The 227,880-nt window shown below is 44.6% G+C and overlaps 11 protein-coding genes across 22 annotated transcripts; 7 read left to right on the forward strand and 4 right to left on the reverse strand.

Annotated features, from left to right (window-relative positions):
- Nucleotides 1-1,121: 1,121 nt before the first annotated feature.
- Nucleotides 1,122-31,806, reverse strand: LOC131567163 (ATPase family AAA domain-containing protein 3). Its single transcript, XM_058818677.1, has 16 exons — nucleotides 31,575-31,806; nucleotides 30,374-30,450; nucleotides 29,230-29,331; nucleotides 27,371-27,430; nucleotides 26,476-26,545; nucleotides 25,107-25,272; nucleotides 23,117-23,186; nucleotides 20,083-20,238; nucleotides 19,728-19,784; nucleotides 18,688-18,813; nucleotides 17,105-17,229; nucleotides 13,721-13,772; nucleotides 13,062-13,132; nucleotides 11,340-11,507; nucleotides 10,489-10,597; nucleotides 1,122-1,463 (listed from the first exon to the last, which is right to left on the reverse strand). Exons 1-16 carry the CDS (start codon nucleotides 31,801-31,803, stop codon nucleotides 1,284-1,286), a joined length of 1,818 nt encoding a protein of 605 aa, XP_058674660.1. The 5' UTR covers nucleotides 31,804-31,806; the 3' UTR covers nucleotides 1,122-1,283.
- A 1,519-nt stretch (nucleotides 31,807-33,325) lies between these two features.
- On the reverse strand, nucleotides 33,326-51,109 carry VWA1 (von Willebrand factor A domain containing 1). The gene is made up of 5 exons (XM_058818718.1): nucleotides 50,719-51,109; nucleotides 46,278-46,841; nucleotides 37,929-38,207; nucleotides 35,856-36,128; nucleotides 33,326-34,827 (listed from the first exon to the last, which is right to left on the reverse strand). Exons 1-5 carry the CDS (start codon nucleotides 50,861-50,863, stop codon nucleotides 34,778-34,780), a joined length of 1,311 nt encoding a protein of 436 aa, XP_058674701.1. The 5' UTR covers nucleotides 50,864-51,109; the 3' UTR covers nucleotides 33,326-34,777.
- Nucleotides 51,110-61,987: 10,878 nt separating this feature from the next.
- On the reverse strand, nucleotides 61,988-65,049 carry TMEM88B (transmembrane protein 88B). The gene is made up of 2 exons (XM_058818559.1): nucleotides 64,780-65,049; nucleotides 61,988-62,230 (listed from the first exon to the last, which is right to left on the reverse strand). Exons 1-2 carry the CDS (start codon nucleotides 65,047-65,049, stop codon nucleotides 61,988-61,990), a joined length of 513 nt encoding a protein of 170 aa, XP_058674542.1.
- Nucleotides 65,050-68,866: 3,817 nt separating this feature from the next.
- On the forward strand, nucleotides 68,867-72,081 carry MRPL20 (mitochondrial ribosomal protein L20). The gene is made up of 4 exons (XM_058818843.1): nucleotides 68,867-69,090; nucleotides 70,173-70,283; nucleotides 70,553-70,630; nucleotides 71,501-72,081. The coding sequence occupies exons 1-4, from the start codon at nucleotides 69,004-69,006 to the stop codon at nucleotides 71,675-71,677; spliced, it is 453 nt and encodes a 150-aa protein (XP_058674826.1). The 5' UTR covers nucleotides 68,867-69,003; the 3' UTR covers nucleotides 71,678-72,081.
- A 1,030-nt stretch (nucleotides 72,082-73,111) lies between these two features.
- CCNL2 (cyclin L2) lies at nucleotides 73,112-83,200 on the forward strand. 7 transcript variants are annotated; one of them, XM_058818694.1, is made up of 11 exons: nucleotides 73,112-73,378; nucleotides 74,161-74,235; nucleotides 74,505-74,614; nucleotides 74,899-75,019; nucleotides 76,148-76,212; nucleotides 78,977-79,076; nucleotides 79,164-79,268; nucleotides 79,455-79,596; nucleotides 80,246-80,363; nucleotides 80,446-80,538; nucleotides 81,315-83,200. In XM_058818694.1, the coding sequence occupies exons 1-11, from the start codon at nucleotides 73,112-73,114 to the stop codon at nucleotides 81,700-81,702; spliced, it is 1,584 nt and encodes a 527-aa protein (XP_058674677.1). In that variant the 3' UTR covers nucleotides 81,703-83,200. The 7 variants fall into 7 exon arrangements, with proteins under 7 accessions (XP_058674677.1, XP_058674678.1, XP_058674683.1 ...); XM_058818695.1 differs by lacking the exon at nucleotides 73,112-73,378 and adding an exon at nucleotides 73,400-73,782; XM_058818699.1 differs by lacking the exons at nucleotides 73,112-73,378; nucleotides 74,161-74,235; nucleotides 74,505-74,614; nucleotides 74,899-75,019 and adding an exon at nucleotides 76,929-77,042 and having other exon boundaries at nucleotides 75,271-76,212.
- A 1,464-nt stretch (nucleotides 83,201-84,664) lies between these two features.
- Nucleotides 84,665-97,129, forward strand: LOC131567266 (C-signal-like). Its single transcript, XM_058818831.1, has 6 exons — nucleotides 84,665-84,847; nucleotides 92,196-92,247; nucleotides 92,506-92,693; nucleotides 93,721-93,876; nucleotides 95,449-95,559; nucleotides 96,381-97,129. Exons 1-6 carry the CDS (start codon nucleotides 84,707-84,709, stop codon nucleotides 96,492-96,494), a joined length of 762 nt encoding a protein of 253 aa, XP_058674814.1. The 5' UTR covers nucleotides 84,665-84,706; the 3' UTR covers nucleotides 96,495-97,129.
- A 304-nt stretch (nucleotides 97,130-97,433) lies between these two features.
- AURKAIP1 (aurora kinase A interacting protein 1) lies at nucleotides 97,434-103,644 on the forward strand. Of its 3 annotated transcripts, none has more exons than XM_058818716.1 (4): nucleotides 97,434-97,458; nucleotides 99,081-99,169; nucleotides 100,001-100,434; nucleotides 101,408-103,644. In XM_058818716.1, exons 2-4 carry the CDS (start codon nucleotides 99,118-99,120, stop codon nucleotides 101,513-101,515), a joined length of 594 nt encoding a protein of 197 aa, XP_058674699.1. In that variant the 5' UTR covers nucleotides 97,434-97,458; nucleotides 99,081-99,117; the 3' UTR covers nucleotides 101,516-103,644. The 3 variants fall into 3 exon arrangements, with proteins under 3 accessions (XP_058674699.1, XP_058674697.1, XP_058674696.1); XM_058818714.1 differs by lacking the exon at nucleotides 97,434-97,458 and adding an exon at nucleotides 98,638-98,669; XM_058818713.1 differs by lacking the exon at nucleotides 97,434-97,458 and adding an exon at nucleotides 98,780-98,960.
- Nucleotides 103,645-112,806: 9,162 nt separating this feature from the next.
- Nucleotides 112,807-132,948, forward strand: MXRA8 (matrix remodeling associated 8). The gene is made up of 10 exons (XM_058818748.1): nucleotides 112,807-113,039; nucleotides 118,935-118,955; nucleotides 120,422-120,733; nucleotides 121,382-121,483; nucleotides 123,626-124,072; nucleotides 128,328-128,486; nucleotides 129,603-129,633; nucleotides 130,190-130,266; nucleotides 131,130-131,207; nucleotides 131,868-132,948. Exons 1-10 carry the CDS (start codon nucleotides 112,991-112,993, stop codon nucleotides 131,891-131,893), a joined length of 1,302 nt encoding a protein of 433 aa, XP_058674731.1. The 5' UTR covers nucleotides 112,807-112,990; the 3' UTR covers nucleotides 131,894-132,948.
- Nucleotides 132,949-137,994: 5,046 nt separating this feature from the next.
- LOC131567148 (somatostatin-2-like) lies at nucleotides 137,995-142,947 on the forward strand. The gene is made up of 2 exons (XM_058818662.1): nucleotides 137,995-140,231; nucleotides 142,647-142,947. The coding sequence occupies exons 1-2, from the start codon at nucleotides 140,136-140,138 to the stop codon at nucleotides 142,863-142,865; spliced, it is 315 nt and encodes a 104-aa protein (XP_058674645.1). The 5' UTR covers nucleotides 137,995-140,135; the 3' UTR covers nucleotides 142,866-142,947.
- A 5,384-nt stretch (nucleotides 142,948-148,331) lies between these two features.
- MASP2 (MBL associated serine protease 2) lies at nucleotides 148,332-151,469 on the forward strand. The gene is made up of 5 exons (XM_058818661.1): nucleotides 148,332-148,375; nucleotides 148,651-148,870; nucleotides 150,251-150,428; nucleotides 150,674-150,805; nucleotides 151,255-151,469. Exons 1-5 carry the CDS (start codon nucleotides 148,371-148,373, stop codon nucleotides 151,266-151,268), a joined length of 549 nt encoding a protein of 182 aa, XP_058674644.1. The 5' UTR covers nucleotides 148,332-148,370; the 3' UTR covers nucleotides 151,269-151,469.
- Nucleotides 151,470-151,499: 30 nt separating this feature from the next.
- Nucleotides 151,500-162,410, reverse strand: TARDBP (TAR DNA binding protein). 4 transcript variants are annotated; one of them, XR_009275625.1, is made up of 8 exons: nucleotides 162,115-162,410; nucleotides 161,501-161,753; nucleotides 160,577-160,740; nucleotides 160,127-160,267; nucleotides 159,293-159,463; nucleotides 156,768-158,940; nucleotides 155,854-155,952; nucleotides 151,500-151,516 (listed from the first exon to the last, which is right to left on the reverse strand). XR_009275625.1 is itself a non-coding variant. In XM_058818660.1 (6 exons), exons 2-6 carry the CDS (start codon nucleotides 161,736-161,738, stop codon nucleotides 158,410-158,412), a joined length of 1,245 nt encoding a protein of 414 aa, XP_058674643.1. In that variant the 5' UTR covers nucleotides 161,739-161,753; nucleotides 162,115-162,410; the 3' UTR covers nucleotides 155,718-158,409. The 4 variants fall into 4 exon arrangements, 1 of the variants encoding a protein (XP_058674643.1); XR_009275626.1 differs by lacking the exon at nucleotides 151,500-151,516 and having other exon boundaries at nucleotides 155,706-157,899; nucleotides 158,354-158,940; XR_009275624.1 differs by lacking the exon at nucleotides 151,500-151,516 and having other exon boundaries at nucleotides 155,709-155,952.
- Nucleotides 162,411-227,880: the final 65,470 nt, after the last annotated feature.

The following is a 227,880-nucleotide window of genomic DNA, read 5'->3' on the forward strand; positions in this document are numbered from 1 at the left end:
TCACATTTTGGGACATTTTTGGCTTCTACTGGCTGGGAGAACAGGGAAGCTCTGAGATCCAAAACTGATTTTAAAGGAAAATATTTCACTGATTTTAAAGGAAAAAGAACCCTGATTTTAAAGGAAAATATTTCACTGATTTTAAAGGAAAAAACCCCCTGATTTTAAAGGAAAATATTTCAATACTGTTCAATTCTGGGTGCCTGCAGAGAGGAGCCTGAGCCTCTCAAGCTCAGTGCCTGGAAGGGCAGGAAAAGCAGGAAAAGCAGAGGAATCTCAGGAAAAGTGCCAGGGACAGCTCAGCATGGCCAAAGTGGGGCTGGTGGCAGCTCCTGTGTGAGCAGAGCTCAGCAAGGGCACAGATTTAGGTCAGGCCAACGTGCTGGGGCTGTGTAGCTACACAAGAGGCCTCAGAGCAGAGCAGAGAGTTCAGATCCAGTTCAAACACAGCGAAAAAAAAATCAGGAGGTTTTCTAACCTGTCTCTCACATGCACAGAAGAACAAATGTCATCTCATCAAGACAGGCTCGTGTTCAGGCCCTGACAATGGCACATTCTCCCAGCTGGTGCAGAAATGCAGCAGAAAATTTGTGTGGCAAGAGCAGTGGGAGCAAACAAACAAACTCGTCTCTCTCTTCAGGCCATGCTGCATCTGTGTGCCCCAAAGTCAGCTCTCCATGGAGAAAACTGATTTACTTGGGGGAAAAATATATGGGACTGCTCTCAGATCACTTTTGGTAAACAGTGAATCCCCCCAAATCCACTTTTCTAAGAAAAATTTACTCTGAAGGGCAGTTCAAGTGAGCAAAAAAAAGTGATTTACTTGGGGCAAAAATATGTGGGGCTGCTCTCAGATCACCTGTGTTAAACAGTGAATTCTCCCAAATAAATTTTTATTCTGAAGGGCAACTCAAGTGAGGAAGGAGCTGTGTCATGGGCAGGATTTGGGGATAAAAGGGTGAGAAATGGCTGTGCTGGAGAACAAACCCTACAGATTTAAATGTATGGGAGGTCAGGCTTGGACAATCCCTGGGCTCCCACAGGTGCAGAAACACCTCAGAAGGATTTGGGGTCAGGCCACAGACACCAACAGAGCCAGTGGTGTTTCACCAAGGGTTCCTTTAATAAATCCAGTTATTTCTTCCTTTTGAACCCACTTTGCCTTTCTGCTTTTGCACTGGAGGCCCAGGGCAGCCCCTCCCTGGCACCACGGGCTGCTCTCCACGGCCGCCCCACCAAACCTCTGCCTTGTTCTCTGTGCTCAGGTGAATCCTGCGGGCTCCTCACACCGGTGTCCCTTGGTGGAAGGGCAGCAGGGGGTTCCTGGCAGTCTCTCTGTTTGCTTCCACACCTTCTGTCTGCAGCCACTCCATCTTCTGCCGGTGCTGCCGCACGGCGTCGGCCACGCGCGCGTCCATCATGGCCTCGGTCAGCACGCCGTCCTCCGAGGCGTAGGCTGCGGCCTGCGGGGACAGGGACACCTCAGACACCTCAGGGATGGCCTGTGCCACCTGCAGGGACAGCTCAGGCTGCGGCCTGCGGGGACAGGGACACCTCAGACACCTCAGGGATGGCCTGTGCCACCAGCAGGGACAGCTCAGGGATGGCCTGTGGGGACAGGGACACCTCAGACACCTCAGGGATGGCCTGTGCCACCAGCAGGGACAGCTCAGGCTGCTGCCTGCCTGCTGTGCCCGTTCCAATGTGGGATTTCACCACAGCGCTCTCGGTCCTTGTGGTGTGCAGGGATGGCCAATGAGCTCTGCCCAATTCTGGATTCCTGGGAATCAAAACCTTGGTTGGAGAAGAAAAACCCAACATTTGGCTTTTTAAAATTCCCTCTCCTGGTCTAGAAGAGCTGCCCATGTGAAGCCTTTTTTTCAGAAGATCCCACACTTGCTTCCTTTAAATTTCTTCTGCTCTAAGAGATGCACTTGCAAAGCCTTGTTTTCAGAAGGAAAGACCCCACACTTGGCTCCTTTAAATTCCCTCTCCTGCTCTAGAAGAGCTGCACATGAGAAACCTTGTTTACAGAAGAAAATACCCCACATTAGGCTCCCTTAAATTTCCACTCCTGTCCTGCACATATGAAGCCTTGTTTTCAGAAGAAAACCCCCACATTTGGCTTTTAAAAATCCCCTTTCTTGCTCTAGAAGAGCTGCACATGTGAAACCTTGTTGACAGAAGAAAATACCCCACATTAGGCTCCTTTAAATTTCCACCCCTGTCCTAAAGGAGCTGCACATATGAAGCCTTGTTTTGAGAAGGAAAGACCCCACATTTGGCTTTTTTAAATCCCCTCTCCCGCCCTAAAAGAAAAGAGCTGCACATGTGAAGCCTTGTTTTTAGAAGACCCACATTTGGCTCCTTTAAATCCCCTCTCCTACTCTGGAAGAGCTGCACATGTGAATCCTTGTTTTCAGAAGACCCCAACATTTGGCTTTTTAAAATTTTCTCTCCTTTAAAAGAGCTGCACATGTGAAGCCAATAAAGTGAAGAGAGGTGGGTGCAGGAGGGTGATGGAACCACTCCATCCAAAGCTAAATAAAATTGTTTAAACACTTGCACAGCAGAACAAACAGCAGTGCTGGGGGGGCACATGGGCAACGTGGTGCCTCTAAAATGATGTTTAATGTGCCTCTAAAATGATGTTTAATGTGCCCTACCCTGCTTTCCTCCCTCAGGAACCTCCCCTGCATCACCTCAGTGCTGTGGCAGCTCCCACCTGCACCCAAACCCCAACTCCCCAGGCCAGTTGTGCTTGCAGGGGCAGCACAGTGGTGAGCACAGCTCCTTGGGGCAGCTCCTGCCACCTCTGTCCCCCAAGGGAACACCTGTGGGGCAGCAGAGGGACTGACCCTCATGCAGGGGACACCCAGCACAGCTGGGGCTCAGCCTGGGCTCCCTGAGATGCCAGCACAGCACACAGGGCAGGGATGCTGGTGCTGGATGCTGGTGCTGTCAGCTGCACCCATCTCCACGGTAACAGAGCGGCCCCCGAGCTGCAGAGTTCTAAATCTGGTTCCTCCCTCTGCAAGGGCTCCCGTGAGCAGCTCAGGGAATGAGGGAGCTTGGCTGAAAAGAGATCCCCTGGCTGTACAGGGATCCCTTTTATGCACACAGATCCCTTGGCTGTACACACAATCCCTTTTATGCACACAGACCCCTTGGCTGCCCAGGGATCCTTTGGTTGCACACAGATCCCTTTTTATGCACACAGATCCCTGGGGTGTACAGGGACTCCCTGGCTGCACACAAATCCCTTTGATGCACACAGATCCCCTTGGTTTCACACAGAATCCCTTTCATGCACACGATCCCTTTTATGCAGACAGATCCCTTGGTTTTACACAAATCCCTTTAATGCACACAGATCCCCTGGCTCCACACAGATCCCTTTTATGGACACAGATCCCTTGGCTGTACAGAGATTCCTTGGTTGCACAGAGGGTTGTACACAGATCCTTTGGTTTCACACAAATCCCTTTTCTGTACACAGATCCCTGGGATGTACAGGGATTCCCTGGCTGCACACAGATCCCTTTGATGCACACAGATCCCTTGGTTTCACACAGATCCCTTGGTTTTACACAGATCCCTTTGATGCACACAGATCCTTTGGTTTTACACAGATCCCTTTGATGCACACAGATCCCTTGGTTTTACACAGATCCCTTTGATGCACACAGATCCTTTGGTTTTACACAGATCCCTTTGATGCACACAGATCCCTTTGATGCACACAGATCCCTTTGCTTCACACAGATCCCTTTTATCCCACAGGGACTGGGAAGAGGGCTGGGAGCCCTGCAGCTCCCCCAGCCACCCTGCCTGACCCTAAGAACCCCAAACCTCTCCCCCATGCTGGATTTTCAGTGCCAACCCTGCTGTCCCCCGTGCCAGTGAGTTTAACGTGGATTCAGCACTCACTGCAGCGATCCTGAGGCATCACACACAGCCTCCATCCATTATTGATGCTGCAAAACACCAATTCCAGCAAGGAAGGAGCCTGACAGAAAAACAGCACAGGAACCAACTCAGGGGTGACCCCTTTACCCCTCAGGGATGTCCATGGGGCAGCAAACAAAGCCCAGCACGAGCTGCAGCTCTGCCACCACCACAGGGCTGGAGCTGCCCATGGCATCACTGAGGAGATGCAAGGAGAAATAATAATTTCCAGCAACGAGCAAAAGGTTCCTCAGGCTGGTTTTCAGCTCCTCTAACCCCTTTTCCTGCCTTTTTTATGGGGGGAACTGGTTGGACCACAAAAGGTCTCAGAGCTGGCAGGTGCTGGATTTTCCTGCAAAATCCTTTCCCTGTGCAAACCCTCTGCAATCCTTGCTCCAGGCAGGACTGAGACCTAAAACCAGGAGTAAAACCTGGCTTTGGGAAGGAGCAGCTCTGTAAATAGATATTCACTAATTATTATTATTTATTTTCTATTTATTTATTATTTATTTTCTATTTATTTATTCACCAAGGTTCTTGTGCTGCTCTCACTGCCTGAGCAGGATCCTCAGCACCTCTCCTGTCCTCTCTGCAAAAGCTGACACTTACAACCAGGAGTAAATCCTGGCACTGGGAAGGAGCAGCTCTGTAAATAGAGAATTCTCCACTTATTATTATTATTTATTCTCTATTTATTTATTATTTATTCTCTATTTCTTTATTCACCAAAGCTCTTGTGCTGCTCTCACTGCCTGAGCAGCATCCTCAGCACTGAGGCTGCCAAATATTCCCTCAGCACCTCTCCTGTCCTCTCTGCAAAAAGGGAAAACTGCAAAGGTTTTGTTCAGACCTCCCTCACCCCTATGACATTTTTATTTTTTGTAAAATAAAAATTCTTCATAATTTTTTTTTTTTGCAAAATAAAAATAAAACCAGGGCTCTCAGTGCAGCCCTGAAACCACTGCAAAGGTTTTGTTCAGACTTCCCTCACCACCTTGACAGTTTTATTTTTTGTAAAATAATAATTCTTTATAAAATTTTATTTGTAAAATAAAAATAAAAACAAGGCTCTCAGTGCAGCCCTGGTGGGGTGTTTGGAAATGGAAATAGAGTTTTTTGGGATGGATTTTTGTGCTGCCAGAGTGGAACCTCCTGCAAAGCTGTGCAGTTCATGCTCTGCTGATTTTCTCAATGACTTTCTATTTTTAGAAAGCCTCAGGCCCTCACTGTCAAGAAAGCAAATGGGAGAAGCAGCTGCCCCTTCTGGGAGTAGCTTGCACACACACAAAAATGGTACCAAGCTTCATTTATATTCATACCTCTGCCTCCTGCCTGGGCAAATTTTAACCCATTTTCTGCAGTGCAGCAATTCCTGTTTTATCCCTCCAAGCCAATTAGGAAATAATTGTGTTTGCTGAGGATGGAACAGATGACAAGTCCAGCCTGAATGACCTCATGTTTCATTCCAGCCAAGATTTGTGGTTGATTTGAACCTGGCCAGACTCATCTGGATCATTTAAATCCCATTTATAATGAAAATAGCCTGATGAAATAAAAAAAAAAATCATCCCACACAAAAATACAACAGCTATTTTTAAAATATAAACAAGGGAGTAAAAAAAAAAAGGCATTTATGTCAGTGGCATAAAAGGCAAGGAAATGACAGGAAGCTCCCACGGGGACATAAAACTCCTGGGAATTCACCTGAAGTGCTGCCAAAACAATTTTCCAAGATTACAGCTTGGAATAGTGAAAGGTTGCTTTTTTGCTTTTAGGTTTTGACATTTTATCTAAAGCACATCAGCAGCTCTGAGTGCAGGGCTGGGAAGAGAATTTTTCCATTTTTCCTGAGGGGAATTTTTAAGGTGAAAATGCACCGAGCCCATGCTGGAGCCACAAAGGACAACGGAAAAGCACAAGGACAAAAGGGAACGCTCAGACTCCTGCAGGAGAGATCAAAATGGATTTTCAGCACGCACACTCCTGCCTGTGCCAGACAGCAATATTTTTTCCCAGTGCTGGAGGTTACACTCTTGGCTTTTCTGCTTCTTGGTTTTGAATTGTGTTGGTAAATTCAGGCCAGAGGCAGACTGAGGCAGCAGGGGGGTAAAACTTCAGCAAATCCATCTCATGGGGGGTCAAAGGCTCTGAGAGCTGCAGCTCCTGCTCAGCCTCACCGAGGTGGCTTTTGTCATGGGCAGATTGTATGGAAAATACGTAAATAGAGAATTTTTATTTTGTTAGAATCTTTTCTCCTGTGAAGCTGAGAGGCCTCAGAAACAAAATGTAAACAATGATTATCTGCAACAGGTGAATCTTTGGTCTCATGGGTTGTTTTTAATTAATGGCAAATCACAGCCAGCTGGCTCAAACTCTCTGGTCAGTCACAAGATTTTACTATTTTTCCTTTTCCCAGATCAGGATATTCTGATATCAGATTATTTCCCACCTTTTTCAGAAAACACCTTGAAGTAAAAGGGAATTAAAATACCAAAAATGAGATCTTGATATGAGATATCAGATTATTTCCCACCTTTGACACTCAGCACCTTGAATTAAAAGACCAAAAAGAGATATTGATATGAAATATAAGAAATACAGAGTAATCGGATTATTCTGTAATCAGATTATTTCTCACCTTTTTCAGGCAGCACCTTGAATTAATAGGGAATTACAATACCAAAAATGAGATATTGATATGAGATATAAGAAATACAGAGTAACCAGATTATTCTGTAATCAGATTACTTCTCACCTTTGGCAGCACCTTGAATTAATAGGGAATTAAAATACTATTAATAAAAATAATATATTAAAAATGATATATTGATATGAAAAATAAGAAATACAGAGTAATCAGATTATTCTGTAATCAGATTATTTCTCACCTTTGGCAGCACCTTGAATTAATAGGGAATTACAATACCAAAAATCAGATATATTGACATGAGATATCAGATTATTTCCCACCTTTGGCAGCCAGCACCTTGAATTAAAAGGGAATTAAAATACCAAAAATCAGATATTGATATGAAAAGTAAGAAATACAGAGTAATCAGATTATTCTGTAATCAGATTATTTCCCTCCTTTGGCATTCAGCACCTTGAATTAAAAGGGAATTAAAATACCAAAAATGAGATCTTGAGATGAAATATAAGAAATACAGAGATGAAATATAAGAAATAATCTGATTATTCTGTCATCAGATTATTTCCCACCTTTTTCAGGCAGCACCTTGAATTAAAAGGGAATTAAAAGCCCAAAAATGAGATACTGATATATTAGAGTGTCTGTGGTACACGAGCTCCCTGCAGCTGCTGCATCCAGCCTGGTGAGGATTTTTTGCAGTAATTCCTGGAGGAATTCTGGGGTGAATTCCTCCCTGAGCACTGTAGCTATGCAGTTAACTCATCCTGCAGGGTTATTTTTGTCTGTGCTCAGCTCCCTGACCCAGTTCAGAGCACAGCCATCCACAGGGGTGCAGCAGCAGCACGGCAAGGGGATGGGCAGGCAGGAAAACACTGCCACAAAGGCTGGAAAATGCAGCTCTGAACCTTCCCTGCTCCTCCAAAGAGTCACCAGGGCTAAAACAGGGAATAAAATAAAAACAGAACCCACGAGAGTAGCGGGGGTGAGGGAATTCACCTGCGTGGAAAGGGGATTTTCACCAAAGCTGCTGAGGGGTTCACACAGAAAAACTCAAAGGGCTCCTGGCAGGAATCTCCAAATTCCTCATCCAAAAAACGGACAACAAGTCACAGATTTTAATATTTTTATAAGTTTGCATATTTGGGTTTAATCTCCCAATTACAGCTTGAAGTGATGAAGGAATTTATTCCAAGTTTGCCACCTCCAAACTCATTTTTGTCTCACTTTTTTGGGGACAGGAACAGCAGCTCCAGTTGGTCCCAGCTCCAAATTAATCCAAAAAATGGACCACAGGTCACAGGTTTTCATATTTTTATAAGTTTGATCCATTTGCATACTGGGGTTTAATCTCTCAATTACAGCTTCAGGTAATGAGGGAATTTATCCCAAGGTTGCTCCCTCCAAACTCATTTTTGTTTAACTTTTTTGGGGCAGGAACAGCAGCTCCAAACTACAAATTCCTTGTCCAAAAAATGGACAAAAAGTCACAGGCTTTCATATTTTTATAAATTTGCATATTTGGGTTTAATCTCCCAATTACAGCTTGAGGTGATGAAGGAATTTATTCCAAGTTTGCTTCCCCCAAACTCATTTTTGTCTCACTTTCATGAGGTCCCTTTGATTTTAACCTTGATTTTAACTTAGATTTGATTTTCACTCCAATTTTCATCTTGATTTCCACTCTGATTTCCACTCTGATTTTCACTCTGATTTTCACTCTTTCACTCTAATTTCCACCTTGATTTTCACTCTGATTTCCACCTTGATTCTCACCTTGATTTTCACTCTAATTTCCACTGTGATTTTCATTCTCATTTTCACTCTAATTAATTTGCACTCTGATTTCCATCTAATTTCCACTGTGATTTTCACTCTAATTTTCACCTTGAATTTCCCTCTAACTTTCACTGATTTTAACGTTAATTTTCACCTTGATTTCCACTCTCATTTCACCACAAATGAAGTTTCTTGCCACATCCAACCCCCTCAAACATTTCTCCTCACTCCCCTCTCCTAAATATATTTTTTCCCAGCCCTTTGAGTGCTCCATGAGAGCAGAGAGCAGCACAACAACTTCCTGCTGCAATTTTACACCAAACCCTGGTAACAGTGCTGGCAGCACCAGGTGCATTTTTAAAAGCTGTCAGGGAAAATGATTCACCCCCACCTTTTCCCTTCCTTCAGCAGCACTTAAAGGATAAATGATAAAAGCTGAGGTCATTCCTGGGGAGAAATGACAAATTTGCTGATAAGGGGGTGATAAAAAGCAAAGCATCATTTATCACAACTTCTTATTACAGGAAATAGTTGGCAGCAGAGCCTTTCATAGATGACAGCACATATTTTGAAATATGATTCAATATCATAAAAATTATCCAGGAAAATTAACCAGCTGTGGGCTAGCAAAGAATAAAATAAAGAATTAACAGCACTCAAATTGGACCTCAGCTCATGAGTGCTGCAATTGAAATTAATTTCTACTAGAAAGGATAAATATTTATGTTCTTTAAAAGGTGGAAAATCAGAAGTAGAAAGAATGAAATGCACAAACTTCCTCAGATGTTTGTGAGCTGCTAAACTAAATTAAAAATTTAAGAGCTAAACAAAAAGCCACTTTGTTTTTACAAGCCCTGCAAGGAAGCTGACATGAGTAGGTTACATGAGACACAAACTGGAGCACATCCCTGCAGCTGGTATTTCTGGGTTAGTGCATGAAAATCCCCAATCCAGTCAGAAACTGGCAGCTGTGACAAAACAAGGTGAAAACCTGATTTAAATAAAAAAACAACACTAAAGCTTGCTGAGCATGTGAATAATTGTACTCCAAGTGACTGCATTTCCTATTTTTATATATAAATATATAAGATAAATGTATAAATAAATGTAATGTAAAAATAAAATGTACAAATATCTGGTTTTTTTCACCTCCAATCCCAGTTTTGTTTCTTTAATAGCTCAAACTGCACTGAGAGGGTTTGGAACAAAGGAGAGGAGGAGGATGGTTCAGGGCCCCAATGAAGGCACCAAAATCAGGTTTCTGTTCTGCTGAGCTTCCTGAGCTGGAGCTTGAGTGTGGCCACCCCAAACTGAGCCCAAACTCACCTGCTTGGCCTAAATTCCATAAGGGATTTCCCAGTAGGAATTATGAAAACTGCTCCTGTTTATGGGGTGAGGAATTGAGCTGATATTGCAACACCCACCCCAGAGGCAGCAGGGATCTGGGGACACCCCATGGACAATGAATGAAGGAATTTATCCCAAGTTTGGGAAACCTTCACAGGGAGAGAGGAGCTGAGAGTCCAGAGTCAGAGCCTGGAACCTCCCAGGAGGAAAGGGAGGGAAAGGGGGAAGGAAAGGGAAAGGAAAAGGGGAAAGGAAAAGGGGGAAGGAAAAGGGGGAAGGAAAAGGGGGAAGGAAAAGGGGGAAGGAAAAGGGGGAAGGAAAAGCGGGAAGGAAAAGGGGGAAGGAAAAGGGAAGGGAAAGAGAAAGGAGAAATGAGAGAAAAGGGGAAGGAAAAAGGGGAAGGAAAAAGGGGAAAGGGAAAAGGAAGGGAAGGGAAAGGAAGGAGAGGGAAGGAAAGAGAAGGAAAAAGGAGGGAAAAGGGAAGGAAAAAGGGGAAGGAAAAAGGGGAAGGAAAAAGGGGAAGGAAAAAGGGAAAAGGGAAAGGGAAAAGGGAAAGGGAAAAGGGAAAGGGAAAAGGGAAAAGGGAAGGGAAAGGAAGGAGAGGGAAGGAAAGAGAAGGAAAAAGGAGGGAAAAGGGAAGGAAAAAGGGGAAGGAAAAGGGAAAAGGAAGGGAAGGGAAAGGGAAGGGAAAGGAAGGAGAGGGAAGGAAAGAGAAGGAAAAAGGAGGGAAAAGGGAAGGCAAAAGGGAAGGGAAGAGCCCCTCTCACCTGCCATGCCACAGCAAGCTGGGAGATCTCCCGGCCGGACATGCCCTCGGTCAGCCTGGCAATCTCTGAGCACTTCTTGCCATAATCAAACTGGGCCAGCTTCAACCTCCTGAAAGGCACAACCACCTTTGGTCAGCTCCACACCACAGGAGTTCCTACAGGTTCCTGCTTGCATCCCTGCCTCCTGAATTGTAAGGGCACTGTAGCCATGATATTTTATGAAAAATCCTTTACAATCACCAACTCCTGTCTCTTTGAAGAGCCCAAACTTTCTCCTAACTCCAAGGATGCCTCTGTCATGGACATATTTTATAAAAAATCCTTTCCTTAGGATCTTTTCTCCTGAGAAGCTGAGAGGCCTCAGAAACAAAATGTAAACAATGGTTATCTGCTGCTGTGGAATGCAACAGGTGCATCTGGGATTGGTCTCATGTGGTTGTTTTTAATTAATGGCCAATCACAGTCAGCTAGCTCAGACTCTCTGGTCAGTCACAAGATTTTATTATCATTCCTTTCTATTCCTTTCAAGCCTTCTGATGAAATCTTTTCTTTTATTCTTTTAGTATTGTTTTAATAGATCATTTAAACATATCATATATATAATAAAATAATAAATCAGCCTTCTGAACCATGGAGTCAAGATTCTCATCTCTCCCCTCATCCTGGGACCCTGTGAACACCAGCACAGGGCACAACAAAAAATCTGGGACAGTGTCACAGCGAGAGGCACCTCCCAAATCTTTTGCCTGTTGAAAGAGGATTTATAGACAAAATACACAAGAAAGGGGATGAGGAAAAACAAATAAAGAGAGGGAATTCTCTAAAGTGGGAGAATTGTGAGGGGCACTCACTGTTTGCCCTCTGTGGCTGGCTTCAGGACGTGCTGGTCGAAATACATCCTGACGAGGCGCTCGCGCTCCTCCAGCTGGGGCAGCTCAAAGTTCACCATCTCATCTATCCTGTCATTGATGGCCCAGTCAAACTGCTCTGGCTGGTTGCTTGCTAAAACAAGCATAAACCTGGAATTAGGGGGAAAAAATAAATAAAGATTGACTGACAAAGGCATAAAAATCAAAATTGATGAGCTGAGTTTGAACATCGGGAGCTGCCGTGGTTGGGATCAAAGATGTTTCATTACATGAAAAAAAACCCTGGATTCATTAGAAATACCTTAGAAATACCTTTAAAACCTTAGAAATAACCTCAAGCAGCACACTAAAATGTGTTTGGGGTTGTTTAGAACACTCTGAAGCGTGCAGACCCAGCTCTGCTCCATGAGCTGCTCCAGGTCCTGCTGCATTTTGGAGCTGGAATTTCTTTTTTGTTTTATTGCTTTGTAATGATGCTTCTTCCCTGTGCCAATACTTTAATGCTTTAATTGATGTCACCAGTTAAACAGTGCCTAATAATTTGAAATGGGCTTTTAAGCACAGCTATTGGAATATTGATGTTCTTGCTGTCTGGCTGAATCATTGCATACAAGGGGCCGTGTTCTCTGCTGTCATTTCTGGAGATAACTTGGCCAAACCAAGACTGTGGAATTTTTACCATCAAAACTTGCAGAAACACAAGCCTGGATTAAGGATTAAGCCAGGATTGCCATGCAGCCTGATATTCAGGCAGTTTGATATCCCACAAATGATTCTGGGAAGTTGAAAAGCAGCAATTCCCAGTCCTGGTGCAAATTCTCTGCTGAAGGAAGAGTTTTCCTCAGGGTGTCACCAAAGCACCCCATTCATACACCCCATTTCATCCATTTCACCCCAGTGAGCTACCCCTGATGCATGCAGGGCTGCTCCTTGCCCAGAGCAGCAATGAGGCTGCTCAGAAGTAAAAAGCAGAGCATGAATCACCAGGGCATGTTCAGTGTCCTCAGATGGCTCATGGGTGAAATCAGGGCTGAATTTAATGGCAGATCTCATTGTAAATGAGAGCTCAGCTGTTCTGGGCATCCCCAGCACCCCAAAAAACACCCCCAGAGCTCTTCCAAGGCAATTTAAAATCACCAGCACCCAAAAAACATCCTCAGAGCTCTCCTGAGGTATTTTAATATCAGGGGAAAGAAAGAAAGAAATGTCCCCAGCACCCCCAAAAAACTCCCAGAGCTCTTCCAAGGCAATTTTAAATCCCCACAGGGATTTTAAGCACAGGGGAAGCAATGGAAACTCAGCTGCCTCACACAAGAGGTCACTGCAGAGGAGCAAACACCACCCAAGTGTTTTTCCTGGGAACTTGAAGCACCCAGCCAGGAGAACTCTGAATTTTTGTGGGAATGATTTTCCTGGGCTTTTGTATAAACAGGAACTGGCCAAGAAACACAATATAAACATCAAGATACTCAAGATGTCCAAATATCACCAAAGTCTGAGGGAAAAGTTTTCCTTCTGTTCTGATTTCCAAGTGCCAGGAAAAGTTGAAGGATGAACAAGCTACATGAAGCACATAAGAGAGGGGAAAATTCTCTGCAGATTCTGTTCAATCCCCCAGCAGCACAGATCATTTCCAACCTCCAGAGATCCTTTAAAGACTTTTCTCAACCCAGGGAAATATCAGCTGCTGAAGTGGATACTCACTTGTTGCTGTGCTGCCCTGTTCTGTGCAGAAATGCATTTAGAGTTGCTCTGAGATCTTCACTGATTTTCTCCTGCAAAGGTAAAAGCCAAAGGAGCATCAGCTGCTGGGGACTGCAGGCAGCTCAGAGCTTTAATCAGCATTAAGGACTAAGGGAATTCTGTTATTTGGCTATTTGTTTATTTGTATTCCTTTATTTAAGGAGGAGAAGGAACAGGAAGGAGGAGAAGGAGGAGAAGGAACAGGAAGGAGGAGAAGGAGGAGAAGGAGGAGAAGGAGGAGAAGGAGGAGAAGGAGGAGGAGGAGGAGGAGGAGGAGGAGGAGGAGGAGGAGGAGGAGAAGGAGGAGAAGGAGGAGAAGGAGGAGAAGGAGGAGAAGGAGGAGAAGGAGGAGAAGGAGGAGAAGGAGGAGAAGGAGGAGAAGGAGGAGAAGGAGGAGAAGGAGGAGAAGGAGGAGAAGGAGGAGAAGGAGGAGAAGGGGAGGAGAACGGGAGAAGGAGCAGAAGGAGCAGGAGAAGGAGCAGAGCAGAACAGGAGCAGGAGCAGAAGGCGCAGAGCAGGAGCAGAACAGGAGAAGGAGCAGAGCAGAAGAAGGAGCAGGAAAAGGAGAAGGAGCAGAAGAAGCAGAGCAGGAGCAGAGCAGACACACACCCAGCACTTACTGTGGCCCTTTTCCTCAGGAATGCATCTGCCTCGTCCACGAAGAGCAGGAGGCTGCAAAGGGAAGCACCACAGTGAGAGCACAGGCTGAGGCAGGCCTGGGGAGCCTCTGCTGCTTTTAGCCAGGGCTGGGATTAAATGGACAAGATGGAATTTCTTGTTTGGACTCAGATGTTTGTTAGTTCTTATCTCTGTTACAGTTTCACAAACCCTGAGTTCTGCAGCACTTTAACAAACTAAAACGGAGCCCTGTCTGTCTCTCTACAAGGCCTTTTAAGGATAAAGTGTCCAATTAAGAAATGACACCTAAATTATTTTTACTTTTAACCCAAAAACCAACCACCCATGGCCTGCAATGTGGAGTTTTTATCCAATTACACAAAACCACCCAAAGGCATGGAGGAGAAGAAGGAGGAGGAGAAGAAGGAGGAGAAAAAGAAGGACCAGCCTCTGCCCTAAAACCTCCACCCTGCCCCATATATTTCCATATTCTAAAACCCCAAACTCTGAGTTTCTCACCCTTTTCCCACCCACTTCTATCCAAACTCCACACCCACAATCCCAGCTCCATCATTCCATTCTGGAAGCTTCTCCTCAGCCTCAAATGCAGAAATTTAGACCTGCTCAAGTCTGAGTGCTATTTTAGCATTCCCTCCTCTTTACAGAGATGTGTGCAGGGCACAACACAGAAATCTTGGTGACAGTGACACCTCCCTGCCATTTCTCCTCCAAAAAGCTCAAACCACAGTCCTGCCCTCAGCCTGCTTTGTTGTTTTGTGAGGTTTTTCTTTCCCAAACCACAGCAGCACTAATGGAATGGCTTTACTACCTGTGGAGAAGTGAATTAATAAAGGCCATGAATTATTCACCAAAATAAATTCACTTCTAACCCAAGGGCAGAGCTCTTCCCAAGGGACTGAGCCTGTAAAGATGTTTATCAATAACAGGAGCAGGTTGCTCATAAAGCTGTCACAGCTTGTATTACCTCCCTGCCTAACTTCAAACCCAGCTTTTTTCCAGGGCATTTCAGGCCTGTTAACATCTTCTCCCAAATATTCTCTGCAGAAAATGTGTTATCACAATTTCAGCTAAATAGGAAACAGCTAACTGGTGGATATTCAGAATTAAATATGCTTAAATACTTCAGTGCTGCTGGAGGAGAGAATATTGATTTTATGGACACATGTAAGCTTTGATCAGGCAGTGTAGGGAGCTGAAATGCACAAAATTTTTATTAGGGCAGAGAAATTCAGAGCCAGGCAGTGTTGGAAGAGAATTCCTTGATGGGAGCATCCAGCTGAGCACCCTCACATCTCTTCCAAGTTCTCACTTAAATTCTGAGCTCACTTAAATTCTGACACCTTCCCCTCTATAGCTCCTCAGGATAGAAGCTTAAAAAATTAAATCTTGCTTTTAAATCCCTGAATATTTTTTCTTTGTAAGGGGAAATAGAAAGATTCAAGTGATGAATGAAGCAAGGATTAAAAGAGACAGCACAAGATAATGTCCATCTGAAGCAATCAGAGCACATAAATCACTGGGCAGCCCCACTGACAGATCTGAGCTCAAAGCAGCACAAAACCCAAAGTGACATCTCTGGAAGTTCACTATTGAATTTCACCAGCCTGGCTGGACAAGAATCTCTGCAGTGCAAAAATCAAAAATCCATTTATATTGGTAGGAGCAAATGAACCACACACTCCTACAAAATCAGGGAGCCAAATTCAGCCTCGGCCTGAGGAGTCTCTGCAGATAAAAATCTGATTTTAAAGGTGACTGAAAAAGCAAAAGTTATTTTTTGTGTTTGTGTTTTCTATACCTGATATTTTACACCTGTTTGTGATTTTTATGTCAATACCTTTAGCATCTATGTCCTCCTTATCCTCTTTTATTTCTTTTATTCACTCTTCCTGTTTAGGACTCAAAAGTAAACCAGAAGCTGCATTTAAATACTAACAGTGTTTAAAATCTTCAGGAGATTCTGTGTTGCCTCACTCAGTAACAACTAATTTATTATGATTATTCTTGCAAATATAATGAAATAACAATCATTATACTGAGCAATTTATAGAGCAACTCCATGGATCATTTCAGAAGAGATTTGCTGCCCCCTCAAAGGGAAAAGCAAGGTTCTTGCAGGATCAACACCTTGCTTTCTAACAATTAATATAACATAATATAACATAACATAACATAATATAACATAACATAACATAACATAATATAATATAATATAATATAATATAATATAATATAATATAATATAATATAATATAATATAATATAGATACGGTTCTTGCAGGATCAACCCCTTGCTTTCTAACATTTTATTTATTTTAAAATAAAATAATATAATATAATATAGAATATATATAGAATATATAATATAGATATGGTTCTTGCAGGATCAACCCCATGCTTTCTAACAATTTATTTATTATAATATAATATAATATAATATAATATAATATAATATAATATAATATAATATAATATAATATAATATAATATATAATATAGATATGGTTCTTGCAGGATCAACCCCTTGCTTTCTAACATTTTATTTATTTTAAAATAAAATAATATAATATAATATAGAATATATATAGAATATATAATATAGATATGGTTCTTGCAGGATCAACCCCATGCTTTCTAACAATTTATTTATTATAATATAATATAATATAATATAATATAATATAATATAATATAATATAATATAATATAATATAATATAATATAATATATAATATAGATATGGTTCTTGCAGGATCAACCCCTTGCTTTCTAACAATTTATTTATTTTAAAATAATATAACATAATATAATATAGAATATATATAGAATATATAATATAGATATGGTTCTTGCAGGATCAACCCCTTGCTTTCTAACAATTTATTTATTTTAAAATAATATAATATAATATAATATAATATAATATAATATAGAATATATATAGAATATATAATATAGATATGGTTCTTGCAGGATCAACCCCTGCTTTCTAACAATTTATTTATTTTAAAATAAGTAAAATTTATTTATTTTAATAAATAAATATTTTTATATATTATATATATTTATTATGTATAATAAATGCATTATATATTATATTATAGATAATGCAATGTAATATAATATAATACAAATATTTTACATATATACATATATATACACACACACATATATATATATATATATATATATATACACATACACATATATATATATATACACATATATACACACACACACACATATATATATATATATATATATATATATATAAAATATTAGGGCCGAACTACACTGTTGTAGCTGTGGGTGAGGGATTGTTGAACAAAAACCCAAAGTGAGCATTAAATAAAAGCCCAACTTACCCTCTCCTGCTGGTGTTGGCCCAGTCAAAGAGTTTGTGCATGGCTGTGACCCCTTCCCTGCCCATGGGGGCCACGTCCCCTCCTGTCATGATGGCATAGTCCATGCCTGAGTGCACAGCCAACTTCTGCAGGCAAACAAAACCCACCAAATTCAACCTTTATTTTCACTGCAAGGCCAGGGAGGATGAAGAGGAATTAAAGTAATTTAAGTCCTGTCAGTGCTGGTTTGCAGAGGGAAGTATTGGCTTCTTTATGTTCTTTATCACTTAATGGCAGTTTTTTATTTAGGGCAAAAATAAACCACATAAACCCAACAGAGGTGGATATGAAAGGGCTGCTGCTGTGATTCTATTTATTTTCTCAATTTTTATCCATCTCTATTGGCTATAGAAAGCTCAACTACGTGGCTTTAGAAATCCAGTAGGTGCCATACAAAGCTTTAGGTGCCATAATCTCAAAGTTATTGGGGTAGGGGTTTAATGCACTGATAGAGGAAAAAAAAATCAATTTGCATCAGTTTGGCAAATCTGCCACTGTTAAAAAGTTGATGAAACCTCAGGTGTTGTGGACAACCTCTGAAAAGCAAGGAAAAAAATCAAATTTTGACTGCAATCCATGTAAAAATCACCCTGGCAGTGCCTCTGCACACGGAGCCATTTGGTCAAGGGCTTAAACCCAACAGAGGTGGATATGAAGGGGCTGCTGTTGGGATTTTGTTTATTTTTTCCATTTCTATCCACCTCTATGGGCTTTAGAAACCCAAACTAGGTGGCTTTAGAAGGCGCCGTACAAAGCTTTAAGTGCCATAATCTCAAAGTTATTGGGGTATGGGTTTAATGCAGTGATAGAGGAAAAAAAAATTCAATTTTCATCAGTTTGGCAAATCTGCCACTGTTAAAAAGTTGATGAAACCTCAGGTCTCATGGACAAACGGCTGCTACTGTGATTCCCACAAACAAATCCCAGCCCCAAGGGACTCCCACAGATAAATCCCAGTCCCAAGGGACTCCCACAGATAAATCCCAGCCCCAAGGGACTCCCACAGATAAATCCCAGTCCCAAGGGATTCCCACAAATAAATCCCAGTCCCAAGGGACTCCCACAGATAAATCCCAGTCCCAAGGGATTCCCACAAATAAATCCCAGTCCCAAGGGATTCCCACAAATAAATCCCAGTCCCAAGGGATTCCCACAAATAAATCCCAGTCCCAAGGGATTCCCACAAATAAATCCCAGTCCCAAGGGATTCCCACAAATAAATCCCAGTCCCAAGGGACTCCCACAAATAAATCCCAGTCCCAAGGGACTCCCACAAATAAATCCCAGTCCCAAGGGACTCCCACAAATAAATCCCAGTCCCAAGGGACTCCCACAAATAAATCCCAGTTCCAAGGGCCCTTCCCAGGTGGAAATCCAGACCCAAGTGGCTGCAGTGATTCAGAGCTGAATCAGGCTGCTCTCTCCTCCTTCCCCAACAGAACAAAATGTTTGTTCAACACTCCAGCCAGAGATCCCAGCCCAGGGAAGCTCCACAGCCCTGGAATTTTCAGAACACTTTGGCAGAATCTTGGCAGGGTTTTTACCTTGGCAAAAAGAGTTTTCCCAGTGCCAGGGGGCCCGTACATCAGGATATTCCTGTAGAGGCTTTTGTTCCTTTTTGTGTTTCTCGTTGCTATGGCAATGTCTCTCACACGTGCTTCCAGCTGGGGCTGCAGGGAAAAAAAAATCAATTTAAGGATCAGAAGGTACCAAAAAGAGCTGCACCTACCAGGTTCCCAAATCAGTACCTGCAGGAAGGAGGCAGCACTCCAGGCTCAAGCTTTTAAGTCTTAACTTCAGCTGCTCATGACTCCACACCAAGGTCATTTCCTGTCCTATGTGAGGATTTACTGGATTTTCTGTCCACTTGGCTACAATTCTTTCATAAGAAAAAGCAGCAGTGCAGGAAGGAGTGCAGTGACTACTCTAGGAACAGATAACACCTAAATATTCACTTCCTACTGGATGCCCTGGGAGGGATATGTCAAAACATCAGCAACTCTTTGCAGTGCTAATTCCTTCTCAAGTCATAAATTGATATTTATATTCCTACTGCATTTGGGGATACTGGGAGAGAGATATTCCTGCAGGAGCATTTTCTCTCAGCAGCTTCAAGCAGCTCTTAAATTTGCCAGATAACCAGGATTTCAATTCAGAAGTAAATATACAGAAGTAGCACTAATTAGCAAGTTAAAAACCAATCTCAGGGTGGGTAAATGTACAGAATATTTAGATTTTTTTTGGCCTAAAAGCTGGTTTGGGTTCAGTAATCCTTAACTTCAGATGGCACAAGTGGAATTCTGAATCTTCACATGCTGACTACAGAGAGAAACTGCAGCAGAGCAAGGACTGAACTAAGATTTCCAACTGCTTTTCAGAGAGGGATAAAAGGTGAACAAGCTGCTTAATGCATGTCACACTGAACACAGGAGCTTATTTATGGTCTCAGTATTGTCCCAAGGGACAAAAAGCCACTAAAACTGCTGGAATTGCAGCTTTAGAAGGGAGTTTAAGGCACCAGCAGCTCTCATTTGGAATCCAAAGTCATCCTTGACAGCCCAAGGCAGGAGAACAGAGTACTCACACTGAGAACAACTCCTTCAAGGGCATCCTGAGCCTTGCTGGTGAGACGTTTACCGACCTTGGGAGGACAAATTCAGTTACTCACAGGCAGAATAAAACCACATTTTGACAACTCACTTGGACTAAAACACCTTAACAGAACACCAGAGGGCTCAGTCCATCCATCCCACCTCCAATATTTTATTTATTTATTCACTGACAGTCCCAGCTGAGTGGAACACAGAACCCAAGGTGAATTTTACCTTGATGGGAAGTTTCAGAGCCTCCAGCCATCCATTCCACCTCCAATATTTTGTTTATCCAGCCCCACTGACAATCCCAGCTGAGTGGAACACAGAACCAAAGGTGAACTTTACCTTGATGGGATGTTTCAGAGCCTCCAGCACAGTGATCCTGGAGGTTTCCCTCACCAGGGAGGGTTTGCCCAGCCTGGCCTCGATGTAACGCCCTGCTACAGCCGTGGCATTTTTGGCAGAATAAACCCCCACTGCCAGCAGGGTCAGGCCTGCCACCTGCAAAAAAAATTGGGAAAAATGAGCAAAAACCACTTGGCAAGGCAGTGCTGCTGTGGTGGGGAATTAAGATTCAGGACAAGTGCTGAGCAGGAGGGGTTTATTTTTGGTAAGGTGTTTTTTGTTATCCCTGCTCAGACAGTCAAGGTCTCACACTCCCTGTTCACTGACTGCTCTTGCACAGCAAAAAAGCACAAGTGAAGCATTTAGTCCTGAATCCAAAAGTGCATCCTGGCCAAAAAAAAAAATGTGGGGATGTCCAGATTTTCAAGTAAATTGAGTAATGAAGATAAACCACATCAGCCAAAAAGTGTGGGGCTGAATTTTCAGCTAAATTTAGTAATGAAGATAAAACAGCCACACCAGCCCAAAAGTGTGGGGCTGAATTTTCAACTAAATTTGAGTAATGAAGATAAACCAAAAAGTGTGGGGCTGAATTTTCAACTAAATTGAGTAATGAAGATAAAACAACCACATCAGGCAAAAAGTGTGGGGCTGAATTTTCAAGTACATTGAATTCCCAATTTTCAATTTACTTGAAAATTCAGCCCCACGCTTTTTGGAATTTCCACCATGGGAATGGGAATTGCCATAATAGAATGGGAATTGCCACCATGGGAATGGGAATTGCCATAATAGAATGGGAATTACCCCCATGGGAATGGGAATTACCCCCATGGGAATGGGAATTACCCCCATGGAAATGGGAATTGCCACCATGGGAATGGGAATTACCATCACAGAATGGGAATTGCATCACTCACTGGGCTGTTCCTGCAGAAACCCCCCAAAATGAGCCTTTCCCATGGATCTGCCAGTGAAGCAGAAACACTCCAGACTCTGGAGTCAGCTCAGAGCTGATGCCAATAATTCATATCAGAGAAAAGAGCAAACTGCAGCAATTGCTTTTAAAATGAGCTGACTTCTCCTGCAAGCACAGATCAGGGTGAAAAGCCTCAAGGACAGCAAGGATGGTGGCACTGCTCAATAAACCATGAGGCACCATCTGGTAGCCCTCGCTCTGCTGGAATGTGTGACATCACCCCTGCTCTGGGTGGGAACACCAAGGGATCAGAACTGAGAGTTCCAGGATGCAAAGAGTGAGGGATCTCCATGCCCAGCTCAGCCCAGACACAGAACACAGGACAGATTTCACCTTTTTAGCAGCCTCCCTCTATAAACAGAGCCATGATCTCATGCTCTCTGAGACCATCCAGCACAAAGTTCCTGTGCCTGGATGGAGCTGATGTAATTTTCTCTGATTTTTGATGATGTTCATGTCACAAGATACAGAGCTTTAAAAATTCTGTATCAAACAAGAATCCAATTGCCAGCTCTAAAAATTAATCTGATTACAGGGAGTTGTGGTTTTGCATGGGAGACATTTACCCACTTTTTTATCATAAAGTATCAAAGGAATGGATTTCTGATCAGTAAAAAAATGAATTACACTAAAACAACAATGAACCAAAAAATTTGAGGTAGAACCTTTGGGAATAGGGAATGAGGGGCTCCAGAGGAGAAACAAAACCAAAACCATCATGGGAATGGGAATTGCCACCATGGGAATGGGAATTGCCACCATAAGAATGGGAATTGCCACCATGGGAATTGTCACCATGGCAATGGGAATTGTCACCATAAGAATGGGAATTGCCACCATGGGAATGGGAATGGCCACCATGGGAATTGTCACCATGGCAATGGGAATTGTCACCATGGCAATGGGAATTGTCACCATGGGAATTGCCACCATGGCAATGGGAATTGCCACCATGGGAATTGTCACCATGGGAATGGGAATGGCCACCATGGGAATGGGAATTGTCACCATGGGAATTGTCACCATGGGAATGGGAATGGCCACCATGGGAATGGGAATTGTCACCATGGGAATTGTCACCATGGCAATGGGAATTGTCACCATGGGAATGGGAATTGCCACCATGGCAATGGGAATTGTCACCATGGGAATTATCACCATGGGAATTGTCACCATGAGAATGGGAATGGCCACCATGGGAATTGTCACCATGGGAATTGCCACCATGGCAATGGCCACCCTGGGAATTGTCACCATGAGAATGGGAATTGTCACCATGGCAATTGTCACCATGAGAATGGGAATTACTGCTTGGCTGGGAAGAGGTAGAGAAAGAGCAGCACTTAGAGCTGAAAATTCAGGTTTCATTTACAAGAACCTTAAAATAACTGGTTCTTACCTTATAGTAATTTCAAACTTTTTAAAGCAACAAAAAAATATGAGTTCCAGCTGTGTTATCTCCTTTCCAAAAATACACTTGCCTTTTTCTTTTCTTTTTTTTTTTTTTTCAAGCTAAATGTCCCAAATTCACAAGAGAAGAACATGTCAGAAACAAAAAATGACAATTTGTATGTGGGTCAAGTGAGTGCACAGCTCAAAGCACCAAGCACTGATCTACAAAGGGCTCTGAATGCTGCAGATGACAAAAGGAGCCACTAAAAGTTTCTCCTGTTCTCCCCACAGCTCTCAGGCAAAGGATGTTTTGTATCAGCCTTTTTGTGTGTATTAAAAATCAGAGGGTGGAGCAGATGGTGGTGACTGATTTAAAGCAGAATTTCTATTTTAACCAGCTACCAAAAATATTTTTTTCACTGTTGTTTTAAGTTGTACACTGAGAAACAACTTTCTGTCCCCAAGATTCCACTGCCAAGCTCTTTTGTCCTGTGAAAAGATGCTGCTCTGGCTTTTAATCAATGTAATCAGCACACGTAGCAGTTCTCCAAGTGCTCTCTGGGCTACAGCAAAATTGGATTGAAAGCTGTGACACAATCAGAGTTTAACACACATTTCCAACCTGGCTGTTCTGGAAGTTTCTGCCAGGTTTGCCAAGCTTACCGTGGCTGTGACTTTATCCCAGTCTGTCACAAAAGCACGGAATCCTTCCCCAAAGAGCATCCCAGCTGTCCTGTGGCAAACAAACAGCAAGGCAAGCAGGAGAAAAAGGGAATTCAGTGAATTAATAAATTTTAAAACAGGATTTCAGACTGTTTTAAAGTTGTTCATCTTCGGAACAAGTCAAAGCTAAAGGCTCACCTCAGAACTGGAATGTGAACATGGAAAATATTTATAATATTTATAATCATCTGATATTTATATTAATCTGAAAATATATTTATAATAATCAGAATATATATTTATAATAATTTGAAAATACATTTCTAATAATCTGAAAATACATTTCTAATCATCTGAAAATATACTTACAATCATCTGATGCCTACATCTGAGCTGGGATTAAATCCAGAAAAGCACCTGGCCCTAAGATGGTATCAATTGAATTTAATGCATTATTTGGGCTGGACTGGAGGTATTTAAAGCTTTTTTTGTTCAAAATTATAAAGGATCTAAAATGAGCCAATTCCAAAGCTAAACAGCCAGCCCTGAGGAGCCAAAGTGCATGATAGCTTGTGATGGATGTTCTGAAAGAACTGAGGGGACTGAAAGAGCTGAGGGGTTCTCAGAGCTACTGAGCTCCAGGACTAGAGGAAAAGGCCTGAAATAATTTGTTAGAAAAATTGTATCACCCTGAATGTCTCTGGTTGCTATTTCAAGTGACAATGTAGCGAGACAAGCACAAGAGGTCACACAACACTGGAATTCCTCAGAGGAACAAACCCCAGGGTCTCCCACACGTGGGGACACATGTGGAAAAGCGCCAGGCTGAAATTCCTTGGAGGAACAAACCCCAGGTTTTCCCATATATGGAGACACTCTTGGAGAATCACCAGGGGAACAAACCCCAGGTTCTCTGAGATGTGGGGTCACACTTGGAGAAGCATCAGAGGAACAAACCCCAAGTTCTCCCACACATGGGGACACACTTGGAGAAACACCAGGCTGAAATTCCTCAAGGCAACAAACCCCAAGTTCTCCCACACGTAGAGCAGCACCAGAGGAACAAACCCCAGGTTCTCCCACATGTGGGAGAAGCACCAGGCTGAAATTCCTCAGAGGAACAAACCTGAGGCTCTCCCATGTGTTGGGACACACATGGAGCAGCTGCTGAGGAACAAACCCCAGGTTCTCCCAGATGTAGGATCACACTTGGAGAAGCACCAGAGGAACAAACCCCAGGTTCTCCCACGTGCTGGGACACACGTGGAGCACCTCCAGAGGCACAAACCCCAGGTCCTCCCACACACATGGAGCACCCCCAGAGGTACAAACCCCAGGTCCTCCCACACACCTGGAGCACCCCCAGAGGCACAAACCCCAGTTTCCCCCCAACACACATGGAGCACCCCCAGAGGCACAAACCCCAGGTCCCCCTAACACACATGGAGCACCTCCAGAGGCACAAACCCCAGGTCCCCCTAACACACATGGAGCACCTCCAGAGGCACAAACCCCAGGTCCTCCCACACACCTGGAGCACCTCCAGAGGCACAAACCCCAGTTTCCCCCCAACACACCTGGAGCACCCCCAGAGGCACAAACCCCAGGTCCTCCCAACACACATGGAGCACCTCCAGAGGCACAAACCCCAGTTTCCCCCCAACACACCTGGAGCACCCCCAGAGGCACAAACCCCAGGTCCTCCCACACACCTGGAGCACCTCCAGAGGCACAAACCCCAGGTCCTCCCACACACGTGCAGCACCTCCAGAGGCACAAACCCCAGGTCCTCCCAACACACATGGAGCACCTCCACAGGAACAAACCCCAGTTTCCCCCCAACACACATGGAGCACCCCCAGAGGCACAAACCCCAGGTCCTCCCACACACCTGGAGCACCTCCAGAGGAACAAACCCCAGGTCCTCCCACACACCTGGAGCACCCCCAGAGGCACAAACCCCAGAGCCCCTGCAGCCCCCCTGCCCCACCTGAGGGACTCGAGCACGGTCTGGCGGTGCTCGGCCGCCTTGAGGCGGATCTGCTCGCGGATGATGTCGGCGTTCTCGCGCTCGGCCTTGGCGCGCGCCCGCGCCTCCGCCTCCACCCGCAGCATCTCGTTCTTGTGCCGCAGCTCCATCTCCCTCTCCACGGTGGCTTGGGGGAAAATAAACAGCACAGAGGTCAAAGCGTGGCCTGGGAGAAGGAAAACCCCAGGGAAGGTGCTGTGGACTGGAAGGAAGAGGGGCAAAATGGTTTCAAAGGGGATTTTGGAAGCGCTGTTACGTCAAACATGGAATTGTGTGAAGGGAGAATGAATGAGAAATTCAGGAGTGGAATAACCCTCTCCTCTCCTCAAGTATGAAATCAGAATTTCAGGTATGAATCAGAATTCCAGTATGAAATCAGAATTTCAGGTATGACATCAGAATTTCAGGTATGACATCAGAATTTCAGGTATGAAATCAGAATTCCAGTATGAAATCAGAATTTCAGTATGAAATCAGAATTTCAGTATGAAATCAGAATTTCAGGTATGAAATCAGAATTCTAGTATGAAATCAGAATTTCAGGTATGACATCAGAATTTCAGGTATGACATCAGAATTCCAGTATGAAATCAGAATTTCAGGTATGAAATCAGAATTCCAGTATGAAATCAGAATTTCAGGTATGAAATCAGAATTCCAGTACGAAATCAGAATTTCAGATTTTGGAAGCGCTGTTCCTTCAAACATGGAATTGTGTGAAGGGAGAATGAATGAGAAATTCAGGAGTGAAATAACCCAACCCTACAGGGTTTCCCCACTGGGATGTGTTATTCAGCTATACTTCCCTCACTGGATGGCAGCACAGCTGGCCACATCTGTGCTTGGAGCAAACCATCCCATTCATTCAGTTAATTAACATTAACATTTCTCAACATTTCTGAGACCTGCATCCAGTGGAGTTCTGCAAACCCAGGAATTCTGACAATTCCCAACAACAAAAAGAAGCTTAGCAAGTTTCACACCACAACTTTTTTATTTTCTGCAGGAAACTGAATGGAGATGAGGTGACACAGATTCAACCACTCCTCCCAGAAGATGTTTTGTTTCTCTCCTCTCCTCAAGTACGAAATCAGAATTTCAGGTATGAAATAAGAATTCCAGTATGAAATCAGAATTTCAGGAGATCCTGACAGTTCACTGGGAAGTCCAGGAGTGGCAGGGGAGATGTTCAGGAGTGCAGCCCTTTCTAAAGCTAACCTTGGAAGCAATTGGAATTTACCTCCTGAAATTTATCTGACAGCAAATGGACACAAAGACCAGCACAAGGACTCCACATGTGCTCACACCCTCACAGCTGAACAAAACTCACCTCGCCTCATGGCCTCCTGCTTCTGCACAGACTCCTCCTGCTTCCTCAGGTTCTCCTCATTAGCAAGTTGCTACAGGGAGAGATGAGAGCAAAAGAGATGTTGATGTTGTAATGAGTCCATCAAGTGTGAACTGAAGTGCTACTGATGCCTCAGGTTTTGGCTTTTCTATTTTCCAGGTTCTGCGCTGATAGCTCAGGTTTTAACTTTTCTGTTTTTCACATTCTGTGCTGCTTTAGTGTGTGGGTCTGGGTTCACATTATGGGATGGTGAGCTCTGTGCACAGAGCAGGGACACAAAACAATTCCTGCTCCAGCTGGGCACCAAGGACAAATGATCCAAATCTCAGCCCAGGAGCACAAACACCGTGGGCTGCAGAGAGAAAAACAAGGATGGGACTGCAGGGGCTAAAGCTGGGATGGGACAATTCACTCCAAGATGTAAATGGAGCAGGACTTATAATTTTGTGACTGACCATCCATTTTTTGGGACCATTTTGGTTCATCTTGGGTTTATTTTGGGACCATTTTGGTTCATCTTGGCTGCAGCCCTGGCTGGGCTCTTGTGCTGCCCAAGGTGGATCCATTGAGGAGAAACTTTTCATAAATCCCTGCTTTATTCTTTAAATCTGCCTGGTCTGTTCTAGCATAGCCTTCACAAATATTTCCAAGGTTGAAGTGTGTTTTCCTCTCCCCATCTCCCACATTTCTCCTCCTAACCCCAAGCTGCTGCTTTGCCCCAATGCCCAGCCTTGATGTGCAGTGCTGATGTTGATAACAGAGATAAGCAGTGCCCAGCAGGACAGGGCACAGCTCCAGAGCATCTCTGGGATTTCAGAGGGCTCCCAGCCCATTCCCAGCTGGATCAGAGCAGGAATCCCCACCCACCCTACCCTACCTGCTGTCTCATCTGCTCGTCGTAGCGCTGCCGGGCCAGCTTGTCCTGGTACTGGGCTCTCTTCAAAAAACAAAATAAAATACACAGATTAGGCAGTTAAAAACCAGCCTGCTCCTCAGGGGAATGAGGTTCAGAGGGAAAAAAACAAATAAAATGGGGAAATCCACACAAACAAAAAGTTATCCTGGATTTGAATGTGAATATCCTCAGCCAGCACCAAAAACTTCTCTGTGCTGAGAAATCTCTACAGTCTGACTTTATTTTATGGTATCACAGATGCCAAAATAAAAAGCAAAGATTTCTTTGCCTGCTCCTCAGGGAAATGAAGTTCAGAGGGAAAAAAAACAAATAAAATGGTGAAATCCACACAAATAAAAAGTTATCCTGGATTTGAAATGTGAACGGGGTAAAATATCCTTAGTCAGCACCAAGAACTTTTCTGTGCAGAGGAATCTCTACAGTCTGACTTCATTTTATGGTATCACAGATGCCAATATAAAAAGCAAGGGTTTCTTGGCCCACAGAAGGAGACTTCAGAGGGAAAAATAAGGTTTTCATGTTCTAAACCACATTATCTGGAGACTGCAAGCAATGGAACTGTCATGATGTGCTGATGGTTCTGATGAAGATTTATTTATTCCATAAGAATTGCTCTTATCAATCACTGCAACTCCAAATAAACCCAAATCATCTCCACTGAACTGGAAGGGGGCTGAGGATCCACAGGTCAGGGGGTGACACCATTCCCTATTCCAAACACAGCACAACACTTGGGAATTATCTCCTCAGCAACTTGGAATAAACCAAGCTGATTTTGGTTATTTACCAAGAATATTTGAGTTTGCTGTGGTTTCAGACAAGCCAGGAGCTTGCTGTGAGCTCCAATGGTGCCCTATGAGCAGCAGGAGGTGAAGAACCAAGCCCTGAGTGTGCAGCTGCTCCCTGGGCCAGCCCTGCTCAAAGTCCAAACTCTGCCAGGGTAAAAGCACCACGTGCCAAATAAACAGCTCTAGCAAACTCCCCAGGCTGGAAATTCCATTAGAATTAATCAATTCCCTCCTCTCCTGTGCTCTCAGAGCAAGAAATCCCCACAATTTAACTTTTAACATTTAGGCCAGCCTTTGTTTTCCCTGTTTCAGGATTATTGCCACATCAGCCACTCAAGCTAAAACAAACCAACACTGCTCACAACGACTCAGATTTGCATCACTTCTCCTCAAGATATTTTTTCCTGTTTAATTCAGAAGAAATAAAATACTTAAGACTGAAATCCAAATAACTTCAGAGCCATTTCACTGTCCAGGCTAACATAAACAGTTGATAAATCAGTATTTCTCAACATTTCCCTGAAAAGCCCCTTAGGAAAACCCCAAAAACACAAAATGAGAGAAACTGCTAGAGAGAAAATTAACTGCACAATTAACTCTTAGACTTTTATCCAAACTGCTAGAAAGAAACTGTTAATTGGACAATTACCTCTTGGACTTTTGTTCCCAATTTCTTGAGCATCCAATTCCTTTGGATGCTCAAGAACTTGGAATGAAGTCCCAGAGCATTAAAAATCCAGCTCAACATCACAAATCCAGAACAGCTTTTCCCTGAAAAGCTCTTTAGGAAAACCCCAAAAACACAAAATGAGAAGAAACTGCTACCACCAATTCCTTTGGATGTTCAAGAACTCGGGAATAAAAGTCCCAGAGGATTAAGTTCCAGCTCAACGTCACAAATCCAGGACAAAATGGGGGCTCAGCCTGTGAGCACCCCCAGAGCCCCTCTCCCCAAAAAGGGATAATTAATAAAGGGATAATGAATAAAGGGATAATGAATGCATCATTGCCTTTTCCCCCTCATTCCCTTACTGCTTGGTGCTGTTTGGTTTCTTCATTGAGAGTTTTCCTTCTCTCCTCTGCCTGCACCCGGATCTGTTCATTCTTCAGCTGTTCTATGGCAGCCTCGTACTCCTGGGGCAGAAGCAGAATTTAACCATCAGAAATTCACAGAAATTTCACCACCAGGAATTCACAGAAATTTCATCATCAGAAATTCACAAATCATCTGTACAGAAATGCTACTGACAATCACATTCCAGGAAATCCCTCTGCATTCAGAGTGGTACCCTTAAAAGATGACCACTGACACAAGGAAGTTAAAATATGATAGTAAATATGAATAATTAAAATAAATATAAATAATAAATTATTATACTAAATCCCTATAATAAAATATTATACTATAATATGATAATAAAATATGTTACTATTATATAATAATAAAAGATGATACTATGAGGCTATAATATGATACTAAAATATAATAGATATTATAATAGAATATTATACTAAAATATGATACAAAGATGTTACTAAATATTATATTTTAATATATTGTGTATATAATATATAATTATATTGTATATTTTAATAAATATGATGATTAAGTATAGTATGATAATGAAATATGATAGAATATAATACTAAAATATGATAATAAAACATTGCAGTAATATACTATAATAAAATATTACAGTAAAGTATTACAATAAAATATTATAATAAAGTATTGCAATAATATATTACAATAAATATGATAAAATATTAATTTCTGAATCATCATAAGAAACATCATAATCAACCATTTCAGGATTAAACACAATTTAAAAAAATAAATTCAAGATATCAAGCAACACCCAAACAATCCCTAAATTCCTTTACAAGAGAAACAGAAATCTGTCCTTCACACAGTTACAGCTCCAGAAACCCCTGGTCACTCCCCAAAACCAGCAGGGATATTCAAGGCCACAAAAAATTGTGTCAGAATAGCCCAAATTAGCTGAGATCACCTCCCAGAATTACTCATTTTTTCCCCCCAAAGGCAAATAACCACCATTTGCTGAAGCTGAGCAGAAAGACAAATTCCTCACCCTCTGCAGAGGAAAGATTTGAACTTTGTCCCTCCCAGAGCTGGCAGTGCCTGAGGGCCCCAAGGAGAGGAATCCCAACCCACCTTGAGTTTGGTTTGCTGCTCCAGCTGCAAGGTCTGCTCCTGCATCTGGGCCAGGCTCAGCGCGTCCTTGGCATGGCCTGGGGGACAGAAAGGGACAGGGACGGCTCAGGGGTTGGATTTTATACTCTCCAGATTCTGTGCTCATACATCAGGTGTTAACGCTTCTCTTTCCAGATTCTGCTCTCCAGATTTTCTATTTTCCAGATTCAGGTTTTGGCTTTTCCATTTTCCAGATTCTTCCCTGACATCTCAGGTGTTAACGCTTCTATTTTCCAGATTCTGTACTGATGCCTCAGGTGTTAACTTTCCTGTTTTCCAAATTCTGTACTGATATCTCAGGTTTTGGCTTTTCTGTTTTTCACATCCTGTACATTTTAACTTTTCTATTTTCCACATTCTGTGCTGCTTTAGTGTGAGGGTCTGAGCTTCATATCAGGGCATGGTGAGCTCTGTGCACAGAGCAGGGAGACAAAACAATTCCTTCTTTAGATATAACTTAGAGATATAATTCATTGATTTATATATGGGACCCAAAACCTGAGCAGTGATTCCACACAATGAATCTTTCAGAGAAAATAATTTATTGCTCCATTATCAGAAGAAAGGAACTTCCCGCCTTGAAGGTGCTGTTAGGGTTCAGAGGAAGAAGTTGATGATGACCAGACAGAATCCTGTGTTTAAATGGAATTTATGCATCATGGACGAGGTGTATGAATATGCAACGGGCTGTTGTTTTTAAGGGTTAATTCTCTGTTAACGTGGGTCCTTTTTCGGGCCCAGAAAAGGTACCCGGACTTCCACAGCTCTTTGTCTCTATTGTCTCATATTGTCCTAATTCAAACTGTCCAAATTATGATTACTGTAACTGTATTCCTATTTATATAACCGTTTTATTACTATTAAACGTTGAAAATTTTAAAAACAAGCGATTAGCGTTTTTCGCAGTCCGGGACCAAGCTCTGCTCCCTGGGAAGGGCAGGAAGGGGTGCCCGGGAGATTCTGCCTGCGTGAAAAACGCCAATTTTTTTATAACCTAAAACTATATTTAATTAAGAGAACTAATACACCATAACTTTCTAACACAACACATTTAACATCCATTTGTATATTTGCGAAAAGCCAATATAAAACACACGCTGTTTTTCACACAGATCCTTTTCCCCACACCCCTCCGAGCCCTCCCTCCCGTCCCCTCACGCACGGGACGCGTCCAACTCCCGCGCCGCCTTGGCCGCGCGCTCCAGGCCCGTGGGGTCGAAGTTGCTCCATTTGTCCTTGGGCGTCTGACGGTCCCCGGCGCCTCCAGCACCGCCGCCGCCTCCAGCAGCGGGGCCGGGCGGCAGCGAGAGGCCGCTGCCGGTGCCCGGAGGAGCCGCGTCCCCGCCGCCGCCCGGGGCGGCCCCGCGGTTCAGCCCGAACAGCCACGACATGAGGGCGGCGGCGCCGGCTGCACGCGGGGACGCGCCGCGGGCACTGCGCGTGCGCGGAGAGGCGGGCCGCGTTCTCATTGGGTGGAGGGAGAGGCGCGCCGCGCGGTGATTGGTGGAGGGGAGGCGCGTGTGGGGTTTGATTGGTGGGGAGAAGAGGGAGGGGCGGGAGAGGAGGGTGGTGGGGACGGAGAGCGCGGAGGGACAAATGGGGCGGTGCTTCCGCATAGCAACGGGAGTGAGGGGCGTTGCTAAGGGCCGCGAGGAGGCGCGGCCTGGGCGTTATCCCGGGATTGCCTTGGGAATATCCCGGGATTGCCTTGGGGTTATCCCGGATTTCCCTGGAAATCGGCCCCAGCTTGGCGTTATCCCGGGATTGCCTTGGGAATATCCCGGGATTGCCTTGGGGTTATCCCGGATTTCCCTGGAAATCGGCCCCAGCTTGGCGTTATCCCGGGATTGCCTTGGGAATATCCCGGGATTGCCTTGGGGTTATCCCGGATTTCCCTGGAAATCGGCCCCAGCTTGGCGTTATCCCGGGATTGCCTTGGGAATATCCCGGGATTGCCTTGGGGTTATCCCGGATTTCCCTGGAAATCGGCCCCAGCTTGGCGTTATCCCGGGATTGCCTTGGGAATATCCCAGGATTGCTTGGGAATATCCCGGATTTCCCTGGAAATCGGCCCCAGCTTGGCGTTATCCCGGGATTGCCTTGGGAATATCCTGGGATTGCCTTGGGAATATCCCGGATTTCCCTGGAAATCGGCCCCAGCTTGGCGTTATCCCGGGATTGCTTGGGAATATCCCGGATTTCCTCCGAAATCGGCCCCAGTTTTGCATTATCCTGGGATTCCCTTGGGGTTATCCCAATTTCCCTTGCCATTATCCCGAATTTCCCCTGGCGTTATCCCGGGTTTGGCTTGGGGTTATCCCATATTTTCCTTGGGGATATCCCAGGATTCCCTCGGTGTTATCCCGGGATTCCCTTGGGGTTATCCCGAATTTCCCTGGAAATCGACCCCAGCCTGGCGTTATCCCGAATTTCCCTTGGGTTAATCCCAGATTTGCTCTGAAATCAGCCCCAGTTTGGCGTTACCCCGAATTTCCCTTGGGGTTTTCCTGGATTTCCCTCGAAATCCTCTCCTTGGAATGGCAGAGAGGATGGGAAAGCAGAAAAGGGGAGCACAGAGAAACCTCTTGCTGTGGTTATGTGGGATAAAGAGCAGGATTTCCCTGGAAATCATCATTTTGGAACTGATGTTTCATCAAGACCAATATATTTCTGTTTTTTACATTTCCCACACATTTTTTGAGGGATGGGAGTAAAATTTGGGGTAAATCCCGTTATTCAGGCATGGGTGGAACACACACTTCATTTAAAATTATGATTTAAGGGTGATCTCAGAAGCTTTTCCCAACTTTTATGATTCTATTAATTCCAGCTTTTCAACCCCTGGAACAAAACCCACAATTCCCCCACATAAAACCCCACAGATTTCCCAGCAAGCACAGAGGAACCATTCAGTAGCTCTCATATTTATATTTATTTGTCTTCAAAAGGCTGTGTTACAACTGAGGGGGGATGAAAATTAATGCATTAATAAACTATGCAGGAAGTTGTGCAAACTTATTTCCTGTCCTACAGCGAGAAGAAACAAAATCATTTTATTGCATGAGCAGTTCCAGGGGCTTTGTGATCCTTTCAACGCTGAGATTAATCAGTCACAAATGCACATTCCAGAGGAGGACAAAAACCACATGAAAATCTCTTTACAGAGTTAATGAATGACTCACCTCCCTTCTCTCCTGAACAAGGCAGCCCAAGGAAAAATGCTCCAGAAAGGTGGAAATGAAAAATTCAGCTCTCAGGGGACAAAGTCAGGGGTAAAATTCCTCTCAGCTCCAAAAGGAGCTGATTTAAGCTGATTTAAGAAGGGCTTTTGAGGCTGAATGGGGCTCTCCACAAACAGCACTGCTTCAAAACCAAGCTCCACATGGAGGGAAAATAAGCAATAAATTTAAAATAGAACAAGAGTTACTGAGGGAGGGTGTTCCCACTGATGCTGGGGGTTAGCAGAGAAATATCTACATTTCTTTACAGCCCTAAGCCCTGAACTTTGAAACCATTTGCTTGGTCACTAGGTATTTATAATTAATTTATCTTTCTTTCTTTTTTTTTCCCCAGCTCCCCCTTCCAGCGTGGCTTAGAGACAGCGAGTTCAAACTTAGGGAAATAATCAGATTTATATTTTTTTTCCCCTTAAAAACATTGATTTTTAAGTGTAGCTCAAGCTTAGCACTGGGTGAAAGCCCAAGACAAGACACCAGAGATGTGCTCTGTGTGTTCAGAGTGCAGAGGAATGATAGTGCTGGAGAATTATTGCCTGTAATTAATCACAGAACAGGCTAATTAACCTCCACGAGGGCAGCAGCACTCCCATTTGGTGAAGGGGGTTTGCAGGTATGCCAGAGCAATGATCCAGGCAGGAGCACAGAAACAAAAACAAATGTTTTAGATGGTTTTGTCTGGCTTTTCTGGGCTCTGGAGGGAAGCACATTGCCAGGATTTTGGGTTTTCTGCTCTCTCATTCCCTCCAGGGGATGGGTTGGATTCAGGACTGGATTTGGCCAGGATGGAATTGCAACAGCCAAATCCTGAATGAGCTCATGCAAAACGAAACCTGCATCAGCCTTGAATAAATAGAGAGCAGGAGCAAGCGGCAGTGAGGATCCACCACTCTGCCTTCTGTTTGTTACTGGTGTTTCTGTGAAATGGGGACACATTTGGCATCTTTTAGTCACATTTTTAGTCACACTGGCTGTTCCATGCACCCAGGCAAGCCTTTAGGCTTTTAGGTTTGGGCTGGACACCTGCAGGGGCAGCACAGCCTGGGACAGGAGCTGCTTCCTCCCTGGCTCCTCCTTTTTTTGTCCAAATCTTTGTCCATTCCAGACCTTTGCTGTGCTGGGCAGGAGCTCACTGCAGTCTGTGCTGCTCTCTGGGCCTGGATCCTTGGGCCTCTGTGGCTGGAGGGACACGAGGAACAGAAATGTCACAATACAAGGAATTAAAATGGCAGAAAATAAGGGATTAAAATGTCAGAACACGAGGAATTAAAATGTCAGGACACGAGGAATACAAATGTCAGCTTTAGTCACCCATTCTCCACGTCTGAGTCACAGATCTCACCCCTTATTTTTATCCATTAGATGCATAAATAAACTTTAATAAATAAATTTATTTATTTATTATTTAAATAATTTTAATCATTAAATTAAAATAATAATTAAATTAATAAAAATTAATATAATATTAAATGATATCTAATTAATAAATTAAATAAATTAATGTATTTTCATTCATTAAATGCATAAATAAATTTTAATAAATAAATAAATTTATTGAATATTTAAATAAAATAAAGAAAATTAGCAATTAAATTAGTAATAATTAATATAATATTGAATATTTAAATAATAAATTTAATAAATAATTAAACTTATTTTATGCATTAAATGCATAAATAAATTTGAATAAATTTGTTTAATATTGAAATAATATTAATAAATAAAGAAAGTTGATAATTAAATTAATAATAATTCATATAATATTAAATAATATCTAATTAACAAATTTAATAAATAAACAAATGAATGTATTTTTATGCATCTGTCTCCACTGTACTCTTTTTCCTCCTGCCTGCAATAAACTCCACTAGGAGGAGTCTTACTCCTAAAAACGGGGGGAAAACCCAATTTTGGTCAGTCTGCGGTGAAACAAGAGCGGTGATGAGCACAGAATATCCCAGCCCCGGGGGCTGCTCTGTGGGTTTGGAATGCCTGAAACAGAAACCCCTCGGAGAGCGAGAAAGGAATGCAGGGCTTGAATTCTGAGCAATAAAACCTGGATTCAGAATAATAAAAAACTGGATTCTGAGTAATAAACCCCTGGATTCTGAGTAGTAAAACCCCACTCAGGGGCTGGATTTTGGGTCCCCCCTGAGGCAGGTGACCCTGTCTGTGCTGGGGCCCCTGTCTGTGCTGCCCCCGCTCACCTTGCAGGGTGCAGGCCTTGGCTGACAGGGATTTCTCCGTGCCAGACCTGTAGACGGCCGTCACTGTCACCAGGTAGGTGGTGTTGGGCGCCAGGTGCTCCAGCACGGTGCTGTTGTGGCCGCCGTCCACCTGCAGCAGCCTGGCTGAGCCCCCTGGCAGGGGCCCGTAGAGCACCTGGTAGGAGGCCACGGTGTCCAGAACAGGAGCCCAGCTCACCTGGAGGCTGCGGGGCCCACAGTCTGAGATGAGAACCTCGACTGGGCTGATTTCCTCTGGAAAAGGTGGAGAGAGGTGTGGGTGGGGATTTAGTGAGAATTATTGACGTGCATCATATTGGGGTTCAGGGGTGGGGAATTAAAATCAACCCAGTGGAACTAAAATCAACCCACTGAAATGAAAATCAACCCAGCAAGGAAGTAAAGTCAACCCAGCAAATAATTCAAGTCAACCCATTGGAATTAAAATCAACCCACTGAAACTGAAATCAACCCACTGAAATTGAAATCAACCCACCGAAATTGAAATCAACCCAGCAAGGAATTCAAATCAACCCAGCAAGGAATTCAAATCAACCCAGTGGAATTCAAATCAACTCAGCAAAGAATTAAAATCAACCCACTGAAATTAAAATCAACCCAGCAAGGAAGTAAAGTCAACCCAGCAAATAATTCAAGTCAACCCATTGGAATTAAAATCAACCCAGTGAAACTGAAATCAACCCAGTGAAATTCAAATCAACCCAGTGGAATTGAAATCAACCCACTGAAATTGAAATCAACCCAGCGAGGAATTCAAATCAACCCAGCAAGGAATTCAAATCAACTCAGCAAAGAATTAAAATCAACCCAGTGGAATTAAAATCAACCCAGTGGAATTGAAATCAACCCAGCAAGGAATTCAAATCAACTCAGCAAGGAAATAAAATCAACCCAGTGGAATTAAAATCAACCCAGTGGAATTAAAATCAACCCAGCAAAGAATTAAAATCAACTCAGCAAGGAATTGAAATCAACCCAGTGGAATTAAAATCAATGCAGCAAGGAATTAAAATCGGCCCAGCAAGGAATTCAAATCAACCCAGCAAGGAAGTAAAATCAATGCAGTGGAATTCAAATCAACACACTGAAATTCAAATCAACCCAGCAAGGAATTCAAATCGACCCAGGGAATTCAAATCAACCCAGTGGAATTAAAATCAGCCCAGTGGAATTCAAACCAGCCCAGCGAGCAGATGTTGGTGCTCACCCCACAGCTCAGCCCAAAGCAAAGGGTTTCTCTGCCTTTCAGCCAGAGCTGTTCTCACATGCAGAAAATGAATATTTTGTACGAGTCCACCTTGACTCTGCCACCCCAGCCCAGTTTTCAGTTTGCCCCAGCACAAATCTGAGTTGTTCTCTGCACAGAGAGGCTGATCCTGCTCCCAGTTCTTCCCCTCTCAAACCCAGACTTCCCTTAGGTCATTCCAGCACCCTCCATCTCCAGCTCCAGCCCCAGGCGGGATCCTGTCCTTGTCCCTAAGGTCCAAGCCATGCCCATTTTACCTGGCAGGGTGGTGACCCAAGGTGCATGCCATGTCCCTTTACCTGGCACAGTGCTGCTCCTGGCCCCATCCATGCCCCTTTACCTGGCAGGGTGGTGACCCTGATGCCCCCATCCATGCCCCTTTACCTGGCAGGGTGGTGACCCTGATGCCCCCATCCATGCCCCTTTACCTGGCAGGGTGGTGACCCTGATGCCCCCATCCATGCCCCTTTACCTGGCAGGGTGGTGACCCTGATGCCCCCATCCATGCCCCTTTACCTGGCAGGGTGGTGACCCTGGTGCCCCAAGGTCCCATCCATGTCATCTTACCTGGCAGGGTAGTGACCCTGATCCCAGCCATGCCCATTTACCTGGCAGGGTGGTGACTCAGGCCCCATCCATGCCCCTTTACCTGGCAGGGTGGTGACCCTGGTGCCCCCATCCATGCCCCTTTACCTGGCAGGGTGGTGACCCTGGTGCCCCCATCCATGCCCCTTTACCTGGCAGGGTGGTGACCCTGGTGCCCCAAGGTCCCATCCATGCCATCTTACCTGGCAGGGTGGTGACCCTGGTTCTCTGGGGAGGGACGTAGTGCACGTTGGACTCGGGGGTCAGCGCCACCTCGTAGGTGGTCGCTGGTGCCAGCTGGGTGAGCACGAGGCTGCTCTGTGCCCCGGGCACCTGCAGGGCCCTCCTGGCAGCGGGGTCCCCCCCCGGGCCGTACTCCAGGCTGTAGAAGCCGCTGTCCTGGGACAGCAGCTGCGGCCACACCAGGCGGAAGCTGCTGGAGGTGACGTCGGTGGCGTGCAGGCGGTTGGCACGGATGGCATCTGCAAAGGGACAGGGGACAGAGATCGCTGCTGGCATCGACCCCCAGAGCAGGAGCAGCCGCAGTGCCAGCCCTGCTGGGGCACACGTGCAGCTGGCAGCACCCATGCAGTCACCGAGGGGTGGTGCTGGATTGAGGTTTTTATTTTGATGCAGAGATGGAGTAACTGAGTAAAAGGCTTTTAAAATATTTTTTTTATTAAATATACTTATATACTTATATTTTTATATATTCTATATCCATATATTTATATTTAATATCAATATATTGAATATTAATATAGGATATCTTATTCTAATAATATTTTATATATTCTGCACTTATTTATATTTAATATTAATCTATCCATATTTAGTATAGGTATATTTACTTTATGTATTTATATCTTAATATTTTATATTTCATAATTTTATTCATTTTATTAATTTATGTATTCATATATATGTATTTTATATTTAAATATTTTTACATTTTTACTTTATATCTTTATTATATTGATATATTTTATATATTTTATATATTTTTATACAATTTTATACCTTTTAATATATTTCATATATTTAAATATATATTTATATGATTACTTAAATACATTTATATATCTTATTCTATTTTTATTAATAGATTTCTATTTTGTATATTTTATTTATATATTTTAAAATTTTCTTTTTAATTTTTACTTTCATGTGAAGGATGAGGCAATACAGATGTTACAATTTACGTTATCACAATCAGAAGCCAACTCTTTATTATTGTACATTATAAGTGTTTCTTGACCTATCAGCTTTTATAACACTGAATTTATATATTTGTATATTTATTTAAATATATTTAAATGTATTTATATATCTCATTATATTTTATTTTATATATTAATATTTTGTATATTTTTATTTAGAATAAAATGCTGAAAAATTCTTAAACTAATTATCAAAAATTACCTTTTATGAGTCTTATTACAGTGTATTTTTCACAGTTCTATTTCCCTGAAGCACCTAGCCTAGAGATCTGGTCTAGATTGAGAGATCCGGTCTAGATCTCTAATCTAGGGTAGAGAATTAATTCTCTACAAATTAATTTCCCTGCGGAAATCCCCAAACCAGCAAACCCCTGCACAAGAACGGCCCAGAGCATGGAGAGCTCCATTCCTCCTGCTCTGTGCCCATCCCAGTGCCCAGGGGACAGGGCAGGGCCTGGGCAGTGCCAGCCCAGCTGAGGGCTCACAGAGCTGCCTTGTTCGGTGACATTCAGCACTCAGAGAGAGCTCCCCTGTGCCACCTCACCTCTCCCTGCCCCCGGGGCACGGGATCCACAAAACCACAGAATCCACAAAACCACAGAATCACAGAATTCTCAGAATCCACAAAACCAAAGAATCCACAGAACCACAGAATCCACATGATTCACAGAATCCACAAAACCACAGAATCACAGAATTCTCAGAATCCACAGAACCACAGAATCCACATGATTCACAGGATTCTCAGAATCCACAGAATTCTCAGAACCACAGAGTTCTCAGAATCTCTGGGTTGGAAGAGACTTTTAAGATCAGGTCCAACCCAGCCCCAACAGCTCAACTCAACCCTGGCACCCAGTGCCACACCCAGGGATGGTGACTCCACCACCTCCCCAGTTCCTGGGAATTCCCAAAATTCTCAGAATCCCCAGGTTGGAAGAGCCCTTCAAGACCATCGACCCAACCCCTCAACTCAACCCTGGCACCCAGTGCCACATCCAGGCTTTGTTAAACACACCCAGGGATGGGGACTGCTCCTTTTTGAGCCTTTTTTTGTGCTACCTTTGAGCTCCAGAGCACAAACTCCAGGCTCAAATCCCTCTGGTGGTGCTCCCTGACCCTTCTGACACTCCCATTTTGGGCACAATTCCACTGTTCTCTGGTCTTCCAGAGAGGCACAAACACACAGGATTTTGTTTCTAGCTCCAGGGAAGTGACATGGAGATATCTTCTGTTTTTAAATGATTTTTAAGAGCTTTGAAAAGCCCCTAAATCCTTATAAAAGCACTTCCAGCTCATGCTCAGAGCACTCACAGAGCTCTCACCAGCTCCCCATTGCACAGAGGTGAAGGGAGGCACAAAATCCTCTCCCAAAGCTGCAAATTTGGGGCTGCTCTGCCTTCCCAGACTCATCCTTTAGCTGGGAGAGGATCAGCCCTCCTCCTCTGAGCTGCTCTGAGCCCTGCCAGCTTCCCTGTACCAAATAAAACAGGCTCAGATTTTCCTCTGAGCTGTTCCCTGGCAGGAACATTTCCCTGCTCTGTGCCCTGCCCATCCCAGTGATCCCATCCCATCCCAAATCCTGGGGCCCTGCACTCTGCTGGGAGCCCCACAAACCTCAGGGACCAAGCCACAAAGGGACAGGGAGCACAGGAAAGGTCTCAGTGCTGCCAAAAACCCTGCCAGAAGCTCAGGGAATGGAAATTAGTGAGCTGGGAGCAGGGAAAATGTGAATGGAGGGGGCAGATCAAAGGAGAAGCCCACAGCAAACAGCTCTGCCCCTTGTTGCCAGAGCCCTGGAAGTTTCAGCATATAAAGAGAGAAATAAAGCACAGAAAATAAAGACATAAATGCCCACAGTGGTGAGAAATGGATTTACAGAGAGTTCTCAAACAGAAGGCTCACACAGTGTGCATCTGTGTCCAAACCTGGAGATAAGAAATGCCGGTTTAGAAACCCCGTGGAACAGGACAGACGTTGTGGAGAGAGAAATGGAACCAGAAAAGAAGTTTCAGAAGATGACCTTACAGAAAAGATTAGACACTTTGGAGAAACAGAACTGTGAAAGATGCATTGTAGTAGGAGCCATGAGGGGTAATTTTAGATGATTGGCTTTAAAACATTTACAACATGGTGTAGCTAAAGCAAATAAGCCAAAACCCCTTATAATGTAGTATAATTAAGAAATAGTTAACTCCTGATTGTGATGGTGCGAATTATAACATCTGTACTGTCTCACCCTTCACATGAGACTGAAAATAAAATAAAAGTTTTTCAAACACCTCTCAGTTGCCCCATCTCTGGGTCAGAAAAGGGCTCAATCCAACACTCAGTGTGTTTCCCAGCCCCTCTGCTCCCAGAGGGAAGCAGCAATAAATAAACAAACAAACAAATAAATAAATAAATAAATAAATATTTTTAGCATTATCATTATTTAATAATTAATATCCTGTACTGGACTGAGGCAGTGCCTGCCTGGTGACACTTTCCCTCCACCTCCTGCCTCTTGGGGACTCCAAACACCATTTTGTAGCCAGGAGCTCTGCAGAGATCAGGATCAGACTTGCAGGAATGCTGCTGGCTTCATGATGAGGATGAGAAAATAAAAACAGCAGCAAAACCAGCTAGAACAGGACAGATTTGTCCCAAATCCCAGCTGCAGCTCCTCTGACCCAGACTAGGACAGGTTCTCCTGCAATTTCTCAGACCCAGATTAGCCTGGATTTTTTTTCCTGGCTGCAGAAGAACCCGTCCTAAACTGGGTCTGAGAGGCTGCAGCTGGGATTTGGGATTCTGGTTCTGTTTGATGTGAGTGGGGCAAAGTTCTGATTCTGGCAGGGGTGACAGAGCTCAAAGCCTTCCCTGCAGCAGAACTCTCAAAATCAGACTTGCAGGAATGCTGCTGGCTTCATGATGAGGGTAAAAACAAAACAGCAGCAAGAACAGCCAGAACAGGACAGATTTGTCCCAAATCCCAGCTGCAGCTTCTCAGGATGGGTTAGATTGGGACAAATTAGATTAGGACAGGTGAGATTGGGACAGGTGAGATTGGGACAGGTTCTCCTGCAGCTCCTCAGACCCAGTTTAGGACAGGTTCTTCTGCAACTTCTCTGACCCAGATTAGGAAAAATTCTTCTGTAGCTTTCAGACCCAGACTAGGACAGGTTCTCCTGTAGTTTTCAGACCCAGATCAGGACAGGTTCTCCTGCAGATTTTCTGGCCCAGACTAGGACAGGTCCTCCTGCAGTTCTCAGACCCAGATTTGCCAGGATTTCTGCTTGGCTCCAGCAGAACCTGTCCTAATCTGGTTTAGAGAAGCTGCAGCTGGGATTTGGGACAAATCACTTTGATGTGAGTGGGGCAAGGTTCTGATTCTGGCGGGGCTGACAGAGCTCAGAGCCTTCCCTGCAGCAGGACTCACCCAGGGCCCATTTTGGGTCAGAAATGCTCTTTCCTGAGCGCATGTGGGACATGGGGATGCTCAGGGCTTGCAGGCTCCTGCAAAGCCTGGCTCGGGAGTGGTGCCAAAGGCTGGCAGGAGGCAGCAGCCCCAGCCTAACTGGGCTGGGCACAGAGCAAGTGGCTGCAGGCTCAGGGCTGATGTCAGCTCACAGGAATGCCCTGGTTTCACAACCAAGAGGGTCCTTCCCCAGCACCAAATGCCACATTTTGGGCACAACAAAGGGAGCCTGAGCTCCTGCACAGCCTGAGAACCTTCCCCTCCCTCTGGGCAGGGTGGAGGTGCCTGCCAGGAGCCAGCTGTGCTTTCTGCAGAAAGAGAAGATGTCCTGATCCTAGGACTGAAAACCTCTTGTAAAGCCATGGAGAAGGTTGCCATTGATACATCAGACTCCCCTTTTCCTCATAAAGCCTTGAAAAGTGTGGGGCAATAGTTCATAGACACGGCTGTGAGTCCTCTTTGTTCTTTTGGGGTCTCACACAAAAGGGCACAGCTATGACTCCCCTTCATTCTTTTGGGGTTTAACCCAAAAGGACGTGACTGTGACTCCCCAAACCTTTGTTCTTTTGGGGTCTCTCTCAAAAGGACATGACCGTGCCTCCCCTTTATTCTTCTGGGGTCTAACCAAAAAGGCCTTCAGCAAAGGCCTCCATGGTAAAGGAAGCAAATGTTAAAGGAGCTGTGATCCCATGAGAAATCTGAACAGAGAAAAAGAGAGGAGTGATGAGACCCTGTGCCCTCACAGAGAGGAGATCTCTGTTCTCAGAGGTGAAGGTGATTTCAGAAATAGATGTAAACAACATTTGCTCTTGAACTAATCTTTAAACCAATACCCCATCAGCTGACATGGCCCATAAACACAGCTGTGGGAAAAGCTGTGAAAACACAGGAGGGACTTCACGATTGCATGGGCTGAGAAAAGCAGGCAGTGAGCACCCCCAGCCCCTGTCCTGAGCAGCTCTGGGGCCATTTCAGCCCCAGCACATCTCCCTGTGCAGGCTGAGCCCACCTGAGGCAGCAGCAGCCTGGCAGGGAGCCCTGGTTTGGAATTTCTGAGGAGCAGGCAGGAAACAGCCCAGCCTGGAGAGGGGATGGAAGGAGGGGAGCAGCTCCTGACAAAGCTTGTTTGTGCCTCTCCAAAAGCCTCCACTGTTTTTTTTTTTGTTGGTTTTTTTTTGGTTGTTGTTTTTTTTTTTAACATTAGCAGAGATGAAGATAAGAGAGGAGTGATAATTAAACCATTCCAGAGCTGGAATTAATTAATTCCTGCCTGTCCCTGCCATGCCAGGAAGGGTGGTGGAGCTCTGAGCTCCTCCAGGTAGGCACCAGTGGATTTAAGGGGTTTTATTAATGTGAAATCAGGTGATGTGACCAAAATCTGGCACTTTGCAAGCCCTGGATTCCTGTGGGAACCTCACCTGGCATTAAAACCCCAGCCCAGGAGGTTTCAGGGCTTGCTGGGTTCACAGAATGGACGCTGCCCTCAGGCACAGTGCTGACCTCTGCAGGATTTAGATTTGCTTTGTTCTTTTGGGGTTCCACCCAAAAGGACACAACTGGGACTCCCCAAACTTTTGGTTTTTGGGGTTTCACAAAAAAGAATATGGCTGCGACTCCTCTTTGTTCTTTTGGGGTTTCACACAAAAGGATATGGTTGGGACTCCCCAAACCTTTGTTCTTTTGGGGTTTCACCAAAAAAGGACGCAACTGTGACTCCCCTTCATTCTTTGGGGTCTCACACAAAAGGACATCATTGTGACTGCCCAAATCTTTGTTCCTTTGGGGTTTAACCCCAAAGGACACAGCTCTGACTCCCCAAATCTTTGTTCTTTTGGGGTTTCACCCCGAAGGACACGTCTGTGCCTCCCCTTTGCCCTTTTGGGGTCTCACACTGCGGGTACTCTGGCTCAGTGCCATTTCCAGTGCCATTTCCCTCTCTCCACCCTGTGAGGGGCACAGAATCCACCTTGGCCTGCCGAGGCAGGGCTGGGCTGCTCCTCCAAGGGCTCTGCTGGCCAAGTCAGGCCAGGGATCTGGCAGATGTGGAACACGTTAGAACAGGATTTATGGAACAAGAACATTCCTTTCCTATAGCCTCAATGCTGACAGCCTGCACTGTCCCGAGTTGTGTTTTTGAAGAGAGCAACTGCGGGAGTTGGAGGTCTCAGCCCCTGATGGTGAATTTTAGAGATTCAGATCTATCCCAAACAAGAGCTGGAAGGAGCTGACAGGAACAAATCCTTGCCAGGGACACGCATCCCATTTTAGATGTGCTCAACACGTTTGTGTTCCTCCATCAGCTGGCACAGAGACAGAAACTTTTGAGAGGAAAAAAAATAAAAACCACTTTAAGTGTGAAAATCAGCTCAGGGGGCTCAGGCACTTTGTGCCCACAGTTTGCTGAGGTGAAATCATCCCAGTTTGGGCAACCTGTGGTTAACAGCCTGTGCAGGTGGGGCATTTTGAGCTCTGCCTGGGGTGTGCAGATGCCTGACCTGCATGACTCATCCCAAAGACTTGTGGGGTTTTAAGGAACTCAGATATTTCGAGTTCCTCGTTCCCAGCTGAACTCACAAACACAAGTTCACCTCACCAAGGGGAATCTGTTCCACTCACACAAACATTCCAAGGGCAAATATTTGTCCCAGACCTCCCAAGAGCCTTGGTTTGTACTTGGACCTGTGGCGGGGATTTGGGAATTGGGGTGATGGTTGTTTGTATTAATTAACCAATCACTCAAAACTGTGCCTAACTGTCTGGAGATAGTCACAGCTTTTCCTTTAGTATGATGTAGTATAGTTATAATATAAAATACTAATAATATATAATAAATAATATAATATGGTATTAATGTAATATAGTATAGTTTTAATAAAGCAATTGTTCAGCTTTCTGAATCATGGAGTCAGAGTGCATTATTCTCTTTAATATAGTTATAATATATTATATATTTTATATATGTATATTATATATAATATACATATATATTATTATATACATATACTAATGTATATTATACATTTATATACTATATATGTATATATGGTATAATTGTTAATGTATATATAGTATTAATGTCATATAATATAGTTATAATAAAGCAACTCTTCAATTGTTCTGAACCATGGATTCAGAGCACATTATTCCCTTTAGTATAGTTATAATATAGTATTAATGTAATACTATATATATAATTATAATATAATATATATTATATTATTATAATTATATAATTATATATAATAATGTATATTATATAATTAATATAATACATATACACTAGACAATATTAATACTATAGTAAGTTAATAGTATTAATATAATACAGTATTAAAATAGTATTAATATAGTATAGTATACTATAATATAGTACAGTATAATATAATTAATATAATATGGCAATTGTTCAGCCCACTGAACCATGGGGTCAGAGCAGATTATTCTCTTCAGTATAATTATAATACAGTATTAATGCCATATAATATAGTATTAATGTCATATATTATATTTCAATAAAGCAATAGTTCTGAACCATGGGGTCAGAGCAGATTATTCTCTTCAGTATAGTTATAACATAGTATTAATGCCATATAATATGTTATTAATGTCATATAATACAGTTAAATAAAGCAATTGTTCTGAACCACGGAGTCAGAGCACATTATTCTCTTCACTATAGTTATAATACAGTATAAATGCCATATAATATACTATTAATGCCGTATAATATAGTTTTATAAAGCAATTGTTCTGAACCATGGGGTCGGATCGCGTCATTCCCCAGCTGGGGATCACCTACACCACCAGCTAACAGCCTCCACCCTCTGAACGCCAGGCTGAGCCCTGCTGCCCCTGCCCTGGTGCCCGCGTACCTCGGATGGCGTCCCTGAGCTCCGGGGTGATGATGGGCAGGTCATCCACGTCCACAAAGTGCAGGTGCGCGTCCGAGGGCGCGCTGGCGGCCGCCGACAGCTGCAGGAAGTTCCCGCGGCCGGTGCTGACGATGAACACGGTGACCCCCATGTCCTTCAGCAGCCGCATGGGCTCCGAGATGTCGTCCGTGGAGAAGCCGTCTGTCACCCACACCAGCACCTTGGGGACGTCGGGCCTGGCCCCGGCCCGGCTGCTGAAGAGCTTCTCCTTGGCCAGGGCCAGCGCCTTGCCCGTGTTGGTGTCGCCCATGCGCTGCCGCGTGCCCGCGATGGCGCTCCGCAGGCTGGCCCCGCTCAGGTGCTGGTCGAAGGGGAACTCCATGCTGGGGGTGGTGCTGATGTGGATGAGGCTGGTCTGCACGTCCCTGGGGCCGAAGGCGAAGGGCTGCAGGAGGTCCCACATGAACTCCTTGACCTTGGAGAACTCATAGCGGGAGACGCTGGCAGAGCTGTCCAGCAGCAACAGGAGGTCGCCCTCGGCGTTGGAGGCAGAGGGCTGGGGAGCTGCAGGGCAGAGAGGGGGAACAGCATCAGTGGAGGGCTGTGAGCCCAAAACCTGCACAGGCTGGGGAGGCACAGCTGTGTCCTTTGGGGTGAAAACGCCAAAAAACAGGGGTTTGGGGAGTCACAGCTGTCTCCTTTGGGGTGAAACCACCAAAAAACAGAGGTTTGGGGAGTCACAGCCACGTCCTTTGGGGTGAAACCCCAAAAGAATAAAGAGAACTCACAGGCGTGTCCTTTTGTGTGAAATCCCAAAAGCCAAAGGTTTGGGGAGTCACAGCCGTGTCCTTTAGGGTAAAACCCTAAAAGAACAAAGGTTTGGAGAGTCAGAGCTGTATTCTTTTGTGTGAAACCCCAAATAACAAAGGTTTGAGGAGACACAGCCAAATCCTTTGGGGTGACACTCCGAAAGAACAAAGAGGACTTACAGCGTGTCCTTTTGGGTAAAACCCCAAAAGTACAAAGGTTTGAGGAGTCACAGCATGTCCTTTGGAGTGACACTCCAAAAGAACAAAGAGGAGTTACAGCCATGTCCTTTTTTGAAACCCCAAAAGAACAAAGGTTTGGGGAGTCACAGCTGTGTCCTTTTGTGTCCTTTTGTCTGTACCCCGCAGCTCTCCGGCACCACATTCCCATCCCATAAATGTCCCATCCCATAAATGCCGGTTTTCCCCATTACTCATTGCTGTTAATTACTCATCACTGTTAATTACTCATTGCTGTTAATTAGGGACAGCCCCATCCTGACCCCACAGGGCTCTGCCTTGGTTAACCAAAGCAGCAGCTGGAGGGCAGAGGGTGTTTTGGGGCTGAAGCTTCTCCTTCATTCCAACCCCATCCCGTCTGTGACACTGACCCCTGCACGAGATGGAAACAAATTCCTCCTGTTCAGCAGAAAGAATCCATTAAAAAAAAAAAAAAAAAATAAAATCGAGACAAAGGCTCTGCCCCCATCAGGAGCGTGGCAGGGCTCACAAAGCAAGCAGACACTGCAATCAGCCTCCCTGCAGGTCCAGGCTCTCCATTCCCTCATCCTTCCTCCCGCTCCTTGTCCTGCATCCAGCACAAACATGCCATCCGCGCCAGAGGTGGAGGTTTGGAAGCACCAAATCCCTGCTCACGCAAGCAGCTGCTGCTCCCAGGCACTGCAGACGGCGTGGCCAGGTGCCAGAGGAGGATTTCTCATTTTTCAGGGGGGATCTGGAGCGCCCGTGAGCATTTTCAGTATCAGGGATAACTGAGATGTGACCCCTGAGCTGTGCCGGGGCCTGGGCAGGGACAGTGACACTGCAGGGTCCTGCTGTCACCCCCTGCGCGAGGCTGGGTCGATGGCCCGGGCTCTGAAGTGTTTGGAAGGGCTGGATTTGGGAAGGAAAATGTCCCCATGGAAACGCAACGCTGGCTGCTGGCTTTTCCAGCAGGAGGAGGAGGAAAGCAGCTGGCCAGGCTTCCCCTGATGCTGACAGGAGACATCCGGGCTGATTCACACAGCCCCGGGCTCTGGGGCTCCCTCACAGCCAGCAGGGATCAGCTCCTGTCTGGGGTAATTCTGCTTGACATCCCACTCCTGTCTTCTCTCACTGCTTGGGCTGGAAACCTGCGCGCTGAGGAATTTAAATTTTCTATGCTTTTAAAGGTACAGGCCCCAAAGAGAACCTTTCTCCACATCCCCAGGTCAGTGCAGTGTTCCAAAATGGAATGATAGAACTGGGATTGTGGGTGTGGAGTTGGTTAGAAGTGTGTAAAAATCACAGAGTGGAAAACTGATAGTTTAAAGTTTTAGAATATAGAAATAAATATGAAGCAATATGAGGTTTTAGGGTGGAGGCAGGTTGTTCTTCTTCACCTTCTTCTCCGTGGGTGAAGTGTTCCTGTCCCTGTGCCACCACAGCCCTTCTGGACAGGGCACCAGGAGCTGTGCCAGGCTGGGATGGGCATCTCCTGCCCACAGGCGGAGAGGCCAAAGGCAGCTCAACCCAAACACTGATCCTCCTGAACCCAGCTCATCCAAACCCAGTTTAACCCAAACACTGATCCTCCTGAACCCAGCTCATCCAAACCCAGTTTAACCCAAACACTGATCCTCCTGAACCCAGCTCATCCAAACCCAGTTTAACCCAAACACTGATCCTCCTGAACCCAGCTCATCCAAACCCAGTTTAACCCAAACACTGATCCTCCTGAACCCAGCTCATCTAAACCCAGCTCAGCTCATTCCAAACCCAGCTCAGCTCATTCCAAGCCCATCTCAATCCCCAAACCCAGCTCAATCCCCAAACCCAGTTTAACCCTAACCCAGCTCAGCCCCTAACCCTGATCATTCCAAACCCAGCTCAGCCCCAAACACTGATCAACCCAAACCCAGCCTCTGGAGCAGGGCACAGCCCTTGTGGAATGCCAAGGCTGGCTCTGGCACAGCCCCTGAAGGCCTGAGCATTGTTCAGAGCCCGGGCTGGGAAATGCCATGGGTTGGGAAAATGCCACGGGCTGCCACCAGGAGAGCAGGACAATGGGAATGTGCCACGGGCTGCCAGGGTGGCAGGAGGGCAGGACAATGGGAATTGCTGCTCCCGGCGTGGACTTGGAGAGCTGGGACAATGCCAGGAGCTGCAGAACTGTAACTGCCCCAGTGGGACACTGAGGGACAAAATCCAGCACCCTGTGAGGGACAGTGGGACGTGGAGGGACAAAATCCAGCCTGGGACACTGAGGAGCAGACACGAGGTTCCCTCTGGTTTCCCAGTGTTTGCAGTTCCCAGGGGCCCTGAAAATCAAACAGAACCATCCCTGGGGCGACAGAACCAACCAGAACCATCCCTGCAGGCACAGAACCTTCTCCAAACCAGGACAGACTGAACTGCAGCAGCTCAGCCACCACTGAGGGGTGAGTCCTGCCCAGGAACGGGACACCATCCATCCATCCATCCATCCATCCATCCATCCATCCATCCATCCATCCATCCATCCCTCTCCCAATTCCAGCTCTGCAGGGCTGCCCCGTTATCGTTTCCCATCTGCAGCTCCCAGGAGAAAGAAAAGCTGAAGTTTTAGAGCCGAAGCGATTGAATTACAGCGATCAGGAGAGAACAGAGCGTTAATCACCGCTGGCTTCCCTCAGAGCCCTCAGTGAGCACTTTTCCATGGGGTTCCTTTAACTCTGTGAATTTCTGAACAATTCCCTCTTCCCCACCGGGAACAAAATAGACAAAATTACATTCTAAGTAATTTCCTTCTGCAATTGCAGACAGGTTTCTTGTGCACAAGCACTTCTAAAAGCAGCAAACACCTAAAGTAGCACCGTAGTCTCAGTTTTTATTCTGAGAAGGGTTTTTGAGGAGAGCAGGAGGCAGGGAATGGGGAAAAGCAGGGCAGGAACCCTTCACCTTTCCAGCACTCACCTGGCTCAGGTGAGCAAATTGACAGCAAAATGCAGGCACAGAAAAAGGGACAGCAGCACTGTAGGCTCAGTTTTTATTCTCAAAGGGGTTTTTGAGGCGAGCAGGAGGCGGGGAATGGGGTAAAGCAGAGCAGGAATGCTTCGCCCTCCCAGACACTCACCTGGCTCAGGTGTGTCCTGTCCCACAGCAAAATTCAGCCACAAAAAAAAGGGAGAGCAGCACCACAAGCTCAGTTTTTATTCTGAAAGGGGTTTTGAGGCGAGCAGGAGGTAGGGAATGGGGTAAAGCAATGCAGGAATGCTTCAGATTTCCAGGCACTCACCTGGCTCAGGTGCGTCCTGTCCCGCAGCAAAATGCAGCCACAAAAAAAGGGAGAGCAGCACTGCAAGCTCAGTTTTTATTCTGAAAGGGGTTTTGAGGCGAGCAGGAGGCAAAGAGCGCGGTAAAGCAGCTCAGGAACACTTTGCCTTGCCAGCACTCACCTGGCTCAGGTGCGTCCTGTCCCGCAGCAAAGCGCAGCCACAGCAGAAGTGGAAACACCACCTTGGCCAACATAGCCGAGCCTGGTGCTGCCCAAAGCGCCTTGGATGCCCCTGAGGGGGCCCAGCAGAGCCCGAGCTCGGTCATAGTCCGTGTCCCGCAGCCCCCAGAGCCATCCCGCAGCTCCGGCTTGGCTTTGGCTGCGCTGCGAGCTCTGGCTCCGGCAGGGAATTTTCTTTCCTTCCTCCCCCCACTCCTTTTAAAGCCATAAATCCATCCTGACAGCGAGAGCTGGAGCACAGGCAGCTCCTGCTGCTCGTCCTCCTCCTCCTCCTCCTCCTCTTATGCTGAGTTAAGCTCGCCCCAGGAGCGGGGTTTGGTCCGTGCGCAGCTGGGCTTGGCTTGAAAAAAAAAAAAAATATATATATATATATATCTATCCCTGTAGATAAAACTTTGGCCGTGAGAAGCACTGGCAGCAGGCCAGGAACTAGAGAGAAAAATAAAAGAAAAAAAAAAAAAAAAAAAAAAAGGGAAAGAAAACTGCCAGAAATCCAAAGTCGTGCCGGTGTGGAATGAGCTGGAAGAAGGGAGAAGGCGCTTATAAAGGGAAGGAGGAGTGGGGAAGGCAGGAGCTGCCCTGCCCTGCCCCGGGAATATTGGCCAATAATCCGCTGGGAGGAGCCTTGGGAGCTTTGCTCAGCTCGGGGCTGTCCTTGGGGACAATCCTGGGGCTGGGACACGCGGGGCGCTGTCACCTGGGCCCCGCCGACAGGGAAATTAATGCTCAAACACCGGGAAATTAATGCACAAACACCGGGAAATTAAGGCACAAATACCGGGAAATTAATGCACAAACACCGGGAAATTAAGGCACAAATACCGGGAAATTAATGCTCAAACGCCGGGAAATTAATGCACAAATACCGGGAAATTAATGCTCAAACACCGGGAAATTAATGCACAAATACCGGGAAATTAATGCACAAATACCGGGAAATTAATGCTCAAACACCGGGAAATTAATGCACAAACACTTTTGCTGGAAGCTTCAGAGGGAGGAGAGGCTGATTGAGATCCCTGAATTCCTGCATCCCAAACCCAGACACCCACCTGCTCCCATTATATCCCATAATATCCCCTCATATCCCACCAAATCCACCAAATCCCACCAGATCCCATCACATCCCACAAAATCCCATCCCATCCTCCCCCTGCCCCATCTCCGGACCCATCCAGCGCCCCTTGCAGGAAAAATGGAGATGACTCCCTTCCATTCCTCACTTCCCAAATTTATAATTAAAATTATAATTCTTATTAATTTTTTATAAATTTTTATTAAATTATTTATATATTTTAATTAAATAGTATTAATTCAACAATTAATATTAAATTTTTATAAACTGCGCCTCTCTGAGTTGCCTCCCCTCTTTCCAAAGGATTTGTTGAAAGCTTCAGATGGAGGAGAGACTGATTCGGATCCCTCTCACAAATAAAAGGCAAATATCACATACAGATGTTAGGAGAAGTTTTATAGATTTATAGTTATATTTTATAGATTTATAGTTATATTTTATACAGTTTAGTTATGTTTTATACAGTTTTAGTTATGTGTTATAAGTTTAGAGTTATGTTTTATAGATTTAAAGTTATATGTTATAGATTTGAAGTTATATGTTATAGATTTATAATTATGTTTCATAAATTTATAGCTATGTTTTATAGATTTTTGTTATGTTTTGTAGATTTTTAGTTATGTTTTATAGATTTATAGTTATATTTTATACATTTTTAGTTATGGTTTATACAGTTTTAGTTATGTGTTATAAGTTTAGAGTTATGTTTTATAGATTTAAAGTTATATGTTATAGATTTGAAGTTATATGTTATAGATTTGAAGTTATAGGTTATAGATTTATAATTATGTTTTATAGATTTATAGCTATGTTTTATAGATTTTTGTTATGTTTTATAGATTTTTAGTTATATTTTATAGATTTTTAGTGATGTTTTACCGCTCTTGTGTTGTTATCAGGGTTTGGGACATTTGGGAGGGTGGGATTGTCACTGTGGCAGCACCTGACCAACAATCAAGATTAAAGGGTTTAAACTCCACCATGGACAGAGAAGAAAGAGCTCATGGGCAGAAATTTGGGGCAGAATTTAAAGGGTTAAAAGGCAAAAAATCCTGGTGGGAAAAATCCTCTGCTCTGGTGCTGTTATATTTTCTCCATTCATTCTTCTGTTGTATTTTTTGATAAGGTTTTAATAAACCTTTCTCAATTTTTTTGGAAGTGAGCAGCATTTCTCACAAGTTCTCCCACTTTGAAGGTGATTTCTGCTGATTAATTAATTTCTGCTCATTAATTTGTGCTCATCTGCAGGCCAAGGGCTCCGGGTTCATCTCGCTGAGCCCAGAAATGCCAGCCTGGGTCAGGCCTGGCTCTGTCACTTCTCAGTTACCAGCGGGTCAGGCAGGGCTCAGCCTGGAGTCATCTCTTATTTTTGCTTGACTTGGAAGACAAACAACAAAAATAGAAGTGTTTACATCTCACAAACACCAGTTTTATGTTTCGCAGAGGATAAGCAGGGCTGGGAATTACTCCTCCTTGTTTCTGTGAAGAGATTGGGAGTGATTTCATAGATTTATATATTTTAAAATTTCTGAATTTAAAAATTCTGTATTAAAAATGACATTAAAATTTATATTACCGTTATAAAACTATGATTCAATAATATTTAAATTATTATAAACACTATATTAAAATATTATATATAATATTATAATGTATATCTCTAATATTATAGTATTATCGAATATATACAAATATAAAATATATTATATACAGTATATATAACATATATACTGTATATAATATATATAATATATAATATATTATATATTTTATATTATATATTATATATAAAATATATAATATAATATAATATATATAATATAGCATAATATATAATATAATTATATATTATATATTATATATTCTATATTCTATATTCTATATTATATATTATATATTATATATTATATTGATAGATATTACATATAATATATTACATATATTATATATTATTAATATTATAATATATTAATATATAACTATACTATTATATATAATAGTATATAATGATATATATAAATAGATATTATTCATTATGTATTTATAAAAGATTATATTATAATACATTAGAAATATATAATGAATAATATATATAATGAACTATCTCCTAATTAACATTTATATTAAAAATGTATTTTAATATATTTAAATATATTATAACATATATTAAATAGACTTATTAATATATTATAAATATATATAAATAAATGTACATTATAAACACATACTTATATATTGATTTTATTATATTTAATGTTAATATTAATATATTAAGTAAATATATAAATGTTTAACTATAATATATTAAAATTTATATTATTTATCATTTAAATTCTATAAAATTCTTTTTTAAATTAATAATTATACTACATATAATATATAATATATAATATATAATATATAATATATAATATATAATATGTAATATGTAATATATAACATATAACACATAATATATAATATATAATATATAATATATTATATATTATATATTATATATTATATATTATATATATTATATATATTATATTATATAAAATTATAACTTATATTAAATTTTAATAAAGTGCACCTCTCTGAGTTTCTTCCCCTCTTCCAAAAGCTGCAAGATTCTGTCGAAATCTTCACAGGGACAAGAGGCTGATTCAGATCTGCCTGAACCAACTTTTCCATGCAGCTCATCCTTCCTTCAATCCAAATCCAACCTTTCACGTTCCTCCCTGAGAACCTCCAGCAAAAAAAAAAAATCCTCAAAAATTTGAAATTCCTGCTCCATTTCCTTCAGGATCAGGATTTGAGTGCTTTTTTCCTCAGTTTTTTTCCCTTTCCTCACCAGGAACCCAAACAACTCCAAAACCTGGACTCGGTTCTGAGCATCCCGCGGAGCTGTGCAGACGCAGCTCCATTTTTAGCCCAGCCTATTCTTTGGATAATTTCCTTTATTTCTGGGCTCTTTGTCCTGGCTCCATCCTGTCAGCAGAGCCCAGAGCTGTGCAAAAGCCAAATTTAGGAGAATCTCCTCAGGCCGGAGCTTCCTGAGGGATTTCCACCCACGTCAGGAGCTCTGATCTCCTGCGTTTGTGTGTCTGGAAGAGAGAAAAAACCCCAAAAACAACAATTTGGGGTGGGTTTTTGGTTTATTTTATTACTGTTTATTTTTTGGTTTGTTTTGGGGATTTTTGGATTTTTCTTTTATGGTCTGTTACTTTTTGGGGTTTTTGTTTTGGTTGGTTTTCCTTTTGGTTTTTTGTTTGGTTTGGTTTGGTTTCTTGGGTTTTTTGGGGTTTTTTGTTGGTTTAGGCTTTTTTTGTTTGGCTTTGGTTTGGTTTTTGAGGGGATTTTTGTTTTTTTGGGGGGGTTTTTGTTGGTTTAGGTTTTTTGGTTTGGGTTGGTTGGTTTTTTGGTTTGGTTTTTTGGGGTCTTTTTTGTTTGGTTTTTTTGTTTGATTTTTTGTTTTTTTTTTCAGGGTTTTGGGTGTTTTTTTGTTTCTTTTTTTGTTTGGTTTTTGGGGATTTTTCTTTGGTTTTTGTTGGTTTAAGTTTTTTGGTTTGGGTTCATTGGGTTGGTTTGGTTCTTTGGTTTTTTGGGTTTTTTTGTTTTGTTTTTTTTTTTGGTTTTTTATTTGGTTTGGTCTTTTGGGTTTTTTTGTTTTGGTTTTTTGGGAGGGTTTTGTTGGTTTAGGTTTACTTGGTTTGGGTTCAGTTTGGTTTTGGGGTGTTTTATTTGGTTTTTCTTTGATTTGGGTTGGTTGGGTTGGTTTGGTTTTTTGGGTTTTCCTTTTGGGTTTTTTGGGTGGATGTTTTTTGTTTTTGTTTTTTTAAATTTGGTTTTTTTGGGTTTTTTGTGTGTTTCTTGTTGTTGTTTTTGGTTTTTTATTTTTATTTTTTTGCTTTTTCCCTCTGCATGGATGCAGAGTGCAGCAGGAACCCCCAGGCCTTCTTTTAGGGCTTTAAAAATTCCCCACAAAAAATTCATTTCTCATTTTAATTTGCTGCCCAGGCAATGCCAGGACAGTGGGGGGCTCTCTGTCCTTCCTCCCATGCCAGCCTGGGCACAAACTGCAATTCCAGAAAAGGAGATTTGTGCAAATCACAAATCCCAAACAATCCCCATCTCTTCTGGGCATAAAGGACTTTTGTTCCAGAGCTGGCTGCAGGAATTCCTGAACGATGAAAGAACAAGCAGAGAACAAAAATTCCCCCACAAATCAGGGGCAGAAATCTCCTCTCTGCTCTGCCACGGGGTGGTCAAGCTGTTTCTACAATATAAATTTGCTTTTTCAGCCATAAAGAAGTGAAATCGTTGGGCAGAAATGTCCTCTCTGCTCTTCCACAGGTGTAGGAAGACCTCAAAAAGACCCTGATATAAAAAAAGCTCAAATCAATATTATATATATATATATAAATATACATAAATGTATATAAAAATATATATAAATATATGAAAAATATAAACAATATATAAATACAAATAGAAATATACCTATAAATAGAAATATACCTATACCTAGAAATAGAAATAGAATTCGAAAAGACCTTTATATCACATGGTGGATCAGGCTCTTTATGCAAGATAAATTTGCTTTTTCAGCCACAAATAAGTGAAATTGTTGGGCAGAAATGTCCTTTCTGCTCTTCCACAGGTGCAGGAAGACCTCAAAAAGACCCTGATATCAAAAAAACTCAAATATATCTATCTATATCTATATCTATATAATATATATATAAAATTCAAAAAGACCTTTATATCATATGGTGGATCAGGCTCTTTCTGCAAGATAAATTTGCTTTTCCAGCCAAGAAAGAAGAGGTAGAATGTGAATGCAGAGCCCATCCACATTCCCTACTTGCCAACGGGGATAAAATAAATAAAAATAAAAAATAAAAATAAAAATAAAATAAAATAAAATCCAGGAAGAAGCATTAGGAAGGAAGAATTCCTGGGAGGAATTATGGGGAAATGAGGGATGAATTGAGGGGCTCAGAGTTTGAGGGTTCTGAACAGATCAGCCATATGTGGAAATCTGCATTTACAGCAAAATCCTGAAGAATGACCCTAAAAATCCCCCCAAAATGGGATGGGTCTCTGGGAATGCCACTAAAAATTGAGAAAAATGGGAAAAGCAAAACCAGCTGCAGCCACACCAAATCCTGAAAATTTCCCTGAAATTTCCACTCAGTTCTCTGAAAATCTGCAATTCCAGCCATCCACTCAGAACTTCCACTTCCATTTTCTCCAAAGGACAACCAGATATTGCTGTAAATAAAAAATCTGCAGATATTTCAGTACAAATGGGGTGGAAAAGAGGGAGGAAGCGTGGCAGATCCTGTTTTGCAGACTTCTCTCACACATGGGGATTTTTCTGCCTCTGCTCGGCTTCCTGGCACCTGTCAAGGACACTGCTTGGCCAAAAAAAGCCACCCAGAGCTTCTCTCCTGATTTATTTTCTCCTTTTTCCACCATCTCCAGGGTTTGCAAGCCGGGCAGGAATGGAGGGAACGCCTGGAACAGGAGGGGAAAATGTCCCAGAGGGGAAAACAAGGGAAATTGAACCGCGAAATTTTAATGAAAAAGGGAATTTTTTGATCCCTTTTTATTAAAGTTATTAAGTTTATTAAAGTGAGTTTATTAAAGTGAGTTTATTAAAGTGAGGTTTTTTATTAATTTTATTAAAGCAGCCCCTCTGATTATTCATGTTACTGCTTCCATCAAGGTTTCTCTCCCTTCAGGGAATTCCTGGAAATCTCCAAATTCTGGTGGAATTCTGGGGTTCTCCCCTGTTCTCTCCTGGCCCAATCCATGGAGGGTGTGAGGAGACCCCACTGCTGCAGTTTCATAATTAACCCAGCAAAAATCACAATTTTTCACCCCACATGTCAGACCCTGCCCTGAATCCGGCGTTTTTCCAGGGCTGCAGATCAAAAAGCAGATCCAAGGATTCCTGGAATTATCTTTTGTTAGAGATGATCATTAATTAAGTGTATAATTCTGAATCATCTTTTGGTACAGCTGATCATTAATTAATCGTTAATTAAGTGTATAGTCCTGAATCATCTTTTTAACAGCTGATCATTAATCAGGGTGACAGGACTTTGCTGGGAGCAGCTCTGCAAGGAGCAGGGGAGATGGAGACTGAGGCAGGAAGGATCCCAAATCCTGGAGAGTCTCAAATCCTGGAGCATCCCAAACCCTGCAGGGTCCCAAACCCTGCAGGATCCCAAATCCTGGAAGATCCAAAATCCTGGAGGATCCCAAATTCTTGAGCATCTCAAACTCTGCAGGATCCCAAATCCTGGAAGATCCCAAATCCTTCATGGTCCCAAATCCTGGAGGATCCCAAACCCTGCAGGATCCCAAACCCTGGAGAGTCCCAAATCCTGGAGTATCCCAAATCCTGTGGGATCCCAAATCCTTCATGGTCCCAAATCCTGCAGGATCCCAAATCCTTCATGGTCCCAAATCCTGCAGGATCCCAAATTCTTGAGGATCCCAAATCCTGGAAGATCCCATACCCTGCAGAATCCCAAACACTGCAGGATCCCAAATCCTGCAGGGTCCCAAACCCTGGCAGATCCCAAATTCTGCAGGGTCCTAGATCCTGGAAGATCCCAAACCTTGCAAGGTCCCAAACCCTGCAGGATCCAAAATCCTGGAGGATCCCAAACCCTGGAATGTTCCAAATCCTTGAGCATGGTCCCAAATCCTGCAGGATCCTCCAGGATCCCAAACCCTGCAGGATCTCAAATCCTGGAAGGTTCCAAATCCTTGAGCATGGTCCCAAATCCTGCAGGATTCTCCAGGATCTCAAATCCTAGAGGATCTCAAATCCTGGAGGATCCCAAACCCTACAGGATCCTAATCCCTGCTGGATCCCAAATCCTGGAGGATCTCAAATCCTTGAGCATCCCAAACCCTGGAGGATCCCAAATCCTGGAAGATCCCAAATCCTACAGGATCCCAAATCCTGGAGCATCCCAAACCCTGCATGATCCCAAACCCTGCGTGATCCCAAACCCTGCGTGATCCCAAATCCTGGAGCATCCCAAATCCTACAGGATCCCAAACCCTGCATGATCCCAAACCCTGCATGATCCCAAACCCTACAAAGCCCCTTTTGCCCCACAGAGTGAGCCACAGGAGCATCACAAAGCCCCAAACATTTCAGTTTCTGGTTCTGAACGTTCCAGCCACGGGAGGAGCTCCAAGAGTGACCTCATGGAAATGTCTGCAGCCAGAGGAAAACACTTGGCCAGGATTTAGAGGGAATTTTCTGCTCTCCAGGATGTCCACGGGGTTCTCTGAGCAGCCTCATCCAGCAGAGGAGGTTCCTCTCTCCTTCAAAAAAAAATTTGGGTTTTTTTGTCTTCTGTTTTTCCTTTTAATCATTATCTTGCTGTGGAGTGGCTCAGCGCCAGCACAACTTTGCTGCTTCTTGCTAGGATTGTTTTCCTCTCTCCTTCAAGGCTGTTCTGGGATTAAAAAAATTGATTTTTTTGGTCTCCTGTTTTCCCCTCAGCACCAGCACAGAGTTGCTGCTTCTTGGTGGGATTGGTTTTCTTTCTCCTTCAAGGCTGTTCTGGGATAAAAAAAAATTGATTTTTTGGTCTCCTGTTTTTCCTTTTAATCAATATCTTGCTCTGGAGTGGCTCAGCACCAACACAGCTTTGGGATTGGTTTCCTCTCTCCTTCAAGGCTTTTCTGGGATAAAAAATTAGATTTTTTTGGTCTCCTGTTTTCCCCTCTTGCTGTGGAGTGGCTCAGCACCAGCGCAATTTCACAGTTTTGCTGCTTCTTGGTGGGATGAATTCAGCTTCACCCCGGAGCTGCAGCACTGCTGGGAAATTTATCCCCCAAAATTCATATATTAAATTCATATATTAAATTAATTTAATTCAAATTAAAGGAATAAAATTAATTTAATATATATAATATATAAAATATAAAATATAAAATACTCTGTGGAGTATTTTATATTTAATATATTATATTTCATATTTTTATTTTATATTTTTATTTTATATATATTAAATGCCAACTGAAATACAATTTTGCTTTCTTGGGGAGGCTGTAACAAATAACTCTGGGTTTCTCTGCAGCCCTACCACACTGAGGGATGTTTTCCTTTTAAAAGCAGGTGGATTAAACAACAGGCGAGCAAAAGGAACAGCAGCTCATATCAAATATCTGTACCCAGTGAGCAGACAGAGCCCTCAGGCAAAACCTCATTATCCTCCAGCAGATCTCCCTGCCTGGAACAGAACTTTCTTGTTTTTCTTCAGGCTTGTCAGAAAATGTCAGCTTGTTTGTCAAACCAAATAAAAAAACCTCCTTTTTTTCCCTCTCCAGTTCACTCCCCCCTGTAGCCACCCCTGGTTATTCCTCTGGGTGGTATCAGGGCAAATAGCAGGAAAAATCAACCAGAAAATTGATTTTTTTTTAAATAAAAATTAAAAGAAAATCATCAGATAGAGAACAAAAATTCCATTTTACCTCACAGTGCCACAGAGCGGAGAACAAGAGGTGGTTCTGCTGCAGGAGGGCTTTGAGACACAGCAAACTCCTCAGGAGGGATTGGGCACAAACTTTATTTGTACAGAAAACTGGGAATGGCTCTGAAGGGGACAAAGGGGACAGCAGGCAGTGATGGCAGGAACAACACCAAAAACAACACCAAAAATAACACCAAAAACAACACCAAAAATAACACCGAAAACAACAGCAGAGAGGATTTAGGGGGATGGAGCTGCCCTGCCCACCCCACACCTGTCCCACCTGTGTTTCCAGTCAGTTCCAGATTTTTGGGATAAACCACAGGGGGATTTAGGAGGATGAAGCTGCCCTGGGATTTTTGGGATAAACCACAGGGGGATTTAGGAGGATGAAGCTGCCCTGGGATTTTTGGGATAAACCACAGGGGGACTTGGAAGGATGAAGCTGCCCTGGGATTTTTGGGATAAACCACAGGGGGATTTGGAAGGATGAAGCTGCCCTGGGATTTTTGGGGTAAACCAGAGGGGGATTTAGGAGGATGAAGGTGCCCTGCCCACCCCATACCTGTCCCATGCTGTGTCTCCACTCTGTTCCAGATTTTTGGGACTTTTGGGATAAAGCACAGGGTGATTTTCTTGATTTAGGAGGATGAAGCTGCCCTGCCCACCTCACACCTGTCCCACGTGTGTTTCCACTCCATTGCAGATTTTTGGGATAAACCAGAAGGTGATTTAGGAGGATGAAGCTTCCCTGGGATTTTTGGGATAAACCACAGGGGATTTAAGAGGATGAAGCTGCCCTGCCCTCCCCACATCTGTCCCACACTGTGTCTCCATTCCATTGCAGATTTTTGGGATTTTTGGGATAAAGCACAGGGGATTTAAGAGGATGAAGCTGCCCTGCCCACCCCATACCTGTCTCACACTGTATTTTCCCTCAGCTGGAGTTTTTTGGGGTAAACCACAGGGTGATTTGGAAGGATGAAGCTGCCCTGTCCTCTCCACACCTGTCCCACACTGTGTTTCCACTCTGTTGCAGATTTTTGGGATTTTTTGGGATAAACCACAGGGTGATTTCCTTGATTTAGGAGGATGAAGCTGCCCTGCCCACCCCACGCCCGTCCCATGCTATATTTTCACTCAGTTGCAGATTTTTGGGATAAACCAGAGGGGGATTCGGAAGGATGAAGCTGCCCTGCCCTCCCCATACCTGTCCCACACTGTGTCTCCATTCCATTGCAGATTTGGGGGATTTTTGGGAGAAATCACAGAGTGATTTAGGAGGATGGAGCTGCCCTGCCCACCCCACACCTGTCCCACTCTGTGTCTCCCACTCTGTTGCAGATTTTGGGGATTTTTGGGATAAACCAGAGGGGGATTTGGAAGGATGAAGCTGCCCTGGGATTTTGGGGATAATCCAAAGGGTGATTTCCTTGATTTATAGGAGGATGAAGCTGCCCTGCCCTCCCCACACCTGTCCCACGCGTGTTTCCACTCCATTGCAGATTTTGGGGATTTTTGGGGGATTTTTTGGGATACACCACAGTGTGCCCAGGCCGAGGAGTGACACCTCCCCACGGAGGGCCGAGGATGATGATGATGATGATGATGGGGCACAGGGAGGGGACCCCGCTGGTGCTGCAGGCTCACACCCAGGCCTTGAGCTGGCGGCTGCAGCCCCCGGCCCAGCAGCAGCGGCCCCCCTTGTAGAGGGCCAGGCTGTAGGGCTGGAAGCACACCAGCAGCTGCAGGCGCCGGGCCAGGCTGCAGTAGATGGCCATGGCCACCACCAGCAGCGGGGACATGATGACAAAGCCCAGGATGATGAGGGCAGAGGAGCTGTTGTCGTCCAGGAGGCTCTTGCAGTAGCGGGCGGAGGAGTGCAGCACCTGTGGGGGCACAGAGAGGCACAGCCAGGATCAGAACGTGGGGAAAGAGCTCCAAAAAGTGACCAACAAAAAAAGCACTGTCTACAAATCCCTGCAAGGTGGGTGTGGGTTGGGGTTCCTCTTTCTCCAGGAAATGACAGAACCAGAGGACACAGCCTTGAGCTGCACCAAGGGAAATTCAGGTTGGATATTGGGAAGAAGTTTTTCACAGAAAGGGGATAAAGTTTTTTACAGAAAGGGGATAAAGTTTTTTACAGAAAGGTGATAAAGTTCTGGAATGGCTGCCCGGGGAGGTGCTGCAGTCCCCATCCATGGGTGTGTTTAACAAAGCCTGGATGCGGCACTGGGTGCCAGGGCTGGGTTGGACTCAATGGTCTTTAAGGTCTCTTCCATCCTGGGGATTCTGAGAATTCTGTGATTCTGTGGATTCTGTGAGAAGTCCCCCATTAACCCAACTCTGCCAGAGCCACCCCTGTCATGTGGCCTGGTGCTGACAGCAGTGGCCAAAACACCCCTGAGTTTCCAATGTTTCCATGGAAAAAAAAAACATTTTTCTTTTGCTCCCTCTCTCAGAGCTGAGCAATCCTCAGGCACAGTCTGTGACAGAAATCACATCTTAATCAAGCTTTTAATTCTCCCTGTGAGACAGGAGCACTGCGCCCTGACCCTGGAGCAGGGAACTCTCATTTTATTCAGTCATCCAATAGCATTGGATAGGCACAAACCAAATCAAAAAAACCTCCTGGTGCTACATTGGTGTGGGTGGCACAACGCTGGGAAGAACAATAAATAAATAAATAAAATAACATCTATTTAATTTTATTTAAAAGATATTATACTATAAATTTATATAATATATATCTTTTAATATAAATAAAATAAATATAAATTATATATGAATATATAAATAAAATAAATATAGAAATAAAGAAATCTGTTAGATTCTGCAGACAGATTCTGCTCATTCCATGGCTCTCCAGAGCCCTTTGTGTTCTGCTCTCTGTGTACACTCATTTCTGCCTGAAAACCCTGCCAGAAATGACCACTTGCAAAGAAAACCTCTCTGGGCCAGCCTGAGTGGTGCTCAGAGCCCTCCTTTCATGCTGGCACTCGCTTGTTCTGCACTCCAAATGCTGCAGGCAGCCTCTGACTTTATTCTTTTCTCCTTTCAGCAGTGAAGGGAACACAATCATGCTAAAACCCAACAATAAATCCATCTAATGGAGCTGCAGTGCAGAAATAGAAATCAGCCCCTGGCTGCTGGGGAGCCACTCAAAAACCGTGGCCCGAAGTCAGAGACTGCTCTGCCGAAGCCACAATTCCTTGCTATGATTGCATTGAAGGAAAAGCTGAGTTTAAAAATCTCCTCACAGCTCCCAGCAGTTTTCACTTCTGGCGCACTTGGCTGCACTCAGAAACATTCTGCATCTCCTCAAAGCCTCTGAGTGTGTGTGCAAAGCAGAACTCGAGGTTTTCCAAGGTGAGGGAAGCTGGAAGGGGCAGTTCTGGGAGGGTTTTTTCCCATTTTCAGTCCCTGTTTATGACTTATGAAAAAGGCACATTGAGCTGGTGTAACTACCCAAGCCTGCAAGGAAAACAGGGAATTGCTTTTGGTCAGCTGATCCCAAAAGTGTTTAAAGGAATATAGCAAGAAGGGATTGGTAAATAAGGAAATGATGCAATGCAGAGGGCAGCAAACAGAGCCTGGATGGACAAAGGAGTCTTATTTTTGGTGTGAGGAATGCACAGAATTGTTGGGAGCAGGAATGTTAGATTGGCACAAGAAGGGGATTAGATATCCTGTCAGATTTTACTGATCCTAATTAGGCAGATCCTAATGGATCTTAAATTTAACTCAACAGAAAGCAGCAAACCCCACCAGAGCCCAGGCAGGGCTGTGAGCTCTGGAGCTCTCAGTGACAGAAATCCCAGGGAAGAGAGAAATAATTGTGAAATTAAAATGCAAACAGCAATTCCATCAGGGCAGGGAGTGCGTTCACCTCACCTGGCACCTCTGCTTGGCACTTCCAGGGGGAAACAACTCCACTGCCCAATTTCCATGGGGACACAACTCCATTGCCCAATTTCCGTGGGGATACAACTCCACTGCCCAATTTCCATGGGGACACAACTCCATTGCCCAATTTCCATGGGGACACAACTCCACTGCCCAATTTCCATGGGGACACAACTCCACTGCCCAATTTCCACGGGGACACAACTCCACTGCCCAATTTCCATGGGAACACCACTCCACTGCCCAATTTCCATGGGAACACCACTCCACTGCCCAATTTCCATGGGGACACAACTCCACTGCCCAATTTCCATGGGAACACCACTCCACTGCCCAATTTCCATGGGAACACCACTCCACTGCCCAATTTCCCACAATACCTGTCCTTGTCAGCCCAAGCTATTCACACACAGGGAAAAATCTGTGCCCAAAGCCAAACCCTGAGGAATTTTCCTGTCCTTTCCAGGCACTGCTCAGCTGGGGCTCAGAGGGACCCTCAGGTGTGGCCCTGCCCTTGAGGAGTGGCTCTTACCTGGGAGTGGCACTGGAAGCCAAAGTAAACCACCACGATGGTAGGAAGGAGCACGACGGTGAAGATCACAAACATCAGGAGCAAATTCAGGAGGAAAACCAGGCAGTTCATGGTTCCTATCAGCAGGGTCCAGGCCAGGCAGCAGCAGGGGCTGCGGGGCTGCCTGGGCAGGAGCTGCTCGTCCATGTCGTACGGGGGGAGGCCAGGGATCATTCGGGATTTTTCTGACGGGATTTCTGCTCCAAAGTCCTCAGGCTCCTGGCCGGGCATCCTTCAAGGAGGTCCACCAAGCCACGCTCTTCTCCAAAAGTATTTCCTTGCTTTTGGTCTGGCAGAGGTGGGAAGGAGCTTGCAAAGGGTTCTTCTGTCTCCTTCAGGAGCCCTCAGGCAGAGATCATCGTGGGGCAGCAAGGAAAGGTCTCCCTGCTCAACACAATTTGCTTCCTTTCAGATGCTTTTCCCAGCCTCTCCCAAAGCAGATCTGCTGGAAGTTTGGCAGTAATTTTTATTTTGGTTTAGAATCCTGAGTCCTGCTGAATTTTGCTGTTGTTTTTCCCAAAATTCCGATCCCAAGAGGTCCCAAAGGGTGGCTGTGGTGGCTGTGATGGGCTGCTCAGTGGGCTTTGGTATCCCCCTCCAACTTGGAGCTCAGCTGGGTAGTCAGGATGTCAGGTTTGGGTTCAGCATGTCAGGGTTAGGTTCAGGATTTCAGGCTCAGGTGTTCAGAATATCAGGCTTAGGTTCAGAATATCAGCCTTAGATGCTCAGGATATCAGGCTTAAATTCAGAATATCAGGCTCAGATGTTCAGAGTATCAGGCTTAGGTTCAGAATATCAGCCGTAGATGTTCAGGCTTAGATCTTCAGGATTTCAGGCTCAGGTGTTTAGAATATCACGCCTGGATGTTCAGGATGTCAGGCTCAGGTGTTCAGCAGATCAGGCTCGGGTGTTCAGATCAGGCTTAGGCTCAGAATATCAGGTTTAGGTGTCCAGAATATCAGACTAGGATGTTCAGGATTTCAGGCTCAGGTGCTCAGAATACCAGGCTTAGATGCTCAGGATGTCAGGCTTAAATTCAGAATATCAGACTCAGGTGTTCAGAATATCAGGCTTAGATGCTCAGGATGTCAGGCTCACGTGTTCAGCAGATCAGGCTCAGATGTTCAGCAGATCAGGCTTAGGTGCTCAGAATATCAGATTTAGGTGTTCAGAATATCAGGTTTCGGGACCCCCAGGCAGCTCCTTGTCTTCAAATCACCTTTCCACGCTCTCCAGGTGTATCCAAGCAGATGTTCCTGCCCAGGTCTCGCCCCAGGGAGGTGAGCAGAGCAGAGGAAGGGCAGGAGCTGTTTCCCAGCTCCCGTGCAGCAGGGATGGGAGCAGTGTGTGCTGCTGTCACTGCAGCCACTCACTCCCAGCACTGAGGTCCCTTCTGAGCTCAGCTTTGCTGTGTTTACAGAACAGCCTCAGTGCTCTCTGTGCTGGCCAATCCTCCACATCTGCCTCCCCACGCTCCAGCCATCCATCCCCGGGTCAAGATGGTCCCTCTCCAACTTTAATTATTCTGCCTCTGGTTCATTTTCTAAAATTCCTCTCTAGATTAAATAAAGGAAAAAAAACCCTAAGAGAAATTGATAATAATCACTGTATTCCTCAGAAATCATCTGTCCCCTGCAGTCATTTGGTATTGTTTGCAGAACATATTGATACTCTTGTAGAGGAGGCACAGCAATTATCAATTATTTCATCTCCCTCATAAGATCAATATTATTTAAGAATTTCAGCCTCATCTCCGTGCCTGTGCAGCCTCCAAGATAGAGTGGCAGTAATAAGAGAGAGATATTAAAAAACACAGAGAGAAACAAGCTCTGAAGCAGAGAGCAGAGTGTGACAAGTCCATTTCCATCCTGTTCTTCCCTGCACTCCAGGGCTGGATGGCTCCCAGGGGGGTTTGCAGGGCAGCAGCCTCCACTCAAGCTGCAAAATGTGAAATCTCTTCTCAGATCTGTCCAGACATCCCAGGGGAAATAACTGCTGGATCCATCCTGTTTTCAGGGCTGCACAGGCCAGAGAGAGCGTTAATAATAAAATCTGGAGCTGTGTAGGAAACCATAAATGTGACAAGTGGTAGGGAGCTCTGGGAGCCTCAGTGGTTCCTCTGCCTGTCTAAATTCTGGTTAGATTTAAAGACATAATATTTTTCAAACTTGAAGTGGAAAAAAAGGAGGAGTCACAAACAGAAAGAACCCAAACTCAAAACTATAGGAAGAGAAATCAATTTTAGGCTTAAACCGTGGAAAGATTAACTCAGGGCTGGGCAGCTAAAAATCGTACAGCTGCTTTTACCATCTGCTGGTGATGGCACAGGGTGTGGTGAAATACAATTTAAGCATTCATAAAAGTGCCAAAAATTCTAAGAAGCTTTGCTAAATCCAGGGAAACTTTCCAAAGTTCTTTTGCTGTCATGAAAATGTGTTTTAACCTTTTCAGGAAGGTCTGAAAATGTATTTTAACCTTTTCAGGGAGGTCTGAAAATTGTGTTCTGTACATTTATTGTCTACTGGTTCTTGTAATAACCAAGTGAACTTTGTGTCAGACAAACCTCAGCGATATTGAGAAAGATTTCTCTGAAATTTCCACATTCTTGACAAGAACTTTCCCAGAAGTGGGGAAGATCTTGATGATTGATGATGGAGCAGTTTACAACAGGAGCAAGATTGCTTTGAGATGCTGGAAGTGGTGATGATTTTAAAAAATCCGTCAGTTCTCTGATGCTGAGACTGCTGCTCCCATGGAATCATTTTCTGGCAGCACCATCTTGTGGTTTGCACAGCTCATAAATTTTCCATTTATGTGTCCCATTCTCCAACCCTAACCCTTGCAGGATGATGTAAGGTTTGTTACCCACCATGGAATCCTTCCAGCCACTGAAAACAACACCAAACCTGCTCACACTGGTGGCTGGAGCACTGCTGGGGATGCAAAATCCCAAATTCCTCACTGAGCTGTGGGAATGCACACTCCAAGCAGCCCAGCTCCTTTTTCCAGGGGATTTTGGTACAACCCCAGTGTGTGTGCCTGCTTCCAGCTGAGCTGTGGGTTTTGGCTGCCTTGGTCACACCTCAGGCAGGTGGTGAGGGCACAACAGAGGGCTGGGGTCAGGTAAAAGGTTCTTCACCCAAAGGTGAAGGTTTCTGGTGACCTGAGGGAATGGCTGGAGCTGTGTCAGGGGAGGTTTAGGTCAGATTTTGGGAAAGGTTTTTCCCCCAGAGAGTTCTGGGGCACTGCCCAGGCTCCCCAGGGAATGAGAGCTCCAGGAGGGTTTGGACAACGCTCTCAGGGATGCACAGAGTGGAATTTTGGGGTGTCTGTGCAGGGCTGGGCGCAGGGCTGGATGATCCCTGTGGGTCCTTTCCTACTCAGGATATTCCGTGATTCCATGGCTGAACTCGGGCTGGGGCAGAGGATGCCCAGCACGGGGCAAAGGCACTGTGCTGTGAGAGAGGAGATGAGGGAGGTGGAAAAGCCGGAGAATGACCGGGAAAGGGGCCGGGAAAAGGGCTGGGGACAGGACTGGAGGAAGGGCAAGGGGAAGATCGGGAGAAGGGGGAAGAACTGGAGGAAGGGCTGGAAGAACGACCGGGAAGGATCTGGGCAAGGACCGGGGAAAGGACCGGGAAGGCTCGGGGGATGGACCGGGGTAAGAACCGGGGAAAAGACTGGAAGAAGGACCGGAGGAAGGACTAGAGGAAGGTCCGGGAAGGCTCAGGGGAAGGACTGGAGGAAAAACCACAGGAAGGACCGGAGGAAGAATCGGGGGAAGGACGAGGAAGGCTCGGGGGCAGAAACGGAGGAAGGATCAGAGGAAGGACCGGAGGAGGGACTGGAAAAAGGACGGGGAAGGCTCGGGAGCAGAATCAGAGGAAGAACCGGGAAGGCTCGCGGGTAGGACCGGAGGAAGGATCAGAGGAAGAACCGGGAGAAGGACTGGAAAAAGGACGGGAAGGCTGGGGGGCAGGATCAGAGGAATAACCAAGGGCAGGTCCAAAGGAAGCTCCGGGAAGGCTCGGGGACAGGATCAGAAGAAGCAGCGGGGGCCGGCTCAGAGGAAGCCCGGCCAGGCTCGAAGGCAGGCTCAGGGAGGACCGGGCAGGTCGGTGCCGCCCCGGAAGGAAGGCAGGAAGGCAGGAACACAGGAAAGCAGGCGGGCACCGTGCCGCAGCCATGGTGGTGCTGAGCGCGGCGCGCTGGCTGCGCAGCCGCCTCTCGGATCGCTTCTGGAGGGTGCAGGAGGTGCTCAAGTACGCGCGGGTGAGTGCGGGGTCCCCGCCGCTGTCCCCGCGTCCCCGGCACTGCCCTGTGCCCCGGGCACGGTCCCGGAGCCGGGAATGCACCATCCCTGCAGGGCTGGAAGGGCTCTGGAGCAGCCCGAGGGATCCCTGCCCGTAGCAGGCCGGGAATGCCCCAGCCCTGCAGGGCTGCAAGGGCTGTGGAGCGGCCTGAGGGGTCCCTGCCCACAGCAGGGCTGGCACTGGCTGTGCTCGGAGCTCCCTTGTGCACCCGAACCATTCCGGGCTTTTCTCTTGCTATAAAAGTGGTCTGTGTTTCATTAAATACAGCTGGGCTGGTTGTGTTTCCTTCTGAGTGTTTTTGCTTTGTTTGTTTTTCTGGGCAAAGAAAAAATTAACCTTGTTCTCAAGTGCATTTTGGATTTCTGCTGGAGTTCAAGCTGCTATGCTGAGGCTAGGAATTAACCTTTCTCAAGGGCATCCTAGGCACTATGATAAAATTCTTAAAATTACATCTTGCTGTAATGCTGAGATAGAAAAGTTGAAGGAAATGAGAATATTTTGGTTTTGTAGCACCTAAGCTGCCCACAGTATCAGTTATTCCTGGTGCAGCACTGGCTGCTTTCTCCTGTGTTGCGTTAGAGGGATGGCAGAGGACAAATTTAATTTTTTTTCTGTTTGATAAATGTTCCTTCCTAATCCCTGTGTTCCTAAAAACACAACAGAGGGGAGCTGAGGAATGAGGATAAATATGTGAATTCAGTGTATGATTTTGTAATTGCCTTTCCCACAGAACCACAGCCCAAAGCGAGGCCTGGTTTTGCCTCTGCTAAGCTGAGATTTTTCCGCCCTGCTCCAACTCCTCAGCTTCAGATTTTTCATGAAAAAAATTATATTTCCATGCTATTATATTCCATATGATATTATTTTTCATATATTTCCAAGATAAAAAGAATATTTTCATTATGTGCCAGCTGAAGGCTTAGGGGGTGCTTGTGAAGGTTTCCGTGATCGTCATTATGCAGAACTGGGAATGCAAATGAGCTTTATTAGTGTTATATATTTAAATTAATTAAATAAGACCATTATGGGGGTTTTTTGCAGCATTTTCGAGGCAGGAAGAACCGCTGCTACAAGCTGGCAGTGAGGAGCGTCCGCAGGGCTTTCGTGAAGTCCACCAAGGCCAGGAGGGAGAAGAAGAGATTCCTCAGAGCGGTAAAGAGCAAAGTGTTGGGTGGAAACATCAAAATGGGAGCCAGGCAGGAGTGAAACAGCTGCTTTTCTTACTCTGGGGGGGTTTATTTAAAAAAAATGAGTGAAAAGTTGGAGTTTAAAGCAACATTTTCTTGTGGGTCCCTTCCAGCTCAGGATATTCCATGAAAATATTATAATTTATATTTATATTTATATTTAATAAGTGTGGGCAGACAAGGGTTTATTTTAGAGTGTTTTATCATGCAATATATTGTTTTTTACAACTTCAGCTCTGGATCACAAGGATTGAGGCAGCTTCCCTTGAACATGGTTTGAAGTACCCAGCCTTCATAAGCAACCTAGCCAAGGTAAGGATGTGGTTTGGAGGATAATTATTTACTAATTAGAGAGATGAAAGGCTTGTGAAAGCAGTTCCATCCACTTCAGGAACTAAGTTCTGCCCTAAACTATTTCTCTTCCCTTTTATCCTGGTGAACATTGTGGCTTTACCTCATGTTCTGTCCCCAAAACTTAGGAATGGGATTTTTAAAATGCTTTTTTGTGAGCATTCAGTGACAGCTGCTTTTCCTTTTACTTCAAGAAATTTAAAAATACAAAACTTGTGTTAGCAAAAACCTCAAAAACCTAAGAAATCCTTATTTTTTTCATTATAATTGTGATTTGGTGAGTGTGGAGAATGCAGAAACTTGGTGCCATTGTCCCTTGTTTTTAAAACAATTTGTTTCAGTTTGCTGATTCTGTTTTAATTTTTTTTTTTTTTGAGCTGAAATGGATGCTATGGATTAACCTGGCCTTGAGGCAGAATTAGAGATTTTTCTTCACTTCTTGGTTTCTACCAGAAAAACTTTAGAGAAAGTCAGGAAATAATTTTTACATGGTAGGTTAATGAGACATCCATGGCCAGGGAGTGTCTGACAGTCTTAAACAGCTCCAAATTGCACAGGGTAGAAAAAAGTTAATCTGCTTTAAGACCTCAGGTCTTAAGCCTTAAGAGTGTTTAATCATACTTAATGAAGGGTGTTTATATAAACAGTAAAGAGTGTTCATTATATTTAATAAAGGGTGTTCATTATATTTAATACATTTAATTTTATTTAATAATAAAATTTTACTATATTTAATAAAATCTATTTAAATTAAATATATTTAAAACTAAGCATTGCAGTGTTGCTCCTAAAAATCACAGTCCTTAACCAACAATTTTTTCTTGCCTTTAGTCCCAGGTGGAGCTGAACAGGAAAGTTTTGGCTGACTTGGCTATTTATGAGCCAAAGACATTCAAATCCCTGGCAGCTTTAGCCCAGAGGAGGAGACAGGAAGGGTTCCTGGCTGCCCTGGGAGATGGAAAAGAACCTGAGGGGATATTTTCACGAATTGTGCACCACTCCTATTGATGTCAGAGCCTGTGTGTGTGTTTTAGAAGCAGGGGTTTGATTGTGATGCAAACCTGTCGTGGGACTGCTGCTGAAAAATGGAAAATGTGGAACAAATCCTCTGAGGATCATGTGGGTGTGAAGCTTCTCCTTGATGGCTTTTCCCCTGTGTTGTTGTCACTGAAACCCGTTAAATTAAAAGCACACTTCTAGATTAGCAGTCAGGCCACACAGTGGCTTAATAAAGGTATTTTCTTTTTGGTAACTGCTAGTAGAAAATAAATTTGATTTGTGTGGTGAATTCTGAATGGAGAGAACACTGGGATGGGAGGGAATGTTGACCCTCACAGGTGGAGCCTGGGAGTTAAGGATACGCATAGTTTGTACTTTAAAGATTTAATAAAGAGATTTTTATTGAAAACTGCTATGGGGAAACAATTTGTGTTAATTTTGGCACTTCAGTGGGAAAATACAGCTGGGGGATGGAGGGAGGGCAAGATGTCAACCCTCACACACAGCCCCTGTGTTAAGGACACATATAAGAACTTATAAAGGTAGTTTTAAGAACTTTATAAGAACTTATAAAGATAATTTTTTGTAATTGCTGTGGAGAAACAATTTTTGTGGTGAGTTCTGGCACTGCACAGCAAAAAACCAGCCTAGAGTGTGAGGGAGATGTCAGCTCTCAGACACGAACCCCGACAACCCTCAGGTGAAGGACAAACATAACCTATTCTGTTAAGGACTTAATATTAAACATATTTTTGGTACAACATTTTGTTGGCAACTGCTACGGGGAAACAATTTTTGTGGTGAAATTCTAGCATGGGGAAAACCCAACCGTGGTGCGGAGCGGCATGTCGGCCCTCTCATACTAACCTCGGCGGGCCCCACGTTAAGGACACACATTGTGTGTTTTTTTAGGGAATTAACAGAGATATTTAACACGGTGAGCGCATAGTGTGTTTTTTTTAGGGATTTAATAAAGATATTTAACTCGGTGAGCACATAGTGTGGTGCTTTAGGAAGTTAACAAAAATATTTAACTGGGTGAGCGCATAGTGTGGTTTTTTACGGAGTTAACGGAGATATTTAATTGGGTAAGAGCATAGTGTGTTTTTTTTTACGGAGTTAACGGAGATACTTAACTCGGTGAGGGCATAGAGTGGTTTTTTAGGGAGTTAACAAAGATATTTAGCTCGGTGACCGCTCAATTCCAGCCCCCTCACGCCCGTCCCCGCACGGCCCCGGCTCTGAGGGCGCCGCGGCCCCGCCCTGTCCGGATTCCCGGCCGCTGCGTCACCCCGCCGCGCGCGGCCCGGGCGGCGTCCTGCGTCACGGCTTCTCAGCCAATCAGCGGCCGCGGCCCCGCCGCGCTCCGCCAATCGGCGTCGGGCGGATGCTGGTGGGGGAAGGAGACGGAGCGCGGAGCCAGCGAGGCGGCGGCGGCACAAAATGGCGGCGGCGGCAGGCGGCGGCCCCGCGGGCCCTCAGGCGGCCGGCGCGGCTCCCGCCCCGGTACCGGGTCCCGGCGCGGTGCTGATCGGCGACCGGCTGTATTCGGGCGTGCTGATTACGCTGGAGAACTGCCTACTGCCCGAGCACACGCTGCGCTTCACGCCTTCCATGAGCAGCGGCCTAGACCCGGACACCGAGACCGAGCTGCGCGTCACCGGCTGCGAGCTCATCCAGGCGGCCGGGATCCTGCTGCGGCTGCCGCAGGTGGGGCCGGGCGCGGGCAGGGATGGGGCCAGGACTCAGCAGGGCTAGGCTGGGCTCTTCTTTGTGCGATCTCCCGGTTACCGGGCGGGCAGGCCCCGGGGGCGCCGCGCAGTTACCGGCCGGGCAGGCCGCGGGGCCGCCCGGTGTGCGGGGCTCGTTCGGGGCCGCCCGGTGCTCGGGGCTCGTTCCGGGCCGTTCGGAGCCGCTGGCTGCCGGATGCGGTGATGTCAGCGCCGCCCCCGCCGCCTCCGCGTGGCGATTGTGCAAAGACGGATTGGATTTCCTACGGCTCCTCTGCAGCCCCGGTGACCTCGGCGAGGTTTTTGTTTCCACGGAGAATTTCAGCCCAAACAGCCTCGCTGCTCTCTGAGAGTAAAACTTTCCGAGCCTTAGCGTAATCAAATGTATGCAAATCATGACGCGATTAGAGTGCTCCTCACTTTCCACGCCCAAAAAGCAAATATTTTTCTGACGTACTTTCATAACTTTGAATTTTATTTGGTTTTCAGAATTTTCTTGTTTTTTATTATTAATTTAATAGTTTAGAGCGTATTTCCACATATTTTATAAAAGAAAATTAGGATTTGCCGTCTGTATTTGACTTGTAGGCGGCATTTAAAGCATTGATAACATTTGGGCAATTTAATTACTTTAGTAATTAAACTTAAATACCATTAAACTTCCTCCTATGCTTAGTTAATCTTCTGGGTCTTAAATCTATTAAATTTTCTCCTTGGAAGTGGCAGTTTTGTTCATGGCTGTTGTGATTATCTCATTTTTAGGTGGCTATGGCTACGGGACAGGTGCTATTCCAGCGTTTCTTTTACACCAAGTCTTTTGTGAAGCATTCCATGGAGGTAAGAAGGCATTAAATGACATTTGTTGCCATATTTGACTTCTGATCTCTCTTGGCAAGCTGTTATCTGAGTGTGATCAGTGTTAGGAACTTGTCTGGAGTTTATAGAGAAATATGATTTTACAAAGCTATTTAATTGTGATTTTTGCCAAGTATTTGATATTTTCTTGGTTTTTTCCCTCATTATCCATCCTTAAACTGTTGTAGGAGCTCAGTTCCTGAACTAGAAATGAAATATAGAAAATATTCTATTTTGTGCTTGTTTTTCAGCATGTTTCCATGGCCTGTGTCCATCTGGCATCCAAAATTGAGGAAGCCCCCAGACGCATTCGGGATGTGATCAATGTGTTCCATCGCCTCAGACACCTGAGGGAGAAAAAGTAAGCTGAGATTTCTGAATTATCTGAGTTATCTCTGTTGTATTTAAGTTATTAAGCTTATTATTAACTATTATTATGATGCTATTATTAAACAATATAATCATTCCCTGTTTCATAAATCAGGGAATATTTCAGAGTGATCTCATGAAGTGAGCTGACCTGGTTTAATAAATCAATGTTTTGATGATCTAAATAATGATTTTTATTATTATTTTTACACAATTCAACCTGAGTTTTCCTAAGGATTAAGATGATAATTTTTTGAGTTTGACCTTGTCTTGCAGAAAACCTGTGCCTCTAATATTGGATCAGGAATATGTGAACTTGAAGAATCAAATAATTAAGGCAGAAAGAAGAGTGTTGAAGGAGTTGGGATTTTGTGTTCATGTGAAGCACCCTCATAAGGTTTGTATTTTCTAAATTCACTCCATAACCAAGGTTTTGTGTTCTGTAAACCTCTGAGGAGGCTGCCTGGAAGCTCTGTGGACTGCACATGATGATCAGTGAACTCAGTGAGATTTAGTTTCTTACCATCCTGATGTTTTCTTTCTCATTTAAGAGACTCTTACTAATTGCTCTCGTATCACTGCTGGGTGACGGCGAGGTGGCTGCAGGTGCTCATTATTCCTGGAAGGCAAATTGGATCAGTAGGTAGCTGTGGTGGTAGAAAACATCACCTCAGTTTAGATTCCCCCAAGCAGGGAACAATTTGGAGGCCTGGGGTTGTCCTGGTCACTCGTGCTGAGGTATTAAAGATCTCTGAGCCAGTTTGGAGTGTGTTAAAGCCACGCTCAGGCTTGGCTAGAACTGAGGCAAGGCTCAAATAAAAGTAACAAGTGTCAGAGTGGATGATACTTGGAAGATACAATTGCCTCAAATGTTTAAATTGTGCTTTAGCTGGTAAAAGAACTTTGATTTTTGTGCCAGCACAATTGGGGATCTTGGTCTTCTCTGCTCTAAAAACCTCCTGTTCAGAGCTGCCTTCTGAGCTTCTTGACATTCAGAATTTCCTGTTGTCACCCACCCCAGAGGGCAGCTGTAGCTTGTTAATGGGGTGAATTCTGCCATTATCCTTCCTCTCTGCAGCCTTGTTTTCCTTCCAAACTTGAGGAAAACCCCTCAGAGCTGAACAAACCCTGGCACAGTGTTAGATCTGTTCTCTGCAAGCACTGCCAGCTTCCCTCACTGCTGATTGCACCAGCTAAAAAAGGATTTGTGAGGTTTGTAGGAGAACAAAATCAACCCACAAAATCCCTAAATCAAAATGCCTAAATGAAAATCCATCCACAAAATCCCTGAATCAAAATCCATCACAGAATACCCGAACCAAACCCAGGTGGAGACAAGGCCAGGACAGAAGGGCTCAGAAGGTCAGAGCTGGTGTGGATAAACACTGGGGATGGTGCAAACTCTTGATGTGTGGAGTGCTTTAGGCCTTGAAAGAGGATCACAGATGCCTCATGGATGTCCCTCTGCAGTGAGCAGGTGGCTCTCCAGATGCTGGTTAATAACTCAATGACCCATATCTTCCAGATAATCGTTATGTACCTTCAGGTATTAGAATGTGAACGTAACCAACACCTGGTCCAGACCTCATGGTAAGTTGATTTTCTTTGTTCTAAGAGACCAGAAGGGGCAGTAGCAGAAATATGTCACTTGAGGCACTGGGCAGGATTGCTCAGCAGTGCTTGGGGCCACCCCAGACAGCTCCACTGTCCTTGGTGTGCCCCAAACTTCCCAAAAGTTGAGCGGCCTCTTAAGTTGGAGGCAGTGTTTTAATGGTAAGGTAGCTTTCCACCCTGACTCCTCACTTCCCTCCTCTCTGCTCTCACTTTCCAGCTGAAGGGAAAAGCTTGGGTGGGTTTAGAGTTGTTCTCTTGGGGTTTTCTTCAGGGTTAATGCAAGTTTGTTCCCAGTGCTGGGAAATGGCTTTTCCCAGGGCCTGAGTTTGATTTCAGGTGTATCTAAAGCTCAGCACAGATAAATTTCTTTTATCTATGTGGATAATGCAAGATGTCAGCTTCTAAGAGTGGATAGATGGATAGCCTGCATTCATATTTGCCAAGAAATGTTCTCTGTCTTGTTGCTCTCATTTAATAAATATTTACTCGGGGGTGGGAAGCTTCTGTAAAATTCCACATCTTAAACTTTACCAAATAATCCTTTTTTAACAATAAAAAAAAAAAAAAAAAAAAAAAAAAACACCTTTAGTGAATCCAGAGACCATATTTCTGCTGACTGAACTGTCTGGTACTGTGAGCTGTGTGTAGAGAACCAGTTTTGACTTTTCTTTTCTGTACTCTTTTGATCAAAGGGTAGCCTCTGAGGGTAAGTGACTAAGACTTCTCCTCTGCTGCCCATGGTGCAGGGATAGCTGCCGTCTTCAGTCAACCCAAAGCTCTCCCAAGAGAAGGCTGGCTCTAGACAGGTGGTATATACATGATAGTAGAGTAACTGGCCAACTGCTTCTTGTGCTTCTATTTTTATTTTTTATTTTACTCTGCATTTTTTTTTGATTGTTTGTATATTTGATAACCTGAGCGTTCAAGTTCTGAATTTATTTTTTTTTAAATTGTTCTATTTCTCTTAACTGTTATAATGTGGTGTGTTTATGATAAATGAATTAAGGTGGGGTTTAAAGCTTTTAAAAGGGATGAATTAACAACAGAAAAATGAATAGTTTGAAAGATACAATTATCTGAAATGTTTAAATGAAAATGTTTAAGTGATAAAGCTAGTACATGTGTGAAGCTTGGAGACCAAATGTGATATTTAGAGACACTTCCCAGAAGCATTGCATGGAGCAGTGGAATGGGATTTTGGACTGCCAGAATCTGCTGGTTATGGAAGGAGGGGAGGGGAAGGGGAGGGAGGGAATTACCCCAGCTGGGAGAGGGGTCAGATGTTCCAATCACACATCTCTGTGCTCGTGTTTGTTGCTTCCAGTACCCAAGAACTGGTGGGTATCCAGTATAACTGGTTTTTGAAATGTGCATTTTTACAACATGACCTTTTTCTTAAGCTATTGTGACAAGGATTCATTTCCTCCTGTGTCTGGCTGAGCCCACAGGGAAAATGTGCAGAGGCCAAGCTTGGAAGCTGGAATAGTTCTCAATTTGGCAAATCAGAAAAAAAACCACTGTGGAGCTTCCAGATGTTCAAAGTCAACCTTTCCTTTATAATTCCTTTGGCCAAAAGCTTTGTGCTCTCTTTGTAGGGGGTTTAGAAGTTCCTTTCTCCCAGAAAGATGAGCTGATGTTGCTTTTTTGGGGCAGCAGTTGCTGTTTGTGTGAACAAGAATTGAGGACAGGTGGGAGTTGGAAACTCTGGGATTCCAATCCCTCCTCTCTGTCCTTGCAAACCTTGCAGGTGCCTGTGGTCTCTGCTTGGATACCTTGGGGGTCAGTGAATCCTTGTATACTGGGTACCCACATGGGTAATTATTATTGTTTAAAGTATTATTTTAAGGACTTTTCTTATGTCTGGTTTTAGTTTTTCTCATCTGATATTTTATTGACATATGTGCTCTCAAGTGTAGATCTCCTAAAGCACATCAGCTGAGAGATTCACAGGAATTTACTTTGTGTATTTAAGATTTAACAACAAATAATGCTTCATTGTACTGACTGGAATATGTGCAATATTTTACAGTTTGCTCATTCTGTGAATATTCATTTTAAGCAACCTTACTGAAATGGGACAATTTGGAAACCTTATTTCATGTGCCACAGAGGAGATCTGCCTGAATTCTGACTGTTCTCCTGAACTGATCTTCCCAAATACCCTGATTTCTCCTATGGCTGACTTTGTGCATCAAAAAGAATTCTGTTCTGGATGGAAATGGACCCTGAAACCCCACTGGAAGTTGAGCTGTGCTGAAGAGGATTTCATTTCATGGGAGAACTGCTCCAGGAGCTGCAGCTTTTGCCACACACCTGGTCCTGCCCTGTTGCAGGGGGACATGTGAACCTAAAATTCTATTTCTGAGTATTTCTGAGCACACTGTATGTTGTCTTGATGAAAATAACTTGTTTATTGCATGAGAGCAGGCCAGTAGAGATCCAGCAGCAAAAGTGAAGTTAAAATTGGTTCTCTTCTCACCACTGAATTTGCAGCAGTCAGACTTTGTTTCTGTCACACATCCCTCCCCTTGAGGGATTTAATTTTAGTTATTCCTTTTATTTTTCTTGTAGTAAAACCATTCAGCTTCTCTTTAGATTTACAGGAATAGAATGTTGAAGTCTAGTAACTGAATGCAGAAAGAAATAGCCCTTGTAGAAGTAAAACCAAGTCAAAACCCCAAAAAAAGAGCCCCAAAGAGCTTTGCAGTGCCTTGCAACCTCCTGCTCTCCTGTTTTTCAGGAACTACATGAACGACAGCCTGAGAACAGATGTGTTTGTGAGGTTCCAGCCAGAGAGCATTGCCTGTGCCTGCATTTACCTGGCAGCCAGGACACTGGAGGTGAGCCACACTTTGATGGATTTGGGGTTTTTTTCAAGCCTTTTTAACAGGAAGAGAAATATGAGCTTTGTCTGTCTCTCCTTTTAGATCCCTCTTCCAAATCGCCCACATTGGTTTTTACTGTTTGGAGCAACAGAGGAAGAAATTCAAGAAATCTGCTTAAAAATCTTGCAGCTCTACACAAGGAAAAAGGTTTGCTTGTTTTTCATGTTGGGAGCCCTCAGTGAAGGAGTTGGAAAATTTGAGCTTGTTTAAAACCACAGCTGCAAGCCTGGAACAAACAGCCACTGCCTGGAACCCCTTGAATTTTCATTCCTCTCCCTGGGAATGGGTAAGCAGCAAATTCAGCTCTCACAAGCAGTGCTCCTGTGTTTATAGGTGGATTTATCTGATCTGGAAAGTAAAATAGAAAAGAAGAAATTGGCCATTGAAGAGGCAAAGGCACAAGCTAAAGGTCTGGTACCTGAGGGAGTTCCAAGCTTGGATAACACATCGGGATTTTCCCCCATCCCAAAAAATGGTAAATAGTGGATAACTCATTTTTAATAACGCTTTCACATCTTTCATGTATATTTACCCTTTTGGGAAGCTTTTACAAGTGTGGTTTGGAGTTTGTTGGGGATTTTTTTAAGATGGCTTTTAGCACTACTCGACTGGCTTTGAATAGCAGTGTAGCTTTGTGATTTCTTGAATCAGATAAAAGCTAAAATCAAATTAGTCTGAAATTAAGACTAGTTTAAACCCATATAGGCCAGGGGCTTGTTTTAATGTGGATTTGGCAATAAACTCAAATCCTTGCCCCTGGCACGTTGTGCTGATGCAATATTGAAGCAGAGCTGGGATGTTGGGTGAGGAATCTGTTGGTTAAAGTTTCCAGTCTGGTGCAGTCTCACCTAGAAGACAAAATTCACCATCTTCTCCCCCAGTTTACCTTTCAAACAATGCAGAATAATTGGCAAGGAAAGGAGGGTGGTTTGCTGCCTTTTCTTGCTGTGACTTCAGTACTTTGGCAGAAACATTTCAGGTGAATTTCTGCCTTCTGTGAACTTGTTGAGATCTGCTTGTGGGTGGCTGTGTGAGCAAAGCCCAGCTGTGCAGACTTGGGGTGAGGGGAGCCTCAAGTCCTTTCAGGTACTTTCCAAAGAGGTAACAAAGGCTTCTTCTTGCAGAGTCTCCAAAAGAGGTGAAAGGAAACAAACCCTCACCCCTACCTGTGCAGGCCATGAAGAATGCAAAAAGGAAAACAGAGGGAGCCAAGAGAACCAGCTCCAACAGCCCAGTAAATGGGTAAGGTTTTGTAAGGAAACAGCTGATTTTTATCCCATGAGTACTTAAAGCTAAATAACTGAGTGTTCTTTGTGTCTGGCAGTGTCCAGAAAGGAAGAGAGAGCAGGAGTCGAAGTGGAAGCAGAGATCAGAGTTACTCAAGGTCCCCATCGAGGTCTGCATCCCCCAAGCACAGGTAGGGTGTGATCCCAGTCCCTCCAGTCTCATTTCCCAGTCTCAGCTTTGATAATTCATCACCAGGAGGCTGAGGGGATCCAGCTGTGGGTATTCACAGCATTACTGGAACTGGAGCTCCTAAAAAATTCAGTGTTTTTACTGTAGCCAGATGGAAATTTAGGACACAAGATGCGTTCTCATGGTGGAACAGCAAAATGCAGAAGGACATTCTTCGAATTTAAAATGCAAAAGAATGGTCTTAAAATTCCAAATGTAGAAGGGCATTCTTAAAATTCAAAATACAGAAGGAAGGTCTTAAAATTCAAAATATATATACAGAAAATTCAAAATGCAGAATGGCATTCTTAAAAATTCAGAATGCAGAATGGCTGTCTTAAAATTCAAAATGCAAGAGGGCGGTCTTAAAATTCAAAATATAGTAGGATGTTCTTAAAATTTAAAATGCAGCAGGACATTCTTTAAATTCCAAATATAGAAGGACATTCTTAAAATTCAAAATGCAGAAGGGTGGTCGTCAAATTTGAAATATAGAAGGACGTTCTTAAAATTCAAAGTACAGCAGGATGTTCTCCAAATTCAAGGAAATGGCAAAATGAGGAAGGACATTCTTCAAATGCAAAATATGGAAGGACATTCTTCAAATGCAAATTGCAGAAGGACGTTCTTCCAATTGAAAATGAGGAAGGAAGGTCTTAAAATCCAAGAAAGCAGCAAAATGCAGAATGAAGTTGTTGTAATTGAAGAAAACAAGGTTTGCTCTGTTTTCCCTTGCAGGAAGAGCGAGAGCTACTCCACGTCCAGCGGCTCCAAGTCGCAGAGCCGCTCCCGGAGCCGCAGCGATTCCCCCCCGAGGCAGTTCAACCACAGCTCCGCCTACAAGGGCTCCAAGGGCCGCGGCTACAAGAAATCCAAGGACTACAGCAAGTACCAGGGGGGGCACAAGGGCCGCAGGTCCCGCTCCAGGAGCTCCTCCCGCTCCCGCAGCCGCTCCCGCGAGCGCCCCGAGCACGCGGGCAAGTACAAGAAGAAGGGCCAGGGACACTACTACCGCAACCACCGGCACGAGAGAGCGCGCTCCTACGAGAGAGGGCACCGCTACGACAGGGACAGGGACAGGGAGAGGGACAGGGAGCACCCCGGGCACAGCCGGCACCGCCGGTGAGATGGACGGACGGACAGAGAGCAGCCTGGGCACAGCTGGCGCCGCCGGAGAGGGACAGACAGACAGAGCGCCCTGGGCACAGCCGGTGAGCCCCCGGGGCTGCTCCCGTGGGATTCTCACCGGTGGGTCCTGATGGGGTAGCTAAGGGAATTCCTGCTGGTCATCCCCTTCTGGGGCTCCTCCTGGGGGAGTTCCTGCTGGGGCTGCTTCCCAAGGGAATTCCTGCCAGTGAGCTCCTGAGCTGCTTCTGAGGGAGTTCCTGGTGGTTAGCCCTTCCTGGGCTGCTCCTGGGCTGGTTCTCACTGGTGAGCCCTTCTTGGGCTGCTCCTGAGGGAATTCCTGCTGGTGAGCCCCCACTGGGGCTGCTCCCAAGGGGATTCCTGCTGGTGAGCCCCTGGGCTGCTTCCCAAAGGTCCTGCTGGGGCTGATTCCCAAAGGAATTCTCCTGGTGAGCCCACCAGGCTGCTTCCTGGAATTCCCAGAGAGAATTCCCTCTGGTGATCTGGGGTTGCTTCCTGATGGAATTCTCTCTCTGGCACCCTGGGCACAGAGCTGGGAGCTGCTTCCCCATGGAATGCCCACCAGGGCTGCTCTCTGAGGGATTTCCCTGCAGCACCCAGGCACAGTTGATGAGATGGGGCTGCTTCCCGTGGGAATTCCCTCTGGCACCACTGGTGAACCAGCAGAGCTCGTTCCCCATGGCTTGTGCAGGGTTAATCTGGCTCCTGAATTGTGCTCATCCCTGAACCCAAAGCAAAGCCTGGCAGGTGATGTCAGCAGTGCCGCTGTCACCCTCACTTGGGGCTCCTGTCCTGCTCCTCAGCGTTTCCATCCCCAGGACAGCCCATCCTTGGGGTGCTGTGCCCAGCAGCTCTTCCCTGTGGGGCTGGGAAGCTGCTCAGCCCCCCAGGAATGGTTTGGTGCTACCAATGCCCTCTTTCCATGCTGGCTCGGTGATGTTGTACAGGTGGGAGGTGATTTTTTTTTTTTTAGTCGTGTTGCCTATATTAGGTTTTCTGTGTATATATATATATATATATTTTGCAGTGTTACAGTATGGGAAAATGGCCTTCCTAGCCTTTACACTTTACCCACAATGTAAATAAGCATTTGTTTAATACAGGTGAAGATATATACAGAAAAATTCAAAAACTTGAATTCTATCAAAAGAAAAAAAAAAGACTTGTGTAGAAAATTCTGATAAATGTGAAAGTATTTAGCTCTGTGCATTGAGAGTAGAATATTTTTATCTGTGCAATGCTGTGTGCAGGCCACCAGCTCAGAAGACATTTCCTATATATCCATTTGAAGTGGTTGAAAATTCTTGACTCAGGATCTTTGAAGAATTGGTAGTTTGTCAGTCTGCATGCTTGATGAACAGAGCAATTAAAACTCCAATTAGCAGAGCCCCACAGCCCAGTAGTATCAGTTCTAGTGGTATATCTGAGCTGTTACTCTCATGCTCCCTAATTTCATTAAAGTATTTGATTTTCTATTACATTCACTTGAGTTTCTTATGAGCTCCACCACTTGTGCCTACTCATAAGGAAAGAAATTGCTGCAAAATGAAGATATTTTTAAACTGTAATAGATTCAAGACTTGGAATTCAATCCCGGTTCCCTTAAAGGCAGGAATTTTGGGCACCAAATATAAAATCCCCCAATCCACTAAGATTTGAGGTGGGAATTGCATTGCTGTGACTTCTGGAGGAGCTGGCAGTCCCAGCTGAGCTCCCTGAGCTGGGTTTGCTCACCTGGACAAGGAGGAGGAGCTGGGCTTGAGGAGAATCCCATCCCTTGGGATGTGGGCCACTTCTTGGGGGTGAAAATGTTGGGGTGGCTGAACAGCTGGGGTGGGTTTGCTGGGACATTGGGGGCGAAAATTTTTGGGTGGCTGAACATCTGGGGTGGGTTTGCTGGGGCTCTGAGAAGTGAAAATGTTGGGGTGGCTGAACATTGTGGTGGGTTTGCTGGGACTTTGGAGGATGAAAATCTTGGGCTGGCTGAACATCTCGGGTTTGCTGGGACGCCAAGGAGTGAAAATGTTGGGGTGGCTGATTGTCTTGTGTGGGTTTGCTGGGGCATTGAAGATGAAAATTTTGGGGTGGCTGAACATTGTGGTGGGTTTGCTGGGACTTTGGGGGCTGAAAATTTGGGGTTTGGGGTGTCTGAACATCTGCTGGGTTTGCTGGGACATTGGGGCTGCACTTTGGGGTGGGTTTGCTGGGACATGGGGGGTGAAGATTTTGGGGTGGCCGAACAGCTGGGCTGGGTTTGCTGGGACATTGGAGGATGAAAATTTTGGGGTGGCTGAACATTGTGCTGGGTTTATGGGACACTGAGGCAGTCAGTGCTGCTGCTGGAGCTGGCAGAAGTTCACCTGAAATCCAAAGCCCCACGTGCACCTGAGTGTGCAAACAGCTCTCAAACCTTCAGGTGAGTTATGGCTTTGTTTTCTCAGCCTCTGGTGGCTCCCCCGTTCTGTGGGGCCGATAATGAGGGTCACAGGGCTCAGGGGCTGCTCTGCGCCCACCACTGTCACACGAAGGGCTCTGAAGTTGGTGGAACAGAGTTTGGGTACCAGCCGGGAGAGGGATGGAGGGAGAAAAGCCAATTCCTCTTCCCCTGTCTGCTCTCTCCGTGCCCTGAAGCCGGGCGGGGGCAGAACCATTTCCCCTTTCCCTGTCCGTTCTCTCCCGGAGCTGGGAGGGGTAAGAACCAATTCTCCTTCCCCTGGCCCTTCTCTCCGTGCCCCGGAGCCGGGAGGGGCAGAACCAATTCCCGTTCCCTGCCCGTTCTCCGTGTCCGCAGCCGGGAGGGGCAGAACCAATTCCCCTTAGAACCAATTCCCGTTCCCGGCCCGTTCTCCGTGCCCGGAGCCGGCCGGGGGCGGCGCCGCGCTGGGGGCGGGCCGGGGGCGGCCCCGCTCGGCTCAGGTTGATCGAGCCCCGCGTGGGCTCCGGAAGCGCCGGGAGCGGAGCGGAGCGGCCGAGCCGAGGCAGGAATGGCCCAGCCCCGCTGCCGCTCCGTGCTCATCACCGGCTGCAGCCGCGGCATCGGCCTGGGGCTGGTGCGGGGGCTCGCAGCCGCCAGCCCCTCCCCGGATTTGGTCTTTGCGACCTGCCGGTACCCCGAGAAGGCGCAGGTAAACGGGGCGGGGGCGCTGGGGGTCCCCGGAGAGGGGTAAAGGGGTCGGGAGGGAGGAGAAGGCAGTTTGGAAATGAGGAACATCTCGAGCATCCCTGTGCTGGCAGAGAGAGAGCCCTGGCTGGGGATGGAGCCCGGCTGGGATGGAGCTCTCGGGCTGGGATGGAGTCGGGACGGAGCTCTCGGGCTGAGGATGGAGCCAGGACGGAGCTCCTGGGCTGGGGATGGAGCCAGGGCGGCTGGAGCCGATACCGGGCAGCTCTCCGGGCTGGAGCTGGGGTTTATCGATGACCGGGAGCGTTCCCGGGAGCAGGAGAGCGAGCGGGACAGGGCAAGGCAGCTGCAGCATCTCCAGCGCTCCTGCCACCCCTTCCGTCCATCCCCGAGTTTCTCGCTGGGTTTGCTGCTGGAGATTTCTGTGCTGTCCTTGCCCGGACCTGCAGGGACAGCCCGCGGTCCCTCAGAAACATTTCCCAGAAAGGGGAGAAACCCGGCACAGCTTTGCTTCTCTCTCTCTCTCTGTCCACGCGTCTCTGTGTGCCCTCTCTGCCTCTTGTTCTCTGCTGCGATTGCAGCAATTGAGAAAGCGCAGATGAGCAATGAATTAATCACTTCTCTGAGTTCCCCTCTGTGCTGGGCAGGGCTCAGAGCTCCTGCGGCAAACAGGAATTTTTGGTACCTGCTGCCCGTGGATCCACTCGCAGCTCTCTCTCTTTCTCTCCCATTTCAGCTCAAGTCCCTCCTGCTGCAGCATCGCAGTGGTTTTGGGACCAGTGGTTTTGATTTGCCTCTCAAACTTTGGGAGGCAAATCTCTGAGGGTGATCAGTCGCTCTGTGCCCAGCGGTGTCACCTGAAACTCCCACAGGTGCCCATCCCCTGCTCCTTCCTGCCCTGCCCTGTCCCAAACCCCTCTGGAACAGCCCAGGCATTTGGAAGGAGAATTGACATCCACAGCCCCATCCCTGCATCTCCCCTGCATTTCCAGCAAGGAAAAATGCAAATTCCAGAGGGAGAGAGAGCCCCTGTGTCTGCTCCTGCTGGAGGATTTGGTGATCACACAGATTGTGATCACACCCTCCCAGCAATAAACCAAACACAGGAATTTTCGTTACTGCTTAGCTACAAAAAAAATCTCTAAAAGGTGCTTGGGATGCGGGACAGGGCTGGCCAGGTAACAGCTGCAGTCTGAGCTCTGCAGCTCCTTATGAAACCCAAGGAAAATATTTTAATTTAAAAAAAGTCTCCAGCATAAAGGTGCATTTAGGGCATTTCTGAATGGAAGTGCAGAGAAACTGCCCAGCAAGGCTGGGATCAGGTGCACAGCTCCCTTCCAGGGCTGCTGCTCCCGAGCTCCTCGTGGCAGCACCTGGGCAGAAATTCACCCCATTCTGTTCCCTTTAACTCCTGTTCATCACCTGAGCAGAAATTCACCCCATTCTGTTCCTTTTAAGTCCTGCTACCTGAGCAGAAATTCACTCTGTTCTGTTCCATTTTCATTCCTGTTACCTGAGCAGAAATTCACTCAATTCTGTTCCCTTTAACTCCTGTTACCTGAGTAGAAGTTCACCCCATTCTGTTCCATTTTCATTCCTGTTATAGAGCAGAAATTCACCCCATTCTGTCCCTGTAACTCCTGTTACCTGAGCAGAAATTCCCCCCATTCTGTCCCTGTAACTCCTGTCCCCTCCTGGCACCGCTCCCAGCCCCGTTTCCTACAGAGATTGCACAAATCTCGCTGTGGCAGTGGCACAGGAAGGCAGCAGAGACACCTGACCCGGGCTAGATCAAAATCTCCCTGCCTGGCTGTTTGTCCTAAAGCTGCTCCAGCCGCCGCTGACAGAGGTTCTTTCTCTTTTTCTAAAAGGCCCCTGCGATTTTTTCATCATAATGGTCTCAGATCCATTACATGGAGAAGTGAAATTGTTCCTTTAACAGGAAGAGCTTCCTAGGAAACATTACACGGGCAAATCTCAGCATAAGTCATCAGTTTTTATTTGGTTTTTTTGTGTGTGTGTGTGTGGTTGTGATTTTTATTTAAAAATCTGCAGCAGAAAGGCTGCAAACCTGCAGAGGGAGATGAAACAGCCCTCAGATAGTGCAATGTGTTTGGCAAGAGTCTGGGTCACTCCTTGGTACCTTTCCTGGAAAGCCTCTGGCAGGGTGTCTCCTGTAGGAAACTTCTCTTTTTCACAAACAGTATGATTTTATTTCATCATAATGTTCTCAGGAGTGAAATTGCTCCTTTAACACGAAGAGCTTCCTAGGAAACATTACACAGGCAAATCTCAGCACTACTCATCACTTCTGGGGTGTTTTTTTTGTGTAAGTCAATATTTAAAAATCTGCAGCAGAAAGGCTGCAAACCTGCAGAGGGAGATGAGCCAGCCCTCAGCCAGTGCAATGTGTGTGTCTGGGAAGAGTCTGGGTCGCTCCTTGCTGCTGGGAGAACCTGGAAAGGCTCTGGCAGGGTGGACTGGCCAGGAGCCACATTCCAGCAGCCCCACGGGGACCCTGCTGGACACACGGGGTGCATCCTCAGCTTTCCCCATCTTTTAGAGGGGCAGGTTTTGTCCTTGGTGCACCAGGGTGGGTTTTTGTTCTCTGTGAGGACCTCCAGGCCATGTGCTGTGCTTTGGCAGGACATCAATGGAAACCTCTGCAGCCAGCTGAAAGCACATTTCTAACAGATGGCTTTGGAAACTCCACAAGGAAGAGAAATCTTTACTAAAGGTACTGTGGTGGTTTCAGCAGCATTATCTGCCCCATCTGCAAAGCGTGGAGCCGGCACAAAGCTTTCTGACCCTCTGAGAGGGCTCCCACTGGTCCTTGGGGCTGGCAGAGGGCAAGAACAGACCTGCCCCAGCCTCCAGCACTGGGAATCGTGGGCATGGCAGCACCAGATTCAGCTGCTGCTCTCACAGCTTGGCTGCAGCCTGGCACTGCTGCTGAGTGTGCTAGGAAAGGCAAAGGTTCTGTGATTTTCTTGTCATTTTTCCTTTTCTTTTTCCCCTTTCCTTTCCTTTCCTTTCCTTTCCTTTCCTTTCCTTTCCTTTCCTTTCCTTTCCTTTCCTTTCCTTTCCTTTCCTTTCCTTTCCTTTCCTTCTTTTCTGTCACTGAATTTCCAGTCAAATTTTGAACTCCCAGAGTTCAGGTTTTTGCTCTCCAGGAATTGGCACTGCAGGCTCAATTTGGGGCACATGAAACGGGCTTGGTCCATCTCAGACCTGTTTGTGGGCTGTGAAATTGAGGGAGTTTTTCTTTCTCTGCGCACCTGGGTCAGTGCTTGTTCTCCTGACAGCAATTCAGGTGGTGTGGTTTTGGTTTTTCCTCTCGTTTTTTTGTTGACCATGTGAAAAATCCTCCTTGTCCAAGAGAAAAGCAGCTTTGGACAGTTCCTTTGGCAGAGCAGCATTTTCCCTTGGCAGAATGGAGATGGGCAGAGCTCAAATGAAAAGGCTTTTAAAAACAATCTCCCAATTTTTAGAGGAAAAGTGATTAAATACACCTGGCAAACACAGCTCCACTTTGGGCAGGAATCCCTCAGCAGAGTGATGAGTGAATGTTTTTGAGCCCTCCAAAGAGTGGACAGAGAGGAGCCATTAAGGACCTGCTTTTCCAAAGATGCTGGGGAAAAATCTGAGTGTGCAGGGGCGATCTCAGAGTGTGCTTTCCTCTCTTCCCCAGGAAAAGCAGCACATCTATCTCCTGTAGCTCCCTAACCTTGGGTAATGCTGAACAGCTGCAGGGTTTTGCATGTGAGTCTGTGCTGGCAGAAGTTGTGAAAACTCGAGCTCCGGGGCTGAGGAGCTCCTAGGTGGCCTCCCCAGAACATTTGCCTAACAAATGGGCTGCAGATCACACGATAACGTGCAGCAGGCAGGCAGATAACCACTGCCCCTGCTGGAAAACACCACCGGAGACTCCTCCAGCCACGCTCTGATCCCAATCTGCCTTTTCTTGGGCTGTTTCTGCCTTTTCTTGGGCTGTTTCTGCCTTTTCTTGGGTGGTTTCTGCTTTTTCTTGGGCTGCTCCAACGTTAAAAAGCAGCCACAAATCTCCTGGGAAATCATTCTGGTGTCCTGGTTTTGCTCTCCAGATGGGCACAACTCTGTCACTATAGGGCTCACTGCTGTTTTCAAGGTGAAAAAGGGATTTTATTTTCTGGCTCCAGCATTTATAGGTTTCCCAAAGTGGCAGTGAATTGGAAATGGGCAGTTTGTCCATTGCCACCTCTCCAATGGCACTGGACAAACCAACAGCCCCCCGTCAGATTTCTCCTCCTCCTCCATAAGAGAATGCAAAACAATGAGTTATTTATAGAAAGTGGGTGGGAAAAGTTTGTTACAAAAACATAAACATCAGAAGGCTTAGAAAATCTTAAAAAATCTTAGGAAAAAAGCTTAGAAAATCTTTAAAAATCAAGGTGACACAACCCCAGTGCTGCTAGCAAGGAGCCAGCACAAGCTGGAATTCTCTTTTCCTTCTTTGCTCCTTCCTCCCCCATCCTGCTTTCCTATAAAAGGGAAAACTCTTAAAACGGTGCAGGCCCAGGTGTGATGGGGAAGGAGGAGGTGAATAAATCAATAAAAAAGTGCCCAGAGCTGTGGGATGTGCACAGGAGCATCTCCCCAAGCCCCAGCGAGTTCCCAGGTGGGCAAATCCCTCTGCAGAGCTCTGGGAAGCCCAAATGTGCATTTTCCCCGTCTCTGGAGCAGGGGATTGAGCTCCAAGCTGTGCCTGGTCCCTGCTCAGCCCCGGAGCTCCCTGCTCACCGTCTCTGTCAGCTCTGGGGTTTGTTTTTCCCTCTAACACATATTTCACCCATGTGGTTTGCAACTGGGGAGAGCAGCTGAGCGATCTGTGCACCACATTTACCAGGCAAAGGGGGCATTTCTGAAGTCTTTTTAATTTTGGGCTATTGCAGAGTCGCTTTGTTTGGTTATTTTATTTTTTCTGGAAGTGTTTTACACTTCCTACAGCAGCGAGGGCTGGATTTTCTGGAGGCAGAGAGGGCTGTGGGTCAGGGCAGTGCTGTGGAAGCTGTTCCAGGGTTGAACAGCGAGCTGGCTGTACACTGTGATACTGAAAATCTGTCTCAGAGGGACGCAGAAAAATAGGATACACCTCTGGCTTTGTCCTGAGTGCAAGCAGGATGAGGTGAAGGATACCCGAGCATCTTTATCCTGCCCTCAGGCTCTGTTTGTTTGCCTCGATTGCTTCCAACTGGCTTAGCGGGGCCAGGCCCTGTCCAAGAGCTGTAACCCAAGTGGATAATGCTTTCATAAAGAAGGCAAAGTAAATCTTGCTAAATGACAAAGACAACAAAACATTCCTGCTTGAAATCTAGCAATAAATACCCCGTGTGCTGATGAGTCTGTGTCTGGAGCCCTGAGCGCCAGAGGATCTTGTTTAAATCAGAATAGGCCGAGTCTTTGTTAATCGTAATTAAAAATCAGCAGGCAGGAAACAACAGATGCTAATCAGAGTTTAATTCTTGTCTTGGACTCCCCACAAGTTTGATTCTCAGGGGTGATTGCTCAGGTGCAGAGCAGTTCTGCAGCTACTATGCTAAATAAACACTGGTAGGGAGTTGTGTTGTGGCTTTTTGTTGGGCTTTGTTTGTCTTGTTTGTTTTTAAATTATCTGTCACAGCACACTAATTAAAAATGCCTTGGCTGGGATATGTTGGCTGTACCTCCTTGTCTCAGTCCTCCTTTTCTCATGCTCCTTCTAGTCCAGGAGGGGGAAAATAGGCTTTCCTGCCAGTTTTAGATGTTCTAACTGGGTTTTTCAGCTTCTATCAGGTGTAACATTCTTGAAGACCAAAGCTGTCCAGATCAGCTTTGTGCTGGGAGCTGCTTCTCAGAAATTCAAACCCCTGAAGTGGGAGTCACTTGTTAACCAAGTAATTAACTGGAAAACCCATTGAATTTTAAACCTAATTTGCATGCAGCTATTGTGATTTCGTGCTGTGTACTGGAGAATGCTTCAATTCTTAATTGAAAATATTGTTTGCTCAAGTCTCTCAGCCTCTCTTGCCTTTCAGCAGGAGCTGGTAGCTCGTTTCTGTCAGAGAGTAAAGCATATAAATAAACAAACTATAAATAAATGGACAAACCTGGAGCAGCCAGAGCACTCCTGGAGCTGATTTTGCACTGAGTGATGCCGTCAAACTGAAATCCAGTGACAACCCAAAGGCACAGAATCACTGCAGGCTGAGCTGTTTCATCAATAAACAAGCCAGTGTGTTCTGGGCCTTTAATTTATGGAAATCTGTCCCACCAGGCCCTGTCCAAAGCGAGGAATGTCTTCTGGTTTTGTGCTTCTGGCTTGTTTTTCCTTCCCCCTCCCCTTAACAGCCTTAACTGCAGTTGTGGACTGGCCTGGGTGGGAGCACAAATCTCCCAAAGAAGCCTGGAGAGAGCCCTGCAGGGCCTGATGTGAGATAAAAGACGTGATCCATTAGGGTTTGTCAGAGCACACCGAGTCCCTGAAGCGTCTCCAAGGGGCAGGGAAGGATTCTTTCCAAGCCTGCCCTCCTGACCCCTATTCCCAAAGGGCTCCTAAAGAAAGGGCTGGAGTGTTTGGCCAGGTTTGCTGTGTCTCCTGAACATGACTGGGAATATGGAATCCATCTGTTGTCTTTGGCCACGCTTCCCACTTGGCTCCATGGCACAGAAACCTGAGAGCTCCAGCTGGGCCCATAAATCCAGTTTGGACTCTCTTTGTGCAGGGGAGAGCAGGGGTTTCTGCAGGAACAGCAGCCTGCAGCGCTGACAGGCACTGAGCGAGCTCCAGCAGGGAGGGAATTGTTCTCCTGGACAGTGGCTGTGCCCCAGACTGACTCCTTGGTGGGCTCAGCCTCCACTTACAAGAAGTGACGCTAACGAGGCTGCTGGGGAAACCAAATTCCCATGGGGAAATGAAATTTTCCTGCAAACAGAAATTCCAAATGGGTTTTTAAAAGCATTCCCTGAAGTTGCCCTGAAGGGGTGTCCAGCACTAGCTGAGCTTCAGGAGAAATTAGGATTTTCTCACAGAACTGGGGAGGCACTGGATTTTTACTGGAATGCTGAGGACTGAGCACTGAAGCTGGGAAATGTCCCACTAAAAATCCAGCAGGCTGGAGTCTGGACTGAGCAGGGGAAGAGTCCAATTTCCTGATCTGGCTCTTAGGAAAGCTGCTCAGCAGGCTGGAAAACAAAGGAGAATCTCTGCCTTCAGTCCAATCAGGGAAATATTTCAGTTACAGTTCTGGAGGAGATGCAGAATTCAAAGTGATTTATGTAATACCCATGGAGATACACACACATATATATAAAATAAAAATAATTCTTCTTCCTAGGAACTGCAGCAGCTCAGCAAGCAATACAGCAACATCAAGCTCCTGCAACTGGGTGAGTAAAGGGATTTATTTCTGAAATTTGTTCAGCTTAGGTGAGTGCATCTTAAAAAAACTGGTGTCCTGAGTGATCAGGAGCTGAAAATCATCTTAAGATAACACTGGGGAAACATAATTCTGTAAAATCTGTGCATTTCCACATGTGTGCTGCCCAAACACCCCCAGTGAGCCTCAGCTTTGGTTTGGCACAGTTGTCCTGTGCCAGGCACTCCCCGCACTGTTCATTGGGGCTTTTCCTGCCTCCCCTGTGCAGATGTGGTCTGTGAGAGCAGCATCAAGAAAGTGGTGAAGGAAGTGGAAGAAATAGTGGGAGACAAAGGGCTGAACTGCCTGATCAACAACGCCGGCATCAACGTGCTGGCCTCGCTGGAGGAGGTCACGGCAGAGACCATGCTCACCATTTATGAGACCAACACCGTGGCCCAGCTCATGGTCACCAAGGTGAGCAGGGATGGGCTCAGCCTGGGGCTTTTTCACATTTGAGCTGGAATCGTGCAGGTGTTTGTGCCCTTGGAGCTGTACAGAGACAGTTCTGCCACAGAGCTGCTGTCTGTGCACCACTGGGGGGGTCACTTTGTGGCAGGGGGGGTGTTGTGTTTGCAGGGAGGAGTGATGGATCTGACTCCGTGTTCTCATGGAGTAGTAATAAATTAACCTTCTGAGGTTAATCAGCCTCAGAAGGTTAATTTATTACTTTATGGTACTACATTATATTAAAGAATACTATACTATACTAAAGAATACAGAAAGGGTACTTACAGAAGGCTAAAAAAAGATAAAAATGAAAATTTGTGACTCTTTCCAGAGTCCCAACACAGATTGCCCAAAGAGTGAAAACAGCTCACAGCAGAAACCAATGAAACAATCACCTGTGGGTGAACAATCTCCAAATACATCCCACATGAGCAAAACACAGGAGAAGCAAATGAGATAAAAATTGTTTTCCTTTTCTCTGAGGCTCCTCAGCTTCCCAGGAGAAAAATCCTGGGCAAAGATTTTTTCAGAGAATGTGAATGTGACAGTGGGGACAATACAGAAAGGGTACTTACAGAAGGCTAAAAAAGATAATAATGAAAATTTGTGACTCTTTCCAGAGTCCAGACACAGCTTGGCCCCAATTGGCGAAAGAGTCAAAACACCTCACAGCAGAATCCAATGAAACAATCTCCAAACACATTTCACATGAGAAAAATAGAGGAGAAGCAAATGAAATAAGAATTGTTTTCCTTTTCTCTGAGGCCTCTCAGCTTCCCAGGAGAAAAAACCCTGGACAAAGGGATTTTTTCAGAGAATGTGAATGTGACAGTGGGGACGGGAGGTGGGCACAAGAGACTGCTGGAGGAAGGTCTCCTCTGGCCACGGGGGCTGAGGAGCCACCACCACGCTGTCCTGGGGCTCCTGCTCTGGATGAGGGAATGATCCAGCTCCAATCCCAATCACCAAATGAAGCAAACTCTGCTTTTCACAGGCGTTCCTCCCGCTGCTGAGGAAGGCAGCGCAGCTGGGCACTGGCATGGGCTGCCACAGAGCTGCCATCATCAACATGTCCTCCCTGGCTGCCTCCATGCAGCTCGTCCAGGCCAACGAGATGTTCCTCAAGGTCTATCCCTACAGGATAGCAAAGGTTTGTGGGTGCTGGGGTGCATGAATACATCACTTGTTTATTGCATGAGTGTGGTGGTGTTCACAGGGGTCCCAGGATGAGGGAAGAGATGAGAATTTTGACTCCATGTTTCACAAGGCTGATTTATTATTTTATGATATATATTATATTAAAAGTAAATTGATATATATTATATTAATGATGATATATATTATTTTTAAAGTATATATTATATAATACAATTATGATATATTTTGTATTAAAAGTATACTAAAACTATACTAAAAGAATAGAAGAAAGGATTTCATCAGAAGGATGAAAGGAATAGAAAGGAATTATTCTATTCAAGAAAGGAATAGAAAGGAATGATAATAAAATCTTGTGACTGACCAGATAGTCCAAGACAGCCAGACTGTGATTGGCCATTAATTTAAAGCAAACACATGGGACCAATCAAAGATGTACCTATTGCATTCCACAGCAGCAGATAACCATTGTTTACATTTTGTTCCAGAGGCCTCTTAGCTTCTGAGAGAAAAATCCTAGCAAAGGGATTTTTCATAAAAAATATCACAGCTACAGGCTGCCCTGGGCTGTGCTCCGTGGCTGAGGGCAGGTGGAGCCATGCTGGCCTTAGCAAGGGGTGCAGCACCTCTGTGGGCACAAAAATGTTCTTGTTCTCCACCTGGGTGGAAATGGGAGCTGTGGGATGCTGCACCTGGAGCAACTCCTGGAGAACAGGCTCCTAAATCCCTGCTCTGGTACAGATCCATTCCCAAGGGATTCAGGGAAGAGCTGATGCCATGGAGTGTGAGAGAACAGGCTCCTAAATCCCTGCTCTGGTACAGATCCACTCCGAGGGGTTTGGCACTCAGGGAGGAGCTGATGCCATCGAGTGTGAGAGAACAGGCTCCCAAATCCCTGCTCTGGTACAGATCCACTCCTGAGGGGTTTGGCACTCAGGGAGGAGCTGATGCCATCGAGTGTGAGAGAACAGGCTCCCAAATCCCTGCTCTGGTACAGATCCACTCCTGAGGGGTTTGGCACTCAGGGAGGAGCTGATGCCATCGAGTGTGGGCTCCATCAGCTGTGTTCCTCTCCCATCCCAGAGAGAGAGCAGGAAACTCAGCAAAAGGTGTGCTGACCTCTGTGGTGATGTCAGTCAGTGACAGGTGGGATTTTCAGTTTTCTCACATCCAGGGATTGAGTTTGTACAGATAGTCAGGATCACACATACAGCTTCTCCTACACCACCTACTCAGAAGCTGTTAAACGCTTGTTTTCCCTGTTCAGAAGTAAATGAATGTTTGCGTAGTGGTTAGTGCAGAAAAACACAGTCCTTATGTCAATATTATTCTCCTCCCAGCTCCTGAGGATTTCAAATGCTACTTTATGTTCCCTTACAACTTGGTTTCGTTTTTGGGCAGTGAGTTTGTGGTGGCAGAGCTTTCAGAGTTCCCAGAAAGCCTGGATGAGTCCTGAGAGCCTCCTCCTGCCCCTTGCTGTGGAAGGGATGTGCCCAGCAGCTGGGCTGGGGTGGTGCTCCAGGCTCATTAATCACACATTAATTAATGGGCGTTTCCACCCCTGCAGACTGCCCTGAACATGATCACCCGGTGTCTGGCTGCAGACCTGAAATCAGACGGAATTCTCTGCATCTCCTTGCACCCAGGCTGGCTTCAGACAGACATGGGTGGGAACATGGTGAGTGCCAGTGTGGAAATGTCACACTGGGGTCCCTTGTGTGGGGGTGTTCACAGGGGTCTCAGGATGAGGGAAGAGATGAGAATGTTGACTCCATGTTTCAGAAGGCTGAGTTATTATTTTATGATTTATATTATATCAAAAGAAAATGATACATTAAAACTATACTAAAGGAATAGAAGAAAGGATTTCATCAGAAGGCTTGAAAGGAATAGAAAGGAATGATAACAAAATCTTGTGACTGACCATAGCTGGACTGTGATTGGCCATTAATTAAAAACAACTACCTAAAACCAATCAAAGATGCACCTGTTGCATCCCACAGCAGCAGATAATGATTGTATACATTTCGTTTCTGGAGAAAAGGTCCTAGTAAAAGGATTTTTCATAAAATATGTCTGTGACACCCTTGCTGTCCCAGCCCCCTGGCTGCACACACCCCTCTGTGGGCTGTGACACACCAAAATGTCACCGCTGAGTCAGAGATGACACAGATAAATGAGTGACACACTCCATGCATTCTCAGAAGGCTGATAACTTTATTAAGAATTCCTTTTTATACTCCAGTTTGCTACAGAAAGGGTGCTAAGAAAAGACTCTTTTGTGAACAACTTTATGAGGAATACAGCTTATTAAAAAACACCACGTGGGGATTGTTTTAATTCTTTCTCTCCAGCTCCCTCAGACCAATTCATGGGAAAGCTTATCGAGCTTTCTCTCTGACAAAAACACATCTCCCTCCATTCTAGAGCCTCCTGAAATGTATTTAATTATATTCAGCAGGAAATTCCCAGTAATGACCTAAGCTTGATTCATTCCAGGCTCCCATGCAGGTGCAGGAGGCCATCCCAGGTATTCTCTCTGTTCTGGAACGTCTCGGTGAAAAAGAAAATGGTTCTTTCCTGGACTGGCAAGGGGAAACTCTGCCGTGGTAGAAGAGCACAGAACTCCACAGGAACAGCTCCTCAGTCACAATTTAACCACTCCTGTCTGTCTCTAAGGGCTTTTTACACGCTTGTTGAAATAGCCATTGACACTCAGCCTCCCTGTGGGTGTGTTTGGGAAGCAGAGGGGCTGAGTCTTTCCCTTGGCATTGCTGCTGCTCTGCTCTAGCTGCAAACACTGCTGTGCTCTCGGAGATGGGCATCTCCTGGAGCCCTCTGAAATGGATCCAAACCTGCAGGTTAAATCCAGGGGCTGCTGCTTCCTTTCCACTTCCAAAACCAAAGTGGGCTTCTGGCTCTTTGCAGAATTAAATGACCTGACCTCAGAGTAAGGCCAGTGGAGGCTGTCAGATTCCAGCAGGCTCAGTTAACTCCAGAAAAAAAAAACCACCCAACTCCTTTGATTCCCTTTGTTCCTAAGTGAGCCAAGGCTGAAATTGCCCAGCTCTAAACCAAGGGGATTTGTTACCTTCTGTGAATTCCGTGGCAAACTCTGAGCGTCCCCAGGTTGCCAGTGTGCACCAGGCACTTGCTTTGTTCCCAGTGGGTGACTAACAGCCTGATATGGGGGTGGGAATGTTGTTTTGTACATAAACTTCTGAAATGTCTTCAATAAAGTCTCAGTCTGTTTACCGAACTGTTTACTTCATTTAATTTCTCCTCCATAGGTTTCTCTTTCCTGAGAAGGGAACTTTATTCTTAATTTTCAGGAAGAAACTCTAACCCATGTTAACCTTTCATGGTAGTTGGGTTTGACACAGTGGGGCGTACCTGAACCAGAGACAGACCCTTGTTCTGCACTGAAATACAAGCAGCTGGTGAATAAATCTCTGACAGACCCTTGTTCTGCTCTGAAATACTACAAGCAGCTGCTGAATAAATCTCTGACAGACCCTTGTTCTGCTCTGAAATACTCAAAGCAGCTGGTGAATAAATCTCCTGTGTTCTGGCTGAGGTAGGTACAAAAGCAAAAAGCTCTTTGAAGTTTGGGATTGGCTTTGACATCCCTCCCTCATGCCAGCTGATTAGGCCCTTTCATGCTGTGCCAGGATGGTGGGGTCCTGTGCCGAGGCAGGGAGGACAAACAGCAGCCAGGTGAGGGAGAGGACAGGTGTGGCTGCGCCTGGACAGCGGCCACCAGACCCGCCCTGGTGCAGACAAGGTGTGGGAGAGGTGGCTGTGTGTCTTCCGTGATCCCTGCAGGAACAGGGACAGCTCACTGGAACAGCATCACAGGATCCTTCAGAGAATCACAGAATCCTTCACAGCATCACAGGGGACTGTGAGGGACCATGAAGGGCCATAAAGGCCCGTGAGGGACCATGAACCATTAAGTTCCATGAGGGACTGAGACCGGCCCCTTGCGAGACCCTGAGGGGCCGTGAGGGACCATGAAGAACCATGAAGTCCTATGAAGGGCCCTAAAGTCCCATGAAGGGCCATAACCGCCTGTGAGTGACCATGAAGAACCATAAAGTCCCATGAAGGGCCATAAACACCCATGAGGGACCAAGACCGGCCCCTTGTGGGACCATGAAGGGCTGTAAGGGACCATAAACACCCGTGAGGGACCATGAAGAACCATAAACGCCCGTGGGGGACCAAAGAGCCATAAAGTTCCATGAAGGGCCATAACCTCCCGTGACGGACCATGAAGAACCACAAAGTCCCATGAAGGGCCATTAACGCCCGTGAAGGACCGACACTGGCACCTCGCGGGTCCCTGAGGGGCTGTGAGGGATCATGAAGGGCCATAAACGCCCATGAGGGACCACGAAGGGCCATAAACGCCCGTGAGGGACCATGAACCATAAAGTCCCATGAGGGACCGACACCAGCCCCTCGCGGGACCCTGAGGGGCCGTGGGGGACCATAAACGCCCCTGAAGGCCCATGAAGAACCACAAAGTCCCATGAAGGGCCATAACCGCCCGCCAGGGCCCGACACCTGCGCCTCGCGGGACCCTGAGGGGCCGTGGGGGACCATAAACGCCCCTGAAGGCCCATGAAGAACCACAAAGTCCCATGAAGGGCCATAACCGCCCGCCAGGGCCCGACACCGGCGCCTCGCGGGACCCTGAGGGGCCGTGCGGGGCCGTTCCCCGCGCGCGCCGCCAGGGGGCGCTCCCGCGGCCGGCCGGAAGTTCCGGTGGCGGCGGCGGGGCCGGTGGGTGATGGCGGCGGCGGCGGCGGGGCCGTGAGGGGAGGGCGAGAAGCGCGGCCCGGGGGCTCCGTGCGGACCCGCCCGGGGCGGGGCAGCGCCGGGGGGGCTGAGGGGAAGGAGGCGGCCCCTCGGGGACCGCCCGTTCTTAGGCCGCGCGCCTGCTCCTGCCGGCCTAGGGACCCTGAAGTTGCCGTGTTTTTAAAGTTGAAACAACCCAAGGTTTATTGATAAATTCCCTCCGCGGCTCGGCTGCCAAAGTGCTTGACCCCCACAGCAGAGCCCGACAGATTGAGGGTAAAACTAAGAGGATGTTAAGATTCTCAGCCGGTCTTTTGGGGTTGTGGGGTTAAATAGGGAAGGTTTTTTTTAAAGCCGCACGTTTGCATGACTGAATGAATTTTCTTATTTGAACAGTCATTGCTGGCTCTGCCAGTGAACAAGGAGAAACAAAATGTTAATATCACGGCTGAGTTCCCAGTTACTGAAGGCTTCGAGAATTGCAGGTAAATTGGTGTTGTGTGGCCAAGATTTCTGTTTGTTTGGATTTATTTTCCTGGGCTAATTGGGCTCCCAGAAGTTTTTTTTTCCACCAGGCAGTGCAGGAAGGAGAGGCTGTTGTTGAGTCAGTGGTTGTTAAATGTTTTTATGTCTCTGATTTATTATGTAAGTATGGTGTGGCTTTGGAGAAGATTCCTTAGCAACAGAGAGTTTTGACACAGCCAACACTTCCTTACCATTCCAAATTGATTTTCAGTCAGAAAACACAAGAACATTCCCCTTAATGGAATCGTGGAAGGGTTTGGGTTGGAAGGGACCTTAAAGGCCGTGGAATTCCAACCCCTTCACCTCCCAGTGAGAGAGAACCTTAAAGATCATGGAATTCCAACTCCTTTAGCACCTCCCACTGAAGGGGAACCTTAAAGACCATGGGATTCCAAACTCCTTGCTGGGCAGGGGCACCTCTCAGTGAAGGAGAACCTTAAAGACCATGGAATTCCAACCCCTTCAGCTCCCACTGAAGGGAATCCTTAAAGACCATGGAATTCCAACCCCTTCAGAACCTCCACCCTGCTCTGCCTGCATGATTTGGGCAGCTTACCCACTAAAATATAATACATTTTTAGCATGACAGCATTGTAGTTAAAATTGAAAAATCGAAGGCTTGAAAATCCTTCCTCGCTTTTATGATGTCGATACAACTTCTCTGAGCGTCTCCCTTTATCAGCTTGCTCTGGCCAGCTCTCTCTGTCAGTCTGAGATCCGGGCAGAGCTTTTCTCTGTCAAATCCTGCGGTTTTTAAGCACAAACCCCCCCCCCCTTTTTTTCTCCCACAGGCCACCTCCTGCCCAGGTCGGTGTCCTCGTTCCTGTGCTGCCGCTCCCCGTGCGCCCGCTACAGCACCCAGCCCCAGAACCCCAGCGGGGCCCAGCCCCAGCAGTGGCACACGCTGGACCCCGAGCTGGAGGAGATCCTCATCCCCAGGAAACTCTCCATCAGCCCCTTGGAGAGCTGGCTCACCGTCAGGTACTCCCTGCCCAAGGCTCAGCAAGAAGCCAGCCGTGAGCGCCCAGAGCCCCTGGAGTGTCCCCCTGCTGCAGGGACGGGGCAGCTGGAGGAGGGAGAGGGAGCTCAGGGCGACAGAGTGCAGTGCAGGAACGTGCTCAAGATCCGCAGGAGGAAGATGAACAGGCACAAGTACAAGAAGCTGCTCAAGAGGAGGAAGTTCATCCGCAGGAGGGTGAAGGAGGGGCGCAAGAAGAAGCGGCAGGTGAGCCCTCACGTCAGAGCAAGCCTCTGTGCAGGTGTTGGGGGATGGATTTAGGGAAAAATCAGCTTGGATGAGCTCAGCTCGTCTTGCTTGACTTTCCCTGCAAAACTGAGAAAGCTGGTTTAAGAAAACCAGCTGATACATTACTTTTGAGTTACATCCCTGATTTGAGGATTTTTTTGTCTTGCTCCTTGCATGGACACTAAGAACTGTAAAACTGAGACTTGTCCCTCTTGTATGTGGCTTTATTTTAAAGTCAAGGTTGACCTGCTTAACTTTCCCTACAAAACTGAGGAATAAAACTGAAACAAGGAGTTCTGTGAGTCAGGAATTTAAGAAAACCAGCTGATACATCATTTTTGGGTCAAATCCCTGATTTACGGATTTTTTTTTTTGTTTTGCTCCTTGCATGGACACTAAAACTGAGACCTGTCCCTCTTGAATGTAGCTTTATTTTAAAGTCAAGCTTGTCTTGCTTGACTTTCTCTACAAAACTGAGGAATAAAACTGAAACAAGGAGTTCTGCGAGTCAGAGAATTTTAGAAAACCACCTTTTGGGTCAAATCCCTGATTTAGGGATTTTTTTGTCTTGCTCCTTGCATGGACACTAAGAACTCTAAAACTGAGCCTTGTCCCCCTTGAATGTAGCTTTATTTTCTGCAAAATTATGGGAAGAAGGAGGAGTTGCAATGGACAGTCATACTTGACAAGGCTAAATGGAAGTGGCTAAAATTTGGTTTTTCCTTCTCAGTTTTCCTTGCACAGGACTTTAAAAATGAAACTGCCCAAATCTCAGTGCATTTTAATGTCTTCTGATGAATTTTCTGCAGTAAAATTCAACATTTTAACATTTAAAACCTTTGTTTTCTTTGTGTGTGTTACACCTACACTGTCCTTGAGACACGTGGGCAGTGGCTGTTACTTCTAAGCTGTGTTACTATTTTTCTTTTCTTTTTTTTTTTCCCTATTTTAGATCAAATTTGAGAAAGATTTGGAGCGCATCTGGAAGAAAGCTGGCTTGAAAAGTGCCCCTGCAGGCTGGCAAACCCCCAAGATCTACCTGAGGAGTTCCAAGCGATAAAAAAACCTCACCTGTCACAAATTTTAACCTGCAATTGTAATTAAAAAAAAATATTTAAGTATGTTGATGACATGTAACCTTTTTCTGATTGTGATGAAAATTGTAGGAAGGAGTTTTCCAAGGAGAAACTTTTCCTCCCCAAAGGAGAGGTGTGAGCTCTTTTTGCTGAATTTCTGGGGTCCCTCTTTGAGATGAGGCTGAACCTAAGAAAAATCAGGTGTGGGAGAAGGGATCAGTGAAAGAATTTCCTGTTGTTTGTATGGCACAAAACTTTGGAAAAGTTCTTTTCTAAATTGCATTTTTTCACAGCCTTACTGCAGAAATGGTGGGGTTTTCCTAAGTGGGAAATTGGATCAGAATTCCATGGAATTGACCTGCAGGAGCTTTTGGTATCTCTTATGTGGAGCCTTGAGCATCCTCAAAAGGCACATTTCTCTTTGTGTTCTATTTTGTGCCAATAAAAAATGGTTATTTTTTGTCTTTTGACTGACCCATGTCATGTAAAACATCCAAATATTGGTCAAAGTAGAATCTTGGAGCTAATTATTCATTAACTACAAAAACTTTTGTGCCTGAGACAAGCCTGATACAATCAGCTGCTTTTGCATGGTTGAAGAGAGTTGTGAAAGCTGTGAAAAATACAGGTGTTTAAAATAAACCCTGATAAAGGACTTCTTATCTGGGGTCTGCTTTGGGTTCTGCTTTTTTGAGGGGTTTGAGGCAGTTCTGGGTGGTTTAGTTTGATTTCACTTTTGGCAAAGGGCTGAAGGGGAAAAGAATGAGCTGGGAAATTCCTTGAAAATAATTCATTTTTTTCTGCTGGGAGAGAATAAACTGAAAGGGAGGAAAATAATCAGTGGAAATCAAAAAGCCACAGCTTCTCTGGGCCTTCCCACTCCTCACAGGCAAGAATTCCTTCCCAATATCTTCAGTCTCTCAGGATTTGTTTTTTCCTTGTGGAAAAACCTCTGTTTTACAAGGAATTAATCAGGTTTTACACCCCAGGGCTGTGTCAGCTTCTTTCAGTGTTTTTGAGCACAAGATGGAATTTAAAATTCACTTTACTGAACATCCAGAGAGGTGGAAAATGCCCCTGATTTTCTGTAGAGGGAGCATGAGTCCAGGATATGCTCACAAAGCTTTAATAGGAGCTTCCTCCAAATAAATATCTGAGTTTTTCCTCTCCAAAATATTTGACTTTGCTCACTTAACCAAGGTTCATGTGCATGTGTAGCTGTGGTAACAAAATAAAGCTGCAAACAGGAAAGCTTTGATTTAAAATTCCACAAGTACTGAAAATTTCCATTATTTTGCTGTTCTGATTTTTTGAGAGGAAATGGTTGAAAGCCAGACAAATTCCTGGTGTTCATTACAGAGCTTGGAGATAAATGGGGAGGTTTTTTCTCGTTGGGCTGAAAAGGTCCCTCAAAATTGCAATATAAATCTAATGTCTCTCATTTCCCCCTAATTCTTGGATTCTATGCAGGCAGCAGCTCAGCTGAACAGAAGAAATTCAGGAATTTTCTCTCTGATCAGGTTTGACTGGAATGAGGTGGCTCTAAAACAGAAAATCAGCTGACTTGGAAGGGAAGAAAATTCTGAATTTTGTTTCTGTGAACCAAATCCCATTCCAAATCTGGAGGTTGTTGCCCCATTTTGGAAAGCTCAGGGCCCAGCAATGTGGTGGCAGTGGCAAAAATACAATTTCTTTTTAATGTTAACAGGATTTTGGTTGTCCCCTTAACTTGGAGAGCAATAATTCTTTCCAGAGTAAGAACTAAATACATTTTTAAGAGTCTTCTCTAGAAAATGTGGTGTTCAATGACATCAGCATGGATTCTTGAGATTTTTTACAGGCTTCTGGACATAAAATAAAAGTTATTTCAGCCACAAATAAATCCAGTTGAATTTAAAAAATACATTCCAGCTGAAAGTCAGGCCTGATTGTGTATGGGCAGGGGAAAAATGGGAAATAACTGCTTCCTGCAGCTTTTTCCTAAAAACCTGCATCAATTTCCAATATTTTATATAACTAGAAAATTGCTGGGTGCTCCATGATGAGGTGTTGGAAATGATGGGAGATTTTTAGGATTGAAGCAGAAGATTTATGGTACTGCTGCACACAATGGAGCAACAAAAAGAGAAATAAAGAGAAATAATCTTCCTCTTGTATTGGCTGCTGTGCCTAAAATCTGGTTTTTTAGAGCAGGTTTTGGGGTTTTTTTGGTGTGTGTGGTTTATTTCTATTTGGGGTTTTTGTTTGCTTTGGGTTTGTTTATTTGTTTGTTTGGTTTTGTTTTGGGTTTTTTTGACATCAGAGGGAGAGAACAGGGGTGATGCTCACCCTGAGCTGGAGGAAATCCTCATTCCCAGGAACTCTCCATCCTTTTGCTGCTGGAGAATTTCTCTGCAAAAACAACAAAAAAAAAAAGGTTTGTTCTGATATTTTTATTGTGAGAATTGTTCTTTCTTCCACTAATAGGCTCCAGCCTCAAAATTGGGAATAAATCAGCCAGTACCAGGAGATGTTTATAACATTTGGTGTACAAAACACCTTTCAGTGTATTAATAGGACCTGAGCACCATTAATAATTAATAAATTTAATAATTCTCAGCAGGAACAGTGGGTACCTTTACTGTGCCCTATTAAATGGGGCACTTTGATGTAAAAAACCAAAATATTGGTGTACGTTGGCTGCAGGAGCTGTGACCTTCACCTCCTCAAGTCCTGGATCCTTCCTGCTCCAAAAATTCCAAATTTAACAAACCAGGCTTGTTCCCACCAGCTGCAAACCTGGCTGGGGTGGAATTCCTGATTTTACAAACAGCACCTGGGCCTGCCTCAAATGCCACCTTTTCTTTTCACCATTCATGGTTTTCCAGGAAAACATCTGGGTTTGGGCTCGTTTGGGCTGAACCTCTCCAAAAACAACAGCACTCTGTACCCAGCCTGGAGCAGATGTGAAATTGGTTTGAAAAATGGTTTTTTGATGTTTATTTCCCTGCTGGTTCTTAAATAAATAAATAAAAATATCAATAACTCCAGCTGCTGTAAACACCTGAGGTAGCTTGGAGCAAACACGGGGTGCTGGTTTTCCTGTGGAATAATCCATTCTTGCTTGATTTTTCCTACAAAACTGAGGAATAAAATTGAAACAAGGAGTTCTGTGAGTCAGAGGATTTAAGGATTTAAGCTGATACATCACTTTTGGGTCAAATCCCTGATTTAGGGTTTTTCTTTGTCTTGCTCTTTGCATGGACACTAAGAACTCTAAAACAGAGACTTGTCCCTCTTAAATGTAGCTTTATTTTCTGCAAAATTATGAGAAGAAGGAGGAGTTGGAATGGACAAGGCTAAATGGAAGTGGCTATGTTTAAAAAATTGGGATTTTTAAAATTGTTCATTAATTGAGGCTTGGTGCTGCTCAGGCAGGTGCTGTCTGAGGGAATTGCTCTGCCTTTGGTCTAGGAAAAAACCACTCCTGGAGCCTCTCAGCAGCTGGAATACCCTGGAATTCCTTTCTCACTTGTAAAATGACTGGTGTTAATACAAGGATGTGGAATTGTGAGCATTTCCACATTTTTCTGAGGGAGAAGTGGGGATTTCCATGTTGTTTTGTGGGAAAAATATGGATTTCCACTTTGCTCTGAGGGTGAAATATTCATTTCCATGTTTTTCTGAGGGAGAAATTGCATTTCCACATTGTTTTGAAGGAGAAATTGGATTTTCACCTTGTTCTGAGGGAGGAATATGAATTTCCACCTTGTTCTGTGGGAAGAATTGCATTTCCATGTTTTTCTTAGGGAGAAATTGCGTTTCTACATTTTTTCTGAGGGAGGTGTGGACTTCCACATTGTTCTGTGGGAGAAATATTAATTTTCACCTTGTTCTGAGGGAGGAATTGCGTTTCAACATTGTTCTGTGGGAGAAATACACATTTCCACCTTATTCTAAAGGAGAACTATGAATTCCCACCTTGTTCTGAGGGAGAAATTGCATTTCCACACTGTTCTGAGGGAGAAATTACATTTAAACCTTGTTCTGAGGAATAAATATGCATTTCCTTGTTGTTCTGATGGAGAAATTGGGATTTCCACCTTGTTCTGAGGGAGAAATTGGGATTTCCACACGTGGCGTCACCCCCAAAGTGGAGTGGGAACTCTCCCTTGATTTCCAAAGGAGGCAAAGCAAGCAGCACCCTGAGGGTTTTTTAGCTAAAATTACAGTTTCCAGAGTCCTTTTGGGTTAATCCTGAGCAAACACCCTTTTCACACAGCCTCCCCTTAAAAGCTGAGCAGGCTCCAAGTTTATGTGTCTAAATTTGGATTTGGACAATTTGGCGGCAGCATTACACCGCATTATGGAAAGCAGCCTCCTTTCACCCAGAGTATTTTTATTTTTAATGAAACAGCCTGCAAACCTGAGGTAAATAACCCAACTCTGGGAGGTATCTTCGAGCACCCTCTTCAGGACCAACCCATTAATTTTCCCACTCTTTTCCCAGTCATTTCTGATCTCAAAATAAGCTGCAATCCCACTGCTTAATTATTTTAGGCGGGTGCAGTGGATGGGCTGCAATTAGTGTCAAACCTGCTGTTTGAACAATTCTGTTCCCACGTGCAGAAAAGCCACAAAATGTGATTTAGGCACAGTGCTGGTGGCCACAAAGGGGACACAAAATGTCACCTCTCAGCTCCTGAGGACTCCCAGAATTTTCTTGTTCCTCATAGGAATGAGCAGAGCTGGGTGATTGTGGCTTGAGCTTTGCCCAGGTTGAAGAAATCTGATTTAGTTGGAGGAGTGAAATTGAGTTTGAGCAGTGCTGGGTGCTCTGAGTAGAGCTTTTCCCAGGTTAGAAAAATCTGATTTAATGGTGCCTGTGGGAGGAGTGAAATTTATTCAGTTTGAGCAGTGCTGGGTGCTGTAGCTTGAGTTTTCCCAGGTTAGAGACATCTGATTTAGTTGGAGGAGAGAAATTCAGTTTGGGTGGTACTGGGTGATTGTGGTTTGAGCTTTTCCCAGGTTAGTGAAATCTGATTTAATGGTGCCTGTGGGAGGAGTGAAATTTATTCAGTTTGTGGTCAGGGTTTGTGCTGTGGTCAGCCTCCTCCAGGGCTTTGGGAACGACCTGGCATTCTGGACAGTGCTGCAGGATTTTTGGGCACTTTTCCAGCTCAGTGGCTTCTCCCCACTTTTCTCCAGAACTTTGTGTAGGATTAACAGCTTCCACATAAAATGCCTCAAAATCTGGAATGAGAGAGGATGAAAAATCCCTTTAGAGATTGAGGGACCCAGCTCTGGTGGCTTTTCCCTGGAATTGAGAAAATGGATGAAGAACAGCCAGGAGCTGCTGCTTTCTCCCCCATTTTTGAGGACAAACCTTCTGAGCAGAATTCAAAGGGTGATTTGATGCCTCAGCCATTTCCTCTGAGCCTCCTGCTGTTAAATTGGACCAGAATTGAGGATTTATCCCCCAAAGCGCAGCCTGATGGATTCCTTGTGGATTTGGGAACGCTGGAGATGCTCCAGAAGCACATGGCAGTGAGTCAGTCCCGTGACATGGCTTGGGCACTCCTCTGTCTCAGGTTCAAAAGTTGATTTTGGGGGATCTTCTGTATCAATTTAGGAGCTTTGGGAGCACTCAGTTGCAAGTGGCCTTGAAAAAAATCCTGATTTTTTAAAGGAAAATCCAGTTGCTGGCTGCTGCTGTGGACCTCAGGGAAGGATGGAGAGATGCAGATCCATGAACGGGAGTTCTGATTGCTGTCACTCCAGTTCAGAGCTGCACATTTTTCCATCCCCTCATGGATTTTGAGCTGTTTTTTTCTTATGTTGAAGGCACTCTTTGCTCTCAGAATAAACTGAGAGATAGGTACTTAATAATTTAAATGAAATAAAAGGTAAAAAATGTAATTTCACTGGGGTAAAGAAGCAGCAGGTAGAAATGGCTCCTGATTCCCCTAGGGAATGGGAATTCTGGAAAGACCTGAGAGGCAAGAGGGATGAGATGAAAGTTAAAAATTATAGTTTTTCTCAAAATTTTCCCAAAATCTGTGCAGCTGGTGCGGGCTCTGCTCCCAGTCCTGCCGCTGCTGAGCTCTGTGAGTTTGGGTGACTCATTTCCTTTTATGTTCCACCTCCTGCTCCTGCTCAGATTCCACATTTTCCCTCCCAGGAGCTGCCTGAGCTGTGTGGGACAGACCCAAGTGTGCTCTGACCAAGGGAGAGCCTTGCACACATCAATGAGGGACCAGAAAACGCATTTAATATCATTTAAATTATTTTTAACAGCATTTAAATTAAAACAATCATCTCAAGTACTTAAAATCAATATTTTTTTTTAGTAAAATGATTTTTCTAGAGAAGTAATTTTTCTAGATTTACCTTCATACAGTTTGGTCATGCCAAAAATATTAAACTTAACAGAAAACTATAATTTACACCTGCTCTGTGGGTGTCTGTGAGTTGCTGCTTTGTGTCTCTTTTTCCATCCCTGATTGATTTTGCTGCCTGTTGTTTCCCCATTTCTCCTTGGTCAGTAGTTTTTTTTTTTTTTTGGGCAGCTTCTGTCTGGAATTTAAAAAAAAAATAGGAAAGAAAAAATAAATAAAAATCAGTGTTGGTTTCCTGGGCAATTTCTCTGTTTTTCTAACTGGTTTTTATTAATGCTTTTGAGACGAATCCCAGGAATCTGAAGCTTTGCAGCCAGAGGAGGTTTTGGCTTTTTTTTTTTTTTAATATTTTTTGTTTGTTTGTTTGGTTTTGTTTTTGTTTGTTTGTTTGTTTTTGGGGTGGGTTTTTGTTTTTTGTTTGTTTTGTTTTTGTTTTCAGGCTGCACTGAGAGACTTCCCAATAAATCAAAACTGAAGAGCAGCAGCCAGAAAAACTCAGGAAAAACGCTCTGATGTCAAGAGGAACTCTGCATCCTTTAATGCAATTTTTGAGAGGCACCAACAGGAGCGGATCCACGCCATCCTCACAGCCATAAACGCATTAATTAAAAAGGAATGCCAGCATTAATGATCTGCTGACACAAATTACAGCACAAGGACCTGTGTGCAGGGTTTGTCAGTGCTCCAGGCTCATCATCAGCAGCTCCTTTAAATACAGAGTGTTCCACCAGGATCAAAGGAGAAAATACCCACTCATGGGAAGAAGAAAGGGTGAAATTCCTGGGACAGGAAAGTAGAAGGGAGTGCTGTAGTAGAGTACAAGGGTACAGCTAATTGGCAGCGGCAAAGGCAGCAAGGAAAAATAAAATAAAATTCAAGATAAAATATGGGGAAAAAAAAAAAAAAACTTTGCATGGGAACAGCAAAAGACCAACACCATTTTCATTTTTCACTTTTCTCTGGAAACCAAATCCTCCAGCTGCCACGAAGCCCTGAAATAATCCAGTTTAGAGCAAGAACTGAAGGGACAGAACTGAAATAATCCAGCTTAGAGCAAGAACTGAAGAGACAGAACTGAAATAATCCAGCTTAGAGCAAGAACTGAAGGGAAAGAACTGAAATAATCCATTTTAGAGCAAGAACTGAAGGGAAAGAACTGAAATAATACAGTTTAGAGCAAGAACTGAAGACACAGAACTGAAATAATCCAGTTTAGAGCAAGAACTGAAGAGACAGAACTGAAACAATCCATTTTAGAGCAAGAACTGAAGGGACAGAACTGAAATAATCCAGTTTAGAGCAAGAACTGAAGGGACAGAACTGAAATAATCCACTTAGAGCAAGAACTGAAGGGACAGAACTGAAATAATCCAGTTTAGAGCAAGAACTGAAGGGACAGAACTGAAATAATCCAGTTTAGAGCAAGAACTGAAGGGACAGAACTGAAATAATCCAGTTTAGAGCAAGAACTGAAGAGACAGAACTGAAATAATCCATTTTAGAGCAAGAACTGAAGGGAAAGAACTGAAATAATCCAGTTTAGAGCAAGAACTGAAGGGACAGAACTGAAATAATCCAGTTTAGAGCAAGAACTGAAGGGACAGAACTGAAATAATCCAGCTTAGAGCAAGAACTGAAGGGACAGAACTGAAATTATCCAGTTTAGAGCAAGAACTGAAGGGACAGAAATGAAATAATCCAGCTTAGAGCAAGAACTGAAGAGACAGAACTGAAATAATCCAGTTTAGAGCAAGAAATGTGAAGCAAAGGACAGAACTGAGGGCCAGCCACAATGGCAGAGCCTGTCATTACTGCAGGGCTGGGACAAGGCAGGCACCTCTCAGCCCCAGCATTTCCCTGCTTGTTCCCCAGCCACAAACACAAATTTGCCTTCTCACAATGACAAGGTGATGCTCTCACCAGATGTTGGGGTTTTTTTTATGTTTCATTTCACTGGAATGCACTGGGATCAGCAGCCTGGGATGCAGCCACCATAAGCGGCTGGAGGATGAGCGGAGCTTCTGACACCTTCGGGCTGTGGGGAATTTAAAAAATAGATTTAATAAAAAATAAATTTAAAAAAATAAATATAAAAAAGAAATGGGAACATTAAATACCAGAGATATTCTATAGATACAGAGATATATTATAGAGATATAACAACCAGAGGCAGGTGAAATCCACAGAAATTCCCCCCTGGATTTGTGGTGAGCACTGGCAGCCAGGGGATGCTCGGGGTTGGCAGAATCAACCCCAAATTCCCCTGGGAGTGGGGAGGGAGAAAGGCTGGGGAGCACAGCTCAGCTCAGAGTGGAGAAACTGGTTAAAAACTCAAAATTCAAATCCTCCTAGAGCAGCAAAAATGTTGACACAGCTGCTCTTGCAGGATGTCTTTGGAGCAGCAAAGCCCCAGGAAGCAGAGCTGTGCAGGATTAGAGATTGGACAATCATAAAATAATAAAATAAAATAATTATTAATAAAAATAATAAAATAAAATTATATATTTTTATAAAATAAATTGAATAAAATATATATTTTACAAAAGAAATTAAATTTTATCTTTTATAAAATAAATAAAATTATATATTTTAATAAAATTATTTATATTTATAAAATTAATTATAAAATAATAAATAAATAAAATTATTAATAAAAATAATACAATAATTATTTTAAAACCCCTAAATGTGTCCCTTTGATCCCCTCTCTGAACCCCACAGAAGCTGCTGCTCTCCCCCCTGGGTGATTTTAGGAGATTTCAGCCTTGTCCAGCCTGGACTTGGCTCCTTGCAGTCAGGAAATATCCAGTCCATGAGAGCAGCAACCACAGCAAATCTGCTCCCTCTCAAACACCCTGCCAGGAGAGGCAGTAACCTCTGCACTGCCACAGCTGGGAGGCAGAAAAATGGGGAAAAAACCCTGGAATTGCAGCCTGGAGGGTCCTCCTGTGGCTGGGAGGGAGCAGGGAAGGAGAAAATTCTTGGTTTGCTGTTTGTTGGGTGGGAGAAGATTTTTACCTCCCTGGCAGGCATTTTCCAGGCTGGCTCCCCGATGGAGACAACAGGAAAGGCTCCTTTTTCCAGGAGATGCCAGGAGATTCCTGGCCCAGCAATCTCCATGAGATTCTTGCATGAATTTCCATTAGATTCTTCCATTGGATTCCATGAAATTCCTGGAGATTCCTGGCCCAGCAATCTCCGTCAGATTCTTCCATGAAATTCCATGAAATTCCAAGAGATTCTTCCATTGAATTCCATGAAATTCCTGGAGATTCCTGGCCCAGCAATCCCCGTGAGATTCTTCCATGAAATTCCAGGTGGTTCCACAAAATTCCATGAGATTCCAGGAGATTCCTGGCCCAGCAATCCCCATGAGATTCTTCCATGAAATTCCATGAGATTCCAGGAGATTCCATGAAATTCCAGGGGATTTCTGGCCCAGCAGCTGCTCTGGATCAGCGCTGTGCTCGTTGTGACACCTGGCACAGGTCAGGGACACAGGAACAGGAGGTTCTGCTGCCTGCAGGTGGTTTGGGACTGGGACAATGGGAATTCCTGAGGCTGGAAAAGGGAATTGGAATAATGGGAATTCCTGAGGCTGGAAAGGGGGACTGGGACAATGGGAATTCCTGAGGCTGGAAAGGGGGAATGGGACAATGGGAATTCCTGAGGCTGGAAAAGGGAATTGGAATAATGGGAATTCCTGAGGCTGGGAAAGGGGGAATGGGACAATGGGAATTCCTGAGGCTGGAAAAGGGGAGCAGATGGGATCAGGGTGGGGTTTTGTTCACACCCAGGTGGGGCTGTTCCCATCCCATCACCCCCAAACCTCCTCCCTTCATAGAAATGTCAGAATTGGAATTTCCAAGCAAACTTTTCTTTTTATCTGAAGATTATTTCAGGATTTTTCCCTAGAAACAAACTGGATCTGGCTTGGACAATGTGGAGTTAACAGCAGGCTGCTTTATTTTTTTTTTTTTTTTGTCATGGTCACATTATCTAATAATAATAATAGCTTCAGTTTCTTGGAATTTGTTTGGAAGTGTCTGGTTCTGTCTGATGATGCAGACAGGATCCTGGGCTGGCTGAAGTTCTGATCTGGATGCTCCCAAAGTTTCCCTTGTTGCAGCGTGCAATTATTGAAATGTTTATTTAAGGGGTTGTTACAATTATAATTATAATTCTCTCCTCTTTCCTGAAACTCTTCCCCCTCTGGGGTAGAGGGAATCCATTTTCTGGTGGAGCAGAGAGACAGAAAAATGTCAGCAGGAAAAATTCCAGTGTGGCAATTAAGTTTATGCTCATGGATCCCATGGGAAGGCTCCTGACTTTTGTTTGTAAGTTCTCTGATGGAATCCCACAGACATTTAAGGGACAACGAGTTTTAATTCCCTTTCTTCACTTGATGATTAATTTGATTGAATAAAATCCAACAAATCCAATCCACTAAATGGTGTTAACCATAACAACAACAACCTGACAACAGAATGTGAGAAAACATAAAAATCCACCATATTTTAATTTCCTTATAATATATAATTTTACTTTTAATATCCTAGCAGCAGCTACTTTATTTCCTATTTTATACTCCATTTCTTGACTTTAATTTTCCTGCAAACACCCAGCCCTCGCTTACAAATCACAGCACAGGGTAAATATTATTTTCTAGGCTGTCTTTGGAGACTGGAGCTGGAAGTAAAACCATATGAGGACATCAAAACCCCACTGAAGGCAGCAGCAGCACAAACCCAGCGTGGAGAAGTGTCAGACAAAGGCAGCAACAGCTGGATCCAGTGAAGCACCAGGAAAATTGGTTCCATCCCTAGGGGGAGGGAGAAGAGATTTGTTTTGTGGGTTCGATGTCAGAGCGAGGGAGGGAGGGATCTGCAGAAAGTGTCGGGGAAGGGAAGGAGGTGGGGTAAAAGCTGCTCCATCTGGGCTGCCCTCAGCCCTGGGGATGCAAACTGATGAGCTCGTCGTGTTTTCCAGCCACAGAAAAGAAAGTTAAAGGGGACAAAAAAAGAGAAGCGTTGAAGTTGTTTTTTGAGAGAGGCGAAAACTCCCGAGGAGCCAAAGGAAGAAATGGAGCAACTGGTGAAACTCCTCCTGTGGCAGATTCTGCTTCAGCAAAGTAAGCTCTGGGCTGCTGCTGTGCTGTTATTTGTTTTTATTTCAGATTTACAAGATTTTGAAGTGTCATCTTTGTGAGATTTTGTTCAGATTCCTAAATTTGCTCTGTTTTCATCTGGGCAGGGGAGGGAGTCCGAGGTTTCCTCTCTGCGTTTTTGGAGAGAGAATGGAAAAATGTTTGAGGTTGTTGGAGCTCTGTTCAGCATGTTTGTGCAATTTTGTTTTTCCCTATCAGCAGATTCAAACCCAATAACTTGCCTGTGAGCACAGCAAAGCTTTCAGAGTCAGATTTATAGATTTAACATTATTTTATTTAAGTTTGAAGAAGCAGAAACAGCTTGTGGGGGGGGGGGGAGTGTGAGAGGGTTCAGAGCAAGGAAGAAAAAAGGATTTGTGGTTTTTGGGTTTCTTTTCCTCTTGTCAGCATAAAGACACACACAGATTTCACTTTTGGGTAGCAGTGTGCAAGAAAGGAGTAGGAAATGAGATTTTTTGGGGGGATCGGTGACCCCCTGGCCTTCCCAGCCCCTTTAATAGGCTGTGGTTGACACCTGAGCCCCTCAGCTCCTCAGCACTGGGGTGGAATCAGGTGAGGAGTTCTCCCTTTGCCCCCTCATTAATCCACTTTCCACGTCACCGGGCATTTCTGCAATGCCCCAGGGCAAGGCTGAGGAGCTGGCGAGGGATGGCATCAGTCATGGGGACAAAAGGCTCAGAAATCCGGGGGTGGGGTGGGTTAGAGAGGAGGAGGAGAAGCCAGAGGTGCCACCTGAGCAGGGATGGTCTCTGACACAGCCTCAGGGGCATTTTGGATTGACCTGGGTGCACTCGGAGGTTTGAGCCCACCCAAATCAGGTTATAACTAAATAATGAGGATGAGGAGGGGGGAAATCTGTGCTGTGAGGAAATCTGTGATCCCTCCGGCACAGAAACCATTCCCTGTGGAATCAGGTGAGGAATCAGGTGAGGAATTCTCCCTTTGCCCCCTCATTAATCCACCTTCCATGTCACCGGGCATTTCTGCAATGCCCCAGGGCAAGGCTGGCAAGGGATGGCATCAGTCATGGGGACAAAAAGGCTCAGAAATCTGGGCTGTGGGGTTAAAGAGGAGGAGGAGGGTGATGATGAGGAGGCGAGCCCACAGCTGTGTGCTCCAGGAGCTCCAACCAGCCCGGTGAGTCCCAGTGAGGTTTGGCAGAGCAGCCAGGGCAGGAGGAGCAGGTCGGGCTGGGCTGCTGCAGAGCCAGAGGTGCCACCTGAGCAGGGATGGTCTCTGACACAGCCTCAGGGGCATTTTGGGTTTGTCTGGGAGCACTCTGAGGTTTGAGACCACTCAAATCAGGTTTTATTTATTTATATATATATATATATATATATATATATATATCAGCACAGATTTCCTCACAGCACAGATTTTCCCCCTCCCCATCCTAATTACTGAGTGATATATATATATATAATATAACAAATATATAATTTATATTCTATATAACTATATAAATAAATTTAAATATATTACTAAATTATATATAATATATAAATATATAAATAAATATAAATATCTATAACTCAATTATATATATAATTCTATAAATAATTATATAAATATATATATAACAGCACAGATTTCCTCACAGCACAGATTTTCCCCTTCCCTATCCTCATTATTGAGATATATATATATATGTATAAATTATATATATAATATAAAAATATATAATTTATATAATATATAACTATATAAATATATATAAATATATTCCTAAATTATATATAATATATAATATATAAATAAATATAAATCTATATAACTCAATTATACATATAATTCTATAAATAATTATATATAATTATATAAATATATATATATAACAGCACAGATTTCCTCACAGCACAGATTTTCCCCCTCCCTATCCTCATTATTGAGTGAGAGATATATATGTATATATGTATAAATTATATATATAATATAAAATATATAATTTATATAATATATAACTATATAAATAAATATAAATATATTCCTAAATTATATATAATATATAAATCTAGAAATAATAGAAATATAAATGTATATCACTCAATTATTTATATAATTTATAAAATAGATATTATATATATTCTATATAATACAGATAAATAAATATAAATATATATTACTTGATTATAGATATAATATATAAATAAATATAAATATATATTACTCGATTATATATAATATATATAAATATATAATATATATAAATATATACATATCACTCTATATTTAATATATGAAATGTATATAATATATATGATATGAAATATAAAATATATATTATATAGAAATATATAAAAGATATAATGTATTTATTTATTTATTTATTTATTTATTTATTTATTTATTTATTTATTTATTTATTTGTTGATATCACTCAATAACGAGGACGGGGAGGGAGAAATCTATGCTCTGAGGAAATCTGTCACCCCTCCTGCACAGCAATCGCCACTCACTCAAGCGTTAATGGCCCAGCTCCGTGTTTGGAACGGCTCTGCAAAACCATCCCGCGGGCCTGCAGCCAGGGGAGGATTTCTAAAGTTAAAACTCTGCAAAAATCCCAGAAAAGCTGGGGCAGACCTCTGAGGGATCCTGACTGTGCCCCAGCTGGCGATTGGCTCCTTGCACATGCGAAAAACGCCAATCACTTGTTTTTAAGATTTTAAAAGTTAATTAGTAATGAAATGGTTATAAGATAGTAATGCAATTAGAGTAATAATAATTTGGACAATTTGAATTAGGACAATATGAGACAATAAAGACAAAAAGTTACAGACAGTACGGGTACCTTTTTCTGGGCAGCACAAGCCCGATAAAGGACCCACGTTAACAGAGGATTAACCCTTAAAAACAGCAGCCCGTTGCATATTCATACACCTCATTAGTGATGCATAAATTCCATTCAAACACAGGATTCTGTTTGGTCATCATCAACTTCTTCCTTCCAATCCTAACAGCGCCTTTAAGGCAGGAAGAAATTCATTTTTTCTGATAGTGGAGCAATAAATTCTCTTTCTCTGAAAGATTCAGGTGTCCCGTGGCTGCTCTCTCCCTGCAACCCTTCCTTTTAAAAAGTATCCTACATAGCATCGTTTCTATTTTAACATTTTCTATAACCTAAAACTATATTTAACACACTACTCAAGACAATTAGCACAGCATCACTTTCTAACACAACACACATAACATTCACTTTAATATTTGCCAAAAGCCAATAATAAAAATACACATTTTTCACGCACAGCCACAAGGATTCTCCTTTCTGCAGAGGCAGCACATTCCTGATCTCTGCGTGTTCCCACCTGCAGGGAGGGCAGCAATTGCTGGGGCTGGTTTGGTGTTTCAGGGCTCTGGCATCCTTTTGGGAAGTGGCAGAGCCTGCTGCTGGGAAAGCTCTCCCAGGAAGCCTTCAAAAAATAAACACCGAGATTTAGAGAGAAAAAAAATCCCATTTCAAAGCCTGGCTTTGAGGGGAAATTCGGTTTTACTGAAAAGTCTTGCAGGCTGGGCTGGGAGCAGTTTGGGATCAGCTGTTTGCTCACCACATCTCCCTTCCAGATGAGCCCAGATGTTTCTCCTGGTCATTTCTCACTGGTTTTAAAAAAACCTGGACTCATTTATGTCACCAAAAAAAATCCATCAGGGCCTCTCAGCCCCCCCCAAAGAGTCAGGATGGAGCCACTGCCACCCCCAGAGGGTTTGGGGACAGCCTGGTGGCACCGGCTGCTGCTTTTGCCATAATTTTTTTATAATTTACACATAATTGTGTAATGACCCCACAGAGCCCATTAAACCCCCTACAAACACAGGGATTTTGGGGGAAATGAGGAATTTGGCACACACAGATTTGGGGGAGAACTTTTCCTTTTCTGCTCTGGTTGTTTTGCATTCCCCAGTGTGAAAGAGGGTCCCAGGAGGGAGATCAGCCCAGCATCGTCCAGACAGGGCTCAGGGGACAATTTTCTGTCCTTGCCCTGCTCCAGGGAGCTCTGAGCATGTCACACATCTTTCACAGCCCCAGCCTTTTGCTCCTAGTTTGCCCACAGTTTTTTGGGTCTTTTTGGGGTTTTTTTTGGGTTTTTTTTTTTTTTTTTTTTTTTTTTTTTTTTAGTTTTTTTTTTTTTTGTGCCTTAATTCTTCACATAAAAAATGGATGGGATTCAAGGAGTAAGAGCTGGCTCTGGCTTTTACAAGGGATTAAGAAATCGTTTTCCAGGCTGCTTTCCTCTTTTTTACTGCGGGACCACAGAGTATCTCTGGGATCCTGCTGAGTCAGCACAGGGCACAGCACAGAATCGGCTTTTGTTGGGGTTTTTTGTTGTTGTTTTTTGTTGGGTTTTTTTTTTTTTTTTGTGGTTACATCACCCAGAGAAGACAAAGTGATTCCCCATCCCATGGAACTTGAAGGAAATTGAAAGGAAATGGAAATGGAAAGGGGAAATTCCTTGCCCTTGCAGGTCAGAGGTGCCGGGCTCCAAAAAGGTGCAGAACCAGGTGCTGATGTGAGCTCAGAGCTTTTTGGATTTCCAGTGCTGCATTCCTGAATATTGTGGTCAATTCCGTGCTGCTCCGTGTTTTTCCCATTAGCAGAGGAGAGCAGTCAATGCCTTCATTCCTCTCCTGGGCCAGCAGAGGATGTTTCTGCCCCACCGAATCCATTTGTCCTTGGGGCAGGGCTTGGAAGCAGCTCAGACACCATTCCCCAGCTCCCAAATCGCCGTTCATGTCGCGACATTGTCGCCTGGCCCCGGGGCAAACCGCACCCGTTCACAGGACGTTACCTGGACACCGATTTTTCCTGGCTGATTTGGTGCTGTGGAAGGGATTTTTAAATAATTCTTTTGTTTTTCTAAGCCAAATCTAAAGTCCTGACTTGCTGACACATTTTGCAGCCTATCATGAGAAACAATCAAATGATGGAATTGTGGTGTCTCTTATAGACAGAGAGCACAGACCTTGTCCAAGGTTTGATTTTTCTCTTTGTGATGCTGAGATTTTAAATGTAAGGAAAAAACCCCTCCTATTTGAAGTGCCTTTTTAAGGAAAAGGCACTTTTCCTCCTATTTTAAGGAAAAACCCTCCTGTTTGAAGTGCCTTTGAGCTGGCAGTTCAACAGAGAGCGCCGCTCATTTTTTTTGTTCTCTGCTGCCCAGTGCTTTGTGATAGAAAAAGAGGAAAAATAAAATTAATTCTCAGCACTTGGGGGTGTGCTAAAATATCCAAAGTCTGGAGTTTAATTTGAAATTCATAAATTCCAGGGCTAAAAAACAATAAAATAAAAATATAGTCTTTGTCTGGAGGACTTTGTGCCTCTGACATTAGCAGGACAAAACCTCCTGTGACTTTTGATGGGTTTGGCTGGGTGGGGAGGTGAATGGTGGTGTTGTGTTGGGAATATACAAATCCTGATGCCAGGAGACCTTCTGGACCCTTCCCACACGAGGAGCAGGAGGGGCTGGAGCAGAGAAATGCAGAATCAGAGGAATTAGATCATCCCTGGCAAAATTCCTCAGAATCAGAGGAATTGGTTCAGTTCTGGCAAAGTTCCTCAGAATCAGAGGAATTGGATAATCTCTGGCAGAGTTCCTCCTGTGTGGATCAGAGTCGTGTGGGTTGGAGGGAGCTGCTGCATCCAGAGTATCACAGAATTCATTAATTGTGACACAGAATTAATTAACTGTGCAGACAAAGAGTGTGGCTGGAGTGGGAAATGGATGTAAACATTCAGATATAAACATCAGCATTAGCAAGGAAGGGGAAATAGATGGAGCAATACCAGAGGCTGCTGGCTTGGAGTGTGTTTGTGGCCTTTTTATCCTTTTGTTGTCAGTGACACTCTTTATTTTCTGCTTTTTACAGGTTCTGTGGGCTCATATTCAGGTGAGTGGCATCTCTAAATGTGCCAGGCTTTGTGATCATGAGAGGGGTGAGAGGGCCCCTGATTCCATGGCTTTCATTCCTAACAGGGGCTTCCATTCCTAAATTCCATGGATTATCCATCCCATGCACTGGTGTCCCTAAACCTGCATTAAACTGGGGCTCAGGATTAGGAAGGGTGGGTAGGACAGCTCGAGTGTGCAGTCCTGATAACAGACATGAATGAAATCTGTGGTTTAAAGTTTAATTTATTAGGAAAAGGTCCTTCCCCCTGAGTGGGCACTGCCCAGGCTCCCCAGGGAATGATCTCCAGGAGCATTTGGATCCCTCCCAGGGATGCACAGAGTGGGATTGTTGGAGTTCCTGTGCAGGGATAAGATTGGATCAGAGATTTCTGGGTCCCTTGCAGCTCAGGATTCTCCATGGCAGTGCCCCATGCTGGTCTTGAAACCGAATCAAAAACCGCGCAGAGATTCCAGCAGCTCCTTCCCACCCCATTAACTCCATGGTCCAAGAGCTCCAGGATGGCACTCTCAGGGATGCACAGAGTGGGGCTGTTGGGGTGTCTGTTCAGGTTTAAGGTTGGATCAGTGATTTCTGGGTCCCTTTCAGCTCAGGATTCTCCATGACATTGTCCCATGTCTTGAAACCGAATCAAAAACCGCGTAGAGACTCCAGCCGCTCATTCCCGCCCCATTAACTCCGTAACCCCACAACTCATTTCCCTGCTGTTTTTTCCAGTCCCCGCTGACGCCTCCAACCCCTCCAGCAGCGTGGTGGTGTCGGTGCTGAACATCAGTGCAGCCCTGGGCTCGCAGGCCGTGCTGCCCTGCAAGAGCCACCGCGTGGTGTGGACCCGGGCATGGTCCAAGAGCCAAACCCCAAGAGCTGGAGGATGCCACTCTCAGGGATGCACAAAGTGGGGTTGTTGGGGTGTCTGTGCAGGGTTAAGGTTGGATCAGAGATTCCTGGGGTCCCTTCCAGCTCAGGATTCTCCACAACATCGCTCCATGCTGAATCAAAAACCGCGTAGAGACTCCAGCCGCTCGTTCCCGCCCCATTAACTCCGTAACCCCACAACTCATTTCCCTGCTGTTTTTTCCAGTCCCAGCTGACGCCTCCAACCCCTCCAGCAGCGTGGTGGTGTCGGTGCTGAACATCAGTGCAGCCCTGGGCTCGCAGGCCGTGCTGCCCTGCAAGAGCCACCGCGTGGTGTGGACCCGGGCATGGTCCAAGAGCCAAACCCCAAGAGCTGGAGGATGCCACTCTCAGGGATGCACAAAGTGGGGTTGTTGGGGTGTCTGTGCAGGGTTAAGGTTGGATCAGAGATTCCTGGGGTCCCTTCCAGCTCAGGATTCTCCACAACATCGCTCCATGCTGAATCAAAAACCGCGTAGAGACTCCAGCCGCTCGTTCCCGCCCCATTAACTCCGTAACCCCACAACTCATTTCCCTGCTGTTTTTTCCAGTCCCAGCTGACGCCTCCAACCCCTCCAGCAGCGTGGTGGTGTCGGTGCTGAACATCAGTGCAGCCCTGGGCTCGCAGGCCGTGCTGCCCTGCAAGAGCCACCGCATGGTGTGGACCCAGGACCGCCTGAACGACCGGCAGCGCGTGGTGCACTGGGACCTGCTCAGCTCCTACTTTGGGGACGGCAGGATGGAGAGGCTCTGCGACATGTACTCGGCTGGGGACCAGCGTGTCTACAGCTCCTACAACCAGGGCAGGATCCTCATGCCCGAGAACGCCTTTGCAGATGGGAATTTCTCGCTGGTGATCAAAGGTGGGGAGGTTTTTTCACCCCTCCTCGATGGGTTTTGGTGGGAATGGGTGGTTCGCAGGATGGTTTTTGATAAACAGGTGATTGAGGTGTTAGGGCCTGGGTTGGACTTGATGATCTCTAAGGTCTCTTCCAACCTGGTCATTCTGTGAATATCAGGTTAATAAGTCGAATTCTCAGGAGGAATTTTAGAGTTTGGAGCTGCCCAGGGGGGTGGGGGAGACACTTGGAATTCAGGGTTTGGGAGCAATCTCAGTGAAAGAGGATTTGTAACAACCTGAAAGCCACCTGGGCTTTTTGTGGCCCTTTGGTTGTGACTCAGTTCCTGAACTATAAACACTCCATAGTCATTGTTCCTGTGCCTGCTCGCAGCTAAACCCAAACCAGCTTCCTCTTTCTACCTGTTAATAGAAATACATTTCTACTCACAAGAAATACACAAATTTCTGCTCAGAAGAGCAAATCAATTCCTAATTTCATTCGGTGACCAAATCATTATATTGGGTGAGATGATTTATCTCTGCTTAACCCACCCAGGTGATAAGGATGGCTTAGAATGAAGTTGTTTACATCAAGGATTTGGGAAACTGACACAAATCATCATTGTCTCAGTATAAACCACTGAATTCCCCTCTTTTCCCTGCTCTCCAGGTGTGGCAGAGAGTGATGCAGGCACATATTCCTGCAACCTTCACCACCACTACTGCCACTTGTACGAGACTGTGAAAGTCCAGCTGGTCATCGCCAAGAGAGGTGGGTGTGGGGACAGTTCTGGTTTTACAGGTGCCACAGGAGGCTTGGGAAGCAGCAGCAGGAAAACCTGGAGCTCCTTGTCCTGTTTGCTGCCTGCTTTGCTGGTTTTCAGAGGGTTTATTTACAAAAATCTCATTTTCCTTGGCCTGCTCAGCTCAGTGTTTGCTCTTGGTCATTACCAAACTGTCCCTGCTGTAGCAGCAGCACATCCCTGGTGACAATTCCCCTCCTAGTGACAGTCCCACCCTGGTGACAATCCCCACCCTCATCCCAGCCACAAGGACCAGCCAGTTCTCTTGCTGCTGAGCTTATCCTATCCAGTCTGTACTTAAACCCCACCCCACCTTAAGCCCAGCTCTAGCATCCAGCTGTTGGCAGCTGCAGGGATTCCCACCCACCCGCACAGGCACCCCTGAAAAATCCATTTAAACCTCTGGGTGACACCAGTGGAGCTGCTGGGCTGGGAGTGCATCTCCTCTGCTGCAATAAAAACACCCAGAGAGCCCCAAGCTGCTCCTCCGTGCTCTGGCTTCCTCTGTTATTCCTTTTTCAAGAGCCAAAATCAGAGCAGCTCCTCCAGTAATTAGGGCCTTTGTGGGTAGGAAAGCATTTCCTGCTCAGGGGATTGGGATGAAGATCCTCGTTCCATTCTTAGCCTGTGAAGGGAATTTGCTTCCTGCTCTCTGAAGCAGGAGATTAACTCTGAGTTAGGAGGAGGAGAAAGTGGCCTCGGCTCATGAAATGGCCAAGGATGTTAGAGGATAAAGTTTTTTTTTTTTTTAATAACTGCTGAAATAAATGTGAAAAAGCCAGGGTTGTTAATGTTAGTGCATGTTCAGGCTGTGCCATGTGGCACTTTTAAGATTTTAACCTTTTAAGATTTTGGGAGGGGGTGTGTTATAGGATTTCAATCTTGGGGAGTTTTAGGATTTCATGAGAGCAATCTCAGGTGTCTCTGGGAGTCCTTGACACTTGGAATTCAGAATTCCAGGGTGTGGGAGCAATCTCAGGTGTCTCTGGCTGTCCTTGACACTTGGTGTTGAGTGGGAATTTTGCATCGCCTGCGTCCACGCATGCAACAGCAAATTGGCCTAAAATTTTGCTGATTTTTGCCAAGAAAAGGAAACCTGGGTGGTGCCTCAGGTTTTGGCTTTTTTTATTTTTCACATTCTGTGCTGCTTTAGTGTGTGAGTCTGGGCTTCACATCAGGGCATGCTGAGCTCTGTGCACAGAGCAGGGAGACAAAACAATTCCTGCTCCAGCTGGGCACCAAGGACAAATGATCCAAATCTCAGCCCAGGAGCACAAACACCGTGGGCTGGAGAGAGAAAAACAAGGATGGGACTGCAGGGGCTAAAGCTGGGATGGGACAATTCACTCCAAGATGCAAATGGAGCGGAACTTATAATTTTGTGACCAATCATCCATTTCTTGGGAGCATTTTGGTTCATTTTGGGACCATTTTAGTTCATCCTGGGTGCAGCCCTGGCTGGGCTCTTGTGCTGCCCAAGGTGGATCCATTGAGGAGATCCTTTTCATAAATCCCTGCTTTATTCTGTAACTCTGTCCAGTCTCTGTTCTAGACCAGCTTTCAGAAGGCATCCCTCCAAATATTTCCAAGAAGCTGCTGCTCAGGTTGAAGTGTGTTTTCCTCTTCCCATCTCCCAGATTTTTCCTCCTTTTTCTCTGTAGTGGAGCAAACCCATTCCAAGGCTGTGTTCCCCTCCAGGCTCTTGTGCTGCCCAAGGGGGATCCTTTATCCTTTCCATAAATCCCTGCTTTATTCTTTAAATCTGTCTAGTCTGTTCTAAGTCAGCCTTCACAAACCATCACAGGAAGGAAACTTAAGTCAATTATGTTGGAAAAACAGGACAGGTGGGACAAAACTGGTGGAGCAAACCCATTCCAAGGTTGTGTTCCCCTCCAGACTCTCGTGCTACCCAAGGTGGATCCATGGAGGAGACCCTTTTAAAAAATCCCTGCTTTATTCTTTAATTCTGCCCAGCCTCTGTTCTAGCTCAGCCTACAAAAAGCATCCCGTGAAGGAAATTTAAGTAGATATTGTGGGGGGGAAAAAGGACAGCTGGGGCAAAACCGGCGGAGCAAAGGGAGCAAACCCATTCCAGGTTGTGTTCCCCACAGACGAGGAGCCCGGCGAGTACTGGGACGGCGAGAAGCCGGTGCTGGTGGCCCCGGAGGGCAGCACGGTGACGCTGCCGTGCGTGAACCGCCAGCACATCTGGACGGAGCGGCACAGCGAGGAGGAGCAGCAGGTGGTGCACTGGGACCGGCAGCCCCCGGGCGTGCCCCAGGACCGCGCCGACCGCCTGGTGGATCTGTACGCGTCCGGCGAGCGCCGCTCCTACGGGCCCCAGTTCCTGAGGCAGAAGATGAACGTGAGCCGCGGAGCCTTCGGCCTCGGGGACTTCTCGCTGCGCATCTCGGGCCTGGAGAGCGCCGACGAGGGCACCTACTCGTGCCACCTGCACCACCACTACTGCGGGCTGCACGAGCGCAGGATCTACCACCTGGCCGTCACCGAGCCGCAGAGGGACAGCAGGGTGGTGAACATCACGGTGCCCGCCGCAGGTGAGTGGTGTCGTTGTAGAGATGGGCGCTGAGGGTGGTGAACATCACGGTGCCCGCCGCAGGTGAGTGGTGTTCCTGTAGCTTCTGGTGTTCCTGTAGAGATGGGAACTGAAGGTGGAGAACATCACGGTCCCTGCAGGTCCCTGCAGGTGAATGGTCCCATCAGGTCCCTGCTGCAGGTGAGTGGTGTTCCTGTAGAGATGGGAACTAAAGGTGCTGAACATCACCAGGCACAGCATGGTCCCTTCTCCAGGTGAATGGCCTCTGGTGTTCCTGTAGAGTTGGACACTGGAGGTGGTGAACACCACAGTCCCTGCTGCAGGTGAGTGGTGTCCCTGTGGAGATGGGAACTGAAGGTGGAGAACATCACGGTCCCTGCAAGTCCCTGCAGGTGAGTGGTCCCTGCTGTCCCTGTAGAGGTGGGCACTGCTGCAATCATCACATTAATTTAAAGGCATGCTGTGGGTTCTCAGCTTGCTTTGTCTGCCTCCATCAAGGTTGGGACTGAAGGCATTTGAGGTGATGGCTTGCATTCAGATTCGGGTGTATTATTATTTCTTATCAATGTTGCAGCCTTACAATCATGAGTTCTGCAGTCTTTCATTAAACGAGGCGCAAAATGGCCGCTATCTTTTGTTACTAGGCCTTTTAACTATAAACTATCCAATTAAGAAATGAGACCTAAATTATTTTCCTTTTAACCCAATAACTGATCACTCAGAGCCTGTTATGTGGAGTTTTCTGTCCAATTACACAAAACCACCCAAACCCATGGAGAAGAAGGAAGAAAAAGGTAAAGAAGAACAACCTGCCTCCACCCTAAATCCTCCATCTTGCTTCATATTTATTTCTATATTCTAAAACCCCAAACTCTCAGTTTTCCACCCCGTGATATTACACATTTCTAACCAACTCCACACCCATAATCCCAGTTCTATCATTCCATTCTGGAAGTTTCTCCACAGCCTCAGATCAATGCTGTGCTCTCCAGGGGCTCAGAGTCTTTCTGTACAGAAAGTCTGAATTTCTCAACACCCAGGGCTCCAACAGAATGGGACCACAATTGTACTAAGAATTATTTATTGCTCAGATAAACATCAGAGGCTGTGAGATTTCCAAGAGCAAGCAGCCAGCCACAGCTCGGGATAGTCACAGGTTCTTCATTACCAGACAATATGGAGCTTTTAACCCAGTGTTGCCACAGGATTTATTTTGCTTTTCTCACCTATCACCTTTCCTTACTGCCCCAGGACAGTTCTGCACTGCTGGCAGGCCCTGAGGCAAACAGGCTGGCTTTGGGTTGTATTTTTATATATATATTTTTTTTTCCCTTTTTATTGCCTCTCTTTCCTCCATGCTTTTATGGAGGTGTGGGCAGGGGGTTGATGCAGCCCTGCCTTTGCTGTCCCAACTCTTCCCAGCAGAGTTTTTCAGTTTTTCTCCTTCTCTCCCCTTTGCACGGATTGTGCTGTGCAAGGTGCCAGACCATGCAGAATCAACCACCAGGAATTTTCTTTCCTCCACCCTTTTTTTTTCTTTTTTTTTTGTGTGTGTATGTGCCATAAACCAATTTTCATATTTTCCACTGCACTGAGCTATCATCTGTCAGCCTGTCCAAACTCAAAACCATCACACTTCGTTCAGGCAGAAAAAGAAAACAAAACCCCCAAGTTTAACATATATATATTTTTTAAGTGTTTTGGGTATAATTCTTTATTAACACTTTAAAATATTCATTGTGTTTTAATATTTATTGGCTGTTTAATACAGAATTTTGATTCATTTCATACATTTTTAAATAGGTTTATTTTTAAACAGGTTTATTCTCCTGTAAGAAATTGGCCTTCTCAAGTCATAGAGACCTAAACTTTTCCCCTGGGGCCAAAGTTGGTGTCCAGAAAATCCAGGCAGTGCTGAGAGGGGTGGCTGGAGACCAGAGCATCCAAATATCAGAGTTCCTGCACACAGCCCTTGAGCTTATCCACAGATGGAAGCCAGATTTTGTTTCCAGGGTAGATTCCCCACTTATCAAACGGGACACATCCCGTTGCCCAAAATTATTAAATCTCAATTTCCACTCTTTGTTTTTGCAGCGTTCTCCTCAGTTTTGCCTGAAGTTTAAACCCAGCTCTGTGGGAAAGCAAAAATCCAGGAATAGAATTTCCTGCGTTTGCTGTGGCACCACCTCATTATGGCAGCAATAATGAGCCAGGGGTGGGACCAGGCAGAGCTGTCACATGTGCTGTTTGCAGCTTTGCAAGTGGCTTTCTCGGTTTGAATTCATATTTTTCAACTTGGCAGGGTGGAAATCCCATGGTTTTTCCAGCTCTGTGTGCAGGGAGAGCTGGAAATCCCAGCAGAAAGCAGAGTGGAGCTCTGGGCCACCAGAACAGAGCACGTTGCTCAAGGTTTTTGATTTTCTAGGAGTGCTGTTGGCATTGGCAAACCATCAGCTCTGGTTCCAGAGTGTTTATTTCCACCCACTCTTGCTTGATTTAATTTGATTTTCGCTGGGTTGGTGTTTTTAAACATTGGAAACAAGCTGCCCAAAAGCCTGGAGGCAGTCCCAGCACTGCCAGAAGTGCCAGGACACATCTGTGAAGGGTGCTGTGGCTTTTGGGCTATTTTTGAGATATCATTTCCCCCATGTTTGCCCTTATTCCCTCTGGGGAATTTGCAGAGAAATTCCCAAGGGAATGGGAGGTGAGGGCTCCATCCTGATCTTGCCTGGTGCTCTGTGAAAATTCTGGAAGGGGTTGAAGGTTGATTTAATTTGATTTTCGCTGGGTTGGTGTTTTTAAACATTGGAAACAAACTGCCCAAAAAACTGGAGGCAATCTCAGTGCCAGAAAAGTCAGGATACATCTGCTGAAGGCTTTTGGGGTATTTTTGAGATTTTATTTCCCCCATTTTTCCCCTTATTCCCTCTGGGTAATTAGCAGGGGGATCTCCCAAGGGCTCCATCCTGATCTGTGAAAATTCTGAAGGTTGATTTAATTTGATTTTTGCTGGGTTTTTAAACATTGGAAACTGCCCAAAAAGCTGAAGGCAGTCCCAGTGCCAGCACTGCCAGAAGTGCCAGGACACATCTGTGAAGGGTGCTCTGGTTTTTGGGGTATTTTTGAGATATTATTTCCCCCATTTTTGCCCTTATTCCCTCTGGAAAATTAGCAGGGGCTCTCCCAAGGGCTCCATCCTGATCTTGCCTGGTTCTCTGTGAAAATTCCCCGTTTTGGGAATCTCTTCATCTCAATTTTGAAGGAAAAATCCCTCTCCCAGCAGAGTCCTGTGGGATTCCATCCATGCCTGGCCTGCCTTTGTCCATTCCTCTGAATGTGCCGAGCAGAGAAGTCACTTCCTCTTTACATGTGTAAAACATTGACCTATTTATTTGAGATCTGCAAAAGAAAAAATGTTCCACATAAAAGTTCTGAGCTCCCCATTCCTGTGCTGTGGAGCAGAAATCCTGCTGCACCCTCCAAAGGAATGGAATCTTGGCTTTCCTCTGCTTTTTTTGGGGGGGGGGGGGGGTTTATTTGTTTTATTGATTTTATTTCATTTCAAAGGAAGCTCATTTTTTTGGCTCTGAAAACTCTTCCCACTCCATAAATTACAACCCTTGGCAAGGAGGGGCTGCTGGCTGGAGCCAGAGCAGTTTGGAGTTTGTGTTGAAAGGGACCCAGAGGAGAATTTTGGGAAGGTTTGGGGCTGAAATTCCCCCCTGCAAGAACACCTGGGATCCTGTGAAACACTGGGAATTATGATAAATCATAATTTAGGCACTGGGAATTGTGATAAATCATAATTTGGGCACTGATTAATTCTGGGAATTCAGAATTCCTCCTTGAGCATTCCCACCTGGCATTGTGGGACGCTCTGGAAGGTTTGGGGCTGGATTTGCTCTGAAATTCCCCCCTCCAAGAGCACTCTGATGGCCAGGGATCTTGTTAAACCCTGGGAATTAAGATAAATCATAATTTAGGCACTGGGAATTATAATAAATCATAATTTAGGCACTGATTAATTCTTGCAATCCGGAATTCCTCCCTGAGCATTGTGGGACCCTCTGGAAGGTTTGGGGCTGGCTTTGCTTTGAAATTTCCCCCTCCAAGAGCACTCTGATGGCCAGAAATCACTCATCCCAGGGAAGGGATCCTGTTAAACCCTGGGAATGATAATAAATAATAATTTAGGAACTGATTAATCCTTGCAATCCAGAATTCCTCCCTGTGACGCCCTGTTCTCCTTCCCTCAGATCCCAACGTGGTCAGGGGCCACAATGTCATCAACGTCATCATCCCTGAGGGCAGGATGCACTTCTTCCAGCAGCTGGGCTACGTCCTGGCCACCCTGCTGCTCTTCCTCGTCCTCCTCATCATCGTGGCGCTCGTCACCCGCAGGCGCCGGCACAGAGGTGAGCCCAGGGAAATGCTGGGATAATTCCTGAAAGGAGAAGGGAGCCCCTCTGGAACACCAGGAACCTGCCCAGGGGGAGGAATTGCAGGGCTGGTCTGGGGTAAAAACGTCCAGGCTTTGATTTTATGGAGTTGTTTGGGGTTGGAAAAGACCTCCAGGGTCATCACATCCTGTAGAAGGGAGAAGAAAATCCCTTCACAAGTGGGATTTGTCCTTTGGGACGTCAGGTGTCCAGGATTTGCAAGGTTGGTTTCGTGGAAAAATAGCAGGCCTTGATTTTATGGAGTTGTTTGGGTTGGAAAAGACCTCCAAGGTCATCATCTCCAGGCTTTGGCTGCATCCCACTCATGATTTGCTGTGCAGAAGGGAGAAAAAAGCCCTTCACAGGTGGGATTTATCCCTTGGGAACTTAGGTGTCCCGGATTTGCAGGGCTGGTCTGGTGTAAAAATACCAGGCCTTGATTTCATGGAAAAGACCTCCAGGGTCATCACATGCAGGCTTTGGCTGCATCCCACTCATGATTTGCTGAGTTGCCCCACAGAAGGGAGAAGAAAAACCCTTCACAAGTGGGATTTATCCTTTGGGAGCTCAGACGTCCAGGATTTGCAGGGCTGGTGTGGTTTTAAAATACCAGGCCTTGATTTTGTGGAATTGTTGGGGTTGGAAAAGACCTCCAAGGTCATCAAGTGCAGGTTTTGGATGTACCCCACTCATGATTTGCTGAGTTACTCCATAGAAAAGAAGAAAAACCCTTCACAAGTGGGATTTATCCCTGGAGAACTCAGGCGACCAGAATTTCCAGGGCTGAAGGGGTGTAAAAGTGTCCAGGCCTTGATTTTATGGAATTGTTGGGGTTGGAAAAGACCTCCAGGTCATCACCTCCTGTAGAAGGGAGAAAAAAGCCCTTCACAAATGGGATTTAACCCTGGGGAGCTCAGGTGTCCAGGATTTGCAGGGCTGGTGTGGTGTAAAAATGTCCAGGTTTTGATTTTGTGAAGTTCTTGGGGTTGGAAACCCCTCAGAACTGGTTTTTGGTGCCACTCAAAAACACCAACCCCGGGAATGGGTCTGGACTGGCTGTGAGTGCTCATTCTGCTTTTTCCTCCTGCTCAGGTTATGAGTACAACGTGAAGAAATATGGAGAGTAAGTATAATCAATTTTAATATAAGTAATATTATTAATTAGAAATATGGAGAGTAAGTATAATCAATTTAAATATTATTAATTTAGTTTAGAATGCATTCAAGTGAAATAATTTAAATTTCTTCCTCAGCTAAGAGCCTAAACCAGCTGGAAATCTGGTTAGGAGGAGGAAGTAAAAGGAAAAAATTGTGGGGCTGATTTGTAATTGAATTTCCTCTTGTTACTCTTTAGGATCTGATTGAGGGGTGAAGTTTCTGTGAGATGTTCTTGGGAGCCGGTGGGGAAAGGAATAATGCACAGAGCTGGGGGGAAATGGGGCCAAGATCATGGAGCTGGGCTCCTCCAGACTCTATTTTATAGGATTAAAGTGGAAAAAAAAGGAAATTTTGGGATTGGCTGCCCATTGTTCTAAGATCAGGACAAACAGATGGGGAAAAAAATGAAAAATTAAATAAATTCTCTATAAAGGATTAGAAAAGCTAAGGGGAAAAGTGTTAAAGAAGCCAGTTATTAAAAAATGAGACAATACCATTTTCCACCTTTATTCCCTTTTCAGGAAGGATGTGAACCTTAAAGAATTTACAGTGGACACAACAGATCTGACCCCACACAAAAGTGAAGACATCAGGCTGGGTAGGTATCCCTGCACCAAACCAGGTCACAACCCTGGAAATCTGAAATTTCCAATGGCACTTGCATATTTGGAAGTGACTTAACCCATTCTTTACCCTCTGGAAGTGGGCATGGACTTTATTTGACCAAAATTGGGTAAGGAGAATCCTGAGTTAGCTGAGTTCATTTTCTCCACCTTCTGTTCCCCAATAAAGGCAGAACCTTTAAAGAAAAAGCTGACAAACCCAAGAATTGCTGTAAAGGCCCCAGCAAACAAAAAAAATTGGAAGTAAAGAAAGGAATTGCAGAGGGTGGGCTGCAAAAATCTAGGAATAATAATAATAATAATAATAATAATAATAATAATAATAATAACGTAATATTTATATATTACATTATTATATATATTATATTATATATATTATATATTATACTATTATGTTAATTTTAATGTTTTTAATACTATATTACAGATTATTATAGTATATATCAATATATTAATAAATTATTATTATTATTATTATTATTAGTAGTAGTAGTAGTAGTATTATTAGTATTATTAGTATTATTAGTATTATTGCTATTATTATTACGACTACTACTACTAATAATAATAATCACAACTCAGTCATCTCCAGGTGAGCTTTGAGGAGACAATCCAGAGCTGGAAAGATCTGTGAGCTGAAGTTTGCACAACTGATTCATGCCAGGGGCTAAAATGAACTCAGAGCTGTTTTCCTGCTGAGTAACTGCACAAATAATTCCTAGAAATCACAGGTGCCAGGCCCAGAGCACAGCGAGGAAGGGCTGATCACCTCTGTGTTGCTCACCAAATCTTGTTTTATTTTAATATCCTGTGTGAATTCTGCTCCTCCCTCACGCAGATTACAAAAACAACATCCTGAAGGAGAAGGCTGAGCAAGCCAGAAGCTGCCCAGCAAAGAACATTGATTTAGACAAAGGTAATCATCACTTTCTTCCCTTTAATTGCTGGCTGTTCTGATGGGAACGGCCCATCAGTGAGTGACCAAGCCACGGCCAGAAGGGAATGAGAAACCTCATGGCAAAAGCAGGAATGAGAGGGCAGCTGCATTCCCATCCTTTCATCAGGGAGCCACAAGATGCAAGCAGTGATTTGGCTTTTAAAAGCTTTGGGCATGGCACAAATTGGAATTTTTCTCAATTTCCACAAGATGCAAGCAGTGATTTGGCTTTTAAAAGCTTTGGGCATGGCACAAATGGGAATTTTTCTTGATTTCCACAAGATTTGGCTTTTAAAAGCTTTGGGCATAGCACAAATGGGAATTTTTCTTGTGATCAGCCCTGGGATTCCATGACTCACTTCAGGGCAATGAGGATTTAATAAATGGGGCTGAAATGACCCCAAGATGGGATGGAGAGCCCAGGAGCTGTCCCTGATGGAATTCTGGAATTTTCTCCTGCAGGGTGGGTCTGGGCAATAATTTACCCTCAATCTCTCTCACTGGGGGAGATTTTTGATATCAGGGTTCTGGGTGTCTGCAATTGCTCACCCTATTTAAAAAATCCATATTTTTGTGCTTCTTTGAATGGTTTGAAATCTCTCTCCAGGTGTGCTGACCCTCTTTTCCATTTGCTTTCAGATTTCAGGAAGGAATATTGTAAATGAAGACGCTCCCAAGCTGCTGGCTGGACCAGAAGCTTCCACCCAAGATAGATGACGTGGAAAAGAGATGGTTTTTCTCAATTCCATCTTTAATTCCAGCTCCCACAGAATTTTTTTCCACATCCACTTTTTTCTTTTTTCTCCCCCACACAAGGGTGCAAATGCTTTGTGGAAGAGTTAAACTGCCTTGTGTGCATTTATGGGGTTGGGTTGCCTTTTCTCCTTCCTCTGCTCTCCCAACCCTCCCTCCTTCCCCTTTCTTTCTTAACAATTACTGTTGGATTTTATGCATCAAATGATTTTTACGAGCTGAATCAGCAGAGGTTTCGCTTTGAAGTTTCAATGACACAAATCCTACAGCATTTCCATACTGTAGGAAATTCCATTTATAAGAATCACTACATCACCATACTGTGTTACATGTTTTTTAAACACTAAAAACATTTCAATCTTGCTTATAGTTTCTGTATTCTCAAAATCTTTTGCCAGGCAATCATATCTATAAGCCTTTTCTGTCTCATCCTCCCCAACATTTCCCCAGTCCTGATGAACAACTAAAATATTAGACACCGTCTCACTCATAATTCTTTGCACACATTGAATTATACGGGGTACTGCTACTAAAACTCCAATTATTACTATCAGGATAATCAAGCCTATTTTACAGAGTTCCTAAGGTGCAAAAGCTCCAACCCTCAAACAAAATTTTACCTTTAAATCCCCAAATTTTGCCCCTAAACCCCCCAAAATTGAATTTAAAAAAGGCAAAATTTCTCATTAAAAACCCCAAATTTCACTCCCCAAACCCTGAAATTTTGGTTCAAAATCCCCAAAATTTGAATAAAAAAAAAATCAAAAATTTCAACTTCCAGGGTGAAAATTATCAAAATATTTTTGTGAGTTTTCTAATTTTGGGATTAATGCTGGCGAATTTTCAGGGTTTAGTGTCTCATTTTGGGTCGAGAAATCTGTCCCAAACACTGAGGGGATTCTGGAGCTGTTTGGGAACAGTTCTTGTTCAAAATTCTTTTGTGTTGGGATCAGAGGGTTGGTATTTACCGGGGCAAAATAATTCTCTGCCTGTCCTGTATTTATTAAAGCAGCTGTCATATTCCAGGCTCTCCATGAAAAACGCCAATCACTTGTTTTTAAAATTTTCCAAGTTTAATACTAATAAAATGGTTATAAAAATAACCATTTAATTACTATTATATTGTACAATTAGAGTAATAATATTATACAATATTGTGTAATACAATATACAATAATATTGTATGTTGTATAATACTCTATTATACAATTAGAGTAATAATAATTCGGACAATTTGGATTAGGACAATATGAGACAATAAACACAAAGAGTTACGAACATCCAGGTCCCATAAAAGGACCCACGTTAACAGAGGATTAACCCTTAAAAACAATAACCTGTTGTATATTCATACACCTCACACGTGATGCATAAATTCCATTCAAACACAGGATTCTGTGTTTGCATGGAATTTATCTGTCTGTCCCGTATTTATTAAAGCAGCTGTCACATTCCAGCCTGCCCCTCCTCGTCGCACGGTTTGTGTGCGCGGATGTGGCTGCGCGGGCGAATCGCGACGCAAAGTAGTCCCGCTCGGTGCCGGCAGTGCGGAAGGCGGAAGCGCGGAGGGATATCGGGGATCGCTTGTGCAGCGTCACGTGCTGCGGAGGGATCTCTCGGTGATGGGGAAGAGAGGGCTCCGGCAGAGGGAGAGACGCGGAAGGATACATTCAAAGCGCTGCAGTTTCGCCTGCTGCGGTGCCGTGTATAGACCCGGTGGCGGCGGGACAGGGCACGGGGATGCCGGTTGTGGCGGGACAGCGGCACGCAGCGGCTCGGAACCGGGACCGGGCTGCACCAAAGCTGCGGAGAAAGCGAGGGGGGGAGCGGAGTGGCGGCGGGGCCGTGCTGTAGAACTGCGCATGCGTGCGGCTGATCCCGGCAGCAGCTGGTGCGGGGCTTGTAGCAATGCGCATGCGTGCGTTACGTCACTAGGGCGGCGTGGGGAGCCGTGGCGGGCGGCGGCGGCGGCGCTGCGGGAACGGGAGCCGGGGCTGCGGCGGCGGCGCTGCGGGAACGGGAGCCGGGGCTGCGGCGGCGGCGCTGCGGGAACGGGAGCCGGGGCTGCGGCGGCGGCCGTGGAAGGGAGCGCCGGGACGGCCGCGGCCGCAGGAGGCCGCGGAGCCGCGCAATCCAGCAGCTCCGAGGCGGGGGGGGCCGCGCTGGGGAAGGGGAGGCTCGGCCCGCCATGCAGCGGCGGCGGCAGGAGCGGGAAAGCGGCCACGGGCGGTGGCGGGGCGGCTTCGTCAGCGGGAGATGATCGCGGGAGGCGGGAGGCGCCGAGACGGCGGCAGAGACAGGGTCAGCCGGGGGTGTCTGCCGTGCCGCGGGGCCCGCGGGCAGCTCCGGGTGGGGGGAAGGCTTCCCGCGGCAGCGCGCACAGGGGGCGCTCGGGACGCAGCGGGGCCGCGCCGGGCGGGCTCGGCACCGCGGATCCGGGAGCCGCACGGGGCTGCAGAGACGCGGCGGCAGCGACGGGACTCGGGCCAGCACCGGCGCTGGGTCGGCAAAGGGGGCGAGCGGGACTCGGGGGGCGGCAGGAGCGGCCGCGCTCGCGGGGAGCGAGCGGCGGGGGCAGGAGGGGGCGGGGCCGCCGGTGGGCGGGATTGAGGGGCGGGGCCCGCGGGAGCCGCGGCAGCACGGACTGGGAGAACGGCAAAGGCGGGGATGGCGGGAGCGGTGGGAGGGGCCGGGGGCGGGGCGGTGAGGGTAAGCCGGACTGCGGTACCGGCGCCGCGGGGTCCGGCGGGGAGGTGGGGGCGTGTCCCGTTGGAGATCGCGTCATCAAGGGGTGGAGCTGGGCGGGGCGGGCGCTGGGGCGTCCCCCGTGCAGCAAAGAGCTCCAGCAGCGCCCTGCAGGCTGGGGCCGGCTCCGCGGCAGCCGTGGTGCAGCGGGAGATACAATAAAGTTCTTTAAACAACTGTGTCCCAAGTTTTTGGTAAAGGGCTTAACGACACTCCCCTTTGCGACAGTCGCGCTTTACAGCATCTGTTCTTACGGCAGTCTCGCTTTACGGCACCTTTTACGACAGTCGTGCTTTACGGCCGCATTTACGACAGTCGTGCTTTACGGCCGCATTTACGACAGTCGTGCTTTACGGCACCTTTTACGACAGTCGTGCTTTACGGCACCTTTTACGACAGTCGTGCTTTACGGCACCTTTTACGACAGTCGTGCTTTACGGCACCTTTTACGACAGTCGTGCTTTACGGCACCTTTTACGACAGTCGTGCTTTACGGCACCTTTTACGACAGTGACGCTTTACGGCACCTTTTACGACAGTGACGCTTTACGGCACCTTTTACGACAGTCGCGCTTTACGGCACCTTTTACGACAGTGACGCTTTACGGCACCTTTTACGACAGTCGTGCTTTACGGCACCTTTTACGACAGTCGCGCTTTACGGCACCTTTTACGACAGTCGCGCTTTACGGCACCTTTTACGACAGCCGTGCTTTACGGCACCTTTTACGACAGCCGTGCTTTACGGCACCTTTTACGACAGCCGTGCTTTACGGCACCTTTTACGACAGCCGTGCTTTACGGCACCTTTTACGACAGTCGTGCTTTACGGCACCTTTTACGACAGTCGTGCTTTACGGCACCTTTTACGACAGTCGTGCTTTACGGCACCTTTTACGACAGTCGTGCTTTACGGCACCTTTTACGACAGTGACGCTTTACGGCACCTTTTACGACAGTGACGCTTTACGGCACCTTTTACGACAGTCGTGCTTTACGGCACCTTTTACGACAGTCGTGCTTTACGGCACCTTTTACGACAGTCGTGCTTTACGGCACCTTTTACGACAGTCGTGCTTTACGGCACCTTTTACGACAGTCGTGCTTTACGGCACCTTTTACGACAGCCGTGCTTTACGGCACCTTTTACGACAGTCGTGCTTTACGGCACCTTTTACGACAGTCGTGCTTTACGGCACCTTTTACGACAGTCGTGCTTTACGGCACCTTTTACGACAGTCGTGCTTTACGGCACCTTTTACGACAGTGACGCTTTACGGCACCTTTTACGACAGTCGTGCTTTACGGCACCTTTTACGACAGTCGTGCTTTACGGCACCTTTTACGACAGTCGTGCTTTACGGCACCTTTTACGACAGCCGTGCTTTACGGCACCTTTTACGACAGTCGTGCTTTACGGCACCTTTTACGACAGTGACGCTTTACGGCACCTTTTACGACAGTGACGCTTTACGGCACCTTTTACGACAGTGACGCTTTACGGCACCTTTTACGACAGTGACGCTTTACGGCACCTTTTACGACAGTCGTGCTTTACGGCACCTTTTACGACAGTGACGCTTTACGGCACCTTTTACGACAGTGACGCTTTACGGCACCTTTTACGACAGTGACGCTTTACGGCACCTTTTACGACAGTGACGCTTTACGGCACCTTTTACGACAGTGACGCTTTACGGCACCTTTTACGACAGTGACGCTTTACGGCACCTTTTACGACAGTGACGCTTTACGGCACCTTTTACGACAGTGACGCTTTACGGCACCTTTTACGACAGTGACGCTTTACGGCACCTTTTACGACAGTGACGCTTTACGGCACCTTTTACGACAGTCGTGCTTTACGGCACCTTTTACGACAGTCGTGCTTTACGGCACCTTTTACGACAGTCGTGCTTTACGGCACCTTTTACGACAGTCGTGCTTTACGGCACCTTTTACGACAGTCGTGCTTTACGGCACCTTTTACGACAGTCGTGCTTTACGGCACCTTTTACGACAGTCGTGCTTTACGGCACCTTTTACGACAGTCGTGCTTTACGGCACCTTTTACGACAGTCGTGCTTTACGGCACCTTTTACGACAGTGACGCTTTACGGCACCTTTTACGACAGTGACGCTTTACGGCACCTTTTACGACAGCCGTGCTTTACGGCACCTTTTACGACAGCCGTGCTTTACGGCACCTTTTACGACAGTCGTGCTTTACGGCACCTTTTACGACAGTCGTGCTTTACGGCACCTTTTACGACAGTCGTGCTTTACGGCACCTTTTACGACAGTCGTGCTTTACGGCACCTTTTACGACAGTCGTGCTTTACGGCACCTTTTACGACTGTGACGCTTTACGGCACCTTTTACGACAGTGACGCTTTACGGCACCTTTTACGACAGTCGTGCTTTACGGCACCTTTTACGACAGTCGTGCTTTACGGCACCTTTTACGACAGCCGTGCTTTACGACACCTTTTACTACAGTCGTGCTTTACGGCACCTTTTACGACAGTCGTGCTTTACGGCACCTTTTACGACAGTCGTGCTTTACGGCACCTTTTACGACAGTGACGCTTTACGGCACCTTTTACGACAGTCGTGCTTTACGGCCGGATTTACGACAGTGACGCTTTACGGCACCTTTTACGACAGTCGTGCTTTACTGCGCCTTTTACGACAGTCGTGCTTTACGGCACATTTTACGACAGTCGTGCTTTACGGCACCATTTACGACAGTCGTGCTTTACGGCACCTTTTACGACAGTGACGCTTTACGGCACCTTTTACGACAGTCGTGCTTTACGGCCGGATTTACGACAGTGACGCTTTACGGCACCTTTTACGACAGTCGTGCTTTACTGCGCCTTTTACGACAGTCGTGCTTTACGGCACATTTTACGACAGTCGTGCTTTACGGCACCTTTTACGACAGTCGTGCTTTACGGCACCTTTTACGACAGTGACGCTTTACGGCACCTTTTACGACAGTCGTGCTTTACGGCACCTTTTACGACAGTGACGCTTTACGGCACCTTTTACGACAGTCGTGCTTTACGGCACCTTTTACGACAGTCGTGCTTTACGGCCGCATTTACGACAGCCGTGCTTTACGGCACCTTTTACGACAGTCGTGCTTTACGGCACCTTTTACGACAGTGGCGCTTTACGGCACACTTTACTACAGTCGTCGTTTACGGCCGTATTTGCGACAGTCGCGTTTGACGGCAGTATTTACGACAGTAGCGCTTTACGGCGCCTTTTATGACAGTCGCGCTTTATGGCCGTATTTATGACAGTGGTGGTTTACGGTCGATTTTGCAACAGTGTTGCTTTACGGCAGTTCTACGACGCCCGCGCTTTCCAGCAGTTTTACAACAGTTGAAACAGCCCAGGTTTGGGTTGGTGCTGAGCAGAGGGCAGTGAGGAGAAAGGGAGAAGGCTGTGCTGCAGGGCACGTGGATGCAGGCAGAGCCAATTTGGGGAGCAGCCTTGTCTAACAGCATTTAATTTTCCAGTTCTACTACCTTGCATTTCATTTTGTACTTCTGCTAGAACTGCATGTCAGCAGGTTTCAAATATCCTCCTCAGTCCCAGCATCGTGCTTGAATGTGCTGTGTCTTTATCAGACCATTGATGGTCCTTCTGAAATGTGAGTCTCACTGGCTGCATCCAAACCTTGTGCTTGAACAGCATTCCCAATTAAAGCAGATTGGGCTTTTGGGGAAGAAGGGGCTGCAAAGCATTTCCTAAAGCATTTTCTGCTCCAATTTCATTGTGAGGAAATACACCTGAAGGATGATGCAGGGATTAGGTTTGAGACAAAGATGAGTTTGGTGGGTCAATTTTACTTTGAGAACTTGAGAAGCACAGGAAGCCCAAGTGATGATCCCAGAGGGTTGAACACAGAGGTTTCACCCTCCCAGATATACAAGGGCCTTAACCTTAAAACCAGTGCTCTCAGCACAGAGCTGTCTCAATGCTGCATTAATGTTTTCTCCTCTTTGTGCATGTGTAGAATTGAAATTCCTCTTGGGGAGGAAGCTTATTCCAAGTAAATTCCTAAGGAATCAGCTGAAAAAAACCCACTAAAATGTTCTTTCACTTGATTTGCTACTCCCTGCCAAATGCATGTGCATGCCAGGTCTTGAGCCTGGTACTGGAGCTGAGCCTTGAAGGAGGAATTGAAACAATGGATACAAATGCAAGTAATAATACAATATATATATACAAACAAGTAGAAGTCCAATTTACATAGAGGGAATGCATCAACACGCAGCAGCAAATGCAAATTCAGAACAATACAGGGTACTACAAGCCAAATACATATGAACACAATATAACCATTTTTCTATTTCTGAAAAGTTGATTACACCTTGCTTTATTGCTACAGGAGACCACAATATAAGCCAAAACAGGTACACACAGTATAAGCACACTGTAAGCCAACATAATTACATGCAATATAAGTACATACAATATAAGCCAACATAGGTACATAGAATATAAGCCAATATTTAAGGAAATAACATAAAAAAAATAGGGGTACCCATTGCAAGCATATGTATAAGCTGTCTTTATTTAAAGATTCGCTTTAATGGACATTTGGAGGAACCACTCTGAGGGCAGGGTCCAAAAAGCTTTGTTAACCCCTTGTCCTCCACTGGTTGGGCAGCATCTGACTCCAATGCTCAAGGGCTGCATGGAGATTCCTCCCTGGAGTGGGCTCACCCCTTGAGGATGAGCCACAAAGACTTGATTGTTGGACCGGTTGAGTAACTCTTTCTACTTAGTAATTGTTTTTGCTGGCTTTAATGCCATGGCTGCAGTGTTCCTTCAGATGTCATGCCCTGCTCCAGCAGTTACAGCTCCTGTGCTGGGCAGGGAATGCTTCTGGGGAAGGGCTTTCAGTCTCATTAGTTCCCATTTAAATCAATCAAGCTATATCTAAGTACTGGTGGCCAAAGGTTTTACCACTTGCCTCTGATTCATCCGGCATTGGCCGGAGGTTTGTGGGAGCTGGTGGACTGTTCTACTCCTCATTATTTCCCAAACAGAATTTGGCTAACTAGAAGAGGCACAGATGATGCCTGCAATTTTGTGACATGAAGAAACAGCCTGTCACTGGAGAGTCCCAGACTTTTGCTTCCTCAGCCTCTGCAGGTCTGGCACATGGAAAACCCAGAGGCACGGAATTATCCCACTCAAGCAGCCAAATGTTAACAACCTCTCCAAAGCCTAATTTCCCTTTGATATAGACTTAATTGTTTGCGTCACCTACTGGGCTGGGGGAGGGCTATAAAATGGCTTGCAACAATTGATTGAGGCAGAAGAGAGTCCAGGAACAGCTCCCTCTACCAGTGTTCCTATCTCAGCACTAGTGACAAGCTGAGCATCATGCAGCTGGTGGCCAGCCTGGTGTCCGTGTTGCTGCTGGTGTGGAGTGTGAGAGCCACGACGCTGCCCGGGGAAGAGAGACTGCAGAGCATCAGGGTGAGTACAACATGCCCTGGGTAGGAGCAGGATAGAGGCAAGGAAAGGGAGATAAGGGCAAGTAGGCTGGACCAAATGCAACTCTTCCATCCCTCTGTATTCCAAGGCTTTACAGTTTGATGTGCTGCAAAGCCCTGGGCTGTTACTATGGCTTGCTGGCCAGCTGATTTAGGAAAGGTACCAGGACAGATGCCAGAGAGCTGGAATATGTGAAGCCTGAGCTAAGTGAAAACTGGCACAAAGGAGATCGGAGGGAAAAGGAGAAAACATTATTGAAAGGGTACAGCATGAGAGAATAAAGCAAAGTACTAGGGATCGCAAGAAAAGATATATAATTGATAAAATGATCAAGGGAGGTGATATTTTAAATAGAATTTGTGGGAAGGACAAACATTTAAAAGATAGGAAAGTGACAGAGAAATCATAAATGAAGAAATTGCATCAAAATAAAATTGTGTTTTCTGGAGTAGTATTCACAGGAGGAATTATATTGACATAGTTCCACTAGGATAATTATGCTCTGAGCCAGCGTAGCTCAATGCAATGGCAGAACTTACAGCAGTATAATTATCTTACCAATTGGCAAAACCCTAATATTATAATGGCTAGAGCACTCCAATAACTTTGCTTTCAGTGCTATTTCCCTAAGAGGCCAAAGGGATAGGGAAACAAAGCATAACCTAATTACAAACCCTGCTTTGCTTGCCCTTGCCCTGCAGTCCTCTCACCTGCATATTCCTGATGTGCCTCTGAGCTCTGGTTAGTGCCACACCTGGCTGGATCCATAAGGCTGCTGTTATTCCAGAGAAGTGAGGGATGCCAGTGGTGGTTTCACAGGCACTAACTTCTCCTTTGTGCACATCCACATTGTTTTTTTGGTCTTAGTGTTGGCTCCACCGGTGTGTTAGTACTTCAGGAGCAGGCTCACATCCCATTAATGACAAAACTGGCTGCAAGACAGAACCATACACAGTGTGAAGTGTGGACATTCTGTCAGAGATTAGAGCTCCTGCAGCTGCCTGGGACTAACCATTCTGGGTATAACTGGAAATTTTCAGCTCTACATCCTTACAATAACAAGTGCAGTACTTAAAATGTGAACTAATTTCTCTTAAAAAACAAATTCTTGGTGCAAATCCTAGCTGCTGGGGAAAAAAGAAACAAGTTATAGGGGATAAATTGATAAATAAGTATTTGGTAAAAATTAATTCAAGTGTAATGGCTCTTAGTCTTTTACACACTTGCTTACAAGATATTGGTATCATTAAAGAGAGTCATTATTATAGACCATTCTGCAAACTGGAAAGCTCATGGATGCTGATGAACCATGAGCACAAACTGGTTTGCCTATCTTTTCTTCTGCCAGAGATATAGTGTGGAATTTTCTGTTCCTTGGTTTCTTTTGTGTGGTAGCAGGAGTAATTACTAGAGCTAAGAAAGTGATTAAAAATATCCATAAACCTTCTGTAAGGTGAACTCAAGACAATTGCTCTGCCTGTATTCGCCCATCTTTTGAGTTGCTCACGAGGTGGTCCTTAGCAAATGCTAAGTACGTGTGGGCATTTGTGAGGGACGATGTGGAAACTTGTTTCCAAGATTCCCATCTGCATGGGAAATAGATGGTTTGACAGGAACAGATCCTATCTCAGCTAGTCCAGTACCAGCTGTCTCTGCTAATGAGTCACAGAGACCAGGAATGCTCAGGCAAGAGGAAATTTCTCAGATTTGTTGGATGTAAAATTAAGAGAAACACTGTAACTCATAGCTTGTACCTGTGGAATTCCCTCAAGCTCCAAACCACAGGCTCTGTTCTTCTGTGGGATGATTAAGCAATAGGATGGAGCTCAAAAGTTCCTTTTCCATCCCACTTTCCCCCAAGGTCCAGCTATGGCATTACACAGTACAGCTGCCTGTCTCCACCGATGCAACATTTTGTTTCAGATATTTGGGGTGTCCCTCTCCCCATCAACCCAGCCCTCTCCTTGTTGCACTTCATTCTCAGCATTTTACTGTGGGGTAAAATAATTTACTATTGCCTAGAGAATTGTGCCTCCTCCCTGGCCTTCCCAAGGCAGAGGCCAGAGCAGCAAAGAGGCAGTTTGGCATACACTGAAATTTAATTAGTGCTGCAGTGAGGGCCTTAAAAGCAATTCAAGCTTATTTGTTAGCAGCTCTTTTCCAGCTCTAACATGGCACATGGAGGCCCAACTGGCTGAGCTGGATAGGGATGGGAGACAGCAGTGGCCTCTGCAGCCACAGGTCCCTGAGCTCCAGCATGGCTCTGCCATCTCTTGGCTCTGAGATGCGGCAGGGGAATGAGAAGGGGCCCCGTGGGGTACGTTTGCGTGCTCTGAATCTCGACAGCCATGGGGGACAAGCCTTCCATCCCTCACTTTGCCTGCCCTTTGCCTGCAGGAACGGAGTACCGTCCACAAGGACGTCATTCTGAAGATGCTGGCAGGGCTGCTGGACGGCGTGGATGCGGGGAGCGAGGCAGCCTTGCCGGATGGGGAGGAGGAGGAGGGCAAGCTGCAGGAGGAGCGGGCAGCGCTGGGGCGGCTTGCCCAGCTCCCGCAGCGAGACCGCAAGGCGCCCTGCAAGAATTTCTTCTGGAAAACCTTCACCTCCTGCTAGTGCTGCCCAGCCTGGCCTTGCCAGCCTGCAAACGCCTTCCCACAGCTCATCTTCCTTGTCCACCCAGCTCATTCTCTGTGCCCTGCAGGCCTCAGAATAAAGCATAGCGCCTCGGGGACGTGTCTGTGCTTCTCTGTGGGGCAGCCGTGCTGGGGGGATGGGACACACACATTTTCCCCCAGGAGCAGCCCTGGGGGACCATGGCCATTTTGGGAAAGGGTTTGCAGGTGTGAGGGGAGCCCTCGGAGGAGGCACAGCCGCCTCTAAAGCTGCTGCAGCTGCCTCCCCAGCCTTTGAGGGACCAGATGGGTGTGCAGTGAAGTGCTGGGCAGCTGGGGCTGTGCCTCATGGGGAGGATCCTCAGTGTCAGCCCCTGGTCAGGATAAGGTGCCATGCCCCAGTGGGGAGAGGATGGTTTGATTCTGGACATGGGAGAGAGCAGCCCCCCATGCTCCTTTCCACGCTGGCTTAGTGAAGCACCCAGGCAGTGCTGCACAGATGTGGGGTGCAGGAGCAGCATCTGGGGAGAGGGAGACATGCCCAGAGCTTGACCTACTTTTGGTTTGCCAGCAGGTAATTCCAGAGAAGTTCCTGGGGTGATATTGGGCTGCATCTAAAACCAAAATAATTATATAAATTGGCCACAATCCTGGGTTGAACAGCTGTGACTCTGCTCTGGTTCACTCATAGTTTCTTGGTGTGTTCTCAACTTGCTTAAACAAGCCCAAAACCAAACCACCTGGGTTTTCTTACCTACCCTCTTGGGTGCCATTTGCTGCCTGGAGAGTAGCAGAGCATGTAGTTTTATTTCTTTGGGATTATTGAGGAGATCTTTGAACTGTTTATTTTTAGAACTAACAGGTAGTAAAAAGATACGGACAGTAGACAGTCTGAGTTCACAGGTATTTCCCTCTGAAGAAGGCTGCTGAATCTCTCATACTGGCCAAACAAAAATGTATGAAATTTAGTCACTCTTTTGGTTCAAGTTCAACTAGGAACTTGAATTTCAGAGCTGTATTATGCTGCTGTGAATGGCCCTACAAAATAGGAGTCTTCAACTGTGTATCACTGATCTTGTCCCCAGACCTGATGAGAACTGAAGGCAGCTATTTTTAATGGCTTCATTTTGAGCCTTTACATCTTGCTTTTGGAGGTTGGTGACCAGGAGGGGTCACTCCTGTCAACAGCAGCATTTTGGATTAATCAGCAAGCCAGCCAGTTTTGTGGCAGTTGAGGTAATGGTCAAGAAATTGTGCAGTAAAAACAAGAAACTCCTGAGTACGTGGATGTAGGGATTGCCCCAGACAGAGCCTGCTGGTTCAGCAGATTGTGAGCTGGATTATTTAGTGGTTCCCACAGGAGAGAGGAATGGAATCTGGCTGCTCTCAAGGCTGGAAGCTAATTTGAAAGTTGAGCTGCTCTTTCATCCCCACAGATGGCTCCTGCTACCATGGGCAGAGGCACTGGCTGAGCACCAAGGGGAAGCGTGAGTTGCCAGTGCACCTGCTGTGGACAGGGGCCAGCACCATGGGGACAGCTTCTTTTATCAGCTCTGAAATCAGTGTTTGAGCTGGATCTGACTGTGCAGTCTCCTTGCTAAGTCAATGTGCCGAGACTGAAGCGATGCGAGGTCCTGCCTGATGGTAGCAATTAGTGAGTGTGTCAGGATAAATCAGATTCAGTGTGAGTGACTTATTCTCCATTTTCACAAAAAATTTGAATTTTCACAAAAGAATTGTGAGACTTATAATGGCATTTGACAAGTTAGAAGGGAGTGAGAGCCTACTATTTCTTTTTTAGATGCAGTAGCCAATGCACTTTAGAGTCTTGTCTCTGCTCAGAATAATGTGTCTTGCTCTTTGAGCGAGAGCAAATACCCATAAGTTATCTCTGGGTTTTTTTAGAAAGTGAAAAAGATTTAAAAGTTTGCCAGAAGGCATAGAAAGCTCATAGCAATTCTCAGAGGAAGTGTTTGGAAGGTGAAGGAAATATCAATTCAAATGCATATCTTCCACCTCTCCAGAGAGTGTCTTAGTGCTGAGCAGTTGTTAAGCAATTAATGTTTAGTGTAAAACAAAAAAAATAAATTACAAGCAATCTCTACAGCTGAGACCTTGTTGAATTGGGTTTGAGGTCAGGCCTGCTTCCTCATGCAAGACTGCTAGTTAGGAAAGGTTACTTTTAAAAATGTTTGACTGGGGCTGTGCTTGGCTGGTGTATTTTAGTCTCTTCTTGAAAGAGGGGAAGAAGCCAATGCCTTATGATTGGGAAAAGCTTCCCACTCCTGGCTTGTACATTCCAGAAATTATCCAGGAGACATTTGGTCACTGAGATGATGTGTCACTATAGGACATGAAAAAACACAAGCTCACACCACTGTTCTCAAGGTGAAGAAAAAAAAGGGAAGTTTATTTTCTGACTCCAACATTTATAGTTTTCTAAAAGTGACAGTGGATTGGAGGGTGACAGTGACACTTCTCTAATGACACTAGTCAAACTAACAGTTTATCAACTCTCTCCTCTTCTATAAAAGAATACAAAACAATGAGTTATTTACAGAAAGTGTATGAAAAAGCTCACTACAAGAATGTCAACATCAGAAAGCTTAGAAAATCTTAAAAAACTAAAGTGACAATGATGGCTTTGGAATCCATCACTTTAGACACGTGGTGCATTTGGTCAGTGTTAGTCCTCAGGTCTGGTTGGTTTCACTATGACTTTATTTATCTATTTGAATGAATATATTTGAATAAAAGGAGATTGTCCAGCTAGGACTTTAAGCCTTCCAGCTGGGATAAGGCTCTGTGCAGGGACTCCCCTGCTCAGAGTGAAACTCACGGGTCAGGACACGTCTCCTTTCTGAGAGCTCTGCCTTCGTCCTTGGCCCTGTGCTGCTGAATCCAGCCAGAGCCCAATCAGTCCCATGGTGAGAGGCGGCTTCCTTGCCAGAAGCTTAGGTGCAGGTGTGCACACGGGGAGCTGCAGCTGCCCAAAAAACCATGGATTTGTGTGCTTTAGGAGTCCAGAGCCACGGGGAGCAAACAGAGGTCTTTGTGCTCTAAAATGCTGGCTTGCAAACAGCGCTCATCTTCATCTGTGAACAGATGAATTTACCCACTGCTGGGAGTCAGCAGGCTCTGAAGTGCCTTATGATTGCTCTTCCAAAAGCACAACTGAGCCCTGTCCAGTCCTGGAAGGCAGTTGGCCATTCTGGGACAGAGAGGGCTAGAAGCAGAATGGCTGAGAAGAAAGAGCACTGGTGATCTTCTGCTCCATTCCACAATAAAAATAGTATTTTATTTATATTGTAAAACTGTCTAAATAGTGTGTGATGTGGATGAAGTCCACTCAGCCTTTGCACTGGCTTAGTCCTGTGACGGAAGGGAAATTGTGGGCAGGAAAAGCATCTGTGGGTCCTGGTTAGCTATGAGTGCTCTCAAAATGCTCATGCACCTGGTGAGCTAATCCCCAGCAGTATTTTAGAGGTGAAAGGCTTCTGGGAGAAAAAACAGGGACATGTTTTTAGCCTGGTTTATATCTGGTGTTACTTCTCATGCCTGAGGAAGGCCAATGTGTGCCCGGCATAACTGTTCATTGAGTCAGCAGTCCTGTTTCAATGTTTGGCAGCAACTATCAGCCTCAGGGCATTCAGCAAATTCTGGGCTGTGAGGAACTTTTCAGACCTTAGATCAGAATTGGCTTTCCATTCCTCTGCCACTGATGTGAGCAGGAAGCCTGAAGTGGAATGCTTCTGGAAGTGTTTATGCCTATGGGAATCAGGCAGCAGCTCAGTCAGGCATGGATTGATTTTTTTTCCAAAATTTTCTCTCTTCCCCCTTTTCCAGATAGTATAAAGTCCACATCTATCTTGATGATAGGATCGTTTTAGCAGCTAGTGGGCCATGGGAAAAGTCAATGCCCTCTTGGTTCTTGTCTGTTAGCTGTGCTTGTAGGTATTGCTGCCACACCATTATTACTATTTATTACGCTAGTATTTTCTCCTTCGCTTTTATTAAATGGTGTTTTCTGCTTGCAGTTTGCTGAATGGTTTGTTGGCCTTGGTTTTGTTCATATAATAACTCCTGCTTTCCTGCCAGCACCAGCTTCTGTGCCCGGGGTAATGACTTTTGGCTGTTGAAAAGGTGTCCATTAGATTACAGGATATCTCAGGCTAAATTTCCTGCATGTGCAATCCAACAGTCTGTTCCATGCTGCAGATCAGTTTTCCAATTCTGTTCATTTTCATCAGAGAAGAGGTGAACCTAGGCTCAGCTTTAATATATCTGGGTTTTCACCCTCTATATATTAGGACTATTTCCACATGTGCTGGAGTTTTGTGGGAAACCTAAATGCTGATTTGGAAAGAAGCAGTCTACATGCAGGAGACTTCATAAAGCTTTATGTCCCATAGTGTTTTTTCTCCCAGTTGAATTACCTGGGCAGTGTGAAACCCCTGTGTAGATCCACAAATGTTTAAAAGAAATTTTAATTATTTTTTCAAGTGTGACTTTTTACTTATGGCTGTTCCAGGATGGGCAGGATAAAAAGCAATCCATGCTTATGGAGAAGGCATGGAGTAGATTTCGGTCGCCACAAGCGTGCACTGGATTAAAATCTGCAGCTGAAAACAGGAAGAATTTACATCTCTGAAACTGGTGCCTGTGTGTACTGCAGTGTTATGTCCCCGCAGCATTTCTGTCCTGTTACCAAGAACCATACAACCAGAGGCATCATTATTCTAAAATCCTGTAACGTGCCCCATTATTTTGTTTTCAACACCTCTGTGCTCTGCTGATGGACGCAGCCACTTGCTGTTTTTGCATCAGTAGTAAATGGGGACGAGTTGTTCAGAGGGAAGGAGCATTGCCAGCTCCCCTTGCTTGTGGGGGCCTGAATACATGTATTGTTATAACAGCAATAAGAATACAACAACTGAAATGTAGTGAGAGTTCTATGTATTAGATAAGTGGGTCCCAGCTATTCTAAATGAGTCACAGCTGCCAAGTCCTTAGTTGGGCAGCAGCTGTGGCTCGTAAAGATAGCTGGGATAAAAGGGGTGAGAAGCTATGGAGAACTGTGCTACAGAGAACAGCTATGTGGCAGAGCACCAGCGAGAAGGTAAGGACTCTTTAAGACTATAATAACAACAAGATAACAGCATCTGCTCACCCTGGCAGACCCTGCGTGGAGCCACCTCCTCCCCCTTCCCACAGAGCAGTGATGTTATGGCTCCCTCCAAGAGCCTGCAGCACTCCTAATCCATCCTCTCCATCTCTGCCTGCTCTCCCTGTCGCTGACTGAAGCCTGGTTTTTAGTGATCCTGCCTTTCCCAGAACTCAGCAGGCTGAAGGGGGGTGGGAGGGAGATAAGCACAAGGGTTCAACATCCAGACAAACACAGCAGAGCACGCACAATAAACACATCCACCCCCAAATGCAAACACGCGGGCAGGGATTCCTTCCCCGAGGCTCACGGCAGAACGGGCTCAGACGGGAGGGCACCAAAATGAGGTGAGTGCTGTCACCTCCATCCAGCTCCTCTGGCCACTTGATTTTGAGCAGGGTCCAGAAGGCGTGGGCATGAGGCTCATCCTATTTAGCTGTTACTACAGTGACCCCACTGATCCCTCCCAATTGCTTTCATTGCCGGTGGCCATGAAGGTTTCAGCTAGAACTGAGTGACCTGATCTGGTGTCGATACAGGCAACAAGGATGTGTGGCTTTTGGGGTATGATCCAAGATAATTCTCACTCTTTCTTAGATCATTTCTTGTCACTTTGACACAGGCTGTTTGTTTTGCTGGCTGTGCTCTGTAGTGGAGTAAGGAGCAGCATTGTGCCACAAAAAATGTATGGAAGGATCACATCCCCAAACTTCCCAAAGGTTTACCCAAATCACAAGGAGAAAATATGGAATATTACTGTCCCCAAAGGATATTCTGTTCGCATTTACTTCACCCATTTTGACCTGGAGCTGTCCTACCTGTGTGAATATGATTATGTGAAGGTATGTGTGGGATGGGGTAACATGTAGCAGGTGCAGCTGTTAAAAACTCTGTTTATGTGATCCTGGGCACATGCAGAATCAACATAACTCTTTGTCAGCTCTTGATTTTAGTCTACTTATAAAGCTCAGGCTCAGCTGGTTTCTAAATTATGTGTTTATTGAGGCCCACGGGACCAGGAAGCAGATGTGGTTGTCACGTTGGAACGTCTGAAACGTGAGATGCTTTTGCTCAGAAAATTCTGATGTTATTCTGTGGTGAAGCAAAAGGTGTGAAATTTTGCCCGAAACAATATTTGAGTGTTTTGCTATTTTACAGAGTTTTAAATTAACAAGTAATGCTTGACACAGGTCATAATGGGAGAGCATAAAATGAAAGTGAGAGTCTAAACAAGACACTGTCAGTTCATCTGAGCAGTTACTGTGGTGTGTTTGCTGGCTAATGTGAGAAGTAGCCTCAGGAAGAGGAACAATAAAAAAAACCAAACAAAACCCAATAAAAATAATAGTAAAAAAAATTAAAAAACAAAATATGCTGCCTTGGGGAAGAGTTTGGGTGAGCAGCAGCATCCCTCAAAGATGTGTGTGCTCTGGTCCAGGCGTCCTGTCATTGATCTGAGGCCATGCCACCTCTCCACTCCTTTTGTTGTTTGCGTGGGCCTGATGTGCAATAAGGAAGGAGATGTGCATGCAGGGAGTGTGCAAACCCAGCTTTTCATCTGATTGAACCAAACCAGGCAGCCTTGTTCCCACTGAGAAAAATCTCATTTCCACACTTTTATATGGCAAGTTGCTCCCATTCCCCAAATGTCTGTTGTTCTTCATGTACTTTCCCTTGTGTAGGACAGAATATTCATTTCTGGTGGTTGTGTGGTACACAGCTCCCTCTTTACCATGCCCGACATAAACTCCATGTATCAGAACATTTCTCTTGTGTTAAAAATAAATGAAGAGCTGGAACTCTAATACGTGCATCATAGAGCAAGTGAGTTACTTGCTTAAGGACACCTTTTTCTATGCATTTGAATTTGTCAGTGTGCAAAACATTTTTACCCCAGTTGTCTCTGGCTTTACCCAGATCTGATTGTCATTGGGAGTGCCAGGTTAATGAGAGTATTATAAACAAAGCATGGCTGGCATCAGAGGTTCATGAGGATCTCTGAAAGGAGAACGGGAGACAAAATTATGGTCTTAAGTCACAGAGAACAGAGGAAATCCACTCTTCCCTGGCCTTGGATGTGGACTGACCTCCAGAAGAACCTTTTGAGAGCATCCAAGCTTCCTTTCTCACACTGTTAAACACATGTTTTTCCAGCCCTGGCAGCAGGTTGGGAAGACCAATGATCTGTGCTCACCTGCTGGGTTTTTCTGCCTGTTTTGCAGCTGAGCTCTGGTGGGAAGACCTTGGCCACGCTGTGTGGAAGGGGCAGCACAGACACCGAGGAGGCTCCGGGTAACAGGACGTACATCTCTGCTGATAACCACCTCACGGTGGTGTTCCGCTCTGATTACTCCAACGAGAAACCATTCACAGGCTTTGAGGCCTTCTATGCTGCTGAAGGTGAGCGACTGGCCCCATTGCAGATGGAGGAGCCAGGGCTGCTGTGGGGTTGGCAATTCCCTGTGCTCTCAGTGCCTGAGGCTGCTGGTGTGGGGCAGGAGAAGCAAGGAGGTCTCATCGTGCAGAAGCAGACGCAGAGGGGCACAGTGACCAATGACCAACCTCACGAAACGCAGGGTGGCTGAGACTGAGAGAACGTTGTGTTGAAATCTATGGTTTGCCTGATTCTGTGCTTTGCCCATTAGATATCGATGAGTGCAAGCAGCTGTTGGACACCAACCCCCTCTGCAGCCATCACTGTCACAACTACATGGGGGGCTACTATTGCAGCTGCAGGGTTGGCTACACACTGCACGAAAACAAGAGGACATGTACAGGTGAGCTCCTTCTAGATCAGGAGATGCTCCCCTATCTACAACATCTACTTAAATCCAGTCCTGACAATAATATCAGTGAAAGCTGTGGGGTTTCATTTTCATTTTTAGTACTCCCTGTGTGCCTGGTGCAGCTGGGAGGAGGTTCACAGAGTCAGCCAGGGCTGTGAACCAGCAGACGAGCAGCTCTGCACTGACCATTGGTGTGTGCACATTTATGCTCCCCTCCTTGAAAAGACCTCTTGTTGTGTTGCACTGTTTCTAGCAGAGGGAGATCCTCAGCAATAGTGATGGGCTGAGCCACCTTGACAGTGAAGACATTGGGCATTGCTGATGTGCCAAAGGTCTCTGCACATCTTCATGAGCTGAGGGCAAAAGCTGCCCCTGTGTCCTTCGGACTCCTGTTTGAGCTGGCTGATATTGACAGGCTCTTTTTCTCCTTTGTTTTCCAGCAGAAGATATTTAAGCTTCTCCTCACATAGGCAGAGATGGAGACAGATGTGCTGGGAAGAGCTGGTTTTCCTCCTGGTTGCAGTCCAGGAAGGAAACCTGTTGCAGTCTGCCCAAGGGCTGAAGGCTTCTCTTGCTCCATGACTTGTCCATGTGGCTCCTTGCCTTTCAGACTCGCCTGCTGCAGTAAATAAAGAGGCTGTTGCCTGTTGAAAGCCAAATGCAGCCTCTGGGACATTCATTTTCTGAGGTTCCCACGTGTCACTTGGGAAAAAAGAAGGCAGATCAGACAGGAACTGCTAAGAGACAAGCCATTGTGAAAGGGCCCTGGGCATCAGAGCTACCTGAAGACTCTTGAATTTCTTATCTGGCTCTTGTTGCTTAACCTTATATAGCTCTTAAACTGCAAGAAGACCAGAACCACATCACACCTTTGTTTCCTAACGCTCCTTTTAGATATGCTCTTAAGAGAACTCCAGCATTCCAGCTGATCATTACAGACCAGCTTGGATCCAGGCATATGATTTTATTTTATGGAACAATTTTCCTAACTTGTCAAGAGTTTAACATTATACATCGAGGCAGCAGATGTCCTGGGCTGATCCTGTGAGTGCAGCCAGGCTGTGGCAGGTCACTGCTCCCCTTAGGTGTGAGAACATTATCAGGAGTCAGTCATGGTTTTTTGCTTTAATTCTCAGCAGTTGAAGATTGTGTCCGGTTAGAGAAAACGTGTGCTTTCTGTCACTATAGGACACCAAAGAACACAAGCACACGCTACTGTTCTCAAGGTGAGGAAAAAGGGAAGTTTATTTCCTGACTCTAACATTTATAGTTTTCTAAAAGTGACAGCAGATTAAAAAGTGGCAGTGACACTTCTCTAATGACATGAGTCAAACTAGCAGTCTGTCAACTCTCTCCTCTTCCATAAAAGAATGCAAAACAATGAGTTATTTGCAGAAAGCGTGTAAGAAAGTTCACTACAAGAATGTCAACATTAGAAAGCTTAGAAAAATCTTAAAAAAACAGAGTGACAGTTTTCTCCCAGCAGTCTTGAGCAGTAAGTAAAATACTCCGACTCTGCTGCGGTCTGGAGCATCACCGCGTGGTCAGAGCGCTCCAGTGCAGGCGCGGCACATCAGGCTCGGGTTGTGCCGCTCGATGTAAGGGAATCCTGTAAACCCCGTGTCCTGGGTTCACTATATGATGCTTTTATCCCCCAGCAGTCTCTCTTTGTTTATGCTGAATAATAAGTTTTGCACCTTGTTGCAGAGGGTGAAGGGGGCACAGAAGAAGCGCACAGTTTTTTCAGACGCTGCTCTCACTCCTCCACATTCCTGCTCCTGGACTGTGTTGTCTGCAGATAGACAGACAGCAAGACAGAGCTCTTTTTTTTGTTTTTAATTAGTTTAGATAGCTGAAGCAAAGGAGTTCCCTGGACTGTGGTTTTTTCCCCCTTTTCTTTAGACCTCTTAAACCCTGCTCTGGACTGAACACCCAGGAAAGCACCGGCAGCTGCACCTGTGGCCGAGCCTGGCCGGTGACATTTCCAGCACTGAGGGACTGATCAGAGACTGAGTGAGCTCAGCTGCAACCCGAGGATGGGCTTTTCTCAGCTGGTCATCTCTTTTAGAGCAGCAAGAAGTTTTATTGTGTAATATTAAGTTTTATTGTTTAATAAACAGATTTTTTCCACTTTTCTCCAAAGAAGTATTTTCTCCCAGACCAGTTAGAAGGAGAAGCCAATTAAATTTGCTTTCCTACCAGAGCCCCTTTAAAGATTCTCTTCCAGATTTGCTCTAAACCAGAATAAGTGCATCCCGTTTGACTTAATTTCTCGTGCATTAAACACGGAGGTGCCCTTTCTTGTTACCAATTTCCATCATTCCCATACTGTAATTAGGTGTGTTTGGTGGATTTGGCAGCAGTTGTCCTTTGATATGCTCCCCAAAGAATTGTTCCTGTCTGTGCATGCTGTGTGTACATCTGCCCTTGCTGATGCCCTGGACGCTGCTACTTAGAGATTTGCTTCTAATTATGTTGGAGGAAAATAACAATTTTACAACAGATTGACATGATCTGTGGTGAGAATTTTTAATGTTCTTTCATTATAGACCTCTCCAGGGAAGTTCAAACAGTAATACATGGACATTCCTGCTGAATGCAGTGTTTCAGACTTATTTCTTAGTAACTGAACTGAGCTTTCTCAGCAGGCAGTTTTGGAAGATACTCCAGACTGTGTATGCTCACAGAATTTTAAAATCACAGTTGAGGTGATTGTGGTTTGGGGAGGCTCAGGCTTACCTCAGCAGTTACTTCATAGTCTGTCTGAATTGATGCACATATTCAGTTTATGTAGAAACACAGAATAATTGAACTAATGTGAGTTAATTTAAATGTTTAACAGCGCAGAGGAATGCTAAAAAACCTGAAAACGTTATGATAACCTCACAGTGTGACTGTAATTTCTATTATTGATCGTAGTTTTGTTAAATCATTTACTGTTGAACAGGCCTTGGCCATGCCTAAGGCTGCCTACTGCAGAGTAATGCCCAGAACCCAGTGCAGTTCTCCATGAGGAAAGTAAAAATCCAAAAGTTCCTGTATTCCAGATCTCTTTGGAAAACACAGTTTCGTAATTAACTAAATTGTTGCTTTTAAATTGATTGGCATTGTTTCTGACAGGAAGATTGAACTATGCTACAGCAGGATTTGTGAGAGGAAAAAAATCCCCTTGCTGCTGAGTACAGGGTTGTGGATTGTATTTGGTTTTTTAATGCCTGAACTGCTAAATTCATTACTCTGTAAAATTAGTCAAGATCCAAGACTGAGTTTTGGGAGAAATATTGTGCAGTGTAATAGCATAATTATGCCTCTTATCTTTTAGATTAGAATATCCATATATTCCAATTACCCTAATTTACATTCAGAACAAATGCACTTCCTCCTCTGTGCCCAAATTCCCCAGCAATGCTGTCTCTCTTGATTACAGAACTTTTCCAAGGGATGCAATACTAATGAAAATTGTATTCTAAATCAAATATTCATTTGCAAGCAATTTTTCCATTCCAGAACAATCCAGGAATTACATTTAGAATCATTAACTTAATTTAATCCATATGAGCACAATAATTCAGTATTTAGATCTCAAACTGTTAAACAGCTTTTGCTGCCATTGCCGTTTTGCACTTTGTGGAGTGAGTTCCTGCAGAAAGGGAAGAGGAGCCTGGAGAGCTTCCCTGATAAGTGGTGTTATCTACAGGGCAAGAAAAGTTAGAAGGTGGCTCAGCTGTGGGTGGCAGTGGGGTTCTAACAGCTGCTTACCATATAGCTGATCAAAAAATCCCATCTTTGAGGGGTAAATTGGGAATTTTGAGAAAACACTATGAAGGTGGCCAGGGAGAAAGAAATCTAACTCATGAAGATTATAAAAATTATCTCATCCCCTTTGATAATGGTACTGGTTAGAGTGGAGCAGGACATCTCAATCAGTACTAATCTTACAGATATCACGCTGCAGATGATGGTTGAGGAAATGTCCCAGCAGCTGTTAGAACTCCTTCAACTGTACAAAGCTGCCATCTGCCTACAGCATGCTTTATTAATTTCTTTTAAATTGTGGATGCAATAGCCTGCTCAGAGAGAGAGAAAGCTAGATGAGCTTTCCATGAATTGGTCTGGGAAACTTTAGGGAGCTGGAGAGAAAGAATTCTCATCAATCTGCACCTGGTATTTGCAACAAGTTGTTTACTCCCAAGGGATGTCATCTTAATTAGCCAATGGTGACAGAATTTTAATTAAGGGACCAATTAGGTCCACCTGTAGCAAACTAGAGAGTAAAAAGGAATGGGTTCTTAATAAAGTTAGATATAGCCTTCTGTGAATGCAGGGATTTATCTGTGTCACTTCTGACTCAATGGTGACATTAAATAGTGCTGTGAATTCTTGTTTGACTGAACACAGGTGCAGTGAGAGCCTGCAGAGCACCAACATCCCTTCACCCAGCCCTCAGGTGGTGCACGCCAGGTATGCAGCACCAGCTCCTGGCTGTATGTGGGGGCATTTAGCAGCCCTGCTGTCCCTGTGCCCCTACAGATCACTGCTGCTTGAGGAGTTCCAGCTTTCAGCTGGAAAAATGGTGTTTTTCTGAAGAACAAGCTTTCACATTCAGAGTTTCGGTCCAACGACAGATTCTTGGAGCTAATTAGCACTGTTAGAAAAACTTTTTTTTCTATATTGACCCCCCCCTACAATAAACTTCCTCTTTCTTGTATCTTGGATTCTTTCATTAGCATTTCACTTTCTGAAGTAATGCAACTGAAAATGAAGTATCTCTAGAAAAAATTAAGACTCCAAACACTTCAGTATTTTCAGTGACAGTTTATTTACTCACTTATAAACATTAAAGTATGCAAAGCAGTTAAAATGTTACTGTAACTTGAAATTCTTGAAATGCTACTGTAACTTGAAAAGGAGATTTTGTTTGAAGGTGAAGGAAGGCTAAAATTATTAGCAAAGACTACTCAGTGCTGCCAACCAGTCTCTTAAACCTAAACCTGAGCAATTGAAACAGAATTAAAACCATGCTAATTACAAAAACTTACCATGAGGTTCCTTGCAGGGGGTCACAGTTAGTCTTTGGAGGTCCAAGAATACCATTTTAAAGTGTTACTCAGCAGAAGTAGCTGGTAATAGTGCAAGTGCTAAAATGCAAAATTCACAGATGGGACAGTTTGGAGATTATTCTGATTAAGGTGCAGAAAAAAAATGTAAGCAACTTTTTCAGTGGAATATGAACAAATGTGTGGGAATCCTTTCTCAGCCTGGGTGTTTAGAAACCCTCTTTAAACTAAGCACATTAAGGCACAACTGATTTTTTAATTCTGCAGGTGGAAAACTCAGTCATGCAGTTTTGTTTGCTGTTTAGATGCTCTGCTATTCACAAGCCAAGGTGGGAGAGAGTACTGAAGGTTCACTTGAAAATCACATAGATTAAAAACTGTGTAATTATCCATATTCAGACTATTCACGGCTACAGCACAGTATTATGGTGTATAGAAAAATACAGATCCAAGCTTCAGTGGGCTGCAACCCCCAGTACACAACACAATTCCTCAAGCTCATACCACAAGTGGAAATAACCTTCCACGAGTTTCTGCTCTAATGCCTTGCACTTTGTTAAGAAGCTGCCTCCTACGTGACACCTCTGCACCTGTCATAACTCACTTCAAACTTTAGCAGTCTGTGTATATTTACAGAGCTTTACTCATCTGGAAACCCTTTCCTGTGACTAGTTAACAGCACTCTTCTGGGCTGGAAGTGTGGCAGAAGCCTGTTTCCCATGAGTGGGCTGATCTAAAAACAAGTTAAAAGCATCCATCCCCAAAGATGATGTGGACAGAAATCCACCATGACAGCAACTCTGTTTCCCCCAACCCACTTCTGAAAAGGAACTTCCATTGCTAAAAGAACAAGTAAGGTTCCTTGGCACAGATGAAATCTGGAGGGAGCTGCTTACCAGTCTAGGTGCGGGCACCCCAAGGTGTGGGACCTGGATTTTAGATCTATGTCACTGCACAGTGCAAGGCTACAGTGGCTTAGAGGAGAGTGTCAGGTATCGATACGTGCTGAGCGGTGGCTCCTTTAGAACCTGCTTATCTGAAACAAACCGAGTGGCTGCAAAAAGCTTTACAGAAGTTCATCGCAAAAGGGTAAAATTAATTAACTGCTATGAATTCTTTGCATTCAGGGCTGCAAAACAAAGACACATATTACTTAAATCAGTTTTATTTAAGAATTTCCTACAGTGACAAATCTTATAAAAAGCATCCAAACACGAAACTGCAGCAAACAGCATTCTTTTGGATATCTTACAGACAGTGGAACTTCCACCCTGGAGAGGCACACTGAGCTCTAGTGATCTCTGCTAAAAGAGCTACTGCAAAGCACACCACAAGCTCAATGTTCTCATCACAAACCCCCATCATCTTCAGGTCACATTACCACACTTACAGATCATTAACAGAAAAAAAAACACACACCATACAGCATTCACAGCAGTTGACATAAGGGAAAAGAAATACAAATATTCCATTTCACGTAACACATTCAACTAATTGATTAACTAGGTAGAGAACCCACTTAAAAGTCTTCCACATGTGGATGTCCTTTGAATGCAATAAACACTCGTACGTTATCTGCTATCATTGCTCTCCGCACACTCTCTCACCAAAGCCACAGGATCGAGAGACATCTCGCCAAGTCAAATAAAATCCTATTAATGCACCACCAGGTCTCTGCATGCGCTCGCTCCTTTATCTCGCACATACCAGCCCTCTCATGCCTCGGCACCACCACCAATCCCACACATGGTTTCAAAAGTTCAAACAGCCTTCTGGTTCCATCTCACAGCCTTGCGTTCACAGCGTTGATACGACTCCATGAAATAAAGAGTAGCGGATAAAAATGGAACACCCACCGTCTAAGACGCAGCATGTGCGGTGTGATGAAGTATTCTTGGATGAGAAAGCATGTAGACAGAAGTATTCCTAAGGCAGAATATTTACAGCACTGCTTTCAATGAAGTGCTTCTTCCATACACATTTGAAATGAGATGAACTGCGGAGATTAAATGAAGCCTTCATATCGTACTTTAGTATGGAGGGGAGACAGCGTTAAAAAAAACAAACAAACACAAACAAAAATGACACTGTGTTGTCCAACGGGGCGCTTGGAGAGTCTTATGGTGGGATCAAATTAAAAACAAGAGGGAGAGAATGCTGTTTCTGACCAATGGTTCCATTTTGAACATGCAAAGAATTCATGTAGCCGGGAAACAAGGGGTAAAGTATTACAGGAGAAACCTTTCCTATAGACTGTAGTGTTAGTTCACCTATCGGGCAAACAGCAGTCCACTTCCAAACATTCAGAATTCCAACCAGATATGTAACAAAACTTAGAAAACTCCTTTTACCTTTCTTTTCTTTTTCTTTTTTTTTTCTTTTTTTAGAAAAGAAAAATGTCAAAAATACTGCTGAATATACTGCACACTGAACAAATTCATTTGGAAAACTTTAGCATATACGTAATTTACAGTATACTTACCATGAGTTAAAAAATTTGATTTCCCACCATAGAGTCAGTATCAGAGCCCACTGCGTCTACATTCCCCAGCCTGATGACTTGGAATCCATGCTTGAACCAAAGCCCCCGTTGAACCCACTGCTGGAGCCGGGGTTGGAGGCTGAGCCCCAGCCTATCGCTGCCCCCGAGTTGGACCCTCCGTACGAGTTGTTGCCTGAACTAAAACCCTGGTTCTGCTCCCGCTGCATGTTGCCCTGAGGCTGGTTGTTCCCCGAGGGCCCTGACTGGTTCTGCTGGCTGGCCAGCATGCCCATCATCCCCCAGCTGCTCTGCAGGGCAGCCTGCGCTGCTGCCATCATGGCAGGGTTGATGCTAAAGGCCCCGAAGTTCATACCCCCGCCCATGTTGCTGCCCTGGTTGTTGCCCAGTCCTCCCCCACCTCCTCTACTGTTACCAAATCCCCCCTGATTCCCAAAGCCTCCCGGGTTACCACCAAATCTTCCACCTCTCTCTAACTGTCTACTGCTATTGTGTTTAGGTTCAGCATTGGATATATGTACGCTGATTCCTTTAATGATCAAGTCCTCTCCACAAAGAGACTGGGCAACCTATAAGAAATAAGGGATTGATTAAATGTATGTTAGATATCCTTTTTTTCAAAGATGTTAGCAGTACAAGACAAAACACAAAACACCCCCTACAATTCTGACCAGATATTTATCCTGCAAAGAAAGCATATGCATGTACTTAATTCAATTTGAAATGATTTAGCTTTGCAATCATCACTACACTAACTGTAGTACAAAGTCCTGTCTGCACAGCTGCATCTGAAAGTGTACTCTCAGTCCAGTCAATAAATCAGACAGTGGACAAGTAAGCATTTCATGTGTAGTTCCAGAAATGACACTTTATCACGCTACTAAAATATAGTCTATGAAGTTAAAATATTTTAAGACTTACCTGATCATCTGCAAACGTAACAAAAGCAAAAGCTCGGAAGGGTTTAGGAATGAAGACATCTACCACCTCCCCATACTGGGCAAAGAACTGTCGGAGCTCATCTGCCGTCATGTCCTCGGTGCAGCGCCCAACAAACACCTTCCTGCTGCGCAAGGGCTCGTCGGGACTTTGCTGGAGAGAATTGAAGGCAAAAACCATCACAACTCCAGTCCCTGAGAACTGAGTTACAGGATGGGAAATGACACTCTGAATCTAGCCTGTTCTGACAGCTGCTGATGGAACAAAGTTTGAGACTGTAAATTTAAGACTTAAAATAAGTAAATTTAAAAAATTCTATTCCAAGGACATGGCTGCACCTTGTAAAGGTGGGGGGGAAGAACCACAAGAAAATGAGCATGGGAGCAACACACAGGGATGGTGACAAGGCCACTGCAGAACACTTTTTTTGTAATAGTTGCATACAGAGACAAGAATAGAAGCTATAGGTTCAGTCTGGAACTCAAAGACTTGTTCTGCTCTTCCCCAAATTAGTGATTCCATCTGCTTTATTCTGCATTTATTCATGCAACAGGCAAGTCAGGCAGGTATTGCTGGACATCAAACACAGATTTCTATCTGTATTTCATTCCCTCACATAATGAGCGATTTTCCCAACATTTCAAATTACTTCCAGCTCACCCACCTGCTCCCTGTTTTCCTTCCTTGCTCTCGCTTGTTCTGTTCATTCACAGTAAAGCCACATCCGAGAGCGGACAGTTAATCTGTGCACAGCTGATGAAGAGGTGCACTTGGAGTGTTTGGTACAAATAAAAGCAGTGGGAAATCCCAAAGTACCTTAGAGTTGGGAAGTTTACAGTCACACCATCTTCCATCGATCATGTGACGCTGAGACATTACTTTCACTTGGGTTTCGTAATCCGTGAACCGAACAAACCCAAAACCTTTTGAGTGGCCTGTTTTAATATCCTTCTTAACCTAGGTGGGGAAAAAAAACAAAAACCAGAAGTAACCACTAGTATGAAGCATGTTGTTACTGAATGAATTTGGTAAAAATCTGTTTGAGAGTTCACCTGTCTTCCAACCATTCTTATCACAGCAACCTCTAATTCCTTTACATCTTCTCCCAAAATTAACAGGCTCATGGAAAAAAAAAAGACATCCTTAGGAAGAGACACAGGTTCTGATCTTGTCCAAATTTATTAAGCTTCTTTGTTTCTACTGCTTTCTCAGGAGCCTGATATCTACCCAATGTCCCTCCTTACTTGAGCTGCAAATGGATTTTACCTGCACCATCAGAACTTCTCCAAAGGTACTGAAATATTCCTTTAAGTCTTGTTCAGTGGTTTTCCAGGGAAGACCCAAGACTATTAAATCTGAAGTCTTCTGCACTGCTCGTTTCACTTTCACAGCTGATGATGCATCGGTTTCATCCATTTTTCTCTTATTATCTGAATATAAAAAAGTACATTAGACATCCTCAGAGCTGGAAATTGACCCAGTGACTATCAACTGCATGGGGTTAAATTAGAAACCATGGTGAGGAAGAGTACACCAGATGTTGAGAGCTAAATGGAACACATATCTGACTGTCCTGAACCAAAGCTAGTCCACAATTGAACCCTCCTCCAAAATGCAAACTGACCCAGTCAGTTCTGCATTAGTTTACTTAAGAATTATCCAGCACCATTCACAGTCCTATAAGGTTGGGAAAAGTTTCATGTTTTCCCCACTATAAGGTGGGGAAAACATGAACTTTTAACAAGACTACTTCACTAGCAATTTATTTCCTTCCCCTCTTTTTTTGGGGGGTGGAGCAGGGTGGTCAGGTTTCTCCTTTCCTGAACACTTCTAAATGGTACCTTTGACTAAACCATGCCTTGAAGAAAAGTGTCTGTGAGTACACAGATTACAGTACACTTCTAATAGTACCCTTTGAAGGCCTATACAAGACTAGCCTTCAAGGATAATGCAAGACTTGTCTTTAAAGTACTTGTTTAGGTAGTTAAAAAAATAAAAAACTCACTGGGGTCAGACCGACTCGGCAGAACAGACACCAGAATAAATCACTGATCTCTGAGAACTGGAAAGTTAAAGAGTAACATGTTGCTCTTTAATTTTGCAGTTAACATGCTGCCATGTTACTTCAGCAGTGACTGGGACCTTAAAGAAAGTAGCCCAGAAGGGAGAACCGAAGCCACGAGGACAAACCTTTGGGATAATTCACGACGTAGACGAGGTTTCCCCAGCCGGCCTCGGGGGCGTGCAGGATGCCCTCGACCAGCCGGACTCCTCGCATGCACTGCGACACCGGGTTTCTGTAGCGCAGCCCGCACGCCCCGGGGAACTGCGCCGTCACCGTGGACAACAGCACCGTGCCGTCGTCCTCCGACGGGATTTCGATGGGCTCATCGTTCTCGTCCTCCGTCACCCGGATATACTCCGACATCTTCGCTGGAAGTTACTGAAGTACAAAAGGGAAAGAGAAGGCATAAGCGATCACCCTATCCCCCCGACTTGGCTTTCATCTTCTTCGGCCTGAAGCACGAATCTCTCTTTATTACACAACAGGGGGCCCCGAAACGCGCTATTCATTAACACTAAAGCCTCCGGGCCTGCTGTAAGCCTCGGCCCGCCCTGGAGCTACAGAGGCACCAACAGCGACTTAGTCCCCGAGCACGGCGGAAATTCCCAGGGGCGCCACGGGCTACCTCCGCGGAGCCGGGAGCACAGCCCCCGCCGGCCTCGCCGCCTGCCGGGCCCGCCCGAGCCCACAACCTCCGGATGCGGCTCCACCCACCCCAGCGCCCCCCGGCCCCGCTCACCGGCCAGGAAAGGGAGCGACGTCCCAAAAACTCCTCAACACCCCCTCCACCGCACTCTGCCCGCCGCCGCACAAAATGGCGGCCGCGGCTCCTCAGAGGCCGGGCCGGGCCGCGGGCCGAACCATTCCAGGTGGCCGAGAAGAGGGAGCGAACTCTGGCGGGGCGCCCGGAACGCGGGAGAGCGTGGAGCCCCGGCCGTGCCCCAGCGGGCGCCGGTCGCTCTCAGCCGGAGATCGGCCGGGGCGTTCTCGGAACCGGCGGCGATGACGGCAGCTCTCAGAGCCGCGCTCCCCCCAGGCGCGGGGCCGGTGGTGCGGCCCTGCCCGCGCATGCGCGAGCGCGGGCGCTGCCGGGAGCCGGCGCCGTCCGGGGCCGGTCCGGCGAGGCCGTCACGGCGGAGCTCCGCAGTGGGCAGCGGCTCCCTGGCCGCTCCCGGGTAGCTCGCCCGGAGAAGCCGCTAGCAAAGGCATCCTCGCCGAAGCTCTGTGACGCCTCTCTCCTGTTTCCACTACCAGCAAGAACAAGGCCACCTCATTTAAAAAAAAAAAAACAAAAAAACAAAAAAACAACCAACCAAACAAACAACAAAACCCAAACTTGTTAACCTGGCGTGTTCAGCATGAAGAAGAATGAGGGGAAACCTCATCACAGCCTACAAGTTCCTCGTGAGGGGCAGCGGAGGAGTAGCTCCGTTTTCTGCTCTCTGCGACCGGTGACGGGAGCCGAGGGAAGGCTGGAGGTGTGTCACGGGAGGTTCAGGCAAATATATCAGGAAAAAGATGCTTCCCCCAGAGGATGGTCGGGCACTAAACAGGCTCCCAGGGCAGTGGTCACGGTCCCAGGGCTGCCAGAGCTCAAGGAGTGTTAAGAAAAGAAAAGAAAACCGAAAAAGAAACCTCAAAAAACCCGCTCAAAGAATCTCATAAAAATTAAGAGCTATTAGTAAGGACAGAGGACTCTACTGCTAGAAAAGGTTAATCCAGTGCCCTGCATTAATGGCTTCTGCTGAGAGTATTTAAGACTCCCACTTTATATTTCTTCAAGTGCAAAAATTGGCTCCCAGCACCACTGAAGCTCAGCTCATCCATGCCTTGAGTGTGACTTGAGACTCAGTCTTACCATTGAATTACCATTTTTCAGCGGTTCTGAGAGGACCTGACTAGACGCAGGCTAACAAAAGAAGAAGAAGAAGAAATGTATATTGTGGATCACTGGAAGAAATTTTCTAGTGATCCACAATATGCATCCCAAAGCCAGTTCTGGTGTTGCCAAGTCAGCATGGAGACAGCCAGTGTAGTTTGAATGTGCCGTGAGGACAGAATGGTGATAGTAGTGTGTCAGCACTATGTGCTGCACCATTTCCACTCAGTTTAGCAGTGAGGTTGTTGTGCTGAAGCAGAGCAGCCTCCATCTCACGCAACACCTGGTGGTAATTTCACTAATGAGCAGAGTAAGCACCAGCCTTGGACTGGATTTTGTGCGAGTAGAAGCTTGACGAGAACGGGGAGCTCTGTGCCGACTGTAAAACAGGGAGGGAAAGAAGGACAATTAGCCATCAGAGACTTCTGCCCTAAAACATCCTCAGTTTTGGCAATAAACTAGCTTAGAATCAAGCAAATGTCACTATTCCTTTTCTGTGTGAATCGGGATTCTTGCAGCACTTCTGTTATTTTGCATTATGATTAGGTTTAAGTTAAGCAATTAACAGTAGCATTAACAGTAGCTCTTGAAGTAAGTACACCAGCATACCACTAGTTAATTCACCAATTCCCTCACACTGGCAATTCCAAGGGCCCATGGGTGCAGACAAATATAATGTGTGGTACTAGCCATCATGTACATTGACTTAAGTGTGCCCAGAGGCACAAAACAAAATGCAATACAATAACTATTTGCTGCTCTAGGTTAAGTGTGCTCATGGGTACCAGCAAACTCAGTATAATGATCAACTGTTCGCCCTCCCAAAAGCACTTGGGATGAAAAACAACATCAACGGGCACCTAAATATAAGCTCCTGATACAAAAACACCATGCAACTGTGGGTAGTGAAAAACACAAAGTGCCTGGGCCTATTCCTAATTACAGAGCAGTAAAAGACAGGAGAATTTAATGAATAATGGTGTATTGGTCTGGTCAGATTGATAAGGAGGATGAACAGTTTCTCCATAAACATCTACCATAATGAGAGCTTTCCATTCACAAGCAAGTTATCAACATAAATGTTTACTCATGCCCAGCAGTCTAAAACTACTAAAGAAAAGTTTCCCTGAAACAAAATAAGTAGCTTTCACCCACATAAAGTACCTGGAAAGATTGCTTAGTCCATGGTACTCACTCTCTTCCTAATTCTCTCAGCTAAAACAACACTTAAGACTTCATTATAGTGCCTGAAATATTTAAGGCATTTTTACCATGATCCTATGAAATGATGATTCCAGTTATCTCATTTCTAATCCACCTGAGATAGTTTAGTCCTGTTTTGTAAAGAGGAAGAATTTCTGCATTCCTTTTTTGCTTAATTCTTCCAGACTGATTGGAACAGGTGATGTGTTTTTTAGTCTCTCAGCAAACACATTGAAAATCAGATTTTTTAAAATAGGTTTGGCTCTTTTAAAGCTCCAGAAGGGCTCAGTGGCTCAGTCTGGGTCCTTTCAGCCCTAGTAGCTATTGGGTGAGGCTTGTTGGGGTCCATGTCACTGGAACTCCAGGGCTCACCAGCCAGGTGTGGTGGTGTCCTGGCTGCTACTCAGCAAACCCAGCAAACAGAAGGACTGCCTGGCTGAGAGCTCTGGTAGGAGCTAAGGATCTTCTGTAGTTACTGGAAACCCAAATGGTGACAAAAAGGCTCCACTGCTGGCATTGGCCTGCTGGCTCCTACCTTTGTGAGCTGTGAAGAGTTTAGAACAGTGGGGATTATCTGCCATCTCCACCCTCTTGTTTGAGTGCTACCTGTGGGAACTATCAAACATTTGCATCTTGCACAGGGAATGCAAAAATCACTTTGCTCTGTTTTGTTTGGCAGAGTTAGATCAAACCATCTTCAAGTCATCTCCCTTGCCTTTCTAGAGCATCCAGTAGCAGAGCCTGGGAAGAATTTCTCCCTGTGTTTCACAGAGGTACCTAGTCAGTTCCCAATGCTGATATGCCAGGCACCTTCCAATGGAATTTGATTCCTTGTGCAGCTGGGATTCAGTCTCTTTTTGGCTAGATTCTATAGTAACTCCTAGCATGGAAGAGCATGAGCTTTCATCAGCATAAGTTGGCATAAACCAAAGGATAAAACCCACAGACTGGGAACCGGTCCATAAAATTGCTAACTAACATAAAATTGCATTCATTGGTGTGTGACAGGTTCTAAATACTGAATGCAGCCATTGGAATTTACAGAGGGGGTTGGAAATAGACTCCTTCAAAAGTCCCAGGTGGCTTGGGTAAGGTGTAGCAAGTACTCTGGAACACCTGGAATACCGTGAAGGACTGCTTTGGCAGGATCTGTTCACAAGCTTTGTCTAGTTTTCCTTCAATGTTTTTTATCTTTTTCTGCTTTTCTCTCAAGGACAGGGAAGACAGTCTGAGTAGTTTTTTGCTGGTTTTGAATGATGCACATTGAAGCAAGAGCTGAAGGATAAGACAAAGACTGTTTTTAAGATAGTTAGGCTTTACTGCCTGGTGATATTTTTTTGAAATACATTTACTGAAGATTTATGTAAAATCTATCTTTTGTCTACTTAAAATATCTCAAATGGATGTACAGGTCAAAATTTAGTGCGTATGGGTTTTCATTATCTTAAATCATTTGCAATATAAATGATTTATGATGACATCAGACCTTTGTTCTTTGGCTGTCCACCATAAATTGAGGCCCACCCAAATTTCCAGCCTTAGCTGTATTTCTGCATTCCCTGCCCCAGTATCTATAATCTCAGTTCTGTGATTCTTCATGTAAATGACTTTGAACAAGGAAAGGAAGGGAACACATAATTTGCCTTAACACAGGTAATTTTGAAAGAGGAGCAAGACCTTTACATGAGAAATAGTTGACATCCACAGAAGGGGGAGAACTAATGCTTGTAGAAGTGAAAGTCATCCTTGATGAGGGTGGTGAGAGCTACCCATCAACCAAACGTGACCAAATGGAATTTTTGTGTAGTTCAAACTGCCAGAGGTGATTGACTTCTATCTTTCTGAATTTTTTCATGTCTTCTTTTTGCCCTTAAATTTATCATGCAATTAATTAATCCGGTTCTTGCCAGTAATGTTGTAGGTAGCTGCTTGGAAAACTGAAAGTATTGGGATAAGCCAGGCTCCCCATGGTCATTCTGTAAGCCCTCAGTGAAAAACCTTAGTGACACCTGACACCCAGAATTGTACTGTCATGACAAACTTGCTCCTAACAGCCACAAAAATTTTGAAATGCTCAGACTTTTTGAAAGACCTTGTGAAAACTGCATTCATTATCATGTTTGCAAGTTGTCCTGTGGCAGTTAATGTATACAAACTTTTGGATCCATCAAAGCCTGTATTTGAAGCCTTCCCAGCTCAGTAGTTACTGAAAATTGCTGCCACCAAACAGCTCTTCTGTGGCTACAACTACAAGGATTAAAGCCTGAAGTCTGCCCAGTTTCTCATCTGTGGATGTCATCTCAAAACCTGTGGCATCAAGACTCTGCCACGCCTCTAATTTCTGCTCCGGAAACTGAAAGACACTTAAATCTGAAAGAAACGTTGTATTTTTGCAAACTTCCCACACCACTTAGCCTTGACATAGCCCCCTTCCTGCTCTGTCAAAGGATGGATTTCTGTTTTCATGATTTCGTGCATTACTGCTCATGCATGTAGTTTTAAGTACGCCTCCAAAATCTGACCTGTCTTAAGAATTGTAGCAATTCTGGGCTGTATTGTAAATTAGGAACATCCTAAGGGGAATCCTACTGCTGGCGTCCAGGCTGTCTGTGCAGTCCTCTAGGTATAGGAGTCTGACAATATTTATCTCTCTTTGCTGTCTATCGTGCAGTGTTGGTCCTTAAGTAAAAACCAGTAATCTTAACCCTGAAGTCAGACTGGGGTCAGGTGTTATGGTGGGCCTGCATATGCTTTCCTGCATTTGAGTTTCCAGAGGCATTACCACAATGAGATCCAGTGAGAAAATCTCAGTGTAGTCCTGATTTATGTGCAAGAGTGCAGAGGACAGCAAAAGCTTTTAGTATCTTGGGAAGTAGTTAGGGATTAAGGCCAAGGAAAGGATAGTCATGTCAATTACATCCTAAAAAAAGAAAATTCAAGTGACAGTCCTGACTCCTGGACTGTTTCTGGGCTGGCAAATGTTCACGGTTTCCTTGGCACATCCTGCTGAAAGCTAATGGACCCATTTAGATCCCCTCCTATACACCATGGCATCATTTTGACCATTCTGACAGAGGCCTGGCGGGAGTCTGATAATTCAGCATTTTTGTCTGAAATTAAATTAGGGAATGCTTTCAATATTTTAAGATCTGTGATGCTGTCTTGTCAGGAATCTCCACTGAACCCAGCGCCGCATTCCAGATGTGGCTGATGGAATAAAACCTTATGCAAAGTGCAAGGCTGACACCTGGAGGGACTGGAGAGGCAGACAGAGAGCCTGCAGCAGGCACACATCCGGCAGCACAAGTGGGTGGGGAAAGCTCAGAGAGGGTGGCAGATCCCAGGATTTGGAAGTATGCTTTCCTGGTGAAGGGATGCTTTCAATATGCTTCTGTCTCCCCTTTTCCAACAATAAAGAGAAATACAGATTTCTGTTTCAGGTTTTCCATGCCTATTTTTAGGAGTAGAGAAGAAACACAGGAGCTGTGACTGTATCACTTAGTTATTCATTTCTTCCACGCTCAGAAATATTTGGATCAAAACTTACCTTGATCAATAAGCTGCTACAAATAAGGCAAGGTTATTTTTTCAGTTGGTTCATCTAATATATTTGAATTGCTGTATGTCAGACTTCCCACTGCTTTTCCATTTGTTTAAATCTGTGTTGAGTTCTGAAACACAGACTTGCAGAGCAATTCCTGCTGTCAAAGCTGCAGCTGGAATATTTGGCATTAAGTAGAGTTTGTTCTTTTCACGTCTGGTTCTGCCAGCACCCACAGTAAGGCTCTTCCTGAAGCTAATCCTAATCAAGGAAAGCAAGGCAGCTTGTGGGACAAAGTCTTCATGCTTTTTGAAATTTGCTTAGCAGCCTGGCAGTCACTCTTTCGTAACACTTGTTGAAATATTTTCAGCAATCTCTGCTGCCAGGAATTGTCTCAGTATTAGTGAATGCTTGTTTTGCTTGATCTAGTTTTAGAATATGTTAACAACTCAGTTATTTACTGTTTTGGCATTATCATACATTTAGTAGCTCACAGACCCAAAGATTAGATGTCCATTACATATCCTTAATTCTCTTTGTCATTTTCAGTGTGGTTCCAATCATAAAATTTTCTTACCAGTGAGTAGTTGCTTATGGAAATGGGAAAAATAAAGCAACAAAAACAACAACCCCCAGTTATTTTCAGAACTCTTTTATGCAGTTCTATTATCCCACCTGCAGTATAGGTCCCTGAGTCCCACATGTGTTCTCTGGTGTACTTCAATACTGACTGCCTGCATTTCTTTCCCTTCCAGCTTTCTGACTCCCAGAATATCACTGATGCTCAGTTCATTGCAATGAGCATGCTAAACCACCACAGACATTCTCCACCCAGACTAGCCTAAAGGGTGAGCCATGAAAACACTTGCTCCATTCTGAGGAGCAGGAAAGAGATGCCCTGAAAGCTTCAGGAGCAGCACAGGACATGGGGTATTGCCGGGGATGCTGCTTTTCAGCACAGACTTGGAGGCCTAATGTCATCTCTGTGGCACACTGTTCCATCAGCGCTTCTCATTAACTGTGCCATGACTAACGAGGCAGTGACATCTTTTCCCCCTCTCCGCCCAGCAATATTGCCAGTGCTGGATTGTCAGTTATGCTGCTGAATTACACTGGATGACTTGTGGTTACTCAGTGATGTGGACAAGTTCAAGATCAAGGGTGAACCCTGGCCACTAAACTTGTTTCACATGTGACTCATTCTAGACTTGAAACCTGGCTCTTGCTGACATTTTCTTAACCCAATTTGTCATCCTTCTAACCCCCATTATCCAACCCAGGCAGATTACTTACTTTGAAAAGATGTATAGATAGCTTCCACGCAAATTCTAAGTAGAGCCAGGTGCCACAGCTAGATTCTAGAGGGAGTTGCAGTCATGAGATATGTGCTGGTAAAATAACTTCTATCCTAGATGCTTCCAAACTCAGTGACATTCTCTCTGTTTAGATATTGTCTAGACTCTCATTCTTGCAAAGCAGCTTGGCACCAAGCTGTTGGGGAAGTGTCCACATTCATACCTTCAGACCTGTGTGTGTTCCCAAAGAGATCAGCAAAGGTAAATTTAGGCATATATTTAAAGTTAAGGACTTTATGCTTAACAAGCATTCTCTTGCTTTGGAGTTGGAATCTCTGACTACCCCTTCCTGACTCCCTCTGAATCTTTGCATTTTTCCAAAAATAAAGCATTGAAGTTAAGAATAACTTGCTGCCTTCTATAGAATTCATAATTTCCAGCTTGAAAGAGAATTCAGGAAGCATCAATAAATCTGCTTTGACAGTGGAGTAAAGAGCTGCGAAAGGAGTAACCTGTCAAGGTAGTGTGACAATTTCTCAGAGAAAGAGCCCTTTTTTTAATAAATGAAATGAAAATGCCAGCAAAGTGAAATAGCAGGAAATGTCACACTTGATTGTCTCTCAGTAGGACAGAAATTAGATAAAAAGAAGGCAGGGTAAACGACAGGGTTTTACATTTAACAAGGGAAGTAACAACATGAACTGAGAATAACAACATCCACTGAAAATCCATGCACAGCACCCCGAGTCTGTCAAAGGGGTGTGCTCCCACAGAAACATTCAGTTAATGTACACATTTTCCCTCGAACGAAAGGCGGGTTCCGTGCTGGGAGTGCAGGATTCGCGGAGATTCTGTGATCGGACATACGGGGGCAGCCTTACCTGCAGGTTATCCCAGCCTCGCAGCGCTGCGGCCGGGCCGCTGCAGCCAGCGCGCTTTGGCCTCCCGGGCTCCCGTGGCAAGCGCTGGAGCTTTGCCCCTTTCCAAACAAGGGACCCGTGCAGGCTTCCCAGATTTCCTTATTTAAAGGGTGTCCCTTTAAATAAACGCAGAGATCTCAGTCCAAATGGGAGCTGAAGCCCAGGCTACCCTCGCTTATGAAACCTCCCTTTCAGAGCTTACAGGCTCAGGGGCTGCTGCTACACTCCGAGGTTAATAATCAGTTTTAATATTCACTTAGGGGGCTGTAAAAAAAGAATGAAAATTTCCTAATTTGAAAATGGGCTTGATTGGCAGCTTTATTATCTCTACAAGGTGCGTGGCATTCCACACAATCAAGTCATTTTTTAAAATAATCTCACTGCTTAAGTCGTACATGCTGCTAATTGCATTTTAATAAGTCTCTTTAAAATCTTTCCATATTTTTTAATATCCTAATATTAGATAAGTGATTGCTGGGGACACTGGAGGGCACTGAGGTTTATAGAAAGAGGAACACCATAATGAAGCTTTATTGGGATGGCATCACCAAACAATTGCTGTGATAGCAACACTCCCAAGCTTGGAGAAATGCCAGCCATTCCCCCCTTAGAACTGACTCAGGCACAAGCCTTCCTAGCTCAGGACTGACACAGAAAATGGATGCTTTCTGGATCATAAAATGGCCTCTTTCCGTCTTGGAAATGATTGAGGAACTGTCCACTTTGGATTTGGAAAGGACTGGGGAACTGTTTTTTCTCCATTGAACAATGATTTCGAAACACATTTTTGTTTTGCTTGGTCCTGGTTTTAAAATAAAAGTTCATTTGTCGTTGTTTTTTTTTAAAGTTTTGTCAGGGTTAGACAGAAGGAAGATTTCTTTCCTAGCCTGATGGAGTAGCAGACAATGGGAAGGGCTTGCATGGAATTAGAAACTAAGACTGCAAGTAGAAGAGATGAGTCCATCTCAAAGATGAAATCCAGTTGGGAGAGCAAAAATGTAGTATGTTGTGGGGTTATTTGGTGTCTATATATCTCCTATATGGGACAGGGAGTGTTATCCAAGAACACCAATCCAAACATAATCACTGTAAAATTAAAAAAACAAACAAATAAAATAGACAAGTAAAGAAGTCAAACAGCAGTGGGGCTGAACTGACAGACTACAGATTCAGGTACCCTGAACAACAGAAAATTTCTAACTCAGATCCAACTAGGATCCCATATGTGCATCCATAGGGTGAGCTATTGCAGCAGTTACAGCCCAGTGGTGCAGACAGATACTCCACAACATTCCATGTGCAGAGCCCAACATTTTCTGTTGGAAGTCTGTCTTTATATCGAAAGTGGTGTCTTCTCTTTATATATAAAGCTGTGTTTCTGGAAATTATGACTTTTGGGCAACTAATGCAACACATTCAGAGTAATTTAACACCATTGTCCATGAGGGAGAAATATGATCTCAAATTAATGTGCAACTGGCTTTTAGGAAACTTCACTGGGATAAAGGAACTTTTTTGGCAAAACAGAATGGCAGTCCCAAACTTTACATTATATTGCATTTTACCCTCTGCAATTTGTGTACTGAGACCTGAGATCTAAAAGTTACTTTGAGAACAATAATGACTTTAATGTATTGCCTGCTTTTATATGATTTTTCCTCCCAACTCTTGTCTTCTGAAATCATACTATAATAAATCACAATGTCAGTTTCAGTTTTAAAAATAATCAAGCTTCTAGCAATTCATTATTAGTAAAGGAAACCAGAAAAAATATGATATCTTCTTGAAGATTCAAAACCTAGGAAAGAAATACAGAGAATCTATAACTGATTTCTTTTTTCCTTTCAAGTCTCAGTATTTAAGTAAAGTTGTTTTGGAACCCAAAAATTACTTTTAATACTTGAAATGGGCAATGCTGATATAAACATCTTGCATTCATTTGTTTGAAAGTGAGCCATTTTCTGACTAACTGAAGCTCTGTCTGTCCATGTTTTTCTTCTGTACATCATCAGAGAATCCTTGGACTCAGTCCATTGTATCTTTAGGTCTGATCTTACTCCCACTGAAACCCAAAGGATATCTGTCCCTGATTGCCAATTAAAAATGGATCAAGCTTATAGTACAAATAAGAATGGTTTGTTAATACTAAATTTCTTATTACGATTTGTGCACCTTTCTGGTTTTAAGGTGCATGAGATGCCACTGTAGAGAACTGTCAATGTATCTGACATAAGCCATGAAATAAAAAAGAGTTGTCATGTCTTCCTCTCTTCTTTTTTTTTATTTTTTCCTTTCTCTTCTGAGAATAAGAGCAGAAGGTCTTGTTTTGCTCTGACAGGCTGGGAGGCACATGTTCAGTGAACTTCTGCACAGGAAGTAAATGTCCAGGTCATATTTATCCCTTTTCATGTGGTTCTTTTAATCCCCCAGACTGGGTTTCAGAGGAGTTTTACAGTTTCAGTTTTACAAAGCAAGCCTTCCTTTAATGTTGGCATTTTAAAGAAAAAGCTTCAGTCAAAACATGTGTGTTTTACATCTGCCAGATGTGACGTTCAGGGGAACAGGCCACAATGTGGCAGCCAGCTCTGCTGAAAAAGCTGGACATCAAATGGGACCTACTCGTCCACAGTTGAGGGATCAGCCTCCTGAATCTCTCACCCACTGCAAGAAAAAAAAAATATTAGAAAAAGTCCCCAGGAAAGTTACAGATCATGAGCATAGCCAGCATTGCTATGACTTGCATGCCAGTACCCTGTATGGCCACATGACAGAGCACAGCCCTACTGTGCACAGACCTGACAGTGCACAATCTGACAGTACACCCAAAAATGTGTTCTTGCCTAAAAATGGTTAAATTAAAACAAAGCAAGAGGTTTTAAGGGCAGCAGAAGCACATTAACATGTCCAGCACTGCGCCAGCAGTCAGCGGCTACTCCAAAAATAATACCTGACTCTTCACAACTTCCACTGAACATCATTGTCCCTGTAACCTGCTCTTTCCAGGGCCTAATTATTGCCATTTTAATGAAAAAATAATGAAGCACACTCAGACTCTTAACTTTCTCTAGGACTTTCCTCACAGCCATGGCAGGTGGGGCAGGTGCCCTTTTCAGCTCTTCCCTCTAAGTTATGGTCAGCTGTGACAGGGAAGGGACTTTTTTGTACATCTGAAAGCCCTTCCTGAGAGTGTTCTGTGGGTATAGCTGGAGTTTACACTGGAGTTTAACAGACAGTGCTGTGTCTGGTGGGTCAGCAGGGCCCATGTCTGTGGGAGACAGGCCAGTGTAGGGACCCCTGAGGCAGCCGCCATTTCCCGCCATTTCCCGCCATTTTTCCTAGTCCATGAGGCAGCGCCTCAGGAGGAGCAGGCGTCAGTCTCCTGCCATGGCTGCCTTTCCTCACGATCTGTGCAGCACTATCTGGCTGTGTGATCTACATGATCTACATGGAGCTGTGCTGGTTCCTCAGTAAGCTGTGTCCTGGGCCCCCTCTCCATGGCCACCATGTTGTGACCGTTGGAGGCCCCTGAGCAGCGTCTCAGGGGCTGTTGCTGCTCTGGGCTGAGGCGGTTGAGGCCGCGCCGGGGCCGTTAAGGCTGATGGACGGCAGTTGAGGCTGATGTCAGGTGGTTGAGGCTGACCTGAAGGGGTTAAGGATGAGCTGGGGCAGTTGAGAAAAGGCTTAGGCAGAAAAGGATGCTGTGAGGCAGAACTGAGGAATCTGAGGCCCTAAAATTCATCTTACTTGTGTGTGGGGCTTCCAGACCCCTCAGCAGGTGCCTCAGCCCCCTGCCACCTCCTCACAGTTACCTGGAGAGGAGACTCCCAAGGGAACACCTTCTGGAGACAATCCATGGAAAGCTCTCTATGGTGAGTAGTAACTTCTTCCAGAAAAGCCATTAAAAAGTGTTACACTACATCTGGTGCCACCAAGAACCTGTCCATCCTGGGAGTGCTGGGAAAGCAGCTCTGTGCCTCTGTTCCTGTACCAGCAATGGGTGAGTATTTGCTCTATTTCAAAATTAAGCCCTTTTCCTTGGTCAGTAAGCTGCAGGGCTGGTTTTGAATTCTCTGGAATAACAGCTATGGTATCTTGAATTGACACCATTTATTTTTTTTCTTTACATTTTCTGTTAATCCAAGGTCACTGGCCTCCAGACCTGGGCTCTCCATTGATTTCCTTGAATGATATAACTAGGTTTTCCACAGAGTTGCCTCCTTTCTTCATTGTAGCTAGGTATAGATCTTGTCTTTACTGTGGGCTAAATGGTATGGTCAGATGGCGTGCAGTAAATTTGGCAGGGGGTTAATTTAATGTCCTGGAGTCTGGGTGACTGGATGGAGTAGGACTGGAATATGTTGTTTCTCTGGAGTGAATCTGAAGCATGCATAGTTTATAAGCTGTCCTGTACAGTATATCTCTTCCTAATATCCTGGAGGAGAGCCTATAAGAGTGGTTTATTCCTTCATGGGGAGCTGGGTTGAACAGGATCATGTTTGGGCATTGGGATTACCTGGATTTTGCACTGGGCTAGAACAACTGTGTGCCGCCTTTCTTGGGAGCAGGAGGAATGCCACAAAGACAAGGAAACCTGGTTAAGTTATATGTGGATCAGTCTAAGCTTTTTGGACTGACCCAAGTAAGGCTGAAGTGTCTTTTAGAGGGTTTAGCAGGTATTATATTTGGTAACACCAGATTTTGCTCTCAGAGTTGGCTAGATTTGCATAAGCATCTTACAAGTTTTTACTCAGCTAGTGTGCTCTCATTTCTCTTTGGCTGGTAAATATCTTGATAGATAGCACAAGTAAATATAAACAAGCATACTTGTGTTTTTTCTTTTGAAGTGTGTGAGTACTGAGAGCTTGATTTTTATTTATCATTGGCTGTTCTTATCTTCACTCAAGATTTTTACCTCTTGTTAATTGATATTGTTGCTGTCATGCTCTGCTGTCCATTTTTAAGGCCCTCTGACTGAAGTTAAACTTAAGCTGATACAAGCAGCAGCAGTTTGTGAAGCTATTTTTAGGAAGTATCAATTACCAGCAGTTTTCTCTGATTTCACTTGTACACTACCCCTAGAAATTAGTTCTGAAAACAAGGAACAGCAAATCTAGATGTTTTTCTACCATCATCCTCTTAAAACTAGAACATCTACTATGGATGACTGGATTAACATTAAATTCTTGGCTGAAAACTACTCTAGCAGGTGAAAGAAACAAACCCCAAAATGTTATGATAGAAATAGAATAATGCACAGCAGTGACTCCCTTTCTGGACTGCTTGCCCTCATCCAGCAGGAAGATAGCCATAGTGTGGCTGGCCAGTGTAGGAGGAAGGGAAGGTGGCTTTCTCTCATGCCTTCAGATCACAAAATTCATGCAACCAGGATGAAAATCAAATGGCTGTGGCAGAAGTTTAAGAAATAAAGGATTAGTTCTGAGTTTACCACATATTCTTTGTGTGACTGGGTCCATTTCATTCCATTTGCCATTTGCTTTGCTTTCCTCCTGCAACAATCCTATGATACAGAGAGGTAATAGGAAAAAAAAATCCATCAGTGGTTGTGAGGCACTCAGCTGCTGTGGTCAGATAAGTACCACAGTGAAGGAAACTCCTCTAAGTATCTATTAAGGACAGCACTTCACAGGGCTCTTGCCCCCTCTATCCAAGGTGCATGAAGCATTCCATCAATGCTACTCATACTCCTTCAATACCCCTGAGGAGCAACGCATTATAAATCCCATTTTACAGATGGGCGAACTGACTTTTCCCCAAGTCCCAGAGTGGTTCAGTGACAGAGCTGGGAATTGAACCATTAGACATTTCCCTCTTCATGACAGCTCTGTACAATCCCAGGACTCATTTATTTTCCCTATTAAAAAAGAAGTAAACAAGTATTTTCTTTCTGAGACCCACTGAGAATGGGGGATTGGGGGGAAAATGGAAGTAAAATTAAAAATAAAATGACATAATTCCCTACTGGCCCCGAGTTGTCCAGTCTCCTTTACATTCACACTTCTCTTTGTTATGTTTCCTTGAAGTTGAACCTCCCCGGAGAAGGAAACCTCAGAGTTTCTGGTGCTAGGGAAGAAATGCTTCAAGAAAAAGAAAAATAATCGCAGCTGCAATGTTAAAAATAAGAAGCTAATCAAAGGCAGCCCATGTGGGCGCCACTTTCATCTCTCATCTTCAAAGAGGTGCAAACAAACATTGTCGGCGTGCCAAGCAGCAGCCTCAGCGCCTGATGATCCCATTACTCCTCCAGCGTCCACCCTCCCTTTCCCTGCTGCTGAGCCTGTAGGCATGGGACTCCAGGATCACTGCCAAGGTGGGAACCTCTAGTCACCAGAGGGGAAACCACACATGGAATTTCTCTGTGGATCCAAATCATTTCGTAACAAACACACTCGTGCCCTACAGATCATTCCTTGTACTGTTGCCTTTCTAGTAACAATAATAGCATCTCTCATTCCCTAGGATGCTGAAAAGCCTCTGGATCAGAGGTTTTGTTCTGGTGCTTTGAGATATTTTGTTTTCCAAAGAGCTGTTGTGTTTGTTTTTCTTTTGGGTTTTTTTTTTTTTTTTTTGGTTTTTTTTTTTTTTTTTTTTAATAATATTCAGGCTCTGATGGAATCCAGATGTACTTAGTGCAACAGAAGAGTGTGGGTTAGTAGTTAAAGTGATGGCACTTAGGGGAATTTGATGTGCTGGGTCTCCTCCCAGTGCTTTTGAGAACTCACCTTGAAGTCCATGCACCTGATAGGTTTGTATCTCAGTTTACCTGACTTTACTTGCCTCCACACACGCCAGGCTGTTCCTGCACACCCTAATAAGTTCACTAACTTTGAACAAAACAGTTTAAGTATCAAACCCAAGGTATAGTGGGATGCTGTGTCTGAACTAATGCAACTTAACGTGTTACAGGGTAATCTTAAGTGTGGTAACACTGGAGCATTGCTCCAGAATGGGGCCTGCAAAGAAAACACAGATCTCTATGTGCTGTATAGGGCAGCATTGGATAACGTAGCTCAGATTAAGGTGAAGAAGGTAAATAAGGTGATAACTAAGGTGAGGAAAAGGACTGAACTTTTTCCCTCAGTATTGAGATTTTCAGTGGATGAGAGAGAGTAAGAAAAGAGAATTTTTTCTGTGTATGTTGCCCTGCCTTGTTCAGAGCATGAGTGAAACATCACTCATGGGTACATGAGTTGCCCTCCTACAGAGAGGATCCTATGGAATGAGGATGCAAGAGACCTGTTAAACTCCTGGGCTCTGCCACTGCTCTTGTGCATATTCTTAGGCTGCTTCACCAGCAGCAAAATGCTGATGGTTTAGATAAATGGCTTTTAAAGCCATAGATTAAAAGAACTAGATGCTATTTCTTGGAACTAAATTGCATCTTGATGTTGCCAGAACCTTGGCAGAGGAGATGCCTTTACTACCTTGTACCTGTCTGGGGCTTTCCTGTTCTGTTAACATTCTGCTACATTCCAGTAGCTGCAAGAACAGTTCACTGGGGTGGTCATCCACCCACAGAAGCTCTGTGGGCCCTGCCCTGTGTTTCACTATGAGAAGCTGGGAGATGGAGGGGAGGGAGTAGAATTGTAATGAAGAAAGCCTGTCCTAGCCAGGAAAGGATTCAATTAGGAGGCTGGAGGAATATGGATGATACAGAGAGGGTACCAGGACATCTGGGGCTGCCATTCCTGGCAAGGATAAAGGTGCTTTGCATAAGAGCAGGACACAGTCACAGGGGAAGAGGAATCTGCTCCCAAGTAGCACTGATTCCCCCTCCCCTCCCCTCTACAGTGCACAACAAGATACAGATTAGACCATTACACCCAGGGGAAGCCACAGAGTTGCACTCTTTTTCATGGACAGTAGCAGGAAATTGGTGGATTGGAACCAAATGGGGAGCCTTACTCAAACCAGATGTGACCCCAGGGAGATCAGAAATGCTGAGATGTTTTTGCTTTGACATATCCGCCAGTGCTGAAGATGGGGGTAGGCTGAGGGTGGCAGCAGCCAGTTAGATGCTGCTGGATTATATCATGCTGGTCATAGGCCAGCTGGGTTTTAACACAGAAAGTTAGAGGAGACCATTCTGCTGCTATATATGGTCAAAACCATGAGTGTATCCCAAATTTCAGTTGGCTCATCACCTGCTTCACCAGCAAGACTTTGGTCTGGGGCTTTCACAGCCATGCTATTGAGTTAACCACGTCTGTAGGCTATAGGCTGTTGTGATCAAGCACTGCTGACCAAAGGTACCTTCTTGTTCCATTCAGCAGACTTCATAAAGTAACTTGAGTCTGTTTGGATGGGGAAATGAGAAAATTAAAGCATCATCATACTATGGTGACACATGCTGTAAAATCCATTTTAAGTCCCAGCACCAGAACCACCACTCTCTGCACCTGGATCGTACCTTGGCTCTTCTATATCTAATTCTGCCCCCTTGCTTAATGGTAATTAATTTTCAGACCTCAGGAGACAGCAGTGAGTGTAGCATTGAAGTGGGTGCACATTTTGCTTAAAGACTTAGCTGTAGATTCATATGATTAGGTGAGGTTATTTTTCTTACTTGCATGAGTTAAAGGCAAATTCTGACATCAAAAGTCTCTAAAAAGTCTTGAATTCTATCACTGTAATGGCTCTGAAGTCAGGTCAGTACAAAGTAATCCAATGTATTCATTCATTCTCAGTTCTCATGATTATAAAAGCCTGATGCGTGAGTTTTTTGCTTATTTGATTCTGGTAATAATGAAATGAAATGAAATGACGGGAAATCAGTTGCTCCCCTGGCACTCTCACTCTGTCTCTTCCTTCATCCTCTTTGTCTAAATAAGGAGTACGAAATTAACTTCAGTTAGCATTAAATTCTTTCAGAGGCCTTGAGGACTGTGATCAGTGTGTCCTTTATTTTGTGCCAGGCCACAGGACATTTGTAACAAGAAGGTAAAAATACCCTGTCCAGCCTGCTTGCTTCTCCTGCCTCTGCCTTAGAGGGACAATTAGTGAATTACCCTCGGTGAGAAAGAAGCTGCATTAGATCAGCATGTTTCTCAAGGAACTCTGAAGTCATGGAGACCTTCTTGGTCCCATACCAGCACATGTTGCTGCTCAGGGTGCTGCCTACTCTTATGCAAATTTGGTCATATTTTATCTGTTAATTATGAATATTTCTGTGGGTGAAGCTGTTACTATTTTCACGAAGCCTGCACCTAGTCAGTGTCCACTGAAATCCATCATTGCTTATCTGCTGACTTTTGTAGACTTTAGGACAGGAGGTTTCTGCTTAGCCTAGAAAATAATTTTGTCCTGTTATATCTGCCCCACGAGCTGGAGGGGCTGGCTAGCCAAGAGGAGCCTATCAGTTAAGAACAGGGAGAAGTCAAGTCCTTTCTTGCTCTGTGCCCTCTAAACATCAGGCGACTGAAGGATAAATGAAATGCTCCATTTTTTTGACTGAGTAGAGCTTTGCACTCTCCTAGCATAGGTATAAATATGAAACTGAGAGTGAGGAGTTGGGCAGACTGGAGTTGGGTGGACTGGAAAGAAGCCTGAGTCTGCCTGCAGGATATCTCTGGCACCAGAATGAACCTAGGCATGATCCAGGAGGAGTGAGATGCAGGGAATATGGACCTAATGATACAACAGGAGCACGTTGCTGGAGACCCTGTCAACACTCTGGTGCTTTATAACTCTATCTGACCCCTCCCAGGGAGGGTGACGTTCTGGTTTACATTAGCCCAGATGACATGCAGTGTTGACAGGACTCAGCAAGGTCTGCACTGGAGTTTTGCTTGCTGGCTGCCCCATGCACTAATGGAGCCATGCATGGTGAGTGTTGCCTTACAAAACAGTCTGGGGGTACAGCTTCTCAAATGGTGGCGCACAACCCCTCCTTCCCCTTTCCCAATAAATTTAGTGACAGTAGCCCACAAAACCAAAATAGCTGTCAAAGAACAAGCTGGATTTCATTTTGCTTCTGATGGTGTTTGAATGGTGTTTAGCATAGAAGTTTCGTTCTCCACTGTGAAGGCCAATTGCCCAGTTTGTTGTCTGAGTCCCAAAAGGGATGAGTTTATAGGCATAAGAGTCATAGAAATTCCTATCTGCACCACAGAACACTGTTCTGGTCCACCAGTGAGACAAGTGCTGTAAAGACTATTTCCATGTGGAAAGGGACAGAAGAGGGTGATCTATGCCAATGTGTATTCCACATTCTTAGCTCACTCTGCAGAATCCTTCATAAGATTTACCCCTGAAAGTTATGTTATGAAGGCATGTTTCTCCAAGTGAGATTATTTCACTACTTCTTAAGTGACAAAATGAAAAAAAAATAATGAAAAAACACTAGGATGTTGTCTTACCCTTTATGTTTCTAGGACCCTGTCAGAGTTCAAGCTACCCTGAAAGTATGGTATGTTTCCAAAATTAGAGTCTTTCAGACCTGAGGAGAGTTGTGAGAAGACTAAATAATCTGCAAATCAGTGCATTTTCCTGAGGAAAATGGTAGTTGACTTCTCTGTGAAGCCCTTTCCAGCCAGTTTGTGTAACCTTTGCTTGGAAACTAAACAGAATTGACCAATTTTGATTTATGGCAACTTCCTCTGGCATGTGCTCTGCTCTGTTTGCATCATTGCCATGGCAGCAAAGGAACTCTTTATTTGTCCAGCTACCTCACCACATCCTGGCCTTACATTGGAGACCTGATTCAAAAAGGCAAGGAAAGCTAGTTAGCATTCAGGAAATTTGACATCAAATGTCATTTTTCCTATATTCTGCTCTTGCACATTATTCTTTCAGACTGAGAAGGAAAAGCTGACCATAACCTCTTTACATTTAGAAAGTTGCTTTTATCTGAGGGTATTAAGGACTTCTTAAAGCTGTGGTGAAAGTTTCTGGCTTTCTCTGGCCCATGTGGTCTGATGGATTTTATGTTTATGCACAGCTAGCCGGTATTAAATGAGCAGCACAAACCCAAGGCACTGAAGAAGGGCAAGAGAAGTGGGAATTGATTTTAAGGTAGTAGATGGAGTCAGATGAAAAGGCAGGAAGTGTTCATCCTCCAGAACAAGGGGGTTCTTCCTTTAAGGTGGAGTTGAAGGAAGACAGAGAGAGGTGTGACACACGAAACACAGAGATTTAAGACTGGGTCTGGAATTCCTATAGGTGTGCTTGTATTCTTTGTATACAAGCACACAATGGCCAATATAGGATTAAAGTGGGGCTCACCTACATCCAAAAGTTTAAAGTTTACTTAAGACTTCATCTCATCTCATCTCTCCTCTAAAATAATAGATTTATTAAGTGGCTCTTACTTAATCTTTTGGGGTGTAATCCTTACTTAACCCTTGTTTGGGTGTGCTGATTCTGCTTATATGATCAGGCCTTTTAATATGATTCTTGATTGTTGGTGTAATAGCCTTCAGGAACAAAATGAAGCAAGTCTTCCTCACCAGCTGGGGTCCAAATTCTCACATGATCTAGAAACTGCAGTTCAGTGCTGATGATATGCTTGGGTAGTCCTTTCCATGAGTAGATCAACTGGAGCAACAATGACAGAGCAAAAGGCTCTGTGGTTATTGCAGGCATGGATTTTAGTGTGGAATGGGTTAACTCAGAAATTCTCCACTGTTTTTTAAGAGGCAGACACTGTGCTGGGATAATGGTGTCAAAAAACAGGCTGGATTGGGGTGTTCCTTGAAAGAGGCAGACCTGGTATCCTTGGGGAGGAGTTGATATGGGGTCAGATAGTTCACTCTTCATGTTAATTCTTCTATTTGGAGTAAAGGAATGAGTCTGTTAAAATGTTTGCCCAATGCTTTGGGGCCAACAGTTGTAATTACATTTATTCTAATACATTTCCATACATTTGGTGACTCACTGATGCAAATCTGCTTGACTACTTCCAGAGGATTTTGCAGCAGGGGTGGCAGAGGAAGAGACAACCTGGTCTCTGGGTTTGAGCCCTGGCATGAGATTTCTGCTGTTTTACATATCCTTGGAGCTGGGATGGTCTGAGTGGGAGTCGGGTTTGGTTTGCACTCTTGCTGCGACTCTTCAAGACCTGACCGAAGTTCTTCACTGAGACAATGTAATTGGGACATAAGTGAATTCCAGTCAGTTCAGGAAACACATCCTTTCAGTTCCTGAAAACATGCTATTATTAATTAATGAGCACAAATACTAAGGGGGCTGCACGCCTTTCGTTCCTTGGTCTCAGACTTATGTCTCTCCATTCGTCTCTTCTTGCTAAATTTTTCAGTGTTTTTAACATCAGACTGATGTTACGTATAATTACCAACTTTGCACCAAAATTATATTTGACACGGCTTGTGTGGGAAATTAGAGCATTTCAGAGACTACAAATTCACCTGGGAAGATGAGCCAGGCAAGACAAGGCAGCGCAGAGTGGAAGTAATTTGAATATTACATGTGCCCTCCTGAAAATGCCAAAATCATTTAAATTGCTAGAAAGGATATTTTCTCTAATTAGCTGTGTGTGCTGGAGGGTTCATAATAATGCACTGGATTGTGGAAGAACGGACTGGCAGAATAGAGGCTCCCTGTGCTCCATAGGGGGCAGAGAAGAACTGGCAGTAGGAAGAGTCCCCCCCTTTCTTCCCTGAGAAAATAAAGATATTTATCATCCCTGCAGCTGTTTACAATGATACCTCTCTTTTTAAATGTATGGAGAATGTGTCCAGTTACCTGGTCATCCATGGTGTTAGCTCTGAGGAGCCCCGGGAGCAGTGCTAGCTGTGCAGCTGTGCTCCAAGCTCAGCTCCTGCACTATTGCTGGTTCAGGAGGCTCTAACTGCCTCAAGCTCTGCTCCACCCTCAGGCATCACCGTGCTGCTCTCTGACACTTCAGTTTCACAGGGTCCCACAAACACAGTCTCCATTCCCCTCACTTTGCTCCTCTCTCCCTAGGGCCCTGATGGTAATGTTCTCACTTCCTTCCACAATTACAGTGATAGCCCCAGCTAGGCCAAGCCAAGTCTGTATTTTTTTTATTCCTTTTTAAATTATCCTGATGACTGTAGACATTCTGGGGAGATGTATGCAGGGAGAACAAGAGGCAGACACTCTCTCACGGATCTTCTCTCTTCCTGACATTGATTGTTTAAGCACTAAACCATTCGCTGACTCTTGTGACTCTAAATGATGTGGGGCTTTTTTGAGGTTTTCCTCCCCACAGCTACAGAAACCACACTGGAGCATGAGTCTCTCTAATGTGAGGGCTTCCACCTGTGACTGTGGAGTGAGGCTGCTGCTGGTTCCATCTCCTTTTCTGCCATCACCGTTCCTGTGGTTTCTGCTTAGTTACATATTCATTTTTATAATGCAATTATCATTTTGTGGGATGAAGGAGGGGAAGACACCCTAATTAGCTGCTTAAAGCACTTTAAAACTGCATGTGTCCATGTCTTTAAAGGAGACAAATCTGTAGAATGGGAGCTGTTGTGCTGTGCTGCATGTTTTCAGTGCTGAGCATTGCAGGTAACAAAATTATACACACATTGTCCAGTCCATGCCATGGCAGTGATTTCCTATTGAACTGTCACAAGGTTTGGATCCTATTGCTTCCTTGCACCACAAGGTATCATTTGCACTCTGGCAAAGGGCATGTAAATCATTACCTTGTTGAGCAAGTGGGGAGTTTTCCTTGGGAGCTTTTCAGAACTGCTTTATATGGAATGAACAATAACATGAATTTCAAGACAGGGTAGAAATGGGATTTAAACTCCCCCTCACCCATATGCCTTCCAGGGATCCTGAAGTACTGCAGTCTAGGCTCAGAGGTACAGAGATGTATTTCCAGTGAAATTGGAAGTGTGGATCTGTCTCTTAGCTGCATGGAAAGGCTGCTTTGTAACAACAAAGAGGAACTAAATATTGGCCAAGGATGCCAAAGCTAATACCTGGGAAACTGCCCTCACATCTTTAGTTCTGGGCCCTGTGGTTGAGGTTTCAGCACGGTCCTTGGCTTGCTTCTCTTAGAAAGATGAAGATCTGAGTTGATTTGAGAACATTACTCCCAGATAGTTCATTGATTCCTTCACTTGATTTCTGAGGACTGCAGGGAGGTTTGCAGTTTTCCAAAGCACACATGCCCCAGTTCGTCAACATCACAAACCAGCAGCCTTTTCCAGGTGAGAATGTTCTTGGAGGTTTAGTACCAGGGCTTGGTATTGATGCAGTTCCATGTGTTTGGTGGTGATGGCTATGTTCAGGAAGGATGAAAGGTGATGAGCCTGGACCGGAAGGGAGGTGACTCCAGGAAAACTTGAAAAACAAGAAGCATTGTTTTGTTCTCAATGTTGATCTTTTTGTGTAACTTGGGCAACTGTTTACTATTCTTGCACAGGAGAGGAGGGAAGTAGATGAGTAATCAACTCTAATGAATGACTTTGCTCATAAAGTGGTAGTTACACCCTCTCTCAGACCCATTTTCAAACAACCCATGGCCTTGATATTACTTTATGTCGTCTTCCATATTCCTTTAGTGCAACTTCATTTGCAGCTCAGGATTCAGGGTTCTTCAGAGGGTTTCCAATTTTGGCCTGCTCTCTGGAAGGTGTCATTGGCCTCTCACTGCAGGACAGCAGAGAGGGTGTGCACCCTTGGCATGTACAGCTCCACTGTAGTAGCAAAACTGCCATTAAGAACAGCAGGGACAGTGTCCCTCTCTCTCCAGGGACACTCCACAATGCTTTCCCTTTATGATGTAGCATCACCTCTGGCTTGCTTACTGCGAGGAGCAGTCCCCTGAACAAAGAGCATGTGAGCATGGCAAGCATTTACTTCTGCGTCCTTGTTCTAGCTGAGCTGCCACTGCCACCCAAGAAAATTTGCAGGGTTTTCTTCCAGTACCTGTCCTCTCCATCTCCAGCATGATTCCACTAGATGGTGCCAAGAACTCTCAGGCAGTTGCAATTAGTCAGAGGCCTTTACTTGCTTTGTACCTCAATGAGAAGGTGCCTCTGGCTTGGCATGCAGGCTTTTCAGGAACTGTTTCCCCAAGGGGCTGTTTCCCAGATTTGCGTCTAAATCAAGGAAGAGATTTATGAAGTGGAAAGATATCACAGAGACAAGCTGGCATGAGGGGAGGGAGGGGAAGGTTGTCTTCTGTACTGTGGGCAGAATTTTCACAGGCTGTACAATTCAGAATTTGTTTTGTGGGGTTTCCTTTATTCCTGTATTTCCTTTATTTCCTATATTTTTCTCTGAACAGTATAATTTTTAGTGAGAGGAAGGCAAATGCAAGGGCTACCCAAAATGATGCACAGTGAGCTCTTCTCTGAGCAACTCTCAATGCCCTTCAGGCCTGATCTGAAGCAGCTTCTCATAAAGCAGCCCTGTCCAGCAGCTAGTTTCATCAGTGTATCCCTGCCCTGTCACCCACAGTTTTCTCCCACACAGAGGATTCCAGGATGCACACAATTATTTTCATTTTAGTCACTAGTATCCCTTAAGACTACCTAAAATCAGCAAATTCCCTATACCTGTCCTTGTATGAAAGGCAAACACTTCACTGAGTCCCACTAATGCTGATCATCTCCAGAGTTCTCATTTTAAGAGCAATATCCATATTTATTTTGGTGAAGCCATTAAGCATTGTAGCTAATCTCAGGTGCTGAGAAGTGAAGCAAGTGACATAGCTGGGGATGAAATCCAGCTTCAGATGTTAACTCCTCTCCAGTTCTCAAGAGCAAATCCTCCAGAACTGTAGAACTTCTTAATTCATCAATTTCTGATGCATATCATCTCCTTAAGGCATTTCTAAACTTTGGTTGTCAATAATTCCTGGCTCCTGGAGCAGACCCTTCTTTTCCAGATAATTTTAAATAAGCAAATAGAGCAAGCTTGATTTTTTTTAAACACACCTGGTTTTGCTCTCTAGTGAATACGATTCACCTCACTTACTTTTGCAGAGTAAATGAGACAGGCTCTGGAAAATGTCTATATTGTGTTTTACTGTGACAGACAGTTAAAAAGCTAGATCACTGCATTTTTACTTTTCCATTTTTCTTCTTTTCCTAATATTTTTTTCATTTCTGAACTTGCTTGTTCTTTATTTTCTATCTCATTTCTTAGCCCACTCCTCCCAGCCCTCTGCCAATTTGCCTGCCCAATATTCTTTCCCTGTCCTCCAAATGCCTACACAGGCCACAGCAGTCATATCTCCTTGGCATCACCCCATCAGCAGACTGTGGCTGTGCCATGTTAGTGTGCATATGTTGTGACAAAAGCAGTACAACCAGATAGGGAAACAGGGGATCCAGTACCCCCTGAGACCTCCAGAGAATCACAGGCAATGGGAGGCAAGAGCTGAGGTTTTTTGACAGAAGAGGATCCAGCTGTTCTGGGGGGTGTTAGTTCCAGCTGTCAGCTGAAATATTTAAAGGAGATATTTTCTGTTTTTATAATCCTCTTCTTCCCACTGTTACATTGTGTTCTTTGCATTCCTGGGTTTAGGACTGCTCTCAAAAGCAGGTGTGGCTGTAGAAACGTCTTAGAGAAAGAGGAGTCCCCTTTTCCTGCTGAGCAGGTAGTGCTGGAAGCAGAATCTGAGCAGGGCAGATGGGGCCAGCTGTGCAGTGTGCACGGTGCAGGAGCCCAGGCAGGGGCAAGGCTGATCCCTGGCCATGAAGCTGCAGGGATGGAAAGCAGGGCCGAACTAGAATGATTTGGAATATGGGACAGTCTCTGCTGGAAGGCAACTCTGAGATAAAACCACATGAGTAGAGACCCTCCTTACCCCCAGCAGTCCCATCAAACAAGAGCAATGGCACACACATTGCTTACTCCTGTGTCAGGCAGTCACAGGAGTAAGCACTATATATATAAGTTTGTTTATTAATATATTATAAAGTTTGTTTATTAATATTATGGCCATGACAAAAATATGCTGGATTTAGGTTTAGATCTGCTGGGCAGAGATCAAGAGAACAAACTCTAAAAAGCAGAAGTGAACACAGATAAAGCAAGCACTCTGAAAAAGTAATGATTGAAAAGGCCTGGCTGGAAAGCATAAATGACTCTTATTTCTGCATCTTTCCTCACTCTCTCCTAAAACATGCACAAATGTACAAAACCCATTTTCTTTACTACTCATTCAGAAGCATGGAGATTATTTCCCTAAATACCATCTCATCTTTAGAGTTGGAGTAAATTCCCACCCAACCTAAAAACTGACCTCGTGATTTCTTTGAAAGAGCTTCCACAGCCACCTTGTAATGAGAACAGTGGTAAACTGCTGAGGAGCCCTTTGTGGTGCTCTGTTCCATCAGCTGCTCTAATACCTTTTTGATTATCTCAGTGGACACAGATATAAATGCTGCACCTTGAATCCCTCACTTGCAAGCTATCTCCTTTTTTTTTTTTTTTTGCACTTTCTTTTTAAAATAAAAATGACTGCTGATGTTTATGCCCCTGTAATACATTATGTATTATTTTGTTTTAAGCGCTGCCTTTTGCATCCTGACAGTAACAATAAAATGTGAGTATGGGATTCCTAATACAGACAGACTAATGTTTCCACTGCTAGCCTTCCCTATCTCTTCTTTTTTCTTTCTGCTCTCTAAGCACTTTTCTAAAGGCTCCTTTTATATTCCTAATAAAATTAGAGCAAAATACATCGATTTACTGGAAAAGAGGGTTTGGATTTTTTTCCTTGGTGATAGCATTTTCTCTACCACCCATCCCTTAAAAATGCTGGTGAATATTCCATGTAAAAGACATCCAGTTTCTTCTTTTTGGGTGTTGGGGCTTTTGTTTGTTTAGTTTCGGGGGTTTTTGGTGTTTGTTTATTCAGTTGGTTTTGGTTGGTTGGGTTTTTGTTATTCTTGTCTTTTTTTATCAGTTCCCTGACAATTTTTCCCCCTTGGTTCTGAGAATACCCTGCTTGTTGCCCCTGCTATGGACCATTTTGTCTATGCTGATCTTCTGAAGTAATTACCTTTCATTAATGCATTTTAGTCATATCTCCCAATACCTGTAAATGGCTGGTCTGCTCATAGTGGGAACTGATCTGGATGGGACCTTTTTACTCCTTTTCCATCTATAGATTGTGCAATCCATATCCTGATTTCTGACTTCTGTTTTCGTGTAATGGATCCTCCCCTTGCCCTGCTCATTATTTGCCTCTAAAAACAACTTCAACCAGCTGTTAGATGATCAGAACCAACCTGGTGTTAGTGTTACACTGATGCAGGCAACCTTACCTGAGAAATCAGTCCTGTTGTGGTTGTACTGCTGAATCTCACAGCTGTGAGTTGTGCATTGGGCTCTTTAACTCCTACTGAGATTTGTGTGTGTTGGTCCCATTGTTTTGCACTCTAAGAGCAGCCTGCTTGCAGTTACAATAAGCAGAAAGAACAATCAAAACCCATTGAGTTTTTTCATACTCCACACCACTGGAGAGCTTTCAGAACCCATCACTGTGCTTTGGGGATTTAAGATTTCTGAGATATTCACTTAGTTATGGAGTAGGCTAAAATCTGTCATGCTCATTTAATGAGAGAGGAGGAGAGGAAAGAGACACAGTCACACATGAAAAAAAGCAATTTTCCTTGTAACAGTTGTGTTAAAATATTGATACAGATGCATAGTGGAAAAAAATTAACGAGTTGTTAGTGTTAGAAATAATGCCAGCATTAGACATCTCTTGTGTGCAGAGTTTCCAAGATGGTGTTTAGCATTTCTGAGAAAGAGATCTCATGAGAAATGTGGAATTGCTCTACCTGGATCAGACCATGACACTTCAGTCTGGTGTCTTCTCCCAGGCTGTCCTGTCTATTACCACAGGAAGAGCTGACAGAGCCCATAGTGTGGTGAAGACCTGTCTGTTTTTACCAAAAGCTTTTTAGAGTAAGGTTGGGTGTTGAATGTTCTCAAGTGCCCCATACACTGCATCTCTTACCAAGGGTACACTTTGAGTTCAGAACGAAGAGCTTGGGATTAAGGCAGTTTGTTGGCAGACACACTCTCCAATCTTGGATAGTTGTTTATATACCTTGGGCACATGACTTTTCCACCCTCCTTCACCTTTTTCTCCATGTAGCATCCTTTGGCCCTGCAGGGTTGCAAACATGATAGAAAACATTTCTTTTCCATGTGTTTTTCAGTGCTGTGATTCCCTGATTTTGAACAAGGCTTCATCTTCTGACATCCAGATGCTCTTGCTGTTTTGGTTCATTGTCACATTGGGATGTCTCAAGGCTTTCATTGGGATGAGACTTCCCTGGAATCCTAGGGCTTCACTTTGGGTTTAACAAAGAGATGTGGATACAATGTGGATGTTTGCAGTAACAGGAACTTCAGAGTGACCCACAAAATCTTTTCTAATGCTGTCCCTCAGTCTTGGAGTCTTTTGTTTGTTCTCACACCTGGAAAAGTCACTGAATTAATACATTCTGCAGAGCATAAACCAAGCCAAACAGGATATGCTGGGCTTTGTTAATGCAGACCTCTATCCATCAGAGACTCAGCTGAGACCAGTAAATCTGAGCATTCCCTTTAAGATGAAAATGAGAAAGGAATTAATTTTAATGAGTGATGTTTTTGCTGCTGCTTGCCCTGTCGTGTATGGCCTCTGTGTAGGCAGTGTGATCTGCCATGAAGGCAGTGCTCTGTGATCAAACCCCTTCCAAGAGGGGATAGATTACATGTGTTTCTGTGTCAAGTCCAGTCCCTGAAGAATGTTGCCAATCCATTAAGAGCCTGGCAGGCTGTACTGGGAAATGCTAGCTTGAGCACAGAAGAGAGAGGCATGCCTGAGAATAAGGTGGAAGGAAAGAATAATCTCAGCAGCAATTCTGTATCCAAAAAGGACTTCGAGGAATATACTGTCTTTAGCTTGGACTTTGCAGAATGCTGTTCACTTTGCTGCATGGCTTACCAAGATGTCCTAGCAGAAGAACTTTCCCTTATGACTGCACACCATACCTATACTGTACAGTTTGCTTGGCATCCCTGGCTCTTGCTTGCCAATACCTGATATTATAGAGACCTGAGAAAACTGTAAGTGAGTTGGGCTGTGCTCTTCAACAATCTGCTTCAAATGAAATGCTTGAGCCCTATTAAGTACTAACCCTTTGAATATCTGGTCCATGGTTTTACTGAGGGCAGTATGGCTTTGCATTGGATTCAGTAAGTATATTGATTCCTTGTCATAGTCAAAAATCAGACAAAACTGAATTTTGTTTTTCTGTTCAGACTGTTTTTGTTGATGTATCTGTCTCTACAGAGATCAAGAACAAGGAAATCTGCTGCTGTGGTATCTATTGCTGGCCCTAGTGTGCTTCTGACAGTGGACTGGACTGACAATTGTTTTGTCTTACTTTAAGTGGTATGATACTTACAGATATATGGCTCCCAAGCAGAAAGGATAACCCTTTCTTTCTATTGGGTGTGATGCCAGGAGTGTTTTATAGTAAAGAAAGGAATTGAGGTGAGGGTCTCCTGTGGGGTCTGTAGCATTTTGAACCAAGGCTGGACTCAAAGGATGCACAATACAGCATGTGGAGGGCTCAGTCCAGGTTCCTGACAACAGTAAATGAATCTTCCAAATTCTTCTCACATTTAAAATTAATTGTTAGGGAAGGAAGGGCAGTAGCTTTTAATTACATCACTTAACTGTAGATAGATCTGCACAAGCCCCTCCTTTGCATCCCCTTATGTCAAGGTTTTAGTCTGAATTAATCCAGTTCCCCTCTCCATTACCAACAAGACTTTTGTCTTCCACTGCTGAAATCTCTGTTCATTTGAGCAGGAGGGAGTGGTGACTCCATCAAAAAACCTACCACATGTCCAGAGCTGGCAACAGTAATGGAGTAGCAACGTGGAAATTGAAAGGACAAGGAGCAGGGGGATTTGCTGCAGTGCTGCTCACTAAATGATCATGGGCATCATTAAATGAGTGGCATCAAGTGCCAAGCTTTCAAAAGCTGTCTATCTCTTTCCTGGGGAAGTTCCAACCTGATTACCAAGTGCCCTGCTTGAGATACACCTTAGAAAAACATAGAATCATATTTTTCTGAGAGAACTAAGGGGGTGATTTCTAGCCAGTTTTCTCATATTTACACCATTTTGAGTGAAACTGCTCAAGGCACCTGCCATGTTGCTTATGAAGAGGGACTCCCAAACTGTTTCCATTCTCTTTGCTGGCATGTATTAGTGAAGCATCTTTCTCTGCCAGACCTACTAGCCAATCTGGGCACAACTTATCACCAGACACTTTTAATGAGAATACTGAGTGGTGTTGCCCTCTGGGATCCCAATGTGACTGACCCAGCACTGCTGTGTGAGACAGGAGCTGTGGGTTCTTGGTGCAGACTGATGGATTTGATTGGGACCCTGGCTACACCCTCTGCTTGTGAGTTGTTCTCTTTTTGCCAGCTTCCCCTCAAAGTGCTGAAGTGCCCCCACAAACCACATACCCAGAGCACTCCATTCAGGTTTGTCAGCCTTCAAATCCCAGTTTGCCTGGTCCCTGAAGCAGCCTCAGAGAGCAATCAAAGCCACTGCAGTGCAATTTCCGACTGAGAATTTCCTTCCTATTTCTGAGCGAATGCGTGTGTGTGTATTTACGTATTAAAAAAAAAAAAAACAAAAAAAAAAAAAACCACACAACCCCACAACATTTTGGTTTTGTGCACTAAGCACTTTTGAGGGCAATATGGAGCCCTGTAATATGGAGGTTTATAACCTCCTCAGCTAATGCTCTCTGACACTCTGTTTTGATATCATTACTACATTATACTCACAATTTTTGAGTGAAAAAATACAGTACTTAGAAAGTCGAAATTCATAAATAAATTCATGTCAAACCGCACTTAATATTGATTTTGTTAGTGTTCAGATTCAATAATAAGGTACTGCGTGCATGAATATTTAAATATAATCATCATTTCTGCATCTCCTAATGGCCTCTGCTCTTCTACACTCAATTTAAACACAATTTAAAAACTATAATGTATTGAAAAATACTAGGATTTAGCAATAAATCACCATTGGGATACTCCAAGCCTTTTATAGGATGGCTCAATATCTGCTTCTCAAGGGACAGCACAATTAGATTCATGTTTTTAAACTTCTCAATTATCCATATACCATAATTTTATGTGAAAGTTTGTTTCTCTTCCTCCCCCCTCCACCCCTGCTCCCCCTCCTCACCCTTCACCAGATACTCTCCCAGTAGGAAGCGGAGAAATCGCTAAGTGTTCTCTTAGCTGGGTTAGTATAGTAAAAAGGAGTCAAAGGTCACAGTCCTCAAACTGAATTAAATCCAGAGGCTGTCAGGGAAAGCAGAACGCTGACTCACTTAATCACATTATTTGGGGAAAAATATAGGGGGAGGAGAGAGATAAAATGACTCAAAATGAACTCACCAAGGAGGAAACGGAGTTTTTATATTTATTTAAAAAGCAATATTCGTCTTTATCAAATAGACGCAGGATGGTTCGATGAGGATGGAGCTGGCTGGCCGTTTGCGCAGTCGCAGGCAGGAGGGCTCTGGCAAGCAGGATCAGTGAGGGAAGGATGCAGTGCCCTCAGTGCCTCCAGTGCCAGGCTGGGTTGTTTATTGATGGGGGGGTGTTTCTGTAGTGCTGGTCGCTAAGCCATCTGCAAACCACACCCTTTGAGGTAGGTCATTATCATTATCCTCATTTTACACATGGGGAAACTGAGGCACTGGTGGATGTAGTTGTTATGGCAGAGTCCCAGTGACAGAGCTGGGTCTTTGGGTTCCTGATGCTAATCCCTTTGCGCAGGCTGTATGGCCATTCTCTCCCACCAGTGTCCTCAGAGACCATGATGGAAAGAGAGATTAAAAGGATCTAGTGCTGGAATCTGATACAGTAGCACTAACATTTTAGGAGAGCAGTAAATCCCGATGGCACTGGCATGGGATTAACTCTGCTGGTCCTGAGGGTGGTTTGCCAGTTTCGTTCAATGCGTTGCTATCAGATGTGAAGAAATTGTCAGTAGGGGAAGAGAGGAGTGCAGGTCTGGTGTCCAATGGAGAGGACATGGCCATGTCACTGGGTGATGCTGGCAGTGTCACACGGTGTCCTTGCAAGGCTTTATAAATGGTTTTGTGGGGCTGGGAGTCGCCGTTGGCTGGGGATCGAAGCGTGGTCTGATTAACGGCATTCGTCCATCCTGGTGGTGGAGGGAGTGCAAAGGGGGCACACAGACTGCTCACCTTTTCTATCCCTAATCTAGCAGCCAGAACTCCTCCAGGCCACACTGTATATGGCTGAGTTTTCGTTTATATTCCATATTTCACCTAAATTCATTAGAACTGTTTTCTAAAGAAATTTAGCGTGTTTCATTGGAAGTAGTTTTTATCTCATACATCTGCCAAAGCATCATCTCCTGCTGCCTCAGGATCACATCAAACCTGTGAAGTCCTATGACTGGATAAAACAGATGTAATTGATGGGAGAAAACTCTAAGATGAGATGTTGCCATTCTGTCTGCCACAGTTTGAAGGTCTGTTCATTCTTTTTTGTGAGAGAGTAAGACAGACATTCTTTTCCTTGATAGGCAGGAACCACTTTCACCTCTAACAGTTCTAGATCTCTTTTGTCAGGCTGTTGTGTTGATCTGCAAAATATGTTTGTAATCCTGATACCAAATATTGGTCACCTTCCTGTGGGGAGGACGAGATAGCAAATTTCTCTTTAAGAAATGAGGCAGGGTCAGGAAGATAATTGCAAGAATTATGCAGGTGCATACGGAGTTTTAATGATTTTTTTTTTTCTGGGCTGTTATTTAGCTTCTCCAAAGTGTCAAAAAGTAGAATCAAAGTCTTATCTGAAGGCAACTGTGTATGGCAAATGCAGTTCATCACATGATTTCACCAGTTTTTCAGTGTATAGAGTATTAGGGAGCACCTAGATCTGTGTGTTAGGGAATGGAATATTGGCCCTTGTTGAAGGTCCTCCAGCATACAGCACTTCAGCTTGGTGGAAGCTGTTGGGGAATGCACACCTGGATGGGTGGCAGACTTGGACTTGCAGATGGAGATGCAAACTCCAGAAGATCCCCAACAGCTCTCCAAGAGGTGTTAGAGGAGGTGGACAGGTACTCAGAGAAAAAGCTGGCAGCAAAAAGTATTGAAGGTTTTTCACAGTTGTTGGCTCACAGAATCGACATAGCCACACATGACACAAAAGCAGGAATTTCCTGTCCTGCCTAACGTGGTTGTCCTTTTCAATTTATTTCCCGTTGTTCCGACAAGATACCCGATACAGCTCATATTGCAGCCCCCCGGTTCTTTTCAGGACCGTGGTCCTGCGGCAGGAGATGGAGGGAGGAGGTGAAGCCCTCATGTTCTCGCTGCTCATTACGCCCGGCCCGGGGTCTGCAGGTGGCGCTCCGGGAGCGGCTGGAGCCCGGTCCGTGCGGGGGTGTCACGCCAGGAGCCCGATGGTGACAGGAGTGGGTCGTACTTCAGCCCGTGACTGAAGAGTCCCCAGCTCCAGAGATACATTCGCCGGCTTTCCCTGCATTTGGTGCTGCCCGTTAAAAATTGGGCATCCTTTGTTACAGCTTCACTTCTGTCACCTTCCATCCCAGAGTCTGTTTTCTACAGAAAACAACCCTCTGTGCGAGATGTCCCAGCTGGAGTGGGGAGCCGTCTGGAGCCCCCTCTGCGTGGGATGTCCTGGCTGGGGTGGGGGGCACGTGTGTCTGGCTGGCATCCCCACCATGCAGGCTGGGGTGGGGAGTTGGCTGGCATCCCCTCCACAAGGGTGCAGGCAATGGAGGGATGCAGGGTCAGCCCAGTGCTCACCAGCTGAACTGGGTACCAGCTGAGCATTGTTTAAAACAAGTGTGCTTGGTGAAAAGCCACTGGTATCTGTGGCCCGTCCCAACAGATGTCACCAACAGATCTGTATTGATTCCAAGGTTGGGACCTTGTCAGTGGTGCAGGCAGATGGCATGTTGCTAATAAGTAATGAGTGCTGCTGGCAGAGTTGTGAGGAGAGTTTGGATCAGTGGGACAGTGTAGTGACATGGTGCCATGGGCAGGTAAGGGGCACCTTTGGCCATCTTTGCCCTCTCGACATTCGTTCCTTTTTTCTGACTGTGTGAACATTACACTTCCCATCCTCTCTGAATCTTTGCTTTTTAATGTTTTTTTTTGTCCAATCTCTCTTTTCTCTCATTTCTACTACTTTTTTTTTCTTATTTGATACTCATACTTTTGCCTGGAATGTTTTTGGCTACCAGTAGCATCCCTTTCATGTTTATACCTCACTGCATCGTGTTGTGTAGGAGAGGGAGGGAAGACAAAGGACATTCCTGGTGGCTCTATTGTGGAAGAGGGTAAGTGTTACATTGGGTCTGGGAAAAGGTCTGTGGATCACTTTGGATAAGCATCTTTGATTCCAGACCTGGCAATTGACATACCACTGCTCAGTAGATTGGATTTCTAACTGTCATCAGACTTGTTCCAGTTATCAGAACAGGAGCCAGAGCTTGCAGCACTACCGTGCACAGACTATGAGCAGCAATAGCAGGGAACACATGCATCCAAGCACATAAACACTCTCACTCTAAGAAGTGCTAGGTACATTTGTAAGTGCTCATGTGCACTAGGAATTCAATTTATACATCACGAATGCTCAAGATGAACTCCTCATCTCCTGGCTGCCCACAGACAGGTACACTGGAATGAATCAAGTGGTCACTATTGTATGTATATAAGGTTTTTCTGCTGTCTGTTGTGTGACAACTTGAATAGCACAGTAGGCTGTGAAATACCTACTTTTTTGATGGCAAGCAACTGGAGAGTATGGCTAAACCAAGGAGAAATTCCAGCATGACTGCTTTACTGATGATGTTTTTCTTATTTTTATGGGCTGGCTGCATTTCCCAGTGCCAGATTACACTGTGCCTAGAGTCCTCTTATGAAGAAAGATCTCTTTCCCATTTCCTGCAGAAAGTGACTCAAGCTCAGCATCTCCAGCATCTTCATGATGTCACATCATACAAGACACCATTCTCAGTAGCACAGAACCTGGGGTTACATCCTTACCCATGTGCCCAGCAGCTGGAGTCCCCAGTGATACCTGCCACTGCTTTTCTTATTCATCTCTCTGAATTAAATTTTATGACCAGAAGAAACATGACCAGAGAAATACACTCAAGTGTGAAGGGTAGATGCCTTAGTCTTTCAGTTGTGATCCAATAATTTTTATTTCAGTACTGAAACATAAAAAACAGTTGTGGGTTTCCTTTCCTGTGATAACAGCTTTTGACTTCTACCTAAGATGCAGCTCTCTTTGTTATTGTCATTTCTGGATTAGGGAAATAGCTGCATTCTCTTTAAGAACCTGACTATAATAGCTAAAAATCTGGACTGAGGTGCAGCTCCAGAGAATCTGTTTGCAAAGGGAAGAAACCCTGAGTGCCTGCAGAAGCTGGCTATGCATTTGGCCTCAAAGCTTCTATTTTCCTAAAAAGGAAAGGGCAAAAAAGCCTTGGACACTGTTTCTTTGAAAGCTGTGAAAATTAGAACAGGTGTGAGCACAGGCAGCTGCTGGGGTGCTGTGTGCAGATATTCCTGCTAATACCTCCTTAGAACTTAATCTCTGAAACCATCTGCTTGTGGTGAGCACATGTCCCGGAGACAGGGGGGGCAGAAGCAAATCCAGCAGCCCTACAACTCCTTCCACTGTAGCCTGAGTCAGAATTTTGAACAGCAGAAGAAGATTGAGTTGTGTGTCAAGAGGCTGTAGTCTCAGATTTTATGAAGCAGGAAAACTCCTTTGTCAGTTCCCCAGGTTCAGGGTGGTTATTGATGAGTCTCCGAGGTCAAGATCTAACTCATGACCATCTGAACAAAAACAACACACAAGCCTAACTGCTCTGCCATCAGCAGAGAGCCCTGTGTTCCCACAAATACGTGGGATCAATTTTTCTTATTTGAGGTCTCTGTCTGAATAAGATCAGCTAAATACTCCAGCCTATGCATTACTCTGGTTTTCTAGTCTGAAGTCACTGTTGAGTGAGTCCTTGGGTTGTCACCTTTAGTCCAGCTCTTCTGATACTTTCCAGTGGAGCCTCCAACAGTTATCTTTGAGCAAATCACATCCCTTCCCCATGCCTTTCCTCTCCTCTTGTTTCTTTTTTTTAATTTTACTTTGGGAGGGACAGGGGTCTCTGCTAGTTTTTCAGCACTCATACCAGAGGATCAGAGATGTTACTAAGTGCTAAGAAGTGAATCAAACTCACCCACTGCTGCCTGCTTTGCTGCTCACTCTTTACCAGTGTACATTTTTTTGCAGAGGCCAAATTGCTCTCAGCCACTGACCTGTTAATGAAAAGCTATCAACTCTGGCAAAAGAAGAAAGCAGTATTAGCCACTGCTGCCCTGTGACTGCCAGAAGCAGTATGGTGACAGGAATGGGTCATACTTCAGCCTGTGAGTGAAGAGTCCCCAGCTTCAGGGAGACATTCAGGGACTTTCCCTGCATTTGGTGCTGGCCATAAAAAATTGATCATCCTTTGTTACAGCTTCACTTCTGTCACTTTCCATCCCAGAGTCTGTTTTTTACAGAAAACAAGCTACATTCATCAAAAATGACAGAACACAGACTTAATGTAATCATGTATGGGAACATGAATTGCAAATGCAGAACACAAGCACTAAAATGTATTTTCCATTACTGCCACAAAATGAAATAATCATGAACATTTTCCCCAAGAATGAGAACACATGTAGAGTACACTGACACCTAAAAATCTGCTGCTGCCATGCCCTGGCCTCAGGTGCAGGTAGGCTTTGTTCTTATCAGTGGGGCAGAGATCTGCTGGTATCACAGGAGATGGTTGTGTTATAATCCTCACCATGGAAACTTGTGTTGGTTGTTAGTTATACCAGTTTCTTCAGTCTCATTTGGGTGACCTTCTGGCCATCTCTGCTTGTTAAAGGTCTCATTGTACTCCTAAGCACAATTGAGCAGAGGTGCTAGAAATACAGATAGTGCAGTGTGGCTTAATTCTAGATTCTACTTGTAGCTACTATTGGATTGCTTGCTGGTAACATTGAACAAGTCCTCTCAGCCCCAGCCTGCTTTCATAGATAAGCTGTAAAACTACAAACATACCTATTTAAAAATAAAATCTGTTAATTGATTTAGAGTTGGTGCAAGACAACACTTTAATCAAATTCTTCCTTTCCCTTGCAGATACACTGGACTGCAGTTTTGCCATCTGAACATTTGCTATACTGCACTCCAGATGTGGCTGTCTTTCACAGACAGGTAAGGTTATACCTGTCTGATTATTATTATTATATCAGATTATTTTATTGGTTTGTAACTTGCTTTAGTATCAGAAATGTAAATGATTGGACTGCCTCTCTTGATCAGGCTGTCAGAAGACACAGTGAGAAAGGATAATAGAATTGGGAATGGCCAATCTGTAAAACTAAATCCAGGACTCGCTCAGTTATTTAGATTATATTAAACATATGCAAGTTCTTATCCAGCCTGTACTTGCCACAATTCTGCAAATACAAAGCTACTAATGAGGGGTGTTGGAGCCTGCCCTGCTGAAGGATAGTTGGATATGTATCATGGTGATGTCTGGAAGGTAAACTACTAGTTGATCAAAGCCTTGAACTCAAGACAGCGCTGAGTGCTGATGGAATGATAGAGAGAATAAGGTGGAAAGACTGTGGCTGGTTTACATCTCATCCAGCAGAAGATGTTATGAGGGACTTATTGATCTCTGATCCAGCCATGGTTGTGAGTTAAATGATGGGAAATATTTGAAGAGACCAGTCTAAGTGCACCCAACAGAAGGTGCTGAAAAGAACAGCATGCTGTGCTGGGGTGAACTTTTTTACCCTGTCATAAAGAGAAGAGGGAGAGATTTTGTTCTAAATGAATTAGAACTATGTCTTTGTATGAGAGCAATTCAGATTATAAAAAATACATAAAACAACTAGACTTGGCAGCTGTAGAATCCAAGAGAAGTCTGGATTTGGAAGAGATTCTTAACTTTTTTTGTAACATGACAGTAAGAAGAAACATTTGGCCTTAAGTATCTTTCCAGCTGTTTACACAGTCTGTGTCTTCTCTGACAAGTTTGCTTAAGAGACTTCACATAGACATGTTCATATGGTCATCTAAATGCAATTTCTGAATGTATATACACATATCTCCACATCCTTGGACATTTGACACACTTTATGTGGATGTATATAATCTTATCAAATTAACTTCCTCTTTGAATTAATGTGCTTATGCGCATATGCATCAGTATGTCCCAAGGTGCATATATGTATCTTTGTTCATATTCCCATGCATGCATGAGGTGATCAACATAGTCAAATTTAAACATTAGGTTATTCCAAATCTGTGTTATTTCTCATTTCATTCCCAGGGCTAAATGGATCCATTTCAAATGAAAGGTAATCTTGGGACCTGAAGTTTTACATTTCAGCATATAGTGTGGTTTTAACACTCTGTACCATCAACTGTGAGCTCTTCAGGGCAGTTTGTAGATTCCCTTCCTGTTTATGCAACAAAGGCAATGTCAGATTGTTCAAGAATTTAGATGCTGGGACACTGCAAATAGTTCATAAAAATGGTTAGATTCTATGGAAAGATTAGATGAGCAGAGCAGGCAGGACACCTAAATAACCTACAAAGCCATCCATGTAAACTTGTGCAGAACATTTGCCACTGTTTTTTTCCATTTGGTTGAAATAGTTTCCCGACATCTTTGAAGACTTAATCATTTCAGTGTTGGTTTTGCATGGCTCATAAAATCTAGCACATGTGGGCATTACATAATCTTCTGTGGAACTAATGTACATATACATATGTAGCAAAAAGCACAAACTTTTATAAACTTTGACATAATACATAAAATTTCATCATCACAGGTAACCATGTATGTACAACTTATGTGGGTCTTCAGAAAGATGTGTGTCATGTGTACATTTACATTGACTCACATGCATAGATGTGATGCTTGTGTGCTTTTAGCCAGGAGTGTATGTACAGATATTCATGGCAGCAGGGATTCCAGCAGCCCGTGCGGGTTGATGTTGGCACCTTCCAGAAGAGGGCACCTGTCTCCCGATGCAGGAATGGCTCCCAGCCGTTCACACCTGGGCACTCACATCTCACCTGCCAATTTGAGGTTAACAGTGCCAGCACACAGTGAAATATTAAGGCAGCCGCTTGAAATTCAAAGTGTTTCTTTTAATTAATGGGTGGATGCCACAAGTTGATCCAATCCAGCTCTTAAATTAATCTTAATTACATAGATTTTGTAACTTTGGCATTAGCCAGCCACACAAAATATGTATTTCATAATCCTAGAAACGGGTGAAAAAGACTGCTGCTGAGCTGAGAAGTCAGCTGATGATGTTATCAGCCTCTGTGGCTGTGGGTGTAAGTGTCATTGGGGTGTGGCAGAGATCTTATCGGGAATACCAAATTAATTCGCTCCTGCAAATATCAAAACAAGCCTTTTTGCTGGCAACTAGGGAATAGGCAAGAGATTCCTGATCTGCTATATTTGGAATTTCTGTGCCATCCTGTGCTGATACAATAAAGAACAGAAGTATCAGGGAAGGGAAGCTGGTGATCTATCTTGTTTGGTAATGAGTTTTGAGTGTCTACCCAAAGAGAGCTACTCAAGCCTTTTGCTGTTCATGTTATACTTGTGGATTTTGGGATCAGCAATTCTGCATTAGCAGCTCAACCACTGACATGCTGTGTAAGCCTGGTCAGGGGTGGGAGACTTTCTATCTCTGTGCCTCTGTTTTCCTCCTCTGTGTGTTTGTTGAGACTTCCTTTTTACTGGCCTCTTAGCATGTGTCCATTCAGCCCTCTATGACATCTAGGTGCTACTGTGCTACAGATTTTGATAACAGATAAACTGAATTATCTCAGGACAACTGATATTTGTACTCCCTGCTAGGGATAAGCATCTGGGATCTCTCTGAGCATGCATCATGCCAACTTTAAATAGAAAACACAGCTGGGAATATATGGTCAGGGATATTCATAGGAAATGCAGATACATCATTTGCCTAACCAGTCACTGCACTTCATTAAACAGGAAGCAGGGCCTTGGCTATCCCCAGGGATTGGCATTCCCTTGGGATTATCATTCCTGCTCACTGGATTACTCTCCTGCTTCTGCAGATGAATCTTGGAAAATTATGGATAAAAATGGAAGTAAACACAATTAAAAGTTATTATTTAGTCACCTTGCTCTGAACCTGAGTCAGGATGAGAGCAGTGTCTGTACATAGCCTGGCAGGACTGGTTGTGTGGTGGTGAAAGGCCATTTGAGAGCCTTTTCTGTCACTGCCTTCATAAACATCCTTTTCTCCTTCATTTACTTTACAATGTGGAAATTTAGAGAGATTTACCTGAAATCTTTGTAGAAATACTTTTTCTCTAGAATGGGCTTGTGAATGTTAATCTTACCTCTGTGTTCTCTCAGTGCCTGTCTGTGTGGTATACTTTGTTGGAAGACAGTTCTTCCTCTTCCTTAACCTTAGAAACCCTTCTTGTATTTGGCTGATCTTTCAGGTAAAACTTTCTAGCAGTCTTACCTTCTTTTCCTGAAGCTGCTTTACAGGGTAAGGTTAGTTTGGGTATCAATTTGAGGGATAGTTTTCATAGTACTTTGGTAATCATAAGTGGGAAAATGTTAAACCTCATGCCAATTAGCCTAATGGATGGGAAACTTGATCATGGCAAGGGAGGAGTGGATTTCCCTACTTCTGCTTTATGAATAATTTGCTTATCTGAAAAGAAAGAAAATCCAGTAAATCCTACAGCCAATGCTACTATCCTAATAGGTGGAGATTCTCCCAAAATACAGAGAAAAAACAGGGAAGTGATGAAACATTACAATGCTGAACTTGACTATTTGATTTCTGGTTGGAACTGGTGGAGTCTTCTGGGGACTCAAATTATTTTTAGTCCAATTTTGTCAGCTTTCTTGTGTTTTTTCTTCAAAGCCCTTGTAATGGTAACAGAATCTGTATTAGATAGACTGCTCCTAAAATACAGCATCATTTCCTTGCTCTTGAGATACTAGAACATGCTCACTTGTGCAATTTCTGATCTCCAAGGATTGCTGGAGTTTGTGTGACTCGAATAGGAATGACACAGAACTTCCTCCGTATTCGAATCTGAAAACCTTTAGATGTCTGAACTCATCCAGCTATGGGGAAGAAGCCAGCAGGCAAATGGAGAAACCTTTCCAGCTTTCAGTGTAGGTAGGAAGCAGAAGGAGTAAATGTTGGCCCAAAGGGCTACAATAAATAATGAGAGCTCTTCCAAGTATATCAGGGGAAAGAAATACAATAGAGAGGGTAGGCCCATTAATAAATTAGGAGAGAGCTGGAATCAATGGTGATTCTAAAATGGCTGAGCTACTTAAGTTTTGTTGGGGGTTTTTTGTTGTTTGTTTTTGTTTGGTTGTTGGTTTTTTTTTTTTAATTGGTCTTTAAGAAGAAAAATATAGAAATGGAATATGGACCATTAGGAAGTAATGAGCATCTTGGCACCCTGGCTGTTGATGTAAAGCAGATAAGGGAACACTTGAAAGAATGGATAGCAGCAAATCAGCAACTGCAGCTGATGAGCATCCTGGGATGTTTGGCTGCTGAATTCACTGAACTGCTGGCAGGTGTTTTGAAAAGTTGTGGATTAAACAGGCAGGTCCTTCACTCTAAGTCTATATCAATAGCTCTGGGATGCCTAGCAAAGCTATCAGGAGCAATCCCCACAATCACCACTTTACACAGCCATCATATTCTCAATTTGAAGAGGTGCTAAGATGAGATGCGTGAATTTCAAATGCTCAAGTTCAGGAATTGGCTGGTCTCACACGTGCCCAAAAAAGGTCTAAGACCATTATCAGTGACCCTTCTAGCCACCCTGCTTTTCGTTTCCTCAAGCATAAACTCAAACTGTTATAGACACTTATGGGTCACAGCATACTTCCTTACCTGCATATTAAGAGGTAAAACAAGGAAATGTTTGTGTTGGAAATAGGAATTGCTATCAAGATGAAATTTGAACTTAGACTTGCACAGTAACTGCTCAGAGGACTTGATAGCGTTGCTGAAGTCCAGCAGCGAAGTCCAGGCATAGTTTCCATTTAAAAGAGGGGTCCCAGAGGAAAAAATCATCCATTTATGGTCAGTGAGGAAGCAGGTTTGGCCTACCATAATTTATTAATAAATCACTTGTGATAATGCCCAGGGACACAAACACTGGTGTGTTAGAAAAGGCTCTGAGCAGAGGTTGAGTAGGGACACTCAGCTGTCTCATCTCTTCAGTAATGGAACTCTGGTTCAAGGCTAAGGCTCCTAGATCCCAGTAATGAATATAATTAGTTCTAATAATGGGTGAGGTGATACTGGCAAATGACAGGCAGGAGGGTTCAGTTGGATTCCTACGGCCCTGTTCTTGTTAATGCAAAGGTCCTTCTACATTAGTCTGGCAGTGCAAAGAGGTCTGGAAGATGAGGAGTTAGGAGGTTACCCTGTGGGTCTCTGGCTGGAACAATTGTCTCTGCTCATCTAAAAAAGCTGGAGGGAATCAAATACCAAGCAAATACAGGGGACTGAAATCTCCATAAATCAGTATCGTGCCTTTGATTGCAATGAAGTTATGCTGATCAAGGCCAGCTGAGGACTTGGTCCAGGGAATAAATTATTTTTGCCCTTGGTGTGTAAGCCCAAAGTCAAGTCCTTTGTATGACTTGTCCCATCCAGTGTTAGAGAAGGTCATATTTTGCCTCCTTCTCTCCACCTGGGCTGTCCGGATAAACAGTATTTCCCCATTGCATTCCCAGTCCCTCACGCTTCACCAGAATTAAATTCATCATTCATTTTTTATGGTTTATACATAGCAGTAATTTATGTTTTCAAATATATTGAGGTCACACTTTAGCAGAAAAAGACTGTTTCACATTTAAATTGAAGGCATGTTCATTCCATTAAACAGAGATGTTTTGGATAATTTTAAAAGGCTAAAAGTAGTATAAAGTAACATTAAAATAAAATTTGAGAGATGTAATTACACCTAATCCTACCATAAAATAATCAATACTGCATTACATTATTTCTGACTTCCCCAATTATAGCCTTTTTTTGTTAAGCTTTTGAATATTGATGAGGTCAGGGTGTCACAGTCGACTCTCTGAGGTCTAATGGAGGTGGAATTAAGGTGATGTCCTCTCCTATTATGTCAGCACGAGGTGTGTTCTATACTTTCTCAAACTGGAGTGATAACACGGCATCAGAAGAGGATACCTTGGCAACGTTTCTTGAGCTGATATTAGGCTGATACTAAGTAAGTGCTGACTGGGAAGGTGGAGGTGCTGTCTCCCCATTGCAGACCCACTCAGTTATATATGCCAAGAGGCAGAGGAGGTGATTTTCACATCAACAGAGATCATTAACAGCTAAAAGACCAGTGTGTGTGAGGTGACAAGAACCAGTTCCTTCCAGTTCAGCCAGGGCTTTCTGTGTTGTCTCTGCTCTCTGAGGGAGATTGAAGAGGCATTTTGAATTGCAGCAGTTTGTTCCTCTCTCTTCCCCTTTAGACCTACCCCTCACATGACGTATCCCTCACTCTAAAACAGTCCAACCAGGTTGCAAAGCATTCACCTTTATTTTTCCTGTTTTCTCAGAAGGATATAGGTCCATCTGCATCTGAGGGAGTGTCACCCTCCAGCTCTCAGCTGCAATGGATCTGCTTTTGACCTGGTCAATGCTGTTATTCATTTAGGCATCTTGGAGTCATCAGTGGATTTTAATTTGGGAATTCTTTCTGTGTACAGAAAAAACCCCACCTGCCTGGAGATAGCTGTATTTTCTTGTTTCAGTGTGTATGCTTCTTACTATTTTCATACTTTGGGCTAGGGCAGTCTAGCATTTAAAGTAAGGGATGAAATACTGGGTGGCCCATGTTCTACACCCAAATTTCTCATAATGCACTGTTTTGTGCCTTTATGTAAACAGTTCAACAATTAACCTAGGGAAGGGGCTGGGATCTGAAGAGACATTCAACCACAACCTTAGGACTCATATTTTGCTTTCTGGGTTTATGTCTCTCCATCCATACAATCAGCATAAGGATTTTTTTACTGAGGTCTGTTTTGCACAATGGATCCAAAAAGAGGTTTCTATGCTTTTAATAAACTCTTTGAAGAAAGGCAACTACATGTCATTTTCCAAATAATAAGAAGCGTGGAATTTTAGAACAGAATCAAATTGAGCAGTACCACTGCATTATCCCTTTTACATTGCCACAGCATCCTCAGATTACAGAGCTCATAACAAAAGGAAAGATAATGAACAGGGCCCTGTCATTACCATTAATAATAAAAACAATATAATGCATTTTTTAAACTTTTTTTAATGCAACACCAGCCCAGTCATCCCAACATGAGGATTATCACATCTTCCCAAACATATGTACATACACATAGCTGAAAGTGTCAGCAGGGAAAACATGCAAAATACAATTCAGATGCTGGACCTAGCCCACCAACTGCATTTCTCCAGAGGGATCAGTGCCCTCCAGAGGGGCCAGTCCCCTCCCATGCCCCTTTCCACACAGCCACTGCCCAGGCTTCCTGGCTGCCTATTAAGTTGTGCTGTCCCTTACACCTGTGCTGGCCCTGGGCTGTGGCCATATGGGTGCCCCTGACCCTCATCAATTCTGCTGTACCAATTGTTTTTTTGTTCCTGGTACCCTTTCCCACATACACCAAACTCTCTGCTTTCCCCTTCTCTCACCCCCTGCCATTTACTCCACTCACATAATTTTGTACCTGCTTTGAAATCTAATTGTTAAAGCTCTTGGTAGAAGGTGGATATTTGCCCCAAAGCAAACTGACAGTGGCCCTCCCTCTGCAGACACAAGACAGCCCCGCTCTCCTGATTAGCCTGAATTGCTTTCAATTGACTAACATAACAAGCTGCTGCTGCTTTTTCTTTTTTTTTTTAATTTGAAAATGGAAGGGATACTATTAGGAAATTTACATTTGCGAATATGATATTTAATTAGCAATATTAATAAATTAATAGAACTAAAGGACCTTGTTGAGACTCCAGATTAATAAAACATGCTCTAGCTGAGTAAATGAGGTGAGCCAGGCATGTGTTGCCCATAGAAGATACAGGGGAAATCTCACTCATGAAATACCCCTTAAAAAAGGAATGGGGGACAACAGAGAACTGGGGGAAAGCTTTTTCTATCTTACAGTATCTCTCATGATTCAATACTAACCCTTTCCCTAGTATGCCACAATATTTTTACAGGAAATTAGGTACAGGTTCTCTGTCCACCTTTCTCTTTGACCTGCCAAGAAACTGAATGAGTCAGTGGCAGGGAGTGATGCTTGGAGCTCTGAGGTAACAGCAAGGACAGTGCAGGGCAAATGCCCAGGAATATTTGGTCAGATCTGTAGAAAGCAATAAAGGAGACTTAGAGCATTTTCTGATCTGATCCTCTGCTGAACATGGAACACACAGCGTCACTTGGCTATGACTGTGTCCAGCTTGGTGTCTGCAGGGCACTCGGAGGGTTTTGGCTCAGAGGGACCCTCGGTGTGTGGCACACAGAGCAGGTCCGTGCAGGAGCGCTGTGTCAGTGCAGGCTCGAGAAGGGGTGCAGTGCAGTAATGCCACTGTGGCCTCAGCTGAGAAGAACAATCACACTAAGCAAAGGTCTGGAACAGCATGAAATAAATTGCTGTGAGGTTCATGGGTGTCAGACCCTGCCAGGTGTCCCAGTCTTCATGTATATCTGTCACTGCTTTGTGGCTTGGGTGCTAACCCAAACTCGGGGCCAGTCCTCTGCCACTCACTGATTCACCAGTCTGCAGGGCACTTCAGTATGTTGTAATTTAGGGACAACGTTTCCATGCTAAATCTGCCCTGGAAAAAACTTCTCATAAGAATGTGGTACAGTCCTTTCCTATACTACTTCATTAGTGTGCATATACTGGGAGGTCAGGACTCCATGGATCCAGTCAAGCAGGAGGCTGCAGTGCCAGGTGACTTCAGTCACTTAATCTGTCACTAAGTCTGGGACAGAAAGAAGAATGTGATTCTCTGTAGTCTATAGATGTATGTGGAGAAACCTTTGCAGTGTAATGGCTGAGAATCATCAACTTCATGGACATGTCTTAGCTAGTAAAGTACTATCATGTTTTTGTGCAGCAACTTCTAACATTGATCCTTGGCTCTGGAGGGAGGGCAAAGAAGAAGAAAGGCCCCCAGGAACCAAGCTAGCAGTCAAAGCAGGATCTCTCCTTGGGCCTGTGTGACATTGATACATATCACTGTGAAGTCACACTCTCCTGCAGGGCATAGAAAAGGTGATTATTTACAAATGTATTGAGCACTGTCCCCATGCAGCACTCAGCCTGGCTGTGCCACAGTCTCAGCAATGAAGCACTGGGACACCACAGAACTGTAGCTGTCCCTGTGCACACCAAGGGGAGATGGTCAGACTCAGCACCTAGGTGGGACCCCAGAGAAGAGCAGTGAAGCTAGAGGAGGAGAAAGCAACCACATTAATTGTCTGAAATAACTTTGAGGGGTTTTGTAAAGCTTTCTGCTTTCTTGGCTCTCATGAATCAGCTCTAGACTCAAAAACCACCCAGCCCAATGCTCCATGTGTGTGCCCCTGGAGCACAGGGTGCTTTTTATCTTTGACGTTAATACTTAGTAGGCAAATCTCAGTCTCCCTGTTCTCCTCTACATATTAGGGATATTATAACATGTGGCATTCATGTTTCATCCCACACTGTCCATTCTTCAGTGTAAAGTGCATGGACTCTCCCAGGACAGGCTCTCAATCCAGTAGAGGCACTCTTCTTTGGTGTGAGGTACAATGACTGGCAGGGTGCAAGCAGCTTCCTTCCAAAACTGAACCACAGAAGATAAGGAGAGAGATCTGACTGCCTTGCCTGATCCCATGGTGGCTCAGCTGCACTACCCTCATCTCCAGGGATGGCTTGTCCACACTCTGTGGTTTGTGCTATGCTCCTGATGCCAACACCTCCACTAATTGTGGGAAAGTTTACTATTTGAATGGCACGTACATAGGCCTCGTGGAAGAGGTGGAGTCCCAGGAACAATTAGGTCATGGCATAGATGTTTGGAGACTCTGGCTTGCAATGCCACCCTTGGTATAGAGACAAGTATATGGTAGGTGTGGCAGAAGAAAAAAGAGAAAAGTTGTCTTAGGTGGGGTACCAGGAGTAGAAATGGGTAGGAAAGGCGTGAACTCATAGATGTAGGCAGGACTTGAGTTCAGCAGCATGTGGATATGAAACGTATTGGGATCATCTTGGGATAAGGGAGAAGTCCTAGTGTAGGCAGTCATTAATCTTGGAGATGTGGTTCTTCATGAGGCACTCTGAATCTTAGCCTCAAGGTGGGGGTGCCTTTGATGGCCCTGAGCACATGCACAGGCTGTGGAGCCATGCCTAAAGCGAGCAAAGGCATCTGCGTGGGAACCACCTCCTGCCTCGCCCTGCGTGGTGGGCACTCTGCCGTGGCACGGCAAGGCTGCCTTCCTGAGGGTCCGCAAGGCCATCTATGTGCTCTTCAGGGGGAAGAATGGGGAGGGGTTGTAGGGGTTATAGGCCACTTCTCGCCAACATCTTACAGGTTTGTAGCCCTTGGACCTTGAGATAGGGAGATTCAAGGCCTTTGTAAAATGTTCTCTGTAATGTTCGGTCTTGCCCTTCTTCTCTCCTTCTCATCCATGGTTTATGAAGCACTAGGAAAATTCAATAGCAGATTTGATATACTTGGTCTGGGTGTTCATGGCCCATTCCTATGCCTGACAAGAATCCTGAGAAAGAAATCCTGATCCCTGCATGCTGCCCCAGGCATTGCTGCTTTTTACCCTTTGTGTGGGCCTGACGCATCCCAGAAAAGTGAGCATGCACCACCTGAGCTCCCACAAACATGCTGCTCTGCCACTGCATCTCCTTCCTGACCTGCTCTTCCTGTCCTGGCTCTTTCCTGAGCTCAGGTTGCCAGACAGGGTGCTGCTTTTCTGGAGTATAGGCTAATCCAGTGCCATCTCCTCTGTGACTCAGATCCAGTATCACTCATGAGAAAGACCAGAATCACAACCTTTTCTTTTCACCACTATCCTGTTTATTCCTCTTCTTCTGGTGACAGACAGTTAGTGAAAACCTGTAGGAGCATCTGGGTTTGTTCACTAGCTGGAACTCTGTCCTGGTACTTGGAATTGACAATCATGTAACTGACAAGGGAGGAAACTGTAGGCAGAGGAGAGACTGTAGGGAGCGTGTTTCCTTGTGCAATACTGGATGGACTGGGGAAATGATCATCACATCCCTGAACATGACTCTGAGGCCATGGTGTTCAAAGGGTCACTTCAGTTTTTCCTGTGAGTAGTTTGAGGCGCACCCACCTGCACAGAGTCCCACTCTGTATGCTCTGCAAGCCCACCTGAAGCCCTGTGTTCATACTGCCGCTGCACAGCTTGTGGGGGCTCATGGCATGGTGGACTTGAAAACCCCTGTCCTCCTGAAGGTGTGCCTCCTCCACAGAGCCTCCCAGCAGTCTTAGGTATTGTATGGGTGTATAAGGAGACCAGCAGGGAAAAAACTAATTCCACTAATTCCACTGTGGTTGCCTGTCCTGAGCCCTGGAGATTGCAAGGTGTATTAGGGCAGACCAGCTGCAGGGGATTAATTTGTCCTGTTCTAGGCACTAACAAAACTCTCAATCTGTGAACAAAAGTCATTCTGGGGATGGTGCATCTTTGGAGAAAGTGCTGGGGCTGATGTAACTGAAGAGTTGCAGACCTGTAGGATTATTTCTAAGAGAAACTGTACAGTGCACATTCAGTCCTTTACAGGATGGGAAATTCTGTCCCAAACTAGTTTGGCCATTATAACTTTTCACATTATGTGTATGAGGCTGACTTATCCAGATACTCTCCACTGTTCTCTTGCAGTATTCTCTCCTCTGTATAAGAATTGCAGATTCTGGTGGGCTTAATTAAACCATCTCTTAATGCCTGCTCTTTAGACAACCCTCCCTCCACCTCTCGCTCAAACTGGGGTTTACAACCGGAGCTCCGCCTGGGGAGCGCGGCCGGGCGGGACCCGGACCGAAAGGCACAGAGCTCCGGCCCTGGCAACGGGGCGCTGTGCACCCGGAGAGCCCCCGGGGCTGCGGCGGGGCCGGGCCGGGGCTGCGGCGGGGCCGGGCCGGGGCTGAGGCGAGGCCGGGTCCGGCCTGAGGCGAGGCCGGGCCGGGGCTGAGGCGCCCCGGAGCTGGCGGGCAGCAGGGGGCGCGCGGGGCACGCCGGAGCCGCGGGCACGGCTCAGCTCAGCTCGGCTCAGCTCGGCCCAGCTCAGCTCGGCTCGGCTCAGCTCAGCCCGGCTCGGCTCAGCTCAGCTCAGCTCAGCTCGGCCCAGCTCAGCTCGGCCCAGCTCAGCTCGGCTCGGCTCAGCTCAGCCCGGCTCGGCTCAGCTCAGCTCAGCTCGGCTCAGCTCAGCTCGGCCCAGCTCGGCTCAGCTCGGCTCGCTCGGCTGTGGCGGAGGCTCTGCCACGGAGATCGCCGGTCCCGCGGGCCGCCACACAACCGGCAGCAGCCCTCACACTGTTGTGACAGCTCGGCGGAGCGTCAGTTTGTGCGAGAGCAGAGGCTGCTGAGCCGCGCGAGTGCTGAGCGAGGCTCGGCGCGGCACAAAACCAGGCTCGGTCGCTCCCGGCTCCCCCGGCACACACCGCCCGGCCCGGCCGCAGCTCCGGCCCCCGGCTCGCTCCGCTGCGCGGTGCTGCAGGAACCGGAGCTGCTGCTCCTGCCCCCATGGTTTCTACAAAGCCTGGTTATATAAAGTTTAATTATAATACTTGGCTTCCGTGTACCGCTTTCTATCTGCAGATCTCAAAGTGCTTTCTAAGCATTAAACAAGCCTCACAATGCCCTCTCCCGTCTTCATGTAGGAGGGTTTGCTACGCCCGTTCTGTATTTGTTTTTAATGCTGTCAGGAGAAACTGAGGCGCAGAGATGGGAAAAGGCTTGCCCAAAATCATCCAGCGCATCAGTGGCAGAGCTGGATGCAGAACTGAGAAGTCTCCTTAATTGGTTCCCATCTTTTAATTCTCCAGGAATGCTGCCTTTCTCTGGGAACAGCTGTGCCTGGGATCAACTTTTGGGGGTTTGGGGACTGAACTGGCCTCTCTGCTGATCTGCAGTGCAATGCTCCAGTGACCTACACACAGTTCATAACAAGGCTCTTCTCCTTTTGGGAGCTATTCCTCTATCCCTGCTCAGAAAGCTCAGGCCAAAGCCTGCCCACTGCATCTGGTGACTTTACTTGACTTAATTTTATGAACTGCTGGGGAGGAAAGAGTAGGATCTCAGCTCAAGGTCTAGCTATCAGCAGCTGGGGAGCCAGTTTGGCTCTAGTGCATTTGTACCTCAGAAGGGACCATTCTGTGGCATCTCCTTTCCCATCCCCCTTCATGAAAGGTCAAGGAAATGAATGGGACAGTAAGATGTGCACGCCTGTAAATATTTAGCAAGCCACTCGCTTTTACATTGCAGATTTTGCTCTATGGCATGGCTGTTAATATCAGTGAGGCATTAGCTCCGAAAAGCACCCATCACACTGTTAACACTGAAAGTGCTCCATCAAAGCAGCTTGCCGTGAATTACAGGGCTCGAGCTTGCTTCATTAGCTTGGAGTTTGTCCAGCAGGAGCGTCAATCCCAGACCCACGGTGGCAGAGAAAAACCCTGGTAACAAATTAAAAGAAGGAGCATTACCTGCAGAAGTGATACTGCTCTGACAGGAGCTGGGACAGAGAGCACCTTTATCTTACCCGGAGAGATCTTGCCTTGACAGAATGCATAAAGTTGCCCTGATCTGTTCCATCTTTATCAGAAACCACCTTACATGGAGAGTTTTTTGGCGGGGTGGAGGGACAGGACCATTTCCCTATGCATTTTGGCTGTGTTTGCAGAGATGTTTTTGTCTCAGTGTGAGGATGCTGAATTTTCGGTGCTGGGGGGAACCCCTCCAATCCCCAACCCCCCAGTTGCAGCCAGTTGCGGTTATGTGTTGGGCTCAGGGTCAAAATTTGACTCAGATTTCGTTTCATTTGCACAAAGACTCATTGACGCCTGGGCCTAATGAACATCAATATTCTTAATGACAAGGAAAAGATCTGTTTTATGGGACCCCAGACAGGCAGCGTCTCCATGCTCCTTCTGCAGAATCACAGGAAAATAGTCCCAGTCTTGCACATATTTGGGTTACCAGTGTTGCAAAGTTCAAGGCCCTTCCCAGATAAGAGCATCTTTCTTGGGAACCTCTGTCCAAGTTTCACAGGATTAAGTCCTGTGCTGTCTTCTCAGCCTGGCTTCTGTGTTTCCAATAAGCAATTCAATTACACACATTCTTTCATTAGACTTGTGATGATACTGTTGATTTTCATGCCAAAAGATTCATAGAAACATGATGGGAATTTTTGTTATTTTGTGATTTTTTTTTTTTCTCCAAACTAAAAAATCATAGAGAATTATTCTGAAAAAAAAAAAAAAGATTGCTTCAACTGAGACACAAGATTGAATGGGTTGCATTTGTCAGGTTCACTTATACTTCTGTTTTGGTTTTGGGGTGTTAGGTTATGGGTTTTTTTTCCCATATAATTTTGCATTTCTACCCTCAGCCTTTTGCATCTTTGGCTACCAGATGTGTCCCACATTGAAGAATTATTTCTCCTCCCTAGAGTGAAATAAATGCAATCAATATGAGTATTGCTCTCAGGGCCTTGAAATATTACATTAATGTTCCATGTGGTGACATTTTAGCTGGAATTTTCAAATACATTATGATGGTTCAAATTAATATTTATCAGATCAGCTTTTATATTTTGCAAAAGAGAGAGAGGAGGAGAGAGAGAGAGAGAGAGAGAGTAAGCATTATTAAAATACAAAATGCAGATGAATTCCAAAATCGATGGTCCATTTTACCAGCACTTTCAAGGGGCTGTGTTTTGCTTTCTGGATTTGTTTTTAAATTTATTAGTTTTACAGGGAAATCTATTTATCTTCCTTCATTTTTTTTTCACCCATCAGGGTTTTTCAGTTGTTTCTTTCTTTCACTCTTCTTTATTATCCCAAAATGTAAATTATGACGTTAGCTAGGTTTTTTCTTTTTTTTTTTTCTTTTCAGTGATTAAATCTGCTACATGACATCTTTGTCCTTTCTATAAATTAAATCATCTTTGCTTTCCACCTTTAGCCACTGCCAGCAGCAATACTCTGATTGCCAGCAATAAAAGTCCTCACTTTACGGTCTTTATTTCCTACACAAAGCAAACCCCCCCCTCCTTCTTTCCCTGTGCTTATAGTGCCTTTTTAATTTTTTTTTTTTTTATTTTACTAAAGGGGTAGTGGGCCTAACTCCTCTTTTCAGTGTTTCCCCATAAACAAGGAATTTACAGAGAGAGATTGCTGAGGAAAAAAATCTAAACCACATTCCACTTTATTTCAGTCATTCCTAAACAGATTGTTCTATGAGGTGGAAAATCCAGGCAGATTAATGGTGTCATTTGTTTTGCTTTTTTTATATTTGTCTTTCCCCCCCCACCCCCCCCAACCCCATTCCCCTCCTGCCACTTTGATTTGGTGAAAATGTTTGAGAAGTACCTTTTTTAGAATAAATGCAGCTTTAAAGATTTGTGGATTATCAGCTGAATTTATTTTTCTGAAACAATGCTGCTTGAAGAATAACCCTTCTTTCCCCCCCCCAACCATGGAAAATTGTTGGAACTATCTGGGATCTTAACACATTTCTTTAAAAGCTTTTGCAATTCATAGAGGAGAATTTTTGGAAGGGTTAATATTCTGGTTTAGAACTGAACAGTACTTCCAAACTTTTCCCATTCTCAGTTTTTTTTTTCCTTCTATCTCTGCAATAGTTTTGCTGTAAGAACATGTCAGGAATTTGTGACATGCAGACAGCTACAGGAAAAAAAATGTTTGTATATGTTTGCACATAAGTGTGAATACATATATGTGTGTAAAAAACCGTTTGTATAAATGCTCACAAATGCACACTTGCGTGCTCTCCCTTTCTGTCACTGGATGTATAGATGTACATACTCCAGGCTGCCCTTCCTATTTTCCTTCAGTGCTGATCTGGGCAAAAGAACGACAGGAAACTTGAAAAAGAAAAGGAGGAGGAATCGATTGTTCGACCCGCACTTGAACTCTCCTGAAAGAGATAAAGCAGAATTTTCAATAGGTCCCCTGCCCTTTTCACTAGGAGGGAAAGAGGAGAAGAAAAACAAGAGATATTTATATGACAGGCACTGCTGAAAATAGCGTTTCAGAGCAATAAAAGAAAAAAGGTAAAAGAGATTCAATGGTAAAAACAACCCCCAAACCCACAACAACAGAGAAACTCCTTTTCTTGTGCTCCCCAACAGGCGCATGAGCAGCTCATCCTGGAAATGCATGCATGCCTCCTATAGATCTGTTTGAAATTATAGTTGTCATTGAGAGTGAATTTATGCTTCTATTGATCTGCAAAAGGAAAATATTAAATGGTTTGGTTTTGATCTTTAGCTGACCCTAGGGTCAAGGGTAGCCTAAGATTAGTATTCATAGAATTCATCACCAAATTGTAGTCTGCCTCTACTTTATGCAAACATAGGGAAAACACTGAAAGATAAATACAAAGCAAAATAACGAACAATTTCACCAGCACCCACCCCATTAAAAATACAACCTTCAGACAATAAAAGCAGGGAGATACGTACATGCACAAATCCAGGTAACTGCACACAGCAGAGATGGGGAAACGGAAAGAAAATACAGGGAAGCACAGAGACAGAGACAGGGAATTACACACATGGGAAAAGACACACGACTCGAAACAAATATCAATGCACAACTGTACTCAAACATGCCTGCATGAGCATCTCAACACAACTGCAAGGGAACATTCAAAAAGCAAAACAAATACAGAAGGAACCCTTTATATAGATATATATACACAACCCCCCCAGGAAAAAGGTCCACTTCTGGGATGAAAAAGATTATGTTCACAAAACAAAGAACCAAAACCAAATGCAGTTAAACAGGTGCACATACTGATATGTGCTGACAAACACAAGGATACACAGTTGTAAACATGTCATGACACATACACAAATGCAGACACTGGCATTCGGCGTTGCAGATCTCCCTTGTCAGTAAGTGACACAAAGTTAGTGAAATAATAGAGAAAGAAATGTAGCCAGGTGTGAGTAAAATATGCTTGCCAAAATCCTCCACAAGTTGTCCCAGTTCAGAAATTCAGGGGCAAATGCTGATTAGAGCAGTAAATGATTTCACTCACTGATGGACATTCAAAGGCACAGGGAGATCTGTTTACTCACAAGGAGTGTGAAGCCTCCTCACAGGCATTAACAGTCCAAGCTGTAGCAGAAACACTTCTGCATGGACATAGTCAGTGCCATTTGTGCCCAAAGGATGTGTCTGCTGAAAAATGAAAGCAAACTCAAGGAGTAGAATGCCCAGTTCCTGACAATGGAGTCATCCCTGAGCCAGGCAAAAACGTCTGTAACTGTTAGACCAAAACACCAACCCACAGCACCTCAATTGGGCACCACAGGCTGCTAACCAGTGCCCTGGGAAACATAAGCAAAAGAAACCTGGTCCTTTCCAGGCAGATACAGCATGTGCTGAGAGGAGAGCAGAGTAAAAGATGGTTTCTGAGCTGTTTCCAATGTTTCCATGTCCCATGTAGTCTGGCAGCTGAAAGCCAACACAGCCCCTTTGGACTTAGACTCCGCTTCTGTAGACTCAGTGTGGCTGAATACATTAAAAAAAGTGTAGAGAGAGCACTTCTAAGTGGGCAAAAATTGGTGAGGGAGAACAAAAGCATTGATATTTATTTTTATGATCAGTTTTCCCCCAATTACAGTTTTTTTATTAAAGCAGATGTTATAAATCTTACTTTAAAAAGTATTTATTTTTGGTACACAAAACTGCAACCTGAGCATTCACCAAAAATATAACCATATTTAATGTTTGTTGTTTTTGTTTATTTTCCCTGCTTCAACCAACTCTGAGGCCCACTATGCTTTGTGCCATATAATTGCATTGCTAGAAACAGTCCTTGTCCTGAAAAGCTTGCATTGCAGGTGGCAGAGCAGGAAAAGGGAGCAGAAGTATCTCTCATTTACCAGTGGAGCCCCAAGGAAGTGACTTGCTCAGGCTAGCCAAAGAGTCTTGGCAGAGCTAGGAGTTGGAGCTGCATCTCCTGATTCACAGGCCATTGCTTCACAAATGAGATCATCCTCCTTTCTTGATTTAAATATCCCTTAGCGTGGGCTAGTAGTCAGTTAGTATTTGTATGATCCAGTCATGAGACCCAATGAAACAGGGCTGAGCATGAGCAGTGTTTGAGCTAAACTTGAGTCTAGGAAGGGCTGTATGAGTGTCACTGTGCCATGAGAAGCTCTCAGCCCTGACATCGCTCACCTGGCCAGCGTACACCACTTCCTTCAGAGGAAATCATGTCTATCACCAGGAGCATTATCTTGTCAGCATAACCACCTGTGTGCTTGGGCTCCAGAAGTACAGTTACCTGGGCAGGATCCCAGTCCCAGCACTAGCCCTAGCTGGTACTTTCAAATATCTCTGATGGCAAACCCCTTGGTGCGGGCAGGGATGGCTGTGGAGGCACCGCTGCTGACAGCTGAGGGTTTGATGGTGCTTGGCAGCAAGAAAGGGAGAGCATGCCGGGGAGCAGGGCTCTCTGAGGAGGATCTGGGAAAGGACAGAGCACGTACGATGAAGAAGTGGTAAAGGGAAGGGAAGGGAACAGCACAGAGATGTCAGTGGACTTCCTCTAGTAGTGTGCAATGCGTATTGCTGGAAACTGGTTCTGTAAGTCACTCATCATCCATTGCCTGAATTGCCCAAAGTCAAGGAGCGCTTTGTGTACAAACTGTATAGCCTGGCCTACACTCAAGGACAGATCTACAGCAAAGAACCAGCACTCACTTACCATGACAGTGGGATGTTCTTTATTCCAGCTGCAGTACACAGCTAGCCCCTTGCATGCTCTGGTTGGTGGATCACTGTCTCCTCAAACTGGTGAGGAAACTATACATTGCAATGACAGCATTTCCTAAAATCGTCCTCCTGGTGGGAAAAGACTTCTGTGCAGGTTAGCTGTACAAAAATGGTACATCCTTTCCCAACACTACCTCACTAGCACTAAACTTGTCAGAGACTGGTTGTTTTGATGTTGTGGATAGCGGAAGTGCAGGTAGGAGAACAGAAGAGCAGATGAACACATTTTCCCCTATTTGCTCAGTGTATCCCAGTTTTTGTGTTGTATTATAATTGTAGTCTTGATTCATCTACTGCACTGAAATAAATATGTATACTGGGCAGCTGCTTTTGCCAGCCTGTCACAGAGTTCTGATTCAATCGTGCTTTTATCCTTTTGGCAGACGGAGGAGGAGGAGTGTGAAAGAGGGAAGCAGCAAGGCACAAAGGTGGAGGCAGCAAAGGAAACTGCTGTTGTTGCTTCTGTTTCATTGTTTACTGTCTCTAACTCTGTACAGCTTTTAACTCCACTGTTTGGCAAGAGAGCAGCTGGCACCACTTGCCTTCGGAGTGCATGTGCTGCCCTTGAGAGAGACAGCCTGGGTTAGCTAATGTGGGAAGAGATGGGATCTTCTCTCAGTGAGAACATGGGCTTGGAGCTTCAGACAGGCAGCGCTGAAAATCTTCTCAGGTCTGAAAAACCCCTGTCCCCCTTGGATCTCTCATCCCTTCATCGTTCTGCTTCTTTTCTGTTTATTCAGGTTTATTTCAAAACAAACTCCTGTAATTTTGTTCCCCATTAAAATACCTTATAAACATCTTCCCTTTTGCCACCCATAGAAAGCCAGTACTCCTCTCTCTGCCTTAATATTGAGCCAGTTTCCATAGCTCATATGCTGTTGGCAGTGCTCATTTTTAAATGGTGTTGAAAACTAAGTCCTTGCCATTTGTCATTGTTAAACTCCCATAGCACTTTCTTCCTGCATAACAGCTCTAACCTGGGTGTATTGACTGAATCCTAAATGGCTGATGGCCAAAAATTTCTAAGTAATTTCAGTGGGACTTGATACTCTTCATATCTGGTCATAACTTGATCATATAATTTGGCTGTGTACTCTTAAAGAGCTGCTGTGGCTGGTGGAGTCATTCTTATATCCATAACAGTTTGTAAGGCACTTAAGGGTACCTTTGGATGAAAAGCACTAAATAAATGTTCAGCAAGATGAAGTTATTTATCCATGTAATCACCTGTCACTTCCACCCAATTTTTGTTCCTCCCTGTCCCATCCAATCGGCCATATTATATGCTCATGCATATGGTCATGCACTCATCAATCCACCTCTATCCATATGCAGAGACACTCAAGTATTATGAGAGCCACACAGAAAGACAGATGCATGCATCTAATCCTGCTCTCCTCATCTGTCCTCATCCAGCTCCTACAGACACATAGCAACATTTTTTAAGCACTTAAGTGACTTAGGATCCGAAGTTTCACTTTGGAGAGAGGCTTAGGAGTTTAAATGTCGCTGAAAGTCAGCAAGATGTGTTCTCCAGATTAGAATTCCTCAGGTCTGTAAGTGTCATATTTTCAAAGTGCTCTCTTTATCTAAATATTCAGATAGGCACCTTGTAGATTATCAAAACTGTTTAAGATAGGCACATAAATCCAAATGATTTTAATGTAGCTTGCCTTGAAAATTTTAAGACCCCTCTGGGCACTTATCTTTCAAAGGCATCTAAATCCTTTTGAAAAATTGGTACCAAGAGCCTCTAAGATCCTGTAAAAAACAGCTCTTAAGTTACTCATAACCAAACATCAGAAGAGTGACTGCTACCTTAGGTAAATCCACATTCTAGCGATTCAGTTTATAAAAAAAGGTTACTCTGGTATCTTTTTTAATTACCAAAATCCCACAATCCTGTAAAAACACAGCATGAGAATCTCTTGACAACTCAGGCAGCAGGACTGGACCTGTGCAGCTCCTGCCCACGTTCCTGGAAATGGAATGCCTGTGCCATATATGAGTCTCAGCAGAAAGTTATATACAGCCTATTTGTTATAATCATTGAAAGTCTTAATCATTAAGAGGCAGAAGGGCATTCACGTGTCAGAATCCCCCGGTTGACCATATTTCTAGCTGTGGTCAAGGAAAAACTTTATGTGGAGGGGTTGATGGCTCTGGTATTTGAATAAACTCATCACGTTCAGTAGACAGTCAGTGGTGCTGGTTCTGGCATCTACCACTTTATGTAGGATTCTGCAGAAAAACACCATAAACAAACAAGATTTCCAGGAAAGAAAATTAGGCAGAAAATCCTGCCCCTCTTATAAATTATGTCCAAGTAGGCTGAGCTGGCAAGAATGCCTTCAAGTGTGAAGTTCTTTCCATTTTATGGATAGGAGTTCCCCAGAGACCATCTTCTTTCATCTTAGGGTTTTTTTCTCTTGAAGTTTTTTTTTTTTCCACCGGGGGTGGAGGGCAGATAGAGTGTGCATGATTTGGCTGGTAGAACCAAGAATCTGTCAGCAGAAAAAGGGCCGTCAGCAAGAGAAAGTGAGCTGCAAATTGTCCATTTCTAAACTGCCTGTTCATCTGACACTTGCAAGCTCAGAAGCCACCTGTTCAGCTATCAGTCACCAAGTGAAAATGAAGCTTTCCTTAAACGAAGATTCTGAAGTACAGAAAAAAAATAAAAGAGAAAAAAATAAATAGAGGAGAAAAGGAAATTATTCTGAATTTACTCTACTGTAAAATGAGAATAGAAACTAAAGCTGAAACCCAAGGGAATGTTTTTACTTCCCCTTCTCCCCAAACTGTAATATAAAAAGTGTTTTTTCAAACAGTACCACAAACATACAATCAAAAAAAAAAAAAAAAAAGCAACACCTTTCATGCAACATTTTTGCAGAAATCCAAAAGTGTTTCTGAAGCTGCCATCTCTCTTCTCCCTCCCCCCCTAAATAGTGGCAGATTTTTGGGGTGTGACTGACTCCTTGCTAAAAGAACACTCTGAATGTTAACAAGTGGTGTAGCTCTTTGAAGTTGTGAAACTAAAGAGTGGATTAGCTGTGATACCAAGTGCAGAGTAGGCTTTCCCCTTTCCATGCAAGGTCAAATTAAGAGTGGACCAGCCAGCAGCCCAAAAGTAGACCATACTAAGCAGCTGATTATTTTTTGCCCTCTTCAGGCACACTGCATTCGCCTCTGAAGGAGAATTCAGGGCAGCAGCCAGCAGGGTTGACTCTTACGTGCGAGGTTTTTCTGGCTGACCACAGAGCACATAGCCCATACGCCTGATCAAATAGCTCGGTAATTTCATCATTTCAGACTTTTATGGTTTTTCCAGTTGCTGCTGCTTTTATAAACAAGCATTTCGGTGACCTTCCCCTCCGGACATCAGCGCATTCAGCTCTGCAAGAATCCCAAGCTCTGAAAGTTTATAAATAAGCCTTCTATCAAGTTCCACAACAGGTGTGACCTCCCCCCCTGTCCTAAAACTGAACAGTTTCAACAAGCAAATAAAGACTGCACAGTCCTGTCTTAAAGGGAAAGCACTCTGGAGAGCACTGTATAGGCCCTGACACTCTCAATAGAAGGATTGGCCCATTGCAAGAAGGAATTGTGTGGCCATGGTCTGGGGACAGCTGTGCCTTTTAGGTGGCCCTTTAAACAAGAGCGAGGGACACAGAGCAGAATGGTGCTCACCATGACCTACACTAGCATGGCATTCCCAGGCTGTCCCACACACTGACTCTGGAATTGATTATGGTGGGCTCTGAGCACTGTCTGCCTGTCTGAGAGATGAGATTACTGGGAGATTTGTGACACGAGCAGAAGATGCACCACCAGAATCTCTTCACTTTGATTTGGCTTCCTGCCAGCATGTCAATGGGACATTGGCAACACTGAGTGGAGAAGGAAGGAACAAGTTCTCCTGTAAACTCCAAAGTGGACAGTCTCATACTTGTCTGGATTTGCTTATTCTCCTAATTTCTGGCATGTAACAGTACCTGCATTCAGTCTGCTCCTTTTCTGCTGTCTTCACAATGTGAGAGGGAAACAAGGTTCTTGAAGAACTGAAATCTGAGATTGCAGTTTCATTGTGTGGGTGAACACCTCAAAAGCTGAGATTGAGACAAGAATGAGGCTTCTGACTTTGTAAGAGGCTCCTATCAATTCTCTCTCCCTCCATTTAGCTCAACCAGGGAAGGTTCAGGTTGACATCAGGAATTATTTTCTCTGATAAGGGAGGTTAAACATTGGAACAGGCTGTCCAGGGCAGTGGTGGAGTCACCATTGCTGCAAACGTTCAAGAAACAACTGGATGTGACACTTAGTGCTACTGCTTAGTCGGCATGGTGGTATTCAAAGGTTGGTCTTAGTGATCTTGAGGAAGTTTTTTCCACCCTTAAGGATTCTGTGGTTCTATAATCTCATCAGAAACTGTAAAACTGGGGAATTCACCAATGGGAAATACTGTTTCTCTCTCTCTGTGTTCTACAAAACTCTATGATATTTTCTGATTATTCGTTAGATTACACTTACATTTCAAAGGAAACAAATGACTTGAAATGTAGACCATTATACCACATAAAACAGCTGTATGGTATTCAGGGAAAGATGCCATTTGAGATATTGAGACAGCAGAACACAGGGGTCACTTCAGTCCCAATATACAGAGTGGTAAGTGGATGTCAGTATCATTATGACAGAGATTGACAGAAAAATACCCAATAAGTACAACTGAGGATGCCACTGTGGCAAAGGAGAGAGGAAGACCCAACCTGCTCAGTGGAGTAAAAGGAATCAGTACAATCAGTGTGATGGGGAATACCTGGTACAATCAATATGTGCTATAGTGTTGTGAAGCTAGTGTGATGGTGTACTGTGGGACAAACAGAATAATTCCACATCCAAGAGGTTTAATATGCTCAGCAGATATGAGGAACCTAGTGTAATCAATTGGATAAGGGATTGAATGTTTGTGAGGGCTGTGGAGACGATAAGGGTGTTGTCAGTGGGACATCAGGTCTTCTGGCTTTCAAACCTCATGTTGCCTGTTCTTGACACTTAAGAATTGCTTTAAAGAATGTTTGTTACTACATATAAACCATAGAGTTTGCAAAGTGTGAGCACGTTGCTGTGGTGCACAGTGTCAGGTGGATCCACCAAAATGAATTGCAATTGTCCACATGGGGCAGGTAAGTGGGTGAGTGGGGTGTGCACAAAGGAGTGAGGAGTCATGCAGAGAACTGGTGCTGCTGCTGCAAGTCTCATGCTGCTGCAGCATTTTCTTTTCTGTAGCATTATGGAAGGATTTGGTTCTAAGAACATCCTGAGTAACCTACAGAAAACAGTAAGAGCAGCCATTTGGCTCATGGTGAGCCTGGTCCCTTCTAATGCATTTGTGGTCCCCCTGGGCCACATCTAATTACTGCTCAAACACAACAGTTGCAACTATGCATCATGCCAAAACCATTCACAATAAGCCTCACACAGTGAGGTTTGTTGTCAGTCTTGAGGGTTTTTTTTTCTTTCATTTCTTTGGTTTTTGGTGGGTTTTATTGGTTTATTTTATTGGTTTATCTTTAATTGGTGGTGGGGTTTTTTGTTTGTTTGGGGTGGTTTTTTATGTTTTGGGGTTTTTGGGGGTTTTTTGTTGGTTTTTTTTTTTTTTTTCACAGTGGAGGTAAGAAAACTTTTTAAACCCAATCTCTATTCAAGGATCTACAGCATCTGCATCTAACTGGCATCTGCCAAACCCTGAGAGATTCTAAAGAGAAGGTTACTTCAGAGCTCCATGAGGGTCACTGAGTATTTACTATTTTGATGAAGAGACAGTTCCTTCCCAGGAAGTCTCTGCACACAGAAGCTTTTGCTGTGGACAGATTTTGTTCTCCACCATAAATCAAAGTCCATTCCTCTCTTTCAACTGAAGTCACCCTCTGGACTGAAGTTATCTCTAAGAGCACTTTGACAGGAAGGGACAAGCTCTCTCCTGTGATAGTGTCTTTGAAAAGGCATTAACCAGGTGTATAAACTCCCATTTGAAAGCAAACTAATGTTTCTGTTTGCTGCTACAGGAGCTGACTAATCTTTGCTCTATCTGAATCCTTTGTCTGACACTATAAGCTCTGGTTATCATCTCTCCAGTAAAGTTTTACCTTCAAAAATTATAATTTTTCAGGGATTAGTGTGTGGTCACTTAGAGCAAGCAAAGATAGTGTCATGCTTCATACAGGTGCATGGCTGTAAGATGGGTGCCTGCTTGTACACGTGCATACACATGTATATGCAGAAATATATATATGTGTGTATATACATATATGTATATATGTATATACATTATCTGGACATTTATAGGAAGGTAAATGGAGATATACAAACTCAGTCTGTGGCAGTTCAAACATAAAGCATACCCTGGTTGAGGAGTCACACTGCTTAAAACAGGCTTTAATAAACTGCTGGATTTCCCTAAGCACAGGCAGGTCCAGCACTGGTGGGAAGGGCAGATGGAAGAGGGCAGTGTGAAGAAAGCAAACACACAAAGCAGAAGACCTAAAGCAGCTCTGTAATAGAAATGGGTAGAAAGCCATGGGTGTCCAGGATTCAGAACTCAGTGCACTAAAATCTCTGGTTACTAGCAAAAGCATTTGAAAATAAATATAGATACAAGTTAAAATTATACCATTTTTGACAAAGTAGACAGTAGTTGAAATATAATGAGGCACTGTAGAAAAATGCCCCACCACCAAGTGAGCACTTGCTGGGTGGATTAAGCAGCATTCCTTCTCCTCCATTGAGTGGTGTCACAAGCTAATAAATATTTCAGAATTGGCTGTATTCAATCCAGCCCTTGTCCCGGTTGACGTCTGTTCTCTCAGTTTTCAGAAGGAGACAGGTGCAGAAGGATGAAAAGGGATTTAATTACTAAACATCCCCTACTCCCAGAATCCAAACACATGCTGTACTGTACATATACACCACACCTACTGTACTCACAAGCACATATAATACTCATGCACACAGAGTCACACCCACTGCACTCTGCCATGCACCTTTCTGAATCCACATTGCACACAGACTGTGTTTTGGAAGCAGAGGATTCACACTGCACGGCACAAATATGTTTTGGCCATCGCACGTGGAAATTACATGTGTGTTAAAACATGTATTCCTCCTCTGGAGTCATACATCTGCTTACAAAAATGCAAGAAAGACCGAAATGCCTTGTTTATGCCCTGCTTCTGGTCAGACACTAAAAGAACAAGAGTTTACTCTAGCTCCTAGCCAGCAAGTAGGTATTTTTTCTCTTCTGTTGCTGAATGTCACCATGTAGTCCCTCACCTGCAGAAAGCACATTATGTGTGGCTTATTTATTAATACATGTTACAAATTTATTAATAGCTTTTGTTACACACTATGCTCTGAAACAAGAGGTGCACAAAGACCCTAACCACAGCCTTTACAATTTCTGTTTTTGCCAGGCCAGATTTTCAGATATTTTGCACCCACCACTGAGTGTGTTTTCGAGAGCTCCTATGTAGACACCACACTATAAGGGGGGAAAGTCTGCTGCTCACTCAGTTGCTATCTGGATCACTGCTCTGGGGATGCTATCTTCTCTTCCACAGACTTCCCTGCTTTTTGGCAGGAAGCATCTAGCAGCACTCTCACAGTAACAGCAGACTGGAAATTGTGGGCAAATTTCAATGCAAAAACCTGTATTCAACCTCTTTAAGTTTTCCTGGCAGTTTCAGCCACTAACAGGATATTCCTTCGTTTCCTATTCCAGGCTGTGCTGGTGTAAGTGTTCCTGTGAGCTGCTGAGCAGCAGTTGTGCTCTGCCACAGGAACAGCTGCGGGGCACAAAGAGCAGGGCAGGAGCATGGCCAAGTCGGTGGTGCCTCAGAGGGGGCTTGGGATAGAGCAGCTCTTCCTCAGATCTGTCCCTTGCCACAGGAAGAAGTCAGGCCATTTTGTGCCACTTGCCTCAGTTTCATCATCTGTAAAATGAGGCCAGTAATATGAACTTTTGGGAAGTGATTTGAGATTTACTGAGCTGGCAGATACTTGTCTGTGCAGTCTGTTAGAGTGCTTTGAGATCTTTGAAGGACTCCTGAGTCTACCAGGACTCCTGAGTCTACCATTGCTGTTACTGGCTAATTTAGGCAGCCAAGATTAAAAAAAGAATAGAGCTGAAGAAAGAGAAAGTTGGGTGGGTGTACCTCCTGTCCTGCTCCCACTAGAATTAAATTGTTGACTCCTATCTAAGCAGGATCAAGACCAGGCAGTTCAAGCTGTAGGTAGTGACAAAGACCAAGGAAATCAAAGGTGATGGATGGTGAAAGGAGATGGTTTTGTGTCTGGGCTAGAAGAGGTTTCCAGATAGTGTATCACTTAGGTCAAATGCAGAACACCATTGGCTTTAGAGTGAGGTAACTAGTGTATCAGAAAATTGGGGGAAATTATGTATGTTTTTAAGATGGGCTATTAAAGCAAGCCATGAATTATGGAGAAGGGAAACTGCTTTCTTTGTTTTATTTAAGTTAACCTTGGAGAGCAGGGAAAGAACATGAGGATGATGTTTTCTGGGACACATGTTCTTGTATAGGAGCACATGTGGTTGCAATATTAGGTCCCCCATTGCATCTCATATATTGCAGACACATGTTTATGCACACATATGTGTGTGCATTCATACAGAGCAGAGTCTGTAATTGTTCTTGCTACATGCACAGTACATATAGGCACATGGGCTTCTTATCCTTTATGTACAAACCTCCCTACACATTCAGGATAGAAGCTGTAAGACCTGGTATGTGTCACAAATAGTTGGAATAGTCTACTTAAATGTTGCACACAGAATGACATGTGATAAATATAGCCTGTTCCCACCATGCTTATACCACTTGAAATACTTCTGCAGACTCATTTAGATATGCACAAACACTTTATTATAGTAATCTTAGGTTTCATAGGCATCCACAAATTGTAATCAAAATTCACGCTATTTTTACACAAATAGTTGTGTAAATTATTCATACTGAGCAAAAGTCCTGTGCAAGTTCCCACACAAACCTGTGCTGTTATCTTCATTAATGTGCAAATTCTGAGCTTACAAACTTTGCCTGTGTGTCTGCATAGACCTGGTGCACTGTGTGTCTGCACATACTCTATTGATGGGCAGTGTCCTCTCAGTGAAAAATTCTGTCCTGTACGTCATTCTCCATTTCACTGGAGGGTTTTAGGGAATTTCCAAGGAACATTAAAGTCTACATGGGTTTTCTGGAGGAAATGGACTGCTTAGCTAAAAACAGGAGTGCTATTTGAGTTGATTCCATTGTAACTCCCACTGTTGGTTGGCTCTAGTCTGCATGACCATAAGAGTATTAATTTGATTGGAAGTGTAAAGTGTGTTTGTTTCCCCAAATTGCTCTGTTGGTCTTTGATGCTCCACACACTCTCAGCATGTCTCAATGGATTTGCACGGCATTGCTTATTATGAAGAGGCACCTCAAATTTGAGGAATCAGAGCTTAGAACTGTTCTTTTCTCTGTAAGATTCCTCAGCAAAAGCACCCAAAAGAGCAGTTAATTTAAACAGGCAGATTCTCACAATTTCTCACCATTTATAAGTGAAATAAAAATTTCCTATAATTTGGGAAACATAAGAGGAGCTGCAGGTGTCCAAGTAGGAACCTGTGGCACTGGGGCTTTACTGGCACGCTGCTGATGGGGGAATTGGGCACCAAGCAGCCCCTTGTCTTGTCTTGTCTTTGGAAATGGGATCACTGCTGTAAAGCTCTGTAACAGTCCAAATCAAAGGGTTGTATCTGCATCCTGGAGCACTGAGACAAACAGACCTGACTCCAGTTTTGATCTCTGCACCTATTTGTCTTGATTACGATCCATTTTCTACTATGCAGCTGGAAATTGGGGCTAAATCTGTGACTAATGTGGGCATGTGGGGATCATTCCTTTGATTTCAGGGGCTAGGACAGGCCTGTTCATTGCCCAAATTATTTGCATTTAAATCAGGACTCTTCAGTAAATATTTGTGCTTTTTTTTTTTTTACCACCTATCCCAGAATAGCAGATCAAGTGATACAGTAAGCTACAGATTCTCAGAAGGGATAACATGGAAAGAATAAGCACTTTGTCTTAATTTAGTTGTAAAAACACCACTTTAAAATATACCACTTTGTAAAACAGGAGTCTTCTGTGGCACAGAAGTTTTTGTCTGTGCAATGTTCTGTTTGGTTTTATTTTTACCCCAGAAGGGACTGAACATGTCTCCTGTTTCTGTGTGAAATAGATTAATTTTCATCAGGATAGACTTTAGAAATATTAAATTATGAAAACTTTGAGGCTTTGTGGAAATGTTCTTTTGTAAAGAATGAGACCCAGGAAGTAGGAATTCAATTGCAGGAAATAATGGCCTTAAATTTCAGCAAAAAAAAAAAAAAAGTTAGCCATTAGGAAAAACTTT

This window comes from Ammospiza caudacuta, chromosome 22 (assembly GCF_027887145.1).
Source record: "Ammospiza caudacuta isolate bAmmCau1 chromosome 22, bAmmCau1.pri, whole genome shotgun sequence".
Taxonomy (NCBI): Eukaryota; Metazoa; Chordata; class Aves; order Passeriformes; family Passerellidae; genus Ammospiza; species Ammospiza caudacuta.

Excerpts from the sequence above, each read along its gene's own strand:
- MRPL20 (XM_058818843.1), top strand. The coding sequence starts at position 69,004 with ATGGTGGTGCTGAGCGCGGCGCGCTGGCTGCGCAGCCGCCTCTCGGAT. Across the intron at positions 70,284-70,552 it reads AGAAGAGATTCCTCAGAGCG|CTCTGGATCACAAGGATTGA; the intron begins GTAAAGAGCAAA and ends TTACAACTTCAG. Across the intron at positions 70,631-71,500 it reads TCATAAGCAACCTAGCCAAG|TCCCAGGTGGAGCTGAACAG; the intron begins GTAAGGATGTGG and ends TCTTGCCTTTAG.
- TMEM88B (XM_058818559.1), bottom strand. The coding sequence starts at position 65,049 with ATGCCCGGCCAGGAGCCTGAGGACTTTGGAGCAGAAATCCCGTCAGAA. Across the intron at positions 62,231-64,779 it reads GCTTCCAGTGCCACTCCCAG|GTGCTGCACTCCTCCGCCCG; the intron begins GTAAGAGCCACT and ends GTGCCCCCACAG.
- CCNL2 (XM_058818694.1), top strand. The coding sequence starts at position 73,112 with ATGGCGGCGGCGGCAGGCGGCGGCCCCGCGGGCCCTCAGGCGGCCGGC. Across the intron at positions 79,597-80,245 it reads TTCCCCCATCCCAAAAAATG|AGTCTCCAAAAGAGGTGAAA; the intron begins GTAAATAGTGGA and ends TTCTTCTTGCAG. Across the intron at positions 80,539-81,314 it reads TCTGCATCCCCCAAGCACAG|GAAGAGCGAGAGCTACTCCA; the intron begins GTAGGGTGTGAT and ends TTTCCCTTGCAG.
- LOC131567163 (XM_058818677.1), bottom strand. The coding sequence starts at position 31,803 with ATGTCGTGGCTGTTCGGGCTGAACCGCGGGGCCGCCCCGGGCGGCGGC. Across the intron at positions 29,332-30,373 it reads AGCAGCAAACCAAACTCAAG|GAGTACGAGGCTGCCATAGA; the intron begins GTGGGTTGGGAT and ends CTTCTGCCCCAG. Across the intron at positions 25,273-26,475 it reads GCAGGAGGCCATGAGGCGAG|CCACCGTGGAGAGGGAGATG; the intron begins GTGAGTTTTGTT and ends TTTTCCCCCAAG.
- LOC131567266 (XM_058818831.1), top strand. The coding sequence starts at position 84,707 with ATGGCCCAGCCCCGCTGCCGCTCCGTGCTCATCACCGGCTGCAGCCGC. Across the intron at positions 84,848-92,195 it reads GGTACCCCGAGAAGGCGCAG|GAACTGCAGCAGCTCAGCAA; the intron begins GTAAACGGGGCG and ends TCTTCTTCCTAG. Across the intron at positions 93,877-95,448 it reads ATCCCTACAGGATAGCAAAG|ACTGCCCTGAACATGATCAC; the intron begins GTTTGTGGGTGC and ends CCACCCCTGCAG.
- LOC131567148 (XM_058818662.1), top strand. The coding sequence starts at position 140,136 with ATGCAGCTGGTGGCCAGCCTGGTGTCCGTGTTGCTGCTGGTGTGGAGT. Across the intron at positions 140,232-142,646 it reads AGAGACTGCAGAGCATCAGG|GAACGGAGTACCGTCCACAA; the intron begins GTGAGTACAACA and ends CTTTGCCTGCAG.
- TARDBP (XM_058818660.1), bottom strand. The coding sequence starts at position 161,738 with ATGTCGGAGTATATCCGGGTGACGGAGGACGAGAACGATGAGCCCATC. Across the intron at positions 160,268-160,576 it reads GAGAAGTTCTGATGGTGCAG|GTTAAGAAGGATATTAAAAC; the intron begins GTAAAATCCATT and ends TTCCCCACCTAG. Across the intron at positions 158,941-159,292 it reads TTACGTTTGCAGATGATCAG|GTTGCCCAGTCTCTTTGTGG; the intron begins GTAAGTCTTAAA and ends TATTTCTTATAG.
- MXRA8 (XM_058818748.1), top strand. The coding sequence starts at position 112,991 with ATGGAGCAACTGGTGAAACTCCTCCTGTGGCAGATTCTGCTTCAGCAA. Across the intron at positions 121,484-123,625 it reads GCTGGTCATCGCCAAGAGAG|ACGAGGAGCCCGGCGAGTAC; the intron begins GTGGGTGTGGGG and ends TGTTCCCCACAG. Across the intron at positions 129,634-130,189 it reads AACGTGAAGAAATATGGAGA|GAAGGATGTGAACCTTAAAG; the intron begins GTAAGTATAATC and ends TTCCCTTTTCAG.
- AURKAIP1 (XM_058818716.1), top strand. The coding sequence starts at position 99,118 with ATGTTAATATCACGGCTGAGTTCCCAGTTACTGAAGGCTTCGAGAATT. Across the intron at positions 99,170-100,000 it reads GAAGGCTTCGAGAATTGCAG|GCCACCTCCTGCCCAGGTCG; the intron begins GTAAATTGGTGT and ends TTTCTCCCACAG. Across the intron at positions 100,435-101,407 it reads GGCGCAAGAAGAAGCGGCAG|ATCAAATTTGAGAAAGATTT; the intron begins GTGAGCCCTCAC and ends TCCCTATTTTAG.
- VWA1 (XM_058818718.1), bottom strand. The coding sequence starts at position 50,863 with ATGACCGAGCTCGGGCTCTGCTGGGCCCCCTCAGGGGCATCCAAGGCG. Across the intron at positions 38,208-46,277 it reads GCTCAGGGACGCCATCCGAG|ATGCCATCCGTGCCAACCGC; the intron begins GTACGCGGGCAC and ends GTCCCTTTGCAG. Across the intron at positions 36,129-37,928 it reads CAGGGTCACCACCCTGCCAG|AGGAAATCAGCCCAGTCGAG; the intron begins GTAAGATGGCAT and ends CACCTTTTCCAG.
- MASP2 (XM_058818661.1), top strand. Across the intron at positions 148,871-150,250 it reads GTGAATATGATTATGTGAAG|CTGAGCTCTGGTGGGAAGAC; the intron begins GTATGTGTGGGA and ends CCTGTTTTGCAG. Across the intron at positions 150,429-150,673 it reads GGCCTTCTATGCTGCTGAAG|ATATCGATGAGTGCAAGCAG; the intron begins GTGAGCGACTGG and ends TTTGCCCATTAG.